General features: G+C 42.2%; 1 protein-coding gene across 2 annotated transcripts; it reads right to left on the bottom strand.

Moving 5' to 3' along the window:
- Positions 1–84725: 84725 nt before the first annotated feature.
- PCDH1 (protocadherin 1) lies at positions 84726–257393 on the bottom strand. 2 transcript variants are annotated; one of them, XM_063298609.1, is made up of 5 exons: positions 257279–257393; positions 222796–223607; positions 187405–189597; positions 108608–108827; positions 84726–88891 (listed from the first exon to the last, which is right to left on the bottom strand). In XM_063298609.1, the coding sequence occupies exons 1-5, from the start codon at positions 257331–257333 to the stop codon at positions 88506–88508; spliced, it is 3666 nt and encodes a 1221-aa protein (XP_063154679.1). In that variant the 5' UTR covers positions 257334–257393; the 3' UTR covers positions 84726–88505. The 2 variants fall into 2 exon arrangements, with proteins under 2 accessions (XP_063154679.1, XP_063154678.1); XM_063298608.1 differs by lacking the exon at positions 257279–257393 and adding an exon at positions 255495–255689.
- Between the last annotated feature and the right edge of the window lie 30965 nt (positions 257394–288358).

Raw genomic sequence — 288358 nt, 5'->3', positions numbered from 1 at the left:
CTAATCCTACCAGATTTGATAAAGAGGAACAGACTGGTAGGCCCTGGTATTAACAGACTTGTTTACAGCTATTGACCAGATTGGGCAAAATCCTAAAGACTGGGGTGTTGCAATCATAATGTACATCTATAAAAAAGGCAACAGAGAATATCCTTCAAATTACAGACCAAATGTTCACTCAGCACTATCAGTAAACTTTATGCCAGGTACTTGCAGCGGTGGTGCTGCGGGTTAAACCGCTGAGCTGCTGAGCTTGCCGATCAGAAGGTCGGCGGTTTGAATCCGCGTGATGGGGTGAGCTCCCATTGCTAGTCCCAGCTCCTGCCAACCTAGCAGTTTGATAACATGCAAATGTGAGTAGATTAATAGGCACCGCTTCGGCGGGCAGGTAACGGCGTTCCGTGTAGTCATGCCGGCCACATGACTATGGAAGTGTCTCCGGACAAACGCTGGCTCTTTGGCTTTGAAACAGAGATGAGCACCGCCCCCTAGAGTCAGACATGGCTGGACTTAATGTCAAGGGAAACCTTTACCTTTAATACTTGCAGTGGAAGTTTTGTGAGTGGTCAGAGCAGGGAAAGTTTTTGGCGGAAGAACAGGCTGGCTTCAGAAAGGGTTGATCAGCTATCAATCAATGTGCAGTCTTGTAGCACTTGGTAGAGAAGTACTCCTCTCAATCTGTACCTTCTCTTGATGCATCTTTTATTGATCTGAAATCTGCCTTTGCCTCCATTCCACATGATGTTCTGTGAGAAAAACTGAAAGCTACCTCCATAGCAGGAGGCTTCTACTGTATATCTAATCCATCTATTGCATAAGAATAGATCATTCTATAAGAATATATGTGGATCAGATGTAATCCCCAGGAATATCTCACTAATTCAATTCCATCTGAGAAGGGAGTTAAACAAAGCAAAGCTGCATTTTAGTCCTTTTTTAAAAAAACTTTTATATTAACAATTTAGTTGATCAACTGCGTAGCTTGGATCAGCATCCTCCCAAGCTAGCTGAGAGGTACATCTCTACCTTCTTCGTGCTGATGATGTAGTGATCTAGGACCCTCATTGGCCTTAGGACAGCATTGTGAGCCCTTGCTCAATACTGTAATTGACACGAGCAATTGGAGATTACTTTAAAATTAAAATTAGGCTGTTTGCCAGAAGGCCTAAAAACTACTGTCTTATTGACAAGATTCACACTGTGAACGTTTCATGCTTTAAGTACCTGGAGGTGGTATTTCATGCCTCAGGTAACTGAAAGGCGCATAGCACTTATGTTGCCTTGAGTGTACAAAAGAGCTCAGCTTACTGGACAAGCAGGGGAATATTGCTTTCCAGAGGCCCTCTGATTATTCCAAGACAAATCTTTGGCTCAACTCACCTACAAAGAGTAGCTTGGACCATTCCCCAGCTTTGCTCCCTGGGGAATGAGCCCAATTCAAATTCCTCACTGGCATTTTAAGTGCCTTGTTGTGTCTCTAATGTGTCATATATTATATACGATGAAGGTAGAGGGAAGAGTCTGGCTCTTAATTTTGACCTACTGGTTGAAATTTGTCTTCTCACCTGAGGGCCTTTCTCCCCCTGATGTTGTCAGATAACAATAAGTCTTAAAAAGGGGCTATGATGAAGCAGTATTACTCATTAAACAATATATTATGGATGTAGAGCACCAAAGTGATCTAGGTAGAGCTCCTAAACTACTGGTGGATCAGCACATAAAGTACCTTTTAAAACCTGCCTCATACCTCACAACATTGGCTTACTCAGGGCATAGAAGAGCCTTTACTCTGGCAAGGTGTGGTGCCCTTCCTTCAGCACTGCAGGAGGGAAGATGTAAAAAAAATCCCCTATCCTGACCTATTGTGCCCCTGTGGGGATGGAGAAGTAAAAACAACTGGGCAGGTCATCCCAGACATTTCTACCCATCTTTTCTATTGTCTGACAAGAGCCTGCCATAACATATTATATTAAAGAAAATTTTTAAAAGAAAACTGCAAAAATATGTAATCATAGATCAGATAATTCATGAAAAGCTGACTAAATTGCTTAAACGTCTTTTCCTTCTCTCTTTGTTGAAAGAAAACCAACAGCAAACACAAATCGGTAATCCATAATGGCAAATCAGGCATATATTTATTCTTCTAATATTGTACAAAGTTAAACGGCTAAGCTGCTGAGCTTGCCGATCGGAAGGTCGGCGGTTTGAATCCACGTGACGGGTTGAGCTCCCGTTGCTAGTCCCAGCTCCTGCCAACCTAGCAGTTCGAAAACATGCAAATGTGAGTAGATTAATAGGTGCCATTTTGGCGGGCAGGTAACGGCGTTCCGTTTAGTCATGCCGGCCACATGACCACGGAAGTGTCTACGGACAAACGCTGGATCTTCGGCTTTGAAATGGAGATGAGCACCGCCCCCTAGAGTCAGGCATGACTGGACTTAATGTCAAGGGAAACCTTTACTACCTTTCAAGGAGATGATTAATAATGGATTTTCTGCATCAGTTTGAACTAGCTGACTTTTGAAGTTCCTTCCAACTTTGATTCTAATGTTGAAACAATCTTTTTTGCCTGCCAGAGCCTCCAAACCTTCATTGCACTTAGCAAAGGTAGGGACAGAATCAAGATAAAACAGTCAAATGAAGGAGGTCTCATGAACAACTGAGGAAAAATCAAGAGTTAAGGGCAGGACTAATGGAAAGTAATTTGAACTCTAGATATCAGGACAAACAGTAATGACGAGTTAAAGTTCAAGACTACAGTCAAACAACCCAAATTCATGGAGCAGCTAAAGATAAATTAGTTCTAAATGGGTTTATGATGGTGTTTTATATAATAAAGGCATATTAGTCAGAAGCATTTAAAATCAGTGTTTCTCCAGTTATTCCTTCATTTCACCTAGCTGCAGGTAAGCAAGTATTTTCATGAAATTTATTACATTTCACTGTCAGTAGCACTGACTAAGCTGCAATATTTCTCTTCAACAAACAGCTTTTTGTATTTGGTAGGTAGCAGCAGAGATCCAGACTCTGTCTCGGGTTTCAATGCAGCCTTTTTTATCATCGACTATTGTATGTTGAGATAATGATGTTTCCTGTGCAAACTGGGTTAAAGAAGTCATCCCAATGGCATAGCAGAAGCTGTAATGGTATGAATGTGTATTTAAAACCCAACCTCATGCTATGGGAGTTTCTCTCAAAATTGGCCAGCTTAGGAGAAGGATGGAACAAAGAAACTTAGGATGTAATCAGGCTTTACACACAAGGGCAGCACAATTCAGTTACAGTATGTCCCTTGCATTTTGAGAAAGGGATTTTTCTCTTTAGAACATTCCAAAACAAATTGTTGCTTCTATTGTTCTTTGGGCGGTCCCCCCCCCCCTCTATTCAGCCACTACTACAGCTACTCAGACTTCAAATCTTGTTTCTTGGCTGTTCTTTAAGACAGCTCAACCTTTTTGAGGCCTTTTCTTTCATATTATGGTGACTCTTAAAGGAGCAGTACATTTTTTAAGGCTGGTGGGGAAGCCTGAAAAAGGTCAGGGTCCCTTGATGAATAGTGGAGAGGTGCTGTTGTCATGCTCTAGTGAGGTCTGCAGTACTTCTAAACCATTTTTGAAGCACATAGCCCTATGAAGTGAAATTCCTATTCTTCCTCCCAACATGTGGTATGTCGGCTGCCTGTTTCCATGGCAACCTGCTATGATTCTTGTATGCTTCCACAACCCTTCTGGTTGCATTTTGGGGCTTATCTGCCCTTCAAACATTCATGCTGCTACATTCCTCTTTCCAAGCTTCCCTTTTCCCCATGTGTTTTCTGTTCACTGCTGCAATGCTGTTATTAAAATCCAACCACCATTATGAAGCAAAACCTAGTTTAATGTCAATTTCTCACTTTTTGTAACCTGCTGGATATAGTAATACACACACATACCCAGTATTATAGAGAAAATAGTCTATGGCACAAGTAAAGTTGAGGCAAAGAATATATGTAATTAGAAAATCACCTGATGAAGTTACCTGCATATTAAGCGTAACTGGGCTCTGCTACATGAAAAGCATGTGATCTGATAGTAATTTTTTTTACTAGTTCATATTCATGCAGATCACATATAACAGTTATACTGAGTATCTTCCATTCTGTTCCAACATAATTTTTTCTCTCTTGTACAATTTAGTTTAATATGCTCAACTTTATTTTAGCAGATCCCTTTTCATTCCTCTTTGCTGAAGATATTTCTTGCTTCAGCTATTTCAGGACACTTCCACTTGATCTGGGCAAGATATTAGAGATGAGGAATTTTATTTATTTTGTTCTTTGTGTTCTTTTTCAGATGTGTTTTGCAAAATTAAATAGTACCTAGATTTGGAATATGTCTAAGGACTGCTTTAGTGAAGCTATCCATATATGTGCAATTTGTAATTAATGGTTATACTGTTTGTAATTCTGATTCTCCCTTGCCTGATTTCACCTCTGCTCAAGTAAGAAAGTCTCTTATTTTACAGAAGAATAGATTGCTTGAAAAAAAAAAAACCTTTCAAAAGGTTGTCATATATTTTAAAATGTATGTGAAATTCTGTTCCATCCACATGCTCTAAAATTTGTGGGGGTGGTTGTGCAGGGATACCCAGCATATGGAGTTAAGAGCCTTTGAGAGGCATGCAAGGGCTACAAAGTGGCTTATGATAAAACATTTCATTTCATTTCAATGAAATTAAAAGGAATTAGATATAGTTCATATAAATACTCACCATGAATGGTTGGGGATTGATTATGTTAGGTGTGGAATATCTTTTGCTTAGGTTTCTTATATGTGTACTTTTGCAATGATTAATTTTAATCATTCAAAAGAAAAGGTAGGGAAAGGGGTTTAAAAATATTTTCATTATCTTTTTTTCCTTTTCTCAGTGCTCGAGAGTATTGGTCACTAATATTTTGATGCTGCCAATGCTCCTGATGAAGTAATATTTCACATGGAATATTGCTGAGGGAATTAAAATGATATCAACTGATGTTCTTCTAAAAACTGCTACCAAAGATGCAACCCACACTACTACTGTGCCACTCCAGGCGTCTCACATGCAGAAAGAATGCTATTTCCCATCACCTTTGTGTTGTAGAGACCAGTCTAACAAAGTAGCGCCTGCTCTCACAAGGATCATATTTTATCTCTTTCCAACCCCCGCCCTGAATTAAAAGCCAGCTGATCATACACTTTTGTATTCTGCAGTCTTTTGCAGAGTGCAAGAAAGGATTCACATACACATGTAGAACTTTCCTATAAGAAGACAGCCCTTGACTGAGCCACAGGCTTTTTTATGTGAATGAGCTGTGCTGAAAAAGTCTGAGTCTGCTCCCTCATCATGAGTGCATTGCTCAAACTGGAACTATTCAAAAACAGAGTTTCTGCTGGGCTCACAGTAAATTGTAAACACAGTAGGAGCATCTCATTTTCAGTACACAAAGGGAGGCTACCCCTTGGGGGCTGCAAACACAGGAGATCCAGTGGGAACACTTTTAATCTTTAAAAAAATGTGTTTTTTAACAGAGGAGAAGTGACGTGGAAGAAAGTGAGAGAAGAATGGCTGCTGCTTACAATTTCTTCCTCCTCTGCCATTTCAGTCAATCAGCACCACCACCACCACCATGAACCTCTTCTTCTTCCTCTCCTCAGTTGGAGAAGTGATACTTTATTATGACTGACGTGCGAGAAGACTCCACAGCAGGACTCAGACTAGCTGCTGTGGTGACCATGTGGAAGTGTGACCTTCCTGCTCCCTCCATTGGTGCTTGAAGTTTTATCCCAAGATATAGTTTCAGAAGGAAGCATAAATAAAGTGGCCAGAGAGAAAAATTGATCAATTTCCCTGAGCCCACCTGAAACAAGAATGTACCACAAACAATATTTTAATCTTGTCAATGAAAAGCTTTAGTTTATTGATCTTCATCTTGTCCATCTTGTCTCTTCTGACATACTGAGTGAGCAGTTCTACATCAGCTGTTCCTTGTATGCAGTAATGAAGATCATTCACCATTGTGACTGGCGTAGCAGGTTGCAGACATTAAAATATAATGAAAAGGAAGTAAATCTGAATTCAGTCCCCTTTCTGGATCAAAAAGATGATGTGTTTGTTCATTGCATTTTTTTCATACTGCATTCTTGTCTTGAAAGTCAAGGTGTCAAGGTTGTTGTCAAGGTGATATGCATGAGGAATAACCCCTAATTTTGTTCCCACAAAAACAAACCTGTGAGGTACATTAGGCTAAGAGAGAATGAGTGGCCAAAGTCACCAAGTGAGCTTTGTGGTTGAGTAAAAGCTTGGACCCCTTCTCATTTTGGGGAGCAACAATCTTACACTCATTAGCAAGCAAATAGCCCCAAAACCCTTAATTTATCAACACCTATTTCTATTAACAGTTTAAAAGAAATTACCTGCAATCTCTTATTATATTCAGACATGCAATCTCTTATTCTATTCAGACAGTGGTCCCCTTTTTGGCAACCTTCCAGTTTGGAGTTAGGAATAAAAGCAGAGTTGCCTCTAAATATTTTTGATGCTATAAATATCATTTCTCTATCATGCTTACCAGAATAATAGGCTTTTCCTTTCTGAAAGTTGTTAGAAATCCCAACTACTGATTGCTTCCCTGCCTATTTAGGTATACCAGACCTGACCTGCAGAAGTCCAGGTAATCATTTATGGCAACAAATATTTTCCTGCCATCCTAGTGGCTGCCTAGATTTTTGCAGCCCACTGATGATAAAGCTATCTATTTGTTGAAGCAACATATAAATATAGTTAGGGGCTACTACCATATTTTAAAAATAGCCCTATAAAGCTGAGAATACTAAAACAGATGTAATATCTTTGGCTTAAGTTTCCTAATCTTTCCAGTGACTTGACTAGACATAACCTGAAAGGCTCTCAGTCAAACTGTTGTTAAAGGCATTGCTTTAACTTTCCTTATATGACTCCAATGGTAGTCATGCGTTGGTAACTGATAGAGACTGAATTGGCAAGAGCGTAGCATTTACCTTTTTATTTTTTAGAGGTATCTTTCTCATGAATGCTATAATAGCACAATGATTATAACACTTGCCTTGTAAATAGAAGACTGCTGGTTCAGAAATGAGTTTTGTTTATTACTATCTTTCCTAAGTAAGTCCGGCAGTGCACTGTTTCATTGTTTTTCCAATCATCTAAGGATTTTATCTCTAGCTCCCAAAGAACCTGGAAGTTCTTTTGGCTACTGGGAGCAGAAGGTGAAACCCTTCTGCCCAAGTGACTGCAAAAAATGTTGAAATGATTCACTACTGGGACTTATTTTAAAAAAATAGGGAAAAGTTAAAGCTCTAACTCTATTAAATACTGGGATAAAAGGGGAATATCTGGTAAGGCATCCCCAAAGATATGTGGTGGCAACAGGAATACCAAGCAACTACCCCCAAACAGGAGGTAGAGCCATTATTCCAGGAAATGGGTGTACATGTTAGCTACTATGAGAACTTTAGGATGAAAGGTAACCTTTAAAGACCCAGCACTAGCATGAAATGGAGAAAATGAGGGAAAAAATGCCCCAACCTCTGCTAGAACATCACATAGGTTACTGTAATGCATTACCTGGAAAAGTTGGTAGAGAAATGTTGTTCAATCCTCTTGAGTATTAGAGAGCATTGCCCACCCACCAGTATTTTTCAGTGAAAGTTTTTTTTGATGGACATTATCACAACTCATTGCAGCTATTTAGCTATAGACTTAGGAACACCAATGACTTCATTTGAAGCAATTTGTCTGCTCCTTTAGTATATTAATCAAATATCTGGTTAATATGGGGTTTATGCTCACTTCATAACTAATTTATATTTTTAGGCATTGTTCAGTCTGACCATTGCCAATCTACCTACTTGCCTTCCTGACTCTTCAATCAGCTGTTTGCTCTTTCTCCCAGGGGTGACAGTCTGCAGGATCTTGCCACTTTCATCAGAGTGATAAAAGCACTGTCAAGCATCACACCGCAAGCTCTGCCCTTTGGGGCATGCATAGTACCCATAGAAAAGTGGCAGGTTTTGTATCATATACTGCTTTCATCAGTCTGATCCCTGTAACCCACTAAATGGATGCTGCTGCTCTCTCCCCACTGCCAAAGTGACAGCTACAGAATTAGTTTAATTTGAAAATCCCATAAAAATTTAGTTCTACCACATTCAGGAAGAGACATTATTTTTTCTTATGAAAACCTCTTCCCTTTGCTCTGAAGTCACTTAATCTATTTGTTGAAACACTGGTATATGTAGGTAAACTGTCTATAATACAGTAATTTATTCTATAGATTACAGTAAGCGTTGTTCAGTCGTTAAGTCATGTCCGACTCTTCGTGACCCCGTGGACCATAGCATGCCAGGCCTTCCTGTCCTCCACTGTCTCCCACAGTCTACTCAAATTCATGTTCATTGCATCGGTGATGCTATCTAACCATCTCATCCTCTGCCATCCCCTTCTCCTTTTGCCTTCAGTCTTTCCTAGCATCAGGGTCTTTTCCAGTGAGTCCTCTCTTCGCATTAGGTGGCCAAAGTATTTGAGCTTCAGCTTCAGTATCTGTTCTTCCAATGAACAGTCAGGGTTGATTTCCTGTAGGATTGACTGATTTGACCTCCTTGCAGTCCAAGGGACTCTTAAGATTCTTCTCCAGCACCACAGTTCGAAAGCATCAATTCTTCGGTGCTCAGCCTTCCTTATGGTAACTCCCACAGCCATACATTACTACTGGGAAAACCATAGCTTTGATTATATGGACCCTTGTCGGCAAGGTGATGTCTTTGCTTTTTAATATGCTGTCTAGGTTTGCCATAGTTTTCCTCCCAAGCAGTAAGGGTCTTTTAATTTCATGGCTGCAGTCACCGTCTGTGGTGATCTTGGAGCCCAAGACAATAAAATCTGTCACTGCTTCCATTTCTTCCCCTTCTATTTGCCAGGAAGTGATGTGACCAGATGCCATGATCTTAGTTTTTTTAATGTTGAGTTTCAAGCCAGCTTTTGCACTCTCCTCTTTCACCCTCATCAAGAGGCTCTTTAGTTCCTCTTCACTTTCTGCCATTAGGGTGGTATCATCCGCATATCTGAGGTTGTTGATATTTTTCCTGACAATTCCAGCTTGTGATTCATCCAGCCCGGCATTTCTCATGTTGTACTCTGCATATAAGTTAAATAAGCAAGGTGACAAAATACAGCCTTGTTGTACTCCTTTCCCAATTTTGAACCAATTGGTTGTTCCATGTCCAGTTCTAACTGTTGCTTCCTGACCCGCATAGAAGCTGTGTTTTATAGAGGGTTCTATACTGAGCTGTGGAAATAGGCCATCTCCAGAATAGCTGCTGATTACAAGGGATACGTCCAGAGGAAGCAGATTACAGTAAGAGGCAGGCTGGGTCCAGGGATTCAGCTTACTCAGCAGAGCAGGAGAGCCAACAGGAGGTTGACTGGGGAAACCACAGAGGAATTTAAGGGGGAGTCTCTAACCCAGGGTTTCTCAACCTTGGCAACTTTAAGATGTGTGCACTTCAACTCCCAGAATTCCCCAGCCAGCAGGAGTTGGAGTCCACACATCTTAAAGTTGCCAAGGTTGAGAAACATTGCTCTAACTAATCTTCTATCTCAGTCAAGAGTTTGCTCTTACTTACTCATTTATTATTTATTTATATTGATTTAAAGAAGATTCAGCTCCAGATGACTGGTGCTTTATATAATAAGAGGCAGATCAAGAAAAGAGAAACAGATGATATGCATTCAGAAAGACCAAAAACAAAACAAAAACATACCAAACAAAAACTCACAGGGGGTCACTCACCACACTGTCCCAAAGCCTGAGAAAATAGCCAGGTTTTCTTTTTTTAAAAAAATTAAAGTTTGCAATTATAAAGATAAAGACTAACACAAACTAAAAAAGTATAAAAGAATGAAAAAAGGGGGATAGAAAGTGCAGAAAAGAAAATATAAAGAAAAATAAGAATATAGTGAAGAAAAAGAAAAGAAATATCTAAAGAAATGACTTCCCCCTTCCTCACAAGAAGTACAATTTCAGTAACTTATCACCTTCTCTAAGAATACAACAAAAGATCTCTTCTTCCTATATCTCATCTCTTATCTATAAACAAATTCTTAAAGCCTTGTTGTTCAGTCCTAGTTAGCAAAAGTCCATTAAAGGTTACCAGAAAACAACATATATATTTTAACCTCTATCAAATAAACCAACTTTATATTCCTTCCCTTTATCACTTTCTCTAAAAATACAACAACAAAAAATCTCTTGTTCCATATCTTTAAAGCCTTGTCATTCAGTCCTGGTCAGCAAAAATCCATTATGGGTTACCAGAAAAAGTGACATGTATATTTAACCTTGATCAAATAAACCAACTTCATATTCCTTCCCTCTGATTTTTAACAATCTCAATATTTAATCCCTTTAAATGATGACCCAGAACTTGATTTCTTTTCATTTTCTCTTTGTCTCTTCTCAGAAAATCGCTCAAAACTTTAACAAGTCCCTTTTGTAAATCCAAAGTAAGAAAATTATCCAAGTAACTTTTCTGGTTTGTTATTTGTATATCCCTTTTAATTATTAAAACATCAGCCAGTTTCATTTCTATATCCAGTGTAACATCTTTTTCCATATCATTCTTATAACTTGTCATTATTAAATCCACATTTGAGTCAGCCTCAGTCTCAGTCTTGCCTAGTAAAACTTGTTCTTCTTCTATAACCTCTTTTCAATCCAGTTTATCTATGATAGTAGGTAATCTTAACTTCTGAGTCCATTGTTCCCAAATATCCTTGAATTCATCCAAAGTTAAAGTATTTTGCTCCATTCTATATTAATAAGTTGAATGTTCTCCTTTAATTATCATCTTTAGTTCTTTCTGGTTCCCTCTAGTGTCCAACCTTCAAAATCTCATCTTACTTTTTTTTCTAAACAACAGCATTTTCCCATTTCTTATAATTAATTTCAAAATTATTTCAAATCCCTATGGACCCTTAATCCATTTATAACTTTCTGAAATCAAGATTCTAATCAGCCTTTTGCTGTTTATCCCCCATTTTAAAAAAATCCTTAATCTTGTACTTAAATTTTCTTTCTCCAAAGATTGAAAGAGACTCACCCAGTGAATGTTGTAAAACTTGCCAATCTGAAGGTTCTTAATAGTTAAAAAGCAATTAAAAGCAATTCCAAAAGTGATTATGAAATGAGGCTCAGCTGAGCTTTTTATCCATATAAGCTACATTAACAGCTTTGAGCTTGGTGGAACTTGTTCAACTCCTAGCTGCTTCATTCACGAGCTGACCACAAAAACCTCAGTTCCTGCAGTTTACTTGTGAGGAGCAGCTGTCCAGAGTGCATGTGGGCAATCTCTCCTTTTTCCGGAGAGATTGAAAGTGGCCAGAATTCATCTTCTGAATGATTCTCACTGATCTCTGCTGCAATACTGTCCCTGCTCCTTTGAGGATGTTCAGCTCACTATGTCCTCACCAGAACAGAAAATAGCCATGTTTTCAATGCCTCCCATCAGGATGGGAGCTGTATTCCAAAGGGTAGGCCCTGCGACAGAAAAGGCATGTTCTTGTTTAAAAAAAGAACAAGGAGGGGGAGCCTTTCTGTTTGCAGCAAATGCAGTACCATAAGAGTCCTTGAAGAAAAAGTCAAAAGTGGAACAGCAGGGAGCTATACTTGAGCTCGTAAAAAAGGGACACCAATCTATCAGTTCAAAGAAAGGAAGTTCTTCAACACAAATGGACAGTGAAAGCAAGTCACCATAAAGAAAACAGAGAAGAAGAACAGGCTTATGGGTGAGGATTACCCATAAAGTGAGGCAGTGGAAGATATTCTGTACTGTTCAAAACTCAGTATCACAGAACTGGAACTCAGATTATCCTCCAATCCCCCTCCCGCCATCACAGGAAGCACCTGTGACAGATGGTTATCTAGTCTTCTCTTAGACTAACACATTCCTTATGGAATAACAATGTTTATAACATGCATATGGCATATGTTTTTATGTTTCCAAAAGCTTAAGCTGTAATAAAATAATTCAGGTGGCACTAAACTCATTGCTGCATATACTGTGACCTAGGTTCTAGGCAGATACAGATCAAAGAGACCCAGCAATTCCTTCATTCTGTTTCCTAGACAACCAGACAGCTTTGGCTGCTAGATTTCAAGCTTACTCATCAAGTAATTAAACCCTCAGGCAGTTTTGTCTGTTTTTGGCTAGGCAGAAATAGAAATTTACTCAGCAAAGTAAAGTTGGCTGTAAAATATTACAGGATAAATTTTGAATAGAGTAATTGTTTCTCATCAGTCCTAATTTGGGATAGTGCAAAGGGACAACTTTCTGCAAGCTAGAAGAAGAGATTTCATCCCTGCCTCATTTTATCTCAGAGGAAAAAGATTCCTCAGATGATCCTTTGATTGACTTGAAATGGTACTCAAATTCTTTCAAGGGATGTTGACCTGATGAATTTACAGCAGCCGATTATATATTAGCTGAATTTTGGAAAACGCTATGCCCTGTAGAGATGCATCAGTCTTATATTCATTAGGGCACCACTATCAAAGTACTGGAGAAACCGCACCTTAGAATGCCCCCCTTAATACATTTCTCCTGAGCCCAAGGTCTAAGTAAACTGTATCCACATGGACCTAAAGAAAAAAATAGACTAACCAATCCTTACATACCTTATAGCATGGATTATAAAATGTGTGTCTTGTATTCCAGGTTGCTGAATTGTTGAAGCTCAATGGAGAATTTGAAATATGTTACCTTAAATAGTTTTTTAAATTGAACTGTAATGATGGTTAGCAGTTATTTACCAATACCATTAAAGTTGTTCAAGTTTATCATGAACATGAGCAACTGTTTTTTGGAAAGAGTTTTTGTGTTCCAGAAGGATTATGTTATTTGAACTTTCTAAAAGTTTCATGGAGTTGAGCACACTGTCACTGGAGGCATGGTGGCTTTGCCTAATGTGCAGCACATAGCAATTTATTTCTGTATCTCTGTATTTCTATCCCACTTTTTCCTGAGAAGCCAAGATGTTTTAGAGGAGTGATTCCCTCATTTTATCCCTGTTTGTTGTTTATTCGTTTAGTCGCTTCCGACTCTTCGTGACTTCATGGACCAGCCCACGCCAGAGCTTCCTGTCGGTCGTCAACATCCCCAGCTCCCCCAGGGACGAGTCCGTCACCTCTAGAATATCATCCATCCATCTTGCCCTTGGTCGGCCCCTCTTCCTTTTGCCTTCCACTCTCCCTAGCATCAGCATCTTCTCCAGGGTGTCCTGTCTTCTCATTATGTGGCCAAAGTATTTCAGTTTGGCCTTTAATATCATTCCCTCAAGTGAGCAGTCTGGCTTTATTTCCTGGAGGATGGACTGGTTTGATCTTCTTGCAGTCCAAGGCACTTTCAGAATTTTCCTCCAACACCACAGTTCAAAAGCATCGATCTTCCTTCGCTCAGCCTTCCTTATGGTCCAGCTCTCGCAGCCATATGTTACTACAGGGAACACCATTGCTTTAACTATGCGGGCCTTTGTTGTCAGTGTGATGTCTCTGCTCTTAACTATTTTATCGAGATTTGTCATTGCTCTTCTCCCAAGGATTAAGCGTCTTCTGATTTCCTGACTGCAGTCAGCATCTGCAGTAATCTTTGCACCTAGGAATACAAAGTCTTTCACTGCTTCTACATTTTCTCCCTCTATTTGCCAGTTATCAATCAAGCTGGTTGCCATAATCTTGGTTTTTTTGAGGTTTAGCTGCAAGCCAGCTTTTGCACTTTCTTCTTTCACCTTCATCATAAGGCTCCTCAGTTCCTCTTCACTTTCAGCCATCAAAGTGGTATCATCTGCATATCTGAGATTGTTAATGTTTCTTCCAGAGATTTTAACTCCAGCCTTGGATTCCTCAAGACCAGCTTGTCGCATGATGTGTTCTGCATACAAGTTGAATAGGTAGGGTGAGAGTATACAGCCCTGCCGTACTCCTTTCCCAATCTTAAACCAGTCCGTTGTTCCGTGGTCTGTTCTTACTGTTGCTACTTGGTCGTTATACAGATTCTTCAGGAGGCATACAAGATGACTTGGTATCCCCATACCACTAAGAACTTGCCACAATTTGTTATGGTCCACACAGTCAAAGGCTTTAGAATAGTCAATAAAACAGAAATAGATGTTTTTCTGAAACTCCCTGGCTTTTTCCATTATCCAGCGGATATTGGCAATTTGGTCTCTAGTTCCTCTGCCTTTTCTAAACCCAGCCTGTACATCTGGCAATTCTCGCTCCATGAACTGCTGAAGTCTACCTTGCAGGATCTTGAGCATTACCTTACTGGCATGTGAAATGAGTGCCACTGTTCGATAGTTTGAACATTCTTTAGTGTTTCCCTTTTTTGGTATGGGGATATAAGTTGATTTTTTCCAATCTGATGGCCATTCTTGTGTTTTCCAAATTTGCTGGCATATAGCATGCATTACCTTGACAGCATCATCTTGCAAGATTTTGAACAGTTCAGCTGGGATGCCGTCTTCTCCTGCTGCCTTGTTATTAGCAATGCTTCTTAAGGCCCACTCAACCTCACTCTTCAGGATGTCTGGCTCTAGCTCACTGACCACACCGTCAAAGCTATCCCCGATATTGTTATCCTTCCTATACAGGTCTTCTGTATATTCTTGCCACCTTTTCTTGATCTCTTCTGCTTCTGTTAGGTCCTTGCCATCTTTGTTTTTGATCATACCCATTTTGGCCTGGAATTTACCTCCAATGTTTCTAATTTTCTGGAAGAGGTCTCTTGTCCTTCCTATTCTATTGTCTTCTTCCACTTCCGCGCATTGCTTGTTTAAAAATAATTCCTTATCTCTTCTGGCTAACCTCTGGAATTTTGCATTTAATTGGGCATATCTCCCCCTATCGCTGTTGCCTTTTGCTTTCCTTCTTTCTTGGGCTACTTCTAGTGTCTCAGCAGACAGCCATTTTGCCTTCTTGGTTTTCTCTTTCTTTGGGATGTATTTTGTTGCCGCCTCCTGAACAATGCTGCCAACTTCTGTCCAGAGTTCTTCCGGGACCCTATCTACTAAGTCCAGTCCCTTAAATCTATTCTTCACCTCCACTGCATATTCCTGAGGAATATTCGTGAGCTCATATCTAGCTGATCTGTGGGTCTTCCCTAATCTCTTTAGTCTGATCCTAAATTGTGCAAGAAGTAGTTCATGGTCTGAACTACAGTCAGCTCCAGGCCTAGTTTTTACCGACTGTACAGATGTCCGCCACCTTTGGCTGCAAAGGATGTAATCAATCTGATTTCGGTGTTGTCCATCTGGTGAAGTCCATGTGTAAAGCCGTCTCTTAGGTTGTTGGAAGAGAGTGTTTGTTATGCAGAGTGAATTGTCTTGGCAAAATTCTATCAGCCTATGTCCTGCTTCGTTTTGTTCTCCCAGGCCATACTTACCTGTAATTCGAGGTGTCATTTGACTGCCCACCTTAGCATTCCAGTCTCCTGTGATGAAAATAACATCTCTTTTAGGCGTGTTGTCCAGTAGGTGCTGCAGATCCTCACAAAACTGCTCTACTTCAGCTTCTTCAGCATCTGTGGTTGGGGCGTATATTTGGATCACTGTGATGTTAGATGGCTTGCCCTGAATTCGAATTGAGATCATTCTGTCGTTTTTTGGGTTGTATCCAAGCACTGCTTTAGCCACTTTACTATTAATTATGAAGGCTACTCCATTTCTTCTGTGGTCCTCTTGTCCACAGTAGTAGATCTGGTGGTCATTTGATGTGAAGTGGCCCATTCCAGTCCATTTCAGTTCACTGACGCCCAGAATGTCTATCTTTAATCTTGACATCTCACCAATAACTACATCCAATTTGCCCTGGCTCATAGATCTTACATTCCAGGTTCCAATGGTGTGTTGATCCTTAGAACATCGGATTTGCCGTTCACCACCAGCACCGTCGGCCGCTAACCGTCCTTTCGGCTTTGAGCTAGCTGCGTCATCACGACTGGGGCTAGTTGAGCTCATCCTCTGTTCCTCCCCAGTAGCATTTTGACCATCTTCCGACCTGGGGGTCTCATCTTCCGATGGTATACCGACATATCTCTGGTTGTACTGATCCATTTAGTTTTCACGGCAAGAATACTGGGGTGGGTTGCCATTACCTTCCCCAGGGATCGCATTTAGTCTGACCTCTCTGTCATGACCTTCCCGTCTTGGGTGGCCCTTCACGGTTTAGCTCATGGCATCATTGAGGTGCTCAAGCTCCAGCACCACGACAAGGTAACGATCCTTTGCGGAGTTTATCCCTGTAGCAGTTATCTTATGTAGTAGTTTGGTTTTATAAGTGATGTTCTAAATTCAAAAATACCCTTGTATGTTTCTGTTTTAATTAAGTCATTAGCTTAAGTTTACTGGAGAGCCTTAGAATTTTTCCAGCATATCATCAAACTTCCCTAAGACTAATTTCTTACAGACTTAAATGCCTTCCATCTATCTTTAAATAATTTTCTGTGTTAGCACCTGCTCATTCAAGCATTCACACACACAGTCAAGAAACTGGAGTTCTTTGAACTGGTTTATTGAAGCATAATGAATGGTACAGGAGGCAAGCTGCGAATAAAGACATCCTGCCAAAAACCTACTTTAAACTACGTTCCCTTAGCTAGTTCCCTTTCCCATGAAACGTGTCACTCCCCCTCCCAACCAGATGGCATTTCTATCGTATCTCAACCTCCTGTTAAATGTCCTTAACTTCGAAATGTTGGTGGCCATCGACCATGATGGATGGAGGGGTTACTGCAGGCTTGTGCCACTTAGAACATTCTGGTGCAGGTTTAACCAAGCTGCAATGAAAAACAGGGTGAAGTCTTTTTGGGGTGGGGGTAATTGCAATTGAACAGTGACAGAGTTAATAATCTTAGTAATGGGAAACAGTCCAACAAACTGGGGAGCAAGTTTCTTCGAAGGTTGTTGGGAGCATAAGAATTTGGTGGAAAGGTAAACGAGCTCTCCCACTTTAAATTTCCACTCGGCATCTGTGACGGTCAGCAAACCTTTTCTGAGTCTCATGAGTGTGATCAAGCACCTGGCGGATGACAGGCCAATTAGTGGAGATCTGTGCAGCCCAGTCTGCTGCAGAAGAGTCAGGCAAGGGCTGCAGCTGGAGCTCAGGGATAGGAACAAAGTCCTGACCTTATACAATGCGGAAAGGAGAAAAGCCAGTGCTTTGATGAACAGCATTATTGTATGCAACCTCAGCAAAAGGGAGAAGGTCCACCCAATTGTCTTGTTGAAAACTAATGTAACAGCAGAAGAATTGCTCTAGAGTAGATTGAGCTCGTTCAGTCGCTCCGTCAGGGGCAGGATGGTTAGATGAGCTGAGATTGTTGGACCCCAATCAATTTCAAAAATGAGCGCCAAAATTTAGAAGTAAAATGGATGCCTCTGTCAGAAATTACATGTGTGGGACACCCGTGAATTTTGTAGATGTGCGTGAGAAATAGTTTGGCTAATTGCTGAACTGTTGGAATTTTAGCGCAGGGTATAAAATGAGCTTGCTTAGAAAACAAGTCAATGACAGTCCAAATTACAGTTTTATTCTTACTCTCATGTAAATCCACAATGAAATCCATGGCTATCTCCTTCCAGGGAGCCCTTGGGGAGGCTACCGGTTGGAGCAGTCCTTGCGGTTTCCCCCCCTTCCTCTTTGCCTGGGCACAGACATGGCATGATGTGATGTACGATTGCACATCAGCCCGAAGGGAGGGCCACCAAAATTGGCATCTGACCAAGTGTAAGGTTTTGGTAAAGGCAAAATGACCTGCAGATTTACTATCATGGGAGTGCTGCAAAACAGTTTTGCGAAGAGACTCAGGAATGTAGATTCTGCCGTTAGAGTACCACACATTGTCAATTTCAGTTAATTGAGCCTTGTTACATTGTAACCAGGGATTGTTTGGCAGTGCCTGAAGCAGTTCCTCTTTTAAGTCAGCCTGCACTTTCACTTTCCCGGCTGCTGCTTGTTTGCGCGTTACGCATGCCATTCCAAGCTGCTGTTTTGAGAAAACAGTGTCCACAACTTGTGTTTGTGCTGTATGATATTGAGGGAGGCAAGAAAGTGCATCAGCCAAAAAGTTCTTTTTACCTGGAAGGAAATTAAGGGTAAAACTGAAATGGTTAAAAAACTGAGCCCAGCGAATTTGTTTTCCATTCAATTTTCTGGGAGTTTGCAAGGCTTGGAGGTTTTTATGATCAGTCCAAACCTCAAAAGGAGAAAGGGCACCTTCCAAGAGATGCCTCCAGTGTGTAAGAGCAGTTTTGACAGCAAAAGCCTCTTTCTCCCAAATGGGCCAATTACGCTCAGTGTCAGAAAACTTGCGGGAAAGATAAGCACAGGGACGAGGAAAACCTGTGTCATCCTTTTGCAGGAGCACAGCCCCAAGAGCTGAATCAGAAGCATCAGCTTGCACAATGAAAGGTTGAGTTGGGTCAGGGTGTATTAAACATTTGGTGCACCCTGAGTCTACCATTGCAGTCAAAATGGCTTTATGTCTGGTTCTGTCATGAGTACTGATGGCGAGCTGGAAGGGGCCTCTATCCAGGGGGGAAAATGCATGTGTAGTACTGAGGAATTAAGCAGCCATTCAAAGAGACACAGATCAGACCCGCCTTAACTTTTGGGGTTTATCTGTCTGGGTTTTTCCCATGCTTCTTCAGTTTGTTAGGATTCTGTTTTATGTAGCAGTAATAAACACTAGAGACCTACTCCTCATCTCAGCGTGATTTCTGACTGTTAGGACAGGTTCGTAAGCTTTTTAACTCTACTTTCACCCTTAAGGTGGGACAATCATCACTCACCAAAGGGTCTTCTTTGTCATCAATGTCGGAAGTGGGTGCACTGAGCCCTGGAGTTGCCACCTGCTCACAGGCGCGATTTAGAACAGGTGAAACTCATTTCCCGCCGGCTCCAAGACTTCTTGGTTGGAATCTTCTCCGGAGTCCAGTTGAGGTTCCCACTCGGGGTCCTTTCGATCCAGGACACTTGCAGCTGCTGCCTTGTGTCTGGGCGGTGGGGTTTTAGTTGATTTAGTTGCTCCTTTCCAGGCATTTGGCTGCTCTGTGTGTGTCCTTCCCACACTTGAAACAGGCGCCTTTCTTTCCGATCTTGTCTTTCTGATCCTCCCTCTCACAGAAAGGTCTTTGCTGGGCAAAAGGAAATTGACTTGGCGCTACTGTATTTTTTCCCATCGCTTGAGCCCAAAGCTGCCTGCGGAACTGGTACTGGGTGTTCTCAACCTCACCTGCAAGGCAGATCCAATCTTTCAAAGTGGGGGGGGGGGTCTCCTTGGCAGAGCACCCATCTAAGAATTAAAGTACTCTATCTTAGTGGTTTCAGACCAGTCATAATTTTTCCAGCAAGGGCTTTGAACTCCATGACATACTCTGCCACTGTCTGCCCCCCTTGCCTAAGCTATTGGATTCCAGTTTTTGCTCTCATTTTATCCAGTGGGTCCTCGAATCAGTCCCTCAGGGCTTTCATGAACTGCCACAGGTTACCCAGTTCTGGGGCACTCTCATCGTGCAACTGCACAAACCACTCAACAGCTGGCCCTCTGAGCCTGGCACCCACTTGGCTAACTTTCTTGTACTCCATGGGGAACAATGAGCCATACTCATGTATATGGAAATGGTGGTCAGGAAAAATGCCAACTGCCTTGGGTCACCATCAGACTTGACTTGGATGTCCTTTGGGGCTGTGCCTTGGGTTGCCCCGCCAGCTAGCGCTCTTCCTCCATCTCCTTGGCTTTCTGGGTGGCCTCCATTCTGCCTGCGTCTCACGGGTGATTCGAAATCTCTGGTTGGCGGTATGTCATCTCCCTCGCCCGATTGGTGACTTTGCTCTTGACAGCTGAGTTGAGATTTCTGCCAACGGATATGCCATGGTCTCCATTGTTCTCGATACCTGCTGTAAGACCACTTCCATGGCAGACATTCTAGCTTCCAGACTGCAGATGTCTTGGGGAGTTCCATTAGGATCTGGAATGGTTCCATGCAATCCCAGGCTTCGCACTATTATTTGCACATCCACGGGGGGGGGGGGAGGTCTTGCCTCAACTTAGTTGGGTAGTTGCCGCCTGTGGTTCTTCAATAATAACGCTCGGTGTCCGGGGTTCTGTCACAAAATTTAAGGAGCGGAGGGCACTTTCCAACTCCGTCTGGTTGAGCCGGGTTTCCACCTCGTACTCGCTGTCTCCGCTCCCTGAACTCTCCTCCATCTCAATTTTTTCTTCTGCCACTTTAGCATACAGCACGTTCTCTCCGAGGATGGCAGAGGTGAGGGCTGCTTCGCCCGGGACTTCCCGTGCTTAGGCATGTTTCGTTAACTCTCGGCTGATTGTTATCTCAGGAAGAGTTTCCGACTTATGGATTCACAGCTTAATGTCAGCACTTGCTCATTCAAGCATTCACACACACAGTCAAGAAACTGGAGTTCTTTGAACTGGTTTATTGAAGCTTAATGAACGGTACAGAAGGCAAGCTGCGAATAAAGACTTCCTGCCAAAAACCTACTTTAAACTACATTCCCTTAGCTAGTTCCCTTTCCCATGAAACGTGTCACTCCCCCTCCCAACCAGATGGCATTTCCATCATATCTCAACCTCCTGTCTTATAGCCAAAACAACCCCTTGCATTACAACTTTGCAAACCCCCTTCCACCTCCTTCCCATCCTGCAACCTGTGAGAATGACACAATGGGAGATGTCCTGATAAGGGTTTCTGTGAAAACTTTGATCAGGGAATCTGACAGTCTGAGGCAAAAAGTATGTTATCTACCTATTTATCTACCTATCTACGAATGACTTTATAAACTGATTCAGTTTATTGCATATTAAAACAGGTACAAAACATATCAAAATATTACAAAGTTAGGTTTATGTTAATTATGTTAAGGTATGGAATGAAATTAAGAAGGATATGTTAAAATGGGAAAAATTACAATTGTCATTGTTGGGGAGAATTTCTATGATAAAAATGAATTACTAGAATGATGTTTTTGTTTCAAACAATTCTTATTTTGACAACTGATATACAGTTTAAGCAATTGCAGAAAAATATATGTAGGTTCATATGCCAAGGGAAAAAACCAAGAGTTAAATTTAAAATCCTTCAAGATGCAAAGGAGCAAGGGGGATTGGGATTACTTGATCTGAAATTGCACTTTGCAGCCTGCTGCTTGGTTTGGATGAAAGAAAGGGAGTTATTGAGAAACAACAAAATTTTAGAATTAAAAGTGCATGACCTGAGATTTGGATGGCATGGTATGATAAAGTTAAGGTAAATTTAGATTTTAAAAATCATTATGTTAGACGTGCCATATTGATAATATGGAATAGGTACAAACCCAGATTGTGCCTGAAAACACCTTTATGGGTCTCAGCACAAGAAGCATTTTATAGAAAAGAAACAGCAGGCAAAGAGAAATGGTTGGCATATCAAGAGCTGTTAGAACAAGAACATGGAGAATATAAGATGAATTCAAAAGAGCAACTGACTGCAGATGGATTTAGTTTCCAGTGGTTTTATACGTACAGTTAAGAGAAAGATTTAAAGTAGACAAAAAGATATTTGTAATTGAATAGCATAAGACAGAATTTGAAACTGTATTATGTGCAAATGATGAACATGTAATTGCTAAAATGTATACGCTTTTACTGAAATTTGAAACGGAGGAAGAACAAGTTAAAGTGTGTATGATAAAGTGGGCTAAGAGCTTTGGTTATAATATACAGATAGAGATCAATGGGAAAATACTGTATGTGGCTGAAAGGACTGAAATTCACATTATGTTATAATTTAGAAGAGAACTTTTATTAAATGATGTACTGTTGATATAGGACACCAGAAAAACTTTCTAGAATGTATAAAGTTACTTCAAATCTATGTTGGAAATGTGGACAATATGAAGGGACATTTTATCATGCTTGGTGGACTTGTAAAAAAGCTAGGAAGTGCACACAGTGATACACAGAATTTTGAAGATTAATATCCAACTGAAACCAGAACTTTTCTTGCTGGGACTAATGGACAGACAACTAGAAAAGACTTATGGAATATTGTTTTTGTACATGGTAATTGCAGTGAGTTTATTATATGCACAAAAATGGAAAGATTCTGAAATACCCACAATGGAGGAATGGTTGGTGAAGATGACAGAATTTGCAGAGATGGCAAAATTGATTTGTTTGATTAGGGAAAAGACAACAAGTTAGTAGCTGGAAACCCTTTATGGACTTTTTGCAGAATATGAAAAAAAAATGAACTTGTGATTTATGGGTTTGACGATTAGAAAGGGTAGCTATGGGGAGAAGGGAGCCACAATACAACTGTAGAAAGAGAGGATAAAATATAAATGCATTTATAACTGCTGTAAAGAAGATCTGAAGCTGTTCCTTTATATCTTTTTTTTCTTTCCCCTTTTCTTTCTTACTTATTTACTTCTCACTTTTCCTTACCCTTCTTTTTCTTCTTTAGATTGCTTTTACTTTGTAAAAAATTTCTCCAATAAAAATTAATTAAAAAATATTACAAAGTTAGCTTAGTATGGCAAAATATTCACAGAATAAAATAACTAACATATTTCTACTTCAAATAGGGGTGTGATGTCACTGATATAGAAGAAATCTTGGGTCTGCTGCTCTAGTTCACCTCTCTTTAATTGGAATTATATAACAAAAAGAAATATTTTCTTCCCTTCCCGATAAAGTTTATTGTTGCCCATAGAGCAACAGTTGCTAAAGAAACGAAATGTAAGATCTTATTTTTTCTAAGAAGAAAGCAGATGGTAAATACCTTTAGGTGGAAAAGCCTTTTGTGAGAGTTACTCACAAAGTAAGTAACTCATGTTATCACCTAGAGACTGAATTTATTATAATGCACCCTACTTAGAGCTGCCACTAAAAACTACCTGGTATTTTCAGTTGGTGCATCATGCAGCAGCCGCTTGCTAGCTGGCAGGGTTTTTTGTTGGGGGGGCAAAGTAATCTGGATTATGGGTGCTGGATTTGCTGCCAACATGGCTTTGAGTACAATTCCAAGAGCTGGTAATGATTTATAAAATCCTTTATGGCTTGAGTCCTTGTTATCTGTGGGACCATCTTCTCCATGCAGAATCTGTTGCTTCTCGGCCTTTTGGCTAAGATGAAGTGTAGTATCTGTCCATCCTGTTCATTCATCTTGGCAAGGAAATGCTTCAGACCCCCGTGCCCCCCCCCTTGGGGTGTCAGGAGCTGGGAACCTGGAAGCAGGCCTTCTCAGAGGCAGCCCCAGCTTTGGGGAAGAGCTTGTCCCTCCAAATTAGAAGAACACAAAGGTTTTTAACCAGCAAGGGAGGGTCTGGGAAATTGCCTTTGGGAAGCCTTTCTTTCCCTACTCCCTTTCTTGAAGCTTGGATTCCAAAAATTGACCTTTTTTCTTTGGTAATCCTGCCTCTGCTTAAATGCTGTAAGGCATGTTTTACAGGAAGGAAGGAAGCCAAAGGAGGAGGATTTGTTTCTGTTTGCTACATAAAAAATGTATTTGTCTTTGCAGTTTGTTTTGTGGGTGCATTTTGTACATTCCTTGAAGCATCCTATGACAAAGAACATCCATACTTTTTATACTTCCATCAAGCCCCATTAAGGAACACCTGTTATGTTTAATTGGCAAGTAGTTCAGCTCTGTACTATTTGGACTTTTGTGTAGCCCACTGAATATATTAAGAGAGAATCCTAGATTAGAAGAATATCAAGTAAGATTTTAATTTTCTTGCAAAAAAATCCAGGTTTCTGTCACTTATGTGCATAGTTGCACTACATCAGATAGAGGATTCTCATATATTCTTCTAAAATGCAGAGATGTTAGAAATGCATTGACTAATTTTATTATTTTATTTTATTATATTTTATTTTATTTATTAAATTTCTCCACCACCCATCTCATGCAACAATGACTCTGGGTGGTTTACAATGAATAAAATAATAAGAATTCATTATAAAGTATAAATATGGATAAATATAAAATATAAAATATGAAGTCCAAGATTTTGTAATTTTGTAAGCACACTGGATTAGTAGGCCACATTTCTACATGTTCTAAAAAAGCCTCTTCAACACATGCTGCTTGATTTTTTATTTGAACATCTACTGATGTAATAACTGCTGTTGGAACCTGATTGCGGTTCTTCATAATCAACAGCATCTAAATAGGCGTCTAAAATCTTTGTTAAATAACACTGCTAAACAGATGGGATTGTACTTCAGTTCCTCTATAATAATATTGCCTGCACTAAGCATTCATAGAAGTTTATCATCATTAAGAATCATGGTACATTCATGGGTATTGCTGGCTTCAGAACAGATGGTTTGTGCTTTTTGTTATTAATGATTTTTTAAAAATTCTTGAGGAATTGTTGACTTGACTGTTCTTTAGTTATTTACAATTTAATGCTGTTGATGAGATAAGAGCCTTTATTAGATTTTATATTGTTTGTTTTTAGTTCTTCCTTCTATAACACACCTTTTTTGGTCTCTGTGGTTTTAATTTTGGCGTGGGCAGCCATTTTGCTGTTGGGGCTACATTACTGCAGGAGTAATCTTTGGGGGGCTATATCAAATATCAGTAGTAAATGAAGTAAACCATGGTTTGGACTGGAGCCAAAGTTGATGGAAGTATAAATTCTTTCTTTCAAACATAATTTTCTCCCTTTTGCTTTATCTCTTTCTCTGCACAACAACCTGTTTTCATTCTTTCTGTCATTTCCTCTAACACAGCAAACTGCTAGAGAAGAAATTGATTCATTTTGCCAGAATGTTCAAGTGAGTACATGAAAAGGACAATTGAAATTAGGTTCAGGGCAACATGCAATTAGTTCACAAATGAACTAATAAAATAAGGGGCTTGTCACTGATGAAACGAAATTAGGGGATGATTGCTTCTTCTTCTCAAGGCCAAAGCTGATGTTCGTACCATGGATGGCCGGGCTCCCCATGTATAATTTGTCAATTTCCTAATAATGTTATTCCACACACTAACCTTGGCCATAATATTCAGGCAGTGCTGTTTAAAGGAAAGCATTGGATCGAGTGTCATACCAAGACACTTCAGTACAGGACAATTCTGTAATCAGTTCCCTTGCCATATAACATGCAGTTTAGCCCTGGCATCTTGATTTCAAAGATGGAAAGCACACACTTGGGTCTTACTTGAATTAGGCCTCAAATGATTAGTAGTGTAATATTGTCCTAATTTTTCAAGTGCTACAGTGAGTCTTCCAGCTATCTCATCAAAACTTGATCCTTGTGTAGCCACTGCTGTATCATCTGCATAGATAAATAGTCATGTGTTGTCAGGAACTGGTTGATCATTTGTATGTATATGTGTGTGTGTGTGTGTATTTATTATATAATATAATATAATATCGGGGACAGTATGCTCCCTTGTGGCAGTCCATTCTTCTGTATACTCCATCTACTGTTCTTTCCATTCAAAGTCACATAAAATCTCTGATTCTGTAATAGACTGCCAAATGATTGCTACAATATTAGTATAATCATCTACTTGTAAAAACATTTTTAATTTAATTTGGGTGTGTATCATGCTCCCAGGTCAAACGTTCCCAGAACATCTGATCGGACTCGCATGCATGAATGAAGTCAACACATGTCAAGACTTGCGAGTTGGTAGAAGTGGGAGGGGGACAAGCCCCTCCCTGTGAAAGCATCTTGTTTAGGCTATCTTTGGCTTTCAGGGTCAAGCTGCCGAGCTGTTGGAGACATCTGCACAGAACTGAATGAACTGGCATGAGAAGGGGGGCTGCATACAGAAGGAGGGGAGCAGACTGAGTTCATTGGGCTGTTTAACTTGGAGAAAGCATGGGAACTTTTCACTGTACTGCACACTACACTCCATTAAAGAGATTTCTACTTTAACCACATATGAATCAAATTTAATTGTAACTGAGTAGGGCAGTCATCACATAAAGTTGCAAATCATTAGTCCGACTCTGCCTGGAGACACATGTACCCAGAAGAGAGTCCAGATTCTATAAGCATGTCGAAGGCAACATCTGGAGATCCAACTCCACTGATGGAGGAAGAAGGGACAGTGATTCAACTAATAGGCAGTGGCTGAATCAGCTGGATCTGATGGAGATTTGGAGACAGAAGGAGCTGTGGGAATCTCCCTACCTCCGCAAAGCTGTACTGTGGAGCTAGACACAGAACTGATTACTCTGGATGTCATTCAAGGGTACCACGAGCTGCATGTAAAGTTTAATGGGGACCCCCAGCAATTGTCTTTTTTATGACTAATGTGGGAGCCTACATGGAAGAGTCTGGGGACACTTTCACCACAGAATACTCTAAAGTGAATTTAATGGCGTCCAGGCTGAAGGGGCCAGCAGTGGACTGGCTAGTGCAGTTGCATGATGGGGCAGCTCCTGAACTCCACTGTTTGGATGACTTCATGAGAGCGCTGAGAGAACATTTTGAAGACCCACTGGCGAAGCTACAGGCCAAAACAGCTCTCCAACAATTCACACAAGGGTCCAAAACTGTGTCCAAATACACTTTGGAATTTAAAGCCTTGGCTGGGAAGGTGACTGATTGGTCGGAGTCTACCCTGGTGGATTAGTTCAAAGGTGGACTGCAACCAGAGCTGCTATGCTGGGTATTGGGACGAGGAGACCCCAGCATGGTGAGAGAATGGATCTGCTTAGCAGGAGAAGTGGAAAATACTCAATTCCAAGTCAGACAGTAAGTGCGAGCTCAAGCGATGGGGAAGAACACTGGAGCCCCACCAAATTTACAGATGGTGACAAGGAAGCAAAGCCGGCCATGGGAGGAAGAAAGAGAATGGCAAGTTCAAAAGGGGCTATGTGTCATGATCACCGTTGCGATGGTTGTGACATCGCAATGGCTCACATGACAATACAAGATTATGGGTCCCTGGCTGATAAGGCAAGGGCAATAAAGAAACACAAAAAAGCAGTAACAAGTCTAAACAAACAATGTAACGACCGAGGGCGGCAGCCCAGGAAGCAACAATAAAAGGAAACTGATATGAAATTGATTAACAACCGAACAGGCGAGGTTTGGAAGGGCGCACCCGGGCTTTCGAGGAATTAGAAGCCTGATCGCCTGGCAATGGATCATTACTGCACAGGAAGGCAATCGAGGCGATGCCCGGGGCACAGGGGGCTGGACGACCTCTCACCTGGACGAACAGTTGGGACTCGTGGGGCGCACCTGGGGTAAAGTGGGGCGGAGCGCTGACCAGCGCTGGCTATTTAAATCCCGTTCCGGCACGCTCCCCTCACTCTCAGCTTTCTAAGGGCATGCACTCTAGTCCTGAATAAAACCAGAACCTAAAGTCTACTCTAGCATCTGAGTTTTTATTGGGTCTCAGGCAGAGCCTGACACAAAGCTGAGAGTCTTCTAAAACAAACCTCGCCAGTCTCCACCGGAAAATTTTTCTGCAGGAGAGAACACTGGCGATGACAGAACCGGGGACGGCCATGGAGTCGGCGCTTCAGACCGGAGGCGCAAAAGACACAACGCAGGTGGGAGAGATGACCAGACAGCTTCTGGAGTCGGCGCACCCGAGATGGGACACGGGCTCCCTCCCTGCCCACACCACATCCCAGTTCCAAACCTGGAGCTCCAGCCCGGAGTGGAGAGCCCCGATGGAAGATGAAATCAGGAGCCAACAAATCTTCATGTGGGACGGCGTAACGGGACCCCGGCCGGGGGCATCCCACACCACCTGGAGACTCCACTACCCCCAAACGCCCGAGAGGGAAGTCGCAGGACTGCCAATTGGGCAGCAACCGGCAGCAACCGGCAGCACCGAGGATGGACGACCCTGTCACACCCGACAGGTTCAGAGCCCTGGAGTCCAAGGTACAAGCCCTGGAACACATGCTCTAGTCCATGGCGTTGGTAATAAGCGAGCTCTCAAAGACTGCTACTGCACAGGGGGTAGGGAGGGATCGTGGCACCCCACCCACCCTATCAACAACCCCAAGAGGAAGGGGCCAAGCACGGGACTCTTTCTCAGGGCCCCGTGGTCCCATCCCGGTGGGGGTCATCCCTAGCCACCCACAGGTGGGGGTCTCGCAAGTTGGGGGGTTTGTCAAAGACTTCCCTGTGAAATTCGACGGAGACCCCACGAACCTGTCGTTTTTCTTGATGAACGCCACAAACTATATAACCCAGTATGGACGTTGCTTCGCAATGGAAGGGGCCAAAATCTTGGTGGTGGCCACAAAACTTAAGGGCAGGGCTGCGGACTGGTATGTCCAGATGTCAGAGTCCGGAGCCCCAGCCCTGGCTACCTTCCACACCTTCCTAGCTGCTCTAAAGCGGTACTTCAAAGACCCCCTGGCAAAGGAAAGGGCCAAGAGCACCCTTAAAGGACTTTGCCAAGAACAGAAAGCGGTGGCGGACTACGCCCTTGAATTTAAAGTCCTAGCAGGGAAAATCCTGGAATGGTCCAAGGCCACCTTGATCGACATGTTCAAGGATGGCCTCAACCGTGAGGTGTTGCAATGGGCACTATACAGAGACGATCCAGACTCTCTGAACGAGTGGATCTGTCTTGCCGGGAAGGCTGAGCACGCCCAGCGCACCTTCACGCTAGCAACCGAGAAAGACAGACCTCCTCCCAGCGGGAAAGGGCCAGTTCCACAGTCGGGCTTGACATGGGACACGGAGCGACAACGTCGGTTTGCCCGCGGGCAATGTGTCAGGTGCGGGAAGACGGGCCACCGGGCAGCTGAATGCCTCGAGACCAGAACGACAGATCGCCCGCCCAGGCCAACGCAGAAGGCACTGCACAAGCCACCCAACCCTCCCAGATGGCTGGCAGGAGCGCTAGCGACCCCGGACGAGGAAGAAGACGCCTACCTCGCAGGGGATGTGTTGGATGCCCAGGAGCAGCCGGCAGGAAATGCCTTCCACCTGCCCTAAGCAGCGCCGCCGGACAGGTGGTGAAGAAGGGGCGTGACACCCCCAGGGTGAGTGGGGATTCTCCCATCCTGGCAGGGGAAATCGAACTGACCTACGGCCCCAAAGCCATCGCGGTCGGAGCTTTGGTGGACTCTGGGTGCTCCAGAAACCTGATCCACCCAGACATTGCCACCGCATTGAACCTACCCTGCTTTCCCCTCCCAAAGCCGCTGATATTTCAGCAACTCGATGGCTCCATGGCGGGGGGGGGGGGGGACCAGCCACCCAGGGTACAAGGAAGGTCACCCTGAAAATGGGCACCCACAAGGAGACCATAGACTTTGTGGTCACCCTGGTAGGCAAGCCCATAGTGGTGTTGGGGATCCCCTGGCTAACCCACCACAACCCCTACATTAATTGGAGGACCTGTTCGATAACATTTGAGGACGGGTTCTACCAGGCACCAACAAGGGGGAAATCCTCCACTTTGACGGTGGGGAGGGCTGAGATCATCGACCATCAAGCCCACGCCCCTCCCCCAGAAGAACTGCCGGAGCAATACTCGGACTTCGCCGACGTCTTCAGGGAGGAGGAGGTGGACCAATTACCCCCCCATCGCAAGACGGACTGTGCAATTGAACTGCTCCCAAATGTCCCACTACCCAAGCCCAAAATTTACCCCATGACTCAGAGGGAATTGGTGGCGCTGCAGGACTTTTTGGACAAAAACCTCGCTAGGGGTTTCATCGAACCGGCAAACTCACCGGTTGGAGTGCCCATCCTATTTCAGGAGAAGAAGGACGGCACCCTAAGACTATGCACAGATTACCGCGGGTTAAATTCCGCCTCCCTGTCAAACAAATACCCCCTCCCCCTCGTAAAAGACATGCTGGCACACTTGTCAAAGGGAAGGGTGTTTTCCAAACTCGACCTCCATGAGGCGTATTACCGAATTCGCATCAGGGAGGGGGACGAGTGGAAGACAGTATTTAACTGTCCCTTGGGCTCCTTTCAGTACAAGGTACTGCCTTTCGGTCTTGCGGGGACCCCGGGGGTCTTCATGCAACTAATCAATGAGGTGCTGCATAAACATCTGTTCAAAGGAGTCTTAGTTTACCTAGACGATGTCCTAATCTACTCTAAGACTCAGAGGGAACACGAGAGATTGGTGAGACAAGTTCTCACTAAGCTCCGGAAAGCCAAACTCTATGCTAAGCTCTCCAAATGCGAATTTCACAAGTCGCGCTTGGATTACTTAGGGTACAGAATCTCAGACAAGGGCATAGAAATGGACCCTGTGAAGGTTCAGGCTGTTTTGAGCTGGGAGCGTCCTCGCACCCAGCGCCAGCTTCAAAGTTTCCTTGGGTTCGCGAATTTCTATAGGTCCTTCGCAAAAGGGTTTGCCAAAATTGCCCTGCCCTTGACCGATTTATTGAAGACCAAAGGCGTCGGGGAGACGCGCAAGGTCAAAAACCCAGGGGCCGTACTTAATTGGACTCCAGACTGTCAAACTGCTTTCGACAGGCTGAAAGCGCTGTTCACAGTGGAGCCAATCCTGTCCCACCTCGACCCCGAACGGCCTTTTGTGGTACAGGCTGACGCCTCTGACTTTTCAATCGGGGCTATCCTACTGCAAAAGGATTCTGCCGGAATCCTGAAGCCCTGCGCCTATCTCTCCTGGAAATTTTCCGAAACAGAGAGATGCTGGCACGTGTGGGAGAAAGAGGCATTTGCGGTTAAAGCAGCACTGGAGGCTTGGCGTCACCTTTTGGAAGGGGTGACTTGCCCTTTCAAGGTCTGGACAGACCACTGCAACGTAGAGGCACTCCATACGCCCCGGCACCTCAGTCCCAAGCAGATACGCTGGGCTCAGTTTTTCAGCCGGTTCAAATTCCAGCTGAAGTTCATCCCAGGAAAAAAGAATTTCCTGGCAGATGCACTCTCCCGACTACCCCAGGACGCGGAGCCTATCTCCGACGTCATAGGGACTGTGCTTTCTGACTCCCAATTGGGTTTAGCAGCTGTCACCTGGAGCCACGCTCGGGGACAGCCTTCCCCCCCCCCCCGCAAACGACTCCAGCGCAGCCCGCCCCGAGCTGCAGGCAACCACAGATTCCAGGTGGGTTACATACAGATTTTATAACAGCATTAAAATCTGACCCCTGGCTCCTCGCCAACCCTAACAAAGTGACTATGGAACAGAACCTTGCCTGGGTGGAGGGAAGGTTATATGTCCCTGACTCACAAAGACCGACTATCCTCAGCAGGTCGCATGATAGCAAACAGGCTGGTCACTTTGGGTTCCTAAAATCCCTCCACCTAACTCGACGCCAATTTTGGTGGCCCTCGCTGAGGAAGGACGTCAAAACATATGTGGCGTCCTGCCCTGTGTGTGCGATGGCCAAGCGACCAGCTGGTAAACCCCAGGGGCTGCTGCAGCCCGTGGCTGCACCTTCACGCCCTTGGGATGAAATCTCAATGGATTTCATCGTGGATTTACCGCCCGGCCAAAAGAAAACGGTAATCTGGGTAGTCAAAGACGACTTCTCAAAACAAGCCCATTTTATCCCCTGTGCCTCGATCCCATCAGCACAACAGCTGGTGAAACTCTTCCTGGTACACGTGTACCGCCTCCATGGCTGCCCCTCCTGCTTAGTGACCAATAGGGGCACACAATTTACCTCGAGGTTTTGGCGGGCTTTTTTGAAACTAATAGGTACCCAGCAAGCCCTGTCAACCTCCTGGCATCCCCAGATGGACGGATCTACAGAGATCCTTAATGCCACACTGGAACAATTCCTCCGCTCCTATATAAATTACCACCAGGACGACTGGGTGGACTTACTCCCGTTTGCAGAGGTCGCATACAATAACGCGATACATCAAAGCACGGGACAAACCCCCTTTGGGGTGGTGTCGGGTCGGGAATTCGTCCCCACCCCCGAGCTCCCTCAGCCCCCATCCCCAGCAGTGGCCGCCTGTGACTGGGGTTCCAAACTCGCAGACTCCTGGCCCGTCATCAAGGACGCACTTAAAGAGGCACAAACTGCATACAAACTGCAGGCAGACAAGCACCGGCGCCAACAACCAACTTTTCAGGTGGGGGACCTGGTTTACCTATCCACCAGATTCCTTAAATCACCACAACCATCCAAGAAACTAGCCCCCAAATTTATCGGGCCATTCCAGGTGACACAAATCGTGAACCCAGTCACGGTGCGCTTGGACCTGCCCCATAATTTAAAGCAGCTGCACCCGGTGTTCCACTGCAGCTTACTCAAGCCGGCAAGTGACTCCTCCCGGTGGCACCCACGCACTCCCCCCCCACACCAGTTATGATAGACGGACAGCAACATTTCGAGGTCAAGGAGGTACTTGACTCCGGCAAGCTGCGGGTCTCCCTCCAATACCTGGTAAAATGAAAACACTTTCCACACCTGGAGTGGGTCGCTGCCTGCGACATCCAGGCTCCCGAGCTAATCTGCGACTTCCATACTGCACACCCCTCCAAACCCTTGGCTTGATCTTTTTTCCAGGGGGGGCAGTATGTCATGATCGCCATTGTGATGGTTGTGACATCGCAACGGCTCACATGACAATACAAGATTATGGGTCCCTGGCTGATAAGGCAAGGGCAATAAAGAAACACAAAAAAGCAGTAACGAGTCTAAAGAAACAATGTAACGACCCAGGGCGGCAGCCCAGGAAGCAACAATAAAAGGAAACTGATATGAAATTGATTAACAACCGAACAGGCGAGGTTTGGAAGGGCGCGCCCAGGCTTTCGAGGAATTAGAAGCCTGATCGCCCGGCAATGGATCATTACCGCACAGGAAGGCGATCGAGGCGATGCCCAGGGCACAGGGGGCTGGACGACCTCTCACCTGGACGAACGGTTGGGACTTGTGGGGTGCACCTGGGGTAAAGTGGGGTGGAGCGCTGGCCGGCGCGGGCTATTTAAATCCCCTTCCGGCGTGCTCCCCTCACTCTCAGCTTTCTAAGGGCATGCACTCTAGTCCTGAATAAAACCAGAACCTAAAGTCTACTCTAGCGTCTGAGTTTTTATTGGGTCTCAGGCAGAGCCTGACACTATGTTTTAAATGTGGGAAGGACGGACATCGAGCCTCAGATTGCCTTATTGCGGGATCCCTCAAATGGATGGATTGACTGAACAACCTAATTCTACTCTCAAGCAATTCCCAAGATCAGAGCTTTTCAAACTTTTCATGTTGGTGACATACTAACACACTGCAGGCAGCCGCATCACTGGAAGTCATGCGGAATCAGCTGTTCCGACCCAATTATGAATACTGTGCATGCGCAGTACCTGTATGATCCCTCGACCGCGTGACATACACACTGCAACCGACACACTAACATGCCACAACACACAGTTTGGAAAGCTCTGCCTTAGATACTGATAAATTACCAACAAGATGACTGGGTTGACCTCCCTTTTGCTGAACTTGCTTACAACAATGCTGTGTACCAAAGCACTGGTCTCTCTCTGTTCGAAGTTATTACTGGTCAAGATTTTGTACCAATCCCCGAACTGCCTCTTTCCCCACCAGATCATTGCTCTGCTGCAGACTGGTGCAAAAAGGTTGCCTCAGTTTGGCCGGTCATCCAACAAGCCCTAACCGACGCTCAGAACACTTATAAAAAATTTGCTGATCGCAAGTGCTCTCCTGAATGGCCTCTAAAGTTTGGGGATAAAGTTTATCTTTCCACCAAATTCCTCCATTCACCTCAACCATCAAAAAAATTAGGACCAAAATTGATAGGACCCTTTCTTATCACAAAAATAATTAACCCTGTCACTGTGCAACTGCAACTTCCGCATAATTTAAGAAGAATTCACCTTCATTGTAGCCTTTTGAAGCCATTTTGTGAATCACCACGATGGCACCCAGCATCGCCTACACTGACTCCTATCATGATTGATGGTGAACAGCATTTTGAAGTTAAAGACATTTTGGATTCCCGCAGACATCATGGCTTGTTATAGTACCTAGTTCGCTGGAAACATTTTCCTGATAACAAATGGGTTTCCAGTCAGCATGTTAATGCACCTCTTCTGCTTAAAAGATTCCACACTAAATACCCCAACAAGCCTACCCCTTAGTTATCTCACTTCCAACTCCTTTAATCGCTTTAGCACTTTTCCTGCTTTTACTAATTATGTTTCAAGTTCTTTTTTAGGTGGATGGTATGTCATGCTTGCAGATCAGATGTTCCCAGAACATCTGATCGGACTTGCGTGCATGAATGAAGTCAACATGTGTCAAGACTTGCAAGTTGGTAGAAGTGGGAGGGGGACAAGCCCCTCCCTGTGAAAGCATCTTGTTTAGGCTATCTTTGGCATTCAGGGTCAAGCTGTTGAGCCATCGGAGACATCTGCACAGAACTGAACGGACTGGCATGAGAAGGGGAGTGGATTGAGTTCATGGGGCTGTTTAACTTGGAGAAAGCGTGGGAACTTCTATTCGCAACTTTTTCAGATTTCTCTGCAAAATGAATTTACAAAAAACTTGAGGGCTTTCACTATTCAACAGAATGAAAGCTGTTCAAAAAAGTTTACCTTTTTGCATTCCAACTTAAGAATGTTCTCATTCCAGAAGAAGGCTTTCTCAGAGTGAAAAATACTAATAACTGGTAAAGCTGTAATTGTGCACAAACTTTCTTTGGCATAACTCTCACTGAATTTAGTGTAGCTTATGGGAAAGAGCCAGTTTGGTGCTGTTGTGGTTAAGGCAGCAGGCTAGAAACCAGGAGACCAGGAGTTCCAGTCCCGCCTTGGGCACAAAGCCAGCTGGTTGACCTTGGGCCAGTCACTTTCTCTCAGCCCTAGGAAGCAGGCCATGGCAAACCACTTCTGAAAAACCTTGCCAAGAAAACTGTAGGGACTTGTCCAGGCAGCCTCCAAGAATTGGACACGATTGAATGGTTAAAAAAAAAATGGGAGAGAAACTGTCAATGAAGTTCGGAAAAATTTGGATTAGTGAGTGAGGAAAACGGGCAGCTGAAAGAAGCAAAGCCCAAGACTTCTGCAGTTTCCTCTGGAAGCTTTTACACATATACAATCATTTCAGTGGGTTAAAAGAGAAAGGGCGAGTCCTTTCTTCTTCCTTTAAAAATGAATGTTAACAGTCTCTGTTTTTAATAAAAGACATGAAGACATTGACAGTTTTTTTTATACGCATCTATGAAACCTAGATAAGACTTCTAAAAGACAGAATAGATTAAAATGGGCCATTTTTAAAACAGCATTGATGCCAGAAGCAATGGGGATTGTTAGTGGTAAATGAGAATAATATTAAGAACTATAACTTTTCAGTACTGTTTTACATATTAACCCAGTAACATCCAGTAGCCATCCAGATCTGGTTAGAATTCCTGGAATGCTGGTTTCCATGTGAATCATTCTAACCAGTTTTCAGTGTTCAGCAATATGGAAGCTTGGCAGAATAGCTAGAGAAATGTGATTCCCATGGAAGATGTATAATCTTTTCATAAAGTCATAAAATGTAAATGTTGGAAGGGATCTTGAAGATCCATCTAATCCAATCCCCAGTCTACTACAGGTGTCAATTTGTTAAACTCACTTTCATCTCCAACGAACCCACCAGTTCTTGCAGAAGTCTGCTGGACAGATCATAGAATAAGCCATTTTTTCCAGATGTCCAACCAAACTTTACTTGCTTGTCATTTAAAACCATTGTTTCTTGTGTGGCCTTCTGGAACATTTCTCTCCCATCTTTTACATGACAGCCTCTCAGATATTTGAAGACATCTCCCCTCATTCTTCTCTTCTTCAGGTTAAATATACTCTATATCCCCAATTGTTCCTCAGTTTTTTCTTCCAGGTCCCTTGCAATATTTGTTGCTTTCTCTGGACATGTTCCAGTTTGTCACTAAAATGTGATGCCTGGAATTAGATGCAAAGGGTAGTCTGACCAATATGAGATAGAGAGGAGCAATTACTTCTCTTGAACTTATTGAACAGCATTTTTTTTTTGCAGTTACATGACACTGTTGCCTGATATTTGACTTATGATCCACCAAGATAGCCAAATCATTTTCACATATGCTGCTGGCCAGTTGGATTTCTCTCCCCCAGATCCTATACTCATGCTTTGGATTTTTCCTATGGAAATGTAGGACTTTGCATTTATCCCTGCTGAAATTTGTCTTGCTGGTTTCTGCTCATTATTCCAAGTTATCAAAATCTTGATACTGATCTCCAAAGTGTTTACTATATGCCCCCTCATCTTTTCTCATCTGCAAATTTGATAATCATATTTTCTAAGCCTCATTAGAAATATGTTAGACAGCAGAGGGCCTAGAATCAAGCCCAAGGTCCACCATTCAAAATCTTTTTCCAGGTTGATTGTGGCACTATTGACATATCCTTTTTAGCTATGATTATTCAACCAGCTCTGCAGCCATCTAATTATAGTATAGTATAGTCCACATTTTGCCATCTTCTCTACTAGATTCTCATGAAAGTTTTTGCCCAATGCTTTCCTTAAGTCAAGGTATACTCTGTCCACTATATTCCTGTGTTCAACTAAACTGATCACTTAATCAAAATGAAGATCAGGTTGGTTTGTATCAATCCTCTTTAGTGACAATAAGGAGTTAATTTGACTGATTTGATTTTCTGAAATCAAATAATCAAATACTGAAATGAAATAATCCCCCGACGGGAGGAGATGGGCAGGGATAAATTAGATAGATAGATAGAGAGATAGATAGATAGATAGAGAGATAGAGAGATAAATAAATAATTCTATCCCAGACAACATTGTATATATTGTATATTAGGCAATAGATTATTAATATAATTTTAAAATTGGAGAATAATGTAAATATGACCCTTATTGATTACTTTTTGTTGTTGTGTTCTTTCAACTAATGCTATTCCTTATGCTGTGCTATGCTATTAAATACTATTGTTTCAAAGAAACATGTGCTTTAGTTTTTTAATATTTTGCAATGCAGGAATTAACAGAAAAAAATTGAATTAATCTTTGGGCTGCAACACAAAATATGGATAATGAACATGCAATAGGATTAATGACTAAATAATCTATAATAACAATTCCTTTTAAAATTGCATCCTATATCAATTTTGTTTTCCAAACTACAAATGTACTTATACAATATAATGTGTGGTGGGCTAAATTTCCTATAAGAATGAGACTATGGATTTCAGAAGTTACAGATTTGTTATAATATGGAGTAAGGTTAAGGACGTAACTTAGGGTTGAAGACAATGGGAGAAAGAAAAATGGAAAATATAGTGACTTTTAAATTGTGGTGGTTCCACCTTAAGATTGGCAAGGAGGAATTGGACTCTAACCTCTTTGGTTAGATACATGGTCCATAGAACTCTATGAGAGTTTATATTTTAATGTAATGGTTCAGTATTATAGTGCAGCATTAAGCATGCATTTATTTCAGTCACTAAAGGGTCATACCTGGGTTATACTTTGTTTTAATAATGATAATAATTGATTAAATTTATATGCTACCTGACTCCCAGTGAGTCATAACATCCCTTTTCTAGAATGCTCCAATGGGACTTTGATAACTTTTTGCTTAAATTGGGCTTAAGCCTGTTTCTATGTGAGTCAAGACCACTGGGATTTTGTAACCCATATGCCAATTCAAAATTGGACAAGTGCGCTTCCTCATCCTTCCCATCTCTGGTTTCTCTTCAGATGGTATAAATCTATCACCTTTTACTTGGATAATTTGTACTTCATTCCTGGGACCCTGGGCATGGGAGGGCTCTGCAGGGAAACAATATTTATTTATTTATTTATTTATTTTGTTAAATTTATATCACCGCCCATCTCCCCCAATGGGGGACTCTGGGCGGTTTACAATAAATAGCATTAAAACATAGCCAGATAAAAATTACATAAAAATATACATAAAAACAAATGTAAAATCCAAGTGGAGATGGATCACTAAGCGGTGCTATGGCGCCAGCCATCCCCAGGTGGAGCTATCACCCTCCCCCTCCCAAGCAAGGTGGCAGAACCAGGTCTTAAGTTTCTTCTGCAAGTCCGAGAGTGAGGAAATCTGTCTCAACTCTGGGGGCAAGATGTTCCAAAGGGTGGGTGCCACTGCAGAGAAGACTTACCTCCTGGACCCTGCTAGATGAAATTCCTTTGCTGATGGGGTCCGTAGCATGCCCTCCCTGCCTGACCGGGTGGGACGAGTCGATGTTATGGGGACGAGATGGTCCCTCAGGTACCCTGGTCCCATGCCATGTAGGGCTTTAGAGGTGATAACCAACACCTTGAATTGGACCCAGAAGCAAACTGGTACCCAATGCAGCTTGCGTAACAGTGGTGTCACATGGGCTGATTTTACAGCCCCAATAACTGTCCGCGCAGCCGCGTTCTGGCCAGCTGAAGCTTCCGAATACTTTTCAAGGGTAGCCCCATGTAGAGCGCATTGCAGTAGTCTATATGGGAGATGACAAGGGCATGAGTGACTGTTCGGAGGGCATCTTGGTCCAGGAATGGGTGTAGCTGGCGCACCACCCAAAGATGTGCAAAGGCCCTCCTGGCCGCGACTGCCACCTGCTCTTCGAGCAGGAGTCGCGAGTCCAGGAGGACCCCCAGGTTCCGCACTGGTTCCGAATGGGGCAGTGCCACCCCATCCAGAACCAAAGATGACAACTTCCTGGAACCTGAGGAGCCATCAATCCACAGCCACTCTGTCTTACCAGGGTTTAGTTGAAGCCCGTTGTTCCCCATCCAGGCCCCCACAGCCCCCAGGCACCTGGAAAGGGTGGAGACTGCATCACTTACTTCACCCGGGATGGAGATATATAACTGGGTATCATCAGCATATTGATGATACCTCATCCCATGGTGACGGATGATCTCACCCAGCGGTTTCATGTAGATGTTAAATAGGAGAGGAGAGAGTACCGAACCCTGCGGCACCCCACAAAGGAGGGGTCGAGTGCCGGATCTCTCCTCTCCTATCACCACCGATTGGGAAGGAGGTGAACCAGTGCAAAACTACACCGCCCACCCCTAACCCCCTGAGTCACCCCAGAAGGATACCATGGTCGACAGTATCGAAAGCTGCTGAGAGGTCCAAGAGAGCCAGGATGGATGCGCTCCCTCCATCCCGCTCCCGCCAGAGATCATCCATAAGTGCAACCAATGCACTCTCCATCCCATATCCTGGCCTGAAACCTGACTGAAAGGGGTCCAGATAATCTGTTTCCTCCAAAATTCTCTGGAGCTGCAACGCAACCACTTTCTCAACCACCTTTCCCAAAAAAGGAAGGTGGGAGACAGGGCGAAAGTTGCCCAGTATAGTAGGGTCCAAGGATGGCTTCTTGAGGAGGGGGTATACCAGTGCCTCCTTAAAGGCAGCTGGAAACACCCCCTCCCTCAAGGATGCATTAACCATCGCCTGGACCCAACCACAAGTCACTTCCCAGGCTGATTTTATCAGCCAGGAAGGGCATGGGTCAAGCTGACATGTGGTTGCATTCACAGTCTGGAGAATCCTGTCCACTTCCTCAGGCCCAACAGGATCAAACCATTCCCAGATAAGAGGGTAAGTACATTCCCCTGGCATCTCCCCAGACTCCGCTTCACACTTAGAGTCCAACTTAGAATGAATCTGAGTGATTTTATCCTGCAGATGCTGTGAAAACTCTTCCGAACGGCCTTGTAGGTGGGTCCCTGGATCTACCTGACCCAGAAGAGATCAAGCGATCTTAAACAAGGCCATCGGACGGCATTCTGCGGATGCAATAAGAGCGGAGAAATATTCACATTTTGCCACTCCTACCACCACAAGGTAGGCCTTAATAGCGGCTCTAGCTTGTGTTCGGTCAGATTCAGTCTTCGTCTTCCTCCAGTGATGCTCCAGACGTCTCTTAACCTTCAAAACCCTCAACTCCTCCGTAAACCATGGGGAGTGACGGGTTGAGCGAGGCAAGAGAGGTCACACAGGCGCGATCCTGTCCAAGGCCCCGGCCGCGGTCCTATTCCAGGCCGTGGCTAGGACCTCCGCTGGACCGTGTAGCAGGCCCTCGGGAATAACCCCCAGCTCCCTCTGAAACCTTACTGGGTCCATCAGTCGCTGGGGGCGGACCAATCGAATGGGTCCAGCCTCCCTGTGGAGCGGGGTGGCACAATAAAATCTCAGGGACACCAGGGTGTGGTCTGACCATGACAATGGGGACAGATCTAACTCTCCCCTCAGATCACATTGCCACTGCTCCGACAAGAAAATTAAGTCCGGGGTGTGACCACTGTCTTGAGTTGGGTCCCGGATAATCTGGGACAGGCCTATGGCTGCCATGGTAGCCATGAACTCCCAGGCCATCTCCGAGGCACGTCCCAGGGATGGCAGATTGAAGTCCCCCAGAACCATAAGCCTGGGGAACTCCACTGCCAACCCCGAGACGCCTCCAGCAGCTCGGGCAGGGAGGTTGCTATGCAGCAGGGAGACTGGTACAGCAGCAACACCCCCAACTGTTCTCGGGATCCCAGCTTGAAAAACAGGGTCTCAGAAATGGCCACTTGTGGGGCAGGGCCCCTGAAGGCCTCTAGAGATTCTCTGATGACAACTGCCACCTCGCCTCCCCTGCCCTGGTGTCTCGGCTGGTGCCACACTTGAAACCTGGCTGGGCACATCTCGGAGAGGGCTACACCCCCTTCCGAGCCCAGCCAGGTCTCGGTGATACATGCCAAGTCTGCCCCCTCCTCTGTGATTAAATCACATGAGGGGGGCTTTGTTGTTCACTGACCTGGCGTTAAGAGCAGCAGCCGAACACCAGGGCCCGAGAGGGTCTGTCGTCCAGGACCTGGGTATGACCCTGGAGGGCTGGAACGCGCCACTGGTAATGAACACCGGGGCGTCTTCCCCAAAGATGGCCTGCCCTCTGGGTCCCATCATAACGTCCCTGGCCTGTCACCACCTCGATGGAATAGCCTGCCCCACAGCCCCCAGTAGCCTACACTACCAGAACTCCAGAATATCCTTCTGTATCTGTGCCCTCTGCCTCATTTGCCATCCTTTCATATATGTGGAATTTCTAATAGCATAAGGATCAGGTTCCAATGCGGAATTAAAAAGAAAAGGAAAGGGTTCATTTCCCTGAACTTCTCAGCAAGACTGGATACATTTACAATGTTGTTTTTGTTTTTGTTGTTGTTGTTATTATTATCCTGCCTTTATTTTGTATAACTCAAGGTGGCATACAAAATGCTTCTGCCTCTTATTCTACTCACAACAACAGCCCTGTGAGGTGGGTTGGGCTGAGAAAGAGTGACTGGCCCAAAGTCACCCAGCTGGTTTTCATGCCTAAGTTCATAGTTTCCTGGTTTCTAGGCCAGCACTTTCACCACTGCACCAAACTGGCTTTCTGTTTCTATTCTATTGTTTCTCTTCCTTTTGAACAAGTTGCTATATTTCAATTATGGGACTCCTTCCATCACTCTTCATTATACCTATTAAATCCTATTTGTCTTTCTGTGCTTAGAGTTCAAGCTCATCTTGTTTATCATCCATACACTGAACACTAATGCATTGGCAAAAAGGACCGTGAACTCATACAGCCAGGATTATTTCTGATTATTCTTTGACTTTATTTAAGAGGCCCCATTATACCAACACTGCCACTTTTTTCAACACTACACAGCCTTTACTTTGGGGGTTTTATTTACCAATTCCACAAGATGCAATTGAAAGCCATCTTAATGAAATCCATCATAATATGGACAGATACATTTTTCATCAATCTTTGTGAGGATTAGGGTGCCAGCAGTCCATCATCCAAGTAACTCAGACCATGGATTCAGAAACCACCTTTCTCCTGTGGATATAATTTGCTTAGCCAGTCTTTTCCTTGCATTCCTCCTTTTGAGGAGGGGGAAAAAGAAAGCACCAGGCTAGCAAAGGCTAATTAGTTGCTCTATGGCATTTCTCTATATTTTGTGTTCTGACCTGCCTTCGCTGGATGTTTCTTTGTTTGGAGGATTTTATCTGTGATGTTTGGCCTGAGCAATTCCCAGATGCTTATAGTAGCCTAGAGTGCAACCTTTACTGTAGAGCCACTTTGTAAGAACCCCCAAATGGGAAATAAAAAGGGGAAAAAAATCAAATAATCCAGGATCCATTTCAGGATTTCTGAAATCCTCAGACATCACCAAGCAGTTTCATATCTGCTATGAATGCAGCTAAAAAGATATGAAATGATTTTAAACTCTGGATGTGGACCCAGTGTCTTGACACTGGCCAGGTGACAAAAAGGCATGGGAGCCCTCTTCAAGATGAACCTTGATGGATTGGAAAATGTGATTCTGAACTTCTTTTCCTTCCAGCTCTCTTTTATAAGCAATTTTGGATAACTTTAGCTTGATTGCTAGATTACCTCAGCATCACGGATCTGGTCATGATTATTCATCAAATTCTGGTAGTTGTTCATCTAATCACAATGTTCTTTTCCATGATTGTTCTATGACCATACGGGCTACAAGAATCTTACCATTAAAATGTTTTCAAGAATTCTCGATCTCTTCATAATTCCATTTGGCTTGAAACATCTCTTATCTTGTTAATTTGAACATGAATACTTTTCAATTTTCTGCTCCAGTTCAGGTTTTAAACTCTTTATTCTCTTGCCTGTAACTTATCCTACAACACAGCTCTCTGATAACTTTCCTTGGGGTGGGCAAGTGAGGGCTGGAAGTTTTAAAATACTTTGGAAAGATATATTGCCAAACAAATGATGCTTTACCCAAAGCCTACAGAATCATAGCTATGGATTCAAATGAAAGAATAGGACCAAGTGACCCCTCCCCTTGATTACCAGATTTAATAGACTTACCTCTGAAAATGAGGGCATATATACCCTAGCCAACAATCTAAGGATAAGCAATTTTGCAGGCCATTCCTTGCCCAAATATGAAACAGCTGGATTTTAAATGGGCCAATGAATGGCAATGTTTTTGATTAGTAGACATTTTGGGCAGGTAGCAGCACAGCAATACCGATTGTGTGACAGTGTCTTGTATCAGGTTCCACCCAAGCACTGTTGCCCTAAAATTTTACGTAGGCATAGTTTTCTGGCAGGTCAAAGATGGACTTTGTTGTTTATTCGTTTAGTCGCTTCCGACTCTTCGTGACTTCATGGACCAGCCCACGCCAGAGCTTCCTGCCGGTCGTCAACACCCCCAGCTCCCCCAGGGACGAGTCCGTCACCTCTAGAATATCATCCATCCACCTTGCCCTTGGTTGACCCCTCTTCCTTTTGCCCTCCACTCTCCCTAGCATCAACATCTTCTCCAGGGTGTCCTGTCTTCTCATTATGTGGCCAAAGTATTTCAGTTTTGCCTTTAATATCATTCCCTCAAGTGAGCAGTCTGGCTTTATTTCCTGGAGGATGGACTGGTTTGATCTTCTTGCAGTCCAAGGCACTCTCAGAATTTTCCTCCAACACCACAGTTCAAAAGCATCGATCTTCCTTCGCTCAGCCTTCCTTATGGTCCAGCTCTCGCAGCCATATGTTACTACGGGGAACACCATTGCTTTAACTATGTGGACCTTTGTTGTCAGTGTGATGTCTCTGCTCTTAACTATTTTTTCGAGATTTGTCATTGCTCTTCTCCCAAGGATTAAGCGTCTTCTGATTTCCTGACTGCAGTCAGCATCTGCAGTAATCTTTGCACCTAGGAATACAAAGTCTTTCACTGCTTCTACATTTTCTCCCTCTATTTGCCAGTTATCAATCAAGCTGGTTGCCATAATCTTGGTTTTTTTGAGGTTTAGCTGCAACCCAGCTTTTGCACTTTCTTCTTTCACCTTCATCATAAGGCTCCTCAGTTCCTCTTCACTTTCAGCCATCAAAGTGGTATCATCTGCATATCTGAGATTGTTAATGTTTCTTCCAGCGATTTTAACTCCAGCCTTGGATTCCTCAAGCCCAGCATGTCGCATGATGTGTTCTGCGTACAAGTTGAATAGGTAGGGTGAGAATATACAGCCCTGCCATACTCCTTTCCCAATCTTAAACCAGTCCGTTGTTCTGTGGTCTGTTCTTACTGTTGCTACTTGGTCGTTATACAGATTCTTCAGGAGGCATACAAGATGACTTGGTATCCCCATACCACTAAGAACTTGCCACAATTTGTTATGGTCCACACAGTCAAAGGCTTTAGAATAGTCAATAAAACAGAAATAGATGTTTTTCTGAAACTCCCTGGCTTTTTCCATTATCCAGCGGATATTGGTAATTTGGTCCCTCGTTCCTCTGCCTTTTCCAAACCCAGCTTGTACATCTGGCAATTCTCGCTCCATGAATTGCTGAAGTGCTGAAGCATCTTGAGCATTACCTTACTGGCATGTGAAATGAGTGCCACTGTTCGATAGTTTGAACATTCTTTAGTGTTTCCCTTTTTTGGTATGGGGATATAAGTTGATTTTTTCCAATCTGATGGCCATTCTTGTGTTTTCCAAATTTGCTGGCATATAGCATGCATTACCTTGACAGCATCATCTTGCAAGATTTTGAACAGTTCAGCTGGGATGCCGTCGTCTCCTGCTGCCTTCTTATTAGCAATGCTTCTTAAGGCCCACTCAACCTCACTCTTCAGGATGTCTGGCTCTAGCTCACTGACCACACCGTCAAAACTATCCCCGATATTGTTATCCTTCCTATACAGGTCTTCTGTATATTCTTGCCACCTTTTCTTGATCTCTTCTTCTTCTGTTAGGTCCTTGCCATCTTTGTTTTTGATCATACCCATTTTTGCCTGGAATTTACCTCCAATGTTTCTAATTTTCTGGAAGAGGTCTCTTGTCCTTCCTATTCTATTGTCTTCTTCCACTTCCGCGCATTGCTTGTTTAAAAATAATTCCTTATCTCTTCTGGCTAACCTCTGGAATTTTGCATTTAATTGGGCATATCTCCCCCTATCACTGTTGCCTTTTGCTTTCCTTCTTTCTTGGGCTACTTCTAGTGTCTCAGCAGACAGCCATTTTGCCTTCTTGGTTTTCTCTTTCTTTGGGATGTATTTTGTTGCCGCCTCCTGAACAATGCTGCGAACTTCTGTCCAGAGTTCTTCCGGGACCCTATCTAGTAAGTCCAGTCCCTTAAATCTATTCTTCACCTCCACTGCATATTCCTTAGGAATATTAGTGAGCTGATCTGTGGGTCTTCCCTAATCTCTTGAGTCTGATCCTAAATTGTGCAAGAAGAAGTTCGTGATCTGAACTGATTTCGGTGTTGTCCATCTGGTGAAGTCCATGTATAAAGCCGTCTCTTAGGTTGTTGGAAGAGAGTGTTTGTTATGCAGAGTGAGTTGTCTTGGCAAAATTCTATCAGCCTATGTCCTGCTTCGTTTTGTTCTCCCAGGCCATACTTACCTGTAATTCCAGGTGTCATTTGACTGCCCACCTTAGCATTCCAGTCTCCTGTGATGAAAATAACATCTCTTTTAGGCGTGTTGTCCAGTAGGTGCTGCAGATCCTCATAGAACTGCTCTACTTCAGCTTCTTCAGCATTTGTGGTTGGGGCGTATATTTGGATCACTGTGATGTTAAATGGCTTGCCCTGAATTCGAATTGAGATCATTCTGTCGTTTTTTGTATTGTATCCAAGCACTGCTTTAGCCACTTTACTATTAATTATGAAGGCTACTCCATTTCTTCTGTGGTCCTCTTGTCCACAGTAGTAGATCTGGTGATGTGAAGTGGCCCATTCCAGTCCATTTCAGTTCACTGATGCCCAGAATGTCTATCTTTAATCTTGACATCTCACCAATAACCACATCCAATTTGCCCTGGTTCATAGATCTTACATTCCAGGTTCCAATGGTGTGTTGATCCTTAGAACATCGGATTCGCCGTTCACCACCAGCACTGTCGGCCGCCAGCTGTTCTTTCGGCTTTGAGCTAGCTGCGTCATCACGTCTGGGGCTAGTTGAACTCATCCTCTGTTCCTCCTCAGTAGCATTTTGACCATCTTCCGACCTGGGGGTCTCATCTTCCGATGGTATACCGACATATCTCTGGTTGTACTGATCCATTTAGTTTTCACGGCAAGAATACTGGGGTGGGTTGCCATTACCTTCTCCAGGGATCGCATTTAGTCTGACCTCTCTGTCATGACCTTCCCGTCTTGGGTGGCCCTTCACGGTTTAGCTCATGGCATCATTGAGGTGCTCAAGCTCCAGCACCACGACAAGGTAATGATCCTTTGCTGAAGAAAGATGGACTAGTGCATGACATTTTAATTTAGCTATGAGGAAAAGCCCAATCCTTGTTGAACACTGTGCACATAGATTGGACTATACGTTCAGTCATTTATATATGTAGCATACTCTGCTGTATGTAGTAAAGAGGACTATGAGTATCTTCCTGAACTAAATATTTATCTATAAAAATATTTTATATTTTTAAAATATAATTTTGATTGTGTCTTGTTGGAGCATCATCCATAGTCTGGGTTTTACTGTTTGTCCAACTCTATACATAGTTCAGCTAGTAGGAAAAGCTAGAGATAGTAGAAGTCTCTGTAGTAAAAACAACATTGGTTACAAATCAGCCTTCCATCCCTTCCAAATATAGATTTATCTGAAACATTTTAATTTTATTTTAAATTCTCAGTTCCCACCTAGTTTTTTGAGCTAATTCTCCCATACGTTAAATACTCCTAATTCCTGGTATTTGCCTTAATTATTGTAAGAAGCAAAAAGTCACCCCAAATTTATAGTTCCTTAGGGGTCTCATCATAAGAGACTTGCTCATTAATGCTGTCGTTTTTCCAGTTTATATAGAAGCAATACAAATAATGCTGGGGAAAGTATATTTCTCTGAGAGAGCTGGATGGATATTAAATTCTATAATTCTTTTCCAGCTTCTAAGCAACCTCACTGTTAATATTTAGTCATGAAAGATGTTTATAATCAGGTCTGGGTCCTCCACGTCAAAATGTTTTATGTGATGCCTTTGGAAACTTAATTAGGAACTCAACCCTTCAGCACTTTCTACCCCAAGTTAATAAACCCTGCTATTTCTACACAAACTCTCATATATCTTAACCTGCAAGTGCGATATATAGAACAGGGCATACAGTGGTGACCAATGCAGACTAAACCACATGTACTGTGTTTACTATTATTTGAAAACTATATTTTCAATAGAAGTGAACCAAAGACACCACAAACTATACTTTTACCGATGCAGTCTAAAATTGCTTTTTTTACAGCCATGTCAAATTGCAGACTTATATTTATATTGCAATCAAAGAAATTTCTGAGAGCCTTTGCACATTACCAAGTCAGGTAATTACCACTCTATACCCATGCACTTGGATTCTTTTTCCTATGTGAAGAATGTGGCTCAATTTACGTCTGTTTTCATTTCTCTACTGTCAATATCACCATACGGGCAGAGTCTTTTTTTTGGAGGGGAACTTCCTGAATCTGCCTTTGAGAATTGCTGATGGAGAAGTTTTAAAGCCTCTTGATATTTGGCAATCATTAGCTAGTCTAGATATCTTGTTGATTTAAAGGGGTTCATATGATTTCCTAGTACTGTCCTCAGGGGTAATTTACTATACTCTGTGCTTCCACATAGAGGATCCTTTTTTGGAGTGTTAGCATTGGCTAAGACAAGTATAGCATCTGATTTTTCTGAATTTCTCTAGGAGAAGGAAAAATTCTATAAGGGCAGGGCTCCCCCTTGAGAAAGAGGAGTGCAACATGAATTCTTCTCTTGGGAGTTAATGCAAGTCTGGGAAGACAGGGAGGTTGTAGAATCTGGATAAATGATTCTGCAATGAAAGGCAGGGTCTTTATTTCTCTCTGCACACATTCATCCTTGCCTGATATGCTCAAACTTACTGCTGCCCAGAGTCACTGCTATGAAATGGATGGCCATAGAAATCATATGTATGTATGTATGTATGTATGTAAATTCTGCAGGGCTAATACTAGACTTCTGGTTTGTAGGACTGCAATATATTTGGTTGGGGGTCGGGGACAGAGACAACACATGAGTTCATGGCCCTCGTGAACTCTTGTCCCAGGTGGTTGTGGGCCTGGCCCACATAAAAGTTTGCACATTAGATCTGTTTTTTGTCTCAGAGCATCTGAGATATAATCTGATGGTGGGCATGTTTCCATCAGTCTCTTGTCAGGGTCAGATGCTTCTATGGGATTGGCCAGCGCCACAAGTCTCTGCAGTCCACTGGCCTGCCACAACTACCCAATGATTTCCAAAGAGCACTTGAGGATTTTCCTGAAGCCTTGTCAGACAGTTTTGCTGTCTAGTTGACTTGAAATACAGGGATGGCAGCAGTGCTTGAAAGAATTGCTCCTGAGTAGCCTCTTCCTGCCTGCTCAGAGATGAAGTGATAGAAAAAACACATTGGTTGATCCTGGTGCAAAACGAAGAACAAATACATCTGAACATGGGTGAACACTGAACACTGACATCCAGCAGTGTTTCAAATAACTCAGACTCAGTAAAGGAAAGTTGGGTCAGATTGTCTGCTTGTAATGATTGCCTACTCTAATAGACTCAGACTCACAAGCAGGAACTTAATGATATCTGATTTATTAAAGAATAGTATGCAAATACAGAGAAAGCTGAGAATGAGCAAAAGCGCGAAATACAAATTAAAAACCCTCAGCTCAAACGTACTCCCTCCCCTCGCCCTGCCGTTGCAAACTCCCCCCCCCCCCCCAGGTGCTGGTAACCGTTTCTGCTGATGTCCTGGGAAAGGAACCTTGAACACACGAGATAACCCAAACACATTCCAATCCAGCTACTAACATATAACAATCCCACGAGATGGAATCCTCCTCCCCTCCCAGATGAAACACGCATCAGCCAAATGACATGCGAAACGTTACGATGTACCGGCAACATTGGAATGGTGAACATGACATACCGCCCCCCCCAAAAACATTAAGGAGCAGGTTTGAGGGATAAGCTAGATGAAAGCAGTGAACTAAAAGAGGAGATTGTACATCACGGGCAGACACCCACTCAGGGTAGGGAAAGTGCTTCCAGCGAATAAGGTACTGCAGAGTGCCACGTAGTCGGCGAGAATCAAGGACCTCCTTCACCTCAAAATGTTGTTGTCCGTCAATCATGATCGGAGCAGGAGGTGGGGGTTGTGGATGCCAATGATCTGAGTGGTTGACAGGCTTGAGTAAGCTGCAATGAAAAACAGGAACGTTTCAGATTGTGTGGCAAATCCAGTCTAAATGTGACAGGGTTAACAACTCCCACAATGGGAAAAGGTCCAACAAACTTAGGAGCTAACTTCTTCGAGGGGACTTAATGAACTTAGTGGAAAGGTAGACCTTATCACCAACTTTAAAAGCAGGTTGAAGGGCTCGTCGCTTATCAGCGTGCAGTTTATAGGCAGACTGGGCATCAGCCAATGCTTGTTGAATCACTGGCCACGAATCAGCCAGTTGAGCAGCCCAATCAGAAGCGGAGCAGGGCTGTGTGGAGGGTTGAGGCAACTCAGGAATGGGAACAAAGTCCTGGCCAAAACCAGTATGGAAAGGGGTGTGCCCTGTGCTCTGATGACATGCGAAACGTTACGATGTACCGGCAACATTGGAATGGTAAACATGACACTGCTGGACCATTGCAATAAATTTATGCGGCAACATTGTTCATATTCATTCAAAGTTAGACATTGGCTGGTTATGTCTAACTCTGACAGAAGCTTCATTTTACAAGATTACTTTGGATCAGTTTGAGCCTGTAGATCTTGAGGAAGGAGACAAGATTCTCTGTGCTGTTATCTCTACTACCTGTGGAGATATCTTTGCCCTAGCTTGGCTAGAAGAATTGGTGGGGAAGGCTCCAAGCAACATGGACAATGAAAGAAGCATCACTGAGATTTGTAACATACATTCAATGCTTATTTTCCTGCCGGAAAAGGACCCAAACTACACCTGTTGCAGGTTCAGGCTTGTTTTCTTATTAGAGAAGGAAGTGAAGGGACCTTTTTTAAAAAACTAAAATTGCCTTTATTTAATAAAATAGAGAGAGAGAGTGTGTGTGTGTGTGTGCACGCCTTCAAGTCAGTTTTTTTGACCCTGGTGACTGGAATAGTCCCTGCAGTTATTTTGGCAAGGTTTTTCGGAAGTTGTTTGCCATTGCCTCCTGCCTAGAGCTGAGGGAGAGTGACTGGCCCAAGGTCACCCAGCTGGCTTTGCACCTAAAGCAGGGCTAAAACTCGCACTCTTCCCCCAGAGTCCCTCTTTTGGGGGAGATGGGCAGTTTGAATAATAAATAAATAAATAAATAAATTTCTAATCTGATGCCTTGACCACTACACCAAACTTGCTCAGAACAACAACAAAAACCCACATAAAAGAGAACCAAAAAACCAAACACCCCCATCATAAAAGAGAGCCAGAAAAGAAAAGAAAAGAAAAGAAAGAGAAAGAAAAAGAAGACAATGTGATAACAAAAAAATAGTAAGATGAATGGCATGGAGAATCCTTTTTTTTTTTCATTCATTCATTCAATCTATTTTCACTGTTCATCTGTCAATTTCCATGTAATAGATACTGTATGTATCCTGAAAGAATATGGACATCTGAAGATATTAAAACTTATATTAAAATCAAATTAATATATCTAATTTGTACATAATAGCTTTAGGACAGGCATGTCCAACCTGCAGCCGGCGGGCCACATGCGGCCCTGAACAGAACCCAAAAAAGAAAATTAAAAAATAAAAATCGCAGATGAAGGAAAAGTATTCCATGAAAAATGGACAGATGAGTACTTTTTTGTTGAGACAAATACTAAGGCACTATGCTTAATTTGTAGGGAAAATGTGTCAGTGTTCAAAGACTACAGCCTATTTGAAAAGGCATTATATGGAAAAACATGCTGCCAAATTCAAAGCACATCAAGGAATTTGTCATGAAGATAAATTAGCGGAACTGAAAAATCATCGCCTCAACAATGTTTTTTTTTAAAAGTCACAACTCAAAAGGACTCTATTATAAAAGCTAGTTATTTGGTAGCAAATATGATTGCAAAAAAATCAAAACCATTTACCAATGATGAGTTTATTAAGCAATGTATGGAAAGCATGGCAGATATTATTTGTCCTGATAAAAAAAGCAATTTTTTAAAAATCAGTTTGTCTCACTAGACTATAGCCAGGCAAATTGAAGAAATAGGAAAATCTATCGAAAGAGGTTTGAAGATTGAAAAAAAAAAGGTGAAAAGTCCCCTGTGCAAGCACTGAGTCATGCCTGACCCTTTGGGGGTACACCGCTTTCGTGACGTTTTCTTGGCAGACTATAGCGGGGTGGTTTGCCATTGCCTTCCCCAGTCGTCACCTTCCCCAGCAAGCTGGGGACTCATTTTACCGACCCCGGAAGGATGGAAGGCTGAGTCGACCTGAGCCAGCTACCCGAGAATCCAGCTTCCGCTGGGGTTGTGAGGAGAGTTTTCAGTTGCAATACTGCCACCTACTACTCTGTGCCACATGAGGCTCTGATTTGAAGAGTAAAGCTGCTAATTTCAAATGTTATGCTTTGGTGACGGATGAAAGTACTGTTGCTACAGATATGGCTCAACTTGCCTTTTTTATTAGAGGTACTGATAACGAATATAATGTCACTGAAGAAATGGCTTCTTTGGCGCCATTAAAAGACACAACTAAATCTCTTGATTTGTACGAAGCAGTAAAAATGACATTAAAGCGATTCTCTTTGACCACTGTCAACATATCTGGTATATCTACTGATGGCGCCCTGGCAATGGCTGGTAAAAGTGAGGGACTTACAAAATTGATAGAAGATGGTGCAAGTGCCGCTGGCAACTCATGTTTGATGAAGTATCACTGCATTCTACATCAAGAAAATTTATGCACGAAAGCTTTAAAAATGGATAATGTCATGCAAATTGTCATCAAAGAAGTGAATTTCAAAAGGGCCAAGGGACTGAATATCGCCAATTCCAGGAGTTCCTTAAAAGTATGGATGCTGATTATGGGGACATCTTTTACTTTTCTGAAGTACGGTGGCTAAGTCGGAGTAAAATGCTGAAAAGATTTTATGATTTGCGAAATGAAATCAAGTCGTTCATGGAATCAAAAAGAAAATTTGTGCCAGAACTTGATGAAAAATGGCTCACAGATTTAGCATTTTTGGTGGATGTGACCACTCATTTAAATGAGATAAACATGAATCTTCAAGGTGAAAACCAACTTACCACTGCAATGTTTCAAACCATAACAGCGTTGGAAATGAAACTCAAAGTATGGCAAGCTCAAGTTATGGAAAATAATTTTATACATTTTAATACACTGGCTAAACACACTACTGTGAACAGAGAGAAATGTGCTGTCAGAATCCTACAATCAAACGAACTCAGTGCATTTGATTGCAGCTCCCTGCCAGTGCTAGACAAATTGAGAAGATTTGACACGTGTCGAGATTGTTTATGCCTACACTCTGGGAACCAAGGCCACAGCATTAGCTTGAGTCAGGTGTGGGAGGGGGGAGATTAGCTCACTGAGAGAGGAATGTTTTACTTAAGTTTTGCATGCCAATTTTAACCAGTTGCAGCTTTCTTTTGGAATGCGTACTTCATGATTCAATTAAAGAGCTTTCCTTTTCTACAATGGAATGAGTGAGGCTTCAGTAATTGACTTCTGAGTGCAGCGTTCATTACATTAAGCTGCAACTCCCAAAAACTATATGTCTGCTTTACAAGAGAATACTCCTTTGCCTGAAGAGTCTCCTCCTCCAGAAAGCAGAATTGCATGGTTGTTCGTTCCCCTGAGCAGAAACACTGCAAAGCCTACCATAGCAAGGCAAGCAGCAATGGAGGGCGCAGCTGCACAGGACTCAGGGGACGAGGGGACAAGCAGCAAAGCACACAGTAGCGAGATGGCAACTGACCTGGGTGACACAGCAGTAGACCTAAAGGTGGGTGCTTCGAAACCAGGCAAGGCTTTGACCGGGTTGAAAAAGGCAGTTATTAAAAGAGAGCAGCCAGAGGTGCAGATGAGATGGCACCTGATACCCCGAGACCATTGGGAACAACCTGACAGACACCAGAGAAGAGGGAGCAATGACCAGAAGGGATTGGCGGAGTAATTGACAGCGAACTTGGGAAACACATCACCACCAGGAAGGGTTCTCGCTCTGACAGGCTGGCAGCATTGAAGGAACAGGTGGTTAACATGGGGACCCAGATAGAATCACTGTCACAATGCATGGCCATGGTCCATGGAGAGGCGGCTGCAGTGTTTAGAAGGACTGGAGACTAGTCGGTGGCCTGAGAGCTCTCTTGCGACTTCAGAGGGAGGAGAGGAAGATGCCTCTGGAAATGGGCCTAGTGGGGGAGAAGAGGAGCCAGTGATACCCGCACAAGCAGAGAGGAGGCCGTGGTGTAATGATTGCCCTAGCCCCAAATACTCAGACTCACAAGAGGCTGCTAAATGAAATCTGATTTATTAGAGTACTAAAGACAAATACAGAGAAAGCTGAGAATGAGCAAAAGCGCGCCAAATACAAACTTAAACCCTTGGTGCAAACGTATCCCGCCTCCCTCGTAACAGCCCCGCCCGGCGCAGGTGCTAGCAATCGTCAGAGTTGCTAGCCTGGAAAAGTAACCTTGAGCGCAGTAGATAATACAATTACATTCCAAAGCAAAGCCAAAAGATAATCGTTCCCATCCTCCCCAGAAAGATGAAACACACATCCAATTACTGACATGCGAAACGTTACGATGCATCAAAGACATTGAAACGGCGAACATGACATACCGCCTCCCTAAAAATACACCTAGGGACCTGGTTTTGTGGGATAAGCAGAGTGGAAACGGCCCACCAGAACAGGGGAAGCCACATCTGGTGCAGCGACCCACTCTGGATGAGGGAAATGCTTCCAACGAACTAAATATTGCAAAGTATTTCGAAGGCGTCTAGAGTCCAGAATTTCTTTAACTTCGAAGTGTTGCTGACCATCAATCATGATGGGGGTGAGAGGTGGAGGTTGGCGATGCCAGCGGTCAGAAGGAATAGTCGGTTTGAGTAAGCTGCAATGAAAAACAGGGTGTAAGCGTTTAAGGTTATGAGGCAAGTCAAGTTTAAAAGTCACAGGGTTAATTTGAGCGACAATCGGGAAAGGACCCACAAATTTAGGCGCAAGTTTTTTTGAAGGTTGTGATGACTTGATAAACTTGGTAGAAAGGTAAACCGAGTCCCCAACTTGGAATGCAGGTTGGGGGGCCCGCTTCTTATCAGCATACAATTTATAATCCGCTTGTGCATCAGCCAATGCCTTTTGAATCATTGGCCAAGAGTCAGCCAGTTGTGTTGTCCAATCATGTGGAGTGACTGCACCTGCAGGAGGTTGCGGTAGATCAGGGATAGGTACAAAGTCTTTACCCTGAGCCACCCGAAATGGGGTTTGGCCAGTGCTTTGATGCACTGCATTGTTGTAAGCCACTTCAGCAAACGGTAGGAGGTCTACCCAATTGTCCTGCTGATAATTCACAAAAGCTCAAAGATACTGCTCTAGAGTAGAGTTAACCGCCTCAGTGGCCCCGTCCGTCTGAGGATGCCAAGCCGTGGACAGGGCTTGCTTCATGCCTAACAGCTTGAGAAACGCCCGCCAAAATTGCGAGGTAAATTGTGTACCTCTGTCCGAAATCAAGCGGGAGGGACATCCGTGTAGCCTGTACACGTGTACAAGGAATAGGCGAGCCAATTGACGTGCCGACGGAATGGACACGCAAGGGATGAAGTGAGCCTGTTTGGAGAAATAGTCTTTGACCACCCAAATGACCGTTTTGCGTTGGCTGGGTGGTAGCTCTACAATAAAGTCCATGGAGATTTCCTCCCAAGGGGAAGAAGGGGCTGCCACCGGCTGCAGCAGTCCTTGGGGCTTGCCCACCTTGCGCTTGGACATTGCACAAACAGTGCAGGAGGCAATGTAGTCTTTGACATCTTTACGTAATGTGGGCCACCAGAATTGCCTCCGAACGAGGTGCAAGGTTTTTACAAACCCGAAGTGACCTGCGAGTTTGTCATCGTGTGAACGTAGTAACACCTCTTTTCTGAGGTTTTCAGGAACGTAGAGGCGGTCGGATTTCCAAGCGAAGCCTCTGTCAAACGTAACATTGTCTTTATTCGCAAGCAACCAAGTATCCGTTTTCAGTTCTTTTAGAAACTTTTGTTGCAACTGGGAGGGAATTGACAAAGTGCTTGGCTGAACAGCGCTTGGGGTGGGCGGCTGCTGCGCGCGCGTTTGGCTTCGCGTCACAGCCTGCATGCCCAATTGGGGCGCCGTCCATAGGGTGCTTACCACATCGGGCGCTGCCCCAGAGTCCTGAGGTTGCCTTGACAAGGCATCAGCCAAGAAGTTCTTTTTCCCTGGAATAAATTTGAACTGAAAATTGAATCGATTGAAAAATTGAGCCCAACGAACCTGTTTGGGGCTCAGTTTTCGAGGGGTACTAAGAGCCTCCAAGTTTTTATGATCAGTCCATACTTCAAAGGGATGATTTGCCCCTTCCAACAGATGCCGCCAAGCTTCTAATGCAGCTTTTACTGCAAATGCCTCCTTTTCCCAAACATGCCAACGCCTCTCAGTCTCAGAGAATTTGCGGGATAAGTAGGCACAGGGCTTGAGGCATCCTGCCTCGTCTTTTTGCATCAACAATGCCCCAATAGAATAATCGGAGGCATCTGCCTGTACAACAAAAGGCTTTGAGGGATCAGGATGCTGTAAAATGGGCTCTTTGACGAAAGCTGCTTTCAGCCGCTCAAACGCCGTTTGACAAGCAGGCGTCCACCTCAACAACGCTCCGGGATTCTTGACTCTCCTAGTATCTCCCACCCCTTTTGTTCGAAGCAGCTCAGTTAGGGGCAAGGCAATCTCAGCGAACCCCCTTATGAACAATCTGTAGTAGTTGCTGAACCCCAAGAAACTTTGAAGTTGCCTGCGGGTGCGGGGACTCTCCCAGTCCATGATAGCCTGCACCTTGGCAGGGTCCATTTCTATGCCTTTATCTGAAATCCTATACCCCAAGTAGTCAATTTGGGTCTGATGAAAGGCACATTTCGACAGCTTGGCATACAATTCAGCAGATCTGAGTTTACACAATACTTTCTTTACCAGAGCTACATGCTCTTTCATGGTTTCAGTATAAATCAACACATCATCCAAATACACCAGTACACCTTTGAACAGATGTTCATGCAAAACTTCATTGATTAATTGCATAAATACCCCAGGGGCCCCAGCCAACCCAAACGGCAACACCTTATACTGGAAGGCTCCCAACGGGCAATTGAAGGCAGTTTTCCACTCATCCCCCTCCTTGATTCGTACACGATAGTAGGCTTCTCTTAAATCAAGCTTAGAGAAGATCTTTCCCTTGGCCAGATGTGACAACATGTCCTTTATCAATGGCAAGGGATATTTGTTGGAAATTGAGACGGCATTTAATCCGCGGAAATCCGTACAAAGTCTCAATGTCCCGTCCTTTTTTGGGCGAAAAAGAACCGGCGCCCCCACGGGTGAATTCGCCGGCTCAATAAATCCGCGCGCCAGATTTTTGTCTACAAAGTCCCTCAACAGAGTCAGTTCCTTCTGCGTCATGGAATAAATTTTTGGTTTAGGCAATTGGGTGTTGGGCAGCGGTTCTATGGCACAGTCCGTCTTTCGATGGGGGGGCAACTGGTCAGCTTCCTTTTCACCGAATACATCAGCAAACATCCTGTACTCGGCCGGCAAGCCTTCCAGAGGAGAGGTCGGGTAAGGCGGAGTCGCAGCTGCCGCAACCCCCACCATCTCCTCTGGGGCACCCTTCCCCTCTGCCGCTTGATAAAACCCATCCCTAAACGTGATAGTTCGGTAAACCCAGTTTATTTGGGGGTTTTGCTGCACCAACCAGGGTACCCCCAACACCACCAATGGTCCCCCTACAGGAGCCACGACAAAAGACAACCCTTCCTGGTGACTGCCCAGTTGCAAGGCTACACGCCCTGTAAAATGGGTGACCGGTTTGCCCCCTGCCATGGACCCATCCAATTGAGTAAAAGCGATGGGTCGTTGTAAAGGGAAAGTGGGGAGCTCCAACGCCGCCACCACGTCGGGGTGCATAAGACACCGGGAACACCCCGAATCAATCATGGCCCATACTTCCACAGTCTTGGATTGGGAGCCCAATTTCAATTTCACCATGAGTATGCGGTAAGTGCCACTCACCGATGGAGGCTCGCGCCCGTCGTCTACCACCTGCCCAGCGGCGCCCTTTACAGCAGGTGGCTGGCGTTTCCCGCCGGCTGCAGGATTTCGGTCTCCCCTTCAATTTCGTAGAACATCACATCGTCTCCCTCGGTTTCAGCCACCGCAGCTTTCTGTTTCCTCGGCAATGCAGGGGACTTTGCCGGCGGTTTTCCGGGCCGTTCCTCTACCTTTGCCTTCGGGCATGCTGCCACTCGATGCCCCTCCTTACCACATCTCAGACACAAGCCTTTTGCGTACTGCTTCTCCCGCTCCTCGTCCCAGGGTCGTTGTCCCGGTTTCCCCCCGGTGGTCGATGGGCGGCTGGGCTTCACCTCCCGCCCCGACTTGGCGGTCTTCCGCTGAGCAAAGATTTCCTGGGCATGTTCAGCCCTCCCCGCCAGCAGGATCCACTCATACAGCGTGTATGGGTCGTCCCTCCCCAGGGACCAGCGCAGCACCTCTGTATTCAAGCCATCCTTGAAGAGCTCGATAATGGTTGCTTGGGACCAGTCATCCACCTTCCCAGCTAGCGCTTTAAACTCCAGAGCATAATCGGCCACTGATCTGAACCCCTGCTTGAGTTCCTTCAGGGCTCGCTTTGCTCTCTCCTTTGCTAAGGGATCCTCGAAGTGTTGCTTCAACGCCCAGAGGAACTCCTCGAGACTTTCCAGTTCAGGCGCCTCCGACTGGCACATCTGGACATAACAGTCTGCCGCCCTCCCCTTCAGTTTGGTGGCAATGGTGATGATCCTTGCCTTTTCCGATTGGAAAAACGCCCCCCATTCCTCCATGTAGGCTTTCGCGTTCGTCAGGAAGAACGAGAGTTTGGTCGGGTCCCCATCAAACTTGACAGGGAAGTCTCGCATGCCGCCTCCCGCCGGGCTGCGCCCCACCACCGGTGCTGCCGCGGCTTGTGCTTCCCTGGCTCGGGGCGGCACGGGGCCCCGGGGCGATCGCCCTGGCGATGCTGCGATTTCCCTCTGGACCGACTGGTCCCCTTCGCGCCTCCGCACCATCCGTCGCCGTTCCGGGGACAGCCCCTGGGACGAAGGGGTTGAATGCCTCTGGCTTGATTCTTCCCGGACCTCTCGCAACGAGGTCACATCCAAGCTCAGCTGTTTCAGTATAGCCTCCAACGAATCCATTTTGGACTCCAGCACTCGGATCCGATCCGGAGTGGGTGAGCCCTCCGTTGGCTGCACCTGCGCCACGTTGGGGGATAATGGGTATCTCTGCTTCCAGGATGGGCCCCCCGCTGCCGTGGCATCTCCTTGGGTCTCATCCCAGGTGAGCAGCTCGCCCGGAGACTTCACGGTGGTCTCCGGGGCCGTTTTCAGCCCCCCGGCTTCACTCTCCGACTCGGAGCTCGCCTCCTCTCGGACGGCTGACAGCTCCCCACCTTGAAACGGTCGGCCGGACTGCCTCACGGTCGAGTCCGGTTCCCCTTCCTCCATCATCATGATGTCGGGTTCGGTCATCGCGGGCTCTCTCCCTCACAGGGTTAGACGCTTGTCTTTCCTGGACAGGGGCCAGCGGAGTTAGGAACTTAGATTCTCAGCTTTATGTAATGATTGCCCTAGCCCCAAATACTCAGACTCACAAGAGGCTGCTAAATGAAATCTGATTTATTAGAGTACTAAAGACAAATACAGAGAAAGCTGAGAATGAGCAAAAGCGCGCCAAATACAAACTTAAACCCTTGGTGCAAACGTATCCCGCCTCCCTCGTAACAGCCCCGCCCGGCACAGGTGCTAGCAATCGTCAGAGTTGCTAGCCTGGGAAAGTAACCTTGAGCGCAGTAGATAATACAATTACATTCCAAAGCAAAGCCAAAAGATAATCGTTCCCATCCTCCCCAGAAAGATGAAACACACATCCAATTACTGACATGCGAAACGTTACGATGCATCAAAGACATTGAAACGGCGAACATGACACGTGGTGAGAGAGGGAATGTAAAGTGCCAGAAAGAGCCAGCTGACTGGCTGGACCCAGGGAAATAAAGGTGAAGTTTGACGGCAACCCTAAATGGCTGGCATGTTTCATGACCCATGTCAAGGGGTTCATGGAAGAATTTGAGGAGTCGTACACTGATGAAGAAATGAAAGTGAGGTACATGTCAGCTTACCTGGAAGGGAGGCAGCAGATTGGTTAGTTGAAATGCACAATGCAGGGGCCGCAGAGCTGATGGACTTTGATGATTTTATGATGGCCCTGAGAGACCGGTTTGAAGATACTTTGTCCAAGCTAACAGAGAAAACTGAGCTACAAAGCAGGCAAGGCGGTCGGTCAGTGGCAGAATATGCATTGGAGTTTAAGCGGCTAGCAGGTCGGCTAGTTGATTGGCTGGAATCGCTCAAGATCGAGTATTTCCAGATGGGTCTATTAGAAACGTGCCTAAACCGAGGGGACCCCAAGACCTTAAAAGAGTGAGTGTACCTAGCCGGGATGGTGGAGAGCACAAAGCTCTGCCTGAAGAAGCAGTTGCAGCTCCAAACTTCAGCAAAGAGATCGAATCCAGTGAGCTCTTCTGGAGAAAAGCAGACCCAACAATGGAGCAAAGAGAAGGAGCAGCCATGTCACTGATGGCAGCCCCTGGGCTCTTTCAGCTGAAGAAAGATGGCTCCCTACAATTGTGTACTGATTACCGGGGTTTGAATGCAATCTGCACAGATAATAAGTACCCCCTTCTGCTGATGAAAGACATGCTACCACATCTGTCAAAGGGGAAGAGTTTTACCAAGTTGGATTTGAGAGAAGCATACTACCGAGTGAGAACTTGGGAGGGGGACAAGTGGAAAACAGCTTTTAATTGTCATTTGGGTTGTTTTGAATTCCTCGTGATGCCATTCGGATTGAAAGGGGCGGGGGGAGTGTTCGTGCCTCTGATAAATGAAGTTTTGCATGAATTTCTGTACAAGGGAGTACAGAATCCTACAATCAAACAAACTCAGTGCATTTGATTGCAGCTCCCTGCCAGTGCTAGACAGATTGAAAAGATTTGACACATGTCGAGATTGTTTATGCCTACACTCTGGGAACCAAGGCCACAGCATTAGCTTGAGTCAGGTGTGGGAGGGGGGAGATTAGCTCACTGAGAGAGGAATGTTTTACTTAAGTTTTGCATGCCAATTTTAACCAGTTGCAGCTTTCTTTTGGAATGCGTACTTCATGATTCAATTAAAGAGCTTTCCTTTTCTACAATGGAATGAGTGAGGCTTCAATAATTGACTTCTGAGTGCAGTGTTCATTACATATGCAGCCTTTGAAGTGAATATTTGTAGCTCAGGGTTGAACTGTGGAGTCCTTGGTGCTCTCTCAGCCTTGTTGTTTTCTTGCAGACGTTTCATTGCCAGACTAGGCAACATCTTCAGTGCAAAGAGGGAGTGGGCCTTGCTCTCAGTTTATATACTGTGGCTTGCCCTGCTTGTGTTGATAGAGGTGTTGTTCTCTCCTTGGGAGTTCCTTGATTGAGCTGTTTGTTGCTTGGTTGATTGCCTGAGTTAATAGTTCCTTGATTGGTATATTGTGCTGTTTGATGGTTCATTTGGTATTAATCCTAGTGCTGATTTTTGCATATCTGGGTGTTGATTGCTGGCAAGGGAGTGTACTGGTCTTTTGGCTTTTCTATTGTCTCTTTTGAATGGTATGTAAATGTTGTTTACCTCCATGTGTCTGTTGATGGCTGCTCTGTCTGAGTGCCAGGCTTCCAGGAATTCTCTGGCGTTTTTGGATTTGGCTTGGTTTACGATGCTCACAATTTCCCAGTTGAAACTATGGTTGAGTCGGTCCATTGTGAGATTAAGGAGTTCTCATCGTGTCTTCTGACTGCTAGATTCCATTGGGGGAATCTCCAATTCCTTATTCCATTTAGTTTTTAAAATTTATATATAAAATTGATTTATCAATAACAATAAAGATTAATTATAGGCTTTTTTGTCTCATAATGATCACTTCTAATAATGCAGGTGTCTCTGAAGCTGAAATGCCATTGGTCCAAATCAAGATGTAAATAAATGTAGTAATAAATACTGCCAGTGGGTGGCAACAGATAAATGTATCATTTAACATAGGAAATTATAAAAACTCATCAGCATGAGAATCCCAACATTCAACCAAATCTTCCATATAACAGTTTTTTAAAAATCAGTGACAAGGTGTGGGTTGCCCATATTGTCAGTCTGGTTTGAAAAAAAGGATCAAAATATAATTTTCCAGAAACAGTATACCAAAATGATACAGTGATATAATAGTGAGAGGAAATACATCTAATCTGTTATATTTAACCCCCGAAAAGCTCAATTAACTAAAGGGTTTTATTTTTTAAATTTTTTATTGGTGAATATAACAAATCACAACAAAAAATACACCAAAGATTGTATAGTAAAAAAACCCCCTATGTATATATAATAGTGGTTGCAATAAACTGAACAAAAAAGAAAAAAAAACTATTAAAAAAAGGAAAAAAGAAACTATTAAAAAAGGGAAAAATAAGTTCCCTGTAGTATTGATGTAAGATTAATTCAATCCTTCAACTTATCAATAAATCTAAACAATACATAAAAATATTGCTCCAGCTTCTTATTCTAGAATATAAAGACATTTCAGAATGAATAACAAAAACGTATCTTGAACACACTCCTTAACATTGAGAGAATAAATTTCTTTCCATTTACATATATTTTATCATTTTTTCCAAACCTTAAGCTCAATAAAGCCAAAAGCTTTCATAGAATAACAAATTCCATATTTTAGGAGTATAATTCAACATCACATTTATATCTTCAACTATTACATATTTTCCCAGAACTAACATATTCTATAACTTGAAACCAGAAAGGAGCTATGGCTAGACAAGATGAAATCATATGAGTTACAGAACTGCCAGCACAAAATAATAATAATAATAATAAAAAATCTGATAACCAACCATTTTAAAACATTCTATGGGAAACCCAACAAACACAGAACACTATTTGCTAGTGAATTAACTTCATTCTCACATCATAAGAAATAGGTTTTACATTTCTTAAAACTTGAACCCATCGGTCTTCCAAGACTGGATATTCCAATTCCTGATTCCACATTTTATGTCTATTACTAGTGCTAATTTCCCTCCTGTTTTTTTAGTTCTATAGAAAATTGAATGGCTTGGTTTCCCTTCAGATGCAGGGTCTCTCAGGCATCCTAGAATTCTGGTACCTCTGAAGCTGCTAAGGCACTGGGACCATATTGTTTTGTCAGGACACATTTCAACTGTATATATTGCCAAGTAGATGCTATGGGGAAAGCATAGTCAGAACATAGTATCTCAAAGTCTCTAAAACAGCAATTATAAATCAACTTGCTTAAGGTATTTATCCCTTGTTTAGTCCAGGCTTTCCAATAAAACGTCTTCCCTACTATCTTCAAATCTGGATTATTTCACAGTTTCTCATATGATTCTGGGCCAAAATTCAGCTGTTTACCTATTGATAACCAATGTTAATGTGTTTAGCGGCTCTCAGAGCTATAAAATAAAGTCCCTGCTTACTATACCTTGATCCTAAAACTTGCCAGAATTTCAAAAGGGTCATGCTCTAACTGAGCCCAAAGAGGGCAGTATTCAGAGAAATTCTCTTTCCACAGAAATACAGATGTTAACATAAAGGCCCAGAGGTAATATTGAAAATCTGGTTAATTATGGCATTATAGGGTAACCTCATTTTGGCCAAAGAAATGTATGGGGTCCTGGTCTCCCATAAAAATGTTCTCAGTCATTTATCTATATGTGTAAAGTATCTTTGGGAATTAACATTGGAATCCCTCTGAAAATATAAATTAGTCTAGATGAAATATTCATTTTGATTAGGTTAATCTTGCTCAGGAGATTCACTGGAAGTTTTAACCCCAATTTATACGTATCTGAGCTTGCCGATCGGAAGGTCGGCGGTTCGAATCCGCGTGATGGGGTGAGCTCCCATTGCTAGTCCCAGCTCCTGCTAACCTAGCAGTTCGAAAACATGCAAATGTGAGTAGATTAATATGTACCACTTCGGCGGGTAGGTAACAGCGTTCTGTTTAGTCATGCCGGCCACATGACTACGGAAGTGTCTACGGACAAACGCCGGCTCTTCAGCTTTGAAACGGAGATGAGCACTGCCCCCTAGAGTTGGACACGACTAGACTTAATGTCAAGGGAAACCTTTACCTTTACCCCTACTGAAATCATATCTATGCATTTAAACATATTTAATATATTATGATATATTTTGAAAAAAATCTAAAGCTGTGTATTTTTATGAAGTTTGTACAAATTGTAAATCTTAGTGTCTTACAGTAGTTTATAGATATTTTGATCCCTAAGAGAGTAGATTACACATTTTCAAATTGATAGTGTAACCAAGCTATAAACCATATTGTTGCACAACTTCAATAAGCTTTACTAATAACAAGAGATAGTTATCCAAAATACATATTCATCAGCATGTAGACAGTTTTTATTCAGTATTCAGTGCTAAAACATTTTCAACATCTTGAGACTAATAAAAAGAACAAATGGTTCAAGAACCAAGTTAAAAAATGATTACATAAGAGGTTGAGAAACAAATCCATTTGTATTAACTCAGGCCACAGGATAAAGATATTGAATTATAATCCAATTTACAAAAAATGGAGGAAACCTTTATTATCATAAAACACTCTTCATAAACCTAATCTGAACCATATCAAAGGCTTTATCAGCATGTAATAAAATTTAAAAAATCTATTCTGTCACCATGTACAAAATATCAAAATGAAGATTCTCAGATGCTTGTCTACTTTTGTAATCCAGATTGAGATGGGTAAATTATGGATTCTATAATCTCCTAATTTATGTTGCACTTAAAATGTTTGCATACATATTAAGCAGCAATAGTGGCCTATAATTTGCAGAGTATTATAGGGCAGAGTATTGCAGAGTATTTCTCTGGCTTTTATATTACTGTAATATAGGCCTTATAGAACGAAGGAGGAAATGTAAGATTAAATGACTCTTATAATGTAGGTGCCAATAAATCTACATATTTCTATACCATTCAATTAAAAAGGCATTAGGGCTGAGGACTTTCCCAAGTTTCATAGATAGGATTATCTCTGTAATTTCTGTAGTGACAATGGTTGTCTCACTTTTTATGTTCTCAAGAAATGCCTTCCATTTTAATATTTCCCAATAAATTAGAAATTTGCTGTTCAGTTGCAGATGTCTCCAGTTTATGTAACTGAGTATAGAAATAAAACTTAAAAACGGGCAAGTAATAGATTCTGTTTTAATATGTAACTGAATTATTTGCCTGAATTCCAGAAATATTTTTGTTTTTTCAACTGGTGAGCCAATAACTTTCTAGCTTTCAGAGAATATTCACATTGTTCTGAGTGTAATCACCCCAATTTTAACCTTGGTTCCCAGAAATGCTTTATGATTCATCTGTAGGATTTCTGGCACAAGACAAAAGTGAATCTTTAACATCCTTTCCAACTGTACAAGACTGAAATCTTTGCAAAGGCAAAGATGATTGTGGATTCATGAATAAATGCTTTAAACACATCCCAAACAATTAACTTATTGGTAAAATGCATTCATTTTTTTTTAAAAAACACAAGCTCCCTTCAGAACATATTCCGGAAAAGAGAGATCTCTTTAGGCCAACTGAAGAGGCCACAACAAAGAGATTAATCAAAACAGGAGAAATTTTAAAAAGTGTAAAATAATGTTGATGTGCACAGGAACATGTCAAACATCTACAGTATTAACTTAAATTCCAGAATATAGGCTTGTAAATTTTCCAATTTTGCAAAGAAGGTGTTTTAATGGAATAGTTCTATCTAGAATCTAAAATAGTATTGAAATCACCAGTAACAATTAACTATTGATAATATGCAAACTATAACTTGGAAAAACATATATGAAATATTTCAGGAATATTCTTAGTAGGGCTATGAAAGCAATAGTTATAATTATAATCAAAATTAAATATCTTTCCCTGTCATAATGCTCATGTTCCTCCTACAGTTGTATTAAACCAGATTGCCACCCTGCATACTTTATTTGTACATCTACTAATATAAGTTTGCCCAATTCAGTTCCTAGGACTCCGGGGGGAAAAGGCTATTTTCTGGTCTTCTGGTTTAATAGGACTTCTTCTCTAATGACTGCTTAGGCATTCTTTCACCTTGCTCCAACCCAGTGCATTATTTTACTTATGTAGGTAGCTGAATACTGAATGAGTTTTACGATTCACTTTGACAACTTAGATGTAGTATTATTTCAATGATCAAGGCTAGAAATGCCTCATAAAATGGTTCCCTCTCAGCAATCTCAAGTGAAGAGCTCTCTTCCTGCTGACAGAGAAGAAAGCTTGGAGACACTTTTGCAATCTCCTGAAATCCAGGCAGGGAGGGGGCTGTAGCTGTAGATGTATTGGCCTCTCTATCTCAGCAAGAAGAAATAAGGGGTGTTGAGATAATACTTAAACTATAATCAATGTGTACAGATACAGAGAACAGATTTATGAGTATGGAAAATGGGAGATCTGAGGTGTATGGAGAACTTAAAGTCACAAAATCTCAAATTGCTAAATTCTAGAACAAACTGGAGTCATTGAAGACAATTATTATTTACTCTCATGAAACTAAAAGTACAGCTCTAGAAGTACTGTAAAGGAACAGCCTCATGATAAATTTATCACAGACCAGCAAGCTGAGTTAGTTCAAAGGCAATGCACTGAAATATCTTTAAAATATTCAATTTTTCTATACATGTAGAGAAGTAAAAGCCTTCATTAATTTGTATGGCAGAGCGTCCTCAGGGAATTTTCTTGTTACCAACTGCCTTAAAGCTTGACATACAAGACACTGATAGATTAAGAACAAGGCAATCTCTCATGGAGATCTGCTCCAGTGATGGTCAAATTTCTGAAGTCTAGTACCAAAGACCACATTTTACAGCTTTCAAGACAGGTTATTGAGTTGAAACGTGATGGAATTAAAATAATGATTTTTCTGGACCTTCTTATTCAAATCATAGGTTTGATTTAAAAAATATTATTCTTGCAGGCATGGCAAAAGAAAATATATAACATATTTTTTCGTTATTCAGCAATTTTGGTTTTTCCCTGGGAGAAGAGATTAAAAGATGTATCAGTCCGTCTGCTGCTTTGAAATTTTTAGAGGCTTTACTCTTGTCTGATGAATAACAAGACAAGTTTTCTCTCTCTTCTCTCTCTCTCTCTCTCTTTCTTTTCACCCCCCCCCCCACTACTAAATGAGTATAGTGGCTTCTTTTCCTTACTTTTTTTAATTTCCCAGAGTTGTGGGGAGGAGTGGGTAGATAGGGGGCAGTGCAACCCAGGCCTAGACAAGAGGTTAGAATGGAGTTATTTTTTTCCCTTTCTTTTTTGTTTACTGTTATTATTGTAGGGGTGGGATTTTTTTTTATTACACTTTAGGTATTACGGTTTCTCAGTCTCAGTCATTTTATTGTGGTCTCAGACCAGTACAAGAAATGTGTCCATAAGTGATCTGTAAGCACCTATAAAACAGTCTAGCTTAAGAAACTGGTAAATAAAAATTGCATCTATAAAACAGCCTGACTGGGACCCATGAGTGAAATCCAAAAAAGCAATCTATGTCTTACATGCTGCTGCACCAAACCTAGCCATATGTGCTGTAATAAATGGAAATTCATCTTTAAGTAGCGTCTGGGCATAGGCTCTGAGCAATCAGGAGATCTACTGATCAGGAAGAAGATAAATCTGGTTCAAACATCTCTTGAAAAGGAGCAACAAAGATGTACATGTTCCGTGGTCTCCACCTCTCCAGAATTATAGGGGCAGAGACTTTCAGCCAATGCTAATTTTTTATATTTGCCATCTAAAACTGCAGAGGAGAGAGCATGACATTGGGCGAGGGAGAGAGCTTTCCAATGGCTGGGTGTTTCTGGCTGGGTGTTTCTGGCTGTGTGAGGTAGCCGGCAGCAGTGTCTACGTATCTATTATTTGCTGATGACAGGAAGACTGGGGCCCTCCCTAGATCTGCCTGGCGCTTGGTTCCTTTATCCTTCAAGGTTTGTTCTGCCTGCTCATATTCCATCTTGAGAACCAAAGAGGGAGAGAAGCCCAGGCTTAGGAATTTAGACCTAACAGCCTTAATCTAGGTAGACTGATAGTCATCCTGGAGAATTAATGGTGCTAAGTCTCAAGTATAAAAGTTAAGCTTTTGCCTCAACTTTTCTCATGCCTGTCTCCAGCCACGGATAAGCATTTGAAACCCACTGGCTATCTGGATTGCTGCTCTGATAAATTTGGATTGTACCTGCTCCAAGGTGGTAAAACAAGAAGCTGGAGGGCCAGGCAAAGTCCCATAAAGGAGCTGGGAGGTATTATAGTTTACTTTTTTAGTTCAGATCCAGATTCATTGCTTAAATGTCTTTTATATATTCATCATTTATTAAACTTGCTACAGCATAAAATGTTTAAAATATTTGGAAGGTGACCTTGAGAAATGTTACATCGATGCATGTCTCTTAAAGTAATTGTTTAATTTGTTTGTTTGCTTGTGGTACAATTTAGAGGCTGCCCAATTCTACAAAGCTCTGGGTGGCTTACAAGGTTAAAAGCAGAAAAACAGTAATAAAAGCATAGATACACTTAGGTTAAAAAAGGGACAAATCTGTGACAAATCTACAACATATAAGCAACCTATATTATAAGAAATGTGTATTTTACCCTTAACTAAAGGTGCTATATATGAATATTCCAAAAAGGCCCAGGAAGTAGAATTAAAGGTGTCCAAAATTTGGTGCCAGTCAAAAGGTATGCATAATAGTATAATTCAAGATTTGGAAAATCAAAGCCCTAATCTTTAACTGACAGCTGCACTGTTTTTCAAAGATACCTTTGAAACTGAAGGATCCCACAGAAATGCATGGAATGTGTATTGAGTTTTGAAAATGGTTTATAGATATGTGTATGGGAATCCCAAATAATCTATAAAGTATCCCAGGTGATATCATCAGTTGGCATGGATTGAGGTAACACCAATATGTTCACTCCTTTGCCCAAGTGTCAAGGTTTTCACTCAATGTCTAGAGGCTGTGGAGGTGAGGGGAAGGAACAGACAGGCTCTAAACCTAGCAAAACTGAATAGCTATGGATTTTGAGGTCTCTTGGATCCAGAGATTTTCCATCTTTAAATTCTGAATTGGGAAGCAATTCCCCAGAAACACCAATATGCAGTCTGGGGGGTCTTCCTAGGCTCATGACTTCTGCTTGATGAGTGGGTGGCAACTATGGCATAAATCCATCTTGTGCACCAAGTGTTGTGTCCTTTCCTGGATCAGAACACCCTCTCCTATGTGACCTGTCCAGTCTCTCAGCTCCAAGGATTCCCTCTGTTTTATGGAGGACCTTAGTGAGACGAGTGGTGGAAGAGATGCCTTAGTGAGGCGAGTGGTGGAAGAGATGCCTAGATGCCTCCATCCTGCTGTTGGAGGATGACAAGGGGCAAGTTAGAGCTGCTATTAAGGCCTACCCTGTGATGGTAAGGGCAGTGAAGTGACATTACTTCTCTGTCCTTATTGCATCTGCAGCTCTATTTTGAGTGACCCAGTCCTTTCTGTGGATGTGGGAGGGGGGCAGAGGCTCATTTATAGGGCTGCTATGAGGAATACTCTAGGCATCTAACAGATAAATCACTCGGACTCTGGCCTTTTTGGAGGTTCCAGTGAGTTAACTGAAGCTGAATCTGGCTTGGTTCCTCAGGACCTTGTTAGTCCTGAGGAAGAGGACAGGGTTCTTGGAGTTGCAAGCTTTGTCACCTCTATGTTAGACCCATGTCCCTCCTGGTTAGCTAAGGCTTCCTGGGAGATGCATAGTTGGGTTTGATAGTCCTTGAGACAGAAGACAGTTCTACTGATGGTTAAGGACATAGTGGTCTGCCCCTTCCTCATGAAGCCAATCACTAAACTCAATATTTTGGATAATTTTCATTGTGCCTTCAACATTTCCTTTTAGAGAATGTTGTTGTTCCCCTTGTTGAGAAGGTGGTTGAGCTGCAGCTTCAAAGAGCTCTGGAAGAAGCAGTATGCCTTTCAGTTGGGTTTCACACCTGGGTATGGATCTGAGACAGCATTGATTACACTTATGGATGACCTCTGGAGGTAGCAGGATGGGGATGGTGTATCCATCCTTGCTATCCTTGATCTCTCAGTGGCCCTCAATACTTTTAATCTTACTATCCTTCTGAAGTAACTTTTGCACCAGTTCTCTTCCTTCCTCCAGGGCCAGTTCCAGTCAGTGTTGATGGAGGGAGAGGTCCAGCTCATGTCATTTTTCGTGTGGGTTCATCAGGGCTAGTGCTTTCCCCACTCCTATTTAACATCTACATGAGGCTGTTTGGTAGGGTCATCTGATGGCACAGGGGGAGGTATCATCAATATGCTGATGATACCTAGCTGTATATCCCTGCCCAGGTCGACAAGGTGATGCTATGGAGGTTCTGTCTTAGTGTCTGGAGGCTGAAGGGGTCTGAATGGGAAGAACAGACTTCAATTCAACCTTAACAAGATTGAATGGATGTGGATGTTAGGTCCTCCTGATACCAGTGATTTGCCATTTTCATTTCTGGATGGGGTTGCACTGCCCCAGACAGAACCACTGCACAACTTGGGGGTCTTCCTGGACTAATAGCTCCTTTTTGAGGAGCAGGTAGCAGTCATGGCCAGGAGGGCTTTTGCACAGCTTTGTGTTGTGGGACAGTTGCCCCCTTTTCTGTATCAGAACACACTGCACATGGTTATTCATGCTTTGATCATCTCTTATATGGACTGCTGCAATGCACTGTACAAGGGGCTGCCCTTGAGGAACATCCAGAAACTGCAATTGATTCAGAATGTGGTGGTACAAGCAATTATGATATGCCCAGGTTATACCTTTGTTTTGTGAGCTGCACTGGTTTCTAATGGGCTTCTGAGAGCAATTCAAGGTACTGATTTTCATATAGAAAGACCTACATGGCATGAGACCAGTTTATCTGTGGGATTGCCTTTCTCCAATTATTTCTACCCTTCCCATCAGATCCAACACATGGAACTTGCTCCATATCCATCGATTAGAGAGGGCCATCTTGTGGGACCTAGGAAGCATGCCTTTTCTGTCACAGTGCCTGCCCTTTGGAACACCATACTACCCAAAATTGGATTGGTCCCAATCCTGTTAGCATTTTGGAAAGCCATTAAGACTGGTTGTTTACCCAGGCATGGTGGTCAGGAGATTAGTTGAGCCCATTTTGGTTTGTTTTTGGTCTTCTCAGTTGCCATATTATGTGTTTTGTTCTTGGTTCTTTTTTTTCCTTGTTGGTTTGTATAGTTTTAAATATGTTAGCCACCTAGAGTCATGTTTGCAAGATGGGTGGCCATATAAATTGATTAAACGAACAAACGAACAAGTAAATTTGTGGTCACTCATGCCTTGGTTTCTGCAGGTTTGGATTACTGTATTGCAATGTGCTTTATGTTGCCCTTGAAGACTACCTGAAAGCTACAACTGGTCCAGGATACAGTGGTGTGGATAGTTATGGGTGCACCTCAGTACACCCATGTGACACTGCTATTTTGCAAGCTGCACTGGTTGCCTGTGGCTTCTGAGTGCAATTCAAGGTGCTGGTGATTACTTTTAATACCTGTCATGGCATATTTGCAGAACAGCTTGTCTCTGATTCTCTGTTCTTCCAATAGGATCTGACAGGGTCAGAATGCTCTGGGTCCTACCTCTCAAGCAATGTCATCTTATGGGACCTAGGAGTTGTGCCTTCTGTCACTGTACCTGCCTTATGGAAAGCATCTCCCTAGCTGGGGAGGAGTCTAAATTAGGTCCATAAACATTAATCATAACAATACCTATATGGAAGGCTTTAACAACCAAAATTTAAAAAGATCATTTATATCAGGTAGAGCCAGTTGAACCTCTAGAAAAAGTTGTTTAAGAATCAAGATGGCCATCCCTTTTGCCCCAGTTGAAACATTAATCAAATAAACCTGTCCAACCCAATTTTTAAGCAAAACATACTTCTTCTAGTAAACAATTCTCCTGTAAAAAAGGGAATATTGGCTTTCAAAGATTTAAGATAGGTTAAAACTACATGTTGCTTCACCTTTATTGATTTCAAGGCAGCTTTTGATAATATCTCAAGGGTCAGACTCTGGGACATTCTGAGCAGATCCTCTATAGACAAAAGACTCTTGCTCCTAATTCATAAGCTATACGATAAATCCAGCCTTAGAGTAAGATGTAACCAGAGAGGGGATCTGATTTTTTTCAGACTGTTAAGGGGGCAAAACAAGGATGTAGTTCTTCTCTTGTCTTCTGTAGGCACAAAGTAGGCACTAAAAACCCTGGCATCCTACTGTAATGAGGCACGATTAATAATCAATTATGATAAATCTAAAGTTAGTTTTTTCCAACAAAACACAAAGGCACAAGTGGACAATTGATTCCCATGAATTAGAGCAAGTTAAATATTTTAAATACCCTGACATAGTATTTCAGGCCTCTAAGAAATTAACAGCCCAGGTAAATTATGCCACTTCTACTGCTCAAAATTGTTCACAAGCAATAATAAAATTTTATAGACAACAGGGGGCAAATTACATCCCAGCAGCAATTAAACTGTTTGTGGCTAAAACAGTTGCCCAACTATTATATAGGAAAAAACTTGACCCATATACAAACCTAAGGGCTTACGAAACCATTCAACCGAATTTCCTTAGGATTTGTTCAGTACCCCAAAATGTACCCCTAATGCAGCCTTGAGGCTTGAAGATAACGTGCCGAAGGCTCAGGCCTGGACCAGGATTTTAATCTCAGGACTCAGAATCACGTTTGACCCTACAGGCCTGATACCTCTGCCGTTGTCAGACAGCTACCAATCTGATTGGCAGAACTACCAATCTGATTGGCAGAACTATAAAGTTCTGTATAGAAGAACTTTGCAGTCCTGTCCTCTCTCCTGAATATTTAGGCCAATTAACCCTGGAGAAGGCCAAATCAATAGTAAAAAAAAAAAAAATTAGGGACACTGATTGCCAAAAGGATATCACCAGTGCTCCTGAATTCTATTGCCAAATGTTAGATAGCCACAAACCCTCTACTGCAGGCGGGAAGATTTCATGGAACTCCTTATTCACAGAGACTCCGCCCTTGTGGATCCAGGGAGGGAGAAACTCTTGCCCACGTCCTCATACAGGGTCCTTTTTATGATGCCCCAAGACATGCTGCAATCTCCCCAATCATTTCTAAATTTGAGGGTCATACTGATAGTTTTTACATTTATTTCTTTTTATTGGATGCTGAGTCTACACTCACAGACCAGGTGGTGAAATATTTTTATCAAGTTATACAATATCAAGTTTTTATCAAGTTATACAATTGCACAAAACTTTTAATTAGATACATTGTTTCACTATTTTATTGTTTTCCTTTTTTTCCTGATAATGAATTGTGGGACTAAACTATTTTTCTTCTTCTACTGTAAACACTGGTGTCATGTTCATTGTTTCAATGTGCATTGTACATCATAACGTTTCACATGCCATGGCGCTGACGCGCATTTCTGTTTGGGAGGGAGTTGCTGTGAAACCTTGTACCAAGCTCTGTATCTATGTTCATTTCAATGGAATGTGTTTGGGTTATGTGCTCTGTTCAAGGACTTTTCCCGCAGACCATCAGAAGCTGTTAGGAGCACCTGGGATTGTGAGCTTGGGAAGTTTCTATGGGGGGAGGGATCTCATTTGTACTGAGGATTTTTAGTTTGCATTTGGCGTGCTTTTATCATTCTCAGCTTTCTTTGTGATCCTGCATACTATTCTTTAATAAATCAGATATCTTTGCATTCCTGCTCATGAGTCTGAGAGAATAGGCATTCATTACATAAAGCTGAGAATCACCAAAGTTGTACCGTTAGCTCCTACCAAGATCAGTTTCTTGTGAGGGAAAATAGTTAACGATGGCCGAGTCCAAGCTCACGACCAGGTGACTTGAGGAGCCGGCTAGCTTGATGCCCGAGTTGACGGTCAAGAGCGGAGAACTGAGCCTCACCCCAGAACCTTCAGATTTCTGGCAGGATTTGAGTTCCAGCCCTGAGGTGGAGGAATCTAACGATGGGGGAGAACCAGAGCACCCAGCGAATTGCCTGCAGAGTTGATCACCTGGGATGCAATGGGAGAACCCCAGCCAGGGACGTCCCAGGCGTCCTGGAAGCATTGGTTCCCACTGACCCCAGACGTAGAATCTACCACGGTATCAACGGAGAGACAGCCTAACACGCGAGGACGGGAGGAATCTCAAACCCCTGAAAGGCTAAGAGTGGTGGAGGCCAAAATAGAATCGATGGAGTACATGTTAAGAAACCTGTCTCTATCATTGGGGGGAGGGCAGAGGAGGCACGACGGAGGTCCCAGCTTCACACAACTATCCCCCATCCTCCCACTCGGACTGCCGGCAGAGCGGGGCCGGAGACGGCTCCGGGATGAATCTCCACCCCGCAGAGTGACAACTACCATAACCTGGGGCCCAAACACTCAAGCAGCCGCCGGTTCCGCTCCAACAGGAGTGGGGGTGAAAGACTTTTCTGTCAAGTTTGATGGGGATCCACCCAAGTTATCTTTCTTTCTAACCAATGCTAAAAGTTACATGAGGCAGTTTGGAGCATACTTCCCTTCCGAAGAGGCTAAGATAACTGCCATTACCACTAAGTTGAAGGGTCGAGCGGCTGACTGGTATGTTCAATCAAGTGAGGCTGACTCCCCTGAACTTGAGTATTTCGAGGACTTTATGGGGGCATTAAAGCTGCATTTTGAGGATCCTCTGGCCAAGGCAAGAGCTAAGAAGGTGCTGAAGGATCTTACCCAGGGCCAGCTGTTTGTAGCTGATTACGCCCTGGAGTTTAAGGCTTTAGCTGGGAAAATCCCCGACTGGTCTCAGTCAACCTTAATAGAACGGTTTAAAGAGGGACTCAACCGGGATGTCCTACGATGGGTGTTGTGTAGAGACGACCTAGAGTCATTGTATGACTGGATCTGTCTGGCCGGCAAGGCTGAGCATGCCCAGCATACCTTCATGCAAACCAGATGACCTGAAAAACCACCAGCTACCATGAGGGGACCCCGAAGTGCCGCAACTGCTGCCCGGCCAGGCTATAGAGCCTGGGAAGAGGGGAGAGATCGGTGCTATGTAAGGGGTCAGTGTCTCCGATGCGGAAAGGAAGGGCATCGAACAGCTGATTGCCCAAAAGCCAAGGCTGGAGATCCAGCGGGCAAGCTGCCGGCCCAATCGCCTCCCCCCCTCACGGCGGATGACAGCAGCCAAGGGGGCAGCCGACACTGAGGAAGTATTCTACTTCTTGGGAGAGGCTGAAGATGACTCGAGCCGGCGGGAAACGCCAGCCGCCTGCCATGAAGAGCGCCTGCGGGCAGGTGGAGGAGGATGGATGCAAGGATGCTATGGTGAGTGCTGACTGTCCCACTTTAGCAGTAAAAGTGAAATTGGGCCCCTGCACAAAGACTACAGAGGTCTGGGCTTTAGTTGACTCTGGGTGTTCCAGGTGTCTAATTCACCCTGATCTGGTTGCTGCTTTGGACCTGCCTAGCTTCCCCCTCCAGCAGCCTTTGATCTTTACACAGTTGGATGGTTCAATGGCGGGGGTGGGTGGGGGCGGCAACCCATTTCACTGGAACTGTCGCAATGCAAATGGGCAGCCACCGTGAGACTTTAAAATTTGTAGTGGCACCTGTTGGCAATCCCTTGGTAATTCTGGGGATCCCCTGGCTGACCTATCAAAGCCCATATATAAACTGGGAACACAGAACTGTGACTTTTAAGGATGGGTTTTACCAAGCTCCTACAGCGGAGAGAGCTTCACGTCCGGGGGTTGGAAGGGCTGCAATTGCCATGCCGCACCCTAGTTTGGCACATTTAGAAGGCTTGCCTGATCGATACCAAGACTTTGCAGACGTCTTTGGGGAAATGGAAGCAGATCAGCTACCCCCCCCCCCCATCGGAAGACTGACTGTGCAATAGAGTTGGTTCCCAATGCTCAATTGCCCAAGCCAAAAATTTATCCAATGACTCAGAAGGAGCTTGAGGCATTATGGGACTTCATTGACAAAAATCTGTCAAGGGGGTTTATTGAACCTGCAAATTCCCCAGTTGGGGCCCTTGTGCTATTCCGGGAAAAGAAAGATGGCACGCTTCGACTCTGTATGGACTATCAGGGGTTAAATTCCGTCTCAATTTGCAACAAGTACCCTCTTCTGCTCATGAAGGACATGTTAGCTCACTTGTCTAAGGGCAAGATTTTCTCCAAGCTCAATCTTCTTGAAGCCTATTTCCACATCCACATATGAGCTGGAGATGAGTGGAAAACCGCTTGTAATTGTCCACTGAGTTCATTTCAGTACAGAGTCCTCCCTTTTGGGTTGGCAGGGGTGCCCGGAGTCTTCATGCAATTGATTAATGAAGTATTACATGATCATTTGTTTAAAGGGGTCCTGGTTTATTTAGACGATGTTCTCATTTACACTGAAACTGAGGAGGAACACGAACGCCTCCTCAAACAGGTGTTAAGCAAGCTTAGAGATGCCAAACTTTATGCCAAGCTTTCCAAATGTGAGTTTCACAAGACCCAACTTGACTATCTGGGCTATAGGGTGTCTGACAAGGGCATTGAAATGGACCCTGCAAAAATTCAGGCGATTTTAAGTTGGGAACGTCCCTGCACCCAGAGGCAATTGCAAAGTTTCCTCGGGTTCAGTAATTACTATCGCCAATTTATCCAGGGGTTCACTGAGATTGCTTTGCCCCTCACTGATTTACTCCGTACCAAGGGCTTGGGGGAGACACACAAAGTAAAAAACCCTGGGGCAGTGCTGAATTGGACGCCTGAATGCCAGGCAGCATTTGAGAAGTTAAAAACCCTCTTCACTGCTGAGCCTATTTTACAGCACCCCGATTCTGAACACCCCTTTGTGGTCCAAGTTGATGCTTCTGACTCCTCAGTTGGGGCTATATTGTTACAGAGAGATTCTGAAAATCACTTAAAACCCTGCGCTTATTTGTCCAGAAAATTTTCTGAAACCGAACGCTGGTGGCATGTTTGGGAAAAGGAGGCTTTTGCTGTAAAAGCCGCTTTGGAAGCCTGGCGTCATCTCCTGGAAGGCGCTAAATGCCCTTTCGATGTTTGGACTGATCACAGGAATTTGGAAGCCCTCCACACACCCCGGCGTCTCAGTCCTAAACAAATTCACTGGGCTCAATTTTTCAGTCACTTTAACTTCCAGTTAAAATTTATTCCGGGAAAGAAAAACTTTCTGGCCGATGCTTTGTCACGTTTACCTCAGGACCTTGACCACGCGGCGGATGTGGTTGGGACTGTTCTCACTGAACCACAACTGGGCTTAGTTGCTGTCACCCAGAGCCAGACCCGTGCGCAGGCATCCCCACCCCCAGCCTAGTCTGGGAAGCGGAAAGTGCAAGTTCCTTGCCAATTACAGCAAGACTTTCTCCAGGCGCTGAAATCTGACACTTGGTTGCTAGCTAATAGAGAAACTGTTTCTTTTGAAAACGGTCTGGCATGGGTGCAACACCGCCTTTATGTACCCAAAACTTTAAGAGCTGACATTTTACAGCGTTCCCATGATGATAAACTTGCTGGGCATTTTGGTTTTGTTAAAACATTGCATTTGGTTCGTCGTCAATTCTGGTGGCCCACCTTGAGACGCGATGTAAAAGACTATGTGGCTTCCTGTCCTCTTTGTGCAATGTCAAAGCGAAAAGGGGGGAAACCGCAGGGGCTTCTGCTGCCTGTGGCCAGCCCATCCCATCCCTGGGACAAGATTTCTATGGATTTTATTGTGGATCTTCCTCCCAGTCAGAAGAAAACTGTCATTTGGGTTGTAAAAGATTTTTTTTTCCAAACAAGCCCATTTCATTCCATGTGCATCCATCCCATCGGCCCCACAATTGGCGCGCCTATTTCTCATCCACATCTACCGTCTCCACGGTAGTCCCTCCCGTTTGGTCAGCGACCGAGGGACACAGTTTACTTCCCAGTTTTGGAAATCATTTTTAAAACTGATTGGCACCAAACAGGCGCTGTCCACCTTGTCCCATCCTGAGACTGACGGATCTACTGAGATTTTGAACTCCGCCCTTGAACAATTTCTTAGAGCATACATTAACTACCATCAGGACAATTGGGTGGAGTTGCTGCCTTTTGCTGAAGTGGCTTACAACAATGCTGTCCATCAGAGTACCAGGCAAACTCCTTTTCGTGTGGTTTCTGGTCATGACTTTGTTCCCATCCCTGAACTGCCACAACCCCCTCCCCAACATATTCTGCCTCTGACTGGGCTGTTAAGCTTTCTGATTCCTGGCCGGTGATTCAGCAGGCTTTGGCTGATGCCCAGGCTGCTTACAAGTTTCAAGCTGATAAGCATCGTTCTTTGCAACACGATTTCAAGATTGGGGATCAAGTGTATCTATCTACCAAATTCATCAAGTCCCCACAACCCTCTAAAAAACTTGCTCCCAAGTTCATTGGTCCTTTCCCTATTGTTGGTCTTATCAATCCAGTTACTGTTAAGTTGGATCTGCCTCACAATTTGAAACGCTTGCACCCTGTTTTCCATTGCAGCTTGCTCAAGCCTGTCCACCACTCTTCCCGCTGGCATCCCCAACCTCCTCCTCCTGCTCCGATCATGATTGACGGCTAACAGCACTTTGAGGTCAAGGAGGTCGTTGATTCTTGCAAGCTTTGCAGCACCCTCCAGTATCTGGTCCGATGGAAACACTTTCCTCATCCTGAATGGGTGTCTGCTCGCCACGTTAATGCTCCTGATTTAATTCTCCGTTTCCATTTGGCGTACCCTTTAAAGCCTGCTGCTTAGTGTTTTCTTTCTTTTGAGGGGGCAGTATGTCATGTTCACTGTTTCAATGTGCACTGTACATTGTAACGTTTCACATGCCAGGGCGCTGATGCGCGTTTCTGTTTGGGAGGGAGCTGCTGTGAAACCTTGTACCAAGCTCTGTATCTATGTTCATTTCAATGGAATGTGTTTGGGTTATGTGCTCTGTTCAAGGACTTTTCCCGCAGACCATCAGAAGCCATTAGGAGCACCTGGGATTGTGAGCCTGGGAAGATTCTACGGGGGGAGGGATCGCATTTGAGGGTTTTTAGTTTGCATTTGGTGCGCTTTTATCATTCTCAGCTTTCTTTGTGATCCTGCATACTATTCTTTAATAAATCAGATATCTTTGCATTCCTGCTCATGAGTCTGAGAGTGTTTTAGAATAGGCATTCATTACAACTGGTCAAAGACCTTAATAAAGATATTTGACTTTGACATGCTGCTTCCTAGATTCTATCAACTCTTTCACATTAAGACTAAATAAATTAATTTGAATACTTTCTCTTTGCCTATGGTTGTATGTCAATAGGATAGTAATCTTTTATAGGACTGAAACTGTATCAGCCTTAGAATTTTTTTAAAAACATTAATTCCAGAGTTGCACATTAATACTTCAAAGCTATTTAAAACTGATTAAGTAAAAATACATCCCATAGTACTTAAAGAAAATAAAAATAAAATGAAAATAAAGGACACAAGGTGAAGCAGAAATAAGAATAAAATGAAAAATTTTAAAAGAACACTTCACTTCCAGTTCATATGACTTTGTGGCTCCTCTCTCAACTAAAATAGGATAATGTGACAGCATCTTAAACAAAATAATAAAGCAGAGGAAGTCAAATGAGAAAGTGAAAAATGGTTCAGACAAAACACTACTTGGCAGACAAGAGATAAAATGCTGAAATATATCAAGAAGCCAGAGAGTAGAAAGCATTAAATAAGGAAAAGGGGAAAAATTTATGGTGGAAGAAAAAAGATTTAAAAAAAAAATTTAAACGAGCAATTATGCTGATGATATTGATAATGATAATGGAGGCAGTGGTACAATCATATTACTTCATTGTTTGGTGATAGAATTAAATGTCTAGAAAAATGGAAGTGCCAGTTTTAAGTTCCATTAGAGGAACCTCAGTCAAGGATGATATTTGAACATTTTAATTTCCTTCTAGAAACTGATGCAAAACATAGGAAGCACGTAAAATATAGGAGCTATGCAAATGTAACTAGTGCATGCGCCTCATTAAAGCTTTCCTAGTCTTCTGCCACTTCTTTAGTGAAATCAGGAAAGATGGATATCTTGTTCTTAGAAATCCATTCCAACTGATATTTCACTGATTCTTATCTAAATATATGCAAAATCTTGTTTTTTGTAGTAGTACGCAGGAACTGAACAATAACTATATTGATCCCTGACTCTGATCTTCACATTATGGGGATTTCAATTTCAGTTAAAAAGTTAGCAGGGAGTATAAGTACATCTTTAATAAATGTTTAGAAAAACTCTGTCAAATGATGGTGAGTAGCAATATGTTCAGTACCAGTTGTGCAAATTTTCCTATGTGTTTCCTATATGTAGTAGAAATTCCAGGAAACTGATGCAATTATTTATAACACTGTGACTAGCAAGCATTGTTGTTTTTTCAGAACTAGAAATAATAGTTTAAGAGTAATTATTTAAGAGTATTATTAATCTCTGTCATTAACATTCAGAGGGTATAATGTGATGGGTGACTGGTTGGAGGAGCGGCAGTGAGGATGGATTGAATTGTGAGGTAGTTAATATTTTGGGAGCCGCTGAGTGTTAGAAGCTAACCCTTAGGCATATGCAGTTTGGAAGGTGGGGTAGTTGGTTTTGGGGCCTCAGGGCCTGTACGTTAGCTGACAGGGGGCGAGGGAGATTGGAGAGATCGTGATGAAAGGACATGTAGGAATATCTCAGCAGTGATGGGCAGAGGAATATATGGCAACAGGTAGAGGGCAGGGCACTCTCAGGGAAGTTGGACTTGGTTTCTTCCCACATTCTAGCTCCCTATGTTCATCCTGGGTATCACATCCTCAGGTCCTCAGTGGCCTTGGTCTCTGACTAGAGTTGTTGAATCTCAGGTCAGCTGGTAACAAAGCCACCCTCATTCCTGTTCTTATTATGGCTAGCAGGGCAGATCTTGTGTGTATTACCAAGACCTGGATGAGTGCAGAGGGTGAGTTCCCCCTCAGAATTAGGGCCAACTAAGTTTTGGGTGTGGCGCTGATTGCTTTGCTAAAGCAGGGGGAATAGAATGGCTATTGCCATTTCTCTGATACCTTTCAGAGGCGTCACCCCACACATAATCAGATCTGAGATCCTATTTGTTAAATTGGGCTCTAGGGATCAGTTGAGATTGCTACCTGCTATACCTGTCTACTTCTGTGCAGCAGCTTCCCTGCTCAGGCTGCTTGATGCTGTTGCTAGGCTGGCAGTGGAATTTCTGGGGGATTTCAACCTGCTTTCACTTGGTTTGGAATATAAAAAAGCTCAGGAGTCCATAGCCACCATAGACCTTCCATAGGTAATTGAGGGTCTGATGTACACTATTGGTCTCTTGCTAGGTTTGACTTGGGTCATTTGCAATGTGACCTGAGGATGGGGAATATTAACATTTGTTGGGGTCCCATCACTCTCTGATTTATTTGGAGCTTTCTGGTGTGTTGGGGCCTTAGTTACTTTTTGGAATAAGGGAGTGACAACAGCCAGCTCCTGAGTAGTTTCTCTGTGTGCAATTATCCTGGGGAGCACTGTGGTTTTCTGAGGAGCTCTGGGAGTTGAAGCAGCAGAAAATATGTTTAAAGCACTGCAGAGGAACGTTGAGTGCAAGTCTAACCAAACACATGTTTGAGCCTGCATTGTGGAGATAGGAGTGGCAAAACATACTTATTTTTCCATTTTTATGGGTGTAGATTGCTTTCTTAAGATTATTTGGATCCCCTTTAGGGAAGGAAGGACATGAAGAACATTAAGTATACCAGGTCCTGTTCTGAAATGGACTGTGGCTGGACAGATCCTCTAAGTTAGTTGGAGTAGGGTTCTTGTCCTATTATCAGGGGTGGGGGGGACTGGAGCCTGTGAGTCTCAAGGAAGTGGACAGGACTCTTGGCACTATCAGTACAGCTGCCTGTTCTGCATATTAGATCCATGTACTTCCTGGTTGGTTGGTTCTACCCTGGAAGTTACATATGGTTGAGTACAAATGGTGGTAAATTCATCTCTGAGTGAAGGGGTAGGCCCACCTGCCTTGAAGGAGGTGGTGATGTACCCTTGCTTCAAGACAACAGTGCTAAAAGCCAGCAGTGTTGGGAAGAACTGCAGAGAAGATGGTGGGGCTGCTTGATGCTGTTATTGGGTGGGTAGTGGAGTTCTCTGGAAGAAGTGGATTATCTGTACCCTTTTTGCTCAGGTTTCAGGCCTGGTTACAGATACAGCACTGAGTGCCCTTGTGGATGACCTCTTCCAGAACTGGGACATGGTACTGTGATTCTTCTGATCCTGCTTGATCTCCCAGAGGCCTTTGATACCATCGATCACGATCTATTTCTAGACCTTCTTCAGGGATTGGGAATGGGGGGCACTATATTGCAGTGATTCTCCTCCTTTCTCTGAAATTATTTCCAGTCCAACTGCTGAGCAAGAGAGATTGAGCCTGAGACCCCTTCTTTGCAGGGTTCCTCAGGGGTGGATGCTCTTCCCACTCTATTTAACATCTACTTGAGACCACTGGTTAAGGTCATCCACTGACGTGGGATTAGGTATCATGAATATGCGGATGATATCCAACTATAGATCTCAACTCCTGGTTGACCAAGTGATGCTGTTGAGGTTCTGTCTTGGTGGGGACAAACAGGCTCAAGTTCAACCTTAGCAAGAATGAGTGGCTGTGGATTCATGGGTCATCCTGTTTCTGGGGATCTTCCAACTCTAGTTCTTGATGGAATTGCACTTCCCCAGATAGAACTGGTGTGCCATTTAAGGAACCTCCTGGATTTAAACCTCTTCCTTAAAAAGCAGATGGTAGCTGTGGCCAGGAAGGCCTTTCACAAATCCATGTTGTGTGCCAACTATGCCCTTTCTGTGGTTAGGAGTTTCTACTCATGGTGACTCAGACTTCAGTCACTTCATGGTTGGATTACATGAGGTTGCCCATGAAGTCTAGTTGGAAGTTATACCTGGTCCAGAATGCAGTGATGAGCACACTTGCTGTGTAAGCTGCACTAGTTGCTACTGGATGGAATTCAAGGTGCTGGTTGTCACTTTTAAAAACTTCTAATGGTTCAGGTTTTAGTTATCTATGGGATCATCACTCTCCTGTTTTAGTTATCTATGGGATCATCACTCTCCTGCCAGTCCTATGAGATCTAGTACAGCAAACATGCTCCAGATCCCATTGTTAAAATTATCTTGTGGGACTTTGGAGACAAGATGGGTCTGTGCCTGCCCAGTGGGATAGTATCTCCCTGAAGTCTGCATAGCCCCAGTGCTGTTGTTAAAATGTGGCTCTTTCAATAGGCCCTAAGGCAGAACACTTTTTGATCCCTGTACCGATGCTGGGATTGGTTCTTGGTGCTTTCTTCCCTGACATAATAACATTCTGTATATTGTTTTTGTTGTTTATCATTATTTTCTACTTACTATTTGAAAATGTTGTATATTGCCTACAGTTGCTTGGATGGTTGAGCTTATGAACTAACAAACAAACAGCAAACAAACAAGTAAAGCTCAGAATGACCTGAGGCTTACTTGAGATACCCCAAACAACAAAAAAGGCTCTTTGTGTAAGTTAGAAATAAAAGGAAAGTCAAAGAGCATATACAGTAGGTCCGCTGTGGGGAGGAAGAGGTGAATTAGTAATGGCTGAGAGTGAAAAAGCAAATTTATGTCTTGTTTTGAATTCTCTCAGTAAGGAAATGGAGCTCTAGCTGGTCATTACATCTCTGTGAGAATGAGGGAACTGCAGCATAGGATTCATTAAAACAAAGGTAAGAGAGAGCTAACTTAAATGAATTCAAATTTCTAGGGCCAGATAGATTATATTCCAAGGTACTGAGAGAACTAGCAGATGTGATTGTAGAGTCACTCTCAGTAATCGCTGAGAAAGGGGAAGGAGGATCCTGAAAACTACAGACCTGTCAGCTTGCCGTCTACACAGGGCAAAGTATTTCAAAAGATAATCAAGTAGTGTGTTTGTGAATAATTGTATAGGCATGCTACAATTAACAGGAGCTACAATGCAACTGTGACAAACAAATTGTGTCAGACTAACCTTATCTCCTTCTTTGATAGAGTTAATAGCTTAGTAGGTCAAGGGAATGGACTGGTAAGAGCATTCCACTTTGGCTTGGGAGGGAGTGTCAAGGGGAATGCCCTAGGACTCTGTCCTGGAATCTATGCTGTTCAACATTTTTATCAATAATTTGGATGTGGGAGTTGAGGGGACACTTTTAAAATTTGCAGATGCTACTACTTTAGAGAAAAAAATATTAAAAAGATCTAGACAGGCTTGGACAGTAGGTTGAAATAAATAGTATGGAATTTAATGGAGAACTGTAAAGTTCTGCTTCTGGGTAGGAAAAAAATAAGGTAAAAGTACAGGACAGCAATAGAGCACATAAAAGGGATTTGGGTCATCTTGCTGAATGCAAGTTACAGTCAGGACCAGGAATATTGGAACAAGGATAACTGTTTTGGCATTTGGCCTCTCTACACCACACTGAAGTTGAAAGGAAACACATTCAGATGGGAACAAAGTCAGGACTTTCAGCTGTAATTCAAGGGGTTTGACAAAAGTGGAGCACTAACCATTCAGGAAGTACAGCCAGTGGCATACACCCCCCCCCAATCCCTACTTCTAATCTGTCATTGTCTGTAGACGTATCTGTGTATATCTGCAGTGTACAATGCTGAGCATTAATCTAGCTAGCACAGAGGCCTAAAGGCTGATTATGTGAGCAGGGAGGTCCTTGCCTCTACCACAAATTCCTTTGGTTGTTCTAGATATCGGCAATCCTTGTACATAAACCAAGGATTTGACTCTTTTATCTGGTCTTAGAAGATCACAGGGATCTTCCATCTAACAAGTATGTTATGATATAATGATATGCATTAAATATTACATTCACTTCATATAGCTACAGGACATGCAATTACAAATGTTGTACTGCTTTTATTTGTTAGAAATCTGCCTTGTGTGACATTAATTGATTGCTTCTATTCCAAGCCAATTTATCACATTCCTCCCTCTCTCCCCCCCCCCCCATCTCTCTATATATAAGTGGGGTGGGGGAGAGAGGGAGAAGAATCCCATGCTACATAGTTTGGCCTTCAGGAAAGAAAAGAACACCTACACATGTGTAACCAATACACAGCTCAGCTGATCTGCAGAGATAAGAAATCAGGTCAAGCCAAAAGGTTTTCACACTTTTTATTGTAAAGCTTTGGGAGGGCTAATTACAGTGGAGTTTGTCATCTGACAGCTCAGCAAACCAACAGAATGGAAGAGAACAAAACGGGCTTACGAGGTGTCATGCTCACAGCTCCAAACGAAAAGTATTACAAGGGAATCAATTGTGCTCACAGTGCCAGGGGAGAACTAAGCCCTAGGCCCAAAGCTTTCCCAGTGCAAGGGAAATGCATCACATTGAGAGCAATACAACCTTAGCAAGAGAGAAAGAGGCAGTACCTAAACAAAGGTCACAATTCAAAAATAGTTGGGTACTCTTTACTCTGCCATAGGATTTCTCCATTTAGAAAAAGCTACACCTGCATGTACATAAAACTGTACAAAAAAACAAGGCATCACAAGCAAGAACTGAAATCTCGTATAAATAGAATCAACACGAAGAGCTACAAAGGGGTTGCTTGATTCCATCTCACTCAACTGACCTGTGTCTGGCTTTCCACCTTTGGTATTACCCCTGGCTTGTCCTAAAGCAGTGCTCAAAATTCTTCCCCTTGCCCTTGAATGTGCTTGTCTAGACCAGGACTCATGGAACACTCTTCTTCCTACCCTTCTCCATCTCTTTTCCTGTGCATGTAGGATCTTTCCTGGTTTGAAATTGTGCAGTTGAGCTTCTCCTAGTGGTACCTTGACCACTGGATTGTTCCACCACTTCCACTCCTGTGGCATCTTTATACTCAGTAGCAACTTCAGTGTTCCTTATCAAGGCTCTATTTCAATGGTACTACTGCTGTCATCTTCCCTTTCGCCTCTCACAAAGGAAGTTTCAAAGTCTTGGTTGAGTTTGGGAGGCCAGGTAATACAGTTTTTCTTTCCCTGAACAGCCAGTCCTTTTTATTTCATACCTCTGGCAAAACCAAAGGAAAAGAGGTGAAGGACACTCCACATTCAAGTCATCAGCCTTGACTTATTACCAAAGAAAAAGCGTATTTGTTCCAATGGGCCTATAGCAAATATATTCAAATACAAAAGCAGTTCTGGGATGAGGTCAGTTTTATAACTCCCATCTGCAAGGGATGGACTAGAAATTAAGTTGCCTTCTGTTCTATTTTGACCAAGTAGGCCAAACCTATGGATAGGCCTATTTTAAGGTCCTACTCAAAAGAGGATAATCTTACCTGAGCAACACAGGTATTCCTTCATCAGTGATTTTGGCTCCCATCTATTCCTTTCACAGTGGGAATGGATAGGATAGGATAGGATAGGATAGGATAGGACAGGACAGGACAGGACAGGACAGGACAGGACAGGACAGGACAGGACAGGACAGATTGAGGAGAAGGTCCTGTCCTTTCCATACATACAGTTGCACTTGAAAGAATCTGGGTATGGTGGATGGCTGAAGCCTTCCTTGGACAGAGCATTTATGCCTCTATCTACTTACCTCAGTAACTATATTACACGTACAGCTCAGACAGATTTTTAACCAAGAATTGAGGCACAAGCCAAAGTGGCCTGGTTTGCTAAGCCATAATATGGTGGTTCACGCATCATATTAAGTCAAAAACGAACAAACTATTTCAGAACTTTTTCCTGATTACAGATGATCACCCTAACCTTAGGCTCTTGATACAAGAGTAGATAGGAATTGCTATATTCCTGCCCTCCATCCTATGGATTGCTGCTGAAATAGCCCTGAGCCTTAAAAAGTATAAGGGTAGAAGAGAAAAAGTCCTTGGTTTTTATACACACTGGAAGTTACCAGTGATCTCAAACCTGGGACTCTAGTACTAGAATTCAGACACCTAATGGTCCATGGCATGTGGCAGCTTACTATATGAGTAGAGTCACTAATCTACTCTCTGCTATGCTTCACACTACCACTACGTATGGTCAGAAGGTGATCAGAGCAATCTGCTCACTATAGGACAGAGAATACAAGGGGACAACAAAATTTCACATGATCCTAGAAATCATCTAACTCTGATAGTCAGAGGAACATGAAAATTGCTTTATGTCCATCCCACGAGTTTAGTAGTTTGATAACCAACCTGTCTCCAAATAATCCATCCTGTCAAACACATACCCATACTCCCACACAAATAGTTTCACAAAGCATCAGTCATGTCTCTTTCCTTTCCTTCCTAGACACATGCAGTTGAGAAAGTTGAAGAGAGAGACAGCAAAGTAGGGCAACATCCAGCCCACTTTCTGCAATACAGCTTAGAAAAACACATGGCAATATGTGGGAAGAAAGTTGGGTCTATTGGAACCAGAAGAATTAAGCCAAGAGAAACATGATGGGTCCAACAAGTGTTAGCTAGTCTGGTGGATAGGACCCTGGTCTGGAGACTGTTTCAATGAATCTTCCACTACCATATGTACTAGAAAAAGTCCCACAAATACTGGCTGGCAAATGATTGCCATTAATACTATACTATATGGAATCAGGCCTAGCTAAGTCAAGAATACTGAGGGATTTAAGAACTTAGTCACCAAAGCAGCCCACTGCTTGCTGGAGGAAGAGTGCTCTTTTATAAAATCAGAGTTGGGCTTTTGAGTGATACCAAATGACGGAGTCAATGGTTGGGGATAATAATGCCCATGAATAGTTGCACTGTTTTTTATGGGCTCCTACTGAAACTGTGACAGGCTCCTGCAGTCTGATACTATGTGGCTAAACATGTGGCACTGGAAGAGAATATTGGAGCCCTTGAGGCTGTCTAAAGGCATAGGGAGGGGGTATATGACTCCAGCATACAGAGGCCCATGGGCCCCAGTGTGACCCTGAGTCCAAGCTCCATTTCACAAAGGCAATGGTGGCTTACAGGCAGACAAATCAAAGGCCAGAACCATGGCACTGGGGCCTCATGACCCCATGGAAATTCTCTGCCTCAGGTGAGGCAGTGAAGTAATTTTGGGGAGTTAGGTATTGTACCATCTGAAAAACTGAAGGCTCTTCCACTTTTCTTACTGCTGCAGCTCATTGTCTATGGGACAGGGGCAAAGAAGGACAGCTAAAAGCCATGACTACTAGCTCTAGGGCTCCTCCATATCTGATGAGAAGAGTTTCTGAAGTCTGTAAAGAGATTAAGATTTAAAAACTCTGTCATGCCCTTCCTTCTCAGTCCTGCTGACCAGCCAGAATGCCCCCTCCCAACTGATGCTCCATCCTTATTTACACTGTGGAAGTAAAGGGTGGGCTGGTTGGAAGTGCTTGCCCCAATGTGCTCTTCTGTGTGGTGAAAAATTCCAGCTGAAAATTTCTCCCTGTGGTGTTGTTTGTTTCAATGTCTTTATGCTTCAAGGACAATAAAACTTGATCAGGCAGGACATAAATGTCATTCCTAAAATTCATATTTACAGGAGTCTATAGTAACAAGAGAGGCAGCTTTTCCCCTGTACCTGTGCCAAGTGCTCTCAGCCCTGTGCCCAATGGACTCCACCAAGTCTGCGTGGACCTTTGGTAACTAAGCCCTTTCCCCCCACCCCAGCCCTGAAACCATGAAGCCAAGCTCTCTTTACTACATTCCTTTCTCCCTCTTTCCAGATATCCATGGACCACTCTATTGAGAGCTTGGCCATTCTGGTTGGTGCCAGTTCCCTTGCCCAGTGAGGAATCAGTTAATGAAGTGTTCCTGAGCCCAATGACTGGGCAAGGTAGTCTCATCTGGCAGGCACAGAACTGCCAATCTGAGTGATAAAGAATCACAGTTTGAAAAGTCACTTCACGCTGGAGGACTAGACTCAGCATTGTTTTCAGATACTTTATGTGGCCTCCTCACTCTCACAGGTAGATCTCTCGTTTGGCAGTTTGGGATGATGGTGTGGTGGCTGTCTGGAAGTCTGAGGTCTGGGTGAGAGGGATTTCCTCCATGGGGGAATCCTTGCAGGGCTCATGGCTACTGTTGGAGAAGGCACTGTACGTGGGGAGCAGGCGGAGGTTAGCCATTTTGGTGTTGCGCTCTTCTGAGAGTCTGGGGCTTCCATTCCCAACTTGTTCTTGACTCCCTCTGTCTTGATAAGGCACAAATGTGGAGAGTTTGAGGGCATTCTTGGGCCGTCGGTTTGGAGAGGACTGACCTGGCATCCAGCAGGTATCAGAGTGACCAAATTCTGTGCATTCTCGAGTACAGGTCCCTGTCATGGCTACATCAGGCAAAGGTCGGAGATCTGAACACAAGAAAAGGGAAGAAAAAACATTCATTCATTTATACATATATGATGCACAGTGTGACTAGCTAATGCTTAAAGCAAAACTTGCTGGGAAAATATACCTAAACAGTACTTCCTTGTCACTTTCATAGAACCGTAAAGTTGGAAAAAGCCCTATAGATCAAGTCCAACTTAACTCAGTGCAGGAATGATTAAAATTAAAGCATTTAAAGCAGATGGCTGTCCAGGCTCCACATGAACACATCCAATGACAGGAACACATTGTACTGCTCTTTGGGGTTTTTAAAGAAAATTTTGCTAATATTCAGTTAGAATCTTCCTTCCTGTAATTTAAATTCATTATTCCAGATCCTACATGCTGGGATAATGGAGAACAGGTTTTGACCTTTTTCTGTGCAACATCCTTTCAAGTACTGAAGAGTGATTTCATACCTCCCTCAGTCATCTCTTCTCAAGGCTAAACATTACAGTTCCAAAGCAGAGAAATATCAAGAGAGAGAACTATAATGTTAAGCAAAGCATAGCATCAATCTGTACCATAATAAGCTAGGAGAAAAGGCTAAGCCCTGCTTATAACAGACTAACAGAAAGATGTGGCAAGTTTTGATATGGTTGAACAGTAGACTATATTGAGACTATAACTGGGAGATCAATGTTCTAAACTAATTAAACAAAATGCTTCTATGTTAAACAAGCAAAAAATAACACTCATAGAAAACAGCTTGGTGGCAGTGTTTTATTCAAGATCGTTTTTTTAAATTTCAGTTTTGTATCCCTTCCCTCTGTAATCTGGAATGAGCACAGTTCACTCTTCAAAAAGCTTGTGCCACCCTTTTTCATGTTAAATTACTTAATAAACTTAATTTGGAATATACACATTTGCATTGCATATCACATACAGTATATGCAGGAAATCAGTCTACAGGGTATCAGTAATAATTCACATTTTAGCCTGCTTTATTTGCCAGCTGTGATCCTTTCTGCCTCAAAATGGGCAGAAAGTGAGAGTCAAAATGACAGATGTCATTCCACGTGAACAAGTGTTAAGTGATGCACATTGGTGCCAAAAATCCTAGCTATACATACAAACTAATGGGATCAGAGCTAGCAGTGACTGGTGTGGAGGGAGAGCTTGGAGTAATGGTAAACAGTTCAATGAAGCTGCTGACAAAGTGTGCATCTGCTGTAAAAAAGGCCAATAGCAAAAATCAATAAAAAATAGTAATTGAGAGTTGGGCAGCATACAAGTTTAATAAATAATCATAATGCTCTTAAATAAATCAGTGGTATCACTGCATCTGGAATATTGTGTGCAGTTCTGGTCCCTGCAACTCAGAAAGGATATAGTAGAGCTAGAGAAAGTTCAGAAGAGGGCAACTAAGATGATCAAGGAGCTGGAGCAACTTCCCTATGAGGAAAGCTTGTGACACTTGGGGCTTTTTAGTTAAAAGGAGGTGAACGAGAGGGGCCATGTTGAGGTGTACAAAATTATGTATGGTGTAGATAAAATGGACAAGGGGAAGTTATTTTCCCTTCCCCAAAATACTAGAACCAGAAGTCACCCAATGAAATTGAATCCTGGAAGAATCAAGATAGACAAAGGAAAATATTTTTTTATACAACAGAATCAGGATAGATAAAAGGAAATATTTTTTGGAATTTGCTACCACAAGATGTGGTGCTGGCTATGAGCTTGGCTGGCTTCAAAACAGGGTTGTACCAATTCAGGGAAGTTATGGAAATCAGTGAAGGCCATCTGCTGAGAGACTACTAGGCTTTCTTGTGCAGTTGGTTGGCCACTGTGAGAACATACTGCTGGACTAGAAGGGCCAGGGGTCCAGCAGAGCACTCCTTATGTCCTTAAAGGGGGAAGTCACACTGGATACCAAACAGGAGCTTTGCTCTACATTGGCAGGTGTTCTTTATAGTACATGGGCAGGATAGCTCGCTTCCACATGCATTAACTTCACAGACAACCAGTCTAAATTACAGTCAGCAAGTGTCTAAATTTCAATCCACACTGACTCTGAGGTAAACTATACCTTGTCACACAGAGTCAAATCCCCCAATCCCTTCCCTCCATGGGAGGGAAAGGCTTGTCCTTTTGGAGAGATGGGAGGGAAAACTCCTATGAAAGAGAAGGAAACAAGAACTGTGTGCTGGGATGGAAGGAAGGAGAAGGCTTCAGACCCAGAAATAAGGCTGCAATTTCCAGAAAACAAAATATAAATCCAAAGAAACTTCTGTTTCAAGGAACTAGTACTTGAGTAAGTAAAGGTAAAGGTTTCCCTTGACATTAAGTCCAGTCGTATCCGACTCTAGGGGGTGGTGCTCATCTCTGTTTCAAAGCCAAAGAGCCAGCGTTTGTCCGTAGACACTTCCATGGTCATGTGGCCGGCATGACTAAACGGAACGCCGTTACCTGCCTGCCGAAGCGGTACCTATTAATCTACTCACATTTGCATATTTTCGAACTGCTAGGTTGGCAGGAGCTGGGACTAGCAACGGGAGCTCACCCTGTCACGTGGATTCGAACCACCGACCTTCTGATTGGCAAGCTCAGCAGCTCAGCGGTTTAACTCGCTGTACACATGGGTAGATGCCTAGTTAGCATTGCATTAAGGTTATTTGTTGTTTTCCATATGTTAGTCAAAATCTTTTTTTGTCCCTAATGTTGTTACATCTATGCAATCTCAATTATTGTATGTATAGTATGGTATGATTGATGCATCTTGGGATCTCTGAGCAGCAGATCCATTTCCTCTACCGCTGATGGTTTTCAGTTCCTAAAGTTAAAAAGGGAATTTTACATTTATTTTTTTCCTTTTCTTGAGAATGTCTGATTTTAATTATATCTTATGATACTGTCTAACTACTGAAAGATTATTTATGTGATTTCCCTAGTTACATGCCCCAAAGCTATGAGGGATAGAGGGTGGTACTAGAAAATTTATTTCACATTCATCATCATTTTTCCTTCTGTTTGGCAGTAGAGCATCTAGGCTGTGGGATTCCTATGTGTCTCATGCTGCTGCTGGGGGTGGGTGGGGAGACAAAGACATCCCACTGGGAAGATATGTGGTAGCGACAGTAACCCTCAAGCTGCTACACCAAGACAGGAGGCAGAGCTAGGGTGTGTATGAGAGAAGAGGTTGAGACCTTCAACCTTCACCTTTTGGGCTTAATGTCAAGCCCTTAATAGCAGAGTACAACCCAGTAGGTTTATTACCAAGAAGGTAAGGGATTAACTGGAAATTGGAAAAAGCCAAAATTCTTGCACTCAATTATTAGTAAATTCATTAGGGCATGGGTTCTGAATGCTGCCTGAATCTCTTCTTCCTAGAACTTTTTGCCAAAGGGCTGATATTTTCCAATAAGACTGATCCTGGAATATTCACCTGCTCATCATTAATTATGTTTGGAGATATTCCCATTTCTTTCCCAGCCTTGGAGATCTCACTTTCACTCAGCCTTGCTCTTATACTGCTATATATTACAACTGAATCTTAGGCACAAAATACTATCTCCATGCTACACATACCTAACAATGTACAGCCTTGTTCCCTCTCCCCACAGCAGAGTGATGTAAGGGTTGCACTTCATCTCTGGAGAGCTTGCTACACTTTGGAGAGCTTTCTTATCCTAAACTATCTCACAGTTGGTGAAGAGTGACCTCTGTATTTTAAAAAAATAATTATAGTAAGAATTATAAATGAGAATAAAAGTCAAGTCAAACTACAAAAAATACAAACAAAAAACAAAAAGGGGGGAGGGAGAGTAGAAGAGAAAAAAAGATAGAAATAAAAGAGAAAAAGAGAAAAAAAGTAACTTCCTCCTTCATCCCAGCAGGTAAAAACAATTTTAGTAGCTTATCACCATCTCTAAATAAAATATAATCTCTCTTCTCCCCATAACTCATCTCTTAGATTAAAAAAACAAAAACAAAATCCAACTGCTTCATCATTCTTTGTCAGCAACGTGTCTTTAAAGGTGCTGACCATTGGTTGAGCAAGATAGCTATTTCCTTCATCTGTCATGATCACCGTTGCGATGCTTGTGACATTGCAACGGCTCGCACGACAATGCAGGGAAATGGGTACCGGGCGGATTAAGGGAAAAGGCAACTAGCTAACAAAAGAGAGCAACAGGTGCTGGCAACAAAGTATCAACTCTAGCCGGAGGTGTGGAAGAGAGAGATACAATGTCGCAAAGAAGGTAATTGACAAGACCAGACCATGAGGCGCGCCTGAGCTGTCAAAGAGATTACGAACCTGATCGCCCGGCAATGAACCATCACCGGCCAGGGAAGCAATTAAGGAAACGCCCGGAGCACAGGAGGGGCTCCACGACCCCTCACCTGCCGGCAACAGAACCGACGGGGCTCGGGGCGCACCTGAAGTAAGAAGGGGTGGAGCGCTGACTGGCGCGGGCTATTTAAATCCTGTTCCGGCACGCTCCACTCACTCTCAGCTTTTCTTAAAGGGCACGCATACTGTTACTCAAATAAAACCAGAACCTAAGCCTACACTAGCGTCTGTGTTTTTACTGGGTAGCAGGCAGAGCCTGACATCATCTCCCAGAGTTCGAAACCCACCAGAGACCACTGTCTTGCAGTCTCCTTGCAAGGAGCAATTGTCTGGAGGACTTGTGGGCCATCTCAGGTCCTCTCCTTGTCTGGAGAGGAATTACAAAGAGCTGGCCTACTTGCTGGCTTTTCATTCCACCACAGTTGTAGCTCCACTTTTAGCAGAGCCATCTTCAGTTCGCCATTTCTTCCCTGGAAGCCCCAAACACTTCCATCTCCAACAGGATTATGGGCTCCAGTAACTGAAGTAAATGTGCAAAAAAGAGGTTCCATAAAGGAGAGAGAAAAGGCAAGTCTCCTGAGCAAATAAAGCAAATATTAGAAAAGGAAAAAAAAATAGAAATGGAGTCAGGAAAGTTTCCACCCATGGAAAAGCTGGAATGACTGGAATTCTCCTTCTGGTTATCCAAGATGAAAATGTTCCTGAAGTCTCAAGGAATTGCTTTGTGCTCAAAGACAGACCCACAGAAGTAGGGGAGAAAGGACCAACCCCTGTGGAACTTTGGAACACAGGGGCTACCAAGTCAACCTCTCTTCCCCACCAACTGAAACCATCTGCTGAGGAAGGGCTGGAATCACTGCAATACAGTGCCTCCAATCTCCAATCCCAGAATGTGATCCAGAAGAATATCATGGTCAATAGTACTGAAGGCTGTTGAGAGGTCTAAGAGGACCAGTAGAATGCATTACTCCCATCCATGTGCTGCCAAAGTTCATCAGTAACAGTGACTAATGCTGCTTCCAAAACATACCCAGGCCTGAAGCTTAACTGAAAGGGGGTCCAAATAATCCATATAGGGTGCTATGTAATTGATCTGCCACCATCATCTCAACAATCTTACCCCAAGATGGAAGATTAGAAATTGGGTGATAGTTATCTAAAACTACTGAATCAAGAAGGACTCTTCAAGAGGGCATACCACAGTCTCTTTCAAGGCTGCTGGCAACACCATTTCTCATAATGAGGCGTTGACAGTCTCCTGGATTCGGGTGGTCACATTTCCTGCAGCTCCTCTTCAGAGTTCACAGGCAAAAGGAATCCCAGTAATATGATCAGACAGTGCCAAAGATTCTGCCTAAGAACAGTCAAGATTCTGATAAATGTGAGCAACATTATCAACAAAATATTGTACAAATTAGTCACAGTGGTTAGATGGGAGAGCTTGATGCCTTATATGTCTCATATTTGATGTCAAGTCTGCTCTCAGTAAAATATATCCTAAAGAAGAGATGTAATATTAAGATTTAAAGGCAACCACTCTAATTCAACTGACCAATTGAATTAGACTGGGCAGAAGATAAAACAAGATAAAGATAAAACAAAGACAGTAAAGAAATGCAACCACAGAAATTATGTAACCAAATGGGGCACAGAAACCCAGATGCTGTTTGTAAAATGGAGGGCTTTAGCCATAGGATTAAAGTTGTACCTATGTGTGAATCAATCCAGGGCTGTGTGTTTTATAAAGGCCAAAGCCTAAAGAGACAAAGAAACCATTAAAGCTAGTTGACAGAGACATTTGTGGACCAATGTGTGTTATCACATCCGGTGGAATGTATATCTACATTCATAGATTATTACACAATATAGAGACTTTGCTACTTGTTCAGTGAAAAGAGTCAGTACTGGAGAATTTAAAAAATATGTGGCTTTAGTAAGCAATAAATTTGGGAGAAAGCCTCAAGTACTGGGCACAATGGGGTGAGAATACAGTATACAACAGACAACAATGGTATCTGAAACAGCAGGCAACCAGGAATGGCCTATACCCCAGAACAAAATAGTGTAGCAAGGAAGAAAAAGACCACCTCTCTCGAAGAATTCACCAGAACTGGACTCAGCCCCACATTATCTCCTGGGAGGCCTTAGGATCTAATGTACAGGTGTCCTAGATACTAGTCCCAAGAACTGTGTCCACTTCATCAGGACCAACAGGATCAAACTCCTCCCAGATAACCAAGGCAGAGTGGACTTTGAAGGTTAACTAGAGGGAACCAGAGAGCATTTAAAGGGGAAAGATACCGATTAACATAATGGAGCAGTACTATTTGACATTAAAACAAATTAAGTCTGTTCGGAACAAAACACTCATTTCTTACTTTCAAAATTATCTCTTATTACAAAAATGGATTTAACAGAGGCTATACAAGAAAAAAGGATGTTATTGGATAAAATAGAGACTGAGGCAGTGTTGGATGTAGATTTGAAGCTAGATCATAAAAGTGATGTGGAAAAAGATGCTGAGCATTTGAAAATGGATTTTAAAATGCCAGACGATAAGAGTGATATGGAAAAAGATGTTAAAATGGACAGACGAATGAAGCTAGCTGATGTCTTAGTAATTGAAGGGAACATACAAATAATAAATCAGAAGAGTGATTTGGAAAGATTTTTTATTTTGGATTTACAAAATAATTCCAATGAAGCTATTTCTGGGAGGAGACAAACAGAAATTATTGAAGCTGTGTCTGAAAGGAGACAAAGACGTGATAAGAAATGAACTTGGGGGATATCATTTGACAGGGTTAAAGATCAAGCTTTTTAAAAGTAAACTCTATAAAAAAGTAAAGCTCTATAAAAAGTAAGCTCTATAAAGTGAATTTATTTGATCAGGGTTTAAATATATATGTTGTGGTTTCTGGTAGTTATTAATGGGATTTTTCTTCTTGACCAGGACTATATGATGAGGCTTTAAGAATTTGTTTATAATTGGGGAGAGATCTGCCTTTGTTCTATTTCTTAGAAATATGGTAAGTTGGATTACAAAATGGATTTTTAAAAATATATATGTTACTTCTGGGAGCTCTTAACAGAACACTATTCCTCATAGTGACCTTGCCTGTAAATCACCAAGGCCTTAAACAAGGTCACCTAGTGGCTATCCACAGGCACAATAAAGACAGAGAAATAGTGTCATTTTGCCACCTTACCAAAGGAGGTCCTAATAGCAGCTATAACTCATGCTCAAATGGGTTCACTCCTTGTTGCCCTACAGCAGTGCTCTAGGGGATCTCTCTATCCGTTTCATCTCCCTCAGCTCCACTGTAAACCAAGGGTAGTTTCAGGATCTGTGGGAGGAAAGAAGCTGTACAGGCATGATCTGATCCAAGGTCCCCACCACCCTCTTATTCCAGGCAGCAACAGCAAGTTCCCTCGGGAACAAAATAAGATTCATTAGTTCCCTGGACAGACTGACTGAATAGGTCCAGCCTCCCTGTGGCAGGGGGCAACATTAGAGAACTCCAAGGCTTCCAGTGATCTGACCATGACAGGGGAGCAATAGAGGCTTCTCTAACTTCAGATCATGTTTTCACTCCTCTGACAAGAAAGCCAGATCAGGCAAGAGACCACTGTCACACATGGAGTCTCAATGACCTAGGTCAGGCCCATGGCCATGATCCTCGGAGCTGCCTTAGACTCTGCCCCCAGAGAAGGCAGGACGAAGTCCCTCAGGACCATACGCCAAGGGAATTCCACACTCCTGGACTATCTGGGTGCTTGGGATGCTTCTGCTCACAAACTCAGCACCCCTACCTCAGCCAAACATCCACCTCTCACCAGGCACCCCAAGCCAGCCCACTCTGAGAAGGATGCTCATTCCCCACTACCAGCCTAAGGGTGATTCAGACTGCTGCCCCCATTCTGGGTCTCATCCAGGGAGAGACCAGAAGGCATCAAGCTGTTAACGGATCAATCAAATCTTTATTACAGTCAAAGACCAGCATAAGGAGGGTGGGGTACAGTCAGCTAAAAGCATAGAAAATACATTTATATATTTGTTGTTTATTTGTTCAGTTGCTTCAGACTCTTTGTGACTTTATGGACAGCCCACCTTCCTGTCAGTCGTCGCCACCCCGAGCTCCCCCAAGGACGAGTCCGTCACCTCTAGAATATTTTCCATCCATCTTGCCCTTGGTCGGCCCCTCTTCCTTTTGCCTTCCACTTTCCCCAGCATAAGCATCTTCTCCAGGGTGTCTTGTTTTCTCATTATGTGGCCAAAGTACTTCAGTTTTGCCTTTAATATCATTCCCTCAAGTGAGCAGTCTGGCTTTATTTCCTGGAGGATGGACTGGTTTGATCTTCTTGCAGTCCAAGGCACTCTCAGAATTTTCCTCCAACACCACAATTCAAAAGCATCTATCTTCCTTCTCTCAGCCTTCCTTATGGTCCAGCTCTTGCAGCCATATGTTACTATGGGGAATATCATTGCTTTAACTATGCGGACCTTTGTTGTCAGTTTGGTATCTCTGCTCTTAACTATTTTATCAAGATTCGTCACTGCTCTCCTCCCAAGAATTAAATGTCTTCTGATTTCCTGGCTGCAGTCAGTGTCTGCAGTAATCTTTGCACCTAGAAATACAGTCTGTCACTGCCTCTACGTTTTCTCCCTCTATTTGCCAGTTCTCAATCAAGCTGGTTACCATAAACTTGTTTTTTTTTAGGTTTAACTGCAACCCAGCTTTTGCACTTTCTTCTTTCACCTTCATCATAAGGCTCCTCAGTTCCTCCTTGTTTTCAGCCATCAAAGTGGTATCATCTGCACATCTGAGATCGTTAATGTTTCTTCCAGCGATTTTAACTCCAGCCTTGGATTCCCCAAGCCCAGTGTTCTGCGTACAAGTTGAATAGGTAGGGTGAGGGTATACAGCCCTGCTGTACTCCTTTCCCAATCTTAAACCAGTCCGTTGTTCCGTGGTCTGTTCTTACCGTTGCTACTTGGTTGTTATACAGATTCCTCAGGAGGCAGACAAGATGACTTGGTATCCCCATACCGCTAAGAACTTGCCACAGTTTGTTATGGTGCACATAGTCAAAGGCTTTAGAATAGTCATACTGTATGTGTACACACACACACACACGCACGCATACATACAGACACACAGTAGTTGAGTGGCATTAGAGACACATTTTGGGACTTGAAGGGCGATCTTAGAAATCTGGATTGCACAAATTCCAATAGCGCAAAATTAAAGAAGGGGCCAAGCTGGGCACCATACAGGAGTTGTGCTATTGGCTTGGCTTCAAATAATTTGACTGCTGCAGGTATATAGTGGCCATCTCTTAACTTAAGGTATTTATGAATGGCAGACGAGCTCCTCTGTGCAATTTCAGCAATGTGGTCCCCATGGGCTTTTCTACTGCTGGCAGAATGAAGGATTACTCTCAGGTATTTGAAACATAAGACCAGCTCAATTTTGTGGCCATCTATGCTCCAAGAGTGGCTCTTGGACCTTTTGCCAAATGCCATGATTTTAATTTTCCGATAATTGAGTTCTAGCTGGTCTTCCTTGCAGTACTGTGTTAGTGCTCTCAGTGCTGTTTAAGACCAATAGGTGTTTTTGAAAGTATTGCTACATTGTCTGCATAGAGTAAAACAGAGATGTGTCTTCCAGCAAGTTTTGGGGAGTGAAAATTCACATTGCGGAGATGGTCCACCATGGAGTTGATATAGAAATTGAACAGGAGAGGGGACAGTATGCAGCCATGCTCAATGCCCTTCTCAGTTCCAATGGCACTGGTGAGATGGTCCTGAGGGTTACATCTTACTCTGAGTGAGGTCCCTTCATGAAGCATATGTATTAAATAAAGTAAATGTCGGTCAATTGAGGACGCCTCCAGTTTTTCCCATAGTTTGGGTCGGGATATGGAATCAAAAGCTGCTTTGAAGTCTGTGAAGGCAGCATAAAGGGAGGTTGTGTTATGGAAGGAGTATTTTTCAATGAGTTGTTGGAGTACTAGGCACCAATCAATGGTGGATTGGCTTTCCCTAAAGCTGGCTTGCTCCTCTGCAAGTATGTTTTTTTGTTCCAACCAGCCCTGGAATTTCCATTGTAGGTGTCTTGCATAGAGTTTGCTGATTGTGTTGAGGAGGCTGATTGGTCTGTAATTTGTAGATCATCCTTTTTTTTTTTTTTTACTATATAGGGACAATCACAAGGCCCCAATCCTTGGGGACTCAGCCATAAGGTAAAGAATGAGGCTAAAGTGGGGGTCCAGAAGTCCAAATTGTTTTTGATTACCTCTGGAGGGATTAGGTCTTCTCCTTGGGACTTCGCTAGTCTTAAATGAACAACAAGATTCTTGATCTCTGTTGCTGGTCCACACATTGTGCAGATTTTCTATAGTTTGGCTAGGGTGTCCACTTCCAACAGAGGTGTCCATGTAGAGTTCCTGAAAGTATGCCTCCCAGGTCCATTGGGGGATGTGACAGTCCACCATGGATGGATCATAGCTTTAGAAGCTGGATGTGATATGCCAGAAAATGGCTGAGTCATTGGATCTGACTGCTTGAATAAGCCATGTCCAATTGTTTTTCATGGCTTCCTTTTACTTGTGTTCTAGCAGTTTGTAGTCTCTCTTCTTCTGGAGGAAGTCCTGTGCAGCTCTCGGTATAGTGTTGAATACATAAGCCTGGTAAGTGGTAGCAAGCGCTTTTTTGGCATTAACTCAGTCCTTATCAAACCATGGCTTGGAGTGGTGCTGTTGTTACTTCAAGGGTACAGTGTTACTACAGGTTAGGTGCGTGAAGGCATTTAATTGGAGGAGGATTGGGAAATGATTGCTGTCAAATTTAGGCATAACTTCTAGGGCTTTGGCATAAGGGAGAAGGTCCCTAGAGACAATTATATAGTTAACAACACTCATTCTGGAACCAGATAGGTAAAGAGAATTCAGCTGGATGGTCACTTTCAAGGGCACCATTTAAATATGAAGGTTTAAACTGAAGGCTGTTTGAGCCAGGCAGAGACCTGCAAAGTTTGATTTCTGATCTTTTGAGCAACAGGGGAAGAGGAATCCATCTTCAGGGTTGGGAGGGGGACATCTGTGCCATGCGTAGAGGGTGTGGTCATTGGGGCCCAATCTAGCATTGAGGTTCCCTCCCAGAACTACAGATGCATTTGGATTCAGCAGTATAAAGTCAGCAGCATAAGTTTCCAATTCAGCCCACAAGGCTCTGATCTGAGATTTCTGCCTTATTGGGGGCATATAAGCATTTATTATCAACAGGACATGGTGACTGAATTGGATTAGCACTGCAAAGGCATATGACTTGAATGAGGGTAGGTGGTCTTGATATGGCATGCAGTGCATTGAAGACTAGGACCCCAAGGCCTCCTTTCGCTTTTCCATGCGTTAACCCTGGTTCTGCCCCAATTGAGAATGAATGAAATCCATTTAATATCAGTTTGTCAGCAGTCCATGTTTCCTGGGTCAATATGTCATGATGGGAGAGGAAGTCTGTGAAACAGGGATCTTTGGTAGATGCAAACCACTCAGCCACATTCCAGGTTAGAAGGGTAACGTTCTACTGGTCATTTGGATGTCAAATGGATGCACTGCGAACCAGGGGCTGGGTGAATAAATTTTGCAGGGGTAGTGGCTTTGTATTAGTTGTTTGTTGAGATAGTGTCATGTTCCCCGTTGCAAGGCATAAGTGCATCACAACGGGGAACATGCACATCAGGAAAAAGGAAGGGATAACCATTATCCTTTAAACACACACATCATCCCTTAAGCACCCAAACCCATAAATAAATCAACAGGACAAATGAACCGCACCTAGGACAGGATCTGGAAACCATTAACAGATCGGGAGAACTCCCACCCATTACCCCGGGGGACGCACCTGCACCGGATGAAGACAAGGAGACAAAGGGGAACGTCGGAGATCGCCCGAATCGCCCATCGTCGGACCCATACCAACGCTAATCACCCATCCGGACCTGGCTTGGGGGACAATAGGGGGTGGAGGAGAACAAGGTCCGCCACCGGGGTATAAACGGGAGACCCCGATACCACACCCGCATTCCCGTCTTTTTCTCCGCATGCATTCTGTTCCAATAAACCCGGAAATCCTTAAACCCTTTAAGTGAGTCCGCGTGTTATTTGGAGCAAGGCTGCCCTGACATAAAGACGGGAATCGAAAATTCTTTTTTCCACTAGCACCAGTCCAGATCCAATCTGTGAGGGAACCAAGCTAGTGATGGAAGATTGCATCTCACGGCGAGGCGGCTACCCGGCGACCGGCAACGGAACGCCCATCCCCACGAACGGAAGGTGCCCGAGGCCCCGACGGCGTGAGGACCAGGTGAGCTCGGGATCAAGTTCGGAGGGGGAAGCAACGACGAACGCCACCCGTGAGTCCCGTGGCATGTGGGCCACCATCGACGAGATGGGGGGATCCTCACCTGGATCGCCCGGAACCCCAGAGGAACCGCAGGATGACCCATCATCCACGGCGTCAAGAACCGAAAGAGAGCGGAGGGGCGACCGCACCAAGAAGGGCTCGCGAACGGTGGCAAGGCTGAGCACAGTCGAGGAAAAGCTGGAGGCGATGCAGCAGCTGCTCCAGAGGTTAGCAGAGGCGTACGAATCCCACAGCCTGGGCGCGGAAGGACCAGGCACCAAATGCCCGACACCCCTTACCCCCCCCCTCGGAGACGCACCAGCTGGAGAAACGGAGGAGAGGTCCAGAGGACGACGCAGCGCCAGGCAGAGTCCGCTTCCAGGAACCCGCCAGATGGGCTGCACCCCACCCTCCCACCCCGATGGCGAGACGACCAGAACGAAGCGGGAGCCGGCAAGAGATGGCACCAACACCACCCGACGCCTGATGGAGGGAATCCCCACGGCAAGACCACAGAGCCCCGACTGCCCAAAGCACACCTCGACGCCCAGACGCGGCTTGGAGCCCACCGAGAGCGGCGATCAAGGCGTTAAGTTCGATGGGGACCCCACAAAACTCTCCTTTTTCCTCACCAACGCGAGGAACTATATGGAGGAATGGGGCCCCTACTTCTGAACAGAGAAAGGCAAGGTAAATGCCTTAGCAATTAAATTAAAAGGACAGGCCACCGACTGGTATGTCCAGTTATGCCAGGCAGGCGCCCCGGAACTAGAGGACTGAAATGAATTCCTCTGGGCAGTGGAACTGCACTTCAAGGACCCCCTGGAAAGGGAGAGGGCAAAAAGAGACCCGAAAACCCTCAAACAAGGACAGTGCTCCGTGGCAGATTATGCCATGGAGTTCCAAGCCCTGGCTGGTAAGGTCGAAGTATGGTCCCAGTCCACCCTCATTGAGCGGTTCAAGGAGGGTCTCAACCTGAATGTGCTCAGGTGGGCACTGTGCAGAAATAACCCCGACACCCTGGTGGAGTGGATCCGGCTGGCAGGAGAGGCAGAGGACGCCCAGGACACTTTCCTCCAAGCAAAAAGGGAAGCGCAGCAGGCAGAGGCGGCGAGAGGACCCCGCACAGCTGCAGGACCAGCGAAGCCGAGACCCCAACCTTGGAAGGAGGAAAGAGACCGACGGTTCGCAAAGGGTCAGTGCCTCAGGTGTGGGAAGGAGGATCACAAGGCAGCGGCTTGCCCAAAAGCGAAGGCAAGGGACAGCTCGGGGAGGGCACCAACCAAGCCAACCCCAGCACCCAGGAAAATGCCAGTCGCGATGGGTGAAACCACGGCAAAGGACTTCCCCTACTGCGCCGAAGACGAGGAAAGCGACACCGACGAGCCGGCGGAAAATGCCAGCCACCTGCCCTAAGGAGTGCCAGAGGACAGGTGGAAGAAAACAAGAGGCACAATGACTTCGGGGTGAGTGATAATTGTCCCACCCTATATGTGAAAGTCACCCTGACCCACGGAGGAAAGATGGAAAAAGTTTGGGCACTAATTGACTCTGGCTGCTCGAAGTGCCTTATGCACCCGGACCTCGCAGCCACGCTAAACCTCTGCTGCTATCCACTTCAGAACCATATTGTTTTCACACAGTTGGATGGTTCAGCAGCGGGGGGGGGGGGGCGGTCACCCAATACATGGACAAAGTCGCGCTGTGGCTCGGCAGCCACAAGGAAACACTGCCCTTCATCGTGGCACCAGTGGGCCAACCCCTAATCATCCTAGGGATCCTGTGGCTAGTGCAACACAACCCACGAATAAACTGGTCAACCAGGGACATCAAGTTTTCGGATGGGCGCTATCAAGCACCCACAGGGGATCAGGTTCCCCGTGCTGCAATGGGGAGGGCGGAGACTACCTCGATGCGTCTGGAGGCAGCGAACCTGGAGGGTCTGCCAGCCAGATATGCAGAGTTTGCCGATGTGTTTGGCGAAAAGGAGGCTGACAAACTCCCACCCCATAGAAAAACAGACTGCACCATAGAGCTGGTCCCTGGCGCGCCCCTACCAAAGCCCAAAATATATGCGATGACCCAGCAGGAGCTGGCAGCATTAAGGGAGTTCGTCGATAAAAATTTAGCGCAGGGTTTTATTGAGCCCGCAAACTCACCAGTCGGAGCCCCCGTCCTCTTTCGGGAAAAGAAGGATGGGTCACTGAGGCTCTGTACCGACTCCCGCGGGTTGAACGCCGCGTCAATATCAAATAAATACCCCCTGCCCATAATAAAGGACATTCTTGCCCACCTGGCAAAGGGCAAGATATTCTCAAAACTGGACCTGAGGGAAGCCTACTTCCGAATACGAATACGGGAGGGGGACGAATGGAAGACAGCGTTCAACTGCCCGCTGGGGTCTTTTCAATATAAAGTTTTACCATTTGGGTTGGCGGGGGCACCAGGAGTGTTTATGCAGTTAATTAATGAGGTCCTGCACGACCACTTATTTAAGGGGGTCCTTGTGTATCTCGACGATGTTTTAATATATTCAGAGACCGAAAAGGAGCACAAACGCTTAGTAAAGCAAGTGCTCAGGAAACTCCGAAAGGCAGAGCTATACGCCAAGCTCTCCAAGTGTGAGTTTCACAAGGACCAAATTGACTATCTGGGCTATAGAATCTCGGCAAGGGGGATTGAGATGGACCCAAGCAAGGTCCAAGCCATACTGGCGTGGGAGCACCCACGCACAAGGAGGCAACTCCAAAGTTTCCTCAGTTTCACAAATTTCTATAGGGGTTTTATCCAGGGGCTGGCGGAAATTGTGCTGCCTCTAACTGACCTACTCCGGACAAAGGGCCTGGGAGACACACGTAAATCAAGGAACCCGGGGGCGCTCCTGAACTGGACAGCTGATTGTCAAAGGGCTTTCGAACGCCTCAAAAGCCTCTTTACAGCGGAGCCAGTACTGCAACACCCCGACCCCACCAGACCCTTCGTCGTGCAAGTCGACGCATCCGACTTCTCCATCGGAGCACTCCTGCTTCAGCGAGATTTTGATAATCAGCTGAAGCCCTGCGCGTACCTTTCCCGCAAGTTCTCCGAAACGGAACGGAGATGGCACGTGTGGGAAAAGGAGGCGTTCGCAGTCAAGGCAGCCCTAGAGACATGGAGGCACCTCCTCGAAGGGGCCTCCTGCCCCTTTGAGGTCTGGACAGACCACAAGAACCTAGAGGCTCTCAGCACTCCAAAACGCCTCAGCCCAAAGCAAGTATGCTGGGCGCAATTCTTCAGCAGGTTTAACTTTAAATTAAAGTTCATACCGGGGAGGAAGAACTTCCTAGCAGATGCTCTCTCCTGACGGCCTCAGGATGCCAGCCAGGCATCGGACATTGTGGGTACTGTGTGGACCGACACACAGCTGGGCTGCCCTGCGGTCACGCGCAGCCAAACAAGAACCCAACGCACCCCAGCATGAACATCCACGAACGGAGGGAGCCACAGGTCAATTTCACCAAACTGGCAACAACGACTCGTTCAAGCCCTCAAGACAGATACATGGTTGCAAACCAACAAACACCATGTATCTGTTATGAATGGTCTAGCCTGGAGACAGAAGAACCTGTACGTGCCAGAGACATTGCGAGCGGAAGTTTTAAACCGCTCCCATGATGACAAGACAGCCGGACACTTTGGGTTCGTCAAAACATTACATTTAATCAGGCGACAATTCTGGTGGCCTACTCTCAGAAAGGACGTTAAAGAATATGTCGCTGCTTGCCCCACATGTGCCATGTCAAAACGAAAGGTGGGGAAGCCCCAGGGACTGCTGCAGCAAGTAGCAAGCCCCTCTCGCCCCTGGGAGGAAATTTCCATGGACTTCATTGTAGACCTACCACCCAGCCAAAGAAAAACGGTCATCTGGGTGGTAAAAGACTATTTTTCCAAGCAGGAACACTTCATACCCTGCACGTCCATTCCCTCCGCGCAACAGCTGTCACGCCTATTCCTTACCCATATCTATAAACTCCATGGCGCCCCCTCCCGTTTGGTGACCGATAGGGGCACATAATTTACATCTAGGTTCTGGAAAGAATTTTTAAAACTTATTGGGACCAAGCAGGCACTGTCCACGGCCTGGCACCCCCACACAGATGGCTCTACGGAGATTCTCAACTCCACCCTGGAGCAATTCCTCCAATCCTTCATTAACTGTCAACAGGACAATTGGGTGGACCTGCTACCTTTTGCAGAGGTAGCCTACAACAACGCAGTGCACCAGAGCACAGGTCACACCCCATTCAAAGTGGTTTATGGCAGAGACTTCATGCCAATCCCGGAACTGCCCCAACCAGACACAACTGTTGGGCGTGCACAACTGGCCACGGTTTGGCCCGTCATCCAGCTGGCCCTCGCAGACGTGCAAGCTACATACAAAAAGTTTGCAGACAATCACAGGGCGGCACAACCGAACTACAAAGTGGGAGATAGGGTCTACCTCTCCACTAAGTTCATCAAATCCCCACGGCCCTCAAAGAAATTGGCACCCAAATTCATTGGACCGTTCCAAATCATAGAAATTATTAATCCAGTGACCTTCAAGCTGGACCTACCCCACAATTTGCGGCGCATACACCCAGTATTCCACTGTGCCCTACTGAAACCGGCCACCCCTTCAAGATAGCACAAGGAAACCCCCCCGCCTCCACCCATCATGATAGATGGGCAACAACATTTTGAAATTAAGGAGGTACTAGACTCCAGGAAACTAAGGGGCACCCTACAGTACCTCGTCAAATGGTGACATTTTCCACACCCAGAGTGGGTCCAAGCGCAAAACGTTTCAGCAAAACGGCTGGTCAAAAGCTTCCACGAAGCATACCCGGACAAACTGGCACCTTAGAATTCTCTTAGGGGGGCAGCATGTCATGTTCCCCGTTGCAAGGCATAAGTGCATCACAACGGGGAACATGCACATCAGGAAAAAGGAAGGGATAACCATTATCCTTTAAACACACACATCATCCCTTAAAGCACCCAAACCCATAAATAAATCAACAGGACAAATGAACCACACCTAGGACAGAATCTGGAAACCATTAACAGATCGGGAGAACTCCCACCCATTACCCCGGGGGACGCACCTGCACCGGACGAAGACAAGGAGACAAAGGGGAACGTCGGAGATCGCCCGAATCGCCCATCGTCGGACCCATACCAACGCTAATCACCCATCCGGACCTGGCTTGGGGGACAATAGGGGGTGGAGGAGAACAAGGTCCGCCACCGGGGTATAAACGGGAGACCCCGATACCACACCCGCATTCCCGTCTTTTTCTCCGCATGCATTCTGTTCCAATAAACCCGGAAATCCTTAAACCCTTTAAGTGAGTCCGAGTGTTATTTGGAGCAAGGCTGCCCTGACAGATAGTTATAGTTGTATATCCCTCTGTGAGGAGGAAATTGGGCTACCATAAGGTTCCCGCTCTCCCTTCTTTGCCATCTGTTTGTCCATCTGTTCTCTGTTCTCATGAGGAGGCAGGGGGGCTTGTGGTTCTGGCATAGAGATTGGGAGAATCAGTGCAACATGGACAGCAAAATGTGGATCACTGGCAAGCAGGGATCCCAACTCTTTGGTAGTGTCATGGGGGGCTTGGGCTCGGAGTCCATGGGGTGGTTCAGGCTCGGAGTCAGAGTCAGATGATGAGGATGGGTGGCCAGTCTCTGACGTAGAGTTGGAGGGCGAGCAGACAGCTCTAGATAAACAGCCACCTGAGCAGTCAGAGGAAGCAGGGCTGGTCAGCGAGCAGCAGGCACAGGCACCACTAATTAGTGAGAATGATGACTCAGAGCTGCCGCCCCCTCCCAGTGCTCGAGAAAGGAGAGCGGAAAGGAGAGAGGAACAGTGGAGGTTGGCAAGGCTATGAAGCAACCAGAACAATGTCCACTGCACTGTCCTTTCCAACACCTAGTGCTACCAGGAGAAGACAAGATGGCCGCCCACCTACCATAGGGGCTGCACAGCAGTCACAGGATTCAGGCCAACTTGACCACACCACCATAAGCCGTCTCCTGCATCTCCTGATGCTAATGCTGCCCAACATTGCCAGAGCGCTGCCATCTTCATAAAGGAACCACAGCCGCCTGCTCTTTTGCAGCCACCATTGGATCTCCCAGCTGCCTCCATCAGCAAAAGTGCTGTGACAAGCCTCCTCACTTCTGCTGGCCTCCTTCCTGCCACTGTGTTGCACTGGTCTTCCAGTTTCTAGCCTGGTGCCTTAACCATTACACCAAATTGGCTCTCATAAGATGCCAAGATAACTGTCCAAGTAGATCTCAAGTGGTGACCAGTTTACTATAAAACACGTATGGTTTGCTTTGAGACTACAGTCACTTGCATTAATTTCAAACTTGATGTAACACTGCAGGACTGCTGATACTCTATGGTCATAGTCTGTGGGCATAATTTCTGTTTGCAACTTGAGGAAGCAAACAAGATACTTGTAAGCTTTAGGTCATCCAAATGTTCTCTTGACCTTTGCTTCTCATGGTGGAAAATCTAAGAGGGATTTAACTGCTTGGGTCCAAGGAGTAGTTAATGTCTCATTAACAGGAAATATTTTTTACTCTCCACTCTGAAATGATGACCTTAAAGAGGTCTTCTCTATGTGAGAAGGAAGGCCTACAGAACATAGAAAAACTATGGTACAGAGTGGGGCGAAAGCTGTCATGTACTGACAGTTCTTCAAACCTAAAACCCAGGTTTTAGTATTTAGTATTTAGTAATTTCAGTATACCTTTTTGCTTTCTTTTTCTTCTCATTCATTGAATATTTTTATGTGGAAGTCAGTCTGTCCCAATGATCTGCAATATAACTACTGCTGAAGTATTTTTCCAGCATGATGAATGATTAATTCCCAAACTCATTCTTGGGTATAAGTAACACAGACTGTTTGCCAAGCAACAAATAGATGTACTCTTATTAGAGGTCTTTCTAATTTGCTGTAAGGTTCTTACCGTTCTCAGGGTGTTCCATCTCCCCAATACTGCCATCAGGTGTGGTGCGCTCATAGTGGTCCTCAGGTAGAGCCAGAGGCCCAATCCGAGGCCCTGATGAAGATTTGCTGCTTGGTGTTTCTGACTCTTCAAGGCCACTGTCATAATAACTGTGCTGGGAGGGATCCTGCAGATCTTGAGCTTGATTGGCTGCAGAGAATGTCACTCGGCGATGAGGTAACTGTAAAAAGCAATACAAAATCCTTAACTAATATGTTCCATAGAAGTATTGTAAAAAGATGTATCTTCAATAAGTGGCTCAAAATAATACTCTACCAATGAAATCTAATATATACTTTTCAATTAAGAAAATCTACCTAGATTATAGAGCGTGCTGGACTTAATGCAAACATGTCAACAGTAATAATTTTAATTGATTACCAGTTGTTAACTTCTGGTAGAAGGTCACCAAATTAATAATTATACTGTTGACTCATGGACAGGCATTTATGTTCTTAACATAATGCAGTGATTCAAGATTCTTGAATTCATGATGCTGAACTACTGTATATATAACCATATGTAAAGCAGAGAACACAAAGAAGATGAAATCTTGCCTTCTCTGTGATTTCCTGAAAATATAAATATATAAAGAGTATTGGATGCAAAGAGGTTGTTGCATATCCTACAGATTCTGCATCATAAAAATGCATACTGCAGGTAGTCCTTGCTTATTGACCATTTGTTCAGCCACTGTTTGAAGTTACAACAGTTCTGAAAAAATAACTTTACGGCCCATTTACGACCTCTGCAGTGTCCCTCAGTCACATGACTGCCATTACAGTCAGTATATATTGTCCTGTGCCCGACCTGTGTTTTTTTCTCCCCCCCCCCACCACTTGCAGATTGATTGGAGAGAAAGGGATTGCAAGAAAGTAAGCTGTTTGCTTCTCTACTCATCAAAAGCAATGCAATTGTGCCGGCAGCTCAGGGCTGGGAGACATGGGTGTGCTACACAAACAGCTTATAGTTTTTAAAATCTCTTTCTCTCCAATCTCTCTGCTCTGCAAGGGTTGGGGGAGGAAAAAAGCAAGTGATTTCTGTAGACAATCTCTCCTTTGCCTGACCCTTTCCCACTGCTGGCACGAATGCATTGCTCTCAATGTGTAGAAGAGCCAACAGTTCACTCTCTTGAAACCTCTTCCTCTCCAATCTCTCCACTCTGCAGGGAGGGGGAGAAAGCAGGAGTCTAAATCTGAACAAATCTGAGTGACTTTATCTGTCGAATAGTGAGAATATTCCTCAGAGCAGCCTTGTGAGCTGACCCTCCCCAACAGGAACTTTAAACAGGGCCACTGGGTGGCTATCAGCAGAAAAGACAAGGGCAGAGCAATAACATTGTTTCATTGCCAATATCACCATGATGAAAGCTTTAAGGTTTTGGTTTTATGTATTTTGGTATTGATTGTTATTTATTGGAACTGTTGTTAGGTGTTGTTAACTGCTTTTGTGAGCAAGCAGTATATAAATAAGCCAAATAACAAGCAACAGTGCATGGATTTGAAAATGCAAACATTCTGAATTCTGTTATGAATTCAGAACAATCAACCTTTTCTAAAACACACTGAATATCACTCACATGGACAAATGCTCTATAAACAGATCTATTATCTTTTCCAGATTGTCTAAAGTTCTCCAGAAAGATATCGATGATGGTAATAAAAATTGTTGAGAAATTTAGAAGACTGAGAGAGTCATGTTTTCTCCCTGCAGTTTCAGTGCCAGAATGAGCCATAAATACCATCTGAAATGGATAAAAAAACGTTCCATCCAAGAATAGTTATCCTTGATAAGCCACAATAGGCTTATTTAGAACTTCTGGAGTCCAATTTTTTTTTTTTTGGTAATGCTCTCAACAATTACATCCTTTAATGAAGTTTGGAACAATATTCATTGAAAGGAGAAATTATCACTTCATAGAATTCAATTTTTCCTGCATAAAATAAACTAGAACTGCAAAGACAGAGTAAATTGGTGCCCATCTGAAAGTTGCCATAAACACTGTCCTCAAAATCAGGAAATTCCTCCTTAGTTCAAGTTTGGATCTCTCACTGTAAAGCTTATACCCACTGGTCCTTGCTTTACCCTTAGGTACTAAGGAAAGTAAATCTATTCCCTCTTCCCTGTGACATCCCTTCGTATATTGGAAGACTGCTATAATATCTCCCCTTCTCTTCTTTAAACTAAACATACCAAATTCCTTCAGCCGGTCTTCACAGGATTTAGCCTCCAATACCCTTACCATCTTTTGTTGCTCTTCTCTGCGTTCTTTCCAGTTCCTCAGCATCCTTTTGTACTGTGACCAGCACTGGACACAGTATTCTAGGTGTGGTCTGACCAGTGCAGCATAGAGTGGTACTATCACTTCCCATGATATTGACACTATACCTCTATTAATGCAGCCCAAAACTGCATCAAGTTTTTTGCAGCTGCAGCAGACTGCTGGCTCATTCTTAATCTGTGGTGTGCCAAGATCCCTTGATCTTTCTCACAATGCTAGGTCAGATACCACCTATCTTGTACCTGTACCTAAGCGCAAAACCTAAGTGCAAAGCAAATTTCTCAACATGAACAACATTTTCTTGGATAGGGCCCAATGTCCAAGTTTATCAAGATCCTTTTGAAGCTTTAGCCTGTCTTCAGGGGTATTACCAATTCTGCCCCCAGCTTTGTGTCATCCACAAATTTTATGAATATGCCTTTCTATTCCCTCATCTAAGTCTTTTTTGAAGATGTTTAACAGTATAGGCAGTCTTTGCTTAATTACAATAATTGGGATTGGCAACACTATCGCTAAGCAACATGTTCATAAAGTCCAATGTCATGTGACTGTGCCAACTTACGATGGCAGTTGTAGCAGTTCTGGTTGCCATTGTTAAGTGAATCCTGCGTGGTTGTTAGGTGCAACATCATTTGTGACCTCCTGCTGGCTTCCCCATTGACTTTGCTTGTCAGAAGCTGACAGTGAAGGTCACAAATGATGATCAAGTGACCGCAAGATGCTATGAATGTCATAATTGCAAGCCAGTTGCCAAGCACCCAAATTGCGATCACATGACTGCGGGGACACTGCGACAGCTGCAACTATGAGGACTGGTTGTAAGTCTCCTCATTTAGTGCCATTGTAATTTCGAACAGTCACTGAATGAGTGGTTGTTAAACAAGGACTATCTGTACTGGGTTCAGGACAGAACCCTGCATACCTCCCTCCATGTGGACATAGACCCACGGGTTGGCTATGGTTGTTCAGCCAACTGTGAACCCATCTGGTGCTGGGACCATCCAGCCTACATTTTCCAGTTTATCAAGAAGGAGGCTATGGTCTATATAATCAAATGCCGTACTGAAGTCTAAGTATACTACATCCACAGCATTCCCTTGGTCTACTACTCTAGTCACCTTGTCAAAGAAAGCAGTTAGATTTGTTTGGCATGATCTATTTTTAACAAATCCATGTTGGCTTCTGGTAATCACCCTATCTGTTTCTGAGTGCCAGCAAACCCATTGCTTATCTTTTCTAGGATTTTCCCAGTCATTGATGTCAAGCAGATTGGTCTGTAGTTTCCTAGGTCTGCTTCCCCCCCCCCCCTTTCTTAAATATTGGAACTATATTGGCTCTTCTTCAGTCCTCATTATCAGATCCTGAAAAGTGAAAAATCATCCATAATAATCTGACCAGTGTGAAGACTGACATCTTTACTTCTGAAAACTTTAGATAGGTCTTTGATGGCAGATTTTCCCAGCGCAATATGTCATTTGATTTCTTGATTATTACTTCCCTTGGCATTGATCGTTGATCCGAGTAGAGTGAAATCGCTAATGACCTCAATTTCTTCTCCATTTATTGTGACATTGTTTATTGGTCCATTTGTGAGAATCTTCGTCTTCTTCACATTCAGGTGTAGTCTGCATTGCTGACTACAATCTTTTATCTTTATCAGCAAGTACTTCAATTCTTCTTCACTTCCAGCAAGCAAGGTTGTATCATCTGCATATCGCAGGTTGTTAATGAGTCTTCCACCAATTCTAATACCCCATTCTTCTTTGTACATTCCTGCTTCTTGAATTATTTGTTCAGTGTACATTCTGAATAAGTAGGGTGAAAGTATACAACCTTGCCGCACACCTTTTCCAATTTTGAACCACTTGGTATCACCGCTTTCTGTTCTAACAACTGCTTCTTGATCCGTGTACAGGTTCCGCATGAGTACAATTAAGTGCTCTGGAATTCCCATTCTTTGTAATATTAGCCATAACTTGTTATGGTCCACACAGTCAAATGCCTTTGCATAATCAATGCAACAGAGGTAAACGTCTTTCTGATATTCTTTACATTCAGCCAAGATCCATTTGACATCAGCAATGATCTCTCTCAAACTGCATCATCTTCTAAATCCAGCCTGGACTTCTGGTAGTTCTCTATTGATGTAAGTCTGCAAACATTGTTAAATTATTTTCAGCAAAGATGATGCAGTTTGAAATTACTGCAAACATTGTTAAATTATTTTCAGCAAAATTTTGCTAGCATGTGAAATTAATAAAACCGTTCAGTAATTTCCACATTCTGTTTGATCTCCTTTCTTTGGAATGGGTATGAATATGGATCTTTTCCAGTCAGTTGGCCAGGTCATTGTCTTCCAAACTTCTTGACATAGAACAGTAAGTGCTTCCACTGCTGTGTCTGATTGTTGAAATATCTCAATTGGTAATCCATCAATTCCTGGAGCCTTGTTTTTCGCCAATGCCTTCAATGTAGCTTGAACTTCTTCCTTCAGTACCAATCATATTCTGCCTCCTGAAATAACTGAACATCAACTAGCTCTTTTATACAGTGATTCTGTATATTCCTTTCATCTTCTCTTAATAGTACCCGCGTCATTTAATGTATTGCCCATAGAATCTTTAAGGATAGCAACTCAGGGCTTGAATTTTCTCTTCAGCTTCCAGCTTGAGGAATGCCAATCATGTTCTTCCTCTTTAATTTTCTAGCTCTAGGTCTTTGCATATTTCATCATAATATTTTTCCTTATCTTTTCGAGCTGCCCTTTGAAATTTTCTATTTAGCTCTCTTACTTCATCCTTTCTTCCATTAGCTTTAGCTACTTGGCATTTAAAAGCAAGTTTCAGAGTCTCATCTGACATCCATTTGGATCTTTTCTTTCTTTCCTGCCTTTTTAGTGATCTTTCACTTTCTTCCCATATTATATTCTTAATGTCTTCCCACAAACCTTCTGGTTTTCAGTCATCAGTGTTTAGTGCATAGAATCTATTTTTGATCTATTTTCTAGATCATACTTTGGCACTCTTGGACTTGCTTTAATTTTCTTCAGCTTCAGCTTGAATTTGCACATGAGCAATTGATGGTCTGTCCCTCAGTCAGCTCCTGGCTTTGTCTTAACTGATAGTATTGAGCTTCTTCATTGTCTCTGTCCACAAACACAATCAATTTGATTTCTGTGTAATCCACCTCGCGAGGTCCATGTATGTACTGTAATCATCAACTTTGTTGGAAAAAAGTATTGCAAATAAATAAATCATTGGTAATTGATAAAATTGATAAATAATCATTGATAAAGTCATGATAGATACAATTAATTTTATTCTCATAAAATCTCAGGGACAGAGATCCACTCAGATAATAATGAAAAGATGCAATAGTAGTGGGAAAAAAGTTTCTTTGTCTCCATCACTGCTACAAAGTAAGCTTGATATTGTGGTCTTGTTAGCATTCCATCAGATTTAAGATGAATATTCCTCTACCTGCATTCTAGTAATCACTGCATGTTTTATCACCTTTATTACCTTCAGTGAAGAGATTCTGTAAAGTGGGACATGGATACTTAGGGACAATCAGGAGAACCTATCCACATCATCTTCATATTCTATGGAGCTTCAACAAAAGCACATAATATACTAGTCAGAAAGTTCCCCAGTTTAATCTGGAATCCACTAGAAGCCATTAGCTTCTACTAGATTTACAACTCCTGAAGAAAGAAATAGTTGTTGTAATATTAAATCTCCTAAAATTGAAGACTCATACAATTCAAAATTACATTTAGGTAATTGAATCCAACCTTATTGCATGGAAGAATGTAAATTAAAGCTTTCCTGTTGGATGGCTATCCAGCCTACACTTGAACATAATGTAGCAAATGGAGAGCTCACCACCTCTCTGGGTAATTGGTTCTATTCTCACACTGCTCTTATTGCTAAGAAGCTTTTTTTTTTAAACTAACATTCAGTTAAAGCCTATTTTCCTATAGCTTAAAACCATTTTTGTACTATGCATTCTACGGTAATAAAGAATAGATCTGTATCTTCTATGCAACATTCTTTCAGATGTTTAAAAGTTATCACAGTGTACATCAATTGTCTTAAGACTAAAAATAACCACTTCCTTTTGTCTCTTAGTTTTTAATTCTCTGATCAGCCTATTTTATCTTCTGTATTTGGTCTAGTTTGACAGAAACCTTGGAGTATGATGTCCAGAACTAAATGATTGCCAAGGTGGGGTTTTGTCTGCACGCTCCCTAAAAGGAGCAACTTTGGAAATAATACTTCTAATAGTTCTAGCTTTGGTTTTAGAGAAAGGTGTGAGGAGAGGCAAGGGTGGAGGACAGATGGGACTGTGTAAGTTTTGGGGGGAGGGGAGAGAATTAGGTTTGGGCTGGCCTTCCAAGGGACATGGGAAAAAAAAGTGGATTGGCTGAGATTAGATATGAGAGCTTGGGATGAGAGCAACCTGTCCCATGAAACCCTGGTGAAAGCAGCATCTGGAGCAGAGGTGGGTGAGAATAAGTATATGGAGGATGAGGATGGACAGGAATCCCTGTACTGTATAGTATGTCTGTTAAAGCAGCCATAAAAAGATGAGATGAATGTACGGGGGAGGGATTTTAGGCTGAAGTTTTAATTCTGTCCCATATGAGTTACCTGGTAGGCAAGAATGCAAATAGAATACAAGAGGGCTAGGAGACGGGGGTCACAGTTAAGTGGTGATGGGCAATAGTAGGTATAGTAGAAGATAGTTGACAGGCCAACTTCAGGGAAGGGAGATCAAAAATATCATCTTAATTCCCTCTTCCAGCCCTCATGTGTCACTTGCAAATTTGATGAGCATTTTCTCTACCTATTCATCAATGTTTTAATAAAAATGTTGAATACAAGGCCCTGAGCTAAATCATGCAGCACCTGTTTTGATAACTTATTCCAGCTTGATTAGGAGTATAATTTTCAAACCAGCAAATCAGCATACACTAAGTCACTATAAAACAAACCAAACAAAACTATGTTGGACTCATCTATCATCTTAGCCCAACACCTGGGGGGGGGGAAGCCATGTCACCATGGAAGGCCAAGAGGGTTGAGCCCTCCAGACCTTGGGGGGAGGCTGTTCAGTATGGCACGCTCTGAGAAGGCACAGCTGCTTGGGCCTACAAGATGTCATTATTTAGTAAAGGGGACCTGGAGCACACATTGTTGGATCTGGTGGGATGGGCAGAAACCCTTGAGACTGGTGTCCTGCAAGTAACTTTGCCATGTACCATGCAGGGCTTTAAAGATGATAACCAGGACCTTGAATTGCATCCAGAAGCATACTGGGAGCCAGTGCAACTTACACAGCAGCAGTGTAATTTGGATAAACCTTGGTGTGCCCAGAATTGTGTGCTCCATTGCATTCTGGACCATTTGAAACTTCCAGGTGTTTTTCAAGAGCAGCCCCATTGTGGTAATCACATTTTGATTACCACATTGTGGTAATCCAGTCAAGAGGTGACTAAGACATGGGTGACAGTGAGCAGGGTCCCTCAGTCCAGGAACAGACACAACTGTCATACCTCACAAATTTGTGCAAAAGCTCCCCTAGCCATGGGTGCCACCTGATCTTCAAGAAGGAGCCAGAGTCCAAGAAGACTCCCAGATTGTGCTTCAGCTATGTCTAGGGGAATGCTACCCTGCTGAGAGTCAAAGATGAAGCATCTTTGGATCCAGGGCTCCCCAAGGTACAAAACCACTCATATTAGCTTAAGTCTCAGTATGTGTGGTCTAGTCTGAGCCAGTTTGGCTAGAAACCAGGAATCTGTGAGTTCTAGTCCCTCCTTAGGCATGAAGGCCGGCTGGGTGACCTTGGGCCAGTCAGTCTCTCTCAGCCCAACTCACCTCACAGGGTTGTTGTGGGGAAAATAGGAGGAGGAAGGAGTATTAGGTATGTTTGCTGCCTTGAGTTATCTATAAAAATAATAAAGGTGGAATAGAAAATAAATAAATAAATGAACAAATGAATGTTCATCCCCAATCAGACCATCACATCCCCCAGGCACTGGGTAAGCACCTAGACAGCATAATTTGTCTAACCTGGGGCGGCGATATATAACTGAGTGTCATTAGCATACTGATACTTTGCTGCTTGCCAACAGATAACCTCATCTGATGCTTTCATGTAAATTTTTAATTAAAAAAAGAAAAAGGAATAAAACTGATACAAATATACATTTTAAAAGCATATAGAGAATATAGTAGGGAGGAAACAAACCCAATATAAGTAGTAGAATATGGATTGATAGTGATCATGAATGACCATCAAATTGAAAATATTATATGGCTAATATATTCTAATAATATATTCTTACACCTTTAACGATTTAGAGTACTATAAGAAATTTCTATGTACTACCCAATTTCTAGTCAAGAGAGGTCTCTGTTAAACAGTGAAATATTTAGCTAATACAAATGAAATCAATAAGAGGAAAAAGAAAAGCTATAATCACACAGATATTAAATAAGAGTGGAGAGGGGGATCAGCCCTGAGGCATCCCACATTAAAGGGGCCTAGGGCTAGATCTCTCTTCCCCTACCAACAGTGATTGAAACCTGGAGGAAAGAGAAGAGCCACTGCACAACACTGCCTCCCACTCCTAATCCTCTAAGTAGGTCAGAAAGATACCATGATTGATGGTATTGAAAGCCATTGAGATATTCATCAGAGCAAGGTTGAATACATCATCCCCATCAGAAGCCCTCCAGAGGTCATCTACAAGCATGACCAATGCTAACTTGAGGCTGTAATCCAGCTTGAATCTGATTTTAAAGGGTCCAGATAATCTGCTTTCTCCAGGGCCCTTTGAAGCTGAGTGCCTACTTGACAACCTTCCCTAAAAAGCTTCCCAATAACCTTGAAAGGGAAGGCTGGAGACTAGCCAAAAATTATTCAACACTGTTGGATCTAAAGATGGCTTCCTGAAGAGGGGAAAAACCACTGCTGAAACCACCCCCTCCCCCAAGGAGGTATTTACCACTGCTTAAACCCAACCACTGGCACCTCCTGGGGTGTTCTGACTAGCCAGCATCTGAAATAGGTCCAGAACACAGGTGGCGGTGAGCTCACAGAGCCAAGGACTCTGTCCACTTCCATGGGACAAACAGGCTGAAACTCTAGATGCCTAGAATAGTCCTTGCAATGACCTACCAAAGGCCACTGGCCAGCTATCTACAGACACAGTAAGAGTGAAGTGTGCTTTGCCACTGTTACTGACACAAGAAGTCCTAAGCTAGGCTCTCACCTGTGCCTGGTTGGATTTGTTTCCTCCAGTGGTTGCATTTTTTTACCTCCAGGAGCTCCTCTGTAAACCAGGGAATTCTATGGGATCCACAATCACAAAGAGTCCTCACAGGCACAATCTGATTCAGGGCCACCATTGCATGCTTATTCAAAGCCATGACTAAGGCCTCAATTGGACTATGCACCAGAGCATTGTGAATGACCCCAAGCTGTCTCTAGGTCCATCAGTTGCCTTGGGATGGATCAGCTGAATAGGCCTCTATTTTGCTTAAGCCAGCCAGGAATCCAAACTATCATAAAATGATCAAGATTCAAATATCTGAAAGGATGTCAAAGAAAAGGTCAAGACCACTTCTCCAGAATACAGGGTACAAAGCAATAGATGTAAGTTGTAGGAAAACAGGAGTCTTAGTTTAAGAGCAGTTTTGCAATGGAATCAATTACTCAGTGGTAAAGCGATCCTTTTGTTGGAGGTGTTCAAGTGGAGCCCAGACAGCCATTCATCACAGGTGTTTTAATTTAGATTAAAAGCAGGGAATTAGATTCCATGGTTTAAATGGCCCCTTCTAACTATGATTCTATTCATTAATTTTTGAAGAGATAAAGTGAGGTTTGTAATCTGGTTCTTTGATAGCTGTGGAAGTCTCACATTCTCTAAAATAATGTCTCTATATATTAAAAAAAAAGAAGTATGTAAGTATTTGATTCTATGTTGCTGCACTGTCAGCTTATCTTTGTAATTGTATTCTGAAATAACTGAGTTGAGTGTATATTTGGTCAGTTGAATGACACAAATAAACGGAGAAGACATTCTCTTTTTTGATCTTCCCATTTCCCAAATACACAGTAGATGTCATGAGTGAGGATGGTGAGCAGGGGGTTCCCATCCAGGCTGTAAAGCGCATGCGTAGTACTGAGGAATTAGGTAGCCATTCAAAGAGACACAGATCGGGCCCGCCTTAGCCTTTGGGGTTTATATGTCTGGGTTTTTCCCACGCTTCTTCAGTTTGTTAGGATTTCCCTGTTATGTAACAACAATAAAACACTAGAGACCTGTTCCTTGTCTCAGCGTGGTTCCTGGCTGTTAGGACAGTAGCTCCACTTTATACTTAATGGCACTTCAATTCAAAATAAGACTTTATGTGGTAGCCAAACTTTCAGATGTAAATAGCAGACATATCTGGTGCCATTATCTAGACAGAATACCTTACAACAATAAAACTGGATATGAATGTTAATAATAGTAGAACTGACTGATTAATCCAACCTGTAATAGTATCCAAAGGAATTTACTTAGCTAAAGTGAATACTAAATTACTCTAAAGTTGTATGATTATGTATACCAATTATGTATGATAACTGATCTGATTGTTAGAGGCAAAGAAATACTGAATATGATTCTGGTACCGTATCTCCAGAAGGCTATCTTCAGGTTTGAACAAGTTCAGGTTGGGGAGGGTGCGTGAGGGTGTGAGGAGGGGTTGGGGAGGATGTGTGGGGGTGTGCGAGGGAGGCACGGTGAAGGTTGGGGAAGGTGCACAAAAGGTGCCTTGCAGGTTGGGGAGGGTATGTGAGGGGCTATGTGAGAGATGGGGCAGGTTGGGTGTGCAGTGCAGATCAGAGAGGGTACATGGTGAGGGTTGGGGAAGGTGCACAGGGGTGCACAAGTGATCAGTGCAGTGCGAGTGCAGAGGGGCCAGGGGAGGACATGTGGGTGGGGAGACTTTCCCCAGAGCCGGCAGGGAAGGTTGCAAATGGCAATCATGTGATTGCGGGGTGCTCAGCAAACTCTAAGTGCAAACAGGTTGCCAAGCACCCAGATTGCGATCATGTGACTATGGGAGTGCTGGGATGGCGGGAACTCCTAGGACTGGTTGTAACCACCATTCATTCACCACCATCGTAACTTCAAGCGGTCGCTGAACAAATGGTTATAGGTCGAGGACTATCTGTACCTTTGCTTCCAGTTTCTCCACTGTTCTGCCCCGCACTTCATAGGCTGTTGCAGTGTCTTCAAAACTGGGTGACTTGTCATCACATAGATCAGCAATAAGAAAGTTCAGTATGATTACAGATGAAGATTTCCCATTACAAGTGACAAATACAATCATATATTTACAGATAAGATATTCATATATTTAATGGGGGGTGCCACAGGGATCAGTACTCTCCCCTCTCCTTTTTAACATCTACATGAAACCGCTGGGCGAGATCATCTGTCACCATGGGATGAGGTATCATCAGTATGCTGATGATACTCAATTGTATATCTCCATCCCGGGTGAAGTAAGTGATGCCGTGACTACCCTGTCCGAGTGTCTGGGGGCTGTGGGGGCCTGGATGGGGAACAACAGGCTTCAACTGAACCCTGGTAAGACCAAGTGGCTGTGAGTTAATGGTTCTTCTGTATCCGGGACATTAACATCTCTGGTTCTGGATGGGGTTGCACTGCCCCAGACAGACCTGGCGCGTAACTTGGGGGTCATCCTGGACTCACGGCTCCTGCTCGAAGAGCAGGTGGCAGCCATGGCCAGGAGAGCCTTTGTGCAGCTACATGCTGTGCACTACTTACGCCCCTTCCTGGATTGGGAGGCCCTTCAAACAGTCACTCATACCCTTGTTATCTCTCATATAGACTATTGCAATGCGCTCTACATGGGGCTACCCTTGAAAAGTATCTGGAAGCTCCAGTTGGTCCAGAATGCAGCTGCGTGAGCTGTTTTTGGTGCCCCCAGAAGGCACATGTAACACCACTGCTGCGCGAGCTGCACTGGGTACCAGTTTGCTTCCGGGTCCAATTCAAGATGTCGGTTATTACCCTTAAAGCCCTACATGGCATGGGGCCAGGTTACCTGAGGGACCGCCTCTTCCCCATTACATCAACCCGTCCCACCCGATCGTGCAGAGAGGGCATGCTGTGGACCCCGTCTGTAAGAGAATTTCATCTGGCGGGGTCCAGGAAGTGGGCCTTCTCTGCAGTAGCTCCCACCCTGTGGAACATGCTGCCCCCAGAGGTGAGATTGGCCCCATCGCTCCTGGCCTTTTGGAGGAGTCTGAAGACCTGGTTCTGCTGCCTCGCTTGGGGTGGAGAGGGAATAGATCTACATGGGGATGTAGACCACTATAGACCACTCCTCCCACACTTGGACTGTTTTAGATTCTTCGCCACCTGGATTCTTTATTTTTACCTTTATTTATATTATTTATTATTGTATTTTTATACTGTGTATTTTATGGTTGTTGTTTTTAATTGATTGTTGTAAACCGCCCAGAGTCCCCCAATGGGAGGAGATTGGCGGGGACAAATTAGATAAATACATAAATAAATAATATCTTGCCACTACCAGGATAATGTAATGAAAGTAAGATGTGGTTCTGGAGAAGTCCTGTGATTGACCCACATTTTTAATTAACGCCAGGAAGAAAGGCTGCTTGAACAAGCTAGCTCTTCCTACTTGCTTTTCTGAGTGGCACACCACTTGCTTACTAAGCGTGAGCTGCAAACTAATAAGCTCCCCGCTCTGACCCTAATAGGCTAATCGCTTACCTCTTTCGCCTCCAGCATGGCTCACACCTCACCAATAAGGGCTTAACAAGGCAGGCTGCGCAAATTTGTAACTTTCTTTGTTCCCCATTGTTTGACTATATGCCCTACTCTTTTTCTTTGTCCACAAAAATCTAATCAAATAAGCATGTGCAGGTAGCCATTGCTTAACAACCAAAATTGGGACTGGAATTTCGGTTGCTAAGTGAATGTGACCCGATTTTATGACTTGTTCTGCAGCAGTCGCTAAGTGAATCACTGTGGGATTTAAGCAAACCATGTGGTCGTTAAACAAATCACATGGTTCCCTATTGATTTTGCTGGCCAGAAGCCAGCCAGGAAGGTCGAAAATGGTGATCAGGTGACCACGGGATGCTGTGACAGTCATAAATGTGAACTGGTTGCCAAGCGCCCAAATTATGATCATGTGACTGTGAGGAATGCTGTGAAGGCCATAAGTGTGAGGAGCAGTCATAAGTCAGTTTTTTCAGCACCATCGCAAGTCCGAACTATCACTAAATGAATGGTTGTTAAGCGAGGACTACCTGCAATTTCCTTCTGGTTAACCTTTCCTGGACTGGGGTGAGCATTCCAAAGGGTGGGGGAAGGAGTCTGGGGTTATAAGATCTACACAATAAAGGCAACTCCTTTGTGAGCAGTGAGCTATGTTTTTTGTCTGCTTTTTCACTCACTGCAGCTGAGGGAAAGAATCTCTCCAATGTAAGTATCTTGGATTAATTACTAAATCTTATTAATTGATACCATTCTGGCATCTTGTTGTTCATCCCTTTTTCAGTATCCAACCAGCAATCACTTCAGCCTGTAATAGAGGATAATTTGACCAACCTATATCTGTTTGCATAGGGATCTGGCTGGTCTATGTTTCTGCTCTAATTCTATGAAATCATTGAACTGGAAGTTGGAAATGGCTTTACAGGCCATGAGGTCCAACCATTTTCTCAGGATAGGCATCCACTAAACCAGTTTTTCTTAAAGTGTGGTCCTAGGGCCCCTGGAGATCCCCCAAGACCCTCTCAGCGGTCCTCAAAATCAAAATTTGCCAGATACTGAAGATTTGCAAAAATTTAAAACGATGATACTCTTCTCATTTTTTTTATTAAAATAGGTTTTTTTCATGAAAAATATTTTATTTATGTTAATACCCAATGGGTTTAATGTTGTTATTTTTACATGATTTAATAAATAAATATTCTATCAATTAAATCTTTATTACAGTCATAGATAGACCAGCATAAATAAATATAATTTAATTTTTAATATGAGAAACATTGATAAATATAACCCACACAAAGAAAAGTTCTTTTGGGATCCTCCATAATTTTAAAAGTGGGAAGCGGTCCTGAGAGCAAAATGTTTAAGAAACACTATACTAAACAATCCCTGGTATGTGAATATCCAACTCCTAGTTGAAAACCTATAATGAAGGAGAGTTAACTATTGTTATAGGGAGTCTTAGTACCAGGAAATTTCTCTTAATATTCAACCAGAAATTCCTTTCTTTTAATTTCAACTCCTTGGTCCTTCTTCTGCTGTCCCTTTCAACAGAGAAGATGACCACCCCACCTTCCATGTTATTTTAAACTGCAGTAATATTTCTCTTCAATCTTCTCTTTTGCAAACTGAAACTATCCAACATCATTAATCTTTCTTCATGACATCTGGTTTTAAGGCACTTTATCATCCTGGTAGTTTTCTTCTGAACCTGCTCCAGGTTCTTCATATCCCTTATAAAATGCAGAATTAGACACAGTATTCCAAACGCAGTATAACCAGAGTATAACAGAACTGTTACATTGCATGATCTTCATTCTATTAATGAAGCCCAATATTGCATTGGCCTTTTTAGTGACTGCACTACACTGCATGATATTTTCCTGGTTATCCATTCCTTCCCTTAGATCCTTCTCATGTGCATTGTTTCCAAGCCAGGTCTCCCCAGTCTTGCACTTATGCATTTGATTTTTCCTACCAAATTCAGGACCATACACTTGTCACCACTAAATACCATCCTACAAGCCTGTCAAGATCATTTTGAATTGTGATTTTATCCTCTAAAGTATTAGCCATTTTCCCTTCCTTGGCTTCATCTGCAAATTTGATAAACGTTTCTTCCATTCCATCTGATAGGTCATTTTCAAATAACCTGAATGGCACTGGGCCAAGGATTGGGTCTTGGGGAACCCATTCCAAGCTCCCCTCCAGAATTATATGTAGGTATCATTTGGGAACAGTTTTTCATTCAGTTGCAAATTCATCAGATTGTGGAATCCTCTAGCCTGCATTTATTCATATTGGCAATAAGGATTAATATAAAAGGTCTTGTTAAACACATTACTGAGAATAAGGTACACTATATCCACAGTGTTCCCTTGATCTACCAAACTAATCACTCTATCATAAAAACAGATAAAATCTGACACAAGTTGTTTTGGCAAACCTATGCTTTTAGGAATAGTAGTATTTTTTAAAAGTACTTGGAGACTTCCTGCTTGACAATACGTTATATCTTGCCCAATATGGATGTTAAATTAACTGGTCTGTAGTTTTCTGGGTCCTCCCTCCTCCCTTTTTGAATATCGGGACTGTTTGTTTTCTCCAGTTCTCTGACATCTCACCAGTGCTCCAGTTTTGAAAAATTATCGTCAGTGGTTCTGAGATCACTTCCATCAGTTCCTTCAACAGGTTGGGAAGTAATTTGTCTGGTCTTTGAATTCATTTAAGATAGCGAAGTGGATTCTTATTATAGCTTGATTAAACTTGAGCTGAGTTTCCCTTCCCCACTCGACTTCCTCAGTTATTACAAGAAGTGCTCTCTCTCACAAGCTGAGAACAGTGGAAATAGATATTTAAGAAAGAAGAAATAGGTACTGAATGAATGTGGACTGAATATAATATGATCATATATAGAGAAAACGAATGTGGAACAAACTGTAAAAATATATATAAAGAATGAACAGGTCAAGAGGATAAGGAAGATCAAAAAAGTCATGGTTGGATGGAGTTGATAAGATTCTGAAAAAAGAGAGGCAAGAAATTTAAGAACAAAAAGCAATGCATGAAGAGGTATATAGTCATGATGGAAGCTAGTATGGTTTGCAAAGACATAAAGTAAGGAGAGAGATAATGATTGGCATTCAATTAAGTCATTTCTTTTTCTTATTTCATACTTGTAATCTTTCTGTCTTGCTCTTTGTACTCTTTTTCTGTGTCCTGCATAATTCTGCTTATCTCAAAGGAAATATCATGAAGGGCATGTATACATATGTATTGAAGTCTCCAAGCTTAGATGGACTGGATGCCAGGATAAGAAAACTTTCTGATGGTTTCCTGAATCTCTGTCCATTAACTTTGAGAAAACAAATAACTGAGGTACCAGATTACTGGACTCCTCATATCCCTCTGTTCAAAAAGGAGAAAAAGAAAGATCCATGGAATTCATAACACAAATGACCTGTAAGAACCTTGAAAACAATGAACTGGTTACTAGATATCAGCATGGGTTGGTTAATTAAAAAATCTTGCCAGACTAATCGAGATTGGTGACACAAAGTTCTGTCCTGGGCCCTGTTTCATCATTTACGTAAGGATTTATGTAACCATGAAAGGTAAAACCAACCTTATACTGAGCAACCTAACACAGGGGGCAGAACTCAGAAGATTATGACAATTAAATTGATGCTATTCTCTTTTGCAACTATCCTGCTCCATGACAATGGAACTTTCATCTGGTGTAGGAAATTAATTTAAGCAATTTTTCCTACTAAATGCCCACTGGCTGTGATCTTTGACCAGAGATTTCAGCTTCAAGATGTAAATCTGAGTGACAGATACACATATGTATGGACTATCAATATACTAAGACTGTATAGGTTAACACTAAAATGTAGGCTAATATATTGAATTTATGCAGGGTATTACTTATTTTTTCTTACTACTGATAATCAAAGGCAGAGATAAACATACAAAGACAGCTGGGAATGATCCCTCTAGCCAGAGTACAGAGAGTTCTTAATTCTTCCCTTTTAAACTCTGCACCAGACTAAACAGATCTGTAAACCATTTTTTGACACCTGACCACTATGATGTCACATATCAGCATTTTCAAGAAGCATCTAATTAGCAATTAGCATACTTAGTACCCAGTAACATTTACCACATATAATGTCATGACCATGTTGTGGCTAACCACTCTACAACTAAGTAAGCTTGCTATATAAAAGAACAATTCCACTTTTCTATTACTGAAAGGTTGTGGCTAAGGGATACAGTATGGTTCCTTTTTTAACAAAACCAACTGGGCAACTAGCCAGCAGTTTAGAAGAATGAGAAAGCATTAAACTGGAGCTGATTAGCAAAAATATTTAATAAACCCAAATTGATTTCAGATAAAAACAATTGTAACTGGTTATATCTTGATGTGGGCATGCAACATCAAGGTTTGAAACAGTAAAGCTGCTACACTTCATATATACAAAATAAAATTCTTATAGACCACAGTCATGCTCCAGTGGTCAGATGACCTAAATAATATCTCAGAGCACCTATAACTCTATTGAGTGTTGGAGTATGTGCAGAGTGCTGGAAAGCATTTGGCCCGAGAGATCAGAAAGAAGATACCAGGCATTTCAACAAAAATAATTGTAGTTAAAGAAAACATAGGACACAAACAGTTTCCTCATCCAGAGCCCTGGATGGGCAAAGTCCTTAAATACAAAAAAGCATATTACAAGTACACGCACATATGCAAGTGTGCTGAGCAGAAAGAGAGGCTGCAAAAGCAGGAGAAGCAAGCAAGCAAAAGAAGCAAGGAACTGGCAGAGCTGGCTTATTTAAATGCAAATCAGGCAAGGAAGTGGAGGATGGTTTCAGTTTCTCATAAGGTCATTTGGACACTTAAACCTTGTTAACCAAATGAAGCCTGACCTTTTGACTCTGCCAAACACGTAAGAAAATGATTTATTACCATGGATACCTTCTCTGCAGCTTAGTCCAAGCAGAAACAAATAATACTAACATTGAGACATTTAAATAAAGATGCCATCCTGGGAGGGAGAGCATCGAAATATACTGGGACACAACAGAAAACAGAAAAGCTTACTGGTCCAGAAGGAGCAACTAAGTCTAACACTGGGAAGACACTGCCAATTGTTTAAAGATGAAAGAGATGAATGAAGAAAACCAACGCATGAAGAATTACTTGGACTTGAGATGCATATGCAACTCAGCTATAAAATAATTGGATGTATATAGGCATTCAAAAAATAATACAAATCATAATATAATAGAAGACTGTATTTTTCATTTTTTAAAAATTGATGACTTTTTTATGCTGCCCAGAGTCATGTTGTTTAGCTAGGACAGCCATATAAATGCTACAAATAAGCAAGCAAGCAAGCAAGCAAGCTGCTACAAGATTGGTTGTCCAAAGTATTTGCAAAATACAGAGTCTATGCCAAGGCATCTGTTGCAGCAGCAGAATACTGCAGAATAAAAACATTCCTGTAAATAGTGGCCAATACAGAAACTGGATGGGCTTATACATAAAAACAGTTTTCTGTATAGTGGCATCAAGGAAAACCATTCTATATACAAACCATATAGTTTGTAGAATTATAGTAACAGCCAATCCATTGCCTTAAACAGGCTTCAAAACTTTTTACAAGCAGTCAGGAGTAAGAATGGATTTTCCATCTTGCACTATTTTCTAATGAACCACTTAGCATAAGCATATTTACTTAGCTCTGGAAGGGGAAATTACCTGCCATCTCCATATATCCCAAAACTGTAACATCATCATTTGTCAGTTGTTGTGTTTGTTTTACAAACAATGGTCAATCTTTTTTTCTTTTCTTAGCCAAATAAATGTATGTATGTATGTACGTATGTATGTATGTATGTATGTATGTATTTACGGAACTATATGTAGCTATGTAAGGAATAAGAGACTATGGTAGGCTCCTAGGGGTTGCCATAATCTACTGCTTGAGACATGGAGGATTTTAAACAGACTTTCTCTGACTTCCACCAAGATTTTAAACAGATTCTTTCTGATTCCTACCAAGTTTTTATGCAAGGCATTCAGGACATTGTGGAAAATATGAGGTCTAAAATGTGTCATCTGGTTAGGGATGTCGTGGATGAAACTGAAGAATTTAACAGTGACAGAAATGTCTCTTCTAAGAGTGAGATAGGGATTTCTGTTGAAATGCTGGATGAAGATTGGATAGTTGAGTTGGAGAAATTTAAGGGAGAGAGCAAGTTGCAAGCCACAAGTGAAAGTGGTCTTCTGGTGGAATGCCATGGAAAAGAAGGGGTTATTATGTATGGGAGGTCTCCTGAAGAGAAGTCAGAGTTTTTAAGGGGGGCAGTTGGGCTGTTTGATTTTTTAAGAAAAAAGCTTTGTGCGCATTGTGGGGATATGTAAATGATCTGTTTATTTTGAAGTGGGATAAGGGTTTAAGAATATTTATCTGGATTGCTTTTAGGGTTTGGTTGATTTCATTTATCTTTAACAATTTGGATTAAGATTAGTAAGGTATAATAAAAAATTATGTCTATTTGGATGGTTTTGGGTTTAATATGATTAAGATCATTAAAATTGTTGTATTATCAAGTACAATGGCAGACAATTTATGCTTTTTAGTTTGATCTTTATTATAGTAAACAGAAATATATAGAATAGTAATAGGAAGAAAATAATTAAATTAATGTTATCTTTGGGGGGAAGTTGATTAGGAGGTTTATATAAAATTTTTTTTTCTTTTAATATAAGAGAAGGGATTAACTGTATTTAGTGATATTTACAATGTGCCAATGTAGTGATTTATAGAAGTAATGTGATTTTGGTTTAATACAGAGTAAGGGATTGATTATGGAAATTTTTGTATATCCTTGTTGTTAAAAGTCACCTCTTTTTTGTAACTTTGAAAAAAATTCTCTTGTTTCCACACTTTTTAAAGTTTTTTCTCTTCTTTCTTTGTAGTTTTTTGTTTTTCTGTAGCTTTTATCTTTGCTTGAATCTTAATAAAATTCTTATAAAAAAAAAAGATGACGAGGGGCTTACAGACTACATTTTACGAAAAACTGTTAATAGAACTGGATATATTTAACCTAAACGCAAGAAAGCAAACAGGAGATAACGATAGCTCTCTTCAAATGCTTGAAGGGCTGTCACAGGGAAGATGGTATAGGTTTATTATCCATACAATCATTCCCAAAAATAGGACAAGAACCAATGGGTAGAAGCTTTACAGAGGGAGATTCGAACTCAAAATAAGGAGGAATTTCCTGATTGTGAGAACTGTTAAGCAGTAGAACAGCTTGCCTCTTGGAGTTGTGGGTGCTCTATTAATGGAGGTTTTCAAGCAAAGGTTAGACAGCCAGTTGCCTGGGATGGTTTGAAGATATCTGCCTTTGGCAGAGGTTGCACTAGAAGACTTTCAAGGTCCCCAAGATTCTGTAAGTGTTCATAAATATGTAATTGTTGCAACTAAACAGAAGATACTTTTATTTCACATTTTAGCTCAGAAAAGGGCACAATACTGACAATAAAAGGAAATAATTACCTTTATATTTTAGAAGCTTTTCCTAATTAAAATTGTACTACTCTCATGCTTTAATTCTACAATAGGCTCTCTCTCACAAAGCTGTTGATGTGAATGAATATCTGAAGTATTTTTATTGTTCCAAAGGTAACAACTTCTTTAAAGTCCTACTATACAATCAGAGCAGCTATTGTTCTTACAGCAGATGGTGTTTATGTCTGACAACCACACAAGCTCTTGCTACCATTTTTCTCTACTCAAATACAAAAATAATGCTGCCTCCCTGGAAACCATGATTTAAAAACCAAAAACCAGTCTCTGGATTATACATAATCACTTTTTGTGCACATCTGGTAGTTTCCCTTGGCTTTCCCTCCCTTTACAGTAACATCTTTCAGATACCCTGATGTATTGTTAAGGCATTATCATCTATGGTAATTTCTAATCAGATTCCATCTTAACTTGGGTTTGAAAATCTGAAGAAAAGAGAGGTAAAGAGAAAGAACAAGAAGCTAAGGACTGGGTTTATATAATATAAGCAGGGATCGCAAACTGTTTTTGCTGGGTTCACGTAATGTATTTCCCCCAATAAATATATCCTATTATGAAATTCACATTCATACACTGATTAAGTTGGGAATCTCTGTTACTGCTGAAATGATGCTAACTGTCTTGTAGCCTTCATTTTGCATGAAGGTCTCATGTTTAATCTCTGGCTTCTGGGAATAGATAGAACCGGGAAAATACTGCAGTTTGAAAATCTCAGAGCTAATTTCAATTAGCATTGACAAAAAGTCAAAACTATTTTAGAATAAGGGACTCTTTTTCTGATAAATCTTGTCATCAAAATACGAAAAACTTGAAGTTCCTAAAAATGTCCACTATGTTCTTGTTTGTTGTTTATTCGTTTAGTCGCTTCCGACTCTTCGTGACTTCATGTACCAGCCCACACCAGAGCTTCCTGTCAGTCGTCAACACCCCCAGCTCCCCCAGGGACGGGTCCGTCACCTCTAGAATATCATCCATCCACCTTGCCCTTGGTTGGCCCCTCTTCCTTTTCCCTTCCACTCTCCCTAGCATCAGCATCTTCTCCAGGGTGTCCTGTCTTCTCATTATGTGGCCAACGTATTTCAGTTTTGCCTTTAATATCATTCCCTCAAGTGAGCAGTCTGGCTTTATTTCCTGGAGGATGGACTGGTTTGGTCTTCTTGCAGTCCAAGGCACTCTCAGAATTTTCCTCCAACACCACAGTTCAAAAGCATCGATCTTCCTTCTCTCAGTCTTCCTTCCTCTCGCAGCCATACGTTACTACGGGGAACACCATTGCTTTAACTATGCGGACCTTTGTTGTCAGGGTGAAGTCTCTGCTCTTGACTATTTTATCGAGATTTGTCATTGCTCTTCTCCCAAGGATTAAGCGTCTTCTGATTTCCTGACTGCAGTCAGCATCTGCAGTAATCTTTGCACCTAGAAATACAAAGTCTTTCACGGCTTCTACATTTTCTCCCTCTATTTGCCAGTTATCAATCAAGCTGGTTGCCATAATCTTGGTTTTTTTGAGGTTTAGCTGCAAGCCAGCTTTTGCACTTCCTTCTTTCACCTTCATCATAAGGCTCCTCAGTTCCTCTTCACTTTCAGCCATCAAAGTGGTATCATCTGCATATCTGAGATTGTTAATGTTTCCTCCAGCGATTTTAACTCCAGCCTTGGATTCCTCAAGCCCAGCATGTCGCATGATGTGTTCTGCATACAAGTTGAATAGGTAGGGTGAGAGTATACAGCCCTGCCATACTCCTTTCTCAATCTTAAACCAGTCCGTTGTTCTGTGGTCTGTTCTTACTGTTGCTACTTGATCGTTATACAGATTCTTCAGGAGGCATACAAGATGACTTGGTATCCCCATACCGCTAAGAACTTGCCACAATTTGTTATGGTCCACACAGTCAAAGGCTTTAGAATAGTCAATAAAACAGAAATAGATGTTTTTCTGAAACTCCCTGGCTTTTTCCATTATCCAGCGGATATTGGCAATTTCGTCCCTAGTTCTTCTGCCTTTTCTAAACCCAGCTTGTACATCTGGCAATTCTCGCTCCATGAATTGCTGAGGTGCTGAAGCATCTTGAGCATTACCTTACTGGCATGTGAAATGAGTGCCACTGTTCAATAGTTTGAACAGTCTTTAGTGTTTCCCTTTTTTGGTATGGGGATATAAGTTGATTTTTTCCAATCTGATGGCCATTCTTGTGTTTTCCAAATTTGCTGGCACATAGCATGCATTACCTTGACAGCATCATCTTGCAAGATTTTGAACAGTTCAGCTGGGATGCCATCGTCTCCTGCTGCCTTGTTATTAGCAATGCTTCTTAAGGCCCATTCAACCTCACTCTTCAGGATATCTGGCTCTAGCTCACTGACCACACCGTCAAAGCTATCCCCGATATTGTTATCCTCCCTATACAGGTCTTCTGTATATTCTTGCCACCTTTTCTTGGTCTCTTCTTCTTCTGTTAGGTCCTTGCCATCGTTGTTTTTGATCATACCCATTTTGGCCTGGAATTTACCTCCAATGTTTCTAATTTTCTGGAAGAGGTCTCTTGTCCTTCCTATTCTATTGTCTTCTTCCACTTCCGCGCATTGCTTGTTTAAAAATAATTATCTCTTCTGGCTAAGCTCTGGAATTGTGCATTTAATTGGGCATATCTCCCCCTATCGCTGTTACCTTTTGCTTTCCTTCTTTCTTGGGCTACTTCTAGTGTCTCAGCAGACAGCTATTTTGCCTTCTTGGTTTTCACTTTCTTTGGGATGTATTTTGTTGCCGCCTCCAGAACAATGTTGCGAACCTCTGTCCAGAGTTCTTCCGGGACCCTATCTACTAAGTCCAGTCCCTTAAATCGATTCTTCACCTCCACTGCCTATTCCTTAGGAATATTAGTGAGCTAGCTGATTTGTGGGTCTTCCCTAATCTCTTGAGTCTGATCCTAAATTGTGCAAGAAGAAGTTCGTGATCTGAACTACAGTCAGCTCCAGGTCTTGTTTTTACCGACTGTACAGATGTCCGCCACCTTTGGCTGCAAAGGATGTAGTCAATCTGATTTCGGTGTTGTCCATCTGGTGAAGTCCATGTATAAAGCCGTCTCTTAGGTTGTTGGAAGAGAGTGTTTGTTATGCAGAGTGAGTTGTCTTGGCAAAATTCTATCAGCCTATGTCCTGCTTCGTTTTGTTCTCCCAGGCCATACTTACCTGTAATTCCAGGTGTCATTTGACTGCCCACCTTAGCATTCCAGTCTCCCGTGATGAAAATAGCATCTCTTTTAGGCGTGTTGTCCAGTAGGTGCTGCAGATCCTCATAGAACTGCTCTACTTCAGCTTCTTCAGCATCTGTGGTTGGGGCGTATATTTGGATCACTGTGATGTTAGATGGCTTGCCCTGAATTCGAATTGAGATCATTCTATCGTTTTTTGGATTGTATCCAAGCACTGCTTTAGCCACTTTACTATTAATTATGAAGGCTACTCCATTTCTTCTGTGGTCCTCTTGTCCACAGTAGTAGATCTGGTGGTCATTTGATGTGAAGTGGCCCATTCCAGTCCATTTCAGTTCACCGACGCCCAGAATGTCTATCTTTAATCTTGACATCTCACCAATAACCACATCCAATTTGCCCTGGCTCATAGATCTTACATTCCAGGTTCCAATGGCGTGCTGATCCTTAGAACATCGGATTCACCGTTCACCACCAGCACCATTGGCCGCTAACCATCCTTTCGGCTTTGAGCTAGCTGCGTCATCACGTCTGGGGCTAGTTGAACTCATCCTCTGTTCCTCCCCAGTAGCATTTTGACCATCTTCCGACCTGGGGGTCTCATCTTCCGATGGTATACCGGCATATCTCTGGTTGTACTGATCCATTTAGTTTTCATGGCAAGAATACTGGGGTGGGTTGCCATTACCTTCCCCAGGAATCGCATTTAGTCTGACCTCTCTGTCATGACCTTCCTGTCTTGGGTGGCCCTTCACGGTTTAGCTCATGGCATCATTGAGGTGCTCAAGCTCCAGCACCATGACAAGGTAACGATCCTTTGCTGAAGAGGCCAGAAATTACAAAATTATTATATTTGGTTCACGTGTAGGCCTGTATATATGCATTAACAGTGTTCTTAAACTAAAAATGAAGAATGAAACTTACCTGTGAAGTTGCCTAATTTGAAATAATTTTTCAAATAAATTGTGATCTCCCAGGGAACCCCTAGTGACCTTTTGCAGAACCCTAGGGTTCGACAGAACCCTGGCTGAGAAACCCTGGCCTAGATAATGGGAGAGTGTCTTAACTTCTATAGCAAGAGTGTCAATGGACCTTAAATTATGCTTATACAACAAAAATATTATTTAGAATTTATTGATCTCCATTACGTTTGTATAGAAAAGGACTAAGCATTGGGTTGGAGTTGTAATAAGGGGAATGACTCTTTAAAACATATAGTATGTTCTTACAATGTCCTGTACTTACTAAGTTTTGGGAGGAAGTAGTAGATCATATAAATGTGACTGTGTGACAGAAGCTGAAATTTTCAGGGGATAATATTCTCCTGAATTACATACCTAGTACGTGGAATTTGACAACTGGACAATGTAAATGGATTCTCAGTGCCCTTACTATTTGTATACTATTAAAGCTAAAAGACTGATACTGCAACATTGGAAAGATAAATGTACGGCCCCATTTACTCAATGGATTGAAGACCTGCCACCTATGAGAGGATTGCCTATAGACGTACACTTTGTATGGATAAGTATAATGAAATATGGGACTCAATTTATACAAAATACAGTAGTTTAGGGAAAAGCATGATGGTTTTATAATTGTATCAGAAATATATATATTTGCACTATATTTTCATTAGATAAATATATATAGAATTGTAACTGTTTACTGTTGTAATGATATATTCTATTTCGTATTTTTATTTTGCTTTTTCTATTTTTATAACATTTTGCTTTTTTATTGTTGCTTTACTAAAGTGAGTTTTGAGGAATATAGTTTTTTTTTTCTACACTGAATCTGCGGATTGGAATCCCAACCTACTTGCTTTCACTTTTCTGTGGGAATGCTATTTGTTATTATTTTCCATTTTCTTGATTGGCTACACTGGAGATAAAAGGGCTCAAGAGTGTTCAATTACAGCTTTAACAGACTTTACCTTCCTGAGGCACTAGAGGTCGCCATAATCTACTGTGGAGAAATATGGAGGAAATTAAAGTGATATTCAAAGATTTCTACAATGCATTTACCTGAGACATGGAGCATTTCTCAGAGTTTGTGAAGCCCAAATTGTCTCAAAAATTGAGAGAAGGTGATAAGGCTGAAAATAATTGTTAGTGATATTTATTCTTGGGATAAAGTGGCCCCTCCAAAGAAGGTGAGAATTGGTGTTTGTTGTTTATTCGTTCAATCGCTTCCGACTCTTCATGACTTCATGGACCAGCCCACGCCAGAGCTTCCTGTCAGTCGTCAACACCCCCAGCTCCCCCAAGGTCGAATCCATCACCTCTAGAATATCATCCATCCACCTTGCCCTTGGTCGGCCCCTCTTCCTTTTCCCTTCCACTCTCCCTAGCATCAGCATCTTCTCCAGGGTGTCCTGTCTTCTCATTATGTGGCCAAAGTACTTCGGTTTTGCCTTTAATATCATTCCCTCAAATGAGCAGTCTGGCTTTATTTCCTGGAGTATGGACTGGTTTGATCTTCTTGCAGTCCAAGGCACTCTCAGAATTTTCCTCCAACACCACAGTTCAAAAGCATCTCTCTTCCTTCTCTCAGCCTTCCTTATGGTCCAGCTCTCACAGCCATATGTTATTACGGGGAAAGGGAAACCTGAATTGTGGAAAGTTGAAGAGAAAGGGATTGGAAAGTTTGTGCTGCCATCACACTGTGGTCAAGAAAGAGGATTAAGCTTCAAAGGCTGGAAGATTTCTGGAGAATATTTGGACTTACTAAGGCAGGTTGTAAAATTTGAAATTGACAAGAGGAAAGTTCTGTGCATAATACTGAGTTATATAAATGCTTTGGTGTACTTTGAAGTGGGATAACTGCCTAAATGTGTTTATCAGGATGGTCTCTTAAAGGATTAGATAAATGTTTATGCTGTTTGGAAAATTTTTACATTTTTGGTTAAAGGTTATTAATAATGTTACTTTTTAAATTATATAATGGTAATAAGTTGGTAGGTTACTTTTAGTTTAAATGCTGTGCTTTATCTTGATAGTTGTTTAAATTTATTGGATTATTTTTTAAGGGTTTAGATGACTTTTTATTTTTGAACAATATTTTTATAAACAAGTTATAGCAATAAGATATAATTAGGTTATTTATTATTAGTTTAGTTGGCAGATAGGGGCAAATTGTAGTGAAGAAGGATATTATCTGTTAGTATATTAGGTTTTAAATTATGTTTGAAGGGGATTTTTATGTTTCTTAATTGGGAGAGAAAATTTGTTTTAGAAGGGAATGTTATAATGAGAATTTAAATGCTTTATAGAAATAATACTTATTATAGTATAAATTGGGTAAGAGATTGATATTGATTTATGTATATCTTTGTTGTAGAAAGTAAGAAGTCATTCTGTTGTAGTTTGTTTTGTATTTTCACACCTTTTTAGTTTTTTCTTTTTTTGTAGGCTCTTTTGTTTCCTTTTTAGTTTTTATGTATATCTTGAAAATTTTTAAATAAAGCTTCTAATACAAAAAAGCGGTGCAATAAATTTAAAATTTTATTTAGGATTTATTGGAGATAAGGTCAGTTTTTTACTCCAGGATCTACTAGATTTATAGGACATAGAAAGTGTGTATAAGCCACTCTAATCCCCTGGATAATTAAAAAAAACACATAAATATTATTAAGTTTTTGCACTATTGTTTAAAAATGATTATAAAAGGCTAGACTAATACAAGCATATTAATGAAGCATATTAATGAATCCAAATATCCCAATATTCCAGAGTCCAAATATTTCAAGCTGTATCAGCTGAAACTCTTCAGAAAAGACAAAGTTTAAAACGTTGACTGAATATCTTAGAAAATGTGAAACACGTATCACTGGACGTTCTCATTCTGATTAATTTTAAATTTAAATGGGAAGGAAAAAAGTATATCTACACTGAAAGAAATAAAGCAATATATCTTGAATTAACAAAAATTAAGTAAATGCATAACTGGCTAAAAAAAACTGTACTCAGAGAGTGCTCATCAAATTGGTGAGAGGTATCTAATATGTCTTCTACTCTTGAGTGTTTATATTAATAACTTGGTGGAAGCAACGGAAGGTGCTCCATCAACTCTGCAGGCAACACAAAACTGGATGGGATTGCTAATACTCTAGCAATAACATTCAAAACAATCTTGATAGGTTAGAGAAATGGGCTGAACCTAACAGAATAAAAATTAAGAGACATAAATGCCACATTTTTTTATTCAGGAAACACATCAGATCCATAGGTATTTGTGGGGGATGGGGGATACTTGGCTTGTTCATGGTACCTGAGAAAAAGGTCTTGAAATAGTGATTGATTGCAAACTGATTATGAGCCAACAATATGATGTAGGTACAAAAAAGGCAAATGCAATTTTAAGCTGTGCCTGTTGTTTATTCGTTTAGTCGCTTCCGACTCTTTGTGACTTCATAGACCAGCCCACGCCAGAGCTTCCTGTCGGTCGACACCCCCAGCTCCCCCAGGGACAAGTCCATCACCTCTAGAATATCATCCATCCATCTTGCCTTTGGTCAGTCCCTCTTCCTTTTGCCTTCCACTCTCCCTAGCATCAGCATCTTCTCCAGGGTGTCCTGTCTTCTCATTGTGTGGCCAAAGTATTTCAGTTTTGCCTTGAATATCATTCCCTCAAGTGAGCAGTCTGGCTTTATTTCCTGGAGGATGGACTGATTTGATCTTCTTGCAGTCCAAGGCACTCTCAGAATTTTCCTCCAACACCACAGTTCAAAAGCATTGATCTTCCTTCTCTCAGCCTTCCTTATGGTCCAGCTTTCGCAGCCATATGTTACTACGGGGAACACCATTGCTTTAACTATGCGGGCCTTTGTTGTCAGTGTGATGTCTCTGCTCTTAACTATTTTATCGAGATTTGTCATTGCTCTTCTCCCAAGGATTAAGCGTCTTCTGATTTCCTGACTGCAGTCAGCATCTGCAGTAATCTTTGCACCTAGGAATACAAAGTCTTTCACTGCTTCTACATTTTCTCCCTCTATTTGCCAGTTATCAATCAAGCTGGTTGCCATAATCTTGGTTTTTTTGAGGTTTAGCTGCAAGCCAGCTTTTGCACTTTCTTCTTTCACCTTCATCATAAGGCTCCTCAGTTCCTCTTCACTTTCAGCCATCAAAGTGGTATCATCTGCATATCTGAGATTGTTAATATTTCTTCCAGCAATTTTAACTCCAGTCTTGGATTCCTCAAGCCCAGCTTGTCGCATGATGTGTTCTGCATACAAGTTGAATAGGTAGGGTGAGAGTATACAGCCCTGCCATACTCCTTTCCCAATCTTAAACCAGTCCGTTGTTCCATGGACTGTTCTTACTGTTGCTACTTGATCGTTATACAGATTCTTCAGGAGGCATACAAGATGACTTGGTATCCCCATACCACTAAGAACTTGCCACAATTTGTTACGGTCCACACAGTCTAATGCTTTAGAATAGTCAATAAAACAGAAATAGATGTTTTTCTGAAACTCCCTGGCTTTTACCATTCTCCAGCGGATATTGGCAATTTGGTCTCTAGTTCCTCTGCCTTTTCTAAAGCCAGCTTGTACATCTGGCAATTCTCGCTCCATGAACTGCTGAAGTCTACCTTGAAGGATCTTGAGCATTACCTTACTGGCATGTGAAATGAGTGCCACTGTTCAATAGTTTGAACAGTCTTTAGTGTTTCCCTTTTTTGGTATGGGGATATAAGTTGATTTTTTCCAATCTGATGGCCATTCTTGTGTTTTCCAAATTTGCTGGCATAGAGCATGCATTACCTTGACAGCATCATCTTGTAAGATTTTGAACAGTTCAGCTGGGATGCCATCATCTCCTGCTGCCTTGTTATTAGCAATGCTTCTTAAGGCCCACTCAACCTCACTCTTCAGGATGTCTGGCTCTAGCTCACTGACCACACCGTCAAAGCTATCCCTGATATTGTTATCCTTCCTATACAGGTCTTCTGTATATTCTTGCCACCTTTTCTTGATCTCTTCTTCTTCTGTTAGGTCCTTGCCATCTTTGTTTTTGATCATACCCATTTTTGCCTGGAATTTACCTCCAATGTTTCTAATTTTCTGGAAGAGGTCTCTTGTCCTTCCTATTCTATTGTCTTCTTCCACTTCCGCGCATTGCTTGTTTAAAAATAATTCCTTATCTCTTCTGGCTAACCTCTGGAATTTTGCATTTAATTGGGCATATCACTGTTGCCTTTTGCTTTCCTTCTTTCTTGGGCTACTTCTAGTGTCTCAGCAGACAGCCATTTTGCCTTCTTGGTTTTCTCTTTCTTTGGGATGTATTTTGTTGCCGCCTCCTGAACAATGCTGCCAACTTCTGTCCAGAGTTCTTCCGGGACCCTATCTACTAAGTCCAGTCCCTTAAATCGATTCTTCACCTCCACTGCATATTCCTTAGGAATATTAGTGAGCTCATATCTAGCTGATCTGTGGGTCTTCCCTAATCTCTTGAGTCTGATCCTAAATTGTGCAAGAAGAAGTTCGTGATCTGAACTACAGTCAGCTCCAGGTCTTGTTTTTACCGACTGTACAGATGTCCGCCACCTTTGGCTGCAAAGGATGTAGTCAATCTGATTTCGGTGTTGTCCATCTGGTGAAGTCCATGTATAAAGCCGTCTCTTAGGTTGTTGGAAGAGAGTGTTTGTTATGCAGAGTGAATTGTCTTGGCAAAATTCTATCAGCCTATGTCCTGCTTCGTTTTGTTCTCCCAGGCCATACTTACCTGTAATTCCAGGTGTCATTTGACTGCCCACCTTAGCATTCCAGTCTCCTGTGATGAAAATAACATCTCTTTTAGGAGTGTTGTCCAGTAGGTGCTGCAGATCCTCATAGAACTGCTCTACTTCAGCTTCTTCAGCATTTGTGGTTGGGGCGTATATTTGGATCACTGTGATGTTAGATGGCTTGCCCTGAATTCGAATTGAGATCATTCTATCGTTTTTTGGATTGTATCCAAGCACTGCTTTAGCCACTTGACTATTAATTATGAAGGCTACTCCATTTCTTCTGTGGTCCTCTTGTCCACAGTAGTAGATCTGGTGGTCATTTGATGTGAAGTGGCCCATTCCAGTCCATTTCAGTTCACTGACGCCCAGAATGTCTATCTTTAATCTTGACATCTCACCAATAACTACATCCAATTTGCCCTGGCTCATAGATCTTACATTCCAGGTTCCAATGGCGTGTTGATCCTTAGAACATCGGATTCGCCGTTCACCACCAGCACCGTCGGCTGCTAGCCGTCCTTTCGGCTTTGAGCTAGCTGCGTCATCACGTCTGGGGCTAGTTGAACTCATCCTCTGTTCCTCTCCAGTAGCATTTTGACCATCTTCCGACCTGGGGGTCTCATCTTCCGATGGTATACCGACATATCTCTTGTTGTACTGATCCATTTAGTTTTCATGGCAAGAATACTGGGGTGGGTTGCCATTACCTTCCCCAGGGATCGCATTTAGTCTGACCTCTCTGTCATGACCTTCCCGTCTTGGGTGGCCCTTCATGGTTTAGCTCATGGCATCATTGAGGTGCTCAAGCTCCAGCACCACGACAAGGTAACGATCCTTTGCTGAAGAAGCTGTGCCTACAGAAGTACAATTTTCAAATCATGGAAATTCTGCTTTGGTCAGACTCTATCTTGAGTAGTATGGCCAGTTCCAGGCACCATAATGCAGAGAGGTTCAGAAAAATCCTATTAAATTTTTTAAAAAAAGATCTTTCTGAAAATAAGAACAGTTTGACAGTAAAATGATCATATAGAAAGCTGGTAAGAGCTATTTCATTGGATGTTATCAAGAGGAGGCTTAGCACAGTGGAGAGTATCTCTAGAATTGTTGTGTTCTAGGTGGCCTCTGAGCTTGCTTTTCTTCCTGTAGACATTTCATTACAGGCTAGATAACATCCTCAGCACCAGAGATTAAATTCTTTATTACTGCACATAATACTTGAATTAATTAAAGACTATATTTAAAGAAAATATTAGGGATGTGCTGTGCTTTGGATCCTGCTTCAGAGCTGGTATGAGCATACACACCATACTTGTTGGTGCCTCCTTAGACAAGCTGTGCCTTTTCCTATGGCCATTCAATACAAGTGTAATGGTTGCCTACTCCAATATACTCAGTCTCACAAGCCCGAGCTTTAAGATAACTGATTTATTAAAGGAATAGTGTGCAGATACAGACAAAGCTGAGAGTAAACCAAAAGAGCGCGAAATACAAATCAAATACTGTTGCTTCAGGCCAACTCCGCCCCGTGCCTCCTCGTAGCAACCACCCCATCCCAGATGTCATCCATCGTCATACACCGGCCTGGGAAAGTAACCTTGAATAGAGTCACCAACCCAAACATGCACTCCAGAGATTACAGCCACGCAGGGCTGGAAATTTCCAACAGGGAAACACGGATTAGAAGAGTGACATGTGAAACGTTACGATGTATACAGGACATTGAAATGGAGAACATGACATACTGCCCCCCTGAAAAAAAATGACGGAGCGGGTTTGGTGGAATAGGCAGCATGGAATTTAGCGACGAGGTTCGGGGAATGCACATTGGGAGCGGCAACCCACTCCGGGTGTGGGAAATGCTTCCATCGGATGAGATATTGTAAAGTAGAGCGTTTGCGATGAGAATCAAGTATGTCCTTAACTTCAAAGTGTTGCTGAGTGTCAATCATAATGGGTGGAGGGGGTGCTTGCTGAGGATGCCAGCGATCCGACAGAACGAGCGGCTTGAGTAAGCTGCAATGAAAAACAGCATGCAAACGTTTAAGATTGTGCGGCAAATCCAATTTAAAAGTGACAGGATTGATTTGGGCAACAATAGGAAATGGACCAACAAACTTAGGGCCAAGCTTTTTGGAGTGTTGTGGGGATTTGATAAATTTGGTGGAAAGATAGACCTTGTCACCAACTTTAAATGCGGGTTGGGTGGAACGCCTCACGTCTGCATGTTTTTTGTAAGAGGCTTGCGAGTGGTGTAATGCCTGTTGGATTTTTGGCCATGAGTCGGCTAAGGTTCGAGCCCAATCGGTGAGAGAGGAAGGGAGAGATTGCGGATGCGGGAGATCCGGAATCGGGATGAAATCACGCCCGAATACAGCTTTGAAAGGGACTTGGCCAGTACTTTGGTGGACAACATTGTTATAAGCCACTTCAGCGAAGGGAAGGAGGTCGACCCAATTGTCTTGTTGATAATTGACAAAGGCACGGAGATATTGTTCCAAGGTGGAATTGACAGCTTCAGTTGATCCATCTGTCTCCGGATGCCACGCCGTAGAAAGGGCTTGCTGGGTGCCAACCAGTTTCAAAAAAGCCCGCCAAAACTGTGACGTAAATTGTGAACCTCTGTCACTCACCAAACGGGAGGGGCTCCCGTGTAGGCAGTACACGTGTATGAGAAACAAACGGGCGAGCTGCTGCGTGGTGGGAATGGATGCGCAGGGGATGAAGTGGGCTTGTTTGGAAAAGAAGTCTTTGACAACCCAAATTACGGTTTTACGTTGACTGGGGGGTAAGTCCACTATAAAATCCATGGAGATCTCCTGCCAAGGGCAGGTTGGGTTAGCCACCGGTTGTAACAAGCCGTGTGGCTTTCCCACTTTGCTCTAAGTTGCCGCGCAAACAGGGCAGGCAGTGACATAGTCTTTGACGTCCCTGAGGAGCGCTGGCCACCAAAATTGACGTCGGGTGAGATGGAGGGTTTTAAGGTAGCCAAAGTGCCCCGCTAGCTTATCATCGTGGCAGCGCAGGAGGATCGCCTTTCGCAAAGCCGACGGGACATAAAGGCGATCATTCTTCCATGCAAAACCCTCATGAAAAGTAACAGAGTCTAAGTTGGTCTGCAACCATGTATCAGATTTCAGGTGAAGAAGAAACTGTTGTTGCAAATCTGAGGAAATTGGCAACTGCCCCGGAGTGGGAGAGGGAGGAGTGGCTGGCTGCTGAGTTAGACGGGCGCGTGTGTGACTGCGCGTCACGGCTGCCAATCTCAATTGCTTTTCAGTCCATACTGTGCCTTGGACAGTTGGAGCAGGACCCGAATCTTGGGGCCGGCGGGACAGGGCATCGGCCAAAAAGTTTTTCCTCCCCGGAATGAACTTGAGGGAGAAATCAAAACGGCTGAAAAATTCGGCCCATCGGAGTTGCTTAGGGCTGAGTTTGCGACTGGTGGTTAAGGCTTCGAGATTCTTGTGGTCAGTCCAAATTTCAAAAGGGTGCGAAGCCCCCTCCAATAAGTGTCGCCAAGTGTCCAAGGCTGCTTTTACAGCAAAAGCCTCTTTCTCCCAGACATGCCATCGCCTCTGTGTCTCCGTAAACTTGCGAGACAAATATGCACAGGGTTTCAAAGTGCCTGACTGGTGACCTTGGAGCAAGAGGGCTCCGATAGAGAAGTTGGAGGCATCGACCTGTACCATGAATGGTTTAGTTGGGTCGGGATGCTTGAGGATGGGTTCAGTTGTGAACAATTGTTTCAGCGCGTCAAAAGCCTGCTGGCAGGCTGGAGTCCATTTAAGGAGTGCGCCTGGATTTTTTGATCGTCGAGTATCCCCCTGAGCTTTGGTTTTTAATAAGTCAGTGAGGGGGAGGGCGATTTCCACAAAACTTTGGGCAAATGCCCGATAGAAATTGGCGAAGCCAAGGAAACTTTGTAATTGGCGTCGTGTGCGTGAGGGTTCCCAGGCGACAATGGCTTCCACTTTTGCTGGGTCCATTTCAATCCCCCCTGCTGAAATTCAATAGCCGAGATAATCAATTTGGGACTGATGAAAAGCACATTTGGATAATTTAGCATACAACTCAGCTTTTTGGAGTTTAGCAAGCACTTGACGCACCAGGTAAACATGTTCTGCCATAGTTTCAGTATAAATCAATACATCATCCAAATATACCAACACCCCCTTAAACAGGTGGTCATGCAAGACCTCATTGATGAGCTGCATAAATACCCCAGGTGCCCCTGCCAAACCAAAAGGTAACACTTTCTATTGAAAAGCCCCCAGAGGACAGTTGAATGCTGTTTTCCACTTGTCCCCTTCCCTTATGCGAATGTGAAAATAGGCCTCCCTCAAATCCAGTTTTGAGAAAATCTTGCCTCTGGCCAGATGTGCTAACATGTCCTTGAGGAGGGGCAAAGGATATTTATTTAATATTGACACTGCATTTAGCCCCCGGAAATCTGTACATAGCCGCAAAGAACCGTCCTTTTTAGGTCTAAATAGGACAGGTGCCCCCACCGGAGAGTTGGCTGGCTCAATAAAATCCCTGGCCAGATTCTTGTCAATGAACTCCCGCAATGTGGCCAACTCTTTCGGGGACATGGCATAGATTTTTGGGTTAGGCAACTTTACATTGGGTAACAATTCAATAGCACAATCAGTCTTTCGGTGAGGGGGCAGCCGATCTGCCTCCTTTTCGCCAAACACATCTGCGAAGTCCTGATATTGGGCCGGCAGTCCCTCTAGTGGCTCCAGCGTTTGAACTGTGGTGGTGGCTGCCCGCCCCCCTTCATTGTCCTCCAACAAATCCTTTTCTGGCACCTTATAAAATCCATCAGCGAATGTCACAGTTCTATGCAGCCAGTTGATAGCCGGATTTTGCTTGACAAACCAGGGCATCCCCAGGATGACCAATGGGCCCCCCACCGGTGCTATTACAAAGGGTAATTTCTCCCAATGAGTTCCCATTTGCAACGCCACCAGTCCGGTGGAGTGGGTTACTGGTTTTCCCCCTGCCATAGTCCCGTCCAGTTGGGTAAAAATCATTGGTCGCTGCAACGGGAAACTGGGAAGCTCTAATGTGTCTACGAGATCGGGGTGCATCAGGGATCGCGAGCAGCCCGAATCCAGCATTGCCCACACTTCCACAGTTCGGGTACTGGAGCCCAATTTTACCTTGACCGTCAGGGTAGGAAAATTCCCACTCACCGAATCGTGGTTGCGCCCCTCTCCTTCCACCTGCCCTAGGGCGCCGTTCAGAGCAGGTGGCTGGCTTTTCCCGCCGGTTGTTCGAAGTCCAGCTGTTCCTCCTCTCCTCCGAATTGGTGATCGTCAGGGTCGTCCTCCGCGCGGGCAGCTCTCACCTTCCTTGGTACTGAAGGGGACTTGCTGGATGCCTTCCCAGGTCGCTCCTCGGATCTCTTTCTTGGGCACGCCGCTGCACGATGCCCTTCTTTCCCACATCACAAGCACTGTCCTTTCGCAAAACGGCATTCTTTCTCCTCCTCCCAACTTTTCGAGTTAGGGCGGCTTGGGAATCCCGGAGTGCGGACACTTTTGCTGAACTTTCCCTGTTTCAATTCTTTATTATGGGCGAACGTCTCTAGGGCGTCTTCAGCACTACTGGCCAGCTGAATCCACCCGTACAATGTTTTCGGGTCGTCCCGTCCCAACGCCCATTGGAGGACCTCCGTCTCCAGTCCCTGTTTGAACATTTCCACTAGGGTTGACTGGGACCAGTCCTCCACCTTTCCAGCCAGGGCTTTAAACTCCAAAGCGTAGTCCGCGACAGAGAGGGATTCCTGGGAGAGCTTCCTCAGTGCCCGCTTCGCCCGTTCCTGAGCCAAGGGGTCTTTGAAGTGTTGTTTTAGTGCCCGCAGGAACTCCTCAACCTCCTCTAGTTCTGTGGCTTCGGCTTGGCATAATTGCACATACCAATCTGCTGCCCTCCCCTTTAGCTTATTGGCGATGGCATTGATTTTGCCCGACTCGGAGCGAAAGCTTCGCCCCCAGTCAGCTATGTAATTTCTAGCATTGGTAAGGAAGAAAGACAGCTTGGTAGGGTCACCATCGAACTTCACCACGAAAGGGGGGGGGCTCTTGCCGCCTCTCTCGGCTCAGCTGGCTCCGCAAAGGCCAACGAACGCCTGCCCGCCGCCTGTGACCCTTCCCTGGTCACTCCCGACTCTCTACCCCTCGCTTGCCGGAACACCCCAGTCCTTCTTCTCCCCCTCGGTGGGGATGGGGACCTCGCTCTCGGGTTGGGCCGTCGAGGTGGAACTTCCTCCAGACTCTCCTGCCTGGATTCCGACCCCCTGGGGTGGTCCTTTAACAGGGCAATAATGTCCAGTTTTTCCTCCAGCGCCCTCATACGCGCAGGGGTGACCGGGGCTTCCAATGGACCTGTAGTCACTACCACCGTAGGCGACAGTGGGATCTCCGGTTCCCAGGATGCTTGGGGTGATTCGACCTCGGAGTCTCCCTCCTCCCCGGTTCGATAGTCATCCCCTGTAGTGCCGCTCACTTCAGACGGTAAACCCCGGTCCTCTGTCAGGGCACCCCGCTTATCCCGTCGGGCTGCCCTCTGAGCTCGGGAGCTCGGGACCACAAGCGCTCTTATGGTGTCTGGTTCTCCTTCACCCTCCTCGCACGCTTGCAGTCCGGGTTCTGACATCGCTAGCATCCCTTTTCACCAAATACTTGGATGGGGCTAGCGGAAAGGTTAAAGAAGGACTCTCAGCTTTATGTAATGGTTGCCTACTCCAATATACTCAGTCTCACAAGCCCAAGCTTTAAGATAACTGATTTATTAAAGGAATAGTGTGCAGATACAGACAAAGCTGAGAGTAAACCAAAAGAGCGCGAAATACAAATCAAATACTGTTGCTTCAGGCCAACTCCGCCCCGTGCCTCCTTGTAGCAACCACCCCATCCCAGATGTCATCCATCGTCATACACCGGCCTGGGAAAGTAACCTTGAATAGAGTCACCAACCCAAACATGCATTCCAGAGATTACAGCCACGCAGGGCTGGAAATTTCCAACAGGGAAACACGGATTAGAAGAGTGACATGTGAAACGTTACGATGTATACAGGACATTGAAATGGAGAACATGACAACAAGTAAAATGTGTGTCAAAGGATATGCTGACAGGATGCAAAAAGGTGCTTTGGAGCAGGTGTGGGTATACTGTTAGTGTCTTCTTAACTCAACCCCATATTTTCCTGGGAACAAACAGCTACCATGCAAGCCCAAGAAAAGGTGTGTAGTTTCTTTAACAGATGCTAACAGATGCAGCATGTATTCCCCCACCCCACTCCATTTTCTCCAAAAGCAATTTTTCAGCTTCAGATCCAAAGTGCAGCACATTCCTAAAAATACAAAATTATTTCAAATAAAGAAACATTCGGAACTTGAATATTGTAGATATGGGACACTAGACAGCATTTTCTAAGTGTGAGAAATTATTTTAAAATAAAGATTAAAAGACCAACAATTATAGAATACTATAAAATTATTAACAAACACCAAAATCAAGACTAAACACAAATACAGGTAGTCCTCGCTTAATGACCATAATTGAGACCATAATTTTGATTGCTAAGTAAAGTGGTCATTAAGCGAATCTGACCCAATTTTATGACCTTTTTTGCAGCGGTTGTTAAGCAAATCACCTTGGACATTGAACCTTGGACAATGAACCAAGTGGTCGTTAAATGACTCATGCAGTTCCCCTTTGATTTTGTTTGCCAGAAGCTGGCTGGAAAGGTCAAAAATGGCTATCACATGATCACAGGATGCTGCAATGGTTATAAATATGAACTGGTTGCCAACCACCCAAACTGTGATCATGTGACCGTGAGGACACTGCAATGGTTTTAAGTGTGAGAACCGGCCATAAGTTGTTTTTTTCAGCACCATTGTAAGTCCAATCCATCACTAAATGAATGGTTGTTAAGCAAGGACTACCTGTAATCTCAGAATGCTAGTTTATGCTGCTTTAAATATATAGTATAAAGAGTGATTATTAATATTGGCTAATGAAGACATGAACAGAAATTCGATTTGGAAATAAAATGACTATTCTTCAAGATTTTATTAGAGCTGTAATTCAGTTACAGTTTGTATTAAATTACATATAGAAACTGGATTAGAAGGCTATTTGTTCAATCATTTGCTGTATTAATCAACTATGACAAAGAATTACAAAAATTGTTTCAAGAAACTATAGAACTTAGTTTCGGTGAATTTAAATACTAAGGAATAACATTTACAAACTTCTGTAAACAGTGAAAGAAATATAATTATGAATACTATCTCTGACAGATCAAAAGATAATTTAAATCATGGCAATATCTTTCTGTATCACTGCTTGTCAGAATTACCATACTTAAAATGACTATTTTCCCTGAAGTTATTTTCTTGTTTCTAATACTTCCAATTCTCTTGCCCATGGATGTGTTTTGTATATTGCAAATATATATATTTTTATTTATACATAAATATACAAGTATGTAGGATCCTGGAAACCATACAATATAAAGAAAAGTTTACAGATAATTAATTTTTAACATCTCTTTGATGCATTTCAATTAAGACAAGTCATATTATTCAGAACCGGAATAATGTTGAACGGGTCCAAGTGGAGTTACCATGGGACTCCAAATCTATCAGGACAATATCATTTTCCCCTAATATTAGGAAAATAATATATGCTGTCAAAAATCCATTTTAAAACTTACTTTAGATGTAAGAGATGAAAACAAATTCTGACCCTGAACCATCTCCTCCCCTCCCTTTTCTAGCTTACTCCTAAATACATGAATACATGGACATGTATACAAGGAATGGGAAAACAAGGACAAGATTAGAGTTGTGATTACTAATAGGACTTTATCACTCTCTTCTATACAGTTTAGTGAAGAATGATTACAAGTTTCAACTTGGCTTCAAATGACATAAGAACAAACATTCATTAAGCTTATCAGTATTTATTGATCTAGAATGTGAACGATATTTAAAAATGGTGTATATCCACATCATTTAAAATAAAATTTACCTCTTCAATGCTGTACAAAAAGTTTAAATAAAATTTAAAGACCCTCTTGAAAGTCTTTAAAACTGTAAGAAAATCACTTGAGATATAAAATTGAGTTTATATCAACTTGGAGACTAAAATTCATAAAACTCTCTTTAATTTCATTCCTGTGCGACAACTAAACTTGAATATATGACATTCAAAGATGCCAGAATGCTACATGAGACTGCCCCCAACACCAGTTTGGGGGGGAGGGGGAAGAGGGCTCATGATTTATGAAGGAGTTTTGAGAAATAAACAGAAAATGAGAGTGAATGCAACCAAACATGGTTATGTACCCACATTTCTTATGGCCATAAAAGGGGCAAAGTGTGCTTACTTCTTCACACTTACTGTGTCTGCAGATTCTTATCTGATGACCTTGTTCAGATTGACCATACTAAAGAGACTGTGGAATGAGGAAACATCCCATAGATAGCAAGTACCTGTCCTCCCTAGTTCTCTCGTTTGTAATCTTCTCCAAAAGCTGGACGCCTATAACACAACATTGTTCTGGTGTTGGGAGGTGGAAGATAAACTGACAGAAGTGCACAGACCAGAAACCACATGAAAGAAACTGAAACCCACCTTGGGATCTCTGGGTGGCATAATAGGACTGAATGCATACTAAACAAAAAGGCCAGCAGTGAAACTGAAACCTTCTTAAGAGGAAAAGCATGGGAATGATGGCAACTGGGAAACCAAGGTTTGGATAGTTGTTTTTCCTTTCCTGCCCTCACCCCCATGTCTTAAACTGCAGAATTGGAGCAACAGGATAGAAGCAAGACTCTTCAGAAGGAGGATAAGGAACAGAGAGCAAGAACAATGGATACTGAAATAGAAGGTAGACAGAATAATAGAATTACTGAAATAGATTTAAGAAACAGGCATGGAAATAGGATAGGCAATATATTACCCAGCAATAGGCTACAAGTTTCATAGACATAGACAGAATAATTGCAGAGACCCAGAAATAAAGTATAAGTCTGCTAGAAAAGAAAGCTTCAATCTTTTAGAAAGTAAGATTTAAGTGTTAGCAAATATGTCCATTAAAAACAAGGTGTACTGTAGGTCTGTTATCATTGAACTATAGGCCTGTAAAATAAACAGATATACCCACACTTTTATTTACAAAGCAAAATCTTTATTTTGTATAATAAATTCTCTCATGCACTGAACAGAGATAAAATTCAAAAAACAATCAGTTTCCAAGACTTGTCTCATCATTATTCAACTAAACCACCACACTGGTGGCAGAGATGGATTGGTGCAACTTCGGGGAGATTGATAACTTCTCTGGATGAGAAAACATGAACTAGCTGCTAGACAGAGAGACTGTGGTCATCGTAGGCAACTCTGCAAGAAATAGCCAGTATATTCACCTCAGAGATAATAACCTGAACTAGAGCTAATACTAAACAAAATGGAGAAGGCAAAGAGCCCTGCTGCTTCTTCAAAAGCCTCTTATGCTAAGTTAACGAAAAAGGTCATAAAGTCAATATAAAGGAATAAGTTCCAGGGTTTACACCAACTGTCACTGAAACGTTGAAGCAACAAGAAGAAAGCACTAGATTAATGAAGAAAGATAAAGAAGAGTTTGGTGGAACTCCACATGGAAGTGCCATTTGGAATGGAAAAAGTGTGAGAGGAAAGCACAAAGCAAAGAGTTTAAGGGATTGATAGACCTAATCAAGGGAGTCTCCAAGAAGTGACCCTTCACCTTCAGTGCCTACTGAACAAGCAGAGAGGAAAGACATCCCAAATATACAAAGATACCAAAGTTAATAGAAGAGGGAATCAAGTTGTTTTTCACAATATTTGAGTATGTTGCTACTTCCTGTAAATAGCTCAAAGATGAATGGGTGGCTTGGTTGGTCCCTAGTCTAAAGGGTAGGGCCCTGAGATCTTAAAAACATCTCCCAACCAGGAATATAACTAATTACAAATGTATTAGGAATGTGATTCTATAATGGTTGAAGTATCCGTGGAGGTTCAGATACCTCTGAGGAACAAAATTATAGTCTTCTGCAAAAGTCAATGGTGTAACTCTTTTCGTGTTGGAAAAGAGCCCCCAACTAGTGTCTTTGAACAAGTCTCATTAGTCAGGGAAAGGACACAAGCAAAAGATTTTTAGGAAATCATGCTGGTAGAAGTAATCTCCAAATTACCATGCAACCTTGAAAATTTAAGATTTTGTTTATTTTATTTATCAAATTTGTCACCACCCATCTCCTCCCACCAGAGGGACTCTGGGTGGTTTACAACAATAGTCAATAAAACAATAAATATACAATAAAATACAATATATAAAATACAGTATCTAAAAATACAGTTACAAATACAATAATTATAGATAAAAATAGAATCCAAATGGCGGATGATAACTCAGACCTTGTATGCAAAGAGCCCTCTAGGGTACTAGCCATCCCCAAACATGACGACTCCCCTCCCCACCCCAAGCCAGGTGGCAGAGCCAGGTCTTCAAATTCCTTTGGAAGTCCAGGGGCGATGGGGCCAACCTCACCTCTGGGGGCAGTGTGTTCCACAGGGCGGGAGCTACTGCAGAGAAGGCCCCCCTCCTGGACGCCGCCAGATGGAATTCTCTTATAGACGGAGTCTGCAACATGCCCTCTCTGCATGATCGGGTGGGATGGAAGAGGCAGTCCCTCAGGTAGCCTGGCCCCATGCCATGTAGGACTTTAAAGGTGATAACCAACACTGGAATTGGACCTGGAAGCAAACTGGTATCCAATGCAGCTCACGAAGCAGCAGTGTTATATGTGCCCTTCTAGGGGCACCAAAGATTGCCTGCGCGGCTGCATTCCCTGACCAGCTGTAGCTTCCGGATACTTTTCAAGGGTAGCCCCATGTAGAGTGCATTGCAATAGTCTATATGGGAGATAACAAGGGCAGGAGTAACCATTTGAAAGGCTTCCCGATCCAGGAAGGGGTGTAACTGGTGCACAACACAAAGTTGTGCAAAGGCCCCCCTGGCCACAGCTTCCACCTGCTCTTTGAGCAGGTGCCGTGAGTCCAGCAGGACCCCCAGATTATGCACCGGGTCTGTCTGGGGCAGTGCAACCCCATCCAGAACTAAAGATGTCAAATTCCCGGATACAGAGGAGCCATTAACCCAAAGCCATTCCATCTTATCAGGGTTCAGCTGAAGCCTGTTGTTCCCCATCCCGGCCCCCACAGCCCCCAGGCACCGAGAGAGGGTGGACACAGCATCACTTACCTCACCTGGGATGGATATATGCAATTATCATCAGCATATTGATGATACCTCATCCCATGGTGATGGATGATCTTACTTAGCGGTTTCATGTAGACGTTGAAAAGGAGTGGAGAGAGCACTGAACCCTGCGGCACCCCACAAAGGAGGGGCTGAGGGTTGGACCTCTCACTCCCTATTACCACTGATCAGGACCAGCCCTGGAGAAAGGAGGTGAACCAGCGCAGAACCACGCCGCCTACCCCCAACTCCCTGAGCCACTCCAAAAGGATACCATGGTTGATGGTATTGAAAGCTGCTGAGAGGTCAAGAAGAGCAAGGATGGATGCATTGCCACCATCCTGCTCTTGCCAGAGATCATCCTTAAGTGCAACCAATACTGCTTCTGTCCCATATCCAGGCATGAAACCTGACTGAAAGGGGTCTAGATAATCTGTTTCATCGAGAACCCTCTGGAGCTGCAACGCCACCACTTTCTCAACCACCTTCCCCAAAAAAGGGAGGTGAGAGACTGGATGAAAATTGTCCAGTACGGTAGGGTCCAGTGATGGTTTCTTGAGGAGGGGGTGTACCAGTGCCTCTGTCCTGGTCAGACCATGCACCAAACCAGTTCTCAACAAAACTCTTTATTAAGAACTATTTACCATCAATAAGTCCTTGGAATAAGGAGACTGGAGTAATCAAAGCTAGACAATATAGCAAGGCAGCACTAGGTATTATCTGGGTGTCAGACTGGAACCAAATGGGACATGAGGACTGGAGACAGCAGATCTTGAACTGGAGTAAACCTGGAACAACACGACACGGGATGTCTGGCTCAATGGATCTGGAGGCAAGTCTATGAACAGCAAACTGAAAGACACAGAATCTCGGGCACAGGACTTGAACTCAGAGCAAGGCTGGACTCGGCTGGAATCACCGGACTGGACTGGATCTCTGAAAAAGACGAGTAGGAGTGAGATTTGGAACTTAACACTGGGCTAGACTTGACTGGGAGCCCCGGACTGGGCTGGATTCTCTGGGCACGAGACTGGAAGCAAGGCTTGGAACTCAGAACTCAACTTGACTTGGCTGAAAACCCTGGACTGGACTGGATTCACTGGACAGGAGAACTGGAACAAGACTTGGAACTCGGGATTTGGTTTAACTGGGCTGGAAGCCCCAGACTGGATTGGATTTGCTGGGCAAAAGACTGGAAACAAGGTTTGGAACTCAGAATACTGCTTGACTCAGCTGGAATCCCCAGACTAGACTGGATTTGCTGGGCAGAAGGCTTGGAACAGGACTTGGAACTCGGAACTAGGTTGGACTCAGCTGGAAGCCCCGGGCTAGGCTGGATTCACTGGGCAGGAGACTTGGAGCATGGCTTGGAACTCAGAACTAGGCTGGACTCGGCTGGAAGCCCCAGGCTAGGCTGTATTTGCTGGGCAGGAGACTTGGAGCAAGGCTTGGAACTTGGAACTAGGCTGGGTTTGGCTGGAAGCACCGTGTGTGCCACGAACACAGATCCTGAGCAAGGCAAGCAACAACGCCCGAAATTCACAGGGTTTTGTGAAGAACGGCTGCAGTAAACTGCTAACGGGTGGCAGCATGAAAAACCCTCTGCTTGGTTGCGCTGCTGAGAGCAATGCAAGCTGTCGAAGCTGGAGGCAAGGCACTGGTTGCCAGGCTCGGGCAACACTGGTTCCTCAATTGCAGTAGGCGCGAAGATCGCTTCCTCAGAATTCAGGTCTGGCGCTGCTGCTTCTTTGATCACAGATGCCGCTTCTGATGTTGGTAGGGAATCTTCTTCTGAAGCTGCAGGTCTAGAGGATCGATTGTCTCTGGCAGCACACTGTCTGTGCTTCTGCCTTTTATCTTGTTCCTTGGTGTGTTGGAGTCTCCTGCAGCCAATCAGGCTGCCTTCTTCTTTGTGCGCTTTTCAGCACATCTCTGGTGCACGCTGATTGGCATATTCAAATCCCCATCTGGATCTTGCCCAATCAGCGTCATGGATTCTTCCTGCTCTGCTGAGTTGTGCTGGAGTTTCATTTCTCCAACTCCAGCATGATAAGTTTCTAATTCTTCCTCTGACTCAGAAAGTAAAACTAAATCTGAGCCAGAGGCAGGCCTGGTCCTGACAACCTCCTTAAAGGTAGTTGGAAATACCCTCTCCCGCAAGGATGTATTAACCATCGCTTGGATTCAACCACATGTCACTTCCTGAGCTGCTTTCACCAGCGAGGAGGGGCATGGGTCTAGATAACAAGTGGTGGCATTCATAGTCTGGAGAATCCTGTCTACTTCCTTGGGTAAAACAGGATCAAACTGTTCCCAGATAACTGGGTAAGAGCGCTCACTTGGTATCTCCACAGACCATGCTTCATGCTTGGAGTCTAACATGGAACGAATCTGGACGATTTTATCCTGCAGATGCTCAGAAAGCTCCTCTGCACAGCCCTGTAGGTGGGTCAATGGGCCCACCTTCCCAAGAAGGCAATGAGTGATTTTAAACAGGGCCGTCGGGTGGCATTCTGCAGACGCAATAAGAGCAGAGAAGTATTGACGCTTTGCTGCTTTTATTGCCACAAGGTAGGCCTTAATAGTGGCTCTAACCTGTGTTCGGTCGGATTTGGTCTTTGTCTTCCTCCAGTGGTGCTCTAGATATCTCTTAACCCTATTCAGGACCCTCAGCTCCTCCGTAAACCACAGGGAGTGTTGGGTCCGATGAGGCAAGAGGGGTCGCACAGGCCCAGCCAGGACCTCCGCTGGACTGTGCAGCAGATCCTCGGGTATAACCCCCAGCTCCCTCTGAAACCCTGCCAGTCCATCAGTCCATCAGTTGCTGGGGGTGGACCAGTCAAATGGGTCTGGCCTCCCTGCAGAGGGGAGTGGCACAAGAGAATCTCAGGGCCACCAGGACATGATCTGACCATGACAAAGGGGACAGATGTAACTGTCCCCTCAGATCAAATTGCCACTGCTCCAACAAGAAAACCAAGTCCGGGGTGAGGCCACTGTCTTGAGTCAGGTCCCGAACAATCTGGGACAGGTCCATGGCTGCCATGAACTCCCGAGCTGCCTCCAAGGCCTGCCCCAAGGATGGCAGGTTGAAGTCCCCCAAAACCCTAAGTCTGGGGAACTCCACTGCCAACCATGAGATGGTCTCCAGCAGCTCAGGCAGGGAGGTTGCTACAAAGCAGGGAGGCTGGTACAGTAGCAACCCTCCCAACTGTTCTCGGGAACCCAACTTGAAAAACAGGGTCTCACAACCAGCCACTTGCAGAGCAGCACCCCTGAAGGCCACTAGAGACTCTCTGATGATAACAGCCATCCCTCCCCCCCCACCCTGGGGTCTTGGCTGGTGCCATACCGTAAACCCAGCCGGGCACATTTCCAAAAGAGGCACTCCCCCTTTGGGGCCCAGCCAGGACTCGGTAATACACACCAGGTCTGCCCCCTCCTCAGTGATCAAATCACATTAAGCAGCAGCAGTCAGAGACCAGGGCCCCTATGAATCTGCTGACCAGAGCCTGAGTCTGAGTGCAGAGCGCCAGAACATGCCACTGGTAACAAACACCGGCAGCGTCTTCCCCGAAGATGGCCCACCCTCTGGCTCCCACCATAGCATCCTCTGCCCGTCACCACCTCAATACTGCAACCCGCCCTACAGCCCCCAGAGATTCCAAATCCATTTGCCCCAGATCCTGGACCTCCAGAGTCCCTAGTTCGAAATAGGGGTCCCTCCATCCAATCATACATCCTCCCACATATGCAATCCCCCACAAGGCAATGGCGGGTCCCCTGGCACACCAGCTCATGCTCTCAGAACCGTCAGGACCTAGCCATCACCACCCCATCCACTGTACCCCCTGGTCGGCCTCTCTCACTAGTCGGCAGGGGTACATCACATTCAGTCCCTCTCATCTCCTGTCTGTCAGTCAGGAGGTGAGATCTCTCACACACCTTCACATACTCCCAGACTCCCCCCTTGTCTCTCACTCCCAGGAGGGAGTCACTCAGTCACACTGGAAGGGCCCCAGCAGCTCTCCACCATCTCTAGGCAGGTTGGGAGGGGATCACCGAGTTCTCAATTTCAACCCCTGCTCTTCAACCCCTTAATTTATTATTTTCTTACTTCCAAAGTTTGGACTGAAAAAGAAGGTAGTATGGAAGGTTCTAGATAAGTGGGAGTAACTACCAGAGCCCACTCTCAACTCTGGTAGAGCTGGAGAAGGAATACAACAAGGAGGAGGTGGAACCTGGGATTCTTCCTAATTACTCTGATTTAATAAGGGAAGTGGGCTGCTATAAAAAGGAGAAATGTTGCAAAAAGCCAACAAAGCCTCAGTGGACCTATAGAGAAGGACATGCTCCAATGGGAGGTCCTTTTGGGGCCCTTACCTAAGAAGGATCCCACCTGAAAATGAAATTGGATGGCGGCCAAAAAGGGGAAAGAAAACTTTTCAATGAAAACAGAATTACTACAGGTAATCCTCACTTAATGTCCACTCATTCAGTGACCAAAGTTATGATGGTGCTGAACGAGGGAGACTTACAGTACGACAGGTCCTTGTAGTTGTGGCCATCGCAGTAGCCCCACAGTCATATGCGTGCTTCAGGCACTTGGCAACTGACTCGCAATTACAATATCGCAATGTCCCATGGTGATGTGATCGCCATTTGTGACCTTCACTGCTGGCTTCCAACAAGTCAAGTCAATGGGGAAGCCAGCAGGAGGTTGTAAGGCATTCACATAACCGCAGGATGCTGCGACCGCTTGGGATTCACCTAATGACAACAACTAGGACTGCCAGAACTGCCCTCATGAGTCACTGTAGTCACGTGATATTGCACCTTATGACCACGTCGCTTAGTGACAGAGTTCCTAGTCCCAATTACCATTGGTTAAGTGAGGACTACCTGTATTCCAAATTATGAGACCCTCATATATAAAGGAACAGGTAGAACAGATTCCACAAGAATACTGAAACTGTGTATTAGAGATAGCATAAAAGAATATATTGTCTGGGCACCTGGGCAGAGATTGCATTTTATACCAGTTATTTTGGATAGAAATTAGGACATGGCTCAAACTTTACATCATCTCCATCTGTCTATTAATCAAACCCAAAACTATACAGGATGCAGATGGAGAGGGTACTATTGATCCTACTTCAATTACCGAAGGAACTTGGGGTTTCATAGGCCCTTTCCTATGCTCCAGCAAAGGCAACCAATATATATTGGTTATCTGTAATTATGTACCCTGCTATCAAGAAGCCATGCCATTAAGAAGTATGATAGCCAAGAAAAATAGCTGACAAACTGATCCAAATTTTCAGCTAAGTAGGCATACCTAAATAGCCCCTTACTGATCAAGAGTTAAACTTTCAGTTGGCTCTACAATATTTTTTTTACACTGGCTTAGGTATTAGAAACATGCCATACTGTCTCCAAGCAAATGGCCTAAATGAATGAACTGGACCCCAAAGAACATGCTTCATAGGTATGTCATTCAGGATTCAAGACATTGGGTTGTTAGGATGCTGGACAAAATTGCACAAAAATATCTCACAGTAGCCAGGGAAGACAAATAAAAAAACACGTGATGAAGGATCAAAAGATTTTGAAGTGGGAGAACAAGCATTATTGTTGCTGCCCAGTTAAGAATGTAAATTACAAGCCAAATGGGAAGATTTTTCCTAATTTTTCCTAAATTACAGTTAGGAAAAGAACTGGAGTTGTGATTTATCAAATTGATCTGGAAAAGAAGGGAAAAAATTATATCATGCAGATTTATTATGGAAGTGGCTTGACAGAACTGAACCTAGGCCAAAATTAATAGTTCTGAATGGAACAGAACCAGAATTATTGAACCACGCCTGGAATGTGGTACTGCAGTTCTCCCAAATGACTGAATCCTAAATTTTCCAAAAATCAACAATAAGAATTAAAAGGGACTCTGACTAAATTTCAACATGCTTAATAAATACAATGGAGTCTTATAGAGACTGAGGAAGGTCAGCCCACCTGGAGGTGACTTTACAGAACCCTCAAATGCTTAAAAGATGTATTAAAAGAGAAAATGAATTAAATGTTCCAAATGAACATCACTGAACTGTCTGTGACTGTTTCCCTATTTCATTGGTGCCAATTGGTAAGTATGCTTCTGTATAGATTTCCAGCAGATGAACCAAGTGGCAAAATTTGATAAACACCCAATGCTCCAAATTGATGATCTTCTAAATGGCTGGACTAGGGCCATGTATTTGCCTTCTCTAGACCTGACAAAAGGATACAGGCACTTTCCTCTATAGGCCACTGCCAGGGAAAAGACAGTACAGGTAGTCCTGGCTTAATGATCCTAATTGGACCCAGAATTTCCATCACTAAGCAATGCAGTTGTTAGGTGAAACATCACATGACCATACCATTAGTAATGGTAGTTCCAATAGTCCCAGTTGTGGTTGCTAAGTCAGGACTGCGCCATCGTTAGGCAAGGACCTCATGCTTCTCCTGCCCTGACACACTCACCTCCGCTTCAACTCCCCCCACCCATCTCTCGCCCCATCTTTGCCCTTTTGGCTGCCCTGTACTGTGGTGCTGCTGCCTACTCCTGTCACCCCCAGCTGACCTTTGCCATCTTCTTCCTCCTGCTGTTGACTAGGCATGCCTGGACGAGGCAGCTGCTGGCCCTTCACAAGGCCTCCCCTTTGGGGAGGGTCGCCTTTAGGGCTATTAGGACTAATAGTCCCTTTTAGGACTATTTATTGGTCCTAAAAAGTGCAACCTAGGATATCAGAAAACCAGTCATCTAGGGAAGGAACCCTAAAACCTGAACAAGGAAAATTTGATACTCTATAACAAGCAGACCTCACAAACAGAAAGTCAGATCCTTCTTGGGACTGGCAGGATGTTACAATATCACCCATGTTTACACTTTGGTTCAAGCCCTAGCAGATCTAATGTGGAAAACTGAGCCAGGAAAGTAAGTACACGAGGAAGCATTTGATAACATTAAAAAAGCACTTTAAACCAAGCCCATGTTAAAACACTTGTCCTCCAAACAGATGCTATATTGGGTGCTGTATTAATTCAAAACTATAATGGAGCAGATCACTCTGTGATCTATCAAAAAAACTTCTACCTGGAGAACAAAAATGCAACAATTTAGAGAAGGTGGTGCATGCCTTGAAATGAACAACAGAAACTCTCTGTGAATACTTACGGGGCTGACAGTTCTCTTTTATCAGACACTTACCTGGCTTCAATTGAAAGAATGAAAGATAATATTGGTATCTAGGATGGTATCCAACATTACAAACCATAGTGATTCAATTTAATTCATTAAGAAGGAAAGCAAACCCTGGTGGCTGATTATTTGTCCCATTATGAGAAGAACACAGAAATAGCATTGGATGACTTGAAAGGAAAAAAAGGTCAACACATGCTTTGACCCTATGTAGAAGAAGGAAACATAGATTGCAAGAAGATTAATTCCTTCCTTCCCCTCTCTTTTCTAGCTTTCTTCAGCAGTGGGATAGGGAAACTGTGGTGTTTCAGACTGGGTAGGGGAAGAAGGAAGAGGAAATAGGAGTATGAGCTGGACATATGCAGAAAACTCAACTGACAAAAGTCACATGGAAGAGCAGCCAGACCCAAGAGAGAGGAAAAAAAATGAAACCTATCAGTGGGTAAAGCGTTTCTTATACCTTGGGCATCTCTGATAGTATAAGCAAGATTGGGAGTCTTAAATGCAATGCAACTGAACCCACACTTAGCAGAAAGACAGCAGGAGTGATGGCAACTGGGAAACCAGGTTTTGCAGAATTGTCCCCCTCTCCCTGCCTTGGAATCAGAAAGAAAAACTTTCTCAGACCTGAAAAGGGTACAAGAAAGGCCCCCTCCCCTGCTTAGAAAAAGAGCAGAGGCAGATAAAAAAAGATACAAGAGCTCCATCTATTGGTTGTAGTGGAAGAAGGCAGAAAAACAGAGGACTCAAAAGAGCAGGAAAGCCAGCAAGCAATGGGACAGACACTTCTTCAAAGAGCATAAACCGAGGGAAAGAGTATGGATATTGAAACAGAAGGCACACAGAATACTATTGATCTTAGAAATAAGTTGGAAATAGGATAAGTAATATAATACCCAGGAGTAGGATAAAAGTTACATAGAAATAGATAAAATAACTATGTGTTAGAAAAAAGTGTGTTAAAAATATGATTTAAGTCTGTTACAAAATAAGGTATAAGTCTTATTAGAAACAAGATATAAGTATGTTAGAAATAAAGTACAGATCTGTAAAATTAATGAATATATCCATATTTATTTTGTACAATAAATTTTTCCCTGTGCTGAAACTCAAAAACAGGTGCTTTTCCAAGACTTGTGTCTTACTGAGTCTGCGATCAATCCAACCATTATTAGACCAAATGTCAAGAGTTGTTTGATTGCTGTGAGACATACATGTAATAAACAAACAAACCATAAGAATCTACTAGGCAGATACTTCTGCAGGCCATTATGACATATTTGCAAGATTCTTTGCTGATAAAGTCATTCATATTCATTCTGAATTAGATTCTTGTTTGGCAGTGTGTAGTGAGATTAATGAAGCAATGTTGTATGGGACTCTTGAGCTTGTGAAGTTTGGGGGAATGAATATGATTCTCTGTAGAATGAAGTCTGCTATCTCTGGGCTGGATCCATGCCCCACCTGGCTCCTTTGGGCAATTAGGGAGGTGATTAATGCCTCTTCAACCTATTCATCTCCTGATGGAGAAAATCCATGACTTGGAGATTGTACTGCATTCATGTCCTGCTCAAAGAGCAAGTACAGGCTGTGGTCTGGGAAGTCATTTTTTAAAAGATAAATAACTCAAGGTGGCGAACATACCTAATACTCCCTCCTCCTCCTATTTTCCCCACAATAACTCTGTGAGGTGAGTTGGGCTGAGAGAGACTGGCCAGCCCAAAGTCACCCAGATGGCCTTCATGCCTAAGGAACTCTTAATCTCCTGGTTTCTAGCCCAATGCGTTAACCACTAGAAATCTTTGCCCAGCTTTGGCTGTTACACTATTACTGCCCTTTCTGGATCAAAAAGTTCTTGCTAGGGTGACTCATGCCTTTATCATCACAATTAAATTGGTAAATTAAACTACTGCAATGCTCTCTATATGGGGCTGCCTTTGAAGATGATTCAGAAACTGCAGTTGGTCCAAAATACAGAGTCCTACTACCTGGCAGGGGTGACACCAGTGCTACAGTTGCAGCACTGTTTATTCCCTGGGTCCAATTCAGACTGCTGGAGATATATAATATATACAGAGTAACAAAATTGTTTCTTATAGATTACCTCGATGTATTTCTTTTCAGAAAAAAATGTATATTGATGATTATAATTTTGGTATTTCTCTTCAAGGTTGCAAGTCCATATATTCTGTTTCTATTATTTTTTCTATCATTGGCTTGAGTGTTTGTGGTATGTGAACATATGTGTTTTGTTATGCAGTTCACTTTCAATAATTGGTCACTTTTGTAAATGAAAATTAAAAAACAAACAAAAAGGCATAATGCTCCCTATCATTAGCTAAATTACATTACATTACTATCTGATTTCCATCCCACCTTTCTTATAGGAGCTCATGAACTGAATTGATTCCTTATTGGCAAAGAACTTACTCATCACTTTTAGAGCCAGAAAGGATCAGAAATAAAATTGTCAAGATCGTAAATGCAAATCTCTGATGTAATATGACCAGGAATTACTATGCTCTGATCACTGTACCTCAACTACGTATTGTAGAGCTAGAAAGGGGAAACCAAAATAATCATTGGATTCCAGGAAATTTCCTCTAAAGCAGGGTTTCTCAACCAGGGTTCTGTGGAACCCTAGGAGTTGGTGAGAGGTCACTAGGGGTTTCCTGGGAGATCACAATTTATTTGAAAAACTATTTCAAATTTGGGCAACTTCATATTCAAGAGATAAGTTTCATTCTTTTAGTTTAACTGTTAATGCATATATACAGGCCTACACGTGAACCAAATATAATAATTTTGTAATTTCTGGCCTATATTTGAGCCTGAATATGCAGGGTTCCCTGAGGCCTGAAAAATATTTCAAGCGTTCCTCCAGGGTCAAAAGGTTGAGAAAGGCTGCTGTAAAGAATAAGTACATTTTTAGTTTCAAAAGGATGAATGAGGGATAAAGCTCTGCATGGTGTTGATAAAATTAAGAAACTGCGTCTTTTTCCTCCATTTGCTAGCTTTGATAAGTATGTTCAAAATAAAAAGAAAAGAAACAGAGTATCAGGTGATCAGAAAAACAGAGAAAAGGAAAACTGCTAAACATTTATTTTGGTTCATTTTTTCTCAAAGAACAAAGTTTACGGTATTTTCTATTGGATCAATTGGTTATAGGATTGCAGCTTGAGCTTGAAGAGACATGGAAAGAATGCCTGTTTAAATCTCCACAGCCAGATGAACTGCATCCTAGACCACTAAGGAACCTACTGATATCTGCCCATTACCTATGAGAAACCCTGGAAAATGAAGCACCAGATGATTAGAAGACAATATATTTTCTTTCTATCTTTAAAGAAAAAGAAGATCCGTGGAATTATAGTCTAATCAGTCTGACACTAATATCAAGATGTTTCTGGAAGAGATCATAAAACAGTTGAAAGGACCCTGAAAACAATGCAGTAATTCCCAGAAATCAGAATTATCCTCATCTTATTTTCTGTTCAGGTAACTTCCTTAGATGATTGTCAGGATGCTATAGACACAGTGTATCTTGATGTACAACAATTTATGAAAGCTGTATGACATTCTAACTAGCAAACTAGTTAAAAGTGGGCCAGATGGCATAACAATTAAGAAGATACATAGCAGGCTTGAAAAACAACCATCAACTATTTCTCAACAAACTGGAATGAGTATAGTGCCAGAGGGTTTGCTCCTGGACCAAGTATTAATGACTTGAACAAAGAGGTGGAAGAATTGTTTTTCAAATTTTCAAATAATACAAAGTAGGGTAAGTTTATCCAGAACCCAGAAATACAATTAAGAAAAATCTGATAGGGTAGACAAATATCCTTCTGGACTGGCTGCGGGCATTGGGAGTGAGGCACTATTGCTGCAGTGGTTCACCTCCTTCCTCAGTGATCAGTCCCAATCGGTGTTGATGGTAGGAGAGATATCGTACCCACAGCCTCTCACCTGCAGGGTGCCTCTGGATTCAATGCTCTTCTCCCCCTTCCTATTTAACATCTATATGAAACCATTGGATGAGGTCATCCATCATTTCGGGGTTTGGTATCATCAGTACACTGGTGTCTGAAGGCTGTTAAGTCTCAATGGGGAGAAATAGACTTTGGCTCAATCCTAACAAGACTGAGTGCCTGGGGCTGTTTGGCTCCTCTGGGGTTGGTCTTGGGTGGAGTTGCACTTTCCCATTTGAGACTGGTGTACAACTTGGGTACAGCTCCTGGACTCACAGCTCCTGCTTGAAGAGCAGGCAGTAGTTGTGGCCATGAGGACACTTTGCAGAATTTCATCTTGGGTGCCAGTTGTGCCTTTTCCTTAACTGGGAGGTCCTTCAGAGAGTCACTCACAAACTGGTCACCTCACAATTGGACTACTGCAATGCACTCTACATACCTGAAAGCAGCAGCATGAGCAGTAACCAGCACTTTTCATTACTGATGTCACTGTTGCTATGCAAACTGCATTGGTTGCCAGTGGGACTCTGGGTACAATTCAAGGTGCTGGTTATCTGAGGGACCACCTATCTCCAGTTGTTTCTGCCTGCCCGATACATTCAGGCAGAGTGGGTGCACTCCAAATCCCCTCAATTAAACACTGTCATCTTGTGGAACTCAGGAAGTTCCACAGGATGCCTTCCCTATTGCTGGCCCTGCCTCTGGAACAGCATCTCCCCAGAGATACGGAGGGCATTCACTCTCCTGGGGTTTCAGAAACTCATTAAGACCTGGCTTTGTTGCCAGGCTTGGAATTAATGTGTTTATGGGGTGCCTGTCATGTTTTTATTGTTATGGCAGTTTTTAGTATGGGCTGCCATTTTGTTTTATGTGTTTTATTTCAATTTTGTAAGCTGCCTAGAGTCTACTGGAGTGGCAGCCATAACAAATTTTAACAAGACAAAAACAAGGAAAGAATCATTGGAAGGGACTTCAGAAGCCATCTTGTCTTACTCCTTGCTTGATGCAGCATCTGCTAAAAGTTTTTGGACAGAAGGCTATTCAGCCTCCATACAATGTCTTTCAATGAAAGGTGCATACCAATCTGGAGCCATTTATGGGTATTCTCTGGGTTCATTCATTCAGTGAATTATGTATCCACCTAACAGTTGTATCATCTAGTCCATATTTTACCATTTTATAATGAGGATATCCAGAGAAACTTTATCAAATGCTTTCCTGAGGTTATAGTATGTTATATCCATGGCATTTCACTGCATTGCTAATAACAAGGCAGCAGGAGATGACGGTATCCCAGCTGAATTGTTCAAAATCTTGCGAGGTGATGCTGTCAAGGTAATGCATGCTATATGCCAGCAAATTTGGAAAACACAAGAATGGCCATCAGAGTGGAAAAAATCAACTTATATCCCCATACCAAAAAAGGGAAATACTAAAGAATGTTCAAAATATCGAACAGTGGCACTCATTTCACATGCCAGTAAGGTAATGCTCAAGATCCTGCAAGATTCAGCAATTCATGGAGCGAGAATTGCCAGATGTACAAGCTGGGTTTAGAAAAGGCAGAGGAACTAGGGACCAAATTGCCAATATCTGCTGGATAATGGAAAAAGCCAGGGAGTTTCAGAAAAACATCTAGTTCGGTTTTATTGACTATTCTAAAGCCTTTGACTGTGTGGACCATACCAAATTGTGGCAAGTTCTTAGTGGTATGGGGATACCAAGTCATCTTGTCTGCCTCCTGAAAAATCTGTATAACGACCAAGTAGCAACGGTAAGAATAGACCACGGAACGGACTGGTTTAAGACTGGGAAAGGAGTACGGCAGGGCTGTATACTCTCACCCTACCTATTCAACTTGTACACAGAACACATCATGCAGTGTGCTGGGCTTGAAGAACCCAAGGCTGGGGTTAAAATTGCTGGAAGAAACATTAACAATCTCAGATGTGCAGATGATACCATTCAGATGACTGAAAGAGAAGAGGAACTGAGGAGCCTTATGATGAAGGTGAAAGAAGAAAGGGCAAAAGCTGGGTTGCAGTTAAACCTCAAAAATAAATCAAGCAACCAGAGGGAGAAAATGTAGAGGCAGTGACAGACTTCATATTTCTAGGTGAAAAGATTACTGCAGGTGCTGACTGCAGCCAGGAAATCAGAAGACATTCAATCCTTGGGAGAAGAGCAATGACAAATCTCGATAAAATAGTTAAGAGCAGAGACATCACACTGACAACAAAGATCCGCATAGTTAAAGTAATGATATTCCCCATAGTAACGTATGGCTGCGAGGGAAGGCTGAGAAAAGATAGATGCTTTGGAACTGTGGTGTTGGAGGAAAATTCTGAGAGTGCCTTGGACAAGATCAAACCAGTCCATACTCCAGAAAATAAAGCCAGACTGCTCACCTGAGGGAATGATATTCAAGGCAAAACTGAAATACTTTGGCCACATAATGAGAAGACAGGACACCCTGGAGAAGATGCTGATGCTAGGGAAAGTGGAAGGCAAAAGGAAGAGGGGCCAACCAAGGGCAAGATGGATAGATGATATTCTAGAGGTGACGGACTCATCCCTGGGGGAGCTGGGCGTGTTGACTGACAGGAAGCTTTGGCGTGGGCTGATCCATGAAGTCACGAAGAGTCGGAAGGAACTAAACAAACAAACAACAGAAATGGAGGTGCAGTTAATCAGGCATGGCTTGTTTCTCACAAATCCATACTGGCTCTTGTTAACTGTTGCATTCTTATCCAGGTGCTCACAAACAGGGCTATTTAAAAATCTGCTTGACGACCCTATCATACTAATAGGTCTATAATTTCTCAGGTCTTCCTTCTTCCCTTTGTTGAAGATAGGGACAACATTTGTTGCTCCCCAATGTTCTACCTAGGACCTAATTAGGTCTCCAGGAGTTCCCAAGATAAAGTTTAAGAGAGACAAAGATTTATTTGATCAACAGTCAGAATAATAAGGAAAAAATGAACACCAAATTAACACTACAATAATGTAGTGTAATAAAGCCAATTAAAACAAAATACAAAATTCTAATGACATAGCATATAACATAACTCACCCTGGACATGTTCTTCATTACACCAGATCAAGCTGTAGTAATTTGTGTGCTTTATTAGTTGCACAAAAATTTAGCTACATTATATACTTTATACTGTTTTTAAATGTTCCATTATGTTCTGTTATGTTGCTTGGTCACCATTTTATTTATTATATTTATATACTGTGTATGTTAAATGTTATATGGCTTGGGGTGGGGTAGTTCATTGCTTGTTTTTTATGCTGTACACTGCCCAGAACTGTTTGAGTTGGGCAGCCATATAAATCTTGTTAATTAATTAATTATAAGAGATCTGGGTAGAATGCTGATATAAATGGAATTGTGCTATTAGGTCTTGCTTAGCAGCTACATACTGTGCATTTGGTCAAACCAAACTTTGGATCTGACACTCAAATAGAATGAACTCATTATCATTGGATGTAGATTTAACATTATTAACAGGCAATGCCAAAGCAGCGTATGCATCTGTGACTACAAAAAGGTCAAGTGTACTTACTATTTCATCCACCTGACAATGCTCTATTGTTTACAGCCTTTCAAAGATTGTTGTGGCTTGGAGTTCTTTGGGCTTCCCCTCAGTTGCTTTTTATTATTCTCCATATTAATGGGTCAATAGAAAGCTATTGGCAGAGAAAAATAGGTCTCCAATGCACAGAGGGGAGAGACATTTGGCTACAATTTATTTGAAGGGAAAAGAAAGGCAGCTTTTAGATATGAACCTTCATGCATGAAATGTTACTGTGTTGCCATTTTATTTCCTTCTCCTGTAAGAGACAATTGCAGTGCTTCTCACTTAAGAACAAGACATCAAATGCACAGAAATAGGATGGGGGATACCTTGCCTGGATGAGAAAAAAGTCTTGGAATTGAGGATGATCACATGCTCAGTATGATGGAGAAGTGTAACAAGGCTACAAAGAAGGCAGCTGTAGACTGCGTCAATAGTATAACTTCCAAAACACAGCTGCCATTGTCCAATCATTCTTCAGTCACTCCTGATTCTTCATGACCTGATGAAAATCTTTCTCCCAGGATTTTATGTCAGTAACTACTTTTCTGAATAAGCTTATGCTTGAATGATTACACCTAGTCACTGTGTATTCCATAGACCTTTTTTCAATTGCCTTCAATTTTTCTAAGTATCAGGGTCTTCTCAAAGGACTCTTGTTTTTCTATTTACTTTGTCTAGCAATGGATTTGTTTTTTGGGGGGTGCAAGGTATTCTCAACGACTTTCTTCAGCATCACAATTCAAAGAAACCAGTTTTTCTTTGTTCAGGTGATCCAGATTTTACAGGGACATGTTATAAACTATAGCTATAAACTATAGCTTTGACAGTATGTACCTTTGTTGTTAGTGCAATGTCTCCGTTAATATTTTGTATATATTTGTCAGTTTTTCTTATTTCATGGCTACAGTCTGCCCCCCGACTCTCCTGAATTCAACTTGTACATCTGGCAGTTCTTGTTCAAGATACTATTGAGTGTAAAAACTTGAGCATTATCTTGCTAGCATGTGAGCTAAGTGTAATTGTTATGTAGCTTCAAATTGATAATGTCCACTCCCTTGGTGACTGCTGTTTTTGATACCTACATACAAACTGCAAGTAGCACTTTAACTCATCATCTTGTAAGATTTTTTTTTCCCTGTTGGTATTTCATCCACTCCTGCTGCTTTCATTTTATCAATATCTACTGGGACCATTTAACCCCACTTTCCATGTCTGGCTCTAATTCAGTGATCAAACCTTTAAATTTTGGATCTTTTTTTGTATAGGTCTTCTACGTATTTGTGCCATCTCTTTATCTTTTCTTTCTTCAGTAGATCTTAGTCTTCTTAGTCTTATCATGTTCATATTGACATAAAATTTCCCTTAATTTCTGTGACTTTTTAAAATAGATTTTTTGCCCATTGTTATACTTTTTTTTGTTTGCATTTGGCTATAACTGCTTATCTTTTTGCTGTTCTCTGTAACTCAGCATTTAGTTAGGCAAATGTTTCCTCTCCCTCTACTGCCTTTTTGTTTTTATTTCCAATATATCAGCAGACAGCTATTTTGCTTTTTGCATTTCAGGATATTTTTGTTTGCTTGGAGTGTCAGGTTAACATTGTCCTGGTTGTGAATGCCCATTTTATTTGTTTGTTTGTTTGTTTGTTTTGGCAGAATATTGGTAGTGGTTGCTTTTCCCTTCTCCAACAGATTATATTTCGTCTCTCATCTTTGACCTACCTGCCATAGGAGACATTTTTGAGAATTATATTACTCCTAATAGTATGGTTCACAATGTCATTGGCATGTGCAATTATACAAGGTGATGATCCACAAGATTCTATTCTTATCAGGCTTGACCTCAAATTCTGTACCCAATTCTCAGCATCATATTTTAATAGAGGTTCAGAGAAAATAGAATAGATTCAAAGAACAGCAACAAGAATCATCAGAGAATAAGAAACTACAGTAAGTCTTCTGAGAAGAGACTGAGGGAACTGGATATGTTTACTTTTGAGAAAAGATGAATGAGAGGGATATAACACTTTAAAATACCAGAAAGAGTGTCATGCAGAAGGTCAGAATATATGCCTCATAAAATAATAAGTATTTCTTTATAAAGAATGCAGAATATGGAAGAATTTTATGTTACAGGAAGACAGATTTCAAATAAACATTAGGAAAAATTTCCTATGATAAGAGCAGTTCAATAGTAGAATCAGTTACCAAAGGAGGTGTTAAGCTCTACATCACTGAGTATGTTCAAGCTAGACAGCCATCTGCCAACAATGCTTTAAATTAATGGAAATCCTGAACAGAAAAACAGTTCAAGAGGGTTGGCAAATTTTGCAAACTGAGATACTTAAAGCCCAAACACAAACAATACCAAGGAGTAATAAAAACTGGGAGACAGCTGATGAAACTGGAGTGATTGCATAAAGAGCCCTCTAATAAGCTGAGAAAAAAAGAGGACAAGTTTGAAAAATAGGAAGAGGGGCATATAACAAAAGCAGAATATCAGGAAATAGCCCAAACTTGTGAGGATGGAGTCAGGGATGCTGAAGCTTAGAATGAATACCAAAAATAACAAAAAAGGAAACTCAAGGAAATAATTAGTCCACTGGCTAGAGAAGATGGCAAAATAGTGATGGACAACAGGGAGAAGGCTAAATTGCCTAATTCCTATTTTGCATCTGTCTTTTTGCAAAAGAAATAGTGCAACCTGTCAGAAACTGTACCGCGTGGAAACATGGCAGACTAGCCCATCTCCGTGGAACAGCAGAGATGATGCAGCGGCAAAGACCAACAGCCAGGAAATATGCCCAAGCTAACAGACAAGGAGAAGCCGTGACATTGCCCACATGAGCTCCGAGGGGGGCAGCACCAGACAGGTGACCTGTGGGTGGAGTGCCAGAAGCTGCGGAAGAAGACTTGCTCAAAGTCTGTTTAAAGGTCACTATGTCTGCCTGATCCACTTTTAAAGCACGTTTAAGTGGAGCAGTTTTAAAGTGTAAAGAGACATTCAGAGCATCAGAGCACCTAAAGCCACCTGGGTGAGTGTACCTTCGATCCAGGAAAGATTAAAGTAAAAAGGAAGGATTTAAAAAGAATTAAATGCAAAAAAGCTTACCAGGATTTTGGAGTAAGAAAGTTAAAAGAAACAGACTAAAGGGACAGTTAAATTTGGAATATTGCCTTATTTAAAGTACTTTTTGAATCAAATAATATATATCTCTGTGGGAAAGAAGACTTTAAATTTGTTAAGGAAGCTGCTTGGCTGATTGTGTCAAAAAGATAAGTAGGAAAAGAAGGGAAACATGAAGTTCTGAGAAGATCAGGTACTTACAGAAGTATGGAGCGCTGACAGGAAATGTTATGGACATGGGGGGAAAACACTCTTTTATTTTTTACTTCCCTTTTATGGATTACAAATTTGAAATAAAGAAAAATGGTTATCACTAAAGGGAGTGAAAGTTATGGAAGAGAGAAGGTTGTTGGACCACTCCAAAATAATTTGTTTATGATGGATAAATTCACAGAAGAGAATACTATTTTGTTGGCCAGCAAGATAATTATAAGTTTATAAAATGAAGATATACTGAGGTACCCACAATGGAAGACAAAATAATAAGTACCTATGTGGAATACTGAACCTTTTATGGACTTTTTGCTAAAAAAGGAAAGAGCTAAAATGATTATTTTTAGAGTGGATGATTGAAAAAGTGTCAATAAGGGGACTAAGGGATTATTGTTATGTTTAAGAGGGAGGAGGGATAATTTGATTGTAATTGCTGTAATGAAGATTGGAAGTCACTTCTTTAATTATATTTTCTTTCTTTTCTATTGTTTCCTGCATTTTTAAATTTTTCTCTCTCTCCTTCTTTCCTTCTTTTATATATTTCTTATTTTTTTTTATTCGAGTAAAAATTCTCAATACAAATAATAAAAAAAGAAGCTGCACCATGGGAAGGAAAAGAGAAAAGCAAGTTAAAATAGGCAAGAAAGTAATGGAAGAATACATAGCTGCTGCTTTGAATGAATTCAAGTTGCTGAGGCTTGAAGGATTATTATCTCAGGGTGCTAAAAGGGACTGGCAGACAGGACCTCAGAACCATGCACTGTAATATTTGGCAACTCTTGGGATACAGGGGAAGTAGCAGAAGATTGGAGAAATAAGGTAATGTTCCAAACTTTAAAAAGGGGGAAAAGTGAATCCAGAAAACTACAGACCAAGCAGCTTGACATCAAAGCCTGGAAAAATCCTAGAAAAGATAATCAAGGACTTAGAAAGCAACTGGTGATTACTAGAAGCCAGCATAGCTTTGTTAAACATACACTGTGCCAGACAATTTTTTGCTTTTTTTTTTTACTCTAATGACTAGAGTAGTCAACTAACAGATTATGATGGATCTGGTGTACCTAGATTTCAGTAAGGCATTTGATAAAACTTGACAATAGCCGCCTCCTTGATAAATTGGAACAATGTATGTATGTATCTATGTATGTATGTAATTTTTATTCCACCTTTATTATTTTTATAAATAACTCAAGGCGGCAAACAAACCTAATACTCCTTCATCCTATTTTCCCCACAACAACAACCCTGTGAGGTGAGTTGGGCTGAGAGAGAGTGACTGGCGCAAGGTCACCCAGCCGGCTTTCATGCCTAAGGCAGGACTAGAACTCTCAGTCTCCTGGTTTCTAGCCCAGCACCTTAACCACTAGACTCTACTGGATCATCCTGCTACCAGATGGATTCACAATTGGCTGAATACTGTATTCAATGCATGGTCTTTAATTAATTTATGTCTACATTGAGAGAGGTATTCAGTGGGGTATCTCAAAGTTCTATCTTTGGCCCAGTGTTTTTCAGAATTTTTATAAATGACTTAGATGAGGAAACCTTCAGCAAAGGATCGTTACCTTGTCGTGGTGCTGGAGCTTGAGCACCTCAATGATGCCATGAGCTAAACCGTGAAGGGCCACCCAAGACGGGAAGGTCATGACAGAGAGGTCAGACTAAATGCGATCCCTGGGGAAGGTAATGGCAACCCACCCCAGTATCCTTGCCATGAAAACTAAATGGATCGGTACAACCAGAGATATGTTGGTATACCATCGGAAGATGAGACCCCCAGGTCTGAAGATGGTCAAAATGCTACTGGGGAGGAACAGAGGATGAGCTCAACTAGCCCCAGACGTGATGACGCAGCTAGCTCAAAGCCGAAAGGACGGCTAGCGGCCGATGGTGCTGGTGGTGAACGGCGAATCCGATGTTCTAAGGATCAACACACCGTTGGAACCTGGAATGTAAGATCTATGAGCCAGGGCAAATTGGATGTGGTTATTGGTGAGATGTCAAGATTAAAGATAGACATTCTGGGCGTCAGTGAACTGAAATGGACTGGAATGGGCCACTTCACATCAAATGACCACCAATCTACTACTGTGGACAAGAGGACCACAGAAGAAATGGAGTAGCCTTCATAATTAATAGTCAAGTGGCTAAAGCAGTGCTTGGATACAACCCAAAAAATGACAGAATGATCTCAATTCAAATTCAGGGCAAGCCATCTAACATCACAGTGATCCAAATATACGCCCCAACCACAGATGCTGAAGAAGCTGAAGTAGAGCAGTTCTATGAGGATCTGCAGCACCTACTGGACAACACTCCTAAAAGAGATGTTATTTTCATCACAGGAGACTGGAATGCTAAGGTGGGCAGTCAAATGACACCTGGAATTACAGGTAAGTATGGCCTGGGAGAACAAAACGAAGCAGGACATAGGCTGATAGAATTTTGCCAAGACAACTCACTCTGCATAACAAACACTCTCTTCCAACAACCTAAGAGACAGCTTTATACATGGACTTCACCAGATGGACAACACCGAAATCAGATTGACTACATCCTTTGCAGCCAAAGGTGGCGGACATCTATACAGTCGGTAAAAACAAGACCTGGAGCTGACTGTAGTTCCGATCATGAACTTCTTCTTGCACAATTTAGGATCAGACTCAAGAGATTAGGGAAGACCCACAGATCAGCTAGATATGAGCTCACTAATATTCCTAAGGAATATGCAGTGGAGGTGAAGAATAGATTTAAGGGACTGGACTTAGTAGATAGGGTCCCGGAAGAACTCTGGACAGAAGTTCGCAGCATTGTTCAGGAGGCGGCAACAAAATACATCCCAAAGAAAGAGAAAACCAAGAAGGCAAAATGGCTGTCTGCTGAGACACTAGAAGTAGCCCAAGAAAGAAGGAAAGCAAAAGGCAACAGTGATAGGGGGAGATATGCCCAATTAAATGCAAAATTCCAGAGGTTAGCCAGAAGAGATAAGGAATTATTTTTAAACAAGCAATGCGCGGAAGTGGAAGAAGACAATAGAATAGGAAGGACAAGAGACCTCTTCCAGAAAATTAGAAACATTGGAGGTAAATTCCAGGCAAAAATGGGTATGATCAAAAACAAAGATGGCAAGGACCTAACAGAAGAAGAAGAGATCAAGAAAAGGTAGCAAGAATATACAGAAGACCTGTATAGGAAGGATAACAATATCGGGGATAGCTTTGACGGTGTGGTCAGTGAGCTAGAGCCAGACATCCTGAAGAGTGAGGTTGAGTGGGCCTTAAGAAGCATTGCTAATAACAAGGCAGCAGGAGACGACGGCATCCCAGCTGAACTGTTCAAAATCTTGCAAGATGATGCTGTCAAGGTAATGCATGCTATATGACAGCAAATTTGGAAAACACAAGAATGGCCATCAGATTGGAAAAAATCAACTTATATCCCCATACCAAAAAAGGGAAACAATAAAGAATGTTCAAACTATCGAACAGTGGCATTCATCTCACATGCCAGTAAGGTAATGCTCAAGATCCTGCAAGGTAGACTTCAGCAGTTCATGGGGCGAGAATTGCCAGATGTACAAGCTGGCAGAGGAACTAGAGACCAAATTGCCAATATCCGCTGGATAATGGAAAAAGCCAGGGAGTTTCAGAAAAACATCTATTTCTGTTTTATTGACTATTCTAAAGCCTTTGACTGTGTGGACCATAACAAATTGTGGCAAGTTCTTAGTGGTATGGGGATACCAAGTCATCTTGTCTGCCTCCTGAAGAATCTGTATAACAACCAAGTAGCAACAGTAAGAACAGACCACGGAACAACAGACTGGTTTAAGATTGGGAAAGGAGTACGGCAGGGCTGTATACTCTCACCCTACCTATTCAACTTGTATGCAGAACACATCATGCGACAAGCTGGCCTTGAGGAATCCAAGGCTGGAGTTAAAATCTCTGGAAGAAACATTAACAATCTCAGATATGCAGATGATACCACTTTGATGGCTGAAAGCGAAGAGGAACTGAGGAGCCTTATGATGAAGGTGAAAGAAGAAAGTGCAAAAGCTGGCTTGTAGCTAAAGCTCAAAAAAACCAAGATTATGACAACCAGCTTGATAACTGGCAAATAGAGGGAGAAAATGTAGAAGCAGTGAAAGACTTTGTATTTCTAGGTGCAAAGATTACTGCAGATGCTGACTGCAGTCAGGAAATCAGAAGATGCTTAATCCTTTGGAGAAGAGCAATGACAAATCTCGATAAAATAGTTAAGAGCAGAGACATCACACTGACAACAAAGGCCCGCATAGTTAAAGCAATGGTGTTCCCTGTAGTAACATATGGCTGCGAGAGCTGGACCATAAGGAAGGCTGAGCGAAGGAAGATTGATGCTTTTGAACTGTGGTGTTGGAGGAAAATTCTGAGAGTGCCTTGGACTGCAAGAAGACCAAACCAGTCCATCCTCCAGGAAATAAAGCCAGACTGCTCACTTGAGGGAATGATATTCAAGGCAAAACTGAAATACTTTGGCCACATAATGAGAAGACAGGACACCCTGGAGAAGATGCTGATGCTAGGGAGAGTGGAAGGCAAAAGGAAGAGGGGCCGACCAAGGGCAAGATGGATGGATGATATTCTAGAGGTGACGGACTCATCCCTGGGGGAGCCGGGGGTGTTGACGACCGACAGGAAGCTCTGGTGTGGGCTGGTCCATGAAGTCACGAAGAGTCGGAAGCGACTAAACGAATAAACAACAACAGATGAGGAAACAGAAGGAACGCTCAGCAAATCTGTGGGTGACACAAAGCTGAGGGAGAATTTGCTGACATGTTTAAGACAGGCTCAAGGTTTAAAAGGATTTTGATAGACTTGAACATTGGGCTTTTCCCAAGAAAATGCAGTTTAGTGGCAAGAAACATAGGGTTCTGCACTTAGGTCGGAAAAAAATCAGATGTAGAGGTACAAGATAGGTGGCACCTGGCTCAGCAGTAGTACTTGTGAGAAGGATCTGGGTATCCTGGTAGACCACAGTAACGGTGTTCCGTTTAGTCATGCCAGCCACATGACCATGGAAGTGTCTACAGACAAACGCTGGCTCTTCGGCTTTGAAACAGAGATGAGCACCACCCCCTAGAGTCGGACACGACTGGACTCAATGTCAAGGGAAACCTTTACCTTTACTTAATGGTACTGAAGTTGCCAAAAGAACCAATGCAACCCTGCAAAGCATCAACGGAAGTATAATGTTGAGATCACAGAAAGTGATAGTTCTCCTCTATGCTGCACTGATCAGATTGTATCAGGAATACTCTGTCCAGTTGTGGTCACAACAGTACAAGAAAAATGCCAAAGAACTGGAAAGTGCAGAGAAAAGCAAGGAAGATTGTGAGGAACTAATTCCTGTCACAAATGATTAAAAGAACTAGGTAGGTTTAGCCTAAAGAAGAGAAGGCCATTAGGGAGACATGGTAGCAATTTTATAATGCCTGAAGGGATGTCCTAGGGAAGAGGGTGTGGGTTTATTCTCAGTGCCTGAGGTTAGGACAAGAACTAGTAGATGAAACTCAAAATAAGGAGAAAATGATTAAGCAGTAGAACAGCCTACCTTCTATAATCCTAAGAGGCTCCATCAATGGAGGTTTTCAAACAAAGGTTTATCTGAGATGGTCTGAGGATTCCTGCCCTGGGCAGGAAGTTGCACTAGAAGACCTCCAAGGTCCCTTCCAACTGTATGATTCTGATTCTAATGTACTGAGCAGGAGAATGAAGTTAATGGCCTAAACGGCTCCTTCTTACTTTATAATTCTAAGTAACTGCACTTGCTGTAGAACATGAATAGGATGGTGCTATATCACATTCTTACTGTATCCTGCATGTAAACTTTCCCTTGTATTGTATAAGAGAGTTGGTATGATTTGCATGTGTTGGGTAAGAAATGAGTGATTAGCAGAATGCAGAATCTGGTAGGATGGAAAGAAGGCACACATGAATCACAGCAGTTACTTTGAACAAAATTTATTCTAACTTAAAGAGTTAAGAAGTTAAGTACCCACCAAGTTTTAATTGAAACTTCAAAGAAATGTTCTTTAAAGCAATTTACTATTGTATTTAATGTCTTATAAATAAAATATATTATGAGCTGGTGCTGGAGAAATGGTAGCAGCAGCCAGATGGGGTTCAAGGGCTCTTTAGATCCTAATGTGCAGACTTTAAAGTGGGTATCCATTAAGTCCAAAGTCAAGAAAATATATAAGTGGATTCTATATGAACTTTTCTTCAACATTTCTACAATGTTTCCTAATTTATTGCTTGCTACTTCTATCCTCACTTCGTATCTTTGTAGGAAGTTATAGCTGGACTCAGATGGGGCTTTATCTGATAGGTTGTTTGGTGTTAATATATTTATTTATGTTTTATTATGTTATTAGGTATTAACATATTTGATAAGAATGCAATCCCAATCAGTGGCATTCGCAACAAAATGTATGATAACAATGACATATGATATTGTAATCATGCAAATGCCTCAATTATTTACTTGCATCTGGACATAGTATTTGCATGATGTCTTCATACAGGTGTTGATTGTTTGCAACCCCTGTCCCTCCTGCAAATACCCACGATCCTGGTGATTAGTGGAGTATGAATAAGCCGTCAGAGCCTGGCACAATGAGAGAAAACAATATGGTCCAAATAAACTAGCAGAGAGTTTCCAGGGCAAATAAGCAAGCCTCCAAAGAACTATCGGAAGATATGATGTTGGGTGTTGGGTGTTGGTCTTGTTCTAGAGCAGACAAAACTAAAGAGTGCTTTCTTCCAGGCAGAATTGCATTATTCTTTTCATTGGAGGAACGGGGACATGTATTTCTAATTCCATTCTTTATAGGATTGGATCTTGAACCCCTATCACCTTCACCGCCACTGTAGATACATTGCTGGTATATTCAAGGGAGCAAGCAAGGGCAAATAGTAGCATTTTTCCTCAGATTTTCTTCAAGTCCTCAAATCAGGCATTCATAAAAGCCCAACTTTGTTTTTATTGATGACAAAAAAATAATTACAAATTAAAAGATACTACAGAAGAAAGAACAGAAGAACATAAGCAAAAGCACATTTTAAAAACTTGGAAGTATTTATATATGAATAAAGACACACCAAAATGTTAAACAGCCATATTCGATTCTTTTACATGGAAAGGTATTTTTATACAGAAAAAGGTAATAAACTAGAAAATTCACTGTTATGGCTAAAAATAGAGACAAAATTTAAATGAAGCATTTTTCACTGAAAAATAAATTTTGTGGAACATAATCTGAAAAAAAGCAATTCCCTAAACCTGTACAGAGAAACAACATGAGACAATGAGACTTTTGAACTATGCATGAAAATCCTAGCACAAATTCCAGCTTAGACATTTTACCTATTACTACTGAAATAGCAATTTTCTGAAACAAAGTTTCTCTGCTTCATTTAGCTGGACTTCTATAAAACTTGAGGAGATTCTAAAGTTTAATCAGAAGCTGTGGGTATGAACAGTAGTCCCATACTTTCCCCAGCCCCAGTATGTGGACTTCAACTGAATTTTGCCAACTTTTTATAAAATGACAAAATCTTTCCTATCTCCAGCAGAGGGAAGGCCTGGAGTATCTCGCTTTGTATGCGACCAAGAACAGCCCTCCTTCATGGGAGCGTATACTGATATGATATGATATATACTGTTCTCCTCATGCAGATGTGGATTAATAGTCTGGCATGAAGGGATGGCAGGCAGGCTACACAAGAATTAGTGTTCAGGGTTGCATGCATACCCATGTCTCTAATAAAGAATTATTCATTAAAATAACCTCCTTCTCCTCTTGATAATTTCTAGTTTTCTCTGTACTAATAAAATACAACATGATACATCTGCTGCCTCTTTTTCTGCTGATGTTTAAACAGTACAGTTAAACAGTACAATTTTCTTTATACTACTCTTATGTTTATTCCACTTTCTGATGTCCCTTGCCTAAATCTCAAATATAACAACATATATGCTTTCCTTTGTTACCACTGGATTCATTTCTCTGAATATCCCTAGTCAACAGGCTGATCTTATGTATAGTTATTTTTGAAATTTATATCATATGCCAGTCTTAATTTCTGAAATTAATGGCTTATTTTCAGGTGTAAATCCATGAAAGAATCATTTGGACCTGGATTTGTCACACAGAAAAGGGACAAAACACTCTGCTTGCTATCTTGCTGTCTCTGTAAAAGACTGATTGCTGCTGACTGGCCGCTGTGGATAACTGGGTGGCAGTGCAAAAGCTATAGCAGAGATTAGAAAAAGAATATAAGGCAGCCAGTTTCCAGGAAGCAAGCTTGCTGACTGAAGGTAAAGGGTGAACAAACAGAAATCTGGCAGTGGGAGGTTTCTAACTGTCTTAAGTGGATAGAAGGGAGGGAAGTTCCTATCAGATGTGCTTGTAAAACATTTGCATTTGTATTCCCCCCACAAAACAAACAAGTGAAGAGTACATATAAAGAAATACATATTTTGTGCAGTGCTCGAGAATAAATAAGAGGGTTAAAAGAGTAAGAGAATTGGCCACACTTCAGATGATAAGAAGTATGAAGCATGAAGGTTTCTTGACAAAACAAAGGCTGCTACAGCAGGAGCTGACAGAGAAAGCAACTCTCCACAAGAAAGAAGATTAAGCAGTAGAGTAAAGTGGATAAGAATGAAAGTAAGAAAAAAGAGATTCAGAAAATGTATCACACCACTGAAATTCAAAAACACTTTTTGCCCTAATGAAAGAAACTAGCTCTGAGCCTTTGTAGGAAGAACAACAGACAATGGTGAATACCAATGGAATTCATGAAAGACTAATTGCAAGGAGCTCATATAAAAACAAGTAATGAGTAATGATTACCTGGTCCCCTGAAGTTGACACTGACTTGATGTCTCATCCATCCATCCATCCATCCATCCATCCATCCATCCATCCATCCATCCATCCATCCATGTATGATGGGAGAGTTTAGTTACACTTGTATTTGCTCAGAGATAAAGCTCTGGCAATTTCTAATTTTCAGCCTGACAACTTTCTCCTTCAGGGGGTGAAAGAAGGCACAAGATCAGTCATCCCTGATTCAAAACTAAGAAATAAAGAACATTTAGCCAAGAAATTGGAAGCAGAAAATTCTTCAAGTAACTCTTCATGAAAGAAACTCTTCATGTAATATTAGAGTATAATAAATGTAAAACCATATGCAAAATTCCATACCATTAGAAGGTAACGGAAAAAGATGCCCAAGATGCTGGGGTTCCTTAAAAAAAAAGAGGAGATACTAAAATGCATTTACAATTATACACTGCAACTGCAATTATAATTATATAATTAAGTGGGAAATAAGCAGATGAAGCCATTATGGCTCCACAAAAACATACTACAATCTTCAAATCAAAAAGGACTCATACAGAAGGGGAAAGGGAATTTCACCAAGGCAGAATCTGTAGAGATAACTTGGATTTACAGAGATGGAGCTAGAAAACCTAAATTTTAAAATAAACTATGGAGAAGATGGAGAACAACAACAAAGAAGGGCCGCTTCAGAAACCCTCAACACAACGTTCTAGTTGCTCAGGAAGATGGCAAAAGTCAACTACAGGTAGTCCTTGCTTACAACAGTAATTGGGGCCAGAATTTCCATCGCTAAGTGATATGGTCGTAAAGTGTGATGTCTCAACTGAATTGCTTAGTGACGGCAATCCCGGCAGTCCCTGTTGCTGTCATTAAGCAAGAATCATGGGTCATTAAGTGAGGACCTCCTAGCAACTTCTTGCCGGCTTCCAACAACAAAAGTCAGTGGGGAAGCTGGCAGGAAGTTACAAGTTCCAGGTGTTTTGCAAGCAGGCTACCAGGCAGGCTAAGTGGCCCTGTGAGCATTTTTGGGCTGAGGGGTGGCTGTTGCTGGGTGGGGGAGGGTGAGCAGGTGGTTGCAGTGGCACACATGAGCGATTTCAGGCCTGGGGGTGGTTGCTGCCAGATGGGGGAGACTTACCTGAGTGACTTGCAACCCTCCCTGCTGGTTTCCCCATTGACTTTGCTTGTGGGAAGCCAGCAGGAAGGTCACAAATGGTGATCACATGACTGCGGGGGTGATACAATGGCCAGAACTTCAAGGATCGGTTGTATGTATCACTTGTTCAGCATCGTCGCAACTTTGAACAGTCCCTGAATGAGTGGTCGGTAAGTGAGGACTACTTGTAGATCTCCAAAAAAGAACGTCAATTCCTGTTCTTTCTCAATCTTTTAAAGACAGAAGCTACATATTCTAATAAAAAGAGATTGAAGGACCCAGATTCCAGTTAACAGTTGACAGAAAAAGGCAAAAATTGTTTATAGAATTTGAATCTCCAGGCATCTGCATTCTGTGATACTTGAATCAGATTTGGAAGGCACCATTTAGGTCGGCAAGTCCAACTCCCTGTTTAGTAAAGGAATAAAAATTAGAAGTATCTCCCACAGATGCCACAGATTGAGTGGAGTTACTCAATCACATCAAGTGAAGGAGCCCAGGACCTGTTTGTGTAATTGGTTCCGCTGCTGAATTAGTCTTTGTCCTCATTGCCCTTTTCTGAACCTGTTCCACTTTGTCTCAATCCTTCTTAGTGTGACGTCTGGAACTGGATGCAATACTCAAAAATGGGATTTGACAAGAATCATAGGAGGAGAGGGTTGGAAGCTACTTTGGAGGTCATCTGGCCCAATCCCCTGCCTAGTGCAGAAGTTTTCATACCATCCTTGACAAATGGCTATCCATTTTTTCTTGAAAACCTTCAATGATGGAGCACCCACAACTTCAGGAGCCAGACTATTCTTGTCTTACCCTTGGGTGATACAGAGAACAAATCCATACCCTCAGCCCTGTTCCAATCCTTTCATGTATTGGAACACTGCTATCATGTCTCCCCTCAGCTGTATCTTCTTTAGGCTAAACATACCTTTAACATACCTGGATACTATACCTCTGTTGATGCAGCCCAAAACTGCATTGGCTGTTTTGGCAGCTTTGATACATTGCTGACTCATGTTAAATCTGTGGTCTATCAAGACTCCTAGATCCTTCTTGTAGTACTACTGCTAAGTGAGGTACTACCTTATACCTCTGCATGTGGTTTTTCTGGTTTCAGGCCAGAATTTACTACTGATACATCCTTGATCACACTTGTTGACCAGGATGGAAGTGATGTATCCCTCCTTGAGTTCTCTGATCTCTCAGTGGCTTTTGATACCATTGACCAGCTGGCTCTGTGGGTTGGGGATTGAGGGCACCATTTTACGGTGCTTCTGTTCCTTTCTCTGGGTCTGGTTCCAGTTGGTGCTGGTTGGGGGTAGAGATCATCCCATATGCCCTTCCTGGGTGGGGTGCCACAGGGTTCTATTCTCTCTCTCCTCCTCTTCAACATCTACACGAAACTGCTGGGTGAAGTCGTTTGCCAGTTTAGGGTTCAGTATCATCACTATGCTGATAATAACCAATTATATCTCTTGATCAAGGGCCAGCCAAGTGAGGCCATCTGTCCCAATGCCTGAAGGCTGTATAGATTTGGATGGGGAGGAACCACCTCTGACTCCATCCTACCAAGACCAAGTGGCTGTGGGTATTTGGACCAACCAGATCTGGGGATATTCCATCTTTGACCTTGGATGGTGTGGCACTTCCCCCTTCAAGGTTGGTGCACAATGTGGGGGTCTTCCTGGACTTGCAGTTCCTGAAGAGCAGGTGGCAGATGTGGCCAGGAAGGCCTTTGCACAACTTCAACTGGTTTGCTCGTTGCACCCTTTCCTAGATTGGGGGGCCCTTCAGACAGTCACTGAGTATTTGTGCAACAGTGGTAATACTTAACTGTCTTTTGGGGGGGAGTTGTTTTGTGTGTTAGTGATGTTAGTATTTATATAGGTGTATGATATATTAGTATTTGTACAGGTTTTATTGTGGGTTGAAGGATGTTGATTTTATGTCAATTGCTTTGAGTCATCAAGATTGGGGAAATTACTAATTAAACAAACATTTAAATAAATATTCAGTCACCCACATCCTAGTCACCTCATGGCTTGACTACTGCAATGTGCTCTACATGGGGTTGCCCTTGAAGACCACCCAGAAACTTCAACTGGTCCAGAGCAGCGGCATGAGCAGTGATGAACATGCCTTGGTACACCCATGTAACACCTCTGTTTCACAAGCTGCACTGGTTGCCAATTTGCTTCCAGGTGCAATCCAAGGAGCTGGCTATTACCTATAAAGCCCTACATGGTATAGGGCCTGTTTATTTGAGGAACTTCCTGTCTCCTATAGTATCTGCCCAACCACTTCAATCTTGCAGGGTTGGCGTGCTCCGGGTTCCTTTGATTAAACAGTGTCATGTATCAGGACCCCAGAAGTACACCGTCTCTGTAGCAGTACCTGCCCTATGGAATGGGATTTACCTCGAGATCCAGATGGCCCCATTCTGCTGTTTTTCAGAAGAGTAGTGAAGACCTGCTTCTTCACCAAGTCTTTGGTGAGGGAGACTGAGATCCCTTGCTTCATTCCATCTGGTCTGCCATATTTGATCTTTTATTAATTTTATTGTAATTTGTTTCATTGTTGTGAGCTGCCCATAGGTGTTGGGAGTTGGGCAGAATACAACTTTAAATAATAATAATAATAATAATAATAATAATAATAATAATAATAATAATAATTCTCACCACTGAATATTTTGTTAAATAGAGCCTATTGTTCAACTCTGTCAAGATCCTTTTGAATCCTGAGCCTGTCTTCTAGGATGTTAGCAGCCCCCAACTTTATGCCATCTGCAAATTTTATGAGCATGCCTTCTATTCCCTCACATAACTCATTTATAAAGATACTGAAGAGTACTGGGCCCAAGACAGAACCCTGAGGGATGCCACTGCATACCTCCCTCCATGAGGATGTAGACCCATTAAGGAGCAGGCACTGGCTACAGTTGTAAAGCCAACTGTGAATCCATCTGTTACTGGGATCATCCATCCCACATTATTCCAGTTTATCAAGAAAGAGTCTAGGGTCTATTTTATCAAATGCCTTATTAAAGTCTAAGTACCCTACATCCACAGCATTTCCATGGTCCTCACTTAATGACCACAATTGGGACTGGAATTTTGGTTGCTAAGCAAAGCAGCCATTAAGTGAATCCAACCTGATTTTATGACCTGTTTTGCAGTGGTTGTTAAGCAAATCACCAGTCATTAAGCAAACCACATGGTCGTTAAGTGAATCACGCAGTTCCCCATTGGTTTTGCTTGCCAGAAGCTGACCAGAAAGGTTGAAAATGGTGATCACATGACCATGGGACACTGTGACGGTCATAAATGCAAACCGGTTGCCAAGCACCCAAATCATGATCAAGTGACTATGGGGACACTGCAACAGTTGTAAGTGTGAGGACTGGTCGTAAGTTGGTGTTTACAGCACTGTTTTAAGTCCGAACCATCACTAAACAAATGGTTAAGCAAGGACTACCTGTAATCTAGTCACATTGTAAAAGAAATAATATATATCCCAGGATTTGAAACTATGCTTGTATTGATGGAGCTTGTACTAAAGCTTGTACTAAAATTGTATTTGCCTTTTTGGCAACAACATAAGACTTCTGATTCATTTTTGCTATGCAATTAGCTATTATTCCAAGATCTTTTTGTAAACGCTTTTATCATTTCAAGTATTTTCTATGCTACAGCTGTATATTTGATTTCTGTTTTTGAAGGAAATTACTCTGCCTTTCTTTCTGTTAAATTTCATTTCTCTAGTTTCTCTAACTTATCAAGATTATGTTTTTTTCTGTGTTTTAGGGTATGGGTTATGCTACCCAATTTTTGCAAAATAGACAGGTTTGTTAAGCATTTTCACCATCTCCTCATACAAGTCATTAATAAAAACACTGACAAATACAGTGCCCAGAATTGAACTTTCTGACACCCACTTAATGCCTCATTCCAGCTTAAAGGAAGTCCTTTCATGAACATTCTTAGAGTATGATTTTAAAGACCAGCTATGTATCCATTTAATTATCATGCCTTCCAGCCTACATCTAACAAGTTTGCTAATCCTAAAACACTGCTAAATCCTTTGCTGAAATCAAGATATATTATGTCTACATAATTTCCACAAATCTACTGAAAAAGCTAAAAATGAGATAAATGAGATCTAATCTAAAAATAAAATCAGGTTATTCTGACAGAACTTGTTCTTAACAAATCCATGTTCATTTCTGATAATTATTAAAGGAAGTTATTGATGGTTTAGCCACACTTCTATTAATTATCTTCCAGAAATCCAGGAGAATGGGTAAAGTATCAGATGACTGGAGGGAGACACATATTGTTCCTATCTTCAAAAAGAGGAATATCCCATGATATTCTGATTAGCAATTTAATTTAGTTTAAGCTGGATAGCATGTCTAAAAGGTAGTTCTACACCTAGTCTCCAAAGTGTACTCAACAATTCCTAAACAAAGTAGAATGAGAGATCAAGTGGGGTGCCACAGAATTCAGTTCTATGACTTGAATAAAAAATTGGAATGACTGCACGAGGCATGACCCACTGTTTTAAATACAGGGTGTTCACAGTTTATCAATAAAGTAATATTTCACTGATATTGTAAGTTTTTGCTAGGGTAAAGTGTGTGTGTATATCTGTCCATAAGCCAGAACTATCGCAAGACAGATGAGAAGCTACCCTGTCATCAGTGACTAGCCAGAATAGACTGCCAGCTTCCATTTCTCTAGCTTTGAAATGACGGTTGATATAGTTCCAGCTCAGCTATAGTTTTAATTTTGTAGGTTTACAATAGGCAATTGCTAGTGTAATATTACAATTCATTTAATCTGGTGTTAAAACATTTTTAATGTATACCTAAAACAAAGAAGATATTCAAATATTTCTTCTCTATTGTTTCAAAGCACAGGACCTACAACAATATATTGAAATTAAAGGAAAACAAATTCAAGCTAATGGTTTAGTAGTTAAGGCACCCGGGCTAGTAATCAGGAGATTGAGAGTTCTAGTCCCGCCTTAGGCATGAAAGCTGGCTGGATGACCTTGGGCCAGTCATACTCTCTCAGCCCAACTCATCTCACAGGGTTGTTGTTGTGGCAAAAACAGGAGGAAGAAGGAATATTAGGTATGTTTGCTTCCTTATTTATAAGAATAATAAAGGCTGGATAAAAAAAATAGAAAAACTTTCCAAATAGCAGCTTGACTGTGATTTTTTAAAAAATTCCTATTTAGAAATTGAGCTCAAACTCCAGCTACAGCATAAAAAGCAAAGGCCTCAAGGATTATGATGGGTGCCAAGGCCCTGCAGAATTTTGTTTGTGGACATGCATAGTTTGTGTTTTATTGTTTTCAGTGTAAGACATCCAGAGTTTGAGTTTGGCAACCTCTAAATCTCATAACAAATAAATAAAGGACTCTGAAGCTGAACTAATTCATCTTGAAACATGATTATCAAAGGTATATATTATATATGTATCAGTAGAAGCAGGCCAAATTTTTACTAAATAAAGTAAAATGTGATTTGGACATTATAATGTATGTATCAGATAGAGCAAATCTGTGTAGGTGAGGACTACTTGGATCCCTGAATGTAGTTATTAAATATAAACATTTTGCAAAATTATTTTATCTAAAATATTTATTACTTTTCAACCCCCCAAAAGGCAAGGTAGTTTGTACTACTGACAAACACATCAGAATAAAGTTGTCTACATTCTCAGTAAAGCAATAGCATTTATAATATACCCAAGTTAACAAGGCAAAACGTAGTTCAGCAAACAAAATGTAGTCCTACAATCTAACATTAGAAATGTTAACTTAATTAGTAGTTTTTATTTTATTTATATTTTATTTATATTTAGAAAGAGGATGGAATAATTGTGGCACTCCACAGAACAAGTGATCCAGTGAAGGTTAATGGCTTAATATCTGAATGGAGCAGAGATTAAATTTCCCACTGAGCCTCAGCTATTTACAGTGTCTCAATCTAACTACCTCAGGTAGGCCAACACAGCCTCATATGGAATTCATTAACAAAAAATACATATTTATTTTAAAATAGTTCTAGGTCAGCCTAGTTATCAATGTTATTTTTAAAAAATGATTGGAAAAAAAATCTTCTAAAAAATCCCGACAATAAGATGTTACAGACATTGTAAGTATATATAATATGTATAAAATCACTACTATAATCTGTGTGCCCTGAGGTAGTTTAAGAAATACAAGTATTTGTAAAAAGACAGGAATCACTTTTTGTTTTTGAATAAGTATACTAAAACTCTCTGAGAATGTCAAAGATAAAACTTTCTGTGATAACTCCATTCCAATTTGATTATATGTGTTTGGGTGAATTTCATATTGGTTCCTTTGATTCCTTTTTTCCATTTTCTTGTATTTGTAATAACTGTAAAAATGTAAAATAATTCCATTTGCTGAAACAACAACCTTCAAAAGCAATGTCAACATGACCACTCTCCCCCCAACCCCCCATCATTTGGCTTCCCCGCCACTGCTCTATAGACTGCTACACAAAAGTCAGTGACCAATACATCGTAACACAGCAGCTAACAATAGAAATTATTTATTGAAATCACGAAACAGGTAAAATTATTTTACCTAAACAAAGCTGGGGAAGAGTAGCATATATAAACCCCAAAATTAATTAATGATACAACGGAAGGAAGATCGACACTATTCCTTGAATGTTTCATATTTTTTATTGATAACTAACTGCAGCCAGTTTGAAGCATGGCATCCAAAACTGTACCCACCAAAGTCTCACTGATTAATAGTATTTCCAGTATGCTACCCAGCTTGCAAGCTATAAATCACTTCTCTATACTGTGAAGTTCCCTATCATATAGTTCAGAATGTTTTGCGGCAGATAGCTTTCCTTGCTTTGAATTCCAGCAGCAGTAACCTTTGTTCTGCATGTGCTCATAATCTAACCTTTTATATATTCCAGAGAACTTCCCCTCAGCAAAGACTCCACACATCATTCTAGCTGTAGTGTCAATACCATTTCTGCATGCAAAAATCTTATATCCACAGCTCATGTCACTCCACTGAAAATGTTCAATTTTACCAAGGCATATCTTCAAATGTACTAAGGCTCCAGTGCCATCATATTACTAGAGAAGAAATCAGTGCTGGATATCTGAATGGAAGTTTGGCTGGAACGTGGGATACATAAACAAAGACCCAGCTGCAGGACTTTAAAGCCTGTTTTATAGTAATGAGCACCAAATATTAGAACTGAATGTGTCCTGATCATTGACTACTGGCAACCCCAACCCTTCATGCTCCACCCAAACGCCAGGATTCATTTTCCTAAATGGTATCAGCCTGCTCTGGTTTACCTTAACTATGCAATCTTCTCCCCACTCTCACAAACTTATTCCCTTAATTTGCTGGGCTGAAGGATGCCTCTTTTCTAAGCAGTCCTATGAATGTAACATGCATCTGGGCACTACAGGCCTCCAACCTGCATCATGCCAATCCATTCATGCAAAGAGGGCCAAGTCCATTTCACTCCCACACCTCTGTCCATATGGCCCTGTTGTAGTATGAGGGGATGGTGGGAGGGTGCAGCACAATCTCTCCTACCTGTTTATTGGTGTATTTCTGGGGGTTGGTACGGTAGCTGTAGTCTGAATACTGCTCCGAGCCTGTAGAATTGCTGTCCCCAGTGCCCACAAATGTATTGGTGGCTGGGAGGTCCTGTACTACCTGATGCTTCTTGGAGGCAGATGGTGATTGGGGCTGTAGCTGAATGGAAGGCAAAGGTGAATTGGAGCGGTAATGGCGGCCCAAGTCAGGGCTTCCAGGTGGATAATTAAGAGGCAGGTGGATGCGGGGACTGTCACTGACTGAATCATTCATAAGGTTGAATTTAAGGGATTTCTGCAGACCCGTTTCTTCTTCATCCTCAGATGGTTTTGGTGGCTTAGGGGATTTGCTTTTTTTCACCTTGCTTTTGGCTTTGTTCCCTTTGCTACCTTGCTTGGGAGCATACAGATCCTTAGTTTCCTTTTTGCCAGCTTGATAGCCACTTTTAGCCTCTTTCTGACGGCAGTAGCGCACCAACACGACAAGCAAAATAATCAAGGTGACAGCTACTATGCCTGCAATGACTCCAAACAAAATATTACTGCGTTGCTTGTTGCGCTCATACTCTGGGTCACCAGCAATGTCAATATCAATGGGTGTGTCCAAGCTGTGTCCCACTAGGGTCTCCAGCAGTGTTCGGTTAGCCAATGTTTCATTAACATAAAAATGAACTAATGCTGTGCCGTGGTGAGAAGGTTTCCCTTTGTCATTTACATGTACAACCAAGCGGTGAAGTCCATGATGCTTGCGGAGAATCTCTTTTTCTAGTGTGATATTTCCACTTACAGATGAAATCTTGAAAAGCTCAAAGGGGTTTCCACCGGCAATTCTAAACAGTAGTTCAGCATTGATCCCAGAATCAATGTCTTCAGCTCCAACACTCATGACCTGCTGCCCAGGACTAGTGTTGGGTAGAATATGTTTATAGGAAGCATTGGATGGAGATATAATTACTGGAGCATTGTCATTCTCATCTAACACGTTGATTGTCACCCCCACATAAGCAGATCTAGGTGGGTCACCCCCATCCACAGCTTTAAGCCGAAAAGTATAGGTACTCTGTCGTTCACGATCAAAAGATATGCTGGAAAGAATGGTTCCAGTACCATTTTGGATTACAAAGTCACCATTGTCCTGTTCCACTGAGAGCTGAATGACAGCATTATCTCCTTTGTCTGCATCAATAACTGTCACCATGCCCACTGGACTCAAGGGTGGCATGTTTTCCATGACAGAAAAATTGTAGCCACTTAGCATGAATTTCGGATCATTGTCATTACGGTCTATGACATTGATGGCAATTGAAGCAGTTCCTTTGCGACTAGGGCTACCCTTGTCAGTTGCAACTACCAAGAATTCATAGCGTTCTTGCTGTTCCCGGTCCAGCACATTTTTTACATGGATTTCACCAGATTCTGGATCAATTGAGAAGATGTCTTTTGATAAAGATTCTCCAGCTAGGGAGTAGACCAGTTTAGCATTAGATCCACTATCTGCATCAGTAGCACTCACTTCTACTACCAAATCATCTGGGGAATTATTCTCAGGAAATGCCACTTCTGTTGAGCTCTGGCTGAACACTGGATCATTGTCATTGACATCCATCACCTGCACTTTGAGGGAATTGGTGCTCGACAGGGGTGGATTGCCAGAATCCACAGCTACAATCTCAATGGTATATTCTTTCACTGCTTCATAATCCAGAGGTGTAGTGGTCTGTAGAAAGTATTTCTTTTTGCTATCACTGCCAGTATCACTGGCTTGTCGCAGCTGAAAAGGTACATCACCAGCCACTACGCAGGTTACAACAGCATTCTCACCCTCATCCCGATCAGACACCTGTACCAGGGCCACAGGCGTCTCAACTGGCACATCTTCAGAAATATTGGCAATGCCATCCTGATGAGTGACCAAACCAATACCACGAATTTCAATGGATGGAGCATTATCATTCATATCCCTGACACTGATCACCACCTGGGCACGGGCAGTTTTGGGGTTAGCTCCCTTGTCCTTAGCCAACACTGAGAACTTGAGCACACTGATGTCTTCACGATCAACAGGACCTTGTACAGTGATGAGTCCAGTGGCTCTGTCTAGGCGTAGCAGTCGATGAATTACATCTGAAGCCTGATGGAAGGAATAGTCAATCTCAGCATTGGCACCCTGATCAGAATCATTGGCTTTCACCTGCAATGAAAAAAGAATTTGATCAGGTAATACTTCAACGGTTTCAAGCTTTGGGTGCTACTTCCATGAAATTTAAAATATTACTTAATTGTAATTAAAAGAAGCAGAAATTATTAAATTATTACAGAATAGTACATTTACATTGAATCATATTTAGTTTTTGTCCTAGTCCCACTGTCTATTTTTTGGAGTGCAATTTTTGGCATGCTACTCAAAAGGCAAGTGTAGGCCCTGACCCTGTCAATTGCATACTTAGCTATTACACAGTATAATGCAGAACTGGGCAACCACACAGAGAATATATGACATTCAATAACAACAACAAATACTATGGCCTACAAAACATCAAGGGCCCTTACCTGCTTTTTACTACTGAGTTGGGGGGCAAAAACTACTTATTTTTTCTTATGCAAAAAAAGAGAGCAATCTTGAACAGGATCACCAGATAGGGAATTCCTCTTCTTGCTAAAAAAGTACAGCCCCTGATCCCGCTTCCATCTTAAAAAGTGCATCCCCTGATCCCCACTCAATAATCAAAGCAGCATTCAGAACTGAGAAGGTTGTCCATCCCTGCTATTTAGTGACATCTAAAACTGATTAAACCTCACCAACTTCAGGAACACCAGTGCTGTTGCTTGTGGTCCACCCAAAGAAGTTATATTTAATATGAGTGAACAGAAAGTTGAATGGGATATACTGTCAATACAGAGTAGTTTGGCAAGACGTTTCTGATTCCATCTTGTTTTAATAATAGAAACAACAAAAAAGTATGGTTAATTACTTGCACCTGATTCTTCAAATGGTCACCTGTGAAGTTACAGGTATTGATTATGTACCTAAACAAACTTCAGCAAAGGATCGTTACCTTGTCGTGGTGCTGGAGCTTGAGCACCTCAATGACGCCATGAACTAAACCGTGAAGGGCCACCCAAGACGGGAAGGTCATGACAGAGAGGTCAGACTAAATGCGATCCCTGGGGAAGGTAATGGCAACCCACCCCAGTATTCTTGCCGTGAAAACTAAATGGATCAGTACAACCAGACATATGTCGGTATACCATCGGAAGATGAGACCCCCAGGTCAGAAGATGGTCAAAATGCTACTGGGGAGGAACAGAGGATGAGTTCAACTAGCCCCAGACGTGATGACGCAGCTAGCTCAAAGCCGAAAGGACGGCTAGCAGCCGACGGTGCTGGTGGTGAACGGCGAATCTGATGTTCTAAGGATCAACACAACACTGGAACCTGGAATGTAAGATCTATGAGCCAGGGCAAATTGGATCTGGTTATTGCTGAGATGTCAAGATTAAAGATAGACGTTTTGGGCGTCAGTGAACTGAAATGGACTGGAATGGGCCACTTCACATCAAATGACCACCAGATCTACTACTGTGGACAAGAGGACCACAGAAAAAATGGAGTAGCCTTCATAATTAATAGTAAAGTGGCTAAAGCAGTGCTTGGATACAATCCAAAAAACGATAGAATGATCTCAATTCGAATTCAGGGCAAGCCATCTAACATCACAGTGATCCAAATATACGCCCCAACCACAGATGCTGAAGAAGCTGAAGTAGAGCAGTTCTATGAGGATCTGCAGCACCTACTGGACAACACGCCTAAAAGAGATGTTATTTTCATCACGGGAGACTGGAATGCTAAGGTGGGCAGTCAAATGACACCTGGAATTACAGGTAAGTATGGCCTGGGAGAACAAAACGAAGCAGGACATAGGCTGATAGAATTTTGCCAAGACAACTCACTCTGCATAACAAACACTCTCTTCCAACAACCTAAGAGACAGCTTTATACATGGACTTCACCAGATGGACAACACCGAAATCAGATTGACTACATCCTTTGCAGCCAAAGGTGGCGGACATCTATACAGTCGGTAAAAACAAGACCTGGAGCTGACTGTAGTTCCGATCATGAACTTCTTCTTGCACAATTTAGGATCAGACTCAAGAGATTAGGGAAGACCCACAGATCAGCTAGATATGAGCTCACTAATATTCCTAAGGAATATGCAGTGGAGGTGAAGAATAGATTTAAGGCACTGAACTTAGTAGATAGGGTCCCGGAAGAACTCTGGACAGAAGTTCGCAACATTGTTCAGGAGGCGGCAACAAAATACATCCCAAAGAAAGTGAAAACCAAGAAGGCAAAATGGCTGTCTGCTGAGACACTAGAAGTAGCCCAAGAAAGAAGGAAAGCAAAAGGCAACAGCGATAGGGGGAGATATGCCCAATTAAATGCACAATTCCAGAGGTTAGCCAGAAGAGATAAGGAATTATTTTTAAACAAGCAATGCGAGGAAGTGGAAGAAGACAATAGAATAGGAAGGACAAGTGACCTCTTTCAGAAGATTAGAAACATTGGAGGTAAATTCCAGGCAAAAATGGGTATGATCAAAAACAAAGATGGCAAGGACCTAACGGAAGAAGAAGAGACCAAGAAAAGGTGGCAAGAATATACAGAAGACCTGTATAGGGAGGATAACGATATCGGGGATAGCTTTGACGGTGTGGTCAGTGAGCTAGAGCCAGACATCCTGAAGAGTGAGGTTGAATGGGCCTTAAGAAGCATTGCTAATAACAAGGCAGCAGGAGACGACGGCATCCCAGCTGAACTGTTCAAAAACTTGCAAGATGATGCTGTCAAGGTAATGCATGCTATATGCCAGCAAACTTGGAAAACACAAGAATGGCCATTAGAGTGGAAAAAATCAACTTATATCCCCATGCCAAAAAAAGGAAACACTAAAGAATGTTCAAACTATCAAACAGTGGCACTCATTTCACATGCCAGTAAGGTAATGCTCAAGATGCTTCAGCACTTCAGCAATTCATGGAGTGAGAATTGCCAGATGTACAAGCTGAGTTTAGAAAAGGCAGAGGAACTAGGGACCAGATTGCCAATATGCACTGGATAATGGAAAAAGCCAGGGAGTTTCAGAAAAACATCTATTTCTGTTTTATTGACTATTCTAAAGCCTTTGACTGTGTGGACCATAACAAATTGTGGCAAGTTCTTAGTGGTATGGGGATACCAAGTCATCTTGTTGCCTCCTGAAGAATCTAACGACCAAGTAGCAACAGTAAGAACAGACCACGGAACAACAGACTGGTTTAAGATTGGGAAAGGAGTACGGCAGGGCTGTATATTCTCACCCTACCTATTCAACTTGTACGCAGAACACATCATGCGACATGCTCGGCTTGAGGAATCCAAAGCTGGAGTTAAAATCTCTGGAAGAAACATTAACAATCTCAGATATGCAGATGATACCACTTTGATGGCTGAAAGCGAAGAGGAACTGAGGAGCCTTACGATGAAGGTGAAAGAAGAAAGTGCAAAAGCTGGCTTGCAGCTGAACCTCAAAAAAACCAAGTTTATGGCAACCAGCTTGATTGATAACTGGCAAATAGAGGGAGAAAATGTAGAAGCAGTGAAAGACTTTGTATTTCTAGGTGCAAAGATTACTGCAGATGCTGACTGCAGTCAGGAAATCAGAAGACGCTTAATCCTTGGGAGGAGAGCAATGACAAATCTCGATAAAATAGTCAAGAGCAGAGACCTCACCCTGACAACAAAGGCCCGCATAGTTAAAGCAATGGTGTTCCCCGTAGTAACAGATGGCTGCGAGAGCTGGACCATAAGGAAGGCTGAGAGAAGGAAGATAGATGCTTTTGAACTGTGGAGTTGGAGGAAAATTCTGAGAGTGCCTTGGACTGCAAGAAGATCGAACCAGTCCATCCTCCAGGAAATAAAGCCAGACTGCTCACTTGAGGGAATGATATTAAAGGCAAAACTGAAATACGTTGGCCACATAATGAGAAGACAGGACACCCTGGAGAAGATGCTGATGCTAGGGAGAGTGGAAGGCAAAAGGGCAAGATGGATGGATGATATTCTAGAGGTGACGGACTCGTCCCTGGGTGAGCTGGGGGTGTTGACGACCGACAGGAAGCTCTGGCATGGGCTGGTCCATGAAGTCACGAAGAGTCGGAAGTGACTAAACGAATAAACAACAAGTATAAGGGGCAGATAATCATGAACTCAAATGCCCTAAAGATTGCAATGAAGAGCACCAGAACAAATGCCAGTGTGGGATAAGTGTGGATACATATTCATGAATCCTCAAAGAAACCGTTTAACCAATAGTAAGGAAAAATGAGATACTATCAACTGTATTATAAAATGCAAAAATCATGGTGAATAAACCTTGAGGGATAAGAATGCAGTCCTTGAAATTTTAACAAGAGAAACTGCAAAATGTATTAAATATTATATCTAGAACAAGATTATGACCAGAATTTATTCTAAAATTTTTTTCAATTTACACTTACAGTAAGCAGTCTGGCTGCAAAACAAACATTCAATAGCTATGTCAGGAATTGGTTTCTATCTGGAGTTTCCAAATCACCAAAGTTGACAGGTTTAGATAATATATTGTGTTTCTATAGAGACTAAATAGTTCTGGATGAGATGGGAGGAAACATGATCCTCCTGAGATGAAGCAGGAATGTCATAAATGATGGTTTGTTATGGCCACCATGGGATGATTAGTATGTCCTGAGTGAATCTTGGAACAATATTACTGAGGAATAGTAGTGGGGGACATGTGTTTCGTTGTTAACTAGATCATTCAGATTATTTCTCATAAATCCATGATCTATATCTGCTTTGCACTGATTCTTGTCCGTGGAGGCAAATAGACTGATGCTGTGATGTCCCTACCATCCAAAGAGGAATACAATTACCTATCAATTTAGTCTCCCTTCATGAGTCATCAACACTGGATGACTGTTGGCTAAACAGTTTATGGATTCAGCCAGATGAATAGGTCAATCCTTCTGGCTAAGCACCAATCCCAAAGATGAAAGGTCAGATTCAGTAGTCACTGTTTTCTTACCTCTCAACTATCGTGGTCTGATGTGGCATATTTGCAAGACTTTGAAAATCTGAAATGCCTGAAGTCTGCTATGAGCTTGAGCTACACTCAGGATCGGTACATGTCCCTTGCACTTGGAGAGAATACTCTCATCAGGACTTCCAGGTGGAGGAAATAACAAACTAGCACATCTCCGAATAGTGGAGATGCTGCCAAGGTGGAGACTGGAGGCCCAGCAGCAAGCCTGGGACAGTGGAGCTTCTCCAGACAAGGAGAAACCAGGAGATTGCCCCCTTGTGCTTCAGAAGGCAGCTCCTCATGAGGAAACCCACAGGATCCAGAAGGAAACTGTGGGCGACTCACGAGTAGAGTACTGGTTGCTGAAGAAGAATATCAAGCTCATAGCCTCATGCGGAGCCTGCTTTAAGGATACTGGGTTTGCTCAAAACTCCACTTTCTAGAACATGTTTAGAAAAAAAAATTAGAAGTTACAGAGATCTTCCAAGCAGTAGAGCAACTAAACCACCTGGTGAGTGTTCCTTTGACTCAGGCAAGATTATAGTAAACAGCGAAGAAATAATTAAAAGGATTTAAAAACAATTAAAATCGAACAACCCTTCGAATGGCCGCTCATGCCCTGGTTATCTCCCATATAGACTACTGCAATGCGCTCTACGTGGGGCTACCTTTGAAGAGTATCCGGAAGCTACAGCTGGCACAAAATGCAGCCATGCAGGAGATCTTGGGTATCCCAAGATCAGCACGTGTCACCCCTTTGCTCCGTGAGCTGCATTGGTTGCCAGTATGCTTCTGGGTCCAATTCAAGGTGTTGGTTATCACCTTTAAAGCCCTACATGGCACGGGACCAGGCTACCTAAAGGACCATCTGCTCCCCATATCAATCTGTCCCTCCCATTCATGCAGAGAGGGCATGCTACAGACCCCGTCTGAAAGAGAACTCCATCTGGTGGGGTCCAGGAGGCAGGCCTTCTCTGCAACAGCCCCGGCCCTTTGGAATATCCTTCCCCCGGAAGTGAGACTGGCTCCCTCCCTCCTGGACTTTAGGAAACAACTAAAGACCTGGTTCTGTTATCATGCCTGGGGCAGGAGAGAGGGTAGTCATTCCTGGGGATGGTTAGTTTCTTAGAAGGACCCTGCTCTGCTTGCAAATCACAGAGAACTTCAAGCCATTGGGGTTTTTATCATATTTATTTTATTATGTATTATAGTATTTTACAGTTTTATATTTTTCTTATTTATGTTTTATTGTAAACCGCCCAGAGTCCCTTTTGGGAGATGGGCAGTGATAAATTTGATTAATAAATAAAAATTAATTAATTAAAAGCAAAAAGCTTGCCAAGAGTTTGAGCTATGAAAGTTTAAAATGGATTAAGGGAATTTGGAATACTGTTTATTTTAAAGTACTTTTGAATTAATTAAATAAACAATACACACCTCCCTGGGAACTAGGACTGTTTAAAATTTGCTAAGAGGGATGACTGGTTGGTTTCATTAAAAAAGAGATAAGAGAAAGTTGTGAAAGATCATGTGACTGTAGAACTACAGAGTGCCAAATGGGACTAAAGAGGGAAGGAAGGAAGGAAGGAAGGAAGGAACTCTCCTTTATTTTTTTACTTCCCCTTATAATTATAATTATAAATAAAAAGAGAAATGGCTACTACTAGTACTACTAGAAAAGCAGCAAAAACCACAGAAGGGAGGAGAAAATCCTTAACAGAGCAAATAACAGAAAAAGGGATCATGCCAGAGATATTACAAAGGATGTTTGAAGAACTGGGGAAGAATGTTACAGCATCAGCGACTGAATATGTTAAGAGCGATCTGGCTACACTTGAAGGGAGAATGTGTCAGGTTCACCGTTTCAATGTTAATGTACATCGTAACGGTTCGCATGCCAGAGTGTTGACACGCGTTCCTGGCTGGGAGGATGCTGCTGATAAACCTTGTACGGAGAATTGTGTCTGCCTGTGCCATGGAGGAATGTGTTTGGGTTATCTCTTTAATGTCAAGGTCTTTTTGCCCGTTGATCAGCAGAGCTCGTTAGGAGCACCTGGGAATGTGGGATTGTAAGGAATGAAGGGGGGGTGGGACGCTGTTTGAAGCGGGGCTATTTAGTTTGACTTTAGGCGTGCTTTTCTCATTCTCAGCTTTCTTTCTGTTTGCACTCTATTCTAAATAAAATCAGAACTTAAACTTCGATTTTGAGTCTGAGCATTTTATTTGGGTTAAGGCAATCATCACATAAAGCTGAGAATCATTTAACGAATAAACCTCGCTAGTCTCTACCAAGAAATTTTTCTTGCGAAAGAAAAAGTTAGCGATGGCAGAATCGAGGAGAGTGTCAATGGGGTTTGGTGAAGCGACCAGACAGTTCCTGGAGTCGGCATTTCCAAGCAGGGACCCGAGCCCCCTCCCATCCCACCTCGCACCCTATTCCAGAGAGTCCAGCTCCAGCCCGGAGTTGGGGGATCCGATGGAAAGGGGGGAGCCGGAACAGCCTGTAACAACTGGTACCCCTCCCCTGGAGATGATGTGGGATACCACGGGAGAACCCCGGCCGGGGACATCTCACACCTCATGGAGGCTATGTTACCCCGACTCCCGAGAGGGAATCCACCACGGTGTTGGCAAGCCGGCAGCCTGAGGCACCAGGGCTGGAGGACTCGGTCACACTGCACAGGATCAGAGTCATCGAAGCAAAGATCGAGTCTATGGAGCATATGCTATGATCCATTTCGGCTGCGGTGGGGGACCTGGTGAAGGTTGTTGGTAGTCCAGGTGCCGCAATGGGACCCACCATCCCCCCTCCTCCGTCGCCGGCACCGAGAGGGCGGGGGCGGCCATGGGATTCTTCCCCAGGTTTCCAAGGTCTCACTCCGGTGTCAGGAGGGACCCTGGCTCGTCCACCGGTTGGGGCTGCACCAGTTGGCGGGGTCGCGAAGGACTTTCCTGTGAAGTTTGATGGGGACCCCACAAATTTGTCATTTTCCCTTACCAACGCTGCAAACTATATGCAGCAATATGGACATTGCTTCACCTCGGAAGGGGCGAAAATCACAGCGGTTGCCACAAAGCTGAAAGGCAGAGCTGTTGACTGGTATGCAAGCCACTAAGGGGGACAAGCCTCCCTCCAGTGGAAAGGGCCCAAGACAGCCGTCTACCACAGGATGGGATGAGAAACAGCGACGTTTTGCCTGAGGGCAATGAATCAAGTGTGGCAAGGCAGGTCAACGCGCTGCAGAATGTCACAAGACTAAGACTGCGGATCGCCCGTCTAAACCTCTGCAGAAGACACCTAACCCTCCCCGTCAGCTGGCGGGGGCAAAGGCATCCGTGGAGGAGGGGGACGATGTCTACCTCGCGGGAGACGCTTTTGCCGCCCTTGAACAGCCAGCGGGAAACGACTTCCACCTGTCTTAAACAGCGCCGCTGGACAGGTGGTGGAGAATGGGCGCAATACCAACATGGTGAGTGCTGACTGCCCCATCCTAGCTGTAAAGATCGAGTTGGGCTTCCGCTCCAAGACCGTCGAAGTCTGGGCTTTGGTTGACTCGGGGTGTTCCAGATGTTTGATCCACCCCGACTTAGTCGCTGCGTTGGAGCTGCCTTGCTTTCCCCTTCCAAAACCACTAATTTTTCAGCAATTAGATGGTTCCATGGCAGGGGGGGGGGGGACCGGCCACCCAGTTTACTGGGGATGTTATGTTACAGATGGGAACACACGTGGAGCTGATCAAATTCATTGTCACTCCAGTGGGAAACCCTCTGGTAGTTTTGGGGATTCCCTGGCTAACTAGCCATAATCCATACATCAATTGGAAGTCCCGTACTATTACGTTTGATGATGGATTCTACCAGGCTCCTATTGTGGGGAAGTCCATCACTGTGGGGGTGGGGAGGGCTGAAATTGTCAACCCTCAGTCTCCCGCTCTACCCATGGAAGGGCTGCCTGCCAGATACCGTGACTTTGCCGACATTTTCGAGGAGGAGGAGGCAGACCACTTACCCCCCCCCCCATCGCAAAACTGACTGTGCCATTGAGCTTCTTCCGGATGTCCCCTTACCCAAGCCGAAGATCTATGCTATGACTAAGAAGGAACTGGGGGCATTGCGGGAGTTCATTGACAAAAACCTTGCTAGAGGTTTCATTGAACCAGCAAATTCGCTGGTTGGGGCTCCCGTGTTGTTCCGCGAAAAGAAGGATGGTACCCTTAGACTGTGCACAGACTATCGTGGGTTAAATTCAGCCTCACTTTCAAACAAATACCCTCTGCCTCTCGTAAAAGATACGTTAGCGCATTTGTGTGCTGGTAAAGTCTTTTCCAAGCTTGACCCCCGTGAAGCATACTATCGCATTCGCATTTGGGAGGGGGATGAGTGGAAAACAGCTTTTAACTGCCCCTTGAGTTCCTTTCAGTATAAGGTCCTTCCTTTTGGTCTAGCAGGGGCCCCAGGGGTTTTCATGCAACTGATCAATGAGGTGTTACATGACCATTTGTTTAAGGGGGTTTTGGTTTATTTGGATGATGTTCTCATCTACACTAAGACTGAAAAGGAACACGAGAAGCTTGTCAAACAAGTTCTCACCAAACTCAGAAAAGCTAAGCTTTATGCTAAGCTTTCTAAATGTGAATTCCATAAGTCTCGCTTGGATTACTTGGGCTACAGAGTTTCTGATAAGGGTATTGAAATGGATCCTGAAAAGGTTCAGGCAGTTCTCAACTGGGAGCGCCCGTGAACTTCAAAGTTTTCTGGGGTTCGCCAATTTTTACAGATCCTTTGTCCAGGGGTTCGCGAAGATTGTTCTGCCCCTGACTGATTTGTTGTGCACCAAAGGGGTCGGGGAGACACGCAAGGTGAAGAACCCGGGGGCCGTGATCAATTGGACTCCTGCCTGTCTGGCTGCCTTTGATCAGTTGAAGGCTCTTTTCACAGCTGAACCCATTTTATCCCACCCTGACCCTGAACGGGCTTTTGTTGTTCAGGTTGATGCCTCTGATTTTTCTATTGGAGCTATTTTGTTGCAAAAGGATTCTGCCGGGCTCTTAAAGCCTTGCGCCTATCTCTCCCGTAAGTTTTCACAAACGGAGCGGTGCTGGCATGTTTGGGAGAAGGAAGCTTTTGCAGTTAAGGCTGCATTGGAGGCTTGGCGTCACCTTTTGGAGGGGGCGACTTGCCCTTTTGAGGTTTGGACGGATCACCGCAACCTCGAGGCGCTCCGAACGCCCAGGCGTCTCAGCCCAAAGCAGATCCGCTGGACTCAATTTTTTAGCTGTTTTAATTTCCAGCTGAAATTTATCCCAGGGAAGAAAAATTTTTTGGCTGATGCCCTTTCCCGTTTGCCCCAAGACGTGGAGCCAGTCTCCGATGTCATTGGGACTGTACTCACGGAGCCTCAATTGGGATTGGTCGCGGTCACCCGGAGCCGCGCTCGGGGGCAGCCTCCTTCCCCCTCGCAAATGGTTCCGGCACAGCACTCTCGGAGCCGTAAGCAACCTCAAATGCCTGGTCGGTTGCATGCTGATTTTGTCTCCGCTTTGCAATCTGATCCCTGGCTCCTTGCTAACCCTGACGAGGTTTCTCTTGAGCACGGCCTGGCTTGAGTGGGTGGGCGTTTGTACGTCCCTGAATCTCAACGGTCTGCAATATTAGCCCGTTCCCATGACAGTAAGCAAGCTGGTCATTTTGGTTTTCTCAAGTCCCCCATTTAATCCGGCGGCAGTTTTGGTGGCCCTCCTTGCGGAGGGACGTGAAGGATTATGTCGCTTCATGCCCTGTCTGCGCTATGTCTAAACGGCAGTCAGGTAAGCCCCAGGGGCTTCTGCAGCTAGTAGCTGACCCTTCTCACCCTTGGGACAAAATTTCTATGGATTTTATTGTGGACTTACCCCCCAGTCAAAAGAAAACTGTCATTTGGGTGGTCAAGGATTATTTTTCTAAACAGGCTCACTTTGTTCCCTGTGCCTCTATTCCTTTAGCGCAGCAACTAGCCAGGCTCTTTTTGGTACACGTCTACCGCCCACACAGATGCCCCTCTCGTTTGGTGACCGATAGAGGCACACAATTTACCTCACGGTTTTGGTGGGCTTTTTTGAAACTGATTGGCACGGAACAGGCATTGTCAACCTCTTCGCATCCCCAGACTGACGGATCTACGGAGGTCCTTAATGCCACACTGGAGCAGTTTCTCCGGTCTTATATAAATTACCATCAAGATGACTGGGTTGATTTGCTCCCTTTCACTGAGGTCACTTATAACAATGCTGTGCACCAAAGCACTGGTCAGACCCCCTTTTGGATCATTTCAGGGTGGGATTTTGTTCCCATTCCTGAGTTTCCCCAGCCTCCTACCCCTGCTGTGGCTGCCTGTGATTGGGGATCTCGACTCACTGATTCCTGGCCGGTCATTAAGAATGCTCTCACTGAGGTGCAAGCTTCCTATAAGCTTCACGCTGACAGACACCGGAGGAAGCAGCCTGTTTTTCAGATCAGAGACCTGGTCTATCTCTCTACCAAATTTATCAAGTCTCCTCAGCCATCCAAGAAGCTTGCTCCTAAGTTCATTGGCCCCTTTCCTGTTACTGAGGTTATAAATCCTGTCACTGTACATTTGGATCTGCCTCATAATTTGAAGCGTTTGCACCCTGTTTTTCATTGCAGTTTGCTTAAGCCTGCCCATGACTCCTCTCGTTGGCATCCACAACCTCCTCCCCCTGCACCTGTCATGATTGATGGACAGCAGCACTTCGAGGTTAAGGAGGTTCTCGACTCTCGCAAGCTTCGAGGCACTCTGCAATATTTAGTTCGCTGGAAGCATTTTCCTCATCCTGAGTGGGTCGCTGCTCGCGACGTGGTAGCTCCTGATTTAGTTCGCAGTTTTCATCTTGCATATCCTTCCAAGCTGGCTGTTTGATTTTTTTTTGGGGGGGGGCGATATGTCAGGTTCACCGTTTCAATGTTAATGTACATCGTAACGGTTCGCATGCCAGAGTGTTGACGCATGTTCCTGGCTGGGAGGATGCTGCTGATAAACCTTGTACGGAGAATTGTGTCTGCCTGTGCCATGGAGGAATGTGTTTGGGTTATCTCTTTAATGTCAAGGTCTTTTTGCCCGTTGATCAGCAGAGCTCGTTAGGAGCACCTGGGAATGTGGGATTGTAAGGAATGAAGGGGGGGTGGGACGCTATTTGAAGCGGGGCTATTTAGTTTGACTTTAGGCGCGCTTTTCTCATTCTCAGCTTTCTGTTTGCACTCTATTCTAAATAAAATCAGAACCTAAACTTTGATTTTGAGTCTGAGCATTTTATTTGGGTTAAGGCAATCATCACAGAATGGAGGAAAGATTTGCAAATATGGAAGAAATAATTAGAAGAATCTGTAATACAAATGACTGGACAGGTTAAACAAATTAAAGACAAAATAGAAATTTTGGAAAACAAGAGAAAAATAATAAACCAAGAGGTGGAAGACTTAGATAATATGGCACTACAGGAATTAAGAGAGAAAGAATTTTGAGGAAGGAAAGAAGTCTCACAGCAATTAAATTTCTACAATGCCAGCTTTCCATGTTAACAATAAAAGAAATGGAAGTAAAAAGGAACTTTGTAAAACAGAAGAATTTTGAGTTTGCAAATAAGCCAGGGAAATGGTTGGTATATATATTAAGAAAAGAAAGTGAGAAAAAAATATTAAAATTACAAAATGGGAAAATTATGGTAACAGACAATGCAAGTATGCAAAGAATATTCCATCAGTATTATACAAAATTATATAAAGGAGAAATTTCCCCAGCAAAAGTGGATGAATACAGGTAGTCCTTGACTTACGACCATTTGTTCAGTGACTGTTCTAAGTTACGATGGTGCTGAACAAGGAGACTTATAACCTGTGTCCAAAGTTACAGCCACTCCGCATTCATATGATCAAAATCTGGGTGCTTGGCAACCCGCTCACACTTACAACTGCAGGAGTGCTGCAACTCCCCCCATCTGCCTATCTCCCACCCTTATTATACGCTTTTGGCCCCCTGCCATCCTGTTCTCCGTTGCCCCAGCTGACCTTTGCTGCTGTCTTCTTGCTCCCACCGCTGATGAGGCATGCCCAGCCTAGTTGCTGGGCCTCTGGGGCTGGCTCTGTGCTGTGAAGAAAGGGAAAAAAGCCAAAAGCAGCCTCCTCCCCCACTTGTCTGCAGAGCAAAGCCAGCCCCACTCCCACCCAGCAGCTCCAAAGAGGGCTTCATGCTGCAAAGAAGGGGGAAAAAAGGCTGCTTTCAACTCTTTTTCCAACTCTTTTTTCCTTCTTCGCAGCGCAAAGCCCTCTTTGGAGTTGGGGGAGGGCTGGCTTCAACTTTATTTCAACTCTGGAACTCACCCTTGTTGGACGTTCCTCTAAACAGACCCTTCAACTTCAAGAGGGAGTCCTTTCAGCAGGCGGCAGAGGCTTGCAACCGTCCCTGCTGGCTTGCCCAATGACTTTTTGGGGAAGCTGGCAAGGAAGATTGAGAATGGTGATCACATGATTGCAGGGCGCCTGGCAATCGCAAGCCGCTACCGCCTGCCAAGAGGACTCCCTCTCATCTCGGGGGCTGGTTGAAAAAGCTCCATGCTGAAATCTAAGCAGGATTTTCAGCCACAGAGGGTTTTCAGCCCCTGTGGAGGCTTCAGAAGCCTTTTGACTCTGGGGGTGAAAATCCAAGCACTTTTGAGGCCCTCGCAACCCTGAACTGCACTGTACCTCTGCTCCCCCTCACCAACCCTTCTACACACCCACACACACCCTCACTCCCTTCCCCACCTGGCAGTGCCTGGGGCCTGCAACATCCTGCTGGCTTCCCCACTGACTGGACTGTTGCCTCGCCTAACAAACAGGGAATTAACGTAACAACTGCAACCAGGACTGCCAGGATTGCTGTTGCTAAGCGATGCAGTCACGTGACATTTCGCCTAATGACCACATCGCTTAGCAATGGAAGTTCCAGTCCCAATTGTGGTCATAAGTCAAGGACTATCTGTATTTAAAAAACAAAATTTACCAAAGATAACCGATAAACAAAAGCAGATGATGAATGGAGCTATAACAATAAGAGAAGTCTGTGAGGCTATAAAAAAGACTAAAATAGGGAAAATGCTTGATCCAGATAGACTGCCAGCCTCCTATTATAAACATTTTGAAGATGAACTGTTACAACCTCTTCAAAAAAGATGAATTCCATTCTAGATAATGTAAGGATACCAGACAGCTGGACAGGTGCAAATATAGCACCAATTCCCAAAGAAGGTCAAGACCCAACTTTACCAAAAAATTATTGAACAATATCTTTACTGAACAATGATTATAAAATATTTATGATGATTTTAGTTGAAAGGATAAAAAGTGTCTTGCAAGACTTTATTCATGAAGCTCAATGTGGCTTTTTGCCCAAAAGACAATCGAGGGTCAGTATTAGAAAAAAATATTAGAAATCTTAACGTATTAGAATATTTAGAGCAGCATAATGAAAAACAGCCCATGTTGATATTTCTTGATGTGGAGAAAGCATTTGATAATTTGAACTGGACTTTTCTGTTTAAAATTCTGGAAGATATGGATTTTGGAGAAAATTTTATTAAACTGGTGAAATTGATATATATATTTCACAAATGGCACAAATTATAGCTAATGCTGAAATGACAAAACCCTGCGAAATACAGAAAGGAACAAGGCAAGGATGCCTGCTTTCACTGCTGTTATTCATTCTAACTCTTGAAGTTTTGAATAGAGATATAAGACATGATGAGAAAATAGCCAAGTGGAAGTTAAAAAAATATATATACAAACTAAGGGCATTTGCAGATGACATGGTTTTAATTTTGGAAAATCCTATGGAAGGAATAGAAATATTAATGGAAAAATTAAAGGAATTTGGTATATTAGCTGGATTTAAAATCAACAATCAGAAAACAAAGATGCTAACAAAAAATATGAGGATGGAAGATCAAAAACAATTGATGGCAAAAACTGGTTTTCAGATTGAGAAAAATGTAGAATACCTGGGTATTACTATGACTAGTATGAATTGTATGTTATTTCAAAATAATTATGTTAAAGTATGGAATGAAATTAAGAAAGATATGTTAAAATGGGAAAAGTTACACTGTCACTGTTTGGGAGAATTTCTGTGGTAAAAATGAATGTATTACCTAGAATGTTTTTATTTCAAACAATACCTGTTTTGACAAATGATGCACTTTTTAAGTAATGGCAAAAAGATATATCTAGATTTATATGGCAAGGGAAGAAACCAGGGGTTAAATATAAAATTCTTTAAGATGCAAAACAAAGAGGAGGACTAGGACTCCCTGATTTCAAATTGTATTTTGCAGCTTGCTGTTTGGTTTGGATGAAAGAGTGGGTGCTGTTGAAAAATAAGAGAATGTTAGAATTAGGACACAACCTGAGATTTGGATGGCATGGCTTTTTATGGTATGTTAAAGTTAATGTAGTTTTAAAAAATCATTTTGTTAGCAATGCCATATTAAGAATATGAAATAGATATAAACTCAGGCTGTGCCCGAAAATATCTTTATTGGTTTCAGCACAAGAAACATTTTACAGAAAAGAAACAGTGGGTAAAGAGAAATGGTTAACATATCAAGATTTGCTAGTACAGGAACATGGAGAACTTAAGATGAAGCCAAGAGAACAACTGACTACAGAGGGATATAGTTTTCAATGGTTTTCATATGTACAATTAACAGAGAGAGATTTCCCCACAACAACCCTGTGAGGTGAGCTGAGCTGAGCGAGTGTGACTAGCCCAAGGTCACCCAGATAGATTTCATACTATCTCAGAGAGTCTCAACAAAAACAGTGAGATTTAACACATTACAATTGTTAATTGAGAAGGTACTTGTAATATGTCTCACATGTAACCTGCATCTGCATAACCAACCTATATTCCCCTCCTCCCCATCTCACCCCAAATGAAATCCTTCATGAGTCTAGCCACTCTATTCATCAGATAAAGTGAACCACAGCTCACAAAGCTTATACCTTTTAATACATTTTTATAGTCAGAAAGGATGCTACCAGACTCCTGATTTTTGCTTATTTAAAGAAGTGATGGTCTTGGTAGATAGGACAAGTACAGAATGATACTGCTGGTAATAAAATGAAAAATGTGTCTGGGACCAAACTGAAGTTTGGAGATGTTGAAAACAAAGTATTTTGGCAAGAGTGAAAGATATTGAGAAGATAAGGTATTACAGACTCAATTATCAGAGCTAGTTTGAGGGGATAATTTATCCTGGATCTTCTCTTACAAGACCAAGTTTAGCTGATGGACATTTAACGGCTTTGTGAGTGCAGTGATTTCTACACTCAGCTGAACGCCAAAAAAGACTCCGTATCTGACTATTAAGGGTCAATGGAGGACAAGGGATAGTCAACTAATATCCTTGCCAACACAGCTGAATTGCTATCCTATCCTTATTTGAAGGATTTTCCCTATACTGCAAATAGAGACATAACTGATGTTCACAATTTACAGAGTCAGAAGGCCAGTGATCTACAGTGAAAACATAGCCACTGATTCCACTGCTAAAGGCAGTTTCCAAAGGGAAGCACTGATGCCCAAAGACACATTTTCTCTCACTTATTTCATGATAGTAAGAAAAGCCAGATAATATTCACCTGGCTGTGGAAGTTTATCCCTACATTGTTGACATTTACAGAAAGGAGGCTTAAAGTCCATATGGTCCAAATACTGCAGAAACTATGCCAAAGACACTACGTAAACTAAACTGAAGTAGAAATGTAACAGCTAAAAAAAAGAAAAGAAAATTAGCAAGTGATAATAGCACTAGGAAAAAGAATAAAGTTCCAGAAGAATTACCACTACCACTGAGGCAATGGAAGACAACATAGAAGAAATGGCAGAAACTGAGCCTTAGAGGATACAAATAGGTTTGTGACACCCACCAAAACCTTAGCTCTGGAATATTTTTAATGATTTTCTATGCAGATGCCTAAGTTGTATATGCATGGAGGGACCACAATAAATAAAGCTTTTTAAATTTTATAAATGTAAGAAAAGCTTATGGGAAATTTGGGAGTGTGCTTATGTGTAATGTTGCTACCAAACCCATATTCCTGAGCTAAGGGTACACTCAAAGGTTCCCTTTTCTCTCATTTCACATTTAAGTTTATCCCTTGGATTTCTATTTTGCATCAAGCTCCAGATGGTATATATAATTTAAAAAAATAAAGAAAATCCCATGCCCTTAAGTCTGCCTTATCAAAATATAAAAGGCAATTTATTAATGTTAAATTGCAAATTGAGTATATCTTACTGCCACCTCTAGACCACTTAACATCGTCAGTAATATTTAGGGAGTTGAAATACTACTTTTTACTGTGTATATCCCTCCATTTAGAACTTATGGCCATATCAAGTCAAGTTCAAATAGAAAGCTATATAGAAAGCTGCTCTGCCAACTTCTCTTCTGCATTGCTGGTTATAGACAGGGACTTAAATGCCTGGCTGGGCCCGCATGACCGAACACTTTACCAGCATTTCAAATCGTCCTACCAGTTGGAGGAATTAGAAGAACCCTGTCTCCTTACAGAAGCAAAAGACAGAAAGTGTAACTTCACTGGATTCTGTTGAAGCAGATGGCCCCAATTTCACCAATGACTAGCCTACATATGGAACTATGAATGGAGAGTGACTGTCCTCCCATCATGTTGAACGACAATTTGACTGTGGGACCAGAAGATTGAGAGGAAGGCTCCCTTTAACCCTTGAGAACACAAACGGCCTTGTTAGACTCAAGACAGAATAAAAGTTATGCAAGTATGGAAGCTGAATGGCTTCATTCAGCACCTACCTCGGAAAATCACCATTCCATCAAAGAGGCTCATCACAACTGTTTAATATTGTATGAACAGCTTATTAGAGACATAATAAGCATGGGTTCAACGAAATGCTACACTGCTACTGACTATAACAGCAAACATCAAATATGATTTTATTTTATGATGTAAAGAAGTCAAAAGAGACCTATAAACTGTATAGACAATCCCCTACATTGGAGTCGGCTCAATCTTTGACTTAGAAAAAAGACAAAAGGCCCTCCTGAAGAGTGAAAAGGATAAAGCCACCAGACCTTAATCAACTCAGTTAACAACAACAAAGAATCTTACTCTTCTGGCAGCTTACAACTGAGGGCCTTAGGAAAACTGTTAAGAACTCTTAACTCTTAAAGCACCCTGCAAATCAAGTCCCTTTACAAATATGGGAGGAACATTTTAGATCTCTAAACCCACAGCCCTACCAGGTGAATATCACCAAGGCCCTACACTAAACACCTGGCTTCTCCCTCTCTGAAGCCACCAAATTAACTGAATCCCTCAGAGTGGGAAAAGCCCCTGGCACTGACTGCATCCTTCCTGAACTGTTTAAATTGAACTGTGCATGGTAGATACCTCTTTTTGCCTCTCTCTTTACGCATATTGGTCACACAGAATACATCTCCAAAGACTGGGAACTGGCAATAATAGTTCCCATTTATAAGAAAAGCAATAAAGGGGATCCAGCGAACTAAAGGCCTATTAGCCTTCTGAGTATATTAAGGAAATTATAAAATCCCTGAATCAAAAATTAACTGAAATCTGAAGGCTTCATCAGGGATGAACAGACAGGGTTCCAAACTGAGCACTCAATGGTGGACTGCGCTTTTGCATTACATCACTTGATTGAGAAACACATCCTCAAACTAAAGATTCCTTGTTATATGGCCTTGACTTTAAACCAGCATTTGATTCCATCTCTCAGTCACTGTTACGGGGAAAACTTTTAGATGCCTACACTGACACATGAGTACCTCTCTTAATCTAAGAGCTATATTCAAACTTCTATGTAAACACAATAGTTCAACTACTGGACTCCCCAGATTTTCTCAGGCCTAAGATTGTAGGATAAAAAGTCCCCATTTTACTTTATGCATGCACTGCTGCAGTTATTTCTTGTACACATAGTGGGCTTAAACAAGCAGTGAGAACCACTGTCCTTTACTGCACCCAAAGCAGCATGGACATAAATTGCCAGAAATCCAGGATCATGGTTTTCACTAAGAAAACAAAACAACAAACCTGGATAATTGAGCATGAGAGGACTGAACAGTTACACTCCTTTAAAATCTAGGAGTAGTCTTTCATGATGGGAGTATCCTAGAAAGCCCATCATGTATATATTAAGCAAGTAGCATCAAAATCTACACAGGCTATCAAAGTATTTTTTTTACTCCAAAGGAGGTAAAATGATACCTCCAGCGCTGAAGTTTTTCAAAGCTAAAACACTAGCTCAAATGCTCTATGCAGCTCAGGTTGGCCTACATATGAAGAAAACATCCTAGAGACATACAAACCAAGTTTTTTCCAACCCCCCAGGCCACTCCCAGTGCAGTACTCAGGCTTGAGTGTGAGATGGCCAAATATGAACACAGGGCATGGAGACTATCAGTGGCATTCTGGTTAAAGATCAGATTTTCTCCAGGATTGCTATTGCTAGTCTTAGCCAAGAATCTTCACTATGGACAAAAGCAGTCAAGCAGAAATTAAGAACATCTGGAGCGCCTGTAGATTCCTTGTTAATTTCTGACTTTGTTCAAGCAAAAAGCTGATGTCACAAAGATTGAACAACACTGAGTATCAACTTACTTTGATAATTTACTTAGTTATCAACTTACTTAGTAAGTTGTCAACTTACTAATCGAAGCGAGTATTTGTAGCCCAGGGTTGAACTATGGAGTCCTTGGTGCTCTCTGAGCCTTGTTGTTTTCTTGCAGATGTTCCATGCCAGACTAGGCAACAACTTCAGTGCGAAGAGGGAGTGGGCCTTGGTCTCAGTTTATATACCATGGCTTGCCCTGCTTGTGTTGGTAGGGGGGCGTTCTCTCCTTGGGAGTTCTTTGATTGGGCTGTTGTTTGCTGCTTGGTTGATTGACTGAGTTAATAGTTCTTTGATTAGGGTGTATTGTGCTGTTTGATGGTTCATCTAGTGTCAAACCTAGTGTTGATTTTTGTGTATCTGGGTGTTGATTGCTGGCAAGGGAGTGTACTGGTCTTTTCTCTTGTCTCTTTTGAATGGTATGTAAATGTTGTTTACGTCTATGTGTCTGTTGATGGCTGCTTTGTCTGAGTGCCAGGCTTCCAGGAATTCTCTGGCGTTTTTGGATTTGGCTTGGTTTAGGATGCTCACAGTTTCCCAGTTGAAAGTATGGTTGAGTCTGTCCATGTGTTGTGAGATTAAGGAGTTCTCATCGTGTCTTCTGACTGCTAGTTGGTGTTCGTGGATGCGCTCTGCTAGTCTTCTGCTTGTCTGTCCTACATAGTGGCTGTTACAGTCTTTGCACTATATGTTGTAAATAACTCCTGTTTTTTCTTCTTGGGCTATTGGGTCTTTTGGGTTACTTAATATGTTTTGAAGAGTTTTAGTTGGTTTACGTGCTACGGTGATGCCATGCGGTTGTAACAGTTTGTTGGTGGTTTCTGAGATGTTTCTGATGTATGGCAGTATTATCCTTTTCATAGTTTCTATTGGTTCATTTGTAGTGGGTTGGGTGGTGAGGCACTTTTTGATAACGTTGAGCGGGTATCCATTTTGTTGGAAGATGCTGTACAGATGATCTTTTTCCTTTTTCTGGTGTTCTGGGTTCCTGCAGTGTGTAAGCGCTCGTCTGAATAATGTTCTTACACAGCTTCTCTTGTGGGAGGTTGGATTGTTACTTTGGTAATGGAGCACTTGGTTGGTATGGGTAGCTTTCCTATAGACCTGTGTTTCTAACTTATCATTTCCTCTACTGATGAGGATGTCCAGAAATGGTAGTTGTTTTCTTCCTCCCTTGTGAATTTTATTCCATTAAAGATGTTACTGATGGTTTTGTGGGTTTCTTCCAGTTGTTTCTTTTGTATTATGACAGAAGTGTCATCTACATACTGGATCCATACTTCGGGTTGTATGTGTGGGAGTGCTATCCTTTCCAGACGCTGCATTACAATCTCTGCTGTAAGTCCTGAAATCGGTGATCCCATGGGTGTTCCTTTGATCTGTTGGTATATTTCTCTATCAAACTGAAAGTAGGTTGTAAGGCAGAGGTTGATCAGGTCCATTATCCTGGATATTTCTATTTTGGTGTATTTGGCTAGGTCAGGTGTGTTGTGCACTCCCTCTTCGCACTGAAGATGTTGCCTAGTCTGGCAATGAAACGTCTGCAAGAAAACAACAAGGCTCAGAGAGCACCAAGGACTCCACAGTTCAACCCTGGGCTACAAATATTCACTTCAATTGGTACCACATATTGGCATCAAACGCTCCAGAAAGCACGCAAATGGGAGAAATCTGTAGGTAGGCAAACATCTACCAAAGAACAGCTGTTCTTTCTGCATGAATGCCTGCGACAGAATGCCCTGCCCTCTGGTGTAAGATACAAACCTCCAATCAACTGCACAGCTAGATGGAAGATAGCACAACAAAGTGGGCGAAAAATGATATGGCTCATGGTCATGGATGCCCATCTCAGATTAAAAAATATCAACACACCATAGACAATGTGGAAGAACAACTAGAACACACTATGACTCCTGAACAGATCAACATGCTGACAACTACAATCAAGACCAAATCACTGAGACAAGCCCAAAAAAGGAAAACCAAACTCCAAACTTGTTGTTTATTTGTTTAGTTGCTTCTGACTCTTTGTGACTTCATGGACCAGCCCACGCCAGGGCTTCCTGTTTGTCGTCAACACCCCCAGCTCCCCCAGGGACGAGTCCGTCACCTCTAGAATATCATCCATCCACCTTGCCCTTGGTCGGCCCCTCTTCCTTTTGCCCTCCACTCTCCCTACCATCAGCATCTTCTCCAGGGTGTCCTGTCTTCTCATTATGTGGCCAACGTATTTCAGTTTTGCCTTTAATATCATTCCCTCAAGTGAGCAGTCTGGCTTTATTTCCTGGAGGATGGACTGGTTTGATCTTCTTGCAGTCCAAGGCACTCTCAGAATTTTCCTCCAACACCACAGTTCAAAAGCATCGATCTTCCTTCTCTCAGCCTTCCTTATGGTCCAGCTCTCACCGCCATATGTTACTACGGGGAACACCATTGCTTTAACTATGCGGACCTTTGTTGTCAGGGTGAGGTCTCTGCTCTTGACTATTTTATCGAGATTTGTCATTGCTCTCCTCCCAAGGATTAAGCGTCTTCTGATTTCCTGACTGCAGTCAGCATCTGCAGTAATCTTTGCACCTAGAAATACAAAGTCTTTCACTGCTTCTACATTTTCTCCCTCTATTTGCCAGTTATCAATCAAGCTGGTTGCCATAATCTTGGTTTTTTTGAGGTTTAGCTGCAACCCAGCTTTTGCACTTTCATCTTTCACCTTCATTGTAAGGCTCCTCAGTTCCTCTTCGCTTTCAGCCATCAAAGTGGTATCATCTGCATATCTGAGATTGTTGATGTTTCTTCCAGCAATTTTAACTCCAGCCTTGGATTCCTCAAGCCCAGCATGTCGCATGATGTGTTCTGCGTACAAGTTGAATAGGTAGGGTGAGAATATACAGCCCTGCTGTAGTCCTTTCCCAATCTTAAACCAGTCCATTGTTCCGTGGTCTGTTCCTACTGTTGCTACTTGGTCGTTATACAGATTCTTCAGGAGGCAGACAAGATGACTTGGTATCCCCATGCCACTAAGAACTTGCCACAATTTGTTATGGTCCACACAGTCAAAGGCTTTAGAATAGTCAATAAAACAGAAATAGATGTTTTTCTGAAACTCCCTGGCTTTTTCAATTATCCAGTAGATATTGGCAATTTGGTCCCTCGTTCCTCTGCCTTTTCCAAACCCAGCTTGTACATCTGGCAATTCTCGCTCCATGAATTGCTGAAGTGCTGAAGCATCTTGAGCATTACCTTACTGGCATGTGAAATGAGTGCCACTGTTCGATAGTTTGAACAGTCTTTAGTGTTTCCCTTTTTTGGTATGGGGAAATAAGTTGATTTTTTCCAATCTGATGGCCATTCTTGTGTTTTCCAAATTTGCTGGCATATAGCATGCATTACCTTGACAGCATCATCTTGCAAGATTTTGAACAGTTCAGCTGGGATGCCATCGTCTCCTGCTGCCTTGTTATTAGCAATGCTTCTTAAGGCCCATTCAACCTCACTCTTCAGGATGTCTGGCTCTAGCTCACTGACCACACCGTCAAAGCTATCCCCGATATTGTTATCCTTCTTATACAGGTCTTCTGTATATTCTTGCCACCTTTTCTTGATCTCTTCTTCTTCTGTTAAGTCCTTGCCATCTTTGTTTTTGATCATGCCCATTTTGGCCTGGAATTTACCTCCAATGTTTCTAATTTTCTGGAAGAGGTCTCTTGTCCTTCCTATTCTATTGTCTTCTTCCACTTCCGCGCATTGCTTGTTTAAAAATAATTCCTTACCTCTTCTGGCTAAGCTCTGGAATTGTGCATTTAATTGGGCATATCTCCCCCTATCGCTGTTGCCTTTTGCTTTCCTTCTTTCTTGGGCTACTTCTAGTGTCTCAGCAGACAGCCATTTTGCCTTCTTGGTTTTCTCTTTCTTTGGGATGTATTTTGTTGCTGCCTCCTGAACAATGTTGCGAACTTCTGTCCAGAGTTCTTCCGGGACCCTATCTACTAAGTTCAGTGCCTTAAATCTATTCTTTACCTCCACTGCATATTCCTTAGGAATATTAGTGAGCTCATATCTAGCTGATCCGTGGGTCTTCCCTAATCTCTTTAGTCTGATCCTAAATTGTGCAAGAAGAAGTTCGTGATCGGGAACTACAGTCAGCTCCAGGTCTTGTTTTTACCGACTGCATAGATGTCCGCCACCTTTGGCTGCAAAGGATGTAGTCAATCTGATTTCGGTGTTGTCCATCTGGTGAAGTCCATGTATAAAGCCATCTTTTAGGTTGTTGGAAAACTCCAAACTAAACTACGTAAATTGAATTCCAGAAACAAAGAGGCACCAGAACGGGTGGTCAACATGTCCAGCCACCCACTATCCACTGCAGAACACAATATCCTACAGAGAGGCCTGAACTACAACACAGAAGATGCAAATAAATTAGAATACTTCGCGGCTCTAGAAGTGGCATTTAAAACTATAGGACTTACTACAGAAACCCAAGAGGACGTAAGACAGACAATTATACTACAAATCAGAAGGACATGGAAACAGAACTGACTGAAAGCAGAGGACAGAGTAGCCCTCAAACACCTGAAGATGGACCAAACCATCATCATCCTCCCAGCAGACAAAGGTCACAACACCGTCATTATGGACAGATCATTGTATATACAAAAGGCCAAAGAATTACTTGAGGACAAAGAAACTTACACCCCAGTGAACACCAATCCCATACAGAAGCTGGACAACCAGGTAAAAAGAACTCTCAACAACCTCACCAAGAAAGGTCAAATTACACAAGAAGAACAGAGGCGGATGAAAAGCAGTGGACCCGTCCTCCCATGCTTCTACGGATGCCCCAAGATACACAAGCCTGGCATAGCACTTTGGCCCATTGTATCATTACCAGGGACTCCCTCATATAACATAGCTAAAGAGCTTACAAAGAAACTCAGACACCTCACAGAGGAGAGTGAACATTCTATCAACTTTGCACTACAGTGCCTCCAGAAAATCAAAAACCTAAAAATAGAAGATGAGGTCACAGTATCATTCGATGTTACAGCTCTCTTCACATCCACAGACCCAGAACTAGCAAAAGAATCCATGGCTGCAGTTCTGCACAACACACCTGATCTAGCCAAATACACCAAAATAGAAATATCCAGAATAATGGACCTGATCAACCTCTGCCTTACAACCTACTTTCAGTTTGATGGAGAAATATACCAACAGATCAAAGGAACACCCATGGGATCACCGATTTCAGGACTTACAGCAGAGATTGTAATGCAGCGTCTGGAAAGGATAGCACTCCCACACATACAACCCAAAGTATGGATCCGGTATGTAGATGACACTTCTGTCATAATACAAAAGAAACAACTGGGAGAAACCCACAAAACCATCAATAACGTCTTTAATGGATTAAAATTCACAAGGGAGGAAGAAAACAACTCACTACCATTCCTGGACATCCTCATCAGTAGAGGAAATGATGGTAAGTTAGAAACACAGGTCTACAGGAAAGCTACCCACACCAACCAAGTGCTCCATTACCAACCAAGTGCTCCATTACCAAAGTAACAATCCAACCTCCCACAAGAGAAGCTGTGTAAGAACATTATTCAGATGAGCACTTAACACACTGCAAGAACCCAGAACACCAGAAAAAGGAAAAAGATCATCTGTACCGCATCTTCCAACAAAATGGATACCCGCTCAACGTTATCAAAAAGTGCCTCACCACCCAACCCACTACAAACGAACCAATAGAAACTATGAAAAGGATAATACTGCCATACATCAGAAACATCTCAGAAACCACCAACAAACTGTTACAACCGCATGGCATCACCGTAGCACGTAAACCAACTAAAACTCTTCAAAGCATATTAAGTAACCCAAAAGACCCAATAGCCCAAGAAGAAAAAACAGGGAGTTATTTACAACATACAGTGCAAAGACTGTAACCGCCACTATGTAGGACAGACAAGCAGAAGACTAGCAGAGCGCATCTACGAACACCAACTAGCAGTCAGAAGACACGATGAGAACTCCTTAATCTCACAACACATGGACAGACTCAACCATATTTTCAACTGGGAAACTGTGAGCATCCTAAACCAAGCCAAATCCAAAAACACCAGAGAATTCCTGGAAGCCTGGCACTCAGACAAAGCAGCCGTCAACAGACACATAGAAGTAAACAACATTTACATACCATTCAAGAGAGACAAGAGAAAAGCCAAAAGACCAGTACACTCCCTTGCCAGCAATCAATACCCAGATATGCAAAAATCAACACTAGGATTAACACCAGATGAACCATCAAACACCAGAATACACCCCAATCAAGGAACTATTAATTCAGGCAATCAACCAAGCAGCAAACAACAGCCCAATCAAAGAACTCCCAAGGAGAGAACACTCCCCCTACCAACACAAGCAGGGCAAGCTATGGTATATAAACTGAGAGCAAGGCTCACTCCCTCTTCGCACTGAAGTTGTTGCTTAGTCTGGCAATGAAACATCTGCAAGAAAACAACAAGGCTCAGAGAGCACCAAGGACTCCACTGTCAACTTCCTCTCTCAGAGCCTCAGAAGTATGCTAGGCACAGGCTTCTGGGAACCTGCAAGATATTTCTACTTCTACCCTTACTTCCTCTAGCTTGAGGAAAGGATTTTTCAAAGCCAGGCACAACAGCCTTCCATCCATGTTATTATTTGGCATGTATGCCAATATTCCTCTACCTCAGTGCACTTGCCCTTGTGACGTTGGGGAGATAGAGACCATTCATCATTTCCTTTTTATTGTATTTGTATAAGGATTTCGAAAGGACATAATAATCCCTCTTTTACAAAGAGCACCTGGGAGAACAGATGATTTTTACACCCACTTTTTACTGTCAAGATTCATTCCGTGATACCACCTACACAGTAATCAAATTTATTGCTGCAGCAGCTGAAGCGAGGTAACAATTAACATCAAATAGTAACTTGACAATATTTTCTCTTTCCTTTTAGCTGTTTTGATTTTGTTTAGTGGTTTCTATTGCTGATCTCTGATTGTAAATAAAGAATTTGAGAATATAAAAGGAATTTAACAAGCCAGTGAAGTGTAATGTACAGACTGCTAAACCTGACTGAGATGATTAAGTTCAAATCTTCTCTTGGCCCTTAAAAAATAAAGGCTCTGCTAGATCAGATCAGATCTACATTTAATTCACTATGTAAGAGATAGTTCCAGTTTTGTGCTACTCCTCAGTTAATCTCTCCCTCCTTACTACCACCAGTTGGTAGTAAGGAGGGAGAAATTAACTGGAGAGTAGCACAAAACTCAAATATCTCCCTACTCCTATTCAACATCTACATGAAACCATTGGCTGTGATCATCCACTGGTATGGGATCTGGTTTTGGGATCAGGTTTCATCTGTCCATGGATGGTAGTAAATGATACATTTCTAACTTCGGCTAAATATGCGTGCAGGTAATCCTTGCTTACTGCTTGCCTCATTTAGCGACAGTTAGAAATTATGACAATGTAAAAAAAAGAGCTTTGGGACAGTCCTCGCATTTACAACCATTGCGATGTCCTGTGGTCATGTGATCGCCATTTGCATGCTTCACAACTGGCTTCCAACAAGCAGAGATTCAGACAGGGTAGGCAGCGACAGGGGAGTGCAGGCCAAAAGAGCAGAAATGGGGGGGAAATAGGAGGAATTGAAGCACACGCTGTGATCATAAATGCAAGTAGGCTGCCAAGCACCTGAATTTTGATCATATGACCATGGGGGCACTGCAACAGCCGTTAACTTCAAGGACTAGTTGTAACTACCATTTGTTCAGCGCTGTTGTAACTTCAAACAGTCACTAACAAATGGTCATTAAGTGAGCACTACCCGTAATGGAGAATGCGGAAGTAAAACGTCAAGTCGTGGTCATGTGATGTCTCGCTTAACAACTGCAGTGATTTGCTTAATGACCAAATGGGAAGAGACATCAAAGCTCGTCATGGTTATATATTTTCCACCTAGTGATGGAGTTACCAGTCCCAATCGTGGTTGCTAAATGAGGACTACCTATAGAGGGCAAAGGGAATGGTCTTGAAGGACAGAAGGAAGAGCTGCTACAAAGGCAATGGTCAGATAAGCAGGGCTTGAGCCCAGACCAAGAAAATGTGAGAAAATGTCTCAGACAAACCCCTCCCTAGTCCACATGAAAATGAAATGAGGGAGGGGGAAGCACATTCAAACTTACATGATTCTATTACTATAGCTGTTACAATCAAAGTTGTCCTGACCTATATGGCATTGATTTCTTAGTTTGGCCTACCTTGTTGGGCTGACAATAAGGTAGTTATCAAAGTGCTGTCTTCTTTTGTCTAAATGAGGTAACACTCCCTGGGGTGGAGCTCATTTGTAATCTGGGGAACCTCTTGAACTCACAAAATCCTGCTCAAGGAACAGTTGGCAGTTGTGGTCAACACAGCCTTTGCGCGGCTCTATCATGCATGCCAACTGCAACCTTATCTGGAACAGCAGCTGTTACACACTGTCACTCATACCTTAGTCACCCCTCAACTACACTATTGCAATGTGCTCTACATTGGGCTATCACTGAACAGCATTTGGAAGCTGCAGTTGGTCCAGTGACTCCAACAGTAATGGATTCACCACAAAGCACTCACACAAAGAAATGCACTGATTGCAAATTGGCTTCTAGGTTACAATTCAAGGTGCTGGTTGCCATCTTTAACAACTTACATGTTTGAAGGTCTGGATATCTGCAGGACCACCTTCTCCCAATAGCATCTGCCTACCTAACAAGATTTGCTATGTGCCCCCTCAGTTAGAGATTGGCACCTTCAAGGGCCATGTAAGCATGCCTTTCCAGTCACTGACCTCTCAATGTATGATCAAACTCTTTGCCTTGTGGTTTTTAGGAAGTGGGTAAAAAACCTGGTTGTTCCACCAAACCAGGAAGCTGATCTGTAACTGCCCTGTAGCCATGAGATTGGATTTCTTTTTATTAGTGTTATTTTTAATTTTTCTGGTCCTGCCTATTACTTTATAGTAAAGGTAAAGGTTTCCCTTGACATTAAGTCCAGTCGTGTCCGACTCTAGGGGGTGGTGCTCATCTTCGTTTCAAAGCCGAAGAGCCGGCGTTTGTCCGTAGACACTTCCGTGGTCTTGTGGCCGGCATGACTAAACGGAACGCCGTTACCTTCCCCCCGAAGCGGTACCTATTAATCTAGTTACACCCTAATCACCTGACTAACCTCACTAGGCACATGATGTGGTATAGCCAATAAAATACCTTGCAACTATATTCAGTTACATGTTTATATTAATTTGAGTAAGTCTACAAAGAGGGAATGTTGACCCCACACCTCTTTAGGCCTCCAATGCTATCAATAAACCAATTTGTGCTTCAGTGTAAAGTATCCTGGTCTGTGTTTTAAATTAGCTCCTTTTAGGTTTTTCCTACTATCATAGGAATATTTCTAGTTGCTGTTCTTTAAACTCATTGTATGGTTTTTAATCCTAGTTATGTTTTGGGAAATTATATACCACTCAGATTGACATAGCCTATAAGCCCTGTAAATAAAAAACCACCCAGAGTCCTCCGTGTGGGGGAGATGGGCGGTGATAAAAATATGATAAATAAATAAATAAAAATAAAAATAATTTGGCCAGCCAAATACCTTCAGGAATTTTTGTTTGCTCATGTGTAACTAGCATTTAAATATAATTTGTGTTTCAAATGTAGAGATTCCAGATAGCATGAAGTCATAAAAAATGAACATCATGAAATGAATTCCATATTTAATTATGTGCTGTGCCTATTTTCCAAATCTATTTGGAAAAAAACAATCCACCCCAATCATGATCCCATTCACCCATTCCCTGCCAGTTTTTCCTTACACCTCACACCCTCTAAGCCTCTCTTGGGGAAAGATTCTTCAATCTTGACTAGCTGTTTATCCTATTTTACAGCTTTTCCAAGACTTAACTTATACATTAATGGCAAGGCAACTATAACGATACATGGCATCTCACTAGCTGACAGTAGGCCAGTCATTCTATTTCTCTATCTGGCTAACTCTGGATAAGTAGTATAATACAGTCATAATAAATGAGTCACTTTTGTGAGATGGGCAGCTATATAAATATGATTAATGAATGAATAATATAAACCCACTTATCAAGTTCCTATTAATTTGGCACATAAAATTTGGCACATCCAATATTGCCTCATAGACTGAATTCTGAAGACCCATGTGGCTTCTTTTTGAACATTTTTCTTGCTCTTAGCCTAGGTTCTGCTCATGCCAGAGGTTGAAAGAGAGTATTTCTTTCTGTGATTTTTCTTGTGGAACAGGCTTGACAGGTTTAAGTGAGAGGCCACTTCTTTCATTATGGTATGTGAGGAATTTACCAAGAAAACAAGCAACAAAATGCTGCTAGCAGGTCCTTCACTCCCAGCAACAGGAAGGAACTTAGACCATGCTGAAGGCTGCCTATAAAATTCCCTCCCAAAATGGGAGAAAATGCTGATAATGGGGGAAAGAAAGTAGCAAATACAAGATTAAAACTACTCTCTTCTAGTTTTGAGGAGCCAGAGTCAATGATGAAACCAACTTCACACCCAAAAAATCACTCTGACATAACCATAATGGATAGGAGTTGGGTAAGGGCATGGTTTTGAAGTCAGGACATAAAATTACCAACAAAGGGGAAGGGAGGAGCTTGTAATTGCAACCTTGGTAGGCATTAGTAATCTCCGCATTGGATGATCTGCCCCTTCAGTGGGACTGTCCTAGGGTTAAGCCTACTCTGTCATTGTCAAAAGGAAAAGCCTGAAAGAGTAAGTTTAATAAAGACCACAGTCTTCCAAACTACTTGTTTTCTAATGGTGTCAATTCCAAATTGCAGATGAGAATTAGAAAAGCCAAGTGAAGTCAGTGAAGAATTCAGAATTCCTGTTAGCAAGCAGAGACTTTCTTTTGAGAAAAACTTTCTAATTATTACCTTGGGTGTTCAAATACCAAAAAAAGTGCCTTCATTCTGGTGCCTAGCAAAAGTTGAATGAGTAGCAAATTTTCATTTGGCCACTATATTAATATGGTTACTAGTAGGTAAGCTCTTAAAAAGGTTTACATTGTTCCATTTTCTCTTCCCAAATGACCTTCACCTCAGCTAAGGATCCCATATTGTTTTGCGAGCAGCAGCTGCTTATAGGAAGTTTCCACCACAGTCCTTTATCCCTTCACTTAGACCTTGCATAGTAAGAGTTGCTGACAGAACTGGAAGGAAAAATGGGGAAAAACAGTGGGCCATTAAATAAGAAAACATAATATTCCCCACTGAACTCAGAAATCTATCTTCTAAATAGACATTACAGTAATCAACAATGGGTAAAGAGAGATGAAATTTGAATTTGCTTTAACAGAGCAAACACAGCCTTTTCAGTGGCAGCACCTGCTCTGCGGAACATCTGAGATTCAGATGGCCCCAATTGTTTGTTTTAATCCTGTAAACCTCCCACAGTCACTTGTTTGAGATGGGCAGCTATATAAATCATATAGACAGAGTCTTTGTTTAGCGACCATTCACTATTACGATGGTGATGAAAAAGTAACTTTGCGACCAATCTTTGCATTTATGACCTTCGCAGGTCTTTAAGGAAAGTTGAAGTAAGATCATAAGCAGTCGCGGTTCATTTAACTGCTTCACTTAATGACCAAGTTGCCAGTCCCAAGAGTGGTCACTAAAATGAGGACTACCTGTAAAAAATGCCCTCAAAAAAATTTATGTGCATTTCTCTTAATGTATCAGTTTTTGAATGCATTTTTCCAGATAGGCATTTTTACAAGCTAACTTTTCTACATTGTATTTTATACACTATAATTTACTCTTTTATGTGTATTTTATGTGTATTTAATACATGCATTTGTATATATTTTTAAGTTGTGGACTTACTAAAATGTATAACTGCATTCTGGTTCACATACTTTTTGAGAAGTGCCAGAATGGGTAAACTCATATTAATTAGTCTGAGTGAGATTGGTGGTGACTAAATTTCATATGTAAATGAATAAAATAAAAAAATATTAAAATGTCAATCAAAATTTTCTCCCATCTCTAGTGGTAACAGCAAGATATTATAAGATACTTACAATGTGGGATAATGCCACTGGCATACCAATAAAATTAAGGAATAGTTGCAATGTAGATATTGATCTACTGGATAAAGCTATAAATAATCATCACAATATTAACAGCTATTGGCTTTAACCAATACTTTAAAAATTACTGGAAAAATAAACTATCTGAACAGGATATGGACAAAATAATAGACATGTGCAATTTAAAGAAAACATGAAAAATTATGAAATGTATATATCTTTGCCAACAATAGTTGTCTAAGACTCACCTGGGACTTGATGACCTGTAATTATTATAAATTAAGAGAAGATACATGAAGCACTGTAAGTACTTCAACCGCATGTTATAAATGCTGATATTTGTGTTTATCATTCATGTACTTTATTGCCAACGCTCTTGCATACATTTACTTTAATGTGGCAGATTATTAATGATCCATGGGCCAGCATCCGCATTCCATCTGCACCACTGAACTCTTCTCTAAGACCCTACCAACCTCACCCTGCATCCACTCTCATATTGCTCTACAATGCAATGGAATTACATTCTTCTTAGGCCTGCTGCATGTAGAGAAATTTAAACCTTCTCTATGTCACATTTAACCCCCAAATGGTAATAAGTGTTTTAAAAGAGTTTTCTATCAAGCTGGTTAGAAAATGTCTTCCCCTTATGGTTTATATTTATACCTGGAGAAATCAGAGAATATGTGCAGATTTAAGTATATGAATGGAGAGTTCAGTTAATGGATTTGAAGGTATGATGAGTTAAAATTATCCCCACCCAATGTCTGTATCTCAAAATCACTGTGAAAGGGGTGGTTGTGGTAATGATTTTAAGAGAGGAAGAGGTGGTTTTGGTTTAGCCAAATGTCAGCTAGGGCCATGCCTTATCTGGCCCAAATTATTATTCCTGAATATATAAACCTCAGATGGGAAATATTTACCTATCTTTAATGCACATACAGTGTGATAAAAATAATGCATAAGACAAAAGCAAAACAAACATATTTGATGGTAAGGGTGGACAGGGAGAGAAAACAATGGCTGTTGATCCCAGCCAAGCTGATGGGTGGAGTCTTACTGCCCTTCTTTCTGATGCAACCAGGTGGAATCAAATGCTACTGCTGCTGGTAGCAGTAATAGGTGATATTGGAACAGTATACTATGTGATCAGAAGCTGAGAAAAAACAAAAACAAAATCTTCCCAAACTTTTGTTTGCAAAGCACATCTGCTGATAAGCAAAAGCTGTTGACTAATCCAAACCTCAAATAATATCTAGTATCTAAAATATTAATAAAGTAAAACACGTAAAATAATATCTAAAACACCTAATCCTTTTCATGTTTTGAAATTAATAGGTATTCAAATTTTAAGTCTAGAATTATATAGGTACTGACTCGTCTACTGAAAAAGGGCTCACCTGCAGTACAGAGTGACCAATAGGACTATTTTCTGAGAGTTCAGCCTCATACAGTGGTTTCTCAAACTTTGGTGCATTGTCATTCATGTCCAGAATGGTGATGCGCAACAAAGCGCTGCTAGCACGTGGTGGACTACCCCCATCTTGGACCCGGATGGTTAAATCATAAGACTCTGACTGTTCCCGGTCTAGGTTTCCCATAACAATTAGCTGTGGCTGTTTCTCATCTTGATCCTCTGCTACCTGCAAGCCAAAAAGTTTCTGGGCATCTGAACCAGGCATGAGCTCATAGGAAGCCACACCATTGGCACCAGCATCACGATCCATGGCCAATGGAATAGGGAAGAGTGCACCAATATTGGTATTTTCAGGAATGGCTAGTGTGATGACAGGAGATGCAAAGTTGGGTGTGTTGTCATTGATGTCCAGCACTTCAATCTGTCCCTCCAGCAGGCGAGGGCTATTGTTCATCAGGTCTGTGATAGAAACCTCAAACTCCAGAAAACAAGGCTCTCCTTGGACTAACTGCTGGCATTCTCTCAGGCTTTCCCGATCAATTGAAGTTTCTGTGGTGTAGATGTCACCAGTCTTGCCATCCACACGTAGGTAGGGGGCACCCACCTCTAATTTATAGAGGTGTCCTACATCTGGGAAACCATAGTCTGCTGCCAGACTTCCAATGAGCGTGTTGGGTGGCTGTTCCTCCTGTACCTTATAGACTACACGAGTTCCAGAACCCAGGCAGGGAAGCTGGAGGAAAAACCACAAGCCCAGGCAAGAAACCAGCTGCTGCATTTTGAACCGGGCTGAAACTGAAAGAAAGCAGAGAAAACAAATCATTAATAATAGCAAAGTTCACTTCCCTACCAAAGAAAACTTCATTTAGTTTTTATACAAAGCAGCATGCAGCTGCTCTGGACTATATATACAGGTCTCTACAGAACCAACACTTATGAATCCCCAGTTTCTTCCTGAATATAGAGAAAGCATTCCCAGTTTCAGAAGTGCCTCTATGAATCAACTGCCTCTGAGAATCACTCCAGGCTCGATACCAGAATGGCCACACCTGGCTCTGGAGAAAGCCACACCCACCATTGCTTCATACCTTAGTCACTATATGATAAGCTGTAATCTTTAATAAAAATGCAAAGAACAGGAATCTACAGTTACCCTGGCTATTTTAACTTGGTGGAGAGCTCCATCAAAAATAGAAAAACACCAACGATATATACAATACCAAACAGAAATCTATGGTATGACTTTGCATTACAGAAGCATTTACATGCTTCTGATTACACATTACAAATGCACACAATAGAATTTCAGCATCATTTTTCAGAAGAAATTACTATAGATGAGAGAACAGTCTTTTGATTTCCTGAAAAAGCCCATTTTTCCCATTGTTGAAATGTAATACAGGTAGTCCTCGAGTTACGCCCATTTGTTCAGCAACCAAAGTTATGATGGCACTGAACAAAGGGACTTACAACTGGTCCTCGAAGTTCTGGCTGCTGCAGCACCCCCACGATCACATGAACAAAATTCAAGTACTTGGCAACCAGCTCACAAGACCAGTTGCAGCGTCCTGCGGTCATGTGATTGTCATTTGCGACCTTCCCTGCTGACTTCCCACAAGCAAAATCAATGGGGAAGCCAGCAGGGAAGGTCGCAAGTCGCTTGGGTAAGTCTCCCCCACCCCCAGCCTTTCTTCGCTTGCACACACCACATCCTCCGTCCCCTCTTTGCTAGCATGAACCCCATGCCTTCTTTCCTTGGCCTCCCTGCACTCACACACATGCACACACCCTGCACCCTTTCCACAGCCCTCCTGCGATCACACGCACCCTGCGCCCTTTCCCCAACCTCCCTGCACTTCCATGCACCCTGCACCCTTTCCCCAGCCTCCCTGTGCTCGCACACACCTTGCGTGCTCTTTCCTGAGCTTATGTTGCACCACAATACCCCCAACTCATGTGCGGCCTACGCTGGGCCTCCCAGGGCCTCCCGCACAGCCGCCACACTCTTTACTTGGGAATCTCTCCACTTCCCACTTAAGAACCCATGTTCTGGGGTTACGACAACAACCAGGACTGCCTGAATTGCATCACGCTTTACAATTGCATTGCTTAGCAATAGTAATTCCAGTCCCAATTGAAGTCGCAACTTGAGGACTACATGTAAAGTCTTTTTAATACAACATGTTCAGCCTTATATTTTATGATTTTAATTCTGGTTTTATTGTAAACCGCTCAGAGTCCCCCTTTCTTGGGGGAGATGGGTGGTAATAGAAGTTCAAAAAATAAATAAATAAATAAATAAATAAAGTGCAAGTTAAATGACTTGAAGGCTAAGTAATATTAGAATTACTCTAATTTAAAAAAAAAGCTATGGCAGCTATGAACAATGAGTATAAAAAGTGAAATAGCAATGTCACAAGTCTCATATGTGGCACATAATTTATGGAGCAGGAAATCTCTGGATAAAGGAACAGAGGCAGAACCAATATACCAATGTGTGTAAATATAATTATGAATAAAGCTAAGAAACTAAATTAGTATTTTGTGAACACTACAAGTAATGTTTGTCCTTAGCAAGTTTGTAGCCAGCAAATCTAACAGCAAAATTGGTGGGAAAAGACAATTCAAAGTTATTCTCTCTAATGAGGCACCCTAAGAGATTTCAAAGTTTCTCTTAAACCCACAGGTACCACAGGATAAGAAAAATTATTTACAAGACCTTGCTCATCTACCTAACAACCATGTTATACTGTATAACTTCAGAATATGCGTGTGCTCAATCCCCATGATCTCATTAAAAAAAAAACCCTTAAAACTAGCTTATCTTCTGATTTATTATAGTGTAGTGCTTTTCTGTATAACTTTTCTATAGATTAAAAAAATTTCTAGAGAATTTTAGCAGGTTGAATTGTGGCTTAGTTCCCTTAACCCTATTTTTCCCATAAGGTCTTACATTTACCAACTGCCATCAATAAAAATCAAATTGGCAATTCCTTTTCAAGTTTCTCCTTCAGGATTTGTATGAAAATTATTTTAGCCTGTCCCTATGTTTGAAAAATCCACAATTGTTATCATCAGAGATTCCAAATCCTGGGGATACAGCCAAGAAGAACAAAGATAGTGACTAGATTAAGATGAAGATTAAGATAGTGACTGATCCAGAATATTAGCAACATTCTTGTTAATGTCAGCCCAAAATGCAATAATAATAATAATAATAATAATAAGACTTATGCAACAAATGGTTACTGAATTCTCTCTGAAATGTCCGGTATGTAGAAAGCTCTGTGTGTGTGCGTGTGTGTGTGTGTTTGTGTGTGTGTGATATTAATCTCATTTTAAGATGACAGGAAACAAAATGCATATTGTAAAATATAACTTCATTCTTCCAAAGGCCATGTACTAATGGAAATGCCTCCATATTGCCATATAACTCCAATATTGCAGGAGCTTCATTGACTGTTAGTTTGTTTCTGGGTGCAAGTCAAAATGCTGGTAACAATCTACAGATTATCATTATTAGTCTTACATAGCTCAGGACTTGGATATTTATGGACTGCTTGCTTCTGGTGGAAACTGTCTATTCAAGGCATGCTGGTCAAGAGAGCATACTAAGAGTCTCCATTCTTCACAATGTACAGCAGGAGGGGGCTCCAAACCAAACTTCTCAGTCAGTTGTTCTCACAAACAAGATCAGCATCTTCATTTTGAAAGCTTGTTAACACCTAGCTGTTTAAGTGGGCATTAGGGATTGAGGAGTCAACATAAGTAAATAAGAAGTGTATGGCATTGCTTCCTGCTGTTTTATTACTGTTTTTGAGATATACATATACATCTCCTTCTATCCCTCTGCGTGTACACATCGTGTGTGCATGCTAGATTTACTGGTGTATAACTTGTGTAAACTGGATTCATTTGATTGAAGCAGCATAAAACCGCTTGTAAGAAATTATACACAAATGTAAATAACATCAATTTCCTTAATTTCCTTCAGCTTATTATAAAGAAGGGGAACTGTTGTAGGAGCTACAGTTAATTCCTCCAGAATCTCTAACAACCGTAGATCTTCAAAAGCAGCTTTCACATCAGGATCAAACAAAAAACAAATGTTTAGACTGAATATACTGGTAAGGAGCACTTATTTTTAAATTCTGTAAAAAATTTTAAAATGGTTTCCTCAGAACTGAGTTGATTGAAGGTAAGTGTTATGAAAGGCTCAGTTTATTGGTAAGTGTTATGAAAGGCTCAGGTTATTAAAAAAATTAAAATATTTAAAGGCTATTTTAAAAGTATAATTATCCCATAATGAAAGTTTTTCAATACAAATGGGTCAGTTACATATATTTTCAACATATGTTTTGCAACAATAAGTGCAGGTACTGCATAAACAGTGATTCCACTATTTGCTAGGATTTCAGTGTGGTCGGGTAATAATTCTCAAGTTGAGCCCCTAAAGAAGCTGAATTCTAAAGTTCCTTATTCAAAACTATCCAAAACTAGGAGAAATGTACTAAAGTATCCAAAACTAGGAGAAATGTACAATGTAAGGCTTGAAGTGTGGAAGATACTTTCTCAATAGATAAATATAATTTATGTAATGAAAACTGCAAAAGATGTCCTTGCTTAAGACATTTCTTTGATAAGCTGGATTTTTTTTTAAAAAGTGCTGGAATACATTTGGAAGGCTGCTCAAACTAATCAACCATGGAATAATATTCTTTTTAATCACATTTATCATGTGCTAAATAATCAAGGAATGTATACCCTCTGTCTAGAACTTTTATCTGCATGAAAACAGAGGATAATTGTAAACTATAAACTGAGTATAGTTTCTCATGCTATGATAAACAAAGGAGTTAGAACAATAACCTAATACCCCAATCCTTATGCTTTACTAGGTTATTACTGTGACCAAGTGGCTTCAGGACTGATTTATTCCAATTTACAGAATAACCAAGCAGGATGTCAAAGTGACATAATGAAGTAAGATTAGAAATAAAGACATAGTCATAGGGGTCCATAACTAACTACAACAACAAAAATTGATGTAAAGTGCATCATAATGCCATGTCACAAACATGAAAAACAAGTATATAAATCATCAGGATGCCAAAACACGTTTCTTCATTGATCCTCCTTGCCCCCTCTGGAGTTGCTTAAGTTTCTGGTTTATCAATAAAGGATAAAACATCAGCATATGACTGTGTACACCCAAATGTGCACGTACATACATATACATAATCACAGGGCTGAAAGAGTCGTAATAAAAAAATCAAGTCCAATCCTTATTCAATGCAGGAATTCAGATTAAATCAGCTCAAAAAATAGCATTCACCCTTTCCATAAAAATATGCATTTTGTTCCTAGTCTCCCAAGCATCTTTGTTGAATTTCACTTCAGATTTATCTAAATGTTTTTTAAAGTATGGTGCCTAGACTTGGGCACAATTCTTAAAGCAGAGGTCTGAACAAGTATTATTTCTGTAGTTTGGAAATTAGGCTTGGTATAGTGTGATACAATGGTATAGGTAAACAGTATCTTCTAATTCTGTCATGTAATCTCTCAGACATAAAAGCTATGCCTGGCATTAATAAACTTAGTCTGGTAATAGCTGGGCATGAAACACACAGTCTGTCATGCTGGAGGGAAAGGAAGTTGAAAGGAGCTGGCAGGAAAGGAGCTGTGTCTGGAGTTGGAGAGATGAATAATATGACAGGTGGCAGTAGGCAGTTTTGGCTGCTGAAGATCTGCAGGTTCCAGGATGGATCAAAGATCACTGAAGATCTGCAGATTCCTGGGTGAAAGGAAGATCACCAAAGGTGTTGGAAGATAACATGATGTTGGACTATGTTTATCTTTGTCAGATTACAGGTTGAACAATAACCTCTTCTCAGAACTCACTTGGAGTGATCTCCAAGGATCAGGGTATCCCATGGATAAGTCTGACAGCAAACAATTACTTTACATTAGAAGCTTTACTATGAGCCCTGATGGGCTTAGAATCCACTTGCTTCAATGGGATTAATAATGTCCATATTTAGAAAGAGTCACAAGACAATGTTCATTTGAGAGCAGAAACATTTATTTTTCTTCAATGAAAACCTGACAATAAGGACAGTGAGTACTGCAATAAAGTAAAATAAAGGAATAAATGTTAAGATAGCAATTAGCAGGTTTTAATACCACTTACCAGTTCCTAAATTCTAAGCTTTAATGAAATCTAATCTAATTTAATCTACACCAAAAATATGCACACTTACCCACTAAAAGCACAGCTATGGAGGGGAAGCTGAGATTAATGTTATACTCTCAGCATTAGGCCTCTCTCTCAATGTGCATTTGTGTGCATGTGTATCTCTTTTACTATGTGTTAACACCACCACCACCAACAAAAATCCTTTGCAGGGTCTGCACAGAGAAATAATCATGGAAACACCTTCAGGTTGTTCAATCACAGACATGCTTTAGAGGGGCTGCTAAAAACATTTTCAATACCGTTAATGGAAATTCCCTGCCAAAATGTAGAAGTAAATTGGATGCCCCTGTCAGAGATTACATGTGTGGGACATCCGTGGATCCTATAGATGTGAGTGAGAAATAACTTTGCCAGTTGTTGGGCAGTAGGAATCTTGGCACAAGGTATAAAGTGAGCTTGTTTAGAGAATAAATTAATTACAGTCCAAATGAGAGTTTTATTTTTGCTTTCAGACAAGTCAACAATAAAGTCCATGGCAACTTCCTTCCATGGGGCTTTGGGGGAGGCAATGGGTTGTAGAAGTCCTTGAGGCTTCCCCCCCTTCCTCTTTGCTTGTGCACAGTCATGGCATGAGGTGACATAGGAATGCACGTCAGCGCAAAGGGAAGGCCACCAAAATTGGCGCCTTACCAAGTGGAAAGTTTTTGCAAAGGCAAAATGTCCTGCATCATGGGAACAGTGCAAAACTATTTTGTGCAGAGACTCAGGCAGGTAGATTTTGCTGTTACAATACCAGACGTTGTCAATTTCAGTTAATTGGGCTTTGTTACATTGTAGCCAGGGATCCTTAGGGAGCACCTGAAGCAGTTCTTTTAGGTCTGCTTGCACTTTCACTTTCCCGGCTACTGCTTGTTCGCGCATTACACAAGCCATGCCAAGTTGCTTTTGAGAAAACACTGTATCCACAATTTCAGTTTGGGCAGTATTATATTGTGGAAGGTGGGGAAGTGCATCGGCTAGAAAGTTGCACTTCCCTGGGAGGAAATTAAGTGTAAAATTAAATTGGCTAAAGAACTGAGCCCAGAGGATTTGTTTTCCGTTAAGTTTTCTTGGAGTTTGCAAGGCTTGGAGGTTTTTGTGATCAGTCCAAACCTCAAAGGGATGTTGAGAGCCTTTGAGCAAATGCCACCAATGTGTCAGAGCAGTTTTAACAGCAAAAGCCTCTTTTTCCCAAATGAGCCAGTTGCGCTCAGAGTCTGTAAATTTATGGGAGAGGTAAGCACATGGGTGTGGGAATCCTGTGTCTTTTTGAACCAAAACCGCTCCTATGGCTGAGTCAGAGGCATCAGCTTGCACAATAAAGGGGTGGCTTGGGTCTGGGAGAGCCAAAATAGGTTCCCTGGTGAACAATAGTTTCAGTTGATCGAATGCAGCCTGGCAGTTTTCAGTCCAAGCTAGCTTAGCTCCCAGAGAAGTGACTTTTCTTGTCTCCCCCCTCCCTCTGGTTTTGAGCAAGTCTGTGAGGGGTAAAGCAATTTGCACAAATTGGGGGATAAATTGTCTATAAAAATTGGCGAAACCCAAAAAAACTTTGAAGTTGTCTTCTGGTGCGAGGGGGCTCCCACCCCATTATATCCTGAACTTTGGCAGGGTCCATTTCGATGCCATTTGATGAGATACGGTACCCCAAATAATCTAGCTGAGACTTGTGAAATTCACGCTTTGAAAGCTTAGCGTAGAGCTGAGCTTTTCTTAGTTTTTTCAGCACTTGTTTAACAAGGGGAATATGGTCCTTCAAGCTGTCAGAATAGATTAAAATGTCGTCCAAGTAAACCAGAACCCCCTTGTATAAATGCTCATGTAGGACCTCGTTGATGTATTGCATAAACACTCCAGGGGCCCCAGCTAACCCAACCGGGAGAACCTTGTACTGGTACAAACCCAGAGGGCAATTAAAAGCAGTTTTCCATTCATTCCCCTCCCAGATTTGTATCCTGAAGTACGCTTCTCTGAGGTCGAGCTTGGTGAACACCTTTTCTTTCAATAGGTGTGCCAGCATGTCTTTCATTAAGGGGAGAGGGTACTGATTGTTTACTGAGATGGCATTTATTCCATGGTAATCGGTACAGAGTCTGAGGGAGCCATCCTTTTTTGCCCGGAAAAGCACTGGGGCAGCTAAGGGGGAGTTAGCTGGCTCAATAAAACCTCTAGCCAGGTTTTTGTCTATGAATTCCCTGAGAACATTTTTCTCAGTTTCTGTCATAGCATACATCTTAGGCTTGGGCAGTTTGGCTTTCAGGTCAATTTCAATGGCGGTCAGTTTTCCTGTGAGGCGGCAGTTGGTCAGATTCCTTTTCGTTGAATACATCCATAAAATCTGAGTATTCAGCTGGAATGTCTGTTTCTGTAGGTGGCTTTTCTGCTGGCATTTGGGTGAGGAGTATCCCTGCCACATTTCGTTTTTTGGGCAGCACAACTGGTGCGTCGCTGGCACCATCTTTGAATATTAAGGCACCCGACTCCCAGTCTATTTGGGGTTTTCTACTTTTTAGCCAGGGGAGTCCCAAGATGATTGAGTAGTTGGCGATAGGGGCTACAATAAACTGCAAGGTTTCCTTATGCCCCCCCCCCCAACCTCACAGCCACAGTCTCAGTCCAGAACTCTACGGGACCCCCACGGGCGATGGAACCATCCATCTGGATAAAAACAATGGGGTGACTGAGTCTCTTAGTTTTGAGGCTTAGTGTGTTGATTAATTCAGGGTGTATTAAACATTTTGTGTACCCCAAGTCTCGCATCGCCGTTAAGTTGGCTTTATGGCGGGTTATGTTTTTTAGTTCCACTCTAACAAGATGGGGCAATCATCGCTCACCAACGGGTCTTCTTTCTCATCTTCCTCCAAAGCCGGCATGTTGCGCCCGGGAGTTTCCACCTGTTCGCGGGCACAATTTAGAACAGGTGAAACTCGTTTCCCAATGGCTTCTGCTCATCCAGGTCAGAGTCTTCCCTGGACTCCATTAGTGGCTTTACATCTGGGTCTCTCCGTGCAAGTGCTGTTGCCACGGCTCCCTTGTGTTTGGTCAGTGGGGTTTTAGTCGGCTTGGTTCCTCCTTTGGTTGCTTCTGGTTCTTCGTGGGGGCACTCCACTGCTCAATGGGTGTCTTTGCCGCACTTGAAGCACCCGCCTCTCTTCCAGCTGCAGTCTTTTAGCTCCTGTCATGGAATAGGTTTTGTTGGGCCGAGGGGAACTGACCTGGCGCCCCGGTATTCCTCCCTGCTGCTTGTGCTCAGAGCTGTCTGCAGAATTGGTATTGAATATTCTCAACTTCTCCTGCGAGGCAGATCCATTCTTTTAGAGTCTCCTCTGCCGAGTGCCCATCTTAGGATCTCCGGCTGCAAGTCCCCTTTAAAATAGTCAATCTTGGTGGTTTCCGACCAGTCCATAACTTTGCCAGCTAGGGCTTTAAAATCCATGGCATACTCTGCCACGCTTTCCCCCCCTTGCCTAAGTTGCTGGATGGCCACCTTCGCCTTCATCTTGTCAAGTGGGTCCAAACCTCTCCCTTAGTGCTTTCATGAAGTCTCACAGGCTGTTTAACTCTGGGGCCATGGCATCGTGCAGCTGCACATATCACTCTGCTGTGGTTCTGCGGAGCCTTGCGCCTACCTGGCTCACCTTCTTGTACTCAGTGGGGAAGCAGGACCCATATTCCTTCATGTAGATGGACACGCTGGTCAAGAAAAACACCAACTGTCATGGATTGCCATTGAATTTAATCTGTATCTCTTTCGGGGTCACCACCAGCACTGCCTCGCTGATCATAGCTCTCCCCCACTCGTCTTGGCTCTCTGGGTGGCCTCCACTCCGCCGGCGCCTCACTGGGGACTCAAAGTCTCGGGCCGGGGTCAGGGTGTGGCGTCTTCCCCACGATGCCACTCTGGAGAGCTGGGTTGAAATCTCCACCAGGGGATATGCCATGGTTTCAAGGGTTTTTGACACCTGTTGCAGCACCACTTCCATAGCAGACATCCTCACCTCCAACCCCCACAGTGCTTGCGGTGTCCCATTATTGTCTGTCACCATCCCACGGGACCCTGGGCTCAACACCCTTATTTGTGCCTCCAACGGTGGAGGGGCTCTTCCCTCTTCTTCCTTGGCACCGGATTGTGAAGGTCCCATCTGTGGTTCTTCTAATATTACGTCTGGAGTCTGAGGCTCTCTCACGAAATCGAGGGTGAGAAGCACGCTTTCCAACTCTGTAGTATTAAGCCGGGGTTCCGTCTCACACTCACTCTCCCCGTTCCCGGAGCTCTCCTCTGACTCAACCTTCTCTTCTTCCTCCTTGGTGTACAGCACTGTCCTCTCCGATGACGGCAGGGGTGATGGCTGCTTTGCTCAGGATTTTCCCTGTTTTGGCATGATTCGTTAACTCTCAACTGAGTTACTTTCTCAGGAAGAGTTTTCAAACACAAGAGATTTGCAGCTTAATGTCAGCACCTGTTCATTCGAGCATTCACACAGTAACAGTCAGGAGGCTGGGATCCTTTAACTGTTTTAATGAAGCGAAATGAATAGTACAGAGGTAAAGCTGCGAATGGAGAGTTCCTGCTCAAACCTAGATTTTAAAACTACATTCCCCTAACTGGTTCCCTTTCCCACGAAAGTATGTCACCCCCCTTCCATCCTGGTGATGTTCCTGGTGTATCTCAAGCCATTATCCTTGATGTCTACCCTCATGAAAGTGTAGCCATAATAATACACTTCACACTCCAATTTCACACCCCCTCCCATCTGGCGACAAAGAGTCTACACCATTGATGAAAGATGCTCCAATAAGGGGTTCTGTGAATCCTTTGATTGGAGGGATCTGACACTCCCTATGATGCTCCTGACTTTAGCTGTTATCAAAGAAATCTCCCTACAGTACTCCATGTGTATGTTAGGGCTATCCTTTAGCCATTAGTTATCAGAGAACTCCATAGGTCAAAAGCACACATTTGTTTTGGCTAATTTACGTAACTATTCCTTTTCCTAGAAAGCTAGCATTAAATAACTGCTGATACAATTGCTTTTTACAATGATCTCCTGACACAAGAAGGAGAATGGGATCTTAACACCAATGATCTGCTAGCCATGAGAGGTTGCTAAGTTTATCTTTAGTCATTGATTAACTCTATGGGGAATTTGTTGTAGCTATGCACCAAACAGTACCATAGGTACACTGACTTCAGAAGAAGCATTACTTTCCAGGCAGGGAAATATTTAATTACTGCAAAGTAGCACAGTTAATGTCTTAATGTAATTTGCTGTTTTTATTGCATTGTAACCTGTTTATGGCAGTTACAGCAGTGGTGAAGAAAATGGAGACCTGAAGATCTGTTTGTTGTATCTATTATGACAAGCATTTTTCCTATCTTAGAATGTTACAAGTAGACTCCAACACCAAAATACCATATGGATAGCCAGGAAAACAAACAAACAAAGAATCTCAGAACAAATCAACCCAGAGTTTTCACTCAACGCAAAAATTAGCAGACTCAAACGTACATATTTTGGATATACTATGCTAAGACCCAGTTCCCTTGAGAAGTCCACAATGCTGGGGAAAGTGGAAGGAAAAAGCAGAGGATTATCTTCTTCATCCTCCTCCAGTCCATTCATCTAAGGTGAATTAACTCGATTACAACAGCAATGAATGCACATTGGGAGAACTAAAAGACCAGGTTGAAGACAGATTATTTTGAAGAAAGTCTATGTGTTCGACACTGACTTGGTGGCACACAATCAGTCAAATGTTGGATTTGACACTGACTTGACAGCACTTTATCTATCATAGAATCTTCCTAGATATCTAGGTATCTAGACTGACTGCTTGTAGTTCCCTGGGTCCTCCTCCTTTTGCAGGTATTAACAGAGAAAAAACAGAAGTTTCTCGAGAGAGCTGGAAGAGGCACACAGGGAGAGACACAGCTGACTGTTTGCTGTTACTGACAAGAGTCCTAACTGCTGCTGATAGTTTCCTGAGTGCTGGTGACTGATTACTGATTCTTACCTGAACTCATTATTGTCTGATTGCGGCATTCCTCAGTCTAATTGAGGCAGGTGAGGGAGAAATATCAGGAACCCAGTTTCTGAAGACTAAACTCACTTAGCAAGCAAACAAGGACACAAACAGGACTGGCAATGGAGTTTGGATGAGAAGTCAAAGGGGAGGCGCTTTTCTTTTGCCTCTTAGAAAAGCAACTTCTTGGGGCTTGCAACCACAGCAAGAAACCACAGAAAATTTGTGTGCAAGTTTGCTAGTGGAATTGGCATGGAAGGGTGCAAGCAATATGGACAATGAGAGAAGCATCTGCAAAGTACTTGTAATGTTTGCCTTCCTGAAGAGGATTCAAACTACATCTGCTGCAAGTACAACCTTATTTCCTGACTGGAGGAGAAACTGAAGGGATCTGAGGAGAGTGTTGCTATACTGCTGTACTGAAGAGCATCAGGGAAGATGAAAGGTTTCTGGACAGGGTGGGCTGAAGTGCTCCAAGAGGACAGAGAAGTGAAAAGGATACCATAGAACAAGTGCCAGCCCTTCAAGATAGTCTATGTCAGTAAATGGACACTGCGAAGGTCACAGAAATGCTACTTTATTGTTGTAGGGTATCTTTAAAACTTGCTAGGGTTTCCCTTAGCCCCATCTTATACCAAACAGAATCAAGAGATTATTTTGGGTTTCTTTCTCATACTTTCTCTTTCCCAGGACTAAATTGTCATGCCTCTTCCCTTTAACTGCTCCTGAATTCCTTCATCAAAGTTATATCCACTGTCCTCTACACCAGTTTCTCCATTGGAATCATTCCCGCTCAGGCAAGTCACTATGGGAAACAGCTGCAGACTCCCTTCCTCCACCCTTGCTGGCAGATGTCCCAGCAATTGCCCAGGGACAGAAGACAAGTCTGGCAACCCAGAGTCATATAGCTGAAAAGTTCACCCTCCCTTATGACATGGCAACTAGCACTAGAAAATCTTTGTCGCAAGAAGTAAGGAGTTTCTTACCCATTGGAAGGGCAAATGTCCATGCTCCACACCTTATACACCATTTCCCGTGATCTTCTACTATTGTTGATAGGCAATGAGCCCCAGGCAAAAGATCACGGGAAATGGTGTATAAGGTGTGGAGCATGGACATTTGCCCTTCCAATGGGTAAGATATTCCAAATGTCTTTTCCTGTATCTAGAATCCAGAATACATTCTCTTTCATATTCTTCCTCTGTCAGCCCTTCAAGATAGACCAGAAAACCAAAGTTATGGATTCTAATACTACTTTTATTGTTGGGTTTCAGTAACAGAAACTTGCAAATCTGAATGAGCTTCCCCCCTCTCTCCCTTTATCTTCATGAGAACTAGGGAGGGTCATGTCTAAGACACTTTCTCAAATTACATTTCTGCCCTGGACTCAGATTTATCTGACCGTTGACTTGGTTGTGGCTCTTCCTCCTGTTCCTCAAAGTTATACCTTATCCCTTTACATCTTCATCCACCAAATTAAGGCCAAGGAGGAAAGCAGTTTTTGAATGCAAGTGGCAAGGGAGCCTGTAAAGTTTCCTGAAGATGAGGCTCTGGAGTGATTTGAGCACTTGCTGTGACCTGGAGTTCCACAGATACAACTGATTTAGAAATCTGTACTTTAGTGGTGCAAATCTTGGCTAGATGCTCTCTAGCAAAAACATAAACCAAGGTCTGTCCTCTATTTCTCTGCTGAGGGTGGGATCTCTTCACTGCTCCTATTTTAATGGGTTCTCTGGAGCTGGAATCCGATGAGGCCATAGGGAAAGGGAGGCATGGGTGAAGATAACTACTGTATAAAACCTCCTCCCCTTATTATTTCCTCTGTGCCTCAAGTAAGGCACAGAGTTGCCCATCAAGTAACACACAACCTTGGAATTGTTCTTCTGGTGGTGCCTTGTCTCACTAATTCATCTCTCAGTTCATTAGCAAATCCTTCTTGCAGCTGGTCAATCATTCCACCCCACATCTCTGGCATACAACTAGAAATCCAGTATGTGCTCACAAACTCTGTGGTTTCTGTGCTTCAGCTTACAAATCCCGATTTGTTGTCTTCTTGGCCAAATCATGAAAAGCAACTCTAAATATTCCATGAAGTTCTGGTAATTATCCAGCAATGGATCATTGCCCTCAATGAGGAGCACAGCCCATTTGACAACTACTTATTTCAGCAGACTAAGAAGAAAGGCAAATTTAGAGTGATCTGTAGGAATTTTTGCTGGCCAACCCACCATTTAAAAAAAAAATCATATTGGGTCAGGAGAAATTGATTCCTGGCTCCTCCAAACTTCTGCTTCCATGAGAACAAAGTAACACTGGTTGGGCTGCGAGCTATTTAGCCATTCCTGGCTGTGGAAAACCTTGCCCCAATTGCATGGCATCGTACAGGTTTGCTTTTTGCATATCCTCTCACTATTAATGTTGTAACAACACCTTGGCAACTTGTTCTGTAGAGAGCAGGGTGACCCAGGGATCTGACACCAGCTACAAAATCAAAACCAAGGCACAATGCCTCTGTAATGAGAGAATAGTGAGGCTGTCAAACTTGTCAGCTCTTTGAAGTAGGCCACGCCAGTAAACAAACTCCATATGGATTACAGGAATGCCATTGTTTTGTTGTAGTGTATAATAACAAAATCTTGAAAGCCAATCAGATTTCACTTTGCCACTCTTATACAAGCAAAAGCAAAACAGGATTATTTTGAGTTTGTCACACTTTCCCAGGACTAAGTTTTAGTTTCTCCTATCTTAACAGGTCCCAAGTTCCTTCATCAAGGTTATTTCCACATTCCCCTATAGGAGAGAAAAAAACCCTCTGGCAGAGGGAAACATGTAGAAGAATGTGACCCAAAAAGGCAAGAAAATCAGGGAAGCACTTGGTGCCAATGGAACTCAGGAACCAATACCACCGTCTTCCTCTAGAGCAGTTTCTCAACCAGGGTTCTATGGAGTCTTAAGGTTCCATGAGAGACCTCTAGGGGTCTCTGGGAGATTCCCTGGGAGTTCCCTGGGAGATCACAGTTTATTTAAAAACTTATTTCAAATTTGGGCAACTTCACATTAAAGAGGTAAGTTTCATTATTTTTAGTTTAAGAATACTGTTAATGCATATTTATTTATTTCTCATATTTCTTCCTGCCCATCTCGTATTACAACAAGTCTGGGTGGTTTACAAATAGTTAAAAATCAAAGATTAAAATATCATTAAAATAAACACAATAGAAATATAAGTTCATAAATATAAAATACAAGATATACAACATACATTCCAAGATGGTGAATAACGATGTCATCATTGGCCCCATCAAGGTGCCAACCATCCCCATGATTGACTATTCCTCCTCCCACCCCAAGTGAGGTGGCACAACCAAGTCTTAACTCCCTTTCGGAAGGCAGGGAGAGTGGGGGCCTGTCTCACCTCTGAGGGTTAACTTATCCCAAAGAACAGGGGCCACGGCAGAGAAGGCCCTCCTCCTGGACCCTGCCTATCCACAGTCTCTCATGAACAGGGTCTGTAGCATGCCCTCTCTGCCTGACCAGGTGGGACAGGTTGATGTAATGGGGGTGAGGTGGTCCCTCAGGTAACCTGGACCCATGCCATGTAGGGCTTTAAAGGTGACAACCAACACCTTGAATTGGACCTGGAAGCAAACTGGCACCCAGTGCAGCTCGCGCAGGAAAGGTGTTATATGTGCCCTCTTCAGGGCTCCTAAAACTGCTCACGCAGCTGCATTCTGCACCAGCTGTAGCTTCCAGATACTCTTCAAGGGTGGCCCCATGGAGAGCACATTGCAATAGTCTATGTGGGAGATGACTAGGGCATGAGTGACTGACCAGAGGAATTCCCAATCCAGGAAGGGGCGTAGCTGGCGCACAACACAAAGTTGGGCAAAGGTGCCCCTGGCCACAGCTGCCACCTGCTCTTTGAGCAGGAGCTGTGAGTCCAGGAGAACCCCCAGGTTCCACACCGGATCTGTCTGGGGCAGTGCAACCCCATCCAGAGCCAAAGATGGTAAGTTCCTGGATGCCAGGGAACCCCCTGCCAACCCACAGCCACTCCATCAGCTGAAGCCTGTTGTTCCCCATCCAGACCCCTACAGCTTCCAGGCACTGAGAGAGGGTGGCCACAGCATCACTTAAGTCACCCGGGATGGAGATGTATAGTTGGGTATCCTCAGCGTATTGATGATAGCTCATCCTGTGGTGATGGATGATTTCACCCAGCGGTTTCATGTAGATGTTAAAAGGGAGTGGAGAGAGTACCGAACCCTGCGGCACCCCAAAAGGGAGGGGCCGCGGGCCAGATCTCACACTCCCAATCAACACCGATTGGGACTGGCCCTGGAGGAAGGAGGTGAACCAGCTCAAAACCGCGCTGCCCACCCCCAACTCCCTGAGCTGACCCAAAAGGATACCATAGTCAATGGTATCAAAAGCCACTGAGAGGTCAAGAAGAGCAAGGATGGATGCACTGCCCCATCCCGCTCCTGCCAGAGATCAGTGTGACCAAAGTTGTTTCCGTCCCATATCCAGGCCTGAAACCCAGCTGAAAAGGGTCCAGATAATCCGTTTCATCCAGGATCCTCTGGAGCTGCAATGCTACCACTTTCTCAACCACCTTCCCTAAAAAGGGAAGGTGGGAGACTGGATGAAAATTGTCCAGCACAGTGGGATCCAGTGATGGTTTCTTGAGGAGGGGGTGCACCAGCGCCTCTTTAAAGGCAGCTGGAAACACTCCCTCCTCCAAGGATGAAATCGCCTGGACCCACTCACATTCACCTCCCGAGCTGCTTTCACCAGCCAGGAGGGACAAGGACCTAATTGACAAGTGGTGGCGTTTACAGTCCAGAGAACCCTGTCCACTTCCTCAGGCCCAACAGGATCAAACCGTTCCCAGATAATCGGGTAATTATACTCCACAGGCCATGCATATATACAGGCCTACACATGAAACAAAGGTAATAATTTTGTAACTTGTGGTCTGTATTTCAGCTTGTATGTGCAGGAGTTCCCTGAGGCCTAAAATATTTCATGGGTTCCTCCAGGGTCAAAAGGTTGAGAAAGGCTGGTCTAGCCCAAATACTGTACAGATGTTCCTGTACACAGTGCCAGCTACTTGGTTATGCCATTCAGTGTATGCTGTTCATGCCTGCATCTTACACCCTGCCACTATGTGTTGGACTGCCTCTGAGGCATCTCTACACAGGCTGCATCTTGGGTCCTGTCTAGTGTGGTAGACCCCTGATTCTATGAATCTGGTGCTTGGTGCCTGTTCTTCTGCTGCTATGATCAGTGCCTCAGTACGGTCTTTTAGTCCAGCCCTTTCCAGCCACTGGTAGGATTTCCCAAGGTTAGCCACCTCAGCTATCTGTTGATGGTACATCCCATGCAGAGTCTTGTCTTGCCATGGCACTTCCTCTGCTTGATCTTCCTTCCATGTCTGCTGCTGCCTCAAGCATTCTCTCAGCAACTCATCTTTCAGTCCCATCTTACTGATATACTCCTGGAAGCTCTGGGGTTCATCCTGGACAGTGGCTTTCATACTCACCAGACCCTGCCCACCCTCTTTTTGGCTGGTGTACAGTCTCTGGGTGTTGGTGTTGGAGTTGGGGTGGAAACATCTATACATTGTTAGGAGCTTCTGGGTCTTCCTATTGGCAGCTTCCATTTCCTCCTTTGGCCAACTCACTATACCAGCAGGGTATCTGATGTAAGTATTGATCTCGTTTTTCCCACTGAGCTGACTCTTCAGGACCTCCCTTATCCCTTGGTGGTACTTGGATGTTGTTGTCTTTCTTGCCTCCTCATCGTGGTTCCCATGAGTCTGTGGGATACCAAGATACTTGTAGCTGGTCTGTAGGTCTGCTATGTGGCCCACTGGTACTTCCACCCCATCAGCCCTGACTACCTTTCCTCTCTTTACTACATCGGGCCACACTTCTCTAGTCTCGATGACATCCCAATGTCCTCACTGTAGATCCATGTCAGGTGGATCAGTGAACCAATGGCTCATTCACTCTTAGCATACAGCTTGATGTCATCCATGTAGAGGAGGTGGCTGATGGTAGTTCTACTCTTGAACTTGTATCTGTATCCAGTCCTTGTGATTATCTGGCTGAGGAGATTCAAGCCTATGAAGAACAAGTGGGAACAGTGCATCACCTTGGTATATGCTGCACTTGATGGCCACTTGTGTGAGCTGTCTTGAATTGACTTCCAGTGTTGCCTTCCACAGTCCCACTGAGTTCTTGAGGAAGGTCCTTAGTGTCCTGTTGACATTGTAGAGCACCAGGCATTCACAGATCCATGTGTGTGACATTGAGTCGTAGGCTTTCCTGTAGTCAATCCAGTCTGCATTCAGATTGGTCGGCCTAGACTTTGAGTCTCTGTAGGTATATGTATAGGAATTCCTCCAAGATGAATATTCTAGATTATTAATTTAAAGAGTATTAAACCTACCCCAAGAGATGTTTAAAGAATGTCATCTATCAAGATTCAAAAATATCTCCTTATAGATTTTATTCATGTATGAACTAATTATCTATGAAATATCACATGGGATAAGAAACCCTGTGATAACTGAGCATTTAAATTTAAAATTCCCATTCATCCTGATCAATATTCATTTTGCCATTCATAAACCAGATAAAATCCTGACTACTCTGATAGAATGTTTTCCCATGTTGTTCTTTAAGCATGAGATCTTTGCAAGCAATAAAAATAAAGATCTTATGTTGGGTCTTGGATTGTAAATAAATATTGATCATTTGATGACTAAACCTTACCATACCATTTTTCATGGTATCTCAAACAAATGGTTGTCCAATATTTTCTTGAAAACCTCCACTGATGCAGCACCCATGATCTCAGGAGGCAGGCTGCTCCTCTGTAAGGCAGTTCCAAGTAACAAATTATCCATATATTTCTATTGGTGATCAACTATTTACTTTGCAACTAAAGGCAAGTAAATATTAAGCTTTTGCTTTTAATTATTTTATTTCTTCCATCCTTCCAGCCTGATATTGGTACACATTCTACTTTTTGTTTTGTCATTGCTGTCATTAAAAACCTCCCTCCAAAATGTTGAGCATTGTATTTCCATCAAAGATGGAAGAAAGTCCCTTTTTGATTTAGCCCCTGTAACTTACTAAGTTGTCATAGAAGTCCCTTATTCTGTATAGACCCTTCTTTTTCCACAATTTCAAGTGGGCTTGAATAATTGTGGAAGATCAATTTTAGCAAAAAAAGCCTTTGAAATTAAAAGTTGAAAGTTTATGTCTTGATTATAAAAACCTGTGTATATCATAAGAGGGGTTCATGAGAGATACCCAGTATACACCAAATACCTCTTTCTCTGCAAATGGATCATAACTTGAATTAACCCATTTATTTATTTACCTTCATTTTATAAATATTTTTTTGAGGAAGATGATTTAATTTCTGTTTATTCAGATAAATCTTATTGAATCTTCTAGAATAAATGGAATATGCCCTGGCTGTGCTGCTTGACAATGTTGTTTCAAGTATGGGTTTCCCCATTCTTCCATATTCTGTGGTATATATAAAATATTTCTATTAATTATAAATTTTGATGATTTAAACAAAATACTTCAATTTTTTTTTGAGCCAAATTCTTATGTCTTTATCCAAGATACCCATTGGGAGTATCTGCAATAAAGGTCAATTTAGGAATAGCCATCATTTTAAATGATGCAATTTGGCCTAAGATTAATATATTTTATTCCTGTTTAGTATAGTGGTTAAGCCACCAGGTAAAAATGGGAAGACTGTGAGTTCTAGTCCAGCCTTAGGTGAATAGGTGATGTTGAGCCAGTCATTCTCTCTCAGCCCTAGGAAGAAGACAATGGCAAACTACTTCTGAAATCTTGTGAAGAAAACTGCAAGGACTAGTCCAGACATTACAAGTTCAGGAGTCAACACTGACTCAAAGGAAACGTTTTTGTTCGTTTTAAATGTGTTAGCATTAGATATTATTTTTTGCATTTTGTGGGGAGTATGGATGCAAATTAAGATTTTTTTAATAATTAATTGACAGGATAAAAACCACAGTAAAATTGTGGGGCTCTTTTTAAAATATACTTGCCTAAATGTACCAGACTGACAGAGTAACCATCATATCATCAACAAATAAGTTTAATAGGTTTTGCCCTTTATGTTCACCCCTTTGATGTGGCTACTCATCTGTAACACTACTGCTAACACTTCTATAACCAAATTAAAGAGATAACAGAGAATATCCTTATTTAGTGCCTCTTATAAGCAGAAATTCCAAGAATCATAATTATTAGTTATTATTCATGTTTTTGTAGCTTTAAATATCTGATCTACCATTTTCTGGAGATTACTGCTGAATTTGATAGATAATATATTCATTACAAATATGAAACTAAAAATTGTTTAATGAATTAATATAGGGATTTTTATCTATTGGCATCAATAACAATGTGTACCACTTAATATCCTACTATTTTCACAAACAGTTATCAAATTAATCAAAGCTGGAAGCAACATGAAATGCAGATATAAAGTATAATAGATATTTAATATTAATTTATAATCTAAATAGTTACCAAGTAAACCACAAATATTATAAACCTCTCTACACAGGGTAGGTTTCCAAATATTAAAAATCAAAGGGGGAAGTCAGCATCCTTGCTTGGTGCTTTTATAAATTGGACAAGTGGATGGTAAACTTTCACTCTGGATATAGAAGCTGCATATAGAATACTGATCTATACTGAACATTCACTACCTATAAATTTTATCAAGGACTTTTTCAGCCTCCAATGGTGTAACTGCATCTTGAACTTGTCAATAATCTCTATCTTTATTAAAATTAATCATATCTGTTATAAGTTGAATTTTGTCTAATCTATTTCTGGGGGGGGGGGGTTTGAAAAAATCCAGGCAAATCATTCTTGACCAGGGAAGGAATCACTATTGATTCCTTCCCTGGTCAAGAATGATTTGACCAATCTATTTGGTAAAAAGAGCTGTGTGAATTTTGACATTTACATGGGACGTAAATTAGTATCTTTGTTGAGTTTGGTGTAAGTATATTGTAATCTTTACTAAAACATAACAATCAAATACTCTCTTCCAAATTTTTATATAAATCATGTTTAGAATCAAGTATATCAGAAAATGTTTATGCCATTCCACAGGACATCCATCAAGTCTTGTTGCATTATTATTACTCAAAGTTAAAATCTCATATTTAATTTGATTAATAGTCAAAGGAGTCATTAGTTCTTATCGATGTAAAAATATAATTGTTGAAGATCAATTTTAGCAAAAGAAAGCCTGTGAAATTAAAAGTTGAAAGATTATGTCTTCAGAGGAACTGCATAACTTATCTTCCTCATTTTAATAGCTACAGTACATTTTCTTTCTTTCTTTTTCTTCAAACAATTTGCCAAGAACTGACCAGGTGTCAGGTTTTTTTAATTGCATGTTTTTAAATATCTGTTTTAAGTGGTTTGTACTGTTGATGTTTTAATGTTGTTTTTATTGGTTTGTATTGCTAGTCTCCCAGAGTTATTTGCTTAAGAAGGGCAGCATATACATTTCCCAATAAATAAAAAAATTCTCTTTTTCCCAATATATTTGGCATAAACACATTAAAGCAAATCCAGGTATTTCCAGTAAGATATTATTTACCTCAGATTTAGTTTGATATATCTCCCTATATAAACTACTAATAGGACCTCTTAACAACATGTGTCCAAAAAGTTTTCAATTTATTTTTCATATTGGTCTCATGTAATCTTTTGCTCTTTTTAATAGTACAACCACAAATATAGGCCTTACATGCTTCCTATTAAAAAATCAGAGAACTGGCTATACCTGCACTGAATTCAAATTATATTGGCTCAGCATTAGCCTGTTTTATAAAATCAACATCATTCAACAAAGGATGTTTTAATCTCAAGTTCCAGGTGGGTTGACTGTATTACTAAAATTTGAACTAAAAGGACTATGATTTGAAATACACATACAGTAGTATTAATCTTACATATTTGAATATACTGAAGTAGTGCTGAAAAGACCAAATAATCTGATCTAAAAAAAGTTTTGACAAATTGAATAAAAAGCGATTCCTTGTTCGAGATGTAGCAATCACCAAGGTTTAATCAAATTTAACTTTTTCATGTATGTTCAAATTTAGTTTTTACTGATTTTTAAAAATGTATATGGGTATTTCTACCTAGTTTGCAGTCTAAATTTTTATTAAAGTCTCCCCCATAATAATATAGTCATAAGCTCTCTCTATTTAACAGTGAAAACATTCACGTAACATAGCAGGAAAGTCTTATATATATATATATATATATATATATATATATATATATATATATACACACACACACACACACACACACACACACACACAAAATGATAATCAAAATTAAGATGAATCAAAATTTAAAATCTTCAGTTGATACTAGTTACAAGCTATGGTATCTGGCAACAGAAATCTTTATGAATCAAAATAGCAACTCATTTTAATGACATTCATCTGGCCTGTATTATTTGCATTACCTAAATCTATTTAATGATTATGCATATATATATTATTGCCAGTTCTTTTTGGGAGATGCAGCTAGAGCCAGACAAGAAGCTGAATAAGTCCAAGATTTCTGTCTAATACAAAGAGGCTGTTTTTTCTTATTCCCAGGAACTATTCTTACTTTTACCTTGTATTCTTTTTTCTACGCTCTACCCAATTATATTTACAGTCTATCCGCTATTATGGATCTGTATTCTAAATGTATCTCTTTCTTTCTTATCACATGTATCTATCTAAGCTATCCCTACTTACTTTCCCTTTCAATTCCACTTCTTGTGCCCTTCAAATTCTCCCCAGTTCTTCTCACCCACTCCGTCCCACAGTCATTTGCATGGTCTCAGCAGACTTGGGACAGAGCTGACAACGGTGCTCTCTGCTTCTTCCTTGCTTTTTGCTTTCAGGGATTTAGTTTTCTTGACCACTGGTGGATGTGACTTCCTCAGGAGTACCTCCTACACAATTCTTCACTTTGCGAGAAGTTGTACTCTAGAGTTTAAGGTCTCCTGAATCTTCCTGCCATTCATCATCACTTCTGGGCTGCAGGGTTCCTGAAGTATCACTGGCATTACAGTGGCCATTCATGTTACTTCACCTGCCACCACCCATTTGTCAGCTGTTCTCATCAAGAATATTCTTCTTTCTGATGGAGGAGAGAACTGTCCAGGTCCCAGTTTTCTCAACAGTTGCCACTCTCCACAGTCTTTCCTTCTCAATTGGCTTCAGCTTCTTCCTTTTTATGTCTGTTTAAAGCTGCTCACCCATCCTCCAGGTTGAACCACCACCAGGTTGCTCAGTTCTGTTTCTTTCCTTTCTCACTCTTTAAGTTTGTGTTTTCATTGGTCTGTCTGCCTGCCTTCTCTCAGTTGAACTCTGGCTCCAACTGTTGCTCCTCCTCCTCCCCTCTCCTCCCCGCCCCCATGCATGGAGCACCACTGACTTCCTGTCACTGGGGAAAACAACCAAAAGGGTATGGAAGGTGGGAGTATAGGGCTTGCCATCAGCCCACTCTTTCCTCATTTCACACCTATCTAAAAAACATGTACTCTAATTGAATATATTGATAATGAAATAATAAAAGAAAAAAGCATATGACTTTACATCAGTATGTGGGTGGGGACAATCTTTTCCTAATTAGATCACAAAGTCGCTTACTTACATTACATTTATAAAAAAAAAAGAAAAAAAGGACAGAGAATATGAGATGTCACCTAGGAGACAGGACATGGCAGTTCTGAGAATCTAAATATGAACTGGCAATATGCCCAGAAAAGTGATGAAGACAGATCAACTGAGAAAAGAAAAAATAGAGGGAAAAAGATGTATTTTTTAAACTCCAATTTAATAACACATTGCACATAATTATGAATAAAACTGAGTAACTAAAGAAACAGTTTGAGTTATTGCAGGCCCATTAAAAATGCTTCAACCACAGCCATGACCCAAAATTTCTTGATTTCACTTTGTAAGTTAATATAAAAGAATAGAACGGACATGAAAGCAATGTTGGAGCTGCAGGGATTTGGCCAAATCATGAGCTGTGTTGACCCCTTTTTGCTTTAAAAATACTTATTTTGGAAGATCAGGGAAGATACAGTAGACTGCTTTTGGGGGTGTCTTCATTCCAGCAGGGTTTTGATTCTTAGTCTAAATCTGTGCAGAATTCATCTCTTGGGATGATGAATAAGAACTGAACTATGATTTATGTTCATTTCAGATTATGATCTTTGTGATGTGGGAATTTTATTAACCTATTTGATTTTAATAAATACAACAGGAGGTAGTGCAAGTAACTTTCTGTAAAATTCCTCCATAAACTACAGCAAAGTAACCTATGCTATCAGATCTTGCACACCCATTACCCAGAAACTTTTATGGTTGAGCTTCTAAAACAGTTGGAAAAGAAGTCAAAAAGAGTGTGACTTGTCTGTACTATAGTTTCTTGTGCTGCAAATGATTGAGATTATTAACCTTATTTTCTATATGCTTCATAGTTATTGATTTCAGCAACTGCTGTCAGAAGAGATGAAATAGATCCTGGAATAGCTTTCAAAGCTTTCAGTTGACAGAAAACATCTTCTAATAAAGCCATTGTAGATCCCTTCTCCTCAGAAGATAAAACTGGTGCTTTCTTGTAGACATATATAAAACAAAATAGAGAAGTATACTAAACATATTGACCTGTAACGATTAATGAAGTGTTGATCCCATAGCACAGAATTTAATGTAGTTTAAGAAGATAATACACAGTAGAAGAAAAAGATATGTCCTTTCATAGAATCATAGGGTTGGAAGGGACCTTGGAAGTCTTCTAGTCCAACCCCCTGCCCAAGGCAGGAGTCCTCATACCATCTCAGGCAAACGGTTTTCCAGTCTTTTCTTGCAAATCTCCAGCAATAGAGCACCCACAACTCCGGGAGGCAAGCTGTTCCACTGCTTAATAGTTCTCACTGTCAGGAAATACCTCCTTATTTCCAGGTTGGATCACCCTATGATGAGCTTCCACCCATTGCTTCTTGTCCTACCCTCAGATGCTATGGAGAATAAATTGATACCCTCTTCCCTGTGGCAGACTTTCAAGTATTGGCAGACTGCTATCACGTCTCCCCTTAGTCTTCTCTTTGTTATGCTAAATATACCTAGTTCCTTTACTGTTCTTCATAGGATTTAGCCTCCAGGCCTCTTATCATCTTTGTTGCTCTTCTCTGCACTCTTTCTAGGATGTATGCCAACTTGCATCCCTTTTCTTCTTCAAGGATTCACTATTTTGTTTCCTGTTCACTATTATTTCTTTTTTTTTTCCCCCTAAAGGTTCAGAAACTTTGAAGGTCTCAAGGATATTTTTGAATTTCAAAGACATAGAAAATCTTATTTGTATTTTGTTTCTCTGGTCACTTTTATTTACAGGTTTGCTTCTTTGTTTTTCTTATGATGAGTTGTTTCCTGCTGTAGCATGTCCATTGTTTGATCTTAAACTTTTGTTCTAAGGAGCTAACTTGCTCTAATCTCTTCACTTTTCCTTCAAGTACTGCTACAAGCTTGCACTTACTGCAAGCACATGCCAAATTGTTTTCAGACAAAAATACTACCATGTCACAAGCATTGTAAGTCACTAATGCAAAGCTGTATCTATTCCTTTTCACTGTTCCTTTAGGTGGCAGTAGTAGAAAGGCTCATATTTCTTGTTCTCAAATTAACAATGAGCTCACTGTTGACTTAGGGAGAAAATTGAATTCCCCCAGAAATGGCTATTAGTTCATCTTGTTCACTTGCTCAGTAAGCTCCTTCCTTGGAAACTGGCAGCCTTATATTCCTGCTACAGCAGCCTCTGCTTTATTCAACAGGAAGCAATCACTGAATCACCCACAATGGGCAATCAGCAATTCTGAGATTACACTTGCAATCAACAGCTATTCAAAAAAGATCTTTTCAGTCCTCTTAGCTAAATACACAATTGCCCAGAATGCATAGCTTTTTACATTCTTCTTTATTCCTTGTGTCTTTCTCATAGTAAGCACTATTTCCTGCGAAAGAGAGGCAGAAAATTATTTGAATTGATTGTTTTTGGACCAATCAAGATCTTTATGCTTCACTGGAATCAGCCTTTTAGTTGAGATGAAAGATCTCAATGCTCAGATTTATTATTCCTAAGTGTTTGCTTTTTAAGCCATTACAGCCAGGTTGGGGAAAGACTTGGAAATGTCTGTGCAGTAAAATCCTCAATCAGAAAAAAAAGCAGGCATCCAAAGGAAAAATCCTTTTATTCTCCACACTATTTGTCCCTTTTAATTTTACCTTGAGCCTGCCTTTGTGCTCCCTGTCTGAGATCAGTATTAACAGCCTGAATTCAGGCTCCCTGTGCACATTTTGGCTGTGGTGGTTAATGCGGATACAGCCCCTCTCCGTGATTTGATTTGGTTGTTAACCTTTTTCTCATGATCCTGCCAAATTCTTACTTGCCTACCCATATTTTCAGGACAAGGGTTTTTCCCTTACTGCAGCTTTAAGTTGCTTGACTCTCATGCATAAACAGTGGAAATGAAAATGGCCAAAGAAATCCCTTTCCAGATTTTAACCTCTTCCTTTGCAATGTGCAGGAGATGGCCTGATGCTCTGTTTGGACTGCATTTACTATAGTCCCTAATTGATTAATTCCCTTTTTTATCCCTCATGGACTGGAAAAAAGAAAAGAAAGTGTCACAATTTTTCCTGTCATTTGAGTTAGCAGAAATGGCAGAACTCTTGTTAACTTCAGCTGGTGTCCTTAAACAAAAGAGAGGTCCATCACTTCACTGCTAAAATCAGTGAACTTATTAAAAATGTCCATGAAAGGTGTTCCCACTACAGTGCACAGTAGCCAGTTGGAGTGGAAATGCTTGCCTACAATAGAATGAAGAATAGCAAGCAAAGTGAATAGCACAGCTTCAGCCAGCACACACTACTTTTAATGCATAGAGGAAAAAAAACTTGCTGAAGTTGTCTTCCTGGTGGGCTGGGAGGATGACTTGCATTCCTGGCCTTGAAAAATATTTATTGGCTTGCACTAATGCTGGGGCAAGCTGGCTGATTAGCCCCAAGACCACCAGGAAATCCCAAAGTGAGGGCTAAACAAGGAAATTTTTAAAAATCCCAGAAGAAGAAAATGGCAAACCACTTCCATATTTTTTGCCAAGATAACTACATGGACATGACCATGCAAGTGTGATCTCAGAATTGCTGATTGCCCATTGTGGGTGATTCAGTGATCTTTCCTGTTGAATAAAGCAGAGGCTGCTGTAGCAGGAATATAAGGCTGCCAGTTTCCAAGAAAGGAGTTTACTGGGTAAGTGAATAAGGAGAACTAAGAGACATTTCTGGGGGAATTCAATTCCTAAGTCAACAGTGAGCCCTTTGTTAATTTGAGAAGAAATATGAGTCTTTACATTTTTAATCTTACTGCGCAGTACTCATCAGATCCTCAAAAAGTTAAGTTCCCCTTTTCCTACATTATAAAAAAATAAAACAAAATGTCAAGATCTCACAAAGTCCACAAATCTTATGAGATTTCAGCATATGGGCTGAACTGTCATTGCTTCCTCCTCCTGACCCACATCTGTAAGCTAATTACCTCAGGATAAGTTCAGTGACAGAGTTCTACACCTCCATGTAAGATCCCTGTATTTCCAGATCAGTTAGGTACACGGATGTACATTTCAGTCAACATGTACAAGGAAACAAAGATTGTTTATAATAAAATTGCTTTAACTCCTGCTCTGCTTTTCTCTTGGTTTTGAATGAGCAAGTATCAACACATTGCTACTGCTAGTGTATCCTTTTGTACTGTAATTTTCCTTCATTTTATACAAAATTAAAAGTGCAAATTTAAACTTTGGTGAATTGTAAATATTTCTGTTATGTCCAGAATATAAATGTCCCATATGGCATTATAGACTATATGAAAAAGATTTACAAAATAAGTGGCAGTATATACCCAACCATGTCCCCTCCAGATACATTTGAACCAAAACTCCCAAAATGTTGGCTGGGAATTTTGGATACTGTAGCAGATGGAGAAGCAATCCTTACAGCTTGAGAGCCATATATGAACAAAGGATCAGAGGGGGGACGCGGTGGCACAGCAGCTTAATGATGCTAGAGTTTGCCGGCCAGAAATGGTCGACATTCCAACAGTTCGAGCCCAGCTCTGCATTATGGAAGTGAGCTCCTGTCATTTCGCCCCTAGCTCCTGCCCACCTAGCAGTTCAAAAGCATACCATCTGCGAGTAGATAAATAGGTACCCCATTTTGGTGGGGGGAAATGCTGGTAGCACTTTGTGTGGGAGCAGGAACCAGCGTTGGATCTGCCTGGATGCGAATGGTGGAGGATTGGTGGAGAAAAAGCCCCTGATGAGCCAACTTCCCTAGGAATGCTGCTGGCAGCTGGTGCAAAGCTAGCTCACCCTCTTGTGGTGCACTAGTGCAACAAAGAACTAGCAACTAGTGGCGCCAGAACATCTGAGTGTAAAAACATTGTAGACTCCTGGCATTGTATGCCATATGCTAAATAAATAAAGAATCAGAGGATCTTTTATTCAGAATTGCTAGTTTCCCACTTCCATTAGCAGAATAGCAGTAGTGTCAAGTGGAGTAATGGAGAGTAGATGGACAGGCTACATTGCTAAACTTTTTAGTATTAGATGGCAGTGAATAAATTCACTAACTCAAGCTAGAAACTGGGAGACTATGAGTTCTAGTTCTGCCTTAGGCACAAAAGTCAGCTGGGTGATCTTGGGCCAGTCACTTTCTCTCAGCCCTAGGAAGGACACAATGGCAAACCACTCCTGAGAAACTTTCGACAAGAAAACTGCAGGGACTCGTCCAGGCAGTTTCTGAGAATCAGGCATGATTGAACTGATTAAAAAAAAAGTTTATTCTAAGTAAGTTTGATAAATCAAAGACTAGAATGGCTTTTTAAAAATCCTTTGTTTCCCTGAATCAAATCAGACTCCCAATATTCTTTATGTAATCCATCGCTAACGTATCAAATAAACCTTCAAAAGTTAATCATGCATAGCATGTCATAGCATAACCATTACAGTTTGTAGTCACTAGTGTAAAATGGGAAAGATAAGGGGTTTGAGGCCACAAATTAGCCTTCCAATCTTCTGGAGAGCTGCAGGAAGTATTCTAGTGAGGTGGTGACATCATAAGACATGGCAACATCTCAGGCTTTGCAGGAATAATAAGGATGAGAATGGGAAGAAGAGACGTTTGGTAGGCAAACTGCTCCAATTTCCATTGTTCAAACCTGACAAAATGGCCCTAAATCACATAATAACCCTATCATTTCCATTTCCATTATTAATTGTGGGAGAAATATTGCCCTGCCAAATTAGACCATTTGGGGAGTAAAATTTGAAAGCAATATACCAGGGTCCTGAACAGAGCATTCTTGGCAGTTTATTTCACAATTTATTTTATTAAATAAACTAGTAGTTTTTTGCAAGGATAGCTATTTATTTCAGCAGTTCTACAAATGTTTGCTCAGAAATAATTTCCATTATTTTAATTGGGATTTATTGCCTAGGAAGTGTGTACAGAATTTAAATGACATATGCCACAAAAAATATGCCTCCCAATAAAACATTTAGTGTCTCATGAAACTATAATTTCCTTGATTCCAGCCACTACAATATCATTCATAAACTTTCATAAACTCTCAATGGCTTAAATGGGCCTTTCTAACTCTATGATGCTACTCCCCACTGCTTACTCCACTATATAAAACCTGCAAATTAAGTGAATTTAGATATCACATTATCCATTTTGAGAGCGTTTGGGTCTATACTGTATAATTAGGCCCCTTAAAGCATGTGAAGTTTTTTTCAAACTGGCCTCCCGGATCATGGTTTATATGCATATTTATGTTCCCCTTCACAATTTAGTCCAGAGAAGGGACTAAATTCATCCAAAAAATCTATAAGAATATTTCTGATTATACTGAAGTACCACTGGGAACAATGGCAGCCTTCCAATCAGATTCCCAAATCTATTGGATTTGTTACAACCGTTATGTCTAGAAGCCATTTATTCTCTTATTTTCAAGTATTTGTCTAATCCTTTTAAAAGTTGACCAAGACTATGGCCATACTTCATCTTGTCATTCTTGTAAATAAGCCATTTTATCTGTTTCAGTTCCCCAACCAGATCATATACTAGAAGTCCCTAGGTCTTTGAAAGGGAGAAAAGTTTATGTATAATTTTTATAATACAAATGAATACCTCCCCCCAGGACACATTTTCCTTTTCTTGCAGGGAACCTATTCCAGTCCCTTGATTTTTTCTGCATCTATTTTAGCTGTATTCATAATTGGAGATTTTCAAGAATTCAGAAACATCTGAAAACATTAATGGAAATTGGAAAAATACTGTGCACAATCCAAATCCTTATAACAGAAAACAAAACAATATTGGACCAAGTTCTGGTTTTTAAAATAGTGACTCCCTAGGGGACAATGCATAAGAAACACACAACACTAACCTTGGGAAAATGGGATGTCCCTGGTTATGAGGCCAGAAGGGACTCTAATATTAACTCTAATTAGTATTAACAAATTTCAAATGTAATGAATGCTGACCTTCCTCAAATCCAGCTCATTCTACTATATTACATATTATATCAATATAACTCATCTTCTAATGTAGGTAAGGTTAAAAGAAATCCAGGCAGCAAAAAGTAGCATAAATACTATCCAATGATCAAAGCAATATGCCTGCCTCCTTACTACAGTGTACATCTTAAGCATCTTCCAATCTTACACCTATTCTGATATATGTCTTATGTCCTCTTCTTTCAGACAGATGTTTACACCATGCATACAATTCCTTCAAGTGTATTTTTACATCTTGCCAAAACCATCTCCCTTCAACATACCACATGTTCATTATTCACCCAGTCTCTCTACAATTTCATCATGAATAGATGCCTATATGCCTACCAAATTGCTCAAGAACTTATACATTTCATTTACATGCTGATCATATACAATTAACCTAAAATCTATCCAGATATTCATCTTTTATTATATCTACATGATCCATATCTCTAAGAACCAGTTTCTTTCCATCCTCATCCAGTCCTATTTCTTCATTTCATTAATGCTTCTTTCAAAGGGAAACAATCTATTTTTCACATTTTCTTTTGGCTTATTTTCTCTATCTCCAGAGAGACATTTTACAGGAACATTTCTCAGCATGATCAATTCTAGAACAATATTTTAAGACTGCCCTAGCATGAGCCATAACACCTTCTACCTTAGATATATGGCCTGGCCAAGCCAGAATGAGATGCTGATCATGCCCTTCACTTAAAAACACAGCACTAAGCACTATAAGTAGCCACTGTACCTGGGCAAATTCGCTTCTGTTCCTTATCCCCCCCACAATGTTCTTACCAGCACACTGAAAACAAACGCATTTGGAGAAAAGAAAAGGATTTGCAGCAGTTACGTGATGTCCCCAAGCCAACGCCTAACCAGATTGGGGGAGGGGTGAAGCATCGCGCAAGTCCTGCGGGGAGGGGGTTTGCTGCCAGCTCATTCTGCATGTTCCAGGAGCCGAAGCGGAGCGTTTTCCCGCTCCAGCGCCAAATGAGCCAGCAGCAAGAGGTGATATCCTGCCATGTTGCTTACACTGAATTATACCGAATGCCATTTCCAAGTAGGAAAGGTGTAGACACACTACATATGTGTAACGATCCAACTAGTGGGTGAAAAATAACCTAGTCCAGAGCTTCCTCCCGGACCCCTCTCGGTTTTCCTTTATCCGAACGAGTTTTTTCTGTCTACTGGGGGCCACTGTATTAGCCACTCCCAGTCCATTTAACCCGCACAGTGCAGACTCATAAAGCCCCCGATTTTTTCACCACGAAATTATGGTGTAGCAGAAAGGAAGGGGGAGGGGAGGGAGAACGATTCAGATTTGCTTCTGAGAGAGCACCAGCTGATGAGCGGCAGAAGCGGGAGGGAGGTTAGATGCGATTAAAATTCCTTTAAAATCCGCCAGCGACTGCAACTCCAGCCTGAACCAGAAACGTGGTGTCCCCATCATCCATCCATCCCCAAGTAACTGCTGCAGTTTGATATCGCAAACCAGACGCTTTTCTGCGAGCATCCTCAAATTCTGCTAGATTGTCATCGCCCTCCCGCATCCCCGGCAGAATCGGACGCCCGATGAACGACACCTCGTGCATTCCAACACACAACGGCGACAAAGATGCGTTCTTAGTCCCGTCGCAATCCTCCCAGCCTCCCATGCATCCGACCGGCTCCAGCCTGCGCGCAGCACGGCTCCTCCTTACTTAATGGTGGCCAGCACACAGCAACCCAGGGCTTTCTCCGACTTCGCCTCTCCTCTCCAGGCATCTTCTTTAACCGTCGGGTTGTTTTCCTTCCCAGAAAATCGAGATCGGTTTTGCTCGGATTTTCTACCTCAGCTGTGGCGGGTTTGTTTCATTATGGATCATCAAAACAATTTTAAAAACCTACCCCACCCGCTACCAGAATACAGCTCTCCCGCTCTGGGTGAGCGTTGAAAAGAGGGGCAGGCGGCAGCCTTTCAGGATGAATTACTGGCTGTGTCCAAACCGGCGCTTGCCTCTGGATGGATGTGCGTGTGAGAATGCGTGCGCGCGCGTGTCCAAGAGAAGGGAGATACGAAGGAGAAGCGCAGCCCAGGGTTTGCAAGCAGCCCCCGCCTCACCCTCCTTTCTCCTCCCTCCCGGCTGACCTCCTCCTCTAGCTACCAGAGGAGAGGTGTTGCGCCAGCTTCTTATCAACTGCACCCAGTCGAAACTATTCCCGGAGACTGCAGAAGCGACCTATGCAGCCACCACTGCCTGTCTTGGCTAAGCAGCTCCCCACATTTTATACCAAATTCATCGGGCGGTTGGAAGACTCCTTTATTACCTTCTCTTTAATGGTCTCCACTTGCAAGAAAACGCATCCATGGCCAAATCTTCAAGCTCCTTAAGCTTGATGCTAGTTGGTGGTGCACCAGAAGGAACGTTAAAAATTTTCCCGACAAATCCATGAACATGGGAAAAAATGTAGCCTCACAATGTTTATCTGCATGCAGTGCGAACAAGATTATCTCCTGAATCTCCTCTCAACAGCTTATTTTAGCAATAGCCCGTTTCCTGGTCGCCATTCTGCGTCTCACTCGCTCTGCCCCTCCCTCCCTCCCTCCCTGAGTTCGCGGCCATTTACTTGCCTGAGGAATCAGCAGCTCCACGTTTGCTGGCTTCCCTCACGCTCATCAAATAGCAACAGTACCCAGAAATGTGTAGTGCCCGCTCCGTGCGGCCCTCTTCGCAACAGGAAAGTTGATTTACTATCACCTGTTTCTGCCGCTGCCTAAACCTTGAGGTTGCGCGCTTGCACCCACAGACATGGAGCTGGGTGACAGGAGCAAGAACCCTCCGCTCTCCGAACGCTATCGCGGCGGGCGCTCAGCACTGCCACTAGGGGCATGCTCGGCCTCCTTCCCAAATGGCTGGTGCGCCTCAAGCGTGGGGTGGGGTGGGAGCGCGAGGCCTGCGTTTCCTTCCATCGAGAAATTCCTAAATCCAAATGACCCGCGCCAACAATCCATTAACAAGGGGCCCTTTTGCCATGTGGCTTGATCTGACCTTGCCAAACTTTGTCCCCAAGCCAAATCATAGCAATTTCGTTGCCTCCCATCTCTTAACGTTCCTGGTTTTCTGGTGAGACAAACGCCGACTATTACTGCACCTGTTGGGGAAGGAGTTGGGGCTACGCATCTGCAAATTGACGCGTCCTTCCTCGGAGCACCATCTTCAGGGTTTTATAGTCAAAACAGGAGCTCAGTTATCCCGCAGAAACCCAGAACAGAATTTTGTGCATGACGACGCGCCAGGACCAGGTGGACTTGAGGGACACCGATCGCCATTAATCGAGGAAGCAGTTACTATAAATAGTAAGTTTAATTTCGTATATTTTAACCAGATCTCATGGTGGGGGAATGTTATCATCGGGACCCGCAAAAACACTCCTGGTTATGGAACACAGTACTAAGCATCACCACCACCTACTTTCACTTGGACAACGGATGATTCCCCTGTACCTTTAAGAAGCAAAACGGGCTCTACTTCTTTCCAAAAGGCAGAGCGGGCTAACATTCAGCCTGGTGTTCTCAGTGCCAGGCTCCCAGGCGTGGGAGAGTCTTGCCTGTTGTGTACCTACAGTTCTGCCACGTCAGACAGGCAGGTCATGTGTGCTCTCCGTAGAGCTAGTTCAGGCAGGGCAGAAGAGGGCAGGGCTACCTGTTAATGCGGCTTTTAGATTGTTCTCCGGATGAGTAGGGAGTGGGGGAAGAGGCCATTAATGCTCTGAAATTTTGTAGCTTGCTCTTAGTTTATGTAAAAACCTGCACCGATTTAACAAACATCCAAACGGAACAGAAACCAGTTCTATTTTCCCACATTTCAAATTGTTTGCTATGAACCTGTTGCATCTCTCCTCCTTTTTTCCATACATGATACATTTTCCTTGCACAACCCATTGCACCATCTAGAGGCTATTTTGTTTCCCGGTGGAATGGCTGCCTTTATATGAATCCCATTCCTATCTTGTGGGGGCAGGGATTGCAAGGATGGTGGATTTCTTATCCAGATGCCCGTTCCTCCCCTTGTCCCTGCCCCATGGTTCTTCTTTCTGTTCCTTTTTGTTCTTTATTCATTACTCCATGCTAATCCAAGAGGCTTGTTCAAAGACTTTTTACTACAGACCACTGCTTTGGAACTACACTGATTTTCCCCCCATTTGTTTCAGTTAATGAAGTAATAAAACTAGACCAGAGCGCTGAAGGTTAGGATTGAGAGGGAGAGTTCACTGTACCTCAACTGCCTTTTCACTGTTTATTAGCGAACACTGTTTATTAGAGACATACAAGGGTTTATTTTCATAAATGTCTGATAATTGGCATAAGACCATACTTACCTAATGAACTGAGGAAATACAATAATGCTAGTTATATAGTTGGACATTCAGTCAAATTAATATATGTATTTGGCTTTTTTAAAAATTTAGGGTCGAAGACCAAGTCAAAGAATTTTTAAAAATACAGTGCCCCATTAATACATATATAAGTAACTATTTATAGTACATACATACTGTATATAAAAGGAAGAAATGCTATAAGGTTAATATTTCATTTCATTCATTCATTCATTTTGGTGCCTTCAAGTCAGTGTTGACTCCTGGTGGCTGCCTGGGCAAGTCCCTGCAGTTTTCTTGATGAGATTTCAGAAGTGGCTTCCCATTGCCTCCTTCCTAGGGCTGAGAGAGTGACTGGCTCAAGGTCACACAGCTGTCTTCAGATCCAAGGCAGGACTAGAACTCCCAATCTCCCAGTTTCTAGCTTGGTGCCTTAACCACTACACCAAACTGGTGATGGAGTTTTTAAAGGTTAATAAAAGAACTCTAAGCAGCAAACAGCAATTTTGCAGAGTAGAAGCATGAACCAAAAAAGGAACTTGCACATTAAGTTTAATTACATTCAGAAATAAATTCAGTCTTCACACTGTAGTTAGATGAAGAAAAGTAGAGATAGCTTACTTTCATTCAGTAGATCTGGATACAGGTGGATTCATAGTAGAAAGCACTTAATCATCACTGGTTCTTTGTAGACACTTTCTATGTGGAATAGAAAGTCTGCATGCAAGCGAGATGGTAGGGGGAGGAGCTGCACGCAACACCTCCTACTTCCAGGTCTGCCAGAAGGGTAATGGAGATTGTTAATCCACAAGCCCAAGAAGAAGGAGAAAGTGGAAATCAGGTGACCCATGTGACATCCCACAAGCACAATAGAGATGCATTTGCTAGAGAGACTCCCTTATGCTTATGAGATAATGCTGAGTTGATCCCTGATAATTCTAACACCCCTTCTCAAGTTAGCATGTCTCAGGGTCTACAAGGTTCAACTTCTCCTGCAGTTCTTGGTAACTGCTCCTTGGCAACAGTCTGCAGTCATGTTCCTTGTGGGACAATAGTCTAGTCTGACTATTCCTTGCTCTTGCAAGTTCTTTACTACATGATACTGTACATCAATGTGTTTAGTTCTCTCATTAATCTTTTCTGACTGTGAGAGTCTAATACAACTTTGGTTGTCTTCATAGACCTGAATGGGAGTAGATTCCTCTATTCCCATGTCTTCAAGCAGTAGCTTGAGCCATGAAACCCCTTTGCATGCTTCTGCTGACACATACTCCGCCTCTGTGGATGAATGTGCCGCTGTAGCTTGCTTACGGCTTCCCCAGCTTACTGCTCCACCCCCATAGAAAAATACATACCCACTAGTGGATTTACGGTCAGTAATGTCTTCTGCCCAATCTGCATCTGTAAACCCCACTAGTTTAGGATTGTCAGTGGCTGGTAGCTTTAGTTTTAGGTCTATAGTTATGGTTCTGCTGCCTCGTTTGGGGTGGGAGGGGCACCAGTTTATCTTGGGGGTGGCTAATATCACAGATCTCCCCCCAACAAACAAGATCTGCACTGTCTGGATTTTATATTTTATATCTATTTTATTTTTTACTGATCTATTCATATTGTAATTTATATGTTTTAATTGTGATTTTATTGTAAACCACCCAGAGCCCTTTTCAGGAGAGATGGGCGGTGATAGAAATTTGATAAATAAATAAATATAAATAAATAAATAAATTTTTATTTATATTTCAAATTTCTATCACCCCCCATCTCCCCTAAAAAGGGGACTCTAGGCAGTTTACAATCAAAGTTAAAACACATAAATTACAATATAAATACTCTATAAAATCAAATAAATATACAGTAGAAAATATAAAATCCAGCAGTGAAGATCTTGTTTGTTGGGGAGAGATCTATAAGAGCCACCCCTATTAGGTACCTTCCCACCTGCTTAACACCAGTCCAGTCTCTCTGTGTGGGTGTGCTAGTTTTTCTGCATAGAACGTTTACTGCAGCTTCTATGTCTGGCCTAGTGGTAGTGGCTAGATACAATAGCTTACTATGGCACTTTTATAGCCATTGTTCTCAGGTAAAAGTTCACTAGGTTCCTGTTGCTTGTGGAAACCTGTTTCCATTGATGTTGGCATAGGATTGGCATTTTGCAGTCCTAAGCTCTCCAACAGTTCTAGGATCTTTTGCTTCTGGCTCAGAAGAAAGCTTCCATCTTCTTCTTTTTCAGTCTGTATCCCCAAGTAGTAGCTGGCATTGCCCAGATGCTTGACTTCTACTTCTTTGTTCAGATTGGACACAATTTCATCAAAGTCTCTTTTGCTATTATGGCAAATCATCAAATCATCTACATAACAAAGAATGTACACCTCTGTGCCATTTCTGCGTCTTGTACGGAGACAGGGATCAGCTTTGCCTTGAACGAAACCTTGCTTAAGTACTTGATTCAACTTCTTATTCCACACTCTTGCTGCTTGCTTCAGGCCATAAATCCCCTTCTGAAGTTTGCAAATGAGTTGCTGTGTCTTGGGACTGGCGAAGCCTGGAGGTTGTAGCATGTACAGTTCTTCCTCTATCTCTCCATGTAGAAATGCAATCTTTACATCCAGGTGTTCAACACTCATGTTCCTGGAAGCTGCTAGACTCAGGAGCATTCTGAGATTGTGGTAAGTTTTACAACAGGAGCAAAACATTCATCGTAATCAAGTCCGTATTTTTGCGAGTAGCCTTTTGCGACTAGTCTACCTTTGTATCTTTGTACTTCTCCATTTTCATCTTGTTTGGCTTTGAAAACCCATTTGCATCCTATGCCTTTCATGCCTGTTGGTAGTTTTGTCAAAGTCCATGTTTTATTCTTGTGTAGAGCCTCTAGCTCTTCTTGTTCTGCCTTCTTCCACTTGCTTGCTTCATCTGGTGGCATTTGCTGGACTTCGTTCCACGATGCAGGTTCTTTTGGTAATGACGACCTTGCGAGGTAAGTGAGTCTCTCAGCTGGAACTCCTTTGTTGGATCATGATGAGCGTCTTGGAGCAGGTTCAGAAATGGCAGTTGGTGGTTCAACCCCTTCTGCATCCATGGCCTTATCATCTGACTCTGGTGGAGTTTCTGCCTGGGGTTCTACCTCCCTCTGGGTTGGTGCGGTAGTTGTGTCTTCAAATGTTGGGCTAAACATCTCAAGCTGGTAACTGCCTCTGTTGGTTTCTGCACAGTCATCATCAGCATGACTATGGTAGCCTCTCTTGTTCATCAAAGTACACCACTCTGCATGTGCTTATTTTTCCTGTCTTCGGGTTCAGATTCTGTATCCCTTGCTTCCTGGAGCATGCCTGATCATGATGCCTTCTTCAGCTCTGGGGTCTAGTTTGGATCTCTTCTCTTTTTGGTATGTGTGCATAAGCCTTGGATCCAAGTACTCTCAGATGCTTTGCACTTGGTTTGCGTTCATGCCATAGCTCAAAAGGTGTTACCTTGTTGGTTTTGTTGGGCAGTCTATTCTGTAAGTATGTAGCTGTTAAAACAGCATCTGCCCAGTATTTGACAGGCAGATCTGCTTCTAAAAGCATACATCTTACCATGTCCAGGTGTGTGGAGTGGTTAGTCTGTGTTCTATACCTAGTTGTGTTAGGTATGTTTGCATGGTTTGTGAAATAAATTCACCTCTGTGGTCACTTTGGAGGGCTTGAGGGGTTCTGTTGAATTTGTTGGTCACCATGGCTACATATGCTTTCAGCATGTCCGCTGTTTGGTACATCTCCTTCATTAAGTAGCTCACACAGCATCTGGAAAAATCATCTATAAAGCATAAAACATATTTATTTCCACCCACTGATGCTTGAAGAGGTCCACACAAATCAGTGTGGATAAGTTCGAGTGGCTTGGTTGCCCACCTTTCCCTTTGTTTGGGTATAGCTGGTCTTGTTGCCTTTCCTTTGATGCATATCACACATTTTGATTGGCATTTATCATGGTTGCTTATTTCAAAGTCTCTTACCATGCCTTCAGTTTTCATTCTAAAAACCATTAAAATCACGGTGCACAAAACATCTGTGCCAGGTGGTAGCTCTGTTGTCCTCCTTTTGCTGCTGACAGGCGAGGCTGACATCTGGTGGTGGTTGTTTGCAGTGTACCTGGTAGACACCATCCTTTTGAAAACCTGTAACATAAATCTTTTTTCCACTGGTGACTTTACATTGTCCATTAGCATTAAAAATCACATCAAACACTTTGTTATTCAATGTTGAGACACTTAGTAAACTTCTAAGTCTGGCACATAGAAAACATCTTCTGCTATGAGACCTTTGTATTCACTTCAATTGATGCATCTCAATGGCACCCTTCCTTTTCCTTGAATCAAAAGTTGAATTGCCATCTGCTAGTGTTATGCTTCCTTCTGTGGTTTCATTTAGGTCATAAAAGTCACATTTATTCCCACATAGATGCCTGCTGGCCCCCAAATCAATTACCCATCGTCTAGGACATTTATTGGTATCAGCTTTATAAACAGTGTGTAAAGCCTTTTCACCTTTAAAAGATTTTTCCTTGGATTTATCCTTGAAAAAATCCTTCTTGTCCTTATTTCTGCAGAACCTTGCAATATGTCCTGGCTTCTTACATAAATCACAGATAATGGCTCCCTTTTCTTTCCTTTTGTTTTTCTGATGTCCGTGCCAGGCTCTCTATTGTTATGCAAATTCTGTCTCAATTTGAGAAAGATTTTTCCCTTCTATATTCAGACCAGCAACAAATGGAAAAAATGTATTTGGTAATGTCCTCAGCATGAAAGACATCTTAAATTTTTCATTCATGAGATTGTGGACTGTGCTCACCTGATCAAAGATTCCCTGTAGCCTGATCAGGTGGTCATTTACATTTACATTGTCTTCCAAATTGCATGCATGCAATTCTTGTAACAAAGAGATCACTTTCTGATCATCAGCTTCTGAGTATAGGGTGCATAAATTCTCAATCATTTCCTTAACAGTAGCAATATTTTTAATCTCTGCTAATCTGTGATCTGGAAAAGATCTAGCAATAAGAATTTTAGCTCTCTTTTCCTTTTTCTTCCACTGGTTTTTGGCTTCCTCCCTGTTCTCTGGTTTAGCTGCAGGAAAATCCAGAGCATCTAAACGATCTTCAAAATCTAGCTGCATCCTCAATCTGAATAGCCATGCTAAGTAATTATCCTCAGTCAATCTTGGTATGGGGGAAACTCCTCTTTCTCCATTGTTCAGAGAGAAGAAGAAAAACTTTTCTGAACTTTGCCTTTTTAAATGTGCAAGTGGCTTTCCTTTTGTCTGTGAGGCCAAAGCCTTTTTCAAAAACAGTTCTTGGTCAGTATACTGGACTCTGCTGGGTTGCACTGGTTTGTACTGGGCCCATAACTCTACTGGGCCCATAATCATTGATTTGAGAGAAGAGGAAGAATAAACAGTTTGGCAGGGGAGTTGGAAGAAGCAAGAGAGAGGAAAACAAAAAGTAGAGGAAGAGCAAGGAGGGGGAAAACAGCTGACTGATTGCTGATGGTGATGACTGACTACTAACTGCTGCTTATAGTTTTCTGATAGATTGCCCATTGTGTCTAATTGCACTTGCTGACATAGAAGTTGGGAGCTCACAACCACAGTAAGCAACACAGACAATTTGCATAGAAGCTTGGCCAGAATAATTGGTAGGGAAGGCTCCAAGCAACATGGACAATGAAAGAAACATCACTGTGATTTGCAACATATATTTGATGTTTGTCTTCCTGCCTGAGAAGGACCTGAACTACATCTACTACAGATACAAGCTTGTTTCCTTATTGGAGGAAGACTTGAGAGACTTGATGTAATGAAATATATAGGCTTCTGGATAAAGGCTTCTGGAGGAGCAAGTTTGGTGTAATGGTTAAGGCATCAGGCTAGAAATGGGGAGACTGTGTGTTCAAGTCCTGCCTTAGGCACGAAGCCAGCTGGGTGACCTTGGGCCAGTCATTCTCTCTCAGCCCTAGGAAGCAGGCAGTGACAAACCACTTCTGAAAAACCTTGCCAAAAAAACTGCAGGGACTTGTCCAGGCAGTCGCCAGGAGTCAAAAAAAAAACCTGACTTAGAGGTGCAAAAAAAAAAATTTTCTGGACAGGCTGAAGCATTCCAGGAGGACAGAGAAGTGAAAAAACACTGAAGAGCAAGGGGGGAAATCCTCTGGTGGAGGGAATGAGTATGACCCAAAGAAGCAAGAGTACTTGGTGCCAGTAGAACTCAGGAACTGGTACAGGCTCTCACTGTAGAGGATGATTAACCACCACCTGAGCAAATTATATCACAGAAGACCCTTGGGCCCCCATGCAGCAAAGAAACTGAAGACCCACTCTGAGAAAGAAGAGAATAAGAGGTGCATTGTGGTGGTGGGGATTCCCCAACAGGCAGAACTGAGGCAGCTATATGCAGATCTAATATTGTATGACACTATGGTGATATGGGATTTCTTCCAGATATTTGCATACAGGGTGTGATACATACCCAGATTATTCAAATCCACTGATAACTGTCCTTTCCTTTCATATTGGGATGAATGGTGTAACTAGAAGAGACCTTGTCAGGTACTTTGCCTTTTGTTCTTGTTAAAGGAGGAGGGTGGCAGAAGCCCAGAACTGAATATATAGCCAAGGACTGGGGCCTAGGAAACAGAATCTAAAGAGAGAAGAAGGCCAGGATGGGGACTCAAGAGTTTCACAAGACATGAGATGTCAGATATTTCCACATCAGTCCACTGAGTATGGGACGTAAGGAGTCGGAAAATATTAAATTTTGTCTCAAAATTGAATTAATACATGCAATATCTTCCTTTCCAAATGAAACAATTGTGTGATACTGTACAGGCATATGTTAAAAATGAAGTATTTGTCATATTTTTGGAGATGTAATAAGACTATCTGCTCAGGACTTTTCTATATAAACCTAATGGAGCCCAGTAAGTCCAAAGTATCTTTAAAGTTGTTATTTTTAAAAATATATATTTTTAAAGATAGCTTCAGAATGAAAGATCCTTACAAAATGCACAAAACACTGTGATACAGTTTTTTAAAAAAAATTGTAGGAATTCCACAAAAAATGAACAGCCTTCTAGGGAATTCACAGGAGGTGCATTGTCTATTCAAACCTATAATAATTCTTCTTTCCTCTTGTTTCATATGGGGATGAATGACATAGCCAGAAGAGACATTGAAAGAATCTCTGGAGACAATGAGGCCTTGGGCATGAAGGTGAAGAAATTGGGAGCACAGGTAGTTTTTCATCTGTTCTTTCAGGTGAAGAGAATACAGAAACCTGGCAGTCAACAACTTGCTATGGGATGGTGTACCAGCATGGATTTGGATTCTTCAATACTTTGTGAAGGAATCCTGGGAAGAGATGGGGCACATCTTACAAAAAATGGAGAGGAAGTGTTTGGTAGGCATCTCATCAGTCTGATCAGGAAGTTGTTAAAGTAGAACAAAAAGAAAGAGTGGCAAAAGTACAGAACTAAATACACAGCCAAGATGTGGGACCAAGAAAGCAGAACACACAAAAAAGAAATGGGAGGTCAGGAAGGGGACTCATGGTTTTGTAGGACATGTGAAAGAAAATGCCAGTAGGTGATATTCAAAACCTCAGATGTTTCTACTACAGTGCACATAGAGATGAAACTAAAAAATGACAACTAAAAATCCTGATTTAGGAAGACAGCTATGATGCAATAGTCATCCCTGAAATTTGGTGGGATGATACTCATTCCACACAACACTGGAAGGCTACAATTTATTCAAATGGAACAGACTCAACAGAAAGGGAGAGGGTATTGTGCTGTATATAAAGAAAGATGCCCGCACAGAAATTTTGGAATCAGAGCATAGATCGTCTCCTTGTTTAGTGACCACAATCCGTTCCTTAAATCAGAAGTGAAATGGTCACTAAGTGAACACATGACTGGGGGGGCACTGTGAAGATCACTCATTGCTGCTGTCTCATTTAGAAAAATTTCTCTCATACAGCTACACCAGAGTTACTCTCACTCTGGCATGTGTTGTCAGATGCACAAAGTTTGGTCATAAATGTGCACATTGGTCAGAAAATGTTGTTTTTATTATTACTGTCATATTTGCGAATGGTCGCCGCTAAGTGAGGAGTGGCTATATTGAAAGTATTTGGGTAAGAATAAAAGGGGAGAGAAATGAGGGAGAAAAAGTGCTATCACTGTGGGTGCTCGTTATAGTTGACCTGGGCAGACAGAAGATACAGATGAGACCTTTCTGCATTAGATGACCTGTCTTTCAAAGAGGCTTGCAATAGTGCTAATGGCAGATTGCAATTATCCTGACATGTGCTGTGAATCTAACTCTTCCAAGAGTCAGAAATCCAACAAATTCTTATTCTCTCTCGCTGACAACTTCATTTGTCGCAAAATGCAAGAAAGAACAAGGGCTCTGCTGTACACAATCCAAAAGAACAGGGAGGCATTGGTTGAAGAAGTGTTTTGCACATTGTGGATTAGTGATCATGTTATCCTTCAGTGTGTGATATCTAGAGGAGGAAGAGCTGACAAACATTAGATGTGTCTACTGGATTTCAGAAGAGCCTATTTTGATGAACTCCAAGTAAAGTTCGGTCAGATCCAATAGTTTCAAATACAAGAAATATGGGAAGTTCTACAAAACATACTGAAGTCACAAATGGAAACAATCCCTACAAGAGGAAGAAATGTGAGAAATCTAAATAGGCCAGCATGGATACATGCAGACCTCTCAAAACTGCCGAAGGAAAAAAAGGACATATAAGAACTGTCTCAGAAAGGCTAAAGCTCAGAATGAGCTGAGGCTTGTGAGCGATGCTAAAAGCAACACAATAAGGAAAAGATTGGATACATTAAAAACAAAAGTAATGTCAAAACAATCTATTGCAATGATAAATTGGTGAATTGGTAATAGATGATGATGAAAAGGCAGAAGTTATTTTGAAATGGAGCTTGTCATCATCATATCACTGAGAATGAGGGAACTGGGAGAGAACTAATTTAAACAAATTCATGTCTCTGGGCCAGATGGATTATATTTCAGGGTAATTAAAAAACAGATTATCACAAAACCACTCTTGGTTCTTTGAGAACTCCAGGAGGATTGAAAAGGACTGGAAAAGAGTAAAAGTTATCCCCACTGTCAAAAAAAGGGAAAGAAGCCTGCAACTTGATGTCTATACTGAATCAAATGCATTATCAAGCAACATTTGGATAGATAGGTTATATTTAACAGAAGCCAGCATGGGTTTGTCATAAACAGAATGCCATAGTAACCTTATCTCTGATACGGATTTAGTTTGGTAGACCTCAGCAGAACCATCAATGATATTCTGCTCATCATGATATTCTGCTTCATAAAATGATGAAATGCTTGCTAAATGATACTACCGTTAGATGGACTCACTGCTGAATGACTGCACCCAAACAGTGTTCATTAATGACTCTATTTCATCTTGCAGGGAATTATCAAATGGAGTACCACAAAGCTTTCTTCTGGCCCCTGTGCTGTTCAGCATATTTTCAATGACTTGGATGAGAGAGTTGAGGGAATGCTTATTAAGTTTGGAAGTGACAGAAAGCTGGGTGGCCAATAGTTTTTATGAAAGAAGATTCAAAAGGATCTAGATAGGCTTGTGTAGTGGACTGTAATGAACAGAATGGAATTTAACAAGGAGAAATGTAATTCTGCAATTGGATAGGAAAAACATAAGGCACAAGTATTAAGATGGGGTAGACCTGGCTTGGCTGTAGTACATAAGGAAGGTGTCCTTGTTGACCACATTTAGACATGAATCAGCACCATGATGCAACTGCTAAAAAGGCAAATGCTATCTTGGGGTGCATTAAGAGGACCACAGAGTCCAGATCATGGGAATTAATTGTTCTGCTCTACTCTGCCCTCGTTGGATCCCATTTGGAGTACTGTGCACTAAGAACTCAAATTGGAGTGATTTCAAAAGGGCTACCAGAAGGGTCTGCAAATCTACATGGAACAGTTTAAGAATCTATGTTTAGCCTGCAGAAAAGACTATGGAGGTAAAATATGCCTGAAGGGTTATTACATAGAAGATGGAATGGGATTACAGGTAGTCCTTGCTTAACAACGTTAATTGGGACCCGAAACTCAGTCGTTAAGTGACATGGTTGTAAATCGAAAAACCACATGACCATGCTGCTTAGCAGCGGCAGTTCCAGCAGTCCCAGTTGCTGTTGTTAAGCAATGACTGTGCAGGTCGTTAAGAAAGGACCTCGTGTGACTGCAACTTGCAACTTCCTGCCAGCTTCCCATTGACTTTGCTTGTTGGAAGCCGGCAGGGAAGGTTGCAAATCGCAATCATGTGACCATGGGACTCTGCAATGTCTTAATCACGAGCCAAGTGCCAAGAACCCGGATTGCAGTCACATGACTGAAGGGATGCTGCAATGGCCATAAGTATGAGGACCAGTCATAACTACTCCTCGTTCGGTGCCACCATAAATTTGAATGGTCACTGAACAAGTGGTCGTTAAATGAGGACCACCTGTATTCTTTTTATCCCAGAGGGCAGGACCAGAACCAGTAGTTTAAAAATACAAGGAACAAGGTTCAGGCCGGGCATCAGTCGGAAATTCCTTACCAGAGGAACTGTCAGCCAGTGGACAAGATGCCACATGAAGTAGTGAGTTCTCCTTGACTGGAAGTCTTCAAAAAGAGGTAGAGGCCAGCCTTATTCTGGCACACTGTACCAAGACAACTGCTCAGTGGGCCTTATTAGTAGAATTAAATCTGAGCCAAGACTGCATTCAAAAAAGATATTCTTCAACAAAGGAAGAAGGCTAAATGAACCTTACATGAGAATAATTTTGACTCTTCCCAGCTCATCTTTGGAGGAGTTCAAAGCTTCTTTGCCTTTTATACAGTAGAGAAGAAAATGGGGAATCTGGAGAGTTAAGAACGCTTGTTCTAACAATTCTTCCCTTCAGTGAAGACATGAAAAAATGAACAAGAAAGGAATAACATAAAAGACTCAAACATTTTTTCTTCTATTCCTGTAAACAATTACCCAGAGAGGTGGCTGACTTCTTTTCATTGTGTGTGTTCAGAGAGATGTGTCCCATCTCTCTTGGATGCTTTAATTTGGATTGCTGCATTGAGCAGGATAGCCTAAATGATCCCTTTAAATTCTATCATTTCATGAATTAAAAGGGAGAAGGAAGCATGGATTTGAGGTTTGGTACCACCTTAGATCCAGAGCACAATATTGATTTTTCAAGCCAGGTCATTAAAAATGTGACTTTTTTTTTTATCCATTCAATCGTGTCTGATTCTCAGAGATTGCCTGGACAAGTCCCTGCAGTTTTCTTGGCAAGATTTTCAGAAGTGGCTTGCCCTTGCCTCCTTCCTAGGGCTGAGAGAGAGTGACTGGCCCAAGGTCACCCAGCTGGCTTTGTGCCTAAGATGGGACTAGAACTCACAATCTCCTGGTTTCTAGCCCAGAGCCTTAACCACTACACCCCACCTTAGATCCAGAGCACAATATTGATTTTTAAAGCCAGGTCATTAAAAAATGTGACATACTACTTGGAAAATCTTTTGATGATATCTAGCACATTTTGGATGCTGTTGAAAACGTACAATGCCCATATGGCCAAAAAAAGTATTTTGAAATTAACTACTTATTCTCACTCTAACGTCAGGGAACAGACAAGAAAGGAACTATAATATTTAAAAACATGGCCTTGATTTGGGGATGAATATATGTTAGAATGCTAATTTTAGAGATAATCTGAGAGGTTTCAGTGGCAATTCGTTAAGTATAGTCTGGGAATGTACTAGTTTGGGGGTCTGAAATAAAACAGTATCTTCTTTATACCTAAAAGATTTTTAGGTATATTCTGAAGGATTATAGTAATTTGGAATTATGTTAAATATAGTATATAATCAAAAGGCTATCAAAACATTTAAAGCCTTATTCTGAAGTGGTCATGAGACATTTTAAAAACTGGATTTAAGATGAAGTAATATTCACATATTGATTGATTGATTGATCAAATTTAGCCACCGCCCATCTCCCCCAAAAGAGGGACTCTGGGCGGTTTAGAAAGACATTATGAAATGTATATGAAAAGTATAATTTTTTAAATTATACTTTTAAAAAATAATAATTTGGGGGGGCTCTGGGATTTTGGTAGAGACTATACCTGGAAATGGAGACCAACCCCCTGTATTTCTCTTGTCTGTAGAATGCTTGCTGCCAAATTATTAAAATACTGTTTTTATTACTATTTTAACTCCTTTTTAACCTTGTTTTTCCTTCTATTGCACTTTCACTCACTCATTAATTTTGGTATTTTTCTCACGGTATATAACCCCAGTCATGGCTGCCATGGCAACAAAAGGAAATGTGTTCAGTGCTAAAATATCTTCTTAGAAATAGCACAAATAAGAAAACACAGCAGCTTGTGTTGGCTGCTGCAAATGCCAGTTTGATGCAGACTCCGCAGTGATGGAGGGATGAGGTCATGCGCTACATGAAATTTCTCATTATTAGCCAATAGCTCTCAATTCTCACACCTTTTAAGACCTTCCTTAGTCTCTGTTTGAAGATGATGAAAACATTCGGCTAAGATTACACTATAGTATAAGTTACACTCTTTACATCTCCATTTCAGGCTAGTTGTGAGTGAGATGGGTGGCTATATAAATATGAATCAATCAATCAATCAATCTCCTTCTTAGCTATTGATTCCTCCAAAACAGGTTCTAGAGATAAATACAGGGTGCTCAAAGAATCACATTGCTTGAAAGGCCACTTAGGCCTTTGATGTGAACACCCACTCAGTATAGGAGTCCAAATTAAAGTATCCTTTCTGCTTGAACATAACAGGGAAGGGAAGTGCTATGTAATGTAATGAAATCAGTCTGGGTAATTAGTTCCAATGTCACACTATTCTTTCTAGCAGGAGTTTTTTTCTAACACTCAATTGGAATCTGCCCTCTTGTAACTTGAATCTATTATTATGTGTGCTGCACTGTGGAATAATAGAGAGTAAGTATGTACCATATCAACCTTGTTCTCTTCTCAAGACTAATCATTCCCTGTTTCTTCAATAGTAGCCCCCTGATCATTTTTACTGCTCTTCTTGGTTTGTTTCCCAAATCCTTCTTGAAATAGGGTGCCCACAACTGAGCGCAATACTTAAGGTAGGGTCTATTTAATGAAGAATAAAATAAAATATTATTTTCAGCAATTTCAAAACTATTTTTCAACTAATGCAATATAAAATTATATTTGCCTTTTTACAGCCACATCACACCACTGACTCATGCTGTTTGAAATCAAGTACCATTTCAATCTTTTTCACAAATAGTACTACAAAGCTAATGCCTCCCACCATATACATATGCATTTTATTTCTGTTTCTTAGCTGAAGAGCATAATGCATATTAGCATTAATACATATTAGACCAGACAGGAAACATAACCAGATAAGCTAATTCTACTTTATTGTAAAGCTACATAAACAGAATCTTGCAAGTCTGAAAGTACAATTCTCCCACCATCACATTTACAGCCTGAGAATTTAGGGAGCCTCTTGCTCCACGCACTAAGCAGCTGTGGGCTATGCTGTCTCTTATTTGACTGTTCCCTAGGCAGCATCTCTTTGCCCCATTTCCCAAGGTCATTCCCACATACCTTTACACATATACATTTCATTCCATTATTTTCAGCACATTTCTATAACCTATCAATGTTTTCTTTTTTCCTGTCTTCTGGAGCATTGAATATTCTACCCGAATTTCATAAGCATTCTTTCCAACTCTTTATTATTATTTATTTTTATTTTATTTATTTTCTATCCTGCCTTTATTATCTTTTTTTTATAAATAACTCAAGGTGGGGAACAAAGCTAAGATTCCTTCCTCCTCCTATTTTCCCCACAACAACCACTCTGTGAGGTGAGCTGGGCTGAGAAAGAGTGACTGGCCCAAGGTCACCCAGCCGGTTTTCATGCCTAAGGCAGGACTGGAACTCGCAGACTCCTGGTTTCTAGCCCGTTGCCTTAACAACCTTACATTTCTATCTTTAATGCAAACATTTAACACAAACATTTCTACCTTTAATAGAAATGTTGCATAGATACTAAAATTCTCATTGTGTTTGTCTGTCTGTCTGTCTGTACCCTCAAGTTAGCCCAAACTGCATTTTACTGCAACAGTTTTTGAATCAAGTTACCTAAAATCTGCTAACTTAAAGAATGCATTAAAAAATCCGGGACCCATTACTCCTGTGGAATTGAAATTTCCGTGATGTTCAGACCACTTTCATTTGCAAACCTATGGCCATTGCAGCATCCCCGCAGTCATGTGATCATGATTTCTTTTTTTTAATAAGAATTTTATTAAGTTTAGAAAAAAGGTAAAAACTACAAAAAAAACCTACAAAAAACTACAAAAAGGGAAAAAAACTAAAAGTGTGAAACACAAGAGAAAGAATTTTGGAGATTACATAAAGAAGTGACTGCCGACTTTCAACAACAAGAATATACAACAATTTCCATAATTAATCTATATCAAACCAAGATCACATTATTTCTATAAATCATACCAGTAGCACATTGTACAAATCACTAAATACAATTGCTCCTTCCCCTTATATTTTTAAAAAAGAAATATATAAACCTCTAAATAAACTTCCCTCCCCCAAAAAACATTTATTTATTCCCTTCCTACCACTATTCTATATATTTCTGTCCACTATAGTAAAAATCAAATTATGCAAACATATAAGTTGTCTACTTTTATAACTAATAATACTACAATAATGTTAATCTTATTAAATCAAAAACCAAGCATTTATTTATTTATATTTCAATTTTCTGTCACCCCCCATCTCCCCCAAAGGATTTTTATAAAGATTTTAAAGATTTTTATACATCTTAAAAATCAAATAAACCTTAAAAATAATCCATTAAATCTTAATCCAAATCATTAAGGAAAAATGAAATCATACAAGCCTCAATATCATTCCCAATAAACATTCTTAACTCTTTACCCCACCTCAAAATACACCAGAATATTTACATATCTCCATATTACATACAAGGCATTTTTCATACAAAAATCAGCCCAACTGCCTTCAAATTCAATACAGAAATAATAGTTATTCTCAGTTCTCCTTAGTATTTAAATGGGAAAAGAAGCCAAAACTTTAAAATATTTTTTAAAATTTTAATCCAGAAATAATGATCACCAAGAGAGTCTGCTTCTTGCTGTAGAAAGCCTCTCTTAGGGTAAGTAAACTTTTTAAAAATATATAAATTGGGCAATTTAGAAATGGGATGGCTCAACCTAGTGTCAAGTGCCTGAATTTTGATCACATGACTGAGGGGGCACTGCAACAACCATAACCTCAAAGACTGGGTGTAAGTACAGGTAGATATTATAGAATGTGTCTCTGAAGAGGGAGGTGAAGTGGTTGATTTCGGCAGTGCCACTGGTTTTCAGGAAGGTGGAAGAGATAAGAGGGGGGGAAGTTGTGGGAAAACCAAGAGATTCAGAATACCCTCGCCCTAGAGCTTTCCTAGGTTATTTCCCCTTAGGTTAGGTAGAGTTGCTTTAGTCTGGCAAGATTCTGCCTATATAGTGTGAGCAAATAAAGAACTGAAGTTTGGCTGGACATATTCTTGGTCTTTCTTGGGCTGGGCCTGACAGTAGTCTTCACTTAACAACCATTCATTCAACAATCATTTGAAATGATGGTGGTGCTGAAAAAATTGACATATTTTGACCTGTGCATGAAATTATAACTGTTGCAGCACCCCTGCAGTGACGGGATCAAAATTCAGGCACTTGGCAGCCTGCCTGCACTTACGACAGCAGGGGTGCTCCAACTCTTCCCCACTATCTCCCCACATCTCCACCCTTTTGGAAGCCATGCACCCTGCCTTGTGGGGCAGGAAGCCCAGCCTCCCCATGCCACTGGCCTACACCACCTGCCTGCGCTGCACTGCACCAAGCCACCCACCTGTGCAAAGCCACCATAGCAAGCTCCAGCCTCCCCAGCCCGCATTCATTCACCCAGCTGCCTCCTCTCCTAGTTCCCCACACAAAAGCTGCTCCAAAGGATCTGAGAAGATAGCGTAAGCTTCCAAAGACAGTGTTCTGAAGGGAGCCGTGTGGAGGAAACATTTGCCAGAGAAGGTGGGTCCAGAAAAGGACTCCGTAAAAGCAGGAAGGTGCTTCTGCTTTCCCCGCAGCAGCTGGGCAAAAAACGCAGGTGTGGCCGTTGCTAAGTGATGCCATCTTGCTTTACAACCACATGGTTTAGCAATGGAAATTCTGGGCTGTATTACTGTCATTAAATGAGAACTACCTGTACCATTTGTTCAGCGCTGTTGCAACTTCAAATGATCTCTGAATGCATGGTCATTAAGTGAGGACTACCTGTAGTTTTCTCTATTGATTTGTAATCAAGGTAAGGATAGCTTTTCCACCCATGACTTACTGTAATCCCTGTAGGAGAAAGTTGTCAGCAAGACAAATCAGGAATTTTCTAGGACCTTGAACTGGTTTCCCAATAAGTATTGGGGGAATTATAGTCCATCATTGCAACTACATCGTGCCTCATCAAAAGAGCTTTATTTTGCTTTGGAAAACATCACCCATATCTTTTCTTTGGTTGACAGATAAGAATAGACAGCAACTACAGCATTGCTTGTATTCACCCAACCAGTCCTTTTACTCCCATGCTTTGTATAGTATTGCCAAGTTAATTTGATTGTATTTTTGAGCAGATGTGAGTAGTTTCAACATACAGCATAAATCCTGTTTCCTTGCTATTGTTTCTCTTGATTTTGAACAAATTGTGTCCTTCAAGTGCTATATTCCAGTCATAGGAATAACGTCTCTAGTTGTATTTTCCTCCTTATATTAAGAATTTATTTGCTGAAAATAGTGTATAGACAATTAAAGCCATGAACTCCACCTCCCGCCATGTTTCATTGAGAAGAGTAAGAGGAAACACTTTACAGCAACATGTCCACTTCCTTCTACTGTATACAAATCTTTACCTGAGATCCTCATTTCAAAGTTTCCACCTCTGATCTTCCCAGGAGTCATCTTTAAGCCTTTCTGATCAAGTTCACATTGGTTTGGCTAAACTTTATCAGTGCTTGTTAAATGTTGTCCATTTCATGCTAGACGTCAGTATCTTTACATGTCTCTTCCATGGGCTTGCTCCCTAGATTGACTGTTTTCTTACAGAGAGTTGCTTCCTCTGTTAGAATCTCCTTTATTGGATCTGATCTATGTTCATCCTGACATTTTTTTTTTCAAGAGGCACAAGTCTACACTTGTTGCAAGTATATGCCAGGTTGTTTTGGGACCACAAGCACTGCAAATCATGACAGCACAATTTTGTCACATTGCTACCCGTTTCATATTGTTCATATATTTTTCCTTTGAGTCTGACATTTCAAAGCCTGGGCAGTTCCCACACTTAAGTCATCTGGCTCCACAATTAAAATGAAGCTGGGCTGAAGCATGCTGTTATCAGGGCCCTATAGAAAAGAGCATGCTTATTTCTATGTGAGTCTACATCCATTGCAAAGAGCCTACAGCTAATCCAAATGTCTCTTTCCTACCTAATAGATGAGCACAGGTATGTCTTAGCCAGTCTTTGTTCAGCTATTAGTACCTGAGTGTTTCATCCTGCCAGTTCAATTTCACTGTGAAAAACAAATCCCTTCCATCATTAATAAAAAAAGTTTAAAAAATTGCAAGCTTTCTTTTGCCCACCAAGGTGGCATATTTCCCTGCACAATAGTTCTGTCTTCTGGATCTTTTGCCCATTCCTGCTGCCCAACCAAAACAAGAGACAAGGAGTGAAAAAGACGTTTGTTACTTTGCAAAGGGAAGTTTTCTCTTTGCCCCAAAACCTTGCAAGTCTTGCAGGAAGAAACTGGGATCTGGAGGGATGATAAGAAACCAGCAATAGCATCTTGTAAAAGTGGATAAAGGGCAAATGCACATAGCCCCCTTGCCATGGCACACGGGCAGCCCGCTAACCATTTCCAGAATGAATGTTCACATGATACTATGTGCATCTTATTGTCCACCCACAGGTGAGGCAGTCCAAGCATTGCTTTAGGTGCTTCACTTTGGAGGTAGTGTTTTCTCTTCTATTCTGCCTCCAGATCCTGTATGTGGGCACTGTAGGGCACATTGATGCACATGGAGCAAATGGTCTGAAATGAAATATTCCATGTTGGCAAATCTGTGATTCCAAATGGTTCTGCCAATTTCTTGTGGGGCCATCCCCTTCTATCTGACCCCTGACCTCTTCTCCTGCCTCTCATTCCTCTTTTGATTGTGAGGCAGACTTGAATTCTAGCTTCCACTCTCACTTTTTTTCTTTTTTAAAAGGATTGGTCAACCGGTCACTAGAGATCCCAAAAGTCTAAAGCCCTGAAATTGACTAGGCTGTCCCCAGCTTAAAGCCTTAATTGAAAGGATTTGAATTCTGAATTCCTGGATCTTCCTGCCAGGGAATTCCCTTTTCAGCGATTGCTACCTCCAGGAGCCATGGCTCCTTACTTGTTCTCCTTGTGTAATGTTGGGATAGTTTAAAACTTACACACTGATCCCCACTGCTAAAATCCTTTCTGAAACTCAAGCTCTTCAACAGCACTTTTCCAGTGGCAACACAAATCCAGATGATCAGTGCTAGTCACTGGCACCACAAATTGTATTACTTATTTTTAACCCTAATTTACAGGTGGCAAAACAAGGTTCACTGGACTTCTTTGTGAAACGACACACCTTTTCCAAATGCAGCAGTAGTAGTAAACTACGGGAAGTGATTCTGAAGAAATGAAGTTTTACTCAGAAATATGATCCCTCATATATTCGAGTTCAGTTTTGTAGCCATAATTGATGGTAAAATGCTAAAACCACAGTGTGTTATTTGCAGAGATGTACTGGCTAATGAAACAATGAAACCATTAAAACTTAAGTAACATTTACATACAAAACATAAATACTAAGTTCAAACCAAAAGAATCCTTAGAAAGAAACAGTATTAAAAGTAGTGCTTTGCAGGTTTCTTATAAAATAGCACTTTGAGTTGCTGACACTAAAAAACAGTACAATTTCTAAGACATTAGTGAAAGTCTACATCAAAGATATTTGCTTGGAAATATTGGCTGAATCTGTGGCAAGGAAAATAGCTCAAATACCACTTCCAAAGACACCATACTGTAACTCAGTGTATGCAGGAACTGGCTAATGATATCGAAGAACAAGTCCTAGAACAAATAAAGCTCATGAAGTAGTTTTCATTGCAACTTAGGAAATGCACAGCTATCACTAACGTGGCAATTCTTTTCATATATGTGTGATATTTTAATTACAATTAAAATTAAGCTCTTAATGTTTTAATGGCATAGCTGCAGCGACAAGAAAACATTCTGGAGTAGCTACCCAGATTAAGGCGTTTACTCCAGAATGTAAATCAACACACTGTTTCCTTTATTGAGAAAGTCTTGCTATGAAAAAATGTCAGCTGAACTAAACGGTGTGCTTAGTAACATAGTAAAAATTGTGAATAATGTAAAGGCTAATGCATTAAATTCAAGATTATTCTTTTATAGCAAAGAGAATAATCTTGAATTTAATGCATTAGCCTTTACATATGATCATATGGAAGCTAAGCATAAACAACTGTTAGTGCATGCTGAAGTATGCTGGTTATTTAGAGGAAAAGTGCTGTCCAGAATGTTTGAACTATGGAACAAACTGTTTCTGAAAATTAAGAAACCCAACTTTTCTGATATCTTTAATTATCTTAATGATACTTAATTATGATGCTTTCACGCAAGGAAGGGATGCAACATGTTTTTCAATGGCAGATAAAATCAAAGGGCTAAAGCAAAAGTTAGAAGCTTGGAAGAACAGAGTTTCTATAGATTGCTATGGATTGCTCCATAATTTAACAACAGTTCGAAACCGCGCAGCGGGGTGAGCTCCCGTTGTTAATCCCAGCTCCTGCCCACCTAGCAGTTCGAAAACATGCAAATGTGAGTAGATTAATAGGTACCGCTTCGGCGGGAAGGTAACGGCGTTCCGAGTCGTCATGCTGGCCACATGACCCGGAAGTGTCTATGACAACGCCGGCTCCAAGGCTTAGAAACGGAGATGAGCACCGCCCCCTAGAGTCGGACTCGACTGGACTTTACGTCAAGGGAAACCTTTACCTTTACCTTTACTAACAATGAAGTAGGTAATTATCTTAATACTGCACATCTGGGAAAAGTTATCACTGAACACATTACAAATTTGATAGAGCATTTTGAATTGCATAGGAAATTTGTGGATCAGGAATCCATATGTTTCATCAAAAGATAATTTTAGTTTTCTTGTGAACCACCCAGAGTCACTCTTTGAAATTTGCGGTGACGAAATTCGAAATATAAATGAATAAATTGTTGGATGTGGCTATTGACAAAGCACTGAAGATGAATTTTGAAAATTACCATAATCTACCTCATTTTGGAAAAAAGGTAAACATGCTTATCTTGAACATGCTGAAATTGATTTAAAATCTCTTCTTCCATTCCTGTCAACATACTTCTGTGAGACTGGTTTCTCTCAAAGCAAATATTTGTAGCTCAGGGTTGAACTGTGGAGTCCTTGGTGCTCTCTGAGCCTTGTTGTTTTCTTGCAGACGTTTCATTTCCAGACTAGGCAACATCTTCAGTGCAAAGAGGGAGTGGGCCTTGCTCTCAGTTTATATACCGTGGCTTGCCCTGCTTGTGTTAGTAGGTGTGTTGTTCTCTCCTTGGGAGTTCTTTGATTGGGCTGTTGTTTGCTGCTTGGTTGATTGCCTGAGTTAATAGTTCCTTGATTGGGGTGTATTGTGGTGTTTGATGGTTCATCTGGTGTTAATCCTAGTGTTGATTTTTGCATATCTGGGTGTTGATTGCTGGCAAGGGAGTGTACTGGTCTTTGGGCTTTTCTCTTGTCTCTTTTGAATGGTATGTAAATGTTGTTTATCTCTATGTGTCTGTTGAAGGCTGCTTTGTCTGAGTGCCAGGCTTCCAGGAATTCTCTGGCGTTTTTGGATTTGGCTTGGTTTAGGATGCTCACAGTTTCCCAGTTGAAAGTATGGTTGAGTCTGTCCATGTGTTGTGAGATTAAGGAGTTCTCATCGTGTCTTCTGACTGCTAGTTGGTGTTCATGGATGCGCTCTGCTAGTCTTCTGTCTGTCTGTCCTACATAGTGGCTGTTACAGTCTTTGCATTGTATGTTGTAAATAACTCCTTTTTTTTTCCTCTTGGGCTATTGGGTCTTTTGGGTTGCTTAATAGGTTTTGAAGAGTTTTAGTTGGTTTATGTGCTATGGTGATGCCATGCGCTTGTAACAGTTTGTTGGTGGTTTCTGAGATGTTTCTGATGTATGGTTGTGTTATTCTTTTCATAGTTTCCATTGGTTGGGTTGTAGTGGGTTGGAAGATGCTGTACAGATGTTCTTTTTCTTTTTCCTGGTGTTCTGGGTTGCTGCAGTGGGTAAGTGCTCGTCTGAATAATGTTCTTACTCTCTTGTGGGAGGTTAGATTATGGTAATGGAGCACTTGGTTGGTGTGGGTAGCTTTCCTGTAGACTTGTGTTTCTAACTTAGCATCATTTCCTCTACTGATGAGGATGTCCAGGAATGGTAGTGAGTTATTGTTTTCTTCCTCCCTTGTGAATTTTATTCCATTAAAGATGTTATTGATGGTTTTGTGGGTTTCTTCCAGTTGTTTCTTTTGTATTATGACAAAAGTGTCATCTACTGGTCATCAACTGGTGTCTCTACTATGAGTGTTATAAAAAAAAAAACCAAAAACAATTTAGATATACATTATCTCTTGCAAGTAGCATTGTAGTCAATCCAACCTAGATTTGATAAATTAACAAGCAAGCAGCAAGCTTATTTGTCACATTAAAAACTTTAAACATTGATATATATAAGATATTAGTTCAAAGTATATGCATTTAATATGGGGAATCACTCATCACTCATTATTTCACTCATAATTTTTTGTTTAGTTACGACTCATAACAAAAAGTTATGAGAGTAATAGCAATTCTCTATATCAACTGCCTATGCACACACTTCCAATGATCAAAGTGTTTTGTAATTCTTTTTTTTTTTGTCCTATATTTTGTTTGTTCTGATTATATTTACTGAAATGTTACTGACCACTCATTCAGTGACCATTCAAAGTTATGATGGCACTGAAAAATGAGATGACTGGGTTTCGAAGTTGCAGCAATCACATCACCGCAGTCATGTGATCACAATTTGGGTGCTTGGCAACTTGCACAGATTTACAGTGGTTGCAGCATCCTGCGGTCATGGGATCACCATTTGCAATCTTCATAGCCGGCTTCTGACAAGCAAAGTCAACGGGGAAGCCAGCAGGAAGTTCCAAGTTATGGTCACATGATGTTGCGCTTAATGACCTGTGATTTGCTTAACGACTGCAGCTGGAAATGACATCCTAAGTTGGCGTGGTCATGTAATGTCACACTTAACAATAGCGATGCTTAGCAACAGAGTTGCTGGTCCCCATTGTGGTCAGTAAGTGAGGACTACCTGTAATAAAAAAATGGGGTTGTATTTTGCATGGCTTTTTTTCATTTTATTTTTCTAATAATTGTTTTTTATTGTGTTTTCAAAAGTATACATCTGCAGTGGATTGGAAATTTTAAAAACTGGTCCTTCACCACAGATAGTTTGAAAAGCACTGCACTAGGTGACAGACAAGACAATAAAAAACACTTCTTGAGGTTTTTTTTCCCTATTTTCTAGAAGTCTTCCTGTAGAAGGACAAACAGTTCCTGTATCTCATTCAAGAATTCCTTATCTTCCCTGATAAGCTGGAAGATAGACAGGCTCACCCCTAGCCCCTTCATTTTTTTTTCCAGAAGGGCAGTCAGGTCACACTTTCAGGATGTGCAGTTCTTGTTATGTTGAAGGGGGAAAATAAATATGGCACATCCTCTGCAGGTCATGAGAGAAGTTATCTCCATCTTTCTTTTCTCCACCAAACCCCTATTCACTCACCCATTGCCTGGAAACTAGCTTCCTTATATGCCTTCTGAAGCTGTCTCAACTAGCTTAGCAGAACACAGTGTACTAGTCACACACAATGGATAGTCAGTAGCACTAAGAAACAGTCAATGGCACTCAGGAATCAACCAGTATCTCCCAAGAAACACTCAGAGATACAATCAGCCACTCTCAGTTTCTCTCCTGTCTTTTTATCCTCTGCTTCTTCTCTCTCCACAGTCAAACTCTCCTGCCAAAATCCTGTTTGTTTTCCCTATTTCTTATCCCTGTTTAGGATACTCCTTTGCTCAGTGATTCCACAATATTCAAATTAGACAGATTGTTAAGTGTAGGCTTGATGGAATGACTATTAGATTCACCTACAGTATGCTTCCCAAATTTTGCTTCAGTGCTGAAATACGTTTTCCCTTTTATCCTGACATGCATTTTTTGCTCTGGATACAATCTCACATGCTGTGAGTGGCACAGTCACGTGATTCTATTGGACAATTTATGGATGTGTGGTCACCCTGGTTCCTGGATACTGTATTTCAGGGCCATTCTGCGTTAGGTAGTTGATGTGTCTTTTTTTCACAGTGGGCCCTCGCCATGTATTCACCAGGTCTTCAAGATGATTCCCAGCCTGAATAACAGCTGACCAGTAGTGGTGGGGGTAGGACTTGCATGGTGAAGTGGGAGAGAATATGAGCTTACTCTCTCTCCCTCCTGCTGCTTCATGGTGCAAATTCTCCCCATGCTTATTAGCTGTTGTTTAGCTTGCTTTTCAACACAGATTTAGCACTCTTATTTATTTTGGACATGGGTTTAGTGCTATTCCAGAATAGTTCTAGTTCTTTTGATGAACACACTGGTGCAGAACACTTGTGCAGAACCAGAGCAAATTCTGACAGATGGCTAAACCTGGTGGACTAGCCATCCATCAAAACTTATCCCCAGTCCCAGTCCATACCAAGGAGATTTGTGGATGTTTTCCCATCAGCTAATGATGTTGCTGGGAGTGGAAGGAAATATAGCTTAGGGAATCTACCAATCCTTGCCCTTAATGTGTGTTATACATTGTAAATAAGGTGTACTTTGCTATCACTGTTCCTCTCTTGACTATTTAGGCACCTAATCCCATATTTAAAAACTTGCTAACAGTTGTTGTTGTTGTTTATTCATTCAGTCGCTTCCGACTCTTCGTGACTTCATGGACCCCATGCCAGAGCTTCCTGTCGGTCGTCAACACCCCCAGCTCCCCCAGGGACGAGTCCGTCACCTCTAGAATATCATCCATCCACCTTGCCCTTGGTTGGCCCCTCATCCTTTTGCCCTCCACTCTTCCTAGCATCAGCATCTTCTTCAGGGTGTCCTGTCTTCTCATTGTGTGGCCAAAGTATTTCAGTTTTGCCTTTAATATCATTCCCTCAAGTGAGCTTGTTGTTGTTTATTCGTTTAGTCGCTTCCGACTCTTCGTGACTTCATGGACCAGCCCACGCCAGAGCTTCCTGTCGGTTGTCAACACCCCCAGCTCCCCCAGGGACGAGTCCGTCACCTCTAGAATATCATCCATCCATCTTGCCCTTGGTCGGCCCCTCTTCCTTTTGCCTTCCACTCTCCCTAGCATCAGCATCTTCTCCAGGGTGTCCTGTCTTCTCATTATGTGGCCAAAGTATTTCAGTTTTGCCTTTAATATCATTCCCTCGCTCAGTCTTCCTTATGGTCCAGCTCTCGCAGCCATCTGTTACTACAGGGAACACCATTGCTTTAACTATGCGGACCTTTGTTGTCAGGGTGAGGTCTCTGCTCTTAACTATTTTATCGAGATTTGTCATTGCTCTTCTCCCAAGGATTAAGCATCTTCTGATTTCCTAACTGCAGTCAGCATCTGCAATAATCTTTGCACCTAGAAATACAAAGTCTTTCACTGCTTCTACATTTTCTCCCTCTATTTGCCAGTTATCAATCAAGCTGGTTGCCATAAACTTGGTTTTTTTTTACGTTTAGCTGCAAGCCAGCTTTTGCACTTCCTTCTTTCACCTTCATCATAAGGCTCCTCAGTTCCTCTTCGATTTCAGCCATCAAAGTGGTATCATCTGCATATCTGAGATTGTTAATGTTTCTTCCAGCGATTTTAACTCCAGCCTTGGATTCCTCAAGCCCAGCATGTCACATGATGTGTTCTGCATACAAGTTGAATAGGTAGGGTGAGAGTATACAGCCCTGCCATACTCCTTTCCCAATCTTAAACCAGTCCGTTGTTCCATGGTCTGTTCTTACTGTTGCTACTTGGTCATTATACAGATTCTTCAGGAGGCAGACAAGATGACTTGGTATCCCCATACCACTAAGAACTTGCCACAATTTGTTATGGTCCACACAGTCAAAGGCTTTAGAATAGTCAATAAAACAGAAATAGATGTTTTTCTGAAACCCCCTGGCTATTTCCATTATCCAGCGGATATTGGCAATTTGGTCCCTAGTTCCTCTGCCTTTTCTAAAGCCAGCTTGTACATCTGGCAATTCTCGCTCCATGAATTGCTGAAGTCTACCTTGCAGGATCTTAAGCATTACCTTACTGGCATGTGAAATGAGTGCCACTGTTTGATAGTTTGAACATTCTTTAGTGTTTCCCTTTTTTGGTATGGGGATATAAGTTGATTTTTTCCAATCTGATGGCCATTCTTGTGTTTTCCAAATTTGCTGGCATATAGCATGCATTACCTTGACAGCATCATCTTGCAAGATTTTGAACAGTTCAGCTGGGATGCCATCGTCTCCTGCTGCCTTGTTATTAGCAATGCTTCTTAAGGCCCATTCAACCTCACTCTTCAGGATGTCTGGCTCTAGCTCACTGACCACACCGTCAAAGCTATCCCCGATATTGTTATCCTCCCTATACAGGTCTTCCGTATATTCTTGCCACCTTTTCTTGATCTCTTCTTCTTTTGTTAGGTCCTTGCCATCTTTGTTTTTGATCATGCCCATTTTTGCCTGGAATTTACCTCCAATGTTTCTAATTTTCTGGAAGAGGTCTCTTGTCCTTCCTATTCTATTGTCTTCTTCCACTTCCTCGCATTGCTTGTTTAAAAATAATTCCTTGTCTCTTCTGGCTAACCTCTGAAATTTTGCATTTAATTGGGCATATCTCCCCCTATCGCTGTTGCCTTTTGCTTTCCTTCTTTCTTCGGCTACTTCTAGTGTCTCAGCAGACAGCCATTTTGCCTTCTTGGTTTTCACTTTCTTTGGGATGTATTTTGTTGCCGCCTCCTGAACAATGTTGCGAACTTCTGTCCAGAGTTCTTCCGGGACCCTATCTACTATGTTCAGTGCCTTAAATCTATTCTTCACCTCCACTGCCTATTCCTTAGGAATATTAGTGAGCTCATATCTAGCTGATCTGTAGGTCTTCCCTAATCTCTTTAGTCTGATCCTAAATTGTGCAAGAAGAAGTTCATGATCTGAACTACAGTCAGCTCCAGGTCTTGTTTTTACCGACTGTAGAGATGTCTACCACCTTTGGCTGCAAAGGATGTAGTCAATCTGATTTCGGTGTTGTCCATCTGGTGAAGTCCATGTATAAAGCCGTCTCTTAGGTTGTTGGAAGAGAGTGTTTGTTATGCAGAGTGAGTTGTCTTGGCAAAATTCTATCAGCCTATGTCCTGCTTCGTTTTGTTCTCCCAGGCCATGCTTACCTGTAATTCCAGGTGTCATTTGACTGCCCACCTTAGCATTCCAGTCTCCTGTGATGAAAATAACATCTCTTTTAGGCGTGTTGTCCAGTAGGTGCTGCAGATCCTCATAGAACTGCTCTACTTCAGCTTCTTCAGCATCTGTGGTTGGGGCGTATATTTGGATCACTGTGATGTTAGATGGCTTGCCCTGAATTCGAATTGAGATCATTCTATCGTTTTTTGTATTGTATCCAAGCACTGCTTTAGCCACTTTACTGTTAATTATGAAGGCTACTCCATTTCTTCTGTGGTCCTCTTGTCCACAGTAGTAGATCTGGTGGTCATTTGATGTGAAGTGGCCCATTCCAGTCCATTTCAGTTCACTGACGCCCAGAATGTCTATCTTTAATCTTGACATCTCACCAATAACCACATCCAATTTGCCCTGGCTCAGAGATCTTACATTCCAGATTCCAATGGCGTGTTGATCCTTAGAACATCGGATTCGCCGTTCACCACCAGCACCGCCGGCCTCTAGCCGTCCTTTTGGCTTTGAGCTAGCTGCGTCATCACATCTGGGGCTAGTTGAACTCATCCTCTGTTCCTCCCCAGTAGCATTTTGACCATCTTCTGACCTGGGGGTCTCATCTTCCGATGGTATACCGACATATCTCTGGTTGTACTGATCCATTTCGTTTTCACGGCAAGAATACTGGGGTGGGTTGCCATTACCTTCCCCAGGGTTCGCATTTAGTCTGACCTCTCTGTCATGACCTTCCCGTCTTGGGTGGCCCTTCACGGTTTAGTTCATGGCATCATTGAGGTGCTCAAGCTCCAGCACCACAACAAGGTAATGATCCTTTGCTGAAGTTGCTAACAGTAGAACCTCACAAATATGGTACAACTAAATGTGTTGCTTTGTTGTAGACAAGAAACTTGTATTTGAAGATCTGCTTACTGAAAAACACAGAAATCAAAGCCTATATAAAAAGAGAGCCAGTGTAATGGTTAAGGTACTAGACTAGAGCAAAGAGGCCCAGGTTCTAGTCCTCCCTTAGCATAGAATTTGACTGGATGACTTTGAGATAGTCACTCTCTCTCAGGTCTAGACTGGGAAGTAAAAAAAAAAAAAACGGATCTCTACCAACCTGCACTGGACCAGCAAGGTAGATAATAGTCCATAGTGAAGAGGCCTTCACCCTGCAAGGGACTGATTTGGGCTGAAATAAATTCTCATCCTTTTCTTTTTTCCTTTTTGAATCTATAGAATTTGGGCCATTTTCTTCCCATCCTTGAGTTTGGGAGACCTCTGCTTAATGTTTACATAACAGTTGTGTCCAACCTTGAGAACCTGCAAGTTTGTGGGGAGGTCCTATAATAAAATGTGCATTATGATGTTTTGACACAAATTCTCCTTACATACTTGTAGGTGATGTTACAACACAAGTACAAAATAATGGAGCTTGTGTTGTGATGTCATGGTTATATTTCATAATTTTGGTGTATTTGTGGTTAGAAATGGATACCTATCTGTCTTTCCTTTTTTATGCGGAAGAAGCTAATGGCTAGTCTGGATAGGTGGTCCTGTAGCTGCATACAACGTATAATTCAGATGAATTCACACATTGCCATAAAATGGTTTGTTTGGATTTGGCTTAATATTGTGTTAACAGCCATTGTGGTTCATTTAATAAAACTTGCCAAGAAAACTTCAGAGACTAGTCTAGGCTGGTTTAGCATAGCATAAAGTGGCATCAAATTAATACTAAAGGATATTCTTTCAGTAGGACTAGAATATGTTTCCCCAGATGGACATTCTCCTCACGAAAATGCACACGCACTCACATATGTATTATATGCTCATGACTTTTCTAGCATCCTGATCATCTTTACCTGTTCTTGAGCTCTGTCAATTTTAAGTTAATCAAGCACAAAAGTTCACCTAATCTTTGTCTATTTAATATTTAAAGTTAATCCAGATTTTTCATTTTTTCAGGTTTATACTCTGAATGAGCTCTTTTCCATCTTCTTTTTCCTTCAGGTAACCAAGTGATGGCATATCAGACTGTTAATGTATTTTGTTAATTGTATTTTGATTACAATTGATAACCTCTTCCAGTCCTGTCATTTTTATAAGATATTTGATATAAGTTAAGCAGCCATGAGGACCAACAATAAACCAAACCCATATCTCTCCATGTCTTTCTATTCTTCTTTGTAAGATCTTAAGCATTATCTGCCTGCATGAAGAATCATTATAATGGTTCTGTAACTTGCAAATTCTCTGACACATCCTTTTTTGGGTTTAGGTGTATATGCCAACCTTTTCCAATCACTAAGCTACACAGTCTTGTTCCATATTTGTTGATATAGAGTTCCGTATCTCTTAGTACTTTAACTTCCTTTCCTCCTGCAGCTTTCAGTCATTCAAGGAATATTTCATCTGTTCCTGGTGCTTTGTACATTTTTTTCTTTGCTGATCTATTGCTTGTCATACTTTACTTTCTAATGAAACCAGTTCCTGATTATGATTTGAATGGGTTTCAGTATAGTCTTACCATCTTGCTTTATTTCCCTCTATCAGATCTATTTTGTACTTACATTTGAGTATGCCTTCCTCAGCTGCAAATTTCTCTGATCTTAAAGTGATAACTTGTTTTTTTCTTTCTTTATAATATTCCTCTGTTTGTTAACTCTTGGTTCAGATACCTTCCCTCTTAATTTATTGCTTGATATCTGTGTTAAGCCATCGTTTTTATTTTCTTGTTATTCATGGCTTTTATCCTCTATCTTTCCCTGCTTATTAATAGCTTGCTCTGATAGCCACTTGGAATTAACATATTCTGATAGAGAAAGCTATCAGCAAGAATAGTCAGAAATTTCCTGGAAGAACTGTTTTTGGCAGAGTTTGTCCCCAACAGATGTCAAGTTAATTAAAGTCCCCCATTATTATTTCCTTCAGCAAGGAAGGAAAACATTTCTTTATCCTGGGGAAAGGATAAGCATGCTGTTTAAATGTCCGTAATACATTATCAGTCTGAGTGTACCACTCTATTTAATGAAAATCACAGTGAATCACAGAGGACTATTGAATTCCTATGTAACTACAATAAGAACTCACAAATACATTGGTTTAAATACCCATTGCTGAGGTAATTTGTTCTTTTTAAAAAGTGTATCGTATGATAGATTGCACTTTTTATATATTTAACATAACCTATATCTAACTTGTGCCTTGAGAAAGCTGCCTCTGCTTCCTAAGAAATCTTCTGCATAATCTCTTTCATAAAGGATAATTGACTAAATACCAGACAGAATGGAATGCTATTAAAACTAATAGCTCCCCATGAGAAAGCCCTTTCTTTTGGGGGCAGTGAGTACTTGCACTTTCTATTTGCCCTACTATGTTATTACATGTTGCAGCAATGT

The sequence above is a fragment of the Candoia aspera genome, chromosome 3 (assembly GCF_035149785.1).
Source record: "Candoia aspera isolate rCanAsp1 chromosome 3, rCanAsp1.hap2, whole genome shotgun sequence".
In the NCBI taxonomy this organism is placed as follows: domain Eukaryota; kingdom Metazoa; phylum Chordata; class Lepidosauria; order Squamata; family Boidae; genus Candoia; species Candoia aspera.
The sequence above is the reverse complement of the archived record's forward strand: the minus strand, read 5'-3'. Positions and strand labels throughout refer to the sequence as shown.

What these genes read in the sequence shown, in the direction of transcription:
- PCDH1 (XM_063298608.1), bottom strand. Translation starts at nt 255,558, where the DNA reads ATGCCTGGAGAGGAGAGGCGAAGTCGGAGAAAGCCCTGGGTTGCTGTG. An exon ending in TGTGTGCTGGCCACCATTAA is followed by an intron (nt 223,608 to 255,494) that starts GTAAGGAGGAGC and finishes GCTTTCTTTCAG; the next exon opens with TTTCAGCCCGGTTCAAAATG. An exon ending in AGAAATACACCAATAAACAG is followed by an intron (nt 108,828 to 187,404) that starts GTAGGAGAGATT and finishes TGCTTTTTACAG; the next exon opens with TTACCTCATCGCCGAGTGAC.